Raw genomic sequence first — 288358 nt, 5'->3', positions numbered from 1 at the left:
CCAAGGAATCTTCCCCAACCAGGGATCCTAAACGAGTATCTTCCATCTCTTGCATTGCATGAGGATTTTTTTTACTGCTGAGTCACTAGGGAAGCCCAAGGTATTAATACCCAAAACACATAAGCCACTTATGCAACTCAATATTTTTTTAAAAAATCTGATTTTAAGAAATGGTTGGAAAACCTAAGTAGACATCTTTCCAAAGAAGATACACAGATGTCCAAGAGGCACATGGAAAGGTGTTCAGCATCACAAACCATCAGAGAAATGCAAATCAGGACCACAGTGAGATATCACCTTATACCTGTCAGAATGGCTATCATCAAAAAGTCACCCTGGGTGTGAGCAAACTGCTATTTTTCTTTGGGGACAGAAGGTTTTTTTAAGGCTAAAAGTCATGAGTAGATGCTGTATCCCTGTGAGGTGGTTGTAGAAGGAGAACAAAGCAGCAAAATCACATACATATTGCCACAAAGTAGAACGTCCAGGGAACTTTATATTATCCAGATTGCCCTCCAGGATTTGTGAGAAATTGGAAGATTCTCAGCAAAACTCTGAGGCATTACTGCCCAAAAGAAATGTTTTTCTTTCCAAGTGAAGGCAAAAAGGTAATAGGTAGTTTGTCAACTGGATACCTAGGAATGCACTGCCTCAATCAGTGACGATAGAGAATTTACTTCTGGTGGGAACTGTGGTTGTTTAGTCGCTTAGTCACGTCCGACTCCTTGCAACCCATGGACTACAACACATCAGGCTTTCTTGTCCTTCACCATCTCCCAGAGTTTGCTCAAACTTATATACATTATGTCAATGATGCTATCCAACCATCTCATCCTCTGTCTCCCCCTTCTCCCCCTGCCCTCAATCTTTCCCAGCATCAGGGTCTTTTCCAATGAGTCGGCTCTTTGCATCAGGTGGCCAAAGTATTGGAACTTCAGCATCAGTCCTTCCAATTGAATATTCAAGGTTGACCTTCTTTTAGAGGTCCAATCTGGTTTTAAGAAAATTAGCTTTGGGGATTTCCAAGGTCCCCATCATGGCCACTGATGTGCTAACCTCCTTTGGTCAGGTGGGTCTGCTTAGTTAGAAAAGGGCACAAGGCAGGACAATGGTTTGTAAAAATAAAATCAGCTGGAATCCCTGCAGAGGGTACACTCTTAAATTCTTTAGATAACTAGTATCCAATTTCTCATCCCCCCCCCCCCTCTAGAGTAAAAGAATACTTTTGAAACAATCTAAACAGCTCAGTTTACAGCTCAGACAATTCAAACAGTTTAAACATCCCAAACTTCAGGGCTAATAACAGCCAGTTCTAAAGGAAGAGCTAGGTCCCAGAGGAGCCGAGTTGGGCTTTTCAGGCAGTTCCTATAGGTCAGCTCCTCTTCCAAAGGAACAGCTGAACAGCTGAATGGGAATGGTTTTAGTGAAACATATAGAAGGCAATGGCACCCCACTCCAGCACTCTTGCCTGGAAAAATCCCAAGGACGGAGGAGTGTGGTGGGCTGCAGTCCATGGGGTGGCGAAGAGTTGGACACGACTGACTGACTTCACTTTCACTTTTCACTCTCATGCACTGGAGAAGGAAACGGCAACCCACTCCAGTGTTCTTGCCTGGAGAATCCCAGGGACAGAGAAGCCTGGTAAGCTGCCCTCTCTGGGGTCACACAGAGTCGGACATGACTGAAATGACTTAGCAGCAGCAGTATACTGCAAAAATCAGACCAGGGGCTTCCCTGGTGGTTAAATGGTTAAGAATCCGCCTGCCAATGCAGGGGACATAGGTTAGATCCCTGGTCCAGGATGATCCCACATGACTCGGAGCAACTAAGCTCTTGCCCCAAGACTACTGAAGCTGGAGTAGCCTAGAGCAAACGCTCCAGAACAAGAGGAGCCGCGGCAATGAGAAGCCTGCTGACCACAACTACAGAAAGCCCACGTGCAGCAGTGAAGACCCAGCACAGCCAAAAATAAATAATAAAAGAAAAAAAATCAGACCAAAGTACCAAACAAGTACACTCATACAGAAGAAGGATTTCACCCGGAAAAAAAAAAAAAAAAAGGCGGGGTGGTGGGGGTGGGGGCGGAGCAGGGAAGAAAAACCAGAACCTTAGCTATCTCAAATTAAGCCCAGAGAGCTTCAAACGCAAAGAGGGTGGAGGCTGCGATGAAGGAGACTTAACCTTCAAGCTCCAGGGTCCTTGAGAGAAGCCGAGAGCTTGATGGGCTCCACGTGGCTCCCGGACCTTCTTGCTCACCAGCCCGGCACCCTCGGGGGTCTTCTCTGGACCCCTCGTAGGCCACCAGGATGAAGACTTGAAGTGGACAGACTGCTCGATGCTTCTCAAGCAAAGAGGGTGTTATTCGGGACCCGCAGAGCCTTGCAACTTGGGGTCGGCAACCATAGCAAGTCCCTGCAGGCAAGGGGATATTTTTTAGAGGGGCAAAGAAGTGGGGAGGGATTCAGTAAGCACATGGCTTGTCTTTGGCTGAGCCCTTCCTGTCTGGCTCCGCTCCTGTCACGGGGCGTGAGTGCTCCGCCTGCTGGTCTCCTGGCGCTATTTCACTAAGGTTTCTACTAATCTTTTACATCTTCATCTGCAGTATGTAGATAACTGATAATATTTAGTGTTAGTCGCTAAGTGGTGTCTGACTCTGTGATCCCATGAACTGCAACCCGCCAGGCTTCCCTGTCCTTCACCATCTCCCTGAGTTTGCTCAAACTCATGTCCATTGAGTCGGTGATGCCGTCCAACCATCTCATCCTCTTCTTCTCCAGCCCTCAGTCTTTCCCAGCATCAGAATCTTTTCCAATGAGTCCGCTCTTCACATCAGGTGCCCAAAGTATTGGCGCTTCAGCTTCAACATCAGTCCTTCTAATGAATATTCAGGGTTCATTTCCTTTAGGATTGACTGGTTTGAACTTGCTGTCGTAGGGACTCTCAAGAGTCTTCTCCAGTACTACAGCTCAAAAACACCAATTCTTCAAAACTCTGCCTTCTTCATGGTCCAGCTCTCACATCTATACATAACTACTGGAAAAACCATAGCTTTGACTAAGTGGACCTTTGTCGGCAAAATAATGTTTCTGCTTTTTAATATGCTGTTGAGGTTGTCATTGCTCTTCTTCTAAGGGCAAGCATCTTTTAATTTCATGGCTGCAGTCACCATCTACAGTGATTTTGGAGCCCAAGAAAATAAAACCTGCCACTGTTTCCATTTTTTCCCCATCTATTTGACATAAAGTGATGGGACCAGATCCCATGATCTTAGTTTTTGGAATGTTGAGTTTTAAGTCACCTTTTCCACTCTTCTCTCATCTTCATCAAGAGTCTCTTTAGTTCTTCTTCACTTTCTGCCATTAGGGTGGTATCATCTGCATATCTGAGGTTGTTGCTATTTCTCTGGGGAATCTTGATTCCATATTGTTGCTACTCATCACCAAGTCCTGGCAGTTTGGTGCCCCAGGTATCTCTATATCTACCCCTTCCTCCATCCAGACCTTTATCCTTAACTGCCACCACCCTTGGGCAGGCTCTTATCCTCCCAGCTGAAGTTCTATAAGAGCTTTTTGCACTATCTCCCTGTCTCCTTAAATACCATCCTTCCCTCAAGACCACCATGCTGGCTCCTTGAAAAAGCAGTTTCAAAACCATCTCAGTCCCTTGCAAAAACAAACTCAAAAAACAAACAGAACAAAATATACCTCTCAAATGGTACCACAGTGACAACAGGGAAAGTTCACATGCCTTAATCAGACACTCAAGGTTTTCCTGATATATTTTGGCATTTCTCAGATACGACCTCTGACCACTTTTAGCACATTCATCTGAAACCTGTTAAGTTTCCTGGGCAGGGATTTGGGATCTCCACATTTAACGAGCTTCCCAGATGTAAAGTGGGAACCCTCTTGAGTCATTTTCCATCACACTCTGCAGCAAAAACGGTGTTTCCCAGCCCTGGATGCTTGTTAAAATCACCTAGGGGAGTTATTTTGTTAAATACCAGCACCTAGGCATCCCCAGATGAATTAAAGAATTAATTCCCAGGGGCTTCCCTGGTGGCTCAGTGGTAAAGAATCCACCTGCCAATGCAGGAGACACAGGTTCAATCCCTGGGTTGGGAAGATCCCCTGGAGAAGGAAATGGCAACCCACCCCAGTATTCTTGCCTGGAAAATCCTATGGACAGAAGAGCCTGGCGGGCTACGTCCATAGGGTCGCAAGGAGTCAAACACGACTTTAGTTTCTACTAAAGACCAACCTAGATAGCATATTCAAAAGCAGAGACATTACTTTGCCAACAAAGGTTTGTCTAGTCAAGGCTATGGTCTTTCCTGTGGTCATGTATGGATGTGAGAGTTGGACTGTGAAGAAGGCTGAGCGCTGAAGAATTGATGCTTTTGAACTGTGATGTTGGAGAAGACTCTTGAAGAGTCCCTTGGACTGCAAGGAGATCCAACCAGTCCATTCTGAAGGAGATCAGCCCTGGAATTTCTTTGGAAGGAATGAGGCTAAAGCTGAGACTCCAGTACTTGTGGCCACCTCATGCGAAGAGCTGACTCATTGGAAAAGACTCTGATGCTGGGAGGGATTGGGGGCAGGAGGAGAAGGGGACGACAGAGGATGAGATGGCTGGATGGCATCACTGACTCGATGGATGTGGGTCTCAGTGAACTCCGGGAGTTGGTGATGGACAGGGAGGCCTGGCATGCTGCGATTCATGGGGTCACAAAGAGTCGGACACGACTGAGCGACTGAACTGAACTGAACTGAAAGACAGTATCTGGGAATGAAGTCCAGGGATTGTTATTTTTCAGAAAGTCCCCAAGTAATCTGATATGGACCCAGGACCCAGAACCACTGGTAGCATTTAGGGTTGAGCTGTTAGGAAAAGTACCCTCACATCTATGATGGGTCTCATCTCCATTCCTCTACCCACAACCCTCCTCCCCTAGATGGACCTGCACCCAGATGTCTGCTGAACCAATTCCTCTTTATCCCTCAGGACTAGCTGTAGGTACTGCTGACAATCCCAGGCAGCGTCCCCACACTCCCTCCCACAGGATGGATTTGGTCCATTCTCTCTGGGCTCCAATCTCTGCTGCTGCTGCTAAGTCGCTTTAGTCATGTCTGACTCTGTGCAACCCCAGAGATGACAGCCCACCAGGCTCCCCAGTCCCTGGGATTCTCCAGGCAAGAACACTGGAGTGGGTTGCCATTTCCTTCTCCAATGCATGAAAGTGAAAAGTGAAAGTGAAGTCGCTCAGTCATGTCCGACTCTTAGTGACCCCATGGACTGCAGCCTACCCGGCTCCTCCGTCCATGGGATTTTCCAGGCAAGAGTACTGGAATGGGGTGCCATTGCCTTCTCCAGTACATATCTCTACTATTGTAGTAAGTTATGTAGTACATAATATTGTAATAATTCTCTCTGTATCCTCCAAATAAGTCTTGGTGCTGTCACTCAATCGTGTCCGACTCTGCGAGCCCATGGACTGCAGCCTCCTAGGTTCCTCTATCCATGGGATTCTCCAGGCAAGAATACTGGAGTGGGTTTTCATTTCTTCCTCCAGAGAATCTTCCCAACCCAGGGATCAAACCTGCGTCTCTTATGTCTCCTGAATTGGCAGGTGGGTTCTTTATCACTAGTGTTACCTAGGAAGTCCAAACAAGTTTTGAGCTAAAGACAAAGCCCATAAGCCATACATCTTGCATCCTTCTGAGCTTAGCAGTATCTGGCATATCTTTGTTGTTTTGTTTAATCACTAAGTCATATCCGACTCTTTTTCGATACCATAGACTGTAGCCCACTGGGCTCCTCTAGCGATGGAATTTCCTAGCAAGAATACTGGAGTGGGTTGCCATTTCCTTCTCCAGGGGATCTTCCCAACCCAGGGATCACACCTGTGTCATCTTCTGTATTGACAGGCAGATTCTTTACAGCTGAGCCACCAGGAAAGCCCCTTCTATCATATAGTAGGTACTGAATGAATGCTTGTGGATTGAATAAATAAATGAATGGAAAAAATGAAGGGATTGATCTTTTTGATAAAGTAGTAGGTGAGTCATCTGTCTAGACTGAGAGGCCTGGGGTGAAGTTGCTCTGTCATGTCTGACTCTTTGCGACCCTAAAGAGTATATAGCCCACCAGGCTCAGGGTGAATTTAAAGTATTGGAAAGAGGAGGATATTTGGGACTATGCTGGTGAATCACCAAGAGATGAATGGGAAAAGTGAATTTGCATATATATTCAAGTAAAATACAGGATAGAATTCTTTATTGTTCTTAAAATATTGGTTTAGCCATGCAATTCATTCTATGTGCAAGTATTGTTAAGTGTTATAAGATTGTATGTATGTATTTAGCTGAGACCCAAAGAGGACTTAGTTACTGTTGTAATGGACTTGTCAGTCCTTTACACCTTAGTGTAAATAAAAGCTTTGAAGATAGGAGAAGGGTGCCATCTACCGATAAAATGAAGAATAACAGCGACTTGACAGCTTCAGTGATTTCTTATTTTTACATTGCTCCTAGGAATTGTCTCACCTAATTTCATACTCTGTCCACTGAATATTTAATCAAGTCTTTTTCTAGATTATTTTCAGCACATCACTATTTAGGAAAACATTACCTCCATACATACCCCATGACTATTTTTAAATATTGTTCACATCTTCCTTAAAATTTTAGTGTGTGTATTTTTTTCCTAATGTCCTTAATCAAAATTTTTAAAATAGAAATTAGTGGATAGCACAGCTGCAAAGTCTGGACAGTTATTTATCTTTAACAAACAAACAAAAGACACCACTGATTTTGTTCCAAAATTCCAGGGGAAAAAGAATTTTTGACACAAGGCAAGGGCCAGATGTGTTCACCTTATTTAATACAAATGCAAACAATGTGCAGTTAAATGCATCACTGGCACCTCTGCAAGAAGGCATCCCTGGCCTGGCACTGCAGTCCTCACCGTGCACCACGCATCATGAAGCTGATGAGTTCACACAGACAGTGGAGAGACGGTCGCCTGATACCCACTCTTTAGGTCCTGTACCCATTGTATGGATAATATTCTGTACATCACATAAGGTATTTTCTCAAGAGCCTTCCTCGTACACAGGAGACATACTTATTATTCAGAGTGGAGGCAGAACCAAATAGTGAGCCTGTTTCACGATCTTCCTGCTCAGATCCCCTGAAAGTTCAAATGTAAGTGGTTATTGCTGCTGTTTAGTTGCTCAGTCATGTCTGACTCTTTTGCAACCCCATGGTAGTCCACCAGGCTCGTCTGTCCATCGAATGTCCAAGGCAAGGATACTGGAGTGGGTTGCCATTCTCTTCTCCAGGGGATCTTCCCAACCCAGGGATCAAACCCACATCTCCTGCACTGGCAGGGGACTTCTTTATCACTAATCCACCAGTGAAGCCCTTCAAACATAGGTAGAAATAGCATTTATTGAGCTGTTTCTATATGCCAGTCACTGAGCTTTTTACCTTATAGATGGTGTATTGTTTAATCAGTTGGTCCCCTGGTGGCTCAGACAGTAAAGAATCCACCTGCCAATACAGGAGATGTGGGTTTGATCCCTGGGTCAATATGTGGTTTTGATACCTGGAGTAGGAAATGGCAACCCACTCCAGTATTCTTGTCTGGAAAATTTCATGGGCAAAGGAACCTGGTGGGTTACAGTCCATGGTGTCGAAAAGAGTCGGACAGGACTGAGTGACTGAGCACATGCGCCAATACAGGAAATGTGGATTTGATCCCTGGGTTGGAAAGATCCCCTGGAGAAGGGAAAGGCTACCTACCCCAGTATTCTTGGCCTGGAGAATCCCATGGCCAGACAAACCTGGTGGGCTACTGTCCGTGGGGTCACAAAGAGTCGGACACAACTAAATGACTAACACTTTGGTTGTTTAATCAAAACATTCCTGTGAGGTAGATTTTATACAGAATTTAATGATGGAGGAAAGAGACTAAAGAAACAGAAGCTTACACCAGCTGGTAGGTCTAGTAAGTGGTTGAAATTGCAAGGCCAATCTCTTTGACCCTCAAATCTATTTCGTTTTCTCTCACCAGGGCTGTGAGGAAGACAATGTAGCCAAGAAAAATGGTTAGGGGCAACATCAAAAAGGACACTAATTCGTACACGGGGGAGGCAGAGTGGAGTGAATCCCCACTGGTCTGAATTCTCACAGTTGCTATAGGAAGTGTTTCTCAAAAGACTTACTTTGTAATCCTAATCGCTGTTGTGCTTCCCTGGAGAAAGTGTGGGGCCCATCCGGCTAGATTTAGGAAAGGCTCTATCTCGCATCTTCTCTGACAAGGGTCACGAATGTCAGTAGTCTGCAACACGTTACTGACTGGAGATACCTCTTTTGTTACCAGAATGTTGTTGCCCAGAGACATATCAATGTTTTAGAGAGTGATACAATGAACATTATGTATTAATATGACTATGGCATGCCACAGTCCATGGGCTTGCAAAGAGTCCAACAAGACTCAGCAACTGAACGACAACAGCAATTAACATCAACAGGTAAACTCGATAGGGCCTAAAATTGACCAAGGGTTCATTAGCCAACTTCCGATTGTCATTATCATTCACATTCTCCTGGTTAGGCTTTTGTTCCAACCTTTGTTGTTTTCAGTCCCTGAGTCATGTCCGACTCCTTGCGACCCCATGGACTGCAGCACCCCAGGCTTCCCTGTCCTTCACCATCTCCTGGAGCTTGCTCAAACTCATGGCCATTGAGTCAGTGATGCCATCCAACCATCTCATCCTCTATTGTCCCCTTCCCTTCCTGCCCTGTGTATATTATATACATAAAAATTTTTTTAATGACACATCATGAAATTTTGAGTGAAGAACTTTACAGTGAAATTTATGCAGATACTTTCTCTGATGGTCCAAGTGACATGTATACCAGTGTCTCAGAGGATGATAGTTCTTCAGAGTATAGTGTTGATTCAAAGGATGTGAATATTAGACCAACAAAATGGCAAAAAACCTTAGAGACTGATTATGACTTGAAAAGTTAAAATGAAACCCACAGTGCTGGAGAATGCTCCTTTGCATCTACAGAAGAGTGTATGGAAGACAACATTACACGAAAATGTGAAGACTTTACAGGTATGTCAGGTGTAACCATAGACTATAATAACCATCAAAGTATTAGTGAAATAACAGAACTAAATTTCGGCCAACCAAAATAAACATCACCACCCACAGGCATTGGTTTCAGCAAAAATCCCCCCAGTCAAAATTTAAGAGCTCTAGGAGGTAAAGAACTCTGTTTAAACTGGCTTATCCAAGGCTTCCTGATGAATTTTTCTTGCACCTCTTCAAACATCCCAGTGAAAACCAGTTAGAAAGCACCAGTGAGGAATGGCCTGGTTGTAAGCAGGGCATGATGTGTGACATTTATGTTTTTAAATAGGATCTGGCAGTGGGGTTGGAAGAGGCTGATTAGGAAATGCAGCCAAAACCTGAAATAGGATATTTGGTAGGGGAATTAGGATGGAGAGAGAAAGACAAAAATGGAGAAATATTTAGGAAGTAAAATGAATAGGACTTGAAGATGTATTAGACACCAAAGGGAAATAAATGATAATAATACATTATTTATTCTAATATTAAATAATTATTACATGATGTTTTCAAACTGTGGTGCTGGAGAAGATTCTTAAGAGTCCCTTGGACAGCAAGGAGATCAAACCAGTCAATCCTAAAGGAAATCAACCCTAAATATTCATTGGAAGGACTGATGCTGAAGCTGAAGCTCCAGGCCTTTGGCCACCTGATGCAAAGAGCTGACTCTCTGGAAAAGACCCTGATGCTGGGAAAGATTAAAGCAGAAGGAGAAGAGGGTGACAGAGGATGAGGTAATTGGATAGCATCACCAATTCAATGGACATGAAGTTGGGCAAACTTCGGGAGATGGTGAAGGACAGGGAGGGCTGGTGTGCTGCAGTCCATCGGGTCTCAAGGAGTCAGACACGACAACTGCAGATTATCAATCTGCAGATTTCTAGTTGTTTGGGTAACTGGATAAAGAGACAGAGAAACTGGCTTAACTTTTTAAATTCAGTGCGTTCTAAATGTATTTACCCCTAACGCTGCTTTTCTTTTTTCCCCCTTGGAGATTTCCAAAAGAACTGGTGGCCTGCAGGACTTGCTTTCAGAAATGTTGCCATGTGGAGTGCCATGTGTTAGAAAAGAACTGGCCCGGAGAATCTGCTCAACATCAGCCAACTTCTGCGTGGAAAATCCTGAGAAAATTGTTATGGAGACAAATGCATTTTACTGTTGAAATGAATAGCAGGGCCACCATTCCTGTGAAATAACCTGGAAAGAGTAGGTGAGCCACAGCCTGTGTAGAGGAAGGGAAAGAATCTGGGAATGGCATTAAGTAAGTGAAGTCATTTTTGTCGTGTCCGACTATTTGCAACCCCATGGACTGTAGCCCACCAGGCTCCTCTGTCCATGGGATTCTCCAGGCAAGAATACTGGAGTGGGTAGCCATTTCCTTCTCCAGGGAATCTTCCTGACCCAGGGACTGAACCCACATCTTTTAAGTCTCCTGCACCGGCAGGCAGGTTCTTCACCACTAAGGCCACCTGGGAGTGGTATTGGGAGCAGCCGAACTGCAGTATCCGACCCAGAGGCTGTGCCCCACTCACTCCCCAAAGCGCTCTCTCCATGATCTGTCTGGGTGAAAACAATGCCACCATCTTGCTGGTGCCCCACCTGGAAGTGTCTCCACAGGCCCCTTTGGCCTTGCTAGGTGTGTGTGTCACAACTTCCTTGCTCAAAATGTAACGGAGCAGGACCCCATGGATTCTTCCCGGGACAAGCCTTCCCCCATATCCTCTGTTGCAGCTCTTCCCTGAAGAATGAAGAGAACAGTACTGGACACACATTTCCCGAGTTGCTTTGCAGATGTGGAAACCCTCCATCAAATGGAAGATGTTAACTATTTGAAGACCATGAACACACAACCCCAGGCCTCCTGGAGCCTAAGGACCAATAGAGTGAACTCACCATCAGCCAAGCAGAGAATTGTGCTCAAGCTGATCACAAACTCTGCAACCACACCCTCGCCCCACCTGGCTTTTAAAAATGCTTTGCTGAAACCCTCCAGGGACCTCGGAGCTTTTTAGGGCACGAATCACCTGTGTCCTTGAAGGGCCCTGCAACAAACCTGTCTCTGCTCCACACTCCAGTGTTTCAGCGTGTTTGGATTCACGGTGCATCAGGCACATGAACCTGCACTCACAGTAACCCTGGAGACGATACACTGTGGAACAGCCAGCGACACCACCTCTCTCCACTGAGCTTCCCATGGTCCCTTTCATTCTTACTCTGAAGCTTGAAAAGAAGCAGGCTTCTTCCAGAAACTCTATCCAATGTCCTCTCCAGCATCTCAGGAGAGCTGCTCTCTGGGGGTCCTTCCAGAAACCTCCAGACATGCCTGAACCTCCACGTGGGTACAGCTCAGGATCCAATCTGGGATCCTCGTAAATCAAAAGGGCAGAGCCAGACGGTGGATGGAAACAGGGTTTCAGGAACATAGTGCTACAGACAGAGGATTTATTGAATACCTAACACTTGCCACAGGGTTCCCCTTGTAGCTCAGTCAGTAAAGAATCTGCCTGCAATGCAGGAGATCTGGGTTCAATTCCTGGATCAGGAAGGTCGCCTGGAGAAGGAATGGCAACCCATTCCAGTACTCTTGCCTAGAGAATCCCATGGACAGAGGAGCCTGGCAGGCTACAGTCCAAGGCGTTGCAACAGTCAGACATGACTTAGTGACTAAACCACCACCACTTGCCACAAACAAAGTCCATATTTTAATTATATGATATTAAATACATTCAATAAAATATTAAAGTCTATATTTTAATTTTAAACATTTGTCTATTTAAAAACCAGACCAGAAAGAAATTCTTGAAAATATGGTAACTAGTACAGCATCAGGGTCATTAAGTTTAATAAGAATCTTTATTTGGATGGTTGGATGAACAGTTGGTTGGTTGGTTATTATTTTTGGTTAAAGTTTATGATAAAAAAAATCAAATATAATATTTATTAAATACTGCATTAAAATCAGTCAGAGTTTTTATTCTCCAAGTTAAAAAATTGTAGTTGATGCAAATGAATCACAAAATGAGTATTCACCCCTTCGGTCATGTGTGAACATGACCATTATTACAGTGTTGTTGTTTATCCACTAAGTCGTGACCAACTCTCTTGAGACCCCATGACTGCAGCCCACCAGGCTTCCCTGTCCTTCACTATCTCCTAGAGTTTGCTCAAATGCATGTTCATGGAGTTGGTGATGCCATTTAACCATCTCATCCTCGGCCACCCTCCCCTTTTGCCTTCAATCTTAACCAGCCTCAGGGTCTTTTCCAGTACACTGATGGAAAAGAGGAGACAGTAAGAAGGGCACCAAGTTATCTGAGGAGAGGCGAGATGTTGTCCACAGAGAATAAAAGAAAACTAAAAGAACTAAGGAATTCCTATGGTGCAGAGTTATCTGGTTATCTAGTGAGCCCGCTGAGGGTGGGTGAGTCACTCACTGGGGAGGCAGTGCAGCGGTTCACCACCAGATGGCAGCATAGAGCCACTGCCATTTTCACCCTTGGCCCGCATTGCCGCTTCATGATATTGAACTTTATTTTTTGTTTTTTAGTTGTTCAGTCGAGTCCAACTCTTTGAGACCCCATGGACTGTAGCCCGCAAGGCTCCTCTGTCCATGGGATTTCCCAATCAAGAATACTGGAGTGCCGTCCCCCCACACACCCTCTCCCCTCTCTCCTGCACTGCAGGTGGATTCTTTACCACTGAGCCACCAGGGAAGACCCACTGAACTATATACAACGTTTCAAAGAAGGACTGGACTCACAGCTATGGAAATATGAATTATTCTAGCCAGACTCCTTTTATTTCACTACCCAAGACCTGAGCACTGATGCTCCTGAATCCCACTTCTGTTCACTTTCCCTCATTCCCCCCCTTTCTTCTTGCTGTCACTGGCAATGTAGAATAACTAGTAAATCTGATCTATCCCCAAAAAAGAATCATTCTACTTCCAAATTAAAGAATTGCTGAGTCCATTCTGCATAAAGCATTTTTGCTATTCTTTCTAAACCCCCAGTGGTTCAGCTATAGCTAAAACTTTTATTAACACAAAACACCATTTGCCATGTTTAACAGTATCAACAGTAAGAGGCAAACCACATTTTAACAAGAGTAGTTCAAAAATAAAGACGCCACAGAAATCCAATTGCTTTTCTGCAGAAAAGTAAAGCTTTCTGCCATCAACATCCTCTAAGATTAATTTCCCCACACTTAATAGCTTCTAAATGTGTTCAGTCATGTCCAACTCTTTGTCACCCCATGGACTGCAGCCCACCAGGCTCCTCTGTCCATGAAATTTTCCAGGTAAGAATATTGAATGGGTTGCCGTTTCCTACTCCAGGGCATCTTTCCCACCCAGGGATTGAACACGAGTCTCTTACTTCTGCTTCTAAATGGATTCATACAAATAAAGTATATTGCATCCTCAAACCCAAGGTATTTATGAATTTTCATTGTTGAACTATGCAAACAAATCATTTTCCTTTATAGCCACCAATAGGAATAGCATTGCAGTGATCTATCCAAGATTAAAATACTGTTAGGACCATCAGTCAACCCATTCATTTTAAATTCGGGCCAAGTCATTCAAGGAGAATTTCACACATAAACATGATGTCCCCCAAATGCTATAATTTACATTTGGTGCTTAGATTTTTGTCAGCAGATGTGACATAAATAGGTATCCAAATGGTTCTCTAGGAACTACACATTATACAGAAGTTGAAGACACATTATTCTTGCTTATGTCAATGTTTACTTTTACTCGAAAGTTTCCTCTCATTTGCCTTTCTGTTGTGATAGAACCTGGCCTGGTATCGTAGTCATGCTCTCATCCCTTGTTTCTGTGCTGTTGTTCTTGTCCAGTAAGTCGTGTCCCACTCTTTGCGACCCCATGGACTGTAGCCCACCAGACTCCTCTGTCGATGGAATATCCCAGACCAGAACATGAGATTAGGTTGCTGTTTCCTTCTCCACTGGATCTGCCCATCCCAGGGATCGAACCTGTGTCTGCTGCATTGGCAGGCAGATTCTTTACCACTGAGCCACCGGGGAAGCTTTGAGCCTAAACTTAATGTGGATTAATTGTAAGTCTACATTAATTTTTAGCATATTTCCAAAACTATCTATTAATAATGACAGTACATTGAGCTGAAGGTAACTAAAACATCGACTCTTTGAAATATGTAGGCTTAACCTAGAGTTAATATTACCAGTAATTAACCTTATCGGTGACAGTAACAAATCATATCATGTGTCTCCTAGTATCAGGCACTGGAAAAGCCACAATAGCTCTTAGATAGGACTCCGTCCCAAAAAACCTACAACTTGAACCTAATCATGAGGAGATCGAACATCAGCCAAACTGGGGAACATTCTACAAACAAATGGCTTGTACTCTTTGAAAATGTCAGTCATGAAAGACAAAAGGAGAAACTGATCCCAATTAAAGAAAATGGAAGAGATGTGAAAACCCAATGCAATGTGTAATCCAGGAATCCAGCTTGAACTGGGAGGGCGGGGGGGGGTGGAATTGCTAATTAAGACATTACTGGGAAAATTGGTGAAATTTGCATAAGGTCTATAGATTAGATGGAGAAGGCAATGGCACCCCACTCCAGTACTCTTGCCTGGAAAATCCCATGGACGGAGGAGCCTGGTGGGCTGCAATCCATGGGGTCGCTAAGAGTCGGACATGACTGAGTGACTTCACTTTCACTTTTCACTTTCATGCATTGGAGAAGGAAATGGCAACCCACTCCAGTGTTCTTGCCTGGAGAATCCCAGGGACGGCGGAGCCTGGTGGGCTGCTGTCTATGGGGTCGCACAGAGTCAGACACGACTGAAGTGACTAAGCAGCAGCATAGATTAGATGGGCTTCTCAGGTGACTCAGTAGTAAAGAATCTGCTACCAATGCAAGGGATGAGGGTTCAATCCCTGGGTCGGGAAGATCCTCTGAAGAAGGAAGTGGCTACCCACTCCGGTATTCTTGCCTGGAAAATCCCATGGACAGAGGAACCTGGCGGGCAACAGCCCATGAGATGGCAAAAGAGTCAGACAGGACTGAGCGACTGAGCACAGCACAGCACATAGATTAGATAATGATACAACGATGTGAAGTTTCCTGATTTTAATCATTGTGCACATTTGAGTCAGTGGATGTCCTTGTTCTTAGGAATATGCACTTAACGTGTTAGGGATAAAGGGCAATGTACTCTCAAGAGACTCAGAGAGAACACATAATTCTCATGTGTAGGGGAAAGAGTGTGCAAACACAGAAAATGTTAACAACCGGTGGGTCTGAGTGAAGAATAGGTCAGAATCGTTTGGACCATTCTTGAAATTTTTCTATTAGTTTGAAATTTTTCAAAATTAAAAGTAACTCGTTTAGAAAAACATGACAGCTGGAAAGTCGTTCCAGACTAAGATCCAGCAAGGCAATTTTTGTTGCTGCTATTTAGTTGCTAAGTTGTGTCTGACTCTTTGCAGACCCCATGGACTGTAGCCCGCCAGCTTCCTCTGTCCATGGGATTTCCCAGGCAAGAATACTGAAGTGGGTAGCTATTTCCTTCTCCAGGGGATCTTCCCAACCCAGGGATGGAACCCACATCTCCTGTGTCTCTTGCATTGCAGGTGGATACTTTACCACTAAGTCACCAGGGAAGCCCAAGACAATTTTTACTTTATTATTTTTTAATGAATAACATATACCAAGGTGAGAAAATAGAATATTTACAAAGAAAGTAAAATCACCCTAAATCCACCTCCCTAACCTGAAGGTGTCCCCATGACTACAGATTTCCTCCTGTCCTTACCACCTACACCTCTTGTCCCCTCTCTGTTCCCATCACCTGTTTACAACTTCCCCTTGGAGGTTGGACCCCCGCCTCTACCTGGCCCCTCCCCACCTAATCTTACCGGAGCAGCTAAGGTGTGTCCTTTTGTGTTTGGTACTTTCCACAAAGTTGTGCACATTCACCAAAAGCCAAAATACATTATGTATTAGGGCACATAATGAGGCGAGTGGCTAAATATGTTTGCATTTGAAGACATTTGAGCGTTGTTTAATCCTAGTAAAATCCCTTCTCCTCTCACTCATCCCCAGAGTTCATCTTCTACCCAGTTGAAAAGGAGACCAAACACCCCCAGCTCCACTTTTGTTCTTCCTCCCCGCTGTCTTTATCTCACACTATATGCATGCAAGCATGAGCTTTCCAGGTGCTTGATGGTAAAGAACCTGCCTGCCAGTGCAGGAGGTGTGGGTTTGATCCCTGGGTCAGGAAGATCCCCTGGAGAAGCAATGGCAACCCACTCCAGTATTCTTGCCTGGGAAATCCCATGGAAAGAGGAGCCTGGGGTGAAGGGGGCGGAGGGGGGGAGCAGGGCAGGGTATGGCAAGGAGTGAGATACGTATGGCTTAGTGACTGAGCACACACACTTACATGCATGACTCTCCACCAAGGCATTGCTGAGGCCAGGCGGTGATGTTCACACCTCTCAGTTGAGATCAGACTGAGCTCTGCCCTCCAAGTGAGCCAGAGCCTCCCCAGTCTCACCAAAATCAGCAGGTCAAATGTTAGGCATCTGCCACTAGCCAGCTGTAAGGCCTTTGGCAAACTATAATCTTTCCTGTTTTCAATTTTCAACTAAGTCAACCGAAGGCAGGATTAAATAATTTCTAAAAATCACTTCTAGTTCTGAAAGACTATGATCCATGATTCGATAGCCTGGAAATGTAGAAATAATCAGAAAATCAGAAGTGGAAAAATTTTGAAACAGCATAATAAAAGATGATTATGAACAATGTGGGTTTGTTCTAGGACTTAGATGCAGAGGATAGAAGAATCAGACTCTCCTCACACATACTGGTGGAACAGAATTAGCTAATTAGAGACTGGGGGTTTCACAGTGAGACAGTTAATGACTTAACAAAACAGTTGACCATGACTTACCACTATGGATGAATGACACATCTCCAATGCCGTAATTAAATAGATTGGAAACTGAATTCTAGCTATGAGTAAGCTTTTCTTCCTTTATACTTTCAGCAGCTTGGGAAGAAAAGTAGAGTCAGTTTTTTAGGTTATTAAATCCATGGTTCTACAAGTTTAGACCAGAGATAAGAGCATTTCAGATGAGAAGGGAAGGATCGATGACAACAAGCCCAACGTTCAGTCAGTGCACAGGGCAAGTAAAGACCAGGCTGGTTGAGGGACTTTGTCGAAGGTCACACAGCATAGAGGTTCACCCCCAAAATGTCTGCTGGGCAGGTACCCCACCGCTAGGCATCCTCGTCCATCAGACACTTCTCACCAGCTAGTATTGTGCTGGTCTCTGGGCTCTTACTGAAACCGTCACCTTTGACACTGATTTACACGCTTCACCCCCTGTACACACTTCACCCCTAAGGCTGTCAGCTTAGGTAGGCTGTGTACAAGGAGACCTTTTGTAGTGTTGGGAGTCATTCCAGCCCTCTGGGATGGAGTCCAAGATGCACACCTTCTACCTCCCTGCTGTGGGTCCCTCTGGCAACCATCCAGGTGTTTCCAACTCTTGCAACAGCAGTAGGTAAAGGGCTCCACTTGGCTCCAAGGGTGTATATATCCATCAGCGTGCCGTCTAGAAATCTGCAAAACTTGAAAGCCCAGTACATGAGCTTCCCTGGTGGCTCAGACGGTAAAGAATTCGTCTGCAAGGGACTTCCCTGGTGGTCCAGTGGTTAAGACTTTGCCTTCCATTGCAGGGGTTGCAGGTTCAACCCTGGGTCAGGGAGCTAAGGTCTCACATGCCTTCTGGCCAAAATATATATATATATATATAAAACAGAAGCAATATTCTAACAAAGCCAATAAAGACTTTTAAAAAAGGTCCCATCAAAAAAAAAAAGAAAAATCTGCCTGCAATGCGGGAGACCCAGGTTCAATCCCTGGGTCAGGAAGATCTCCTGGAGAATGGAATGGAAACCCAATCCAGTATTCTTGCCTGGAGAATCTCATAGACCAAGGAGCCTGGTGGGCAATGGTCCACAGGATTGCAAAGAGTCAGACACGACTAAAATGACTAGCATGCTTGCACATTATTTAACCACTCAAGTCAAAGGTTTTCTTCTCTGTGGATGAAGGCTGCTATGAAGAATGAATGAGTAAAGAACATGGGGAGGACCATGCTGCTTCCTGCTCACCAGGCAGTTATACGATGACTATATTGAAGAGTTTGACTGTCCCGTTTTAGATGAAGAGAGAACAGTTGATAAGTTAGAAAACCAAATGAGTGAAGGTGGAGGTCTTGTTGACTACTACGGTTGTGATTTCTTCTCTGAACTCTGGTTACATATAGTATTTGTCCTGAAAACAGACAAGTGTTTTGTACAAGAGACTTGAAACTAGGGGTTATAATGAGAAGAAGCTAAGAGACAATATTCAGTGAGAAAGTTTTCTAGTCCTTGATAAAGAAGCCTTAGCATCCTACAAGGAAGAAATAATGCATTAGCTGCCAAGAAATAAACCAGAAGATCTAGAGGGTAATACCAATCATATACTGAAATGGATTGAGCAGTGAGTCAAAGTTTCTAGTTCTTGACTTAACAAGAATGCTATTTTACAATCACTCTTGATATCTCTCTGCCATCATCATACATATTGTTCAATTATCAGCAAGACTTTCTTACTGAAATTGTGCTGTTGGACTAGGAGGTAGATAGTATAAAGGTTTATGCTTGAGTTTTTTTTTTCTCCATGAGAAAGCCAAACTCAAATGTAATGAATAATACTATTATTAAAAGTTGAGAGTTAAAACTGTAATTGCTTAATGGTTCAGTTGCTAAAGAAAAAATGTGTTAGTCGCTCAGTCATGTCCAACTCTTTGCGACCCTATGGACTGTAGCCCACCAGGCTCCTCTGTCCATGGGATTCTCCAGGCTAGAATACTGGAGTGGGTTGCCATTCTCTTCTCCAGGGGATCTTCCCGACCCAGGGATTGAACCTGCCTCCTGCATTGCAGGCAGATTCTTTACCATATGAGCCACCAGGGAAGCAAGTAAATAAATAAATCTGACCAACGGTGTAGAAAAGAAAAGAATAAATGAGGAGAAAATGCAAGATATTCACAAAAGTACCCGGCACAGCACTTGGTGCATAGTAAGCATTTTTAAAATATTAGTTATTGCTATTAGTGGAAATGCAGTGGCAGCAACATGGCAGGAGTAGCAGCAATATCGCTTTATTTGGGAGACCACTTGTAATTAATAACAGCGGAATATCTCTGAAAAATGTTCTTGGCAGAATTCATGTTTCCATCTTTGACTGGAGCTCATTACAAATTACCATCTTCTCTGAACAGAGCAAGAACCTTTGAAAGAATGTCCTGGATGAATTAGGAAGGCACACCATCCAGTAATGTGTAGACAGAGAAATATTTTTTTCCCTCCTGAACTGTTCCACTGGACTTATTAAAAAACCTTTCTTCAGCTGCTTTAATCGTTGGGATACTAATAAAAACAATAAAAATTCCTGCCAATATTTATAATATAAAAATATTCACTGGCCTCATATTTGGGGCATCTTAAGCATTTACCTGAAGTCAATTTATTCTCTTGAGGTACCATTATATAAGAGATGTACACTGGATTTTATGTGCTTGTGCTTGGTTGCTCAGTGGTATCCGACTCTTTGCAACCCCATCGACTGTAACCTGCCAGGCCCCTCTGTCCATGGAATTCTCCAGGCAAGAATACTGGCGTGGGTTGCTGTTTTGTTCTCCAGGGGATCTTCCAGACCCAGGAATCGAACCTGGGTCCCCTGCATTGGCAGGCAGATTCTTAATTGTCTGAGCCACCACAGAAGCCCAAGTTGAAACAAAACCAAACATGTTATATGCAAAATACTCCTCCATCTACTGGCTTGGATAGAATATCATGACCCTGGGCCATCCCTTATTATTTCTTCATTTCTTCATCCGTCTCCTCATCCATGAAAATAGGAGCCTTAGTGGCTGCCCTGCTGGTCTTCCAAGGTTGTTATTGGAGATGAGATGAGGAAAAACTTGGATCCAATAATTGCAATTGAAGTGGTACAAATTTAAAAGTTGTTCGTATTTCAAAATGTGAGCTCACTGCCCTACACAAACACTGGTTCTCAGATTCTATTTGTGCTAACTGAAAAACAAATTCCGTGGTTGGTACATCTGCCCCACCATTGGGGCCTGAAGTTGACTCTCGGGAAGGGAGACGGGCCGACTCAGAACTTGCTGGAAAGTGTTTGGATGCTCACCTATCTGTGCTGCAGACAGGGAGGCCACGACAGCAGGAGCCTTTCCCAGACTGCTTGAAGGAATGTAACCAGGCTGTCTCCGAGCTGTGTGCAAGCCAGAATATATATTGACATGATAGACCACAATGGATTTAAGTGTTTAAAGTCAAAAATACACTTTTAAAAATAAGTGCTTGAGTTGGCTGCTTGAGCAATACCTGGGTGCCGGAGCAAATTTGTTTAGAATAAACCACGGAGTATACAGTGGCTCAGATGAAGAATCTTCCTGCAATGCAGGAGACCCAGGTTCGATCCCTGGGTCGAGAAGATTCCCTGGAGAAGGAAATGGCAACCCACTCCCGTATTTTTGCCTGGAGAATCCCATGGACAGAGGAGCCTGACAGGCTACAGTCCATGGGGTCACAGAGTCGAACATGATTGAGTGACTAACACACACACATTCTTTTTGTTAACTTTTTTTGCACGGGGCCAAGGACAATCAAAGGGGAGAAGCACAGTTCCATGGACCACTTTCACATTTCTGCATTATGGGATAACTGCCGCTGGTGGCAGATTGTATCACAAGGCCAGCAAATCCTGCTGCCCTCTGTAAAACAACGTTTAGCTTCAGATAAGTGTGCTTCTATTACCCTGCTCCGTGTCCTTCTTTCTAACACTTCACACACGTCCCTTACGCTTCCTGTAGCCCTCTTTTTGATGGGCAGAAACTTTGCTGCAAAAGAATCTCCCGATTTGGGAAAAAACTGCAAAAATGTCGGCCGCCTCTTTTGCCCTGATGTGCCTGGGGGCTGTGTCCCAGGTGGCTCAGCAGTAAAGACCTCACCTGCCCATGCAGGAAACGCAGGAGAAGAGGGTTCCATCCGAGTCAGGAAGATCCCCTGGAGGAGGGAATGGCAACCCACTCCAGTATTCTTGCCTGGGGAATCCCAGGGACAGAGGAGCCTGGAGGGCTACAGTCATGGGGTCGCAAAATCAGACACGACTGAGCACGCACTCGAATTCTGAGGGCACACAAACTGCTCTCTCTTCCTCTGGTAATGCACAGCTCCTGTGACCCTTCCAGGTTGTCTCCACTGCTTCAATTCAGGTGTTACACTGTGAAATATTTTGTCTTGAGTGACATCTTGTGTGGGTGGGATAGCCAAGGGTTCTGAAGCACGGAGATGAGTTTGTCTCATTCACTTGGCTCATTTAGGGAGACACCACTGCCTCTAGCATATTCTAAGAAGTGATAGGTTATTTCATTATTTGGTGAGATTCCAAGCGCCAGCTTGAAGCATAAGGGGAAAAACCCTGTTGAACCAGGCAGGTGGTCAGAGCACTCTTGGTCCTGTCATGTCCTCAGATATGCAGACACTCGGCCATCACGTAGTGACAGGAGAGGTAAGGGGGTGGCCCTGGAAAGGTCTCGGAATTTGCCACAGGGGCCTCGCTCCTCCACTTCTGACCTGGTTCTGCATCCCAGGGGTGGGAATTGGGGAGCAGGACCCCACTCTCCAACACAAATGTAGAGCAGTAGGTCAGAGGCGGTTGATTCTCCCTTTGGCCTAGAGGGGCCCTCCGTAATTAAGAGAGACTTATCAGGTTTGCCTGCCTGTGTCAGAGGTGAAGTTCCAATAAATAGTTAGCTCACTCCCAGCAGCAGGTAAACAATCTACCTGCGATGCAGGAGACATAGGAGACACAGGTTCTATCCCCGGGCCTGGAAGATCCTCTGGAGGAGGAAATGGCAACCCTCTCCAGTATTCTTGTCTGAAGAATCCCATGGACAGAGGAGCCTGGCAGGCTACAATTCATGAAGTCACAGAGTCAGACATGACTGAGCGACTGAGTATGCACATCAGTGGCCAAGACAGCCTGTTTCCTCCAAAGGAAGGAAGCCTTTCTTCCCTCTACCTTCCATCTATGGGTGACATTCCTCCGACCTCAAGTGAGTGTCCTGCTCATCCTTCACCAGCTCTTGGCCACACCTCCGAGCTTGACCACAGGTGTACAGGGCCACGTCCTGGAGGAAAGAGAGAAACTAAGGCAGTCATGCAGGTGCTGGGGGCGGGGGGGGGGGGGTCTCACGTCAGCGGGCAGTTAACTGCATTCCTCACTTCGGTCTTAGAATCCCCGCTGTGGGGAGAGATCTCTTCAAAGGCGTTAGCCCAATCAGAAGTGTTTCTGAATCCTAAACCTTCCTGCAGAGCCTCTGTGTATTCCACAAGGGCACTCACTCCTCACTGCCCATGGTTTACAAGTTCATGGTGCCCTGTGGGCTTTGGCTGCCTGGGCCCTGGGGAGCTTCGACACTGCTTTTCCCTGTGTGTTTCCATCACCTCCATTACCTATGATTTCCAGGTTCTTAAATGCTTATTCCTGCTCTCCCTGGGACATTCATATGACCTATTTTACTCCCACATCCTAAACCAGGAGATGATCACTAGAAAAACGAGGTCAGAACAGCAAGAAGGAAAGTCATCCATTTGGGTGGTGGCCCCAACTGCTGTCAGAGAAATGAGCTGTTTCCCCTGAATCAGTACATCCATACCCCTTTCCCATCCCACATCCACTACTCCTCGCCCCTCTTCTCTTGCCTTTATGGTCCTTTTATTCACAACACTTACAACTTTCTAACAAGCTATCTAATAATAGTTTATTTATTGTGTTTATTGCTTACTCATTCTCTTTCCAATCATATAAGTCCCATGAGGGCGCAGGTGTTTGCCTATCTTGTTCAGTAATCAATCTTAAGTTCCAAGGACAGTATAAGGCATAGTAAATACTAAATAGTTACTGGAAAATAAAAAAGAAATATTTGCTGTACAAATGAATGAATGCCAAAAGATAGATACCTCTCTGATGCTCAGATCATAAAGCATACCCTTCAGAGTGCTAAATCTTTTCCTTGCTTAATTTCCTCATCTCTACATACAAAGCTTCAGCAAAATTTTAAAACTTGGCCATTCTTTCTTCTACTCTCTTTACCTCCTCTCACAACTGTAAACTAGAAATTTTATTTAATCTAAACACAACCAATTCCTTGGTCAAGTCTGACTCTATTCTCCAAAGAACCCCATGCTTCAGTAAGAAATGCATTCTCTCTCAGTTGCTCATCCTCTTCTAATTAAATCCATCCCATTATTTGTTTTATTGTTCAGAGAAGTACTCAAAATTTCAGAATCATAAACATTTCTGGAAAAAAGAACTCTTCAAGTTAATATAATTGTCTATCTTTGCAAATATGCTACTGTCTTCTGGAGGATTGCTAGTGCCAAATCATACAATCTTGCGCAGCTGGCCCTCTCCCTTAGAGATACCCAGATAGTAGAATTACTATAATTAGTTTTGCAATCACTCAGCACCAAGCAACTCTTACTCAAGATCGGGATACTGTTTTTGTGATGATAAGTTCAACAACATGGAAGGAAGTGGTACTGATCTAAAGCCTAGTCTAGTGAAGAAAAAACAAAGTCTAAGATCTCTGATTTTCAAAATGTCATCTCCTGGAATGGAGAGTTCATGGGTATGTTTTGCTTTTCCTTCTCCTCAAAAGGGAGGGACACAGAATAAAAACAAGTGAGATTTATCAGTGCTTCTTATGGTCCAGTTACCGCGCTAAGCTTTTGGTAGCCATCATCTGATTCCTGGCCCACGTTAACTGTAAAATGTTGGCATTTCAAAGTTGCAGAACTGAGACTTCTACATTGAAGCAATTATCCAGAGCCCACTGCTGGGACAGCTAGGAAGTAGGGCTGCCCCTACCCTCCATCACCAGCCACACCTCTCCCGTCCTGTCCCTCATTTCCTCCGTTTTCCACATCTTCTCCCCATACCCATCCCGAAAGGATAAAGGGGCTTCTGAAGAGATACAGGTAAGTGACCCAGACACTGCTCTGAGCCCTCGTGTCATGAGGGGCTGGAGTCATGCCCCCACCAGGAACAAAACTCAGGAGCGGTGACCATGTAGGGTGTGCTGCTGTTTGCATTGTTGTTGGGTCTTGTTTTCCCAAGAAATGTAGTCCACAGAGCTTGTGAAAGACATTCTTCAAAAGTGGGAATTACATACAGAAGCTATCAAGGGTCTGGAATGCGGTTCTACAGGATATCATCCATGTTTCAAGGGTGACAAGATGACAGCTCCAGCTGCCAAGCCCATGAACCGCAAAGTGGAAACACCCCCATCCTGGCCATGAGTTCCCAAGTCTCCAAGAAGCCTGGGTGTGTGTCAGGAAGCACTTCAGCACACCAGATTGACAAAGTCCACCTTTTTATCCAGGAGAGCCTCCTCTCCCTGCAGATGACCCAGACCTCGGCCTTCCTCTTCCTTGCTCTTCACGGCAAAGAGCATGGTCATCACATCAACGTCATGTTCCTCTGGCATCTCTGGAGCAGAAGACACAGGCATGGTGACGGGGCACCCAGGACCGAGCATTTGGGGGAGATTTCTTAGAGGTTTAGTGAAGAGTCAGTCACACGGTCACACACACTAATTAACTTGTAAATTTACTCATATAAATCCATATTCATGTTTACATCCCATATGGAAGCCTTTTATTTGTGTAGACTCAGTAAGTATTAAATGATGAAATAACTAGTAACTGGGAACACTAGGCAGAGTCAGGAGCTGCGAAGAAAATGGAAAATGCTGTGAGGCCATGTCTATGCGGGGTGAGGAATGTGAGGGTCAGAGGCCCACAGCATCTGTGTGGATCACAGCTTATAGGGCCCAAGTTTTGCTTCTGTATCTGTGACCCAGGAAGACGCCTGGCTTCCCACGGGGTGGGCTGTGAGATTAATAGGACGTTTCTGGCACTGCCTTAAAAACTGCAAGGTGCCACACAAACAGAAGTGTCAGAACAGCCTCTGCTTCTGCAGTTTTGCACAAGATGTAATGGGGACAACCTAGGTCTACAGCTGGGCACAACATGACAGAACACGCATCTAGTTAGAGTGGGCCAGTGCTGCATGGGGAGCTCAGGCACTGGGAGGGTACAGATGGCACACGGTTACTTCTGGAACAGGGCAAGGACTGGTGTGACATAGAGCTGAGCCACCACGAGTCTGCTCCTCAACGGAGCAGAGGATGGCTTTGTAAAAGGAGCAGGAGAATGCTCCCAGCCGTGGGCAGGACCAGTCAGCTCGGTTTATGCAGCTCAGGCCCTAAGCACCGAGGCACAGTAAACTTCTGACTGATGTGGTAAATAGCTTGTTCTTATAATCTGCCCCCACCCCAAAATGAAGTTTACTTGTTCTTGCTTATCAGAGGTTTCGGGTATACATGAAGCAACTAGGATGGGGGCGTAGAGTGCAGAGTTGAAGCTCCAGTACTCCGACCACTCTGACTCACTGGAGAAGACCCTCATGCTGGGAAAGATGGAGGGCAGGAGGAGAAGGGGACAGCAGAGGCTGAGATGGTTGGATGGCATCACTAACTCGAAGGACGTGAATCTGAGCAAACACCAGGAAATGCTGAAGGACAGGGAAGACTGGCGTGCTGCAGTCCATGGTGTCAGAGTTGGACACGACTGAGTGACTGAACAGAGTGTGAGAAGAAATCTATAAGGACAACATTCTGGGCCAAATTATATAATAAAACTATAAAAGTAAAGGAGTAAATGAAACAAACAGTTTGACTTTTTGTAATCTTCTCCAGCAGAGATGTTTTTAGGGGGTCAAGTAAGAAGATTGTCGTAGTTTGTATCATAGTTTTCAGAGTAGACCAAGAATTAGCCAGGCTTTCACGGATTACCTATAAATCCACTATCTTTTTATCAATGCATTTGAAATATTAATAATACATATTTGCATGCCACACACGAAACCTGCTGTGGGACAACCTACAGGAAGTTATGGCATTTTTTAAAGACGTATTCCCAGGGGCGAAAGGCTTTGAGTCAGTGGTTTGCTCAGGTTGTAATGGCAGCAAGTGGCAGAGCCTGAACTCAATCCTGGGAACCGACTCCAAATGCAGTGCCGTTTCACACCAAGTTTGGGTCTGGCTTCTGGGTATTACGTGGATTTCTGCTGTTGGAAGCTTTATTTTCACTGTGAACGACCTTTTTCCTCAGTGTTCACCACACTGGGCAGGTCACCCTCTCCTCCCCCACAATCCCCACCCCCCCACTCCCGTCTCAACACCCTGTACTTGCCCCTCCTTCACCCCACCCACCCTGAAGACAGGTAGAGCCCACCAATTCTCTTCTTTCTCCAGGACGACGATCAGGACTGGTAGAGAAGTCTGAGTTGGTATCAAGCTAATCTGTGGTCTCTAAACACAGTAATAAGGGGACTTCCCTGGTGGTCCAGTGGTTAAGAATCTACCTCCTAAAGTAGGGGGACCCAGGTTCAATCTCTGGTTGGGGAACTAGATCTCACATGCCACAACTTAAGATCCCACATGCTGCATGGTGTGGCCAAAATAAAATTTTGAGAAGAGAAAAAATAAACAGTGAGGAAACACAGTGAATCTGAGCACACAGCCCAAGGGAATGTTTGTGAGTGGGGCTGGTCCTATAGGCCAGCAGGTTTGCAGAATGTAAGCCAGGAGGCCTCCTAGAAGCAAGCAGGTGTTCCGACGTGGATTTACATTTGGTTGTGCAACAGCTCCATCCAGGGCAGAGGCAGAGCCTGGTGGCCCTGAGAGAGTCACCTGCCTGGGGCCAGGGGGCAGCACCGGCCACCCTGCCATCTCAGGCATCAGGCACACTCGCTTCTGATGCAGGTGCCTGTCCATGAAAGCTGTTTCTGGGGTTATAACTGCAGACCAGAACCAGTTCACCTCATTCAATCTCCTTTTCAGAATAGAGCATTTCACACTTCTACAAAATACAAAACCAAAAAGGTGAAGTTAAAAAGTTGGTTCAGGTGGCACTGGTGGTAAAGAATCTCCCTGCCAAAGCAGGAGATGCAAGGGACTTGGGTTTGATCCCTAGATCAGGAAGATCCCCTGGAGAAGGAAATGGCAACCCACTCCAGTATTCTTGTCTGAAAATTTCCATGGGCAGAGGAGCCTGGTAGGCTTCAGTCCATGGGGCTGCAAAGGGTCAGACACAACTGAGCATGCACAGGTGACTTTATTTTCCAGGTTCTACCACATCTGACTATGTGAACTCACAAAGCGAGAGCCACCATGGAGTTGGGGGGTGGGGAGGGAGATGGGCTCTGATGAGGTGGTACGGAGACTGCACAGCCAGCCAGGGGCTGAAGGTCAGGGGAGATCTGATTGCAGCCCAGGAGGCCGGGGCGCTCAGCTTGAAGGACTAGGTTGCTCAGGGAGCTGCGTGGGTGCAGGAGACCCCGTGTCTGGAAGGAGGCAGCCGTGTACCTGTCTGTCTCCCTCCCTGAAGACTAGGGCCCTTGAGGACAGAGCCTGGGTCTTGTGTGTCCAAAAACACACCCTCCCCACTCTGCTCTAGCCTGCACCCTTTACATGGCGCTGGATGGCCAGGACCGTGTAAACAAGAGGAGGGATGTGGATGTTTATCCTAAGGTGACGGCAGGTCTCGGGAAATTCAAGGAGGTGGGTCGCTGGGTTTCTGTTTGGGGAAGGTTCTCTGGGCTACAGTACCAAGGAGGGCCTGAAGCGGACCAGGATTCCAGCGGGAGACAGTGTAGATGGTAGAAGGGATCCCGGACCATCTCCATAACCTCTGACTCAGCATCTCCACAATTACCCTTCTCAACACACAAGTCAAGTGTGTTGACTTGACCTTCTTTATCTCAGAACCCTGCAGAGCTTCCCTTTCTGTACAGAGTCAAGTTTAAGTCCTTGTAACAGCCTTCAAGGCCACACACAATGTGATCCTAAGCCACGTGTCCACAGCCCCTGCCACTGCCTTCATCTACTCTTTCAGCCAATAAGAGGATGTGTCTGTCAAGGCCACTTACCCTCTGGGAAGCTTGCTTCTGCCCCTCCCAGGAGCCCATCCTCCAGGGAGCATCTCAAAGTCTCCTGAGGCCAGTGGTGCCTTGCTCCTCCTGATGGTTACCCCAGCACTCTGCACACTGTCGGCACTTTGCTAAGGCTTGTGGAGTAGAATCAAACTGCAGTGCTTGCAGCCGGATTCATTTAATACTTACTGAGCAGCAGAAACCATAAGCAAAAAGACTGATTCATTTAATTACCTTAAAATATAAAATACTGCTCCGAAATGAAAATACAAAGTTAAAAGACAAACTGGGAAAAATACATAGAATACATATGATGAAGAGGTATTAAACTTACCAAACCAAGCATTCCCCAACTGGTTCACAGCAACAATCTTAAGAAGAAAAAAAAAAGGGGGCGGGGGGCAAGGGAAATAAATACACCCATTCCATTTTTCACTCATCAATGATAAGGATGGAAGTTTTAAAGTGCCCAGCGGGAATGAGGGCCTGAGGAACAAGGAAGGACTCGCAGGCTTTTCATCCAGGACTGTGAAGGTGTGCTTCCTGGGGGAAGGAGTAACAACAAAATTCACACTACTGAAAACTTCAGCCTAGAAATTACATTCTTAGAAATGCAGCATATAGATAAAGATAGAACAAGCAAAGCACCACAGCTGACATTATTTCTAAGAGGGAAGGAATCCATCTGTGGGAAATGGGTCCATGACCTAGTATCTCACAGGGAAAGACCTACAGTGGACCTGTAACCGGCCATGCACAACTATTCCAAACTACACTTCTCAGCGGAAAAGGCCAAGCGCCTCCACTCACGCACTACCACGCTCCTTTTTTGCAAACCAAATATACAGCTACATCTGCTGTTTAGTCGCTAAGTTGTGTTCAACTCTTTTGCGACCCCACAGACTGTAGGCCTGCCAGGTTCCTCTGTCCATGGGACTTCCCAGGCAAGAATACTGGAGTGGGTTGCCATTTCCTTCTCCAGGGGATCTTCCTGACGCAGGGATCGAACCTGTTCCACTGAGTCACCTGGGAAGCACCGGATGTGCCTGTACTTGCATGCAAGACCTTGAAAACCCCTAACATTGGCTGCTTCTGGGCAGATTAATCTACACTGTATACCTGTTCGCATCGTTTGAATCAGCCGTGTTTTCCAATGTGTTCAATTTTAAAAGCCTGCTCTCCTGCTCTCTCCAATCACATACACAGCTGTTGATCATTTATTATATACTAGAAGCTTCCTAAGGAAGTGTTATGGACAGAGCTGCTTCTTGGAGTAGTTGACATTGCTATGTCCATTATAGTGGATGACACTGCTTCCATCCTTCAAGAGCTTCTGGATAACTACAAATATGCAGCTCTTAGAAGAAACGCACAAAGGCAATGGCACCCCACTCCAGTACTCTTGCCTGGAAAATCCCATGGATGGAGGAGCCTGGTGGGCTGCAGTCCATGGAGTTGCTAAGAGTCGGACACGACTGAGCAACTTCACTTTCACTTTCATGCATGGAGAAGGAAATGGCAACCCACTCCAGTGTTCTTGCCTGGAGAATCCCAGGGATGGCGAAGCCTGGTGGGCTGCCATCTATGGGGTCGCAGAGTCGGACACGACTGAAGCAACTTAGCAGCAGCAGAAGAAACACAGATGTTAACCTTTGGACTTTTTTGTAGACATGACACCAAAAGCTACAACCACCACCACAAAATGGACTACATCAAAATGAAAAGCTTCTGTGTTTCACAAGACACCATGAAGTGCAAACACAACATATTCAGAATGGAAGATAAAATTCAGAAACCATGTATTTTATCAGGGACATGTATCTAGTGTATGTAAAGGACTCTGGCAGTGATAAATATACAACCCAATTTAAAAATGGGCAAAGGATCTGAGCAAACATTTCTCCAAAGAAGATCTCTAAGTGGCCAATATGCATGTGAAAAGATGCTCAGCATCATCAGCCATCAGGGAAATTCAAATCAAAATCACAATGAGATACCAACTAGGATACCTCTAGGATGGCTGTCATCAAAGGCAGGTATTACAATAAATGTTAATGAGCATGTGAACAAATTGGAACTCATACACTGTAAAGTGGTGCTGCCACTCTGGAAAACATGTTGGCTCCTCAAAAGACTAAATGTACTCACCATATGACCCAGTATGGTCACACCAGTTCAACTGCTGGGCATATATCCAAAAAGATGCTGTCTATGCAAAAGCTTGTACACACAAGTTTCAAGAAGCAACACACCTCATAAAATAGCCAACACCACAAACAACCAAATACCTGTCAACTGATGAATGTATAAATAAAATGTGGTGTATTCACACAATGGAAGCTTTGTCAGCAACAAAAGCAACGAAGCACTGATCCAAGCAATGGGACTGAACCTTGAGAACATGATGGTGAGTGAAGGAAACCAGTCACCAAAGATCTCAAGGTACATGATTCCATTTATGGAAATGTCCAGAGCAGGCAATTCTAGAGACAGAAAGTAGGTGAGTAGCTGCTGAGTGTTGGGGGTGTCAAGTGGAGACGAAGGGTGGTGTGTGTTAGGAGCAGGCCAAGAGTGCTACCTGCACAGGCTTGCTTTCTGGGGTGACGGCTCCTAAAGTCAGTTGTGGGGATGGATGACAACTTTGTCAGTATACTATTAATAACAACCACTGCATTGTACACTTTGAACAAATGGTTTACATGGTATACAGACTGCATGTTGATAAACCTGCTATTTAAACATAAAAAGAGCTAGGCCAGGACAAATAAATGTGGATATTGGTATGTACATTTAAAAAGGTGACATTAAAATTCCACTTTTAAATAAGCCTAGAAGTACTGAAATGTTTCTTACACAATATTCATTGCTTGTCAGCTCCTATCTAAATCCATCATTTTTACAGCAATCAATACAAATCAAAGAATTTCTGAAACAGTTCTACCTTTTATTCAAATAGAATCACATTTGAAAATAAAGGTTGCATAGTTTAAAAACCTCTGACCTGGGTTTTGGACTAGGACCAACGAGCTGGACAGTTTGTGTCAGCAGCCGTTGTAATACTCCTGCACCAGGACCAGATGAAGAGAAGGGACACAAACTATCTGTTTTCACTTTCTATACACATGAAATTTGATCAAATAATGTGTCTTTTACAAAGCAATCCTGTAAATGAAAGACCCTGGATTTTAAAAGGCGTGGGTTTGAGAGCTGCTTTACAACCCCACCCCAGTCATGATACTGAATATTCTTTTATATCATAAAATGAAGCTCAGCTCCAGCCTCATCCTGTGTTGCCATCACCTGATGAACCCCAGCCCCTCCTGTCCATCTCCTCCTGCAGGTGAAACCCCACCTCTGAAAGCACCACCTTTTCTTTAGAAGGCTGTCCAGTAACCACAGACTTCAGTCTCAGAATCCTTTGACTAAGCCCATCATTAAGGAAACATAAAGAAAACCAGTTCTCTGTATGTCATTTAAAGACACCCGTGCCTCCCCAAGGCTTTTTAAACCAAGGTAAAGGAGTGAGATCAGGGCAGAGACCTTAGTAACATGCCTGAGACTGAGGCCCATCGGGTATCCACCCTGGACTTGCTGTCCAGTCTTCTCCCCACCACTCAGTCCCCACCTCCCCTCCAGGACAGTCCACACACTGCTCTCCACATGTGGCTCCAGCCCGCCCTCGTCATGCTGTCACGCACATCACTTCTTCCTTGGAGACACTGCCTCCCTTTCACCCCCTTAATCCCTCCCTTGTTCGCATCTTTCTTCTTTCTCTCGAGACCCGGCAGAAAAGCTCAACTCTCCACTGAGCTGTTCCTAAGGCCCCCTTGCATTCAGCAAGTCTTCTGAAGTCGGGGACGTGGCAGAGCCGGGGTGGCCCGCTCTCATTGCGGCACTGACAGCAGAAGTGGAGGACACGGGGCTTTCCCTGAGGAATCCGAGATCTGTCTGGGTAAGGCCTGAAAAGTCTTATGAAGACGCAGTAACCACTTATTAAAAATATTTATCTGTTCCTAAGTTAAATAAATAATTTTAATGCAAACACTCAATAGGGCATCTTCCCCAATCCTCCCAAGATCTCGTCTCTCTCTGCTGCCGTGGGCATGGGCGGCTTCACTCCGTTTTGTCTTCTCTGGATCATGACAGAGTTCTGTGTGTATGTACAAAAAAGAAGAAACCAGAATCAGTCATATACTAAATGCCAATCAACTGCCAGTAATCGGGTATTGCGTCTTCTAAAAGGAAACATAAAAGAGCAGGTTAAAAAAAAAACAGAAAATAAATTCTAGGACTCCAGATAATGTTTTGAGATTATCATCCATTAAAAAGAAGTGATTATTCCCATGGTGGTGGTGGTAGTTTAGATGCCAAGTCCTGTCTGACTGCTTTGCAACCCCATGGATTGTAGCCCTCCAAGCTCCTCTGTCCATGGGATTTCCTAGGCAAGAATACTGGAGTGGGTTGTCATTTCCTTCTCTAGGGTATGTTCCTGACCCAGGGAAGCCCCATTATTCCCACAGGAATAATATGACCCCTGTTACTAGGATGGGGATACAGTGTTGAACTACCAGCCCAGGAGCACAGCCCACCAATTCAGAACAACTGCCCAAAGGAGCCAACAGGTGACCACAACAAGTGAGTGAGCAGAGGGAAAGGAAGCCATTGGAGCCGGTGCTCAGAGAAGCAGAAATTACAATATATATGAGAAAATGGGGACCATGGGCAGCAGTGGGGGAGGAGGTAGAAAAAGAAGTTGGATACGCGTGGTGACAGGGCAAGCCCGCCATTCCATCCACCTCTAGAAAACTAACATGATGGTGAGATACTGATCCACGTAGGAAGACCCACCTCAGTTGGAGCTGAATCCTCACACGTGGGAAGGGTTGAGGCACCCAACGAGAGTGCCCAAGGGTCCTGAGGGCACACGGGGGATGTGGTCAGAAAGATGGGCTTCCCACAGCCATCACTAAGGAAGGGTGGTGGGTTCTGACAAACCTCAGGCTTCAGACTCATGCATAACAGATGAGTTCTGACAGAGGTGACCAAGCCAAGCTTACCCAGAACTTCCGGCAGTTCTTGTACTTCAAGAAGTGAGAAGAACAGCTCTCCTTGTCATAGTTGTTTTCAGCCATGCATCTGGTAGACGCATCCGATTCCTTAAACATGTAAGACAGGCAGCATTTAGGAGGCAGAGTGGCATCTAAAAAACAAGGTACACACACTTCTGAAGCTGCGTCCCCCGAGCAGATAACTGGAGATAGTTTCAAAACGGACTTAGCTTTCCAACTATCCCAGCATCCGTTATGCTCAAGGCCAACACCTGCCTCTTCATAGTTGGGGTCAGTTTTTTCTGTATCTGATTCACAGGAATTTGAGTCAAAGCACTGAATGAGATCAGTCAGTAACCATTTATCGAGGCGGCTAAGGCAACTTCGATGTGCTCAGTCATGACTGCAGGGAGCTTTCTGTGGGTCCAGGGTTAGGGCTCAGCACTTTCACTCCCAGGGGCCTGGATTTAATCCCTGGTTGGGGAACTAAGACTGCACAGCAGGGCCAAAAGAAAAAAGAAATTCACTGCTGCACAGCAGAAGCCAAATGCCATCTCCTGACTCAGAGGGCAGCTCTCCACTCCTCCAAGTTCTCACCTGGACTTGAACATTTGATGTTAAGGTGGTTTCCAGACCCTAAGTAAATAGCTAATGACTGGTCTACAACAAGTAAATTAATGACATTCGTCTCAACGTATGTTTGGCTATCATTCACTCCATTACGCAAGTAAATACACTATTATGTCAGTAATTTTAATAGGTATTATTAATATCACTTCAAAACTGAAGTAAGCTACACAGGGCTACAAGTTCAAAGGAGGGTAGCTGCCATTTGGGAATTAAAGTTTAGCTGTCTGAACTGGAAGCAGACTGGATAACAAACTTCAGAGTAAAAGGCATGATTCTGAGAAGTCATCTGAAGGAAAACTTTAAATTAAGGGCAAGTAATTTGCTTCACAGATCTGAGAAACTTGGTTCATCTAAAGCAACTTAGGAAAGCTGCTGAAAACAGATTTCAAGTAGAGAACAAAGCCAATACTCCACGCCAAATATTTAACAAGTGTGTATATTTGGAAAATGCATATGAGTCAGGAAATACAATTTTCATAGCACCAGTCCGATGGCTGCCTTATTGAAGGATGACAATGCCACAAGAACTGCTAATTGTACCAAATAAATGCCAACAAAAGCTTATTATAACAACAAAACATTTTGTTTACATGATACCCTTGTGAAAACCTTCAGGCTTTAAATACTCTAATTCAGTTATCAGCCCTTCACTCTCAGCGAGGTGGTCTCAGGGACATGATGAAATCATTGTTATCAAAACAAATTTCAGTAACCATTTAAAAATACCTACTTTTTCCAACTTTGCAAGTTCGGACTCAAGAATTTCCTCAGTGTTGCACATGCTTGTCTAGGGTTAAGAGTGACAACTAAAATCTTGTATGCTCTACCAATTAGGGAAACTTAAAAGAGATGAGTCTTTGTCAGCTAAATGATGAATATCTAAAAATGCTCTGGTGAAATAAGGATACACAGGCCATGAATGTTTCTTGTACAGGAATAACTTTATTCAAGAATTGAAGAAAACTGATGCCCACAAAATCAGAAGATGCTTCTTTTTCCAACGTAATACTTGTGACAATTCAAAGCCAACCAGCTTACCGACAAGCAAGGGTTTACGTCAGGATCCCTCAGCCTCCGTGTCACCATGGGCATCCTAAGTGTCTTCTCCCTGCAGGCAGAGGTTGGGAAGGGGAACACGGGGGACGGGGGATGATGCAGGAGTCAGTTAAGCCTCATCAACTCCACAAGTACAGTACCTGAAAAGTTAACTCTGGCCTAAAGATTTTCTAGTGAGGAACTCACGTGCTCTCTGTATTTTCAGAATGAAGACTTGGATGTGATTCTCCTCTACACTGACTCATGCCTCAGCACAAACACCTTGTTTAAACTGTTTAAGTGCCTCTACTGAAATCTAACTACAATGTTCAGAGAAAAATACAGTTCTGCTAAAATTCAGTTTTAGTTTACTCCTATTTCTAAAGTGGTGAAGAATCCGCCTGCCAATGCAGTAGACGAGAGTTCTATCCCTGGGCTGGGAAGATCCCCTGGAGGTGGTACTGACAACCCACTCCAGTATTCTTGCCTGGAGAATTCCATGGACAGAGGAGCCTGGCAGATTATAGTCTATGAGGTCGCAGAGTCAGACTGACTTTCAGGGACTAAAAGACAACAATATCTATAGACTAAGCAATTAAATGTATTAACAAGACAAAAATACAGCATGCACTCTAATGATTACTTCCTTATTATACACTGATTAGCACACAAAATAAGGGTGGAATAATTTAGTACAACCCAACTTTAGCAAGTCAACTATAAAGTACCTGAATGTCTACTCTGTGGCCTGTCCTGTGTTGACCAATGTACCAAAAAAAAAAAAACAAAAAAAACCACACACCAAAGTTATTGCTCAGTGGACATTTTGAAAAGTTTAAAAAAAAAGAAATCTGAAATTTAACTTCCCAAAAGCATCTTCTATTTAACTGATACTTCCAGGGATAAAGGAAGTGAGGGAACACCACTGCGGCACATTCATCTTCTGGCTAAAGCCCTATAGGCATACAGCTTGGAGGAGCCTTTATCAATTAAAGATGATCACAGTTCTTAAGAGCCAATTAGGGATTCCAAGTCAAATCATATACTCTTATAACAAGTACGTCACCCATACTCCCAGGACAAATGCCCTCTCTAATGAATCTAACTGAAATTGGTATGCCTGTTATCTTCAAAGACACCATCATAGAAATGAACTAAAAGAGAACTTTTTTTAAAAAACTCAATTACTTGTTAATTAAACGCAATTCTTTATTTCAACACGTTGGCATATTATCAACGAGCCACCCACAAATATTTTTAAATGCTCTGCGCTAACTTTATGGAACTTACTCCTGAATCCTGCTCTAGCTTAACTGTCTTTTACCTAAAGATCAAAGAAGACAGCAAATAATGTAGGATTACCTACCTGAAACACCAATGAATAAAAAACTGAGTCAGTTATAACTAGACAGAGCTCTGAACTTTTGCACAAAGTGGTTTCTACTTTCCCTCCCCAAGATGGGACCATCAAAAAATATGAGCCATGTTAAAAGAAATAAAAGTACATTCAGGAAAAACAATCAGACTCCCATAAGCTCCTGAAAAGTGGAGGTATTCTAGGATCATGAGTCAACTAGTTCCCTTTCTCTTTTACAAGCTCAGTATGTCCAAGCTAAAGGGGATAAACTTTGCAAAGAAGGATAGAAAAAAGTCTAATCATTCCGGGTCCTTTCAGTAAGCAATCCTTCTATTTTATGATCTTCATTGTATTGTACAATACATGAGTACACCTAGCTAACAGAAATCTCTTGACAGGAAGAAAATTTCAAGATGCTGTTCAACTGTACCTAGAAGCTTCTTCCTCTCCCGCACAGAGGCCACAAAATGAACTCACGGTTTTCTTGTCTGCATGTGTCCTGTGTTCTGAGCACAGAGCTCTGCTCCACTGTTCACACTCCTTGGATGTAATCTCAACAATGATCTGACGCAGACTGAACTAAGGTTGCCCCCCTTCCGTGAAAGTGTTCTACTTTTTATCACCATCGTCGGTTAGAAATTCTTTAAAAACCACACCACCTAGGTAACATCACATATACTGAATCAAGTTTGCTGTAGGAGTATATTCACCTTTCCTTTCCTTTCCTTTCCCTTCCGGGTTCTAAATACCAGTCAATCTAAGTTTGGATTTCCGACTGTCACCTGCTCTGCACGAATCCACATGTAATAACTGGAAATGAAGAGGAAATGTCAGTTTACAGTGAGGACCCGAGCTGAAAGCGGGTGTTCCGCTAGGGAGGCCTTATCTACTTGCTCTCCAAAGGTAACAAACAAACGTGCCTAAGCTCTGTCCGCAGAGGATAGTGGGAGAGAAACCAACGATTTGAGGGAGGGGGCGCAAAAAAGCACAGCACGTTTGAGGAAGAGCGCTCAACTCTTTTTGCAAAGGGCAAAATGCTTTAAAAAGTATTTCTCGACTTTCCATCCAGTGGTTCCACGTCCCCACTCGGAGCAGCTTTGCAAGCTCCTGACCCGTCCAAGGCCCCCTGCCGCCGCCACCGCCCGCGCTCCAGGCTATCCGAGCCCAGGCAGGGCTGCGGGCCTCCCCACCGCAGGAGCAGCCGTCGGGAATCCGCAACGCGTCCCGCGAGGCATTCGAGCCTTCAACATATGTCTAGGAGCAAGCGGCGGATCAGGAAGTCGGGGTGGCCTTGCGGAGGGGGCGGGGAAGGCGAGAGGAGATCCCGGAGCGAGGCGAGCCCTAGGCCCGCGGCCTCCCGACAGCTGCCCGTCCAACCTCGTGAGCGGTGGGCGCAGGTGAACACACCTTGCTCTCACTTTCGACGGCACCCAAGAAGGCAGGGGGCGAAGAAAACGCAGGGAACTGGGGGCGCGGGCAGGGGGTTGGGAGGGCGATTACGCTCCAAAGGCTGAGAAGTAAGGGTGAAGGAAGGGCTGGGGGTGCCCAGGCAGGGGGCACCTCCCTCACCCCCGGCCCGAGGAGACCCGCGTTGCCACGAGGAAGCGCAACGGCAAGAGGCCCGCGCTTAGGCGAGGCCTGGTGGAGGCGGCTTCACGCCGGAGACGCGACTGCGGGTCCCGCGGCGGCCGGGACGCGCCAGTCTCTTCCCGCAGCTCTGCAGCCGCGGCGGAGGGCAAGGCGGAGGGGCGGGGGGGGGAGTGGGGGGGGGGGGGGGCGGGGAAACCACTCACCTCGGGCGGCCGCTCCGCCAGCGTCCAGGCCGTCTCCAGCTCCAAACACGTCAATGGCTCACGCAGCTGGGCCTTAAGTAGCGCGCATCCCAACGTGCTGCCCCCGCTCCGCGGCGGCCGCCGACCCAATGAGCGCGCCCCGCCGCCTGACTGACAGCCGAACGGGGCCCGGCTCGGTGGGGGCGGGCGGGCCTCGCCCCGCCCCCAGACGGCGGGAGGAGGGCCGAGACGAGAGGAGTGGGCGGGGCGGTGCTCGCGACCCCGCCTCCGCCCCCGCCCCGCCGCGCCCCCCGCGCCGCGGCCCGCCTCTTAACACTTCGGCTTGACGGGCGGCGCGGCGGGCCAATCGGAGCGCGAGGCTGCGGCGGCGGTGGCACCCAGTGGCCGGCCCCGGGGAGGAGCGCGCGGGGAAGGGCGGGGAGGGCGGGCGCAGCGGCGGGCGGGGGCAGGGGGCGGGCCGGCGGGAGGCGGGGGCGGTGGCCGAGCGGGCCGGGGGAGGCGGCGGCGGGCGCGACGTCGGCGGCGGCGGCGGCGGCGGCGGCGGCGGCGGCAGCTGCAAGTTGGGCTGCAGGGGCAGCGCATACACTACAATGGCTGCTGGAAAGAGGCGTAAGGAAACAATTTCCAGGCCCGCCGCGTCCAGCCCGAAATATGAGAAAAAAATTATTAGAAATTCCGCGGGCGGTGTAAAGGCGGCGGACGGGCCGGAGGGAGGATGTTAAAGCCCCGCGGTGAGTTCTCCCGGGGTCCGGGGCGGCGGAGAGGCGTTTAGCGGGAGAAATATCAGGGTTATTTAAATTATGGGACTCGCTGAGGGGGCAGAGGAGCCGCGGCGGCGAAAGGAGGAGGAAAAAGTTTGTGCTGCTCTCAGCCCCTGCTCAGGACCCCAGAGAGAAAAATAATAATAAAAAATAAAATAAAAATAATCGGGCGGGGGTGCGGGGACTCCCGAAGTCGCTTCTGACAGGGCAGGGGGCGATGCGGCTGGAGACCCGAAGGTGAGGTCGGTGGGAAAAAAAAAAACCCCTTTATTCAGGGTCTGGAAAGTTTGAAAAGTTTTCCTCCTCCTCCGCCTCCTCTCTGGTGCTGCGAATATTGTGACAGCGGCAGCGGCAGCAGCGAGAGCGGAAGACATTAGAGACCCGAAAAATAAGGGAAAAATTAATATAAATTCGGTTTTGAGAGTAAACTCTCCGCATTTTCTACCAAAACATCCCGGGGGAAGGTGGGTCCCCAAAGGGCCTGGCGGAAACCCGCAGTCGGCAATATTTGGGGGGCACTTGGAGTGACTTGGGGGGAACTTTGCCCCTTTTTTCAAAAGAGGTTTTTCTTTTTTGGAGAAATGCATTTGTTTTCGCCCTTTCCTCAGGTGGGCGAGTCGGGGTCGGGGTGCGGGGTCTGCGAGGAGGTGTGAGCCCCGGGTGTGTGGCTGCGGGGGGGGAGGGGGGTGCTAAATGAAAGCAGGAGATCTGCACAGACCAGGGACAGCTTGTTGTCAGTATCATAAACAACCAAAATGGAGGGAGAACTCAGGCATATAACCAAATAAAAATTTTTTAAAAATCGCAAAAAAATCCCAAAAAATCCGGGATGCTCCCCCTTTTCTCGCTCAAGGTAAAAGGATGAACCGCCTTTCCCCTGAAGTCCATTTTGACTTTGCAGGGACCAAGGAGTTAATATTTATTTATTTTTTCAAAACTTTCGAAGGGCAAAAGCCTTTTATAACTCAACCGACAATGAGAAAACGTGAAAATCCGATGCTCGAGAAGGAGGGGGAGGGGGGGGGAGGTGGTAGTGCAGAAACTGCTAAACTTATTGGTAATGTGGGCTGATCTGACATAAGATAAACACTATATTTGCTATTTTATAACTCTGTTTTAATGATCGTTGCGGGTTTTTTTTTCTCCCCCCCCGGTGGAAAAAAAAAAGTGATGCCATTTTCTTAATAGAGTTAATATGTGTGATTGGAAGAATAAACCCTTTCGGCTTTGAATTGCATTTTCGTCGCATTTATGCTTCAGGTTTTGTTGGTGGCTCCCTCCTTTCTTTAAACTAGGCTCTACAGAGGAGGGGTAGAGAGGTGGTGGTGCACACAGAGGCTGGTGTGCAAGACTGGAGCACCTTTTGGGGTGGGGTGCGGAGTTACTGAGCTACTCGCCTCCTGACACGTTTGCTTCACCTGCTCATCCTCAGGATAGAATGTCCAGCCGAGGTTTTCTGGTTTTATGTATAGAAAAGGATGGTGCCTCTTGCATCACAGTGAAGTTAATGGGAAAGTGCTGCTGATGTTGGTTTCCACGTGGGATGTGGGACAGAGCAGGGCATTTTAAAGGGACAGCTTCTCTTTTCTTATGATTTTTCATCACCTACACAGAAGCCCTGCGTGAGGACCAGCAGCAGAGGTGCTGGGAGGGTGTGGTGATGGAAGAGCCTCCTCTTTCCATGACTCAAACGCACCCACCTTTAGCAGTGATGGAGGGAAAGGAGGGCTAAAGCAGGCTCAACAGAAGATGGATATTGTGTAGATCAGTTTGTTTCCAAGCTGTTCTTTTGTGTAACAAGCCCTCCCAGGAACTTTGCATGTTACATTGCTGTGCTCTGGAAGCTGATTTTGGAAGGAATTGTGGAAAAATGAAAATAGTTTAAGGTGTGTGGTGTAATGGTATAGCATTATTGAACAGTTATGAATTCTGTGCAGTGAGATCAAAGAGCTGTGTATGCCCATAACATGATTTTACAGCCATTTTGTAAAAGCTGTAAAATACCTAATATTCAATTTGGCTTAAGGTACACTGAGGACTTCTGGTTGAAAACTGCAGACAGAGTGGTGGAGATTCTTTTACTCTGTAAGCAGTAGGCATTTCTTTAAGGGAAAAAAAAAAAGCACATACACCAACACCATGGAAAAGTTTACACATACCCATTTTAAAGCCCCATCCTATACATGTGCAGTAACTCTGTGCCTCTGAAATGAAAAGGTTTTAAAGTCCTGTGACCTACCGGTTTGCATCTTTTAAGTTGAATTTATTTGTGTTATTTAACAGGAAATGTTTACTGATCATAAACTACTGTTGACTCTGATGGCTTAGATTTTCACAATATTTTCAAAATTGAAAATATGTAAGTTGTGTGCTGTACTCTGTTGGACATTAAGGTTCACCTTGAATAGAATTTACTTATGTTCCGTTTTCCACAGGTATATGAAGTTTCTGGAATAGATGCCTATTTTCCTTTGTTTTTATGATTTATAGAAATGGATTAATATAAGGACTGGATTTTTAGACTTCTTATATAGAATATTTTTTCTGGCCATACTGTACAAATTATTATTTTGAAGTCTGGTGTACGTTAACCTGTGTTCACATCTGAACTCTTACCTGCACCTTTCTGTAAAGACCTCCATAGTAGCAGTTACATCAGTGTAGTGTGGTTTCTGATTTTGGAAGCAATTGCAACTTTCTAAGAACTCATTAAAAAAATTAATCCCATGAACCACTGTTAAATCAAAATTGATTAGAAAGTGATTAAACTGTCAGTGGAGAAGGGAAACTCCCCCCCCCCAAATAATCTTCGCAGAGATTTCATGGTGCCATTAATACTTATAAAACCTTTGAAATTTATCTTACATGTTCATTGTAGTTTGGCTGGAGGAAGTTACATTGACTATAAGTAGTCAAATTCAGTATGGATTTAAAATAAGTGAGACTTTTAGATCTTGAATAGTTGCCACTTTGACAAACCCGTTACTAACATCAATAAATTCAGTTTCTGTAAATGTGAAGGAGAAGTATTTCTTCCAGTTACATGTGACCATGGAGTTATTCAGTTTGCTTGGACACTTCACATTATGATTAATTTATTGTCATCCTAAATAAAAGTGCTGGTATTGTGATTTTTTTTTTTCTATATCACAAAAGGTGGTATGAAACCTTCTTCATGTTTGGGTTTTACACACCTGGCTACTTGTCTGAATCAGAAAATACACTCAGAGCACACAAGTATAAAACCTGTAATTCCTTGGAGAGTCTTACTTAGCTGGGACATAGCATAATTACTCATTTGAATTGATTGTACTGAGCTTTTGTAATGCCTAAGAAATACTACCTATTGAACATCCTTTTCCTGAAGCTTCTGTTAAATTGTACCAATTAACAGAAATAAGTTAAGGCTGTTGTATACTCATAATCTTTATTTCAGGTAGAATTAGAGAAGCCTCATAGCTGGAGATGCTTATTTGAAATTTATATGTCTAATTTTGCTATTGGACATTCTATAAGGAATTTAGCTGCTGTGGAAGATGATTTATAAATATGGGCTAATTCTGATAAAATTCAACATCTGCATATTTATTACAATCTAAATATTTTAATAAACAGACATCTTATAGCTAAATAAATTAGTGAATATGTTTTTATCAGTATATTTTCAAAGTTGTAAGTGTACTCTTGGTGTTTTAAAATCATCCAAAGGTGTTCTTTTTTTTCCTTTGTTTTTAATATAATACTGGTTGTCACTATATACATTTTGGTTTGGTATTCTGGAAATTTTCCTTTCTAAGGATTAAATTGTTATTTGCTGAATGAAATATAATGCTGCTGTCTTTGAGATTTGAAAAGCTTGAGAACTAAAACGTGTATCTATAGCTGTCTTTGAAGATTTGTTTTGATAATCATTTGCCCCTTGAGCTGTGTAATCAAAATATTGGTTCCTTCCAGGAATGTTTTAATGTTTTTTATTTAGAATCTTGTTCTTTGGAAAATTAATGTCTGAAAAGTTACCTGTTACACATATATACACACAGACACACACCCAAGAAAAAAGTTTTACTGAGTAACTTTACTTACACAATCTGGAATACTTGTTCTTTTTGATGTGTTTCCAAATGTATAGGAAATAAATAGAAATTTTCCTCTTTATATTGATAACATCTTAGATTCTTTAGATAAGTTATTTGAGTAAAGGAAGAGTTTCAGAAGAAGGCAAGAACAACTGAATGTGTTCAACAAAGTCCAGGATAGTGAATGTGTTCAAGGTAAAAAGGCTAACAGTTGTCCCTTGAGCCATTTTTTAACTGTTTTAAAAACCTGATGAACACCTTATCTGAAACATCAAATACTTTGAAAATATATCAGACACTGCAGAGGAGCAAAAATTGACCCTTAATTTCTTTAATTGTAACAGGAATTAATGTAGGCAGCATATTTAACCAATTAGTAAGTGTTTAGGTAGCCTTGGAAAAGTATTTACAAATAAGTTAAATGTGAGGGCAGGGTACAGTGAATTGATGAACTGAAAGTTAACTATGATTTTAGAATTCATGCAGGGGAAGTCTTTTCCATTTTATAATAAGACCACTTGGAGGTAACTAATTTTTACTTTTGTGTGTATTTCAGTACCTAATTTTTTTCTTTTTTTGAAAAAGCCTGAACCTGACATCTACTGTGTTACGTTTCTTTTATAACAGGGCAACTTTTATATCTCATTAGCAAATTTAATTTGAGAAATTAAATGCACAATTTTACATTGTAACATTTTCTGGAAGTGTTGATGTGTAGTTATTAACATTTGGAGTTGTGAGAAATACTCATGTATGAAAGCCTAGTAGCCGTTATTGCAGGGGCATAATTTGATTTTTAGTTTTGAGTCGCTTGGCCTAGTGCCCAGTAGCTTACATTCTACCCTGGGTGTCCACCTGTCTCTGCCTCCTCCCTCCAGGGTGGTATTGACAAGGATATGGTGATGAGGAACTACCAAGGGTGCTTTGGTATTTTTGCTTTATGATTTTGTGTGTGCACTGGTGTGTGTTGTTCAAGTGTTAAGGTTTTTGTTCTTTTTTTTTTAAATGCTTATCAGAGAACAAAATCCCAGTTTTAGAAAACAATATCTCATTTTTAAAAAGTGAAGTGGCGTGATACTGCATTAAAATTGTTGGTATTGAAAAGTCCCTGGATGTCTTGTAAACAGAGTTACTGCAGGGACATGGCATTAAAACTAACCACAGTGTGTGGGGGGAATTTGAGATGGCAACCCAAGAAATGGGTATGCCTATGTAGAAGGAATGAATTTAGGCAGTTGTATCCTAGGTTAATAGGAGGAGCAATTTGCTTGAAGTGTTTCCCTGTGTTTTTTTTAAGTGAAAACTTTTTCCTAATCTAAATACATAGAAAACCTAGAAATATGAATGTGTTAGAAAGTAAAAATGTTCTTTTAGATTTTTTTTTTTCTTAAAAAAAAATTGTAAGGAAAAGTGTATTATAAGAACCTAAGTGTCCAAATTTAATGGGGAAATGTCCAAAATTAATGGGGAAAGAACTAGGTATATGAGAATATCAGATGTAATCGTGGTAAATTTAAAATTTTGACTTCTGTGAATACAGAATAACTAACTATAAAGCAAATAATAGTAAATTTACTCCCCCAAAATGAGAGTGATAACTGGGGAAATCTGTAAGAGAGTATTTTTAATACAAACTGCTGGTTTATGGTAACCTTTTAAAAATAGATTCCTCCCCAATTTTTCCTCCATATCTTTAGACTTGTAGTAAACTAAATTAAACTCTAAGAATAATGTGTAGAGATTATTTGGAATACTCTATTTTTAAATAAGGAAAAATGATTTTTTGTTATTTTTTTAAAAGAGTAAAGATTATTTCAAATGTGTACCTAAGTGAAGTGTTCTGAAAAATTTTAGAAACTGTTGAAAATTATTTTCTTAATTCTTCATCAGAAACTTTAAAACTTCCCATTAAGTTAATGAAATAAAATTTAAAACCTTGGTTTAAGAACAGTGTACTTTGTGGACTTTTTTTTAGGACAATTTAAGTCATTTCTTCCAGACTCAGTAACATTTTAAAAGCTTTTCACAAGGTAAAGATAAGAACACTCACAAACTTTTTGACTTCTGAAGTGTTTTTAGGGGTAAGCTGACAGTTAAAGAAATTTTCTTCCCCATTTATTAATTAGCAATTGATTTTCTGAAGGAGAATCTAGATCTATTACAGTATTGTGTTCAAGAGTGGAATTTTCTTTTAATATTAGAAAATATTTTGAGGGTAAAGGAGGCATCGTTTCTTCAAGGGTCTCAGCAGACTGTGGTTATCTGTTATTGCAGAGCCTTGAGCCCTACCTTTTTTTGAGAATCAGAGACTCATTTTAGGCTTTCAGATATTAAATATTTGAGTTATTGTGTCAAACCAATGTTGGAATTGCACATTGTTTATTGATTATTTATGGTATCCTATCTTTTATTTCTGAATATGGAAATGTTAATTGTCAGATGAAATGCTACAACTACAAGGCTGCCATCTGATTTTTTGAAAAATTTTATCTTTTAAATCAATAGTTTGACATTAGAGCCTTGAGTTTTGAGATATATTTTTGGAGACTGTTCAGCTAGAAGTCGGAGAATGAGGAATTTAGTCCCTTTGACTAATAGGCAGAATTAGAAAAATGTTTTAATCAGTTTTTTTCTACTTGAAGATATTTTAGTAAAAAGTTGACTGAATTGTTCTTAATCAGAAGAATTTTAAGAAATTGAACCTGAAAGTTTGAGGTAGTTCAAATGTGCAGGTTCAAAATGGCATCAGTTGAATTTTAGACTAGTAGATTTTCTCAATAACTTGATTTTATTTCCTTGTATTGCCTTAATGCTGGAATTACATAGAGCCCACATCAGTTTTCATCATATTCTAAAACAGTTACACTAATAGGTCTTATTTTTATCAACTTTAGACAATGAAATGAAAATACTATTTTATATAAGGGTACATTACCTTTTTAAAACTATTATGTGCATTTCCTAAATTTAATTTCTTTAACTGTTCCATTCCAAGGAAGAGAAACTAGCTCCTTTACTTTAAAACTAAATTTGCTCTAAATTTGCAGTTTATGGGAGAGTTGTCACTTTATATGTTTAGATAAGATCTATTATAACCTTAAATGTAAATGTTAATATGATTATCATATCTGATTATAAACTATATCTCAAACATGAATTTGCTCCCCTTCTTCTAAAATTGTTTTCTGAATAAAACTGAGAAAATATTTTTCATGTGTTTTTCTCATTTGTTATTGTCTAAAGTAATTTAATTGGGTAAGTTTTCAATGTCAATTATATTCCTCTTCTAATATTAATAGAATTTTGCCTAAAATTACTATTCAAATACACAGTGTCTCAGCAGTAAAATAGAACTAGATATATAATAAAAAGTTAATTATACTATGAGTGGTAGAAGCAGTCTTAGTAGTTCTTATTTGGAATAGTTTAAAATGGCTCAAACAAACTGCCCATGGGTATAAGGCATACCTCTAACAGCAGTTAGTGATATTTTATAGTTTTCTTTTTCTGCTTCATAAAGTTTGAGCATTCTCAGAGCTACTGTCATGCAATAAATAACTGATTTAACTATGCCCTGTGTAGAGTACACATATCAGGTTTAGCTTTTAATATAAGTTGCTTTAGCTTTCTTATAAGAAAACTGAATAAGACAGGTATCCCTTAGTTATAATTTGGTGGACATCACATCTTAAAAGATATTACAGGTAAAATATATTATCATAATCACTTACCCAAATCAAAATGAAAATAAACTATCAAGTAATTGTTTTAATTAGACATAGAATGATGGTTTTAAATATTTAACTAGATAATTTGATGTACTGCTGAAATATAGGGAATTTTAATTGAAAGTTGTTATTGTACCCGAATCTGTTTCTGTATGCCTCAAAAGTTTGTGAGTAAAAGTGAACACATGTGAAAGTCTGGTAGTTTACAGACGTTCCTAAACATCTATCCTTTGATAGTAATGAAAATGTATTTTTTAAATATGTGGGCAAAATTATTTCAATAATTATAACATTCAATTATTATACTTATTTTTCAAAGAAAAGTGGAGATGAATGGTTTAGTGTTGCTTATATCTCTTATCAGTTGCATATTCATTGCATTTGAAATTTTACTCATTAAAGCATTTGATACTTTAGGGATATTTTAGGCTTTTTTATTTTTTTTTATTAGTATAACAGTGTTTTCCTTAAAACCCCTTTTTTTTTGGACATTATAATCTATTTAAGATAGTTATTTTAAAACTTTAGCTGCTTCTATTTAATAAGAATTTCTGTTCCCTAGATCATGTTATTCTTAAAAGAAGTTCCTATCATGAAATACTCTTAATCATAGCTAAAAGGTTATCTTTTTAAATATATGCTAGAAACTTTTCTTCTTTCTGGAGTTAGGCTTTATCGCTATGAACTTACCTCTCAGAACTGCTTTTGCTGCATCCCATCAATTTTGGTATGTTCCATTTTCATTTTCATTTATCTCAAGGGTTTTTGTTTTTTAATTTCTCTTTGGATGTCTTCTTTGACCCTGTGGTTGTTCAGTAGCATTTTGTTTTATCTCCACATGTTTGGAAGTTTTCTGGTTTTCTTCATGTAATTGTCTGCTAGTTTCATACCTTTGTGGTTCAGGAAAGATACTTGATGTGATTTCAGTTCTCTTAAATTTATTGGGACTTGTTTTGTGACCTAACATATGGTCTGTCTTGGAAAAATGCTTCATGTGCACTTGAGAAGAATGTGTATTCTGTTGCTTTTGGGTAGAATGTTCTGCAAATATGCATTAAGTGTACCTGATCTAATGTGTCATTTAAGGCTGATATTTCCTTATTTTCTTTCTGGATTATCTAACCATTGGTGTAAGTTGGGTTTTAAAGTTCTGTTCTATTATTGTATTGCTGTGTATTTCTCCCTGTGTTTGCCTTATATATTTAGGGGCTCCTATGTTGGGTACATGAATATTCATAGATGTTATATCTTCATGTTCAAAGAAACAACCTAACTTTTAGAGATATTTTAGGAACTAGAAAAAGAGCTCAAGGAACTAGAAAAAGAAAGGAAGGGAACATGAAAGATTAGAGAAAAAAATGAAATAGAGACTAAAAAGATCATAGAAAAAATCAGTGAAGCTGGTTCTTTGAAAAGGTAAATAAATTGACAACCTTAAGCTAGACTCATCCCTCCAAAAAAGAGGACTAAAATAAAATAAGAAATGAAAGAGATAGTACAGCTAATACCACAAAAATACAAAGCATCCTAAGAGACAGCTATGAGCAGCTACACACTGACAAATTGGCAACCTAAAAATGGACAAATTTCTAGAAACATAGCAACCTACCAAGACCGAATCATGACAAAATAGAAGATCGGAACAAATGAGTTACTGGTAAGGAGATTGAATCAGTAATCAAGACTTCCCAACAATCAAAAGTCTGGGATCAACCAGATGCCTTCACTGGTGAATGCTACCAAACATTAAAGACTTACAGGCATGCCTCATCTTGTTGCGCTCTATAGGTATTGTGTTTCTCACAAATTAAAGGTTTGTGACAATCCTGAATCAGGCAAGTCTGTTGTTGCCATTTTTTCCAACAGCATTGTGTTCACTTCCGTGTCACATTTTGGTAGTTCTCAGAATATTTCAAACTTTTTCATCATTACTGTATTTGTTACGGTGATCTGTCATCAATGATCTTTGATGTTACTATTGCAAAAAAAATTACAACTCATTGAAGGCTTAGATAATGACCAGTATTGTTTAGCAATAAAGTATTTTTTAATTACATTGTTTTTTAAGACATTCTGTTGCACACTTAATAGACTACAGGATAGTGTGAACGTAAATTTTATATGTACTGGGAAAACAAAAAAAAATCATATGACTTGCTTTTTGCAATATTTGCTATATTGCAGTGGTCTGGAACCAATCCTGCAATATCTTTGAGGTATGCTTGCAATTTCAATCCTTCTCAAACTCTTCCAAAAAATAGAAGAGGAGGGAACTCTTCCAAACTTATTTTACAAGGCCAGCATTACCCTGATACCAGAACCAGACAGGATGCCGCAAGTAAAGAACCTCATAGGCCAGTATCTTTGATGAATGGGCTTCCCAGGTGGCTCAGCGGTAAAGAATCCACCTACCGATGTGGGAGACTCAGGAGACATGTGTTTGATCCCTGGGTTGGGAAGATCCCCTGGAGTAGGAAACAGCAACCCACTCCAGTATTCTTGCCTGGAAAATTCCATGGAGAGAGGAGCCTGGTGGGCTACAGTACATGGGGTCACAAAAGAGTCAGACACAACTGAGCAACTGAATAAGCAGGCATGCCTCTTTCATGAACATAGATGCAAAAATGCTCAAAAAAGCATTAGCCAACCGAATTCAATAATACATTAAAAGGACTGTACACCATGATTAAATGGTATTTATTCCAGGGATGCAAGGATGGTTCAACATCCACAAATCAGTGTGATATGTCACGTTAACAGATTGAAGGATAAAAATTATATGATCATTTCAATAGATATAGAATAGGCATTTAACAAGATTTAATATTTATGATAAAAAGAAAACTTTCAACAAATCAAGTAAAGAGGGAATGTACCTGAACATAGTTATGACCGTATGGGGAAGCTCAGAGCTAACATCATACTCAGTGGTGAGAACCTTTTCTCACTCAAAGGTGAGAACCTTTTCCTTGATAGTCAGGAGGAAAGAGGGATACCTACTTTGACCACTTTTATTCAACACAGAATTGGAAGTCCTGGCCAGCCCAGTTAGGCAACAAAAAGAAATAGAAGACATCCAAACAGGAAAGGAAGAAATGAAATTGTCACTATTTGCAGATGGCATGATACTTTATATAGAAAACCCTAAAGACTCCCCTGACCCCCCCCCCAAAAAAAACACCTGTTAGAACTAGTAAATGAATTCAGTAAAGTTGCAAGATACAAAATCAATATAAAAAAATCTATACGTTACATTTCTATATGTTAATAATAAACTATCCAAAAGAGAAATTAAGGAAACCATCCCACTTAAAATTGTTGAAGACCGTATTCTGAAAATTGTTAAGACATTCATGAAAGAAATTAAAGAAGTCACAAATAAATTGAAAGATATCCTGTGCTCATGGATTAGAAGAGTTAACGTTGTTTAAATGTCCATATTTCCCAAAGCAATCTACAGATTCATTGCAATCACTATCAAAATTCCAAAGGCATTTCTCAGAGAAAGAGAACAAACAATCTTAAAATTTATATGAAACCATAAAAGACTTGGAGTACCCAAAGGAATCTTGTGAAAGAAAACCAAGCTGGAGGCTTCACACTTCCTTAGTTTCAAACTATACAAAGCTATAGTAAGAGAATAGTATGGTATCAGAATAAAAACAAACACACAGATCAATGGGCCAGAATAGAGAACTCAGAAATAAACCTATGCATTTTCGGTCAATTAATGCATGACAAGGGAGCCAAGAGTATACAGTGGGGAAAGGACAGTCTCTTCAATAATTCATGTTGAGAAAACTGGAAGCCATATGCAAGAGAATGGAACTAGACCACAATCTTAAACTATACACAAAAGTTAACTCAAAATGGATTAAAGACTTGAACATAAGACCTGAAAACATAAAACTCCTAGAAGCAAACATAGGCAATAAGCTCCTTGACACATGTCTTGGCAATAATTATTTTTAATCTGACACCAAAAGCAAAAGCAATAAAGGCAAAAATCGAAAAGTGACATTACATCAAACTAAAACTTTCTCCGTGGCAAAGGAAATCATCAACAAAATTAACAGACAACCTACTGAATGGGAGAAAATATTTGCACATCATATATCTGATTAGGGACTAATATTCAAAGTATATAAGGAAGTCATATAACTCAAGAGCAAAGAAAAAAAAATCCAATTAAAAATGGACAGATCTGAGTAAACATTTTTCCCAAGAAAACATGCAGATGGCAAACAGGTTCATGAAAAGACACTCAACATAATTAATCGTTAGGGAAATGCAAATCAAAACCACAGTGAGATAATACCTCACAGCTGTTAGGATGGCTGTTTAAAAAAAAAAAAGCTAGAAATAACAAGTGTTGGTGAGGATATGGAGAAAAGGGAACCCTTGTGAACTGTTGGTGGTGTAAACTGGTGCAGCCGCTATAGAAAAAACAGTATAGAGTTTCCTCAAAATATTAAAAATAGAAATATTGTATGATCCAACAATTCTACTTCTGGGTATTTATCCAAAGAAAACAAAAACAGTGACTTGAAAAGGTATATGGATCCCCATGTTCATTGCAGCATTATTTGTGATTGGCAGGATATGGAAACAATTTAAATGTCCATCAGTGAATGAAGGGATAAGGAAGATGTGGCATACATGTGCATGCGTGAGATGTATATTAATTCATCCATAAAAGAGAATGAAATCTTGCCATTGATGACAAAATGGATGGACCTCAGAGGTCTGTGTGAAATAAGTCAGAGATAGGTGCACACCATATGATCTCTCCTATGTGGGATCTAATAAATAAACTAATTTTTAAAAAACCCACGCTCACAGATACATAGAGCAGATTGGTGGTTACCAGACGCAAGGAGTGGGAGATAGGAGAAATGGATGAACTGCTTTTGGTTTTGATATTTAGTTTAAATAAATGGGAAGCAAAAACAGCAAAAAATATATACTAGAGATCGAATCGGTGTGCTTAAGCGTTGGTCCTGACGTGGTGCTTCAGTTTCATCATACTCATCTCACCTACCATCAGCCAGTGCAGGAAGAGGAAGAGAAAGCAATTTCTTTTCAGAGAAGGGCAGTTGATCATATTCAGGGGCTGACTCATAAGAGCTTTTCTAAAAGGCATGATACCTCTGCCAGAATTAAAAGGAATTTCTTAATTAAAACCATAATGCCCGTGTGTCTAAGAAGTGTTTTCATAATCAGGTTTCAGGCACACTTGTGTGCCTGCACTGGCCCTTCCAAGTGTTCTGCTGTTTGCACGTATTTGCTCTCAGTGCTGCCACCCTGTGTATGGCAGTGCCTCTGTCCTGTCTGCACTAATTTTCTGTGTGTGTGTGTGTGTGTGTGTGTTTTATGAAGCAATAGTGTCCAAAACTACTTCGGGAGAATGAACATGCATATTACAATAAATTTAAAAGATATTTTCGTATACTCTGCCCTGTGTTCAGTGGCTGTACTAAATCTAGACTTTTAAAGGTTACACAATTTAGAAATATGGTATTCAGTTGCCAAAAATGAAATTTGGGGGATTTTTAAAAAGACAAATACCTTTATCTGTTTCATCCGTCACTTCACTAAACAAGCTATTCAAAATAGCTTGAAATAGTGAAATATGAAAGCAGAGGGTTTGATCCTTTATAAAGTTGAGAAATATTATAAGATGTTTTTTGTTTTAGCCAAGTTTTAGTTAAAAGTTCTTCCTAGTAAAAGCAAAACCAAAAATGAGCACAAAAGAGACTGTTTCTGTTTAAAAGAAAAAGAAACTAAATTTGATTGGTTAAATTATTCCCTGAATCATTAGCCAACATGACTTTTAAATTATATCACCCCAAATATTTTGAGTATTAATGCTTTGCATCAGTGATAAAGTAGTTCTCCTGGATAGCAATCTCTGTTTTCACCTATATTATCTCATTTAATTTTTACTGCAGTCTTGTGAGATAGGAAGTGCAAGCGTAATATGTATGCAAGGAACAGTAATGACTTCAGAAACAAATTATGTTACTTTTTATGAACAAGTCTCTAGACTGTACAGGTCATAGAAGCTCAATACATTAATTTGCTAGAGAGTAAACCTGAATTATCTCCATATTGAGGATTTATTTTAAAAATCAATTTGTCTTAAAGCTAAAATTTTCAGTCATGAAGTTGATAGTAACTCCAGTTAGAAAGTACTGCTTGTCTAGGTATTTTTAAAAGTTATAGATAAGGGGGAAATTTTTTTATGAATTTACTAAGTTAAAGGAGATTTTTAAAGATGTACGCCTAAACTTTGCTTTTTAATGACCTTAAATTGGTACAGTTTTACTAATCTTTGCTTCAAATCACATTTATAACAAAGCCTTCTGATATCAGAATAATGAACATCTCTTTTTAAATGTTTGTCTAGTTTTAGTTCAGTAAATAATGTAATCATATATCATAATTGAACATACTGTTTAGTTTGGTTAATTTCAGATGTTAAGCTTCCTTCATAGAAACGTCACTGACGATTTTACCACTCAGGAGAATTGAAAAAACGTTATGCAACATGTGGTGTCATTCCAACTACTGCAAAATTCCAAGTCAAGTTCAAAATCTTTTTTTAATTTTTGCTGGGAAAGATTGAGGGCAAAGAGAGAAGGGGGTGACAGAGGACGAGTTGGGGATGGCATCACTGACTTAGTGGACATGAATTGAGCAAATTCCGGGAGATAGTGAAGGACAGGGAAGCCTTGCGTCCTGCAGTCCATGGGGGCACAAAACCGGTTGAAATTTAGTTGATTAACAGTGTGATTCAGTGATTCAGGTGTGCAGCAAAGTGATTCAGTTATATACGTTCTCTTTCCAGTTCTCGTTCATTATAGGTTATTACAGGATACTGAGTATAGTTCCCTGTGCTGTACACTCAGTCCTTGCTGTTTACCCATCTTACATATGGTAGTCTATGTCTGTTAATTCCAAATTCCAGATCCTGTTAGCATGTGCTTATCTCCGCAAGTTTAGGGAATTAAAGACACACGCCAACTTTGATGGTGGCCATTTCTTGACTTTGTCCAGTCTCCATGCAACAATGTTTTTCTCATATACCTGTCTACCTCTTAGCTGTCCTGATGTTAAGTCCCATCTCAGACCATCTGTTTTGGTTTTTTTTTTTTTTTTGAAGTTTCTTTATTCTTTCTCCAAATGAGAGCAAGAAGTGGGGACAGTAGCTCCTGCCCCTCTTAGGGTACTGATGTTGGCCTTTCCTTTTTCCTTGTCTTTTTTTTTTTAAGTACCTTTCAGATAATAGGTTGATATATGAAAGAGATGCTACCAAGCAGAATATTTTAAAATACCAAGTGAATGATGGACAGTAAAAGCTAGATCTTCAAGGGAAGGCAGAGGTGGCTCTGGAGGTGGGCTTTGCACAAGGTGTGATCTGGGACTAGACAGAAGGAGGGAGAGCATTACGGTGCAGCGGATGGTTTCAGCAGGCTTTAGGAGGAGGCAGAAGTGTGCTTGTTGTCAGCAGTCTCCAAGAGGACCAGTCCGCCTGGAGGAGGTGCCGTGGTTGGGAGCAGGGCCAGGTGGAACTGCAGCGGGGTGCTGGGGCCTGCGGTGAACCACCTCACCCGCAGCCTGAGGAACCTGCAGTCTGCGCTGTAGATGGCACTGCAGGTTCTTGAGCAATGGAGGGTATTCGGAAAACGAAGTTCATTCAGAATCCAGAATGAACTGAGCCTACAGGTATGAGACTAGAGTCACAAAAATGTTAATATGACCCAGATTTGGAGTGGTGATCCACTGCTGCTCAGATCTCCATCACCAAGCCTATTCTCACTAGCAAGTTCCAGACCTTCATTCTCAGGGCCGCTTGGATGTAGCCACCAGGCATCTCAGACTCAGCATCTGTATAACTAGCAACTCAGACCTCAGTCATCTTATTTACGGCCCCACTGTTCTTTCAGGCCCCTGGTCAGGAAACTGTCTTTTCTGCGTTGAGTTGGAATTTCGGTTGTAAGTTTTAGGACTTCTGTTGTAGAGATACCAAACCAAGTGGAAACATAAGGGGAGTAGGAGGATTCAAGTGGTCCTGGAGCAGGGAGTTTTTTTTTGGGGGGTGGGGCGGGGAGTGCATCCAGCCAAGAACAAGGGAATGATAAGGGCCTCGTCCTGCAGTGCCCACTGGGTGCTGTCCTGGAACTGGGGCCTAGGGCGTGGTGAGTGAGCGGAACACTGGTCGGTGAGGCTGGGAGGGAAGACTCAGGATGGGACCGGTCCTCACCATTATGGAGCAACCCCATGGTTCAGAGCTGGGACTTGCAGTGGCGTGATGCCCCCCTTCCCTGGGTCTCCTTCTCACCCCTCTGCTCCATCCTCTCATCGTGAACCCCCAGCATCTGGCCTGCTCCGAGCCCCCTTCCTCCATCCTCTCCCCAGGTCACAGAGAAGCTCCCTGCCCAGGGCCTGCCCTGCAGCCTGGTGGGGACAGCCTCAAGTCTCCTGCCCACCCGGGACTCCAGGCCTCAGCCATCTCCACGTCCACATCCTTGTACAGGACAATTGTCTCCTGTTCAGTTCGCAGATTGATAGAGGGCCCGCCATAGGCCAGGGATCCTGCCAGACTCAGCTGGGTGGGAGGCAGGAGATGGTAAGCAGCCATCTCCCCTTTGGGCACCCCGCCCCCCCGCCTCATGCCTGGGCCCTCCTATCGTGTGCAGACAGACGGCTGCCCGCCGCCAGCAGGCCAGCCTTGTAGCCAGGCTGCAGAGACAAGCGCACGCACCCCAGAGAAGGACTGGCACAGATGACAGGCTTGGGGAGGATGTACATACACACCCGGAACCGGGGGAACCCAGAGTCCAGGGAGACAGACCCCCACAGCGGGCCAGGGGAGACACGTACCCTGGGTGTGTGTCTACACATACCCTACTATCGTCTGTAGTTCTACAGACAGCAGGGGAGAGGCAGAGGGATGAGAGCGCACCCGGCTCAGGCCAGAGAGAGATACACGCTCCCACGGGGTGGGGGTGGGTGACATAGTGACACGTCCAGAAGACAGGTGTGGGGGACAGAGACAGACACCCAGAAATGGTGGGGTACAGACCAGGATGGCATGGGTCACTCACTTGTGGGGACAGAAGGAGACCCACACAGGAGGTGGGGGAGTCACACCCGCGGCAGGGTGTGAAGGAGACACCCACACTGGGGCATGGGGACAGAGAGGCCCCTCCGCACCCAGGAGAAGCTGGACGCCCGCCCAGGCATCCAGAGCCCGGGAGAGACGTGCACTGCAGGCGACGGACACCCAGAGCGGGGAGAGGAACACACACACACCAGGAGTGGGAGACAGGTGGCTGCACCCCCGACTGGGAGAGGAAGACAAGCAACGGAGAAGGGAGTTGGCACAGGACACACATGTCCACACACTGCGTGCACGTGCAGAGGTGTGGTGGGGAGACGTGTGCGCACACCAGAAGGGGAGAGGCAGACATGAGCAGGGGCACACACAGCCTCCCGAACCATGCACACAGAGCTCACCTGCACCTTCTCTGTCTGTGCCCCCCTCCAGGGTTGGGGTGATGTGTCCTGATGCCCCATGGGTTTGTCCAGAGAGAATCGGAAGTTATCTCGACTGCTCAGGGGACCTGACCCTCCAGGCCACCCTCAGGTCACAGCTCCACGCAGAAGGCCAGACCTCAGTCCTGTTATTCTCATTAAAGGATCAAACCGCCGTATAGCCCCATCCAAATTGTTTTTCTCTGAGCATAATGTCCATGTCATCATACCCATCTCCCGGGTCTTGAGAGTAGAATACAGAGTCTTGGGTGTGCCTAGACTCTAACCCATGAGTCTCGGCCTCTCCTCCTGGCCCCAGCACACAGTGGGCTTGGACTTGAATGGGGGCATCCATGTCGCCCATTCGTGGACCTGGGTCTTATTTGTCATGAAATCTACCCTCACCCTTGCCCAGTGTAGCTCTCGGAAGATGAGCACACCTGAGCTGAAACCATCAAAGCTGGGTCTTGGTCCAGCTTCCCACCCATCCAGTACTCCTCCGGGGTCTCCCCTCCCAGCTGGATGCCTGCCCCCACCACAAGCCAGACCCCCTCACTTCCTGGTGTCAGGTCGAGGGACCTCCTACACCCGGAGCACCTGCCTGCACTGCTCCCTCCTCACCACGTGGTCCGGGGGTGGGAAGGTTCGTGGGGAGCACATCACCTGCTGTTACTTTTACCAGGCGCTCACTGCGCTCTCCCTGCTGGCACGCTCCCACCTGGCAACTCCTTTAAGCCTCATCACAGCCCTGTAGATGGTTTCTGAGCTCATCTGAGTTCCAGGTGGGAGAGGAGGAGGAGGCTAGAAGTTAAGTAACCAAGGATTAAATGAGACAGTGCCTGAAAAAGTCTCCACGTGGCACCTAGTTCACACACATGCTCCAGTGGCTCTCATTGTCTGACAGCCCTGTGGACTCTGGTCTGTGGAATTCTCCCTGGCACTGGTGATGGTGTTAATGGTTCTATCATAGAACCAGGACCTCAGAGAGTCTGCTGCTGCTAAGTCGCTTCAGTTTTGTCCAACTCTTTGCGACCCCGTAGACTCTAGCCCACCAGGCTCTTCTGTCCTTGGGATTTTCCAGGCAAGACTACTGGAGTGGCTTGCCATTTGCTCCTTCAGAGGGTCTTCCTGACCCAGGGATTGAAGCTGTGTCTCTTGTGTCTCCTAAATTGGCAGGCAGGTTCTCACCACTAGTGCCACCTACTTCTAAGAGTCTAGTAGTCTATTAATAGACTGATGCTAATTTATTAAGTGATTAATATTTTCTTTTTATTTATACTCAATATTTGATAGAGTAGGAATATCTATTTTATGTTCTAATTAATACTAATCTATTAGTAGCTCATACTCTAATAGAGATTCCTATTAGAACTTATAGTAGACATTAGGTAACTTTACCCGAAGATCACTGGGAAGACTGGTCTGTCAGGCTTGCCCTGTTCCCCTACCACCAACCTTATAGTATGGGGCTTTCCAGGTGACGCTAGTGGTAAAGAACCTGCCTCCCAAAGCAGGGGACGTAAGAGCCTTGGGTTTGATCCCTGGGTTGGGAAGATTCCCTGGAGGGAGGGCACAGCAACCCTCTGCAGTATTCTTGCCTGGAGAATCCCATGGACAGAGGAGCCTGGCGGGCTACAGTCCATAGGTGGGCCATAGTCTGTAGTCGCAAGGAGTCAGACACAACTGAAGAAACTTAGCCAGCATGCAACCTTATGGTATGGGCTTCCCAGGTGGCGCTAGTGATAAAGAATCCCCCAACATTATCTGCCCCCAAATCCCTTCTTCTCTTGGCTGCTGGGCAGCTCTGCTCTCCTGCCCAAGGCTCACCATCTCTTTCCCTGCCCCACTGAAGATGGATATATGTTTACCCGACTGGTTCTGTTTCTCTGACAGTGGAGATGTTCAGGACTCTCCAAGCCAGGCTGTTGGAAGCTGGACTCTGCCACCTCCTTCCATCCAACTGTCCTTTTTCCCTTGAGACCTTCCTGGCCTCACCTCCTTTCTCAAACCTCACCACTTCAGGCTCCCATGTGTGTGAGCAAGTGCGTGCATACGCCCCGCACACAGGCCCACCCCACTGCCAAGCCTGGCAGGTGCTCATCACCCCCCTCCCCTGTGTGATGCTCCCCTGGGTGCTGGTCCATCAACTCGCTCCGCAACTCGGGGCCCATCTCCTGTGGGGTGCCCACCACCTCCATCCCTCTGTGTTCAGCCCCTTCCCAGCCAGACACGGTTCTCTGATCTTGCTAGACTGATTTAGCCTTCAGTCTTATTACAGTTAAAAATGACCCAGCCATTGTATGCTAAATGATTGTTTGAAAGCCTGAATCATGAAAACCCTCTCTCAGAATATTTATTTGTGGAAAATAATGTACACAGTTCAAAGGCCGTGACTAATAAAGGTATTTGTTTCTATTACTTTTACATCCTCTCAAGCTTCAAGTGGTAATTGCCTGGCTTCAGCAGAGCATGTAGAGTGACTGGTTGGCCTGTGACTCTGTGTCAGGGTTTCAGATACGATCCTGTGAATTCCTTCCTTCACAGAAGTTGTGAGTCAGAAACTGCACATGTATATTATCTTTTCTGACTTCATCATCGTCACCTAGGTTTTATTGAGCATCCATGGGAGTTTGTACACAAGAGATGCTGGTTTGATCCCCGGGTCATGAAGATCCCCTGGAGAAGGACATGGCAACCCGCTCCAGTGTTCTTGCCTGGAGAATCCCAGGGACAGAGGAGCCTGGTAGGCTGAAGTCCATGGGGTCACAAAGAGTCAGGCATGACTGAAACGACTGAGCACACACACAGCACGTGGAATTTATAGTACATCCCATACAGATTTATTGTGGAGGTTAAGTTTAGCGCTGCATCTAGAGACGTTTTGTAAAACTTATTATTGAGTATGTCAAAAATGCTGAAAAATCAAAAGTGGAGAGAACAGTAGAATGCATCCTTATCTACCCATGACCAGTTTCAGCAGTAACCACCTCTGTGGGGGACAGCGTGGTCCTCCTACCCACGACCACCCTTTCTCCTGCCCACTAATTTAATACAGAATTATTTCCCATCACTCATATAGTTTTGGTAAGTATTTCCAAAACGTACACTCTTTTTAAAGATATAGTCACAATACAACTGTCACACCCCAAAAGAACAGTAATGCCTTAATGTCATCAAATATAGTGTTTCATTCTTCCCAGTTCTCGTTTTTTTTTTTTTTTTTAAAAAAAAACAATTTGCATGATTCAAATCCAATAAGACCTAATTGATGCTTTTGAACTGTGGTGTTGGAGAAGACTCTTGAGAGTCCCTTGGACTGCAAGGAGATCCAACCAGTCCATTCTAAAGGAGATCAGCCCTGGGTGTTCTTTGGAAGGAATGATGCTAAAGCTGAAACTCCAGTACTTTGGCCACCTCATGCGAAGAGTTAACTCATTGGAAAAGACTCTGAGGCTGGGAGGGATTGGGGGCAGGAGGAGAAGGGGATGACAGAGGATGAGATGGCTGGATGGTATCACTGACTTGATGGACGTGAGTCGGGGTGAACTCTGGGAGTTGGTGATGGACAGGGAGGCCCGGCGTGCTGCGATTCATGGGGTTGCAAAGAGTTGGACATGACTGAGCCACTGAACTGACTGACTGACTGATATAGTCAGTTGACATATCTCTCGTCTATTTTGATCTGTAGGTTACCTCTTCTTTTTTTTCCCCTTAAAATTTTCTTGAAGAATTGATTTTTTGGGGTTTTTTGGGGTTTGATTTTGTCCTGTAGAGTTTCCCACAAGTCTGTAATTTGTTAACTGCATCTCTGTTGGATATTACTTTACTTGCCTCATTATATGTGAGAATCAGGTTCTGCTTTCTGCCTCCAAACACGTTAAAGTCTCCTAGAAAGAAAAGTGGAAAAGGTGGAATGTGGAAGAAGTAAATTTTGAGTGAAGTGCTATAAGCAATAAGAATGACATTGATATACATATAATAAATCTAGATAAGTGATATCTTATTTCTGGTGGAATGTTGATATTCACATCATCAAAAATGATGTTCAGCACTAACAGGTATTTCCTTCTAGTATAATTTTTCTTTGAACCTGTGCAATACTTTTGTAAATTGGGACCTTCTTCATCGTGTATGCTAACCCCGTTTAAAGGTTATTTCCTGCATACTTTTGTGTTACTTCTACATACATCTCAGAAGCTAGGCTCCTTTGAAGGAGCATCTTTGAATTCAGAGCATCCTTTGAATGGGCACCACGTGTACTTAGCCTTCCCTGTGGTCGGCCAGGTAACTTATGTCTAGTCTTCACTTGATGCTAGTGAGGGGTGGTCTTGTGCTTAAATCGTTATGTGTGTCTCATGTTGTTTTCTTCAGGTAAACTCTCAGGTGTGAAATGAGTGGAGAAAATGGTAAATGCCTTCTTTTACTTGGCCATTGTGTGGCCAGTTTGACTTCTGCAAGTTGCCTGTAGTACCTGTGAGTGGTCATTTCCTTAGCTCTCCCCAGTGTGGCCATGACCATAGTCTATGCTTTTTATTTCCGTCGTGTATATTTAAGTTTCATATCTTGCCCCTGCTTAGCAGTCCCCCCACTGCAGCCGTCATTAATTTGTCTTTGACACCCGAGGCTTCTAGTCTTCTCTGCACCAAAAATCGCAGCAACCCAACCTGTTGGGGTTTTGCCTGAGAGGTTGGCCCTGAGTATGGGAAGGCACAGCACCCGCCTCCACAGTGTGGTGTGTGATGTGCGTGGGTGTGGGACACTTTGTTGGGCTGTTCAGGACTTGTGTTCCTCCTTTCTGTCCTCTCCCTTTGTTTTAGATCATTGATGTTTTGGTTTAAATAAAAGATCACTGTGTATTAATACTTCAAGCTCATGGTAGGATGAGGTGGGAGAAACTCACCTGCCAAATTCTGAATTAGAATTTGCAAAGCACATAAATTAAGGGAGTAATTACTCACATTACCCCAAATTCCTTTTTTAAAAAAATAAGGATTCAGATGGGCACCTCTTTTGGTGTCTTGTATTATAACTATGGAAGGGATGTCAGTTAGAAATCTCAAGTATTAGAAATATTCAAACATCATAATCAGGATACTCTGAAATCACAATACATCCTGAAAATACCTCCTATTTGCATAATGCTTTGCCACGTGTCATCATTCCTTGAAAATACCTCCTATTTGCATAATGCTTTGCCACGTGTCATCATTCCTTGAACTGCTCGCCTCTGCGACCAGGTGACTCCGTGGCCACATATGTAGTGTTAAAGTAACAGCTGAGCCCCAGGCCTGCCCCCACCATGACTTGGTGACATGGTGTGGCCGCTCCTGGCCCTGCCTTGGCCATGTTCCTCCCTCCTGGGTCCCCTCACAGCCCTAAACTGCTGAAATTCCCCAGGCACAGCCGTCTGGTCTCCTGTGCCCATTCTCAGGTTGGCAGGTTTTTCTCACTGCCCTAAAGGAATCGGTCAGGTTGAGGCTGATGCGAGTTATGTGGAGATCTTCTGGAAATGAATCTGAGCAAATTCTGGGAGATCATGAAGGACAGGGGAGCCTGGCGTGTTGCAGTCCATGGGCTCACTAAGAGTCAGACACGACTTAGTGACTGAACAACAACAGCAGCTTCCCTGGCAGAAGACTTGATCGGTGGAGAGAGGTCCTTCCACCCTGAGGCAGAACTACACGGGGAAGACTGAGGGCCAGGCATAACCACAACATTTAACAAAACCTGCGCTGCAATGATGTGAGATGCCACGTCCTCCTCGGGGATATTCTCCCCTCTGCCCGTGTGACCAGTGTCCGCCCCTCCTCACAACCTGTGCTGGCCTCACTGCTCCAGGGTACCCATAGGGAAAAGGAAGCAGGAGGGGCCATACAGGGGTAGGGGATTAAGGGGTACAAACTGTCATGTATAAAATAAGCTACATGTGTGCATGCGGACTCAGTTACCTCTGACTCTTTGCGACCCAGTGGACTGTAGCCCTCCAGGCTTCTCTGTCTATGAAATTATCCAGGCAAGAATACTGGAGTGGGTTGCCATTTCATCCTCCAAGAGATCTTCCCGACCCAGGGATCAAGCCCACATCTCTTATGTCTCCTGCATTGGCAGACGGGTTCTTTACCACCAGCACCTAGGAAGCCCCATGTTGTTTCTGCTATACAGCAAAGGGACTCAGTTACACATATACATGTATCCACTCTTTTTTAGATTCTTTCCCCATAAAGGTCACTGCAGAGTACTGAGTGGAGTTCCCTGTGCCATCCAGGGGGTCCTTACTAGTGATCTGTTGCAGATGTAGTCGGGTGTGTTTATCCGGAAGTGTGTTTGGACAGCACCTTCCAGGTCCTGTGCAGGTGGGGGCGGCTCTCCTCAGTTGAGGAGGACGAACGTTCTCGGCATGGCCACCAGGTGGCACAGTGACTGCAGCGTCCCAGTGTCTGGTGAGGGTGGGCCCAGCCAGGAACCACGGCAAGGTGCTCCTGACTGCTGGGCCCCAAGGGAACCCAAGGGAGTTTCATTTAAATGCTCAGCCAGTTTCTCATTGCTCACAAAGGGAAATAAGTAGGGTGGGCAGCTGTACCCCTCCACAGGTCCACGTGGCCAACAGGAGGACAGCTTCCCCCCGCCCCCTTCTCTTCCTCCTCCTGTGCCATCAGCACATGTGTGAGCACCTCGATGCACCCCCCCATTCTAGGTAGCGGGGATGCGGAAACAAATGAGAAAAGGCAAGATCTTGGCTCTGAGGGAACTTTCTCTGCGGCCTCGCCAGGGACCCCACTGGAGGCAGACCCAAGAGTCTCTCTGCTGTCTTTTGTCACCCCCGAAGGCTCCTTTCCCCCTCGCCCCCAGCATGGATTGACTTTTTGTTATCAAAGTGGGCTTCAGTTTAGAAAGCAGAAGGGTCACCCATCAATGCACTGCTGTGACACGTTTTGTCTTCACCATGATTTTCTGTGGCCACTTTCACCTTACGTCATGGTTAGCCCACTTAATCTGGAACTGACTGTGCTCTCTTTACAGTTAAGGATATTTAGGTCTAGAAAGGCCATGAGGCATGTTAATATGGCGTAATACACGGAGAAATCCATGCTCAGGTCTCTGGGTCATCAGTCCATTAATGATATAATCAGTGCCAGTAAAGTTTTTTCATAACTTATTTTTAAAATTTATTTTATTGAAGTATAGTTGATTTACAGTGTTGTGTTAGTTTCTGCTGTACAGCAAAGTGATTCCATTATTTATGTGTATATATATTCTTTTTCACATTCTTTTCCATTATGTCTTATCCTAGAATGTTGACGAGTTCCCTGTGCTCTGCGGTGGGGCCTGGTTGTTTGTCCATCCTGTATATAATAGTTTGCATCTGCTAATCCCAAACTCCCAATTCATCAATACCAGTAAAGTTTTTTAAAAAAAAAACAAGCAAGTCCAGGATTGTGGCAGGTGCCTGTAGATAAATTTGGCAAACACTGCGTTTGCTGGAGAGAGCTGTTTGACAAGGTCAGCCCAATGTAAATACATTTAGTTAAAATTACATCTAAACACCAGGGCTTCCCTGGTGACTCAGACAGTAAAGAATCTGCCTGCAGTGCAGGAGACCTGGGTTCAATCCCCAGGTGGGGAAGATCCCCTGGAGAAGAGAATGGCAACCCACTCCAATATTCTCGCCCAGAGAATCCCATGAACAGAAGAGCCCGGTGGGCTATTGTCCATGGAGTCACAAAGATGTTTAGAAACATTTCCTCTGCAAAGGGTGAGCAGGAGTGTGAGAATAATGCAAATATCATGTAGAAACCTCAGAAAACACACGTTGTTTGTTTGAGACCATGGGAAGTTACTGTCCAAGACTGCAGCCATCTTCATTGTGTCAGACTTAGCCGAGGACATATAGGAATGCTATCTCCTTCCCTCTGTCCCTAATCCCTCCACCAGCCTGGCTGTGCAAGATGCCATTCAGTTCACAAACCCTTGCCAAGCCCGCTTCAGTTTCAGGAGACTGTGGGGAGGGGACAAATTCAAGATGCTGTGTGAACAAGGCGTTGCCATGTCACAGCATTCACAGTGAGGAATTTGGGTTTAGTGTGTACCTGGATAAAGTAGGTGTTTTCTCTGGTTTGTAGTAATCTTACTGTTTTCACAGGTGTGTTATAATCTTTTACCACAGTTAGAAGAGACGATCAAAAGTAAGCTGTTTCAACAGGTATCAGTTTTCATATGCATCTCACACCACATGTGACCAAACACTTCTTCACACATAGTTCTGCCCTACCTGTCCTTCAGAGATTCTGTTAGCTCTGATTCTATATAGGAGCCTGTGCCAGTAAAGAGGGAGAAAAAAAATGAACCCTTTTCTTTAAGCGCACATCCAGCCATTTGGGGTCAGCACTTAATCCTGAGTCACCCACCGAATAGGGGACTTTGGGACCTTGAGCCCTGAGAAATCCCACTAGAGATCTAGGTATGTCCCCAGATAATGCTCACAGGCCTGCATGGTCCCTTCCTGCCCTTAGAAAAGGGTCCAGCAGGATCAGGCCCGGTTCTGACTCTCAGAAATTGGGGCCTGTGCCTCTGGTCCCCACTCTCTTGGCCCTGAACCCGGGTAAGAGTCTGTGTTTTGAGGCCCTCTCCAAGTCAGAGTTCCGAAGGAGCATCGTGAAGACGATGGATCGTCAGACTGCACTGGTCACGGTGACGGAAACACACAGCCCTGGTCACTCAGTCCTTATCAGAGTGTGGGGGGCCGGGTGTGCGGAAGGAGCCCCCCAAGTCCTGACTGGGGCTTCAGGGGAGAGGACCCTCAGGCTTCATACTGATGGGTGTAAACCCCTTTTTGTTAATTATTGATACCTATCAGCAAACACTGCAATGGCCTGAGTTTCTAAGTAAGGAAGATCACATTTCTTTAAAAGAAAACATGCTAACCTAAAACAACTGATAGGAAAATTCTGTTTCAGACAAGCACACAGAGGTCGGCTGTTTGTTGAATGATTTAAAACTGTGTGTGGGGATGGAAGTGGGATGGGAGGGAACATGTTATACAGACACCCACATTTAGGATAATTTTAAATTAGGAGAATAATTTAAAATGTCCAACCCTCGTACAGGACTCCTCCACCATCTCCAGCTTCCTCCTGTCTTTCTCTCTTGGCTACGAAAAACAAATTGCCTGAAGTCACCCAGACCTACCATGCAGTTCCTGACCCCCTACCTGCCCGTGCTTGACTGATAACCTACTCGTTCTTTGATTGTCTTGGCTCAACTGTTACTTTATTATTTTTTTAGTTAATCAAAGGCAGGCCTCCCAGTCAGCATGACACTTCTTTCTTTTTAAGGTTACTGCTAATTAATATATTTAGAAGGTCTGTCCCCAGGCTGAATCGTGGCTCTCCACTGAGTGCTTCTTTGGTATTTGATAAATAGAACCTGCCCCAGACTATTTATTGTGTGTCGGTCTCAGTTCCAGGCAGAGTGTATTCCCGGAGCCTCTAAATCACCGAGTATGATGTGCCAGCCAGTATGCAAGAAACAGGTGAACCTCGCTGGCTTCCTCCAAGGGCGACAGCTGAGAATGTTGCTCTGAAAACGGCCCGGACATCTTATCCTTTCTAGTAAGGACTGAATGTGACTCTAACAGTTAGCCCAGGATCCCGCTCATCTTTTTTTTTTCTTTTACCCTCTCTGAATGGGAAGGAAGGATTTTAGTCATTTTGAGTCATAACCCTTATGAAGAATTTAGTTGATGAGTTTATCATTTCACAGAAAAGTAGAGGGGTTTTTTTGTGCAGACTCCAGCAAATTCATATGATGATTTGTTTCTGAGACTCATCAATTTTAAGTTTCTCTCAGTATGAAAACTTACCTTCTTTTATTAGCTTTAGATGGCAGTAGTGGTAAAGAATCTACCTGCTGATGCAGGAGATGCAAGAGACATAGGTTCCATCCCTGGGTCGGGAAGATCCCCTGGAGGAGGAATTGGCAACCCAATTCCCAAGTATTCTTGCTTGGAGAATCCCATGGACAGAGGAGCCTGGTGGGCTGCAGTCCACGGGGTCACAAAGTCGGACATGACTGAGTGACTGAGCAGCAGCAGCAGCGCTGAAGCATAATCGGTGTCTAGTAACAGCAAGCACTGAAGGTGCACGGTTTGCCAGGCAGGGACATCGGGGATGCGGCCATGAAACCAGCAGCGCAGACACCGCAGTGAGAACGCCTGTCATTCCCAAAGCTTTGCTCATGTCCTTTTCTGAATGCTGCTGCCCCATCCTGTCCCAGTAACCGCCGAGCTGTTTCCTGTCACTGTAGATGGCCTTGCATTTCCTAGAATGGTGTGTAAATGGAATCATGTAACATGCCCCCGTTTTTCTGCCTGACTTCTTTGACTCAGCCTGATTATGTTGTGGTTCATCCTGTTATTGTGTATATCAGTACTCTATTCCTTCTCATTGCTGGTGATTAGTTCATTGTTTGAACCTACTACAGCTTGTTTACCCATTCACACACTGATGGGCATTTGGGTTTTATCTAGTTTTTCACTTTGACAAACAGGACTGCTCTGAATATCCACTTTCAAATTTTCATACAGACATATGTTTTCTTGTCTCTTGGGTATACGCATAGGTGTGAAATGGCTGTGTCACATGATGGGCACATATTTAACTTTTTAAGAAACTGCCAAACTTGTTAAAAGTGATTGTACATTTCTACTTCCGGCCAGTGGTGTGAGTCCTACCAGCACTTGATGCAGTCAGATGGTCAGTTGTTTTTTTTTTTAATTGTAGTCATTCTAGTGTGTAGACAGCAGTGTGTCCTTGTGGTGTGATTTGCATTTCCCTTATGATCCAGTCGGAGAAGGCGATGGCACCCCACTCCAGTACTCTTGCCTGGAAAATCCCATGGACGGAGGAGCCTGGTAGGCTGCAGTCCATGGGGTTGCTAGGAGTTGGACTGAGCGACTTCACTTTCACTTTTCACTTTCATGCATTGGAGAAGGAAATGGCAACCCACTCCAGTGTTCTTGCCTGGAGGATCCCAGGGACGGGGGAGCCTGGTGGGCTGCCGTCTGGGGGTCTGGGGGTCGCACAGAGTCGGACACGACTGAAAGTGACTTAGCAGCATGATCCAGTGATGGTGTGCATGTTTTAATGTGCCTATTTGTCATCCATATGTCTTCATTGCTAAAACGTCTGTTCAAACATTGCCCGTTTTTTTATTGGCTTTTGTTATTGTTGAGTTTCAGAAGTTCTCTGTATATCCTGAATACAGGTTCTTTATCACAGACATTCTTTGCAGAGTTCTTGCAGTCTTCTTGTGGCCTGTCTTTTCATTCTCTTTACATTGTCTTTTGGAAGAGCAGCTTTAAAGTTTGAGTCTAATTGATAAATTTGTTGCTTTATGGGTTGTGCTTCTTGTGTTGTAGCCAAAAAATTTTTGACTTACTGAATGTCACAAAATCTTTATCCTGTTTGCTCACAGAATTTTTATAGGTTTAGGTTTTACGTTTGTGTCCATGGTCTACTTGTATATGGAATGAGGTATGGATACAAGTTCTTTTTTTTCCCAGCATCATTATCTGAAAAAGCTTTTTATGGTGGGGAGGTAAAATTATTTTTTCCTAATTGTAAAAGTAAGACATTTGTAAAATACAGAAGAATATAAAGTCTATATCTTGCTAATTTTTTAAAATAACTTAGCAAGGGACATTTAAGGGTATTGTGAGGTGAGTGGGGAGGAGTAGTTCCAAGTGTGTACTTTAGAAAATTGGAATCACAGTGTATTCTGTGTCCTGCTTTTAAAAATTATTAGCATTATATTGGTGCTTAATCATGTGATTCATTGTTTTTAATGGCTGACTATTTTATCGCATAGACATATCCTACTTCACCCCTTTTATTAGACATTATCAATTTATTCTTTTTTTTAAACTTTTATCCTTAAAATATGCTTCGAACATGCTTATATTTAAATCTTTATTTCTTGGTTTTTCTCCTTACATTTTTAGAAATTATTTATCAGATCAGCATAAATGGAGACTTAAAAGGCTCTGAGTACCTATTTCTACAACATATTCCAGAAAAGCTTCAACAATTTACACTCCCAACAGCAATAGCTAAGAAACTTAATTTTTTAAATTGATCTTTAAATTCTTTTTTGAAGTATAGTTGATTTACAATGTTATGTTAAGGAATACAATTTGTGATTCAATACTTTTATAGATTATAATCCATTTCAGATTATTATAAAATATTGGTTATACTGCCTACGCTGTCCATCACGTCCTTATATCTTATTTAAGAAATTTTTAATTTTTATGGCAGGTTTTGTTTGTTTATATAAAAGCCTCAGGGATGCCTCTAGACACCCCCTTCTTGTCCGCCACAGCATCACTCTAACCTTGGCCACTGTCCCCAGGCTGGGCACCCTGCTCCTCCCCCATCCTAAACATCCACACCACCCTCTTGCTTGGCTCTGCTGACACTGACCAAGTTAAGCCAGCTCCTCACACCCCTTACCCCTTTTACCAACAACTTGCAGGACTAGTGTGTGTCTCTCCCACATCTGTAATCACCGTAGATGAAAACCTCTCTGTTTTCTTGGGCACAGTTTTGCCTTGTCTTCTGCCCCTGCCCTCCCGCCTCTCTATCCTCAGTACCCCAGCTCGCTCCTTCTCTCCTGCCAGGCACCTGACTGCCACCAGCCACCGCCCTACCATTTTTCTCCTCTTCCAGTACAAAGCTCTGAAAAGAAGTCTGTCTTCTCTGGAGGTCACTTCCTGTCCCTCTGCTGGCACCCAGATTGAGGGGATCCCACTCCTGGCCCCAGTCTCCTCACTCCCTGGTCCACCCTCTTTCTTGCTGAAGCTTGATGCCATCATTCCTAAGTGGTGAACTCTGCACACGAGTGCAGGGTGGTTCTGGAACTCCTCGCAGTCCTGTCTTTTTGTGGGTTTTGCCACCTTTTCCTTCTCGAAGCTCTGCGTGATCGCCCCCACCCACCACAGAAGGCCGGTTTCATCCTATCATTGTGTCAGGAGGCTGTCTGTCCACCTTCCCTTCACCTCCTGTGTGGATACTGTCGGGCACACCGGTGGCCTCTCTCTGGAAAGGCTTCTTCTTGCTGGTTTTCAGCTCTGTGCTCGTCCAGCACAGTCCTCCGCAGCCCATGGGACAAGCACTCCATGCCCCTTGTCCTCCCCCCACTGCTTTTGCTCCCCACATCCACCCCATCTCCCCAGTACTTGTTCTCAGAGCCATGGATCCCTTACCTGTCTCACACTTTGTTCTCGTCACAGTACATGGGTGTAAGAGCCCCCAGCCTCGGACATCACTGCACTTTTCTCATCTGGACCCTTATGATGTCCATGACTACACCCCACTGCAGCCAGGGGTCACCTTGGCCTGCATGTAACCTGCACTGGTGCCCTGAGTCCTGGCTTATCAGTGTGCTCCCCACACCCCTTTTCTTCTTCTTTATTGTACATTCTTCAAGCACAAGCCTGTAGTAGTCTTCTCCTTTTCTGACCCTCTGTGTTCCTAGTTTACACCATATAATGTCTCTGCTGTCGATCTGTCATGCTAATATGGCCTTATGTATGGTTGCGCGCTGACCCCTGGTCCAGGGGAGTGAAGCAGATGGTTTCTGCATGGAGCTCGTGGTGCCTCTTTCCCGGTAGTCAGCACCACAGACATAGGTCTCCATCACCTGCACGGTATAACGAAGCTGAGGACAGGATTCACAGTAGAGGCTTCAGAGTTCACTTGGGGTTTTCTTTTTGCTGACGATGAACTCTCCACCTGCGAATTCACCTTAGAACCAGTGACGGCCTTATCTGAAGACCAGCTCAGCGGCTGGGTACCAGTTGTCCTTGTTCCGCCTCCACTTCAGGGGTGCTCTAGGTTTGCACGCCGTCCTCAACCCACACACCTCCCCTCCCCGAGAACACACAGCCCACAAGGGAACACACAGCCCACAAGGAAACACTCATCTGTCGGGATTTCTCCCTCACCTGTTGTTCGGAACAAAATACACAACCCTAAAGGTTTTTCTCAAAAACGTGTTACAGCAAAAATAGTGCATGTGTTTAAAATGTAAATGAAGAAAACAAGCAGCAATTCTGAGAAACAGCAGTAAACGCGGACTCTTTTACTGAATTAAAAACATGAACAACCTAGATAATTTCATGGTGGTTCAAGGGGAAAGTGCATGAGTCAAGGCATATTGATTGGTTTACTTTTCAGTTTTCCATGTACTGTAAATATTTTTCTTTGATTCACATTTGTTCCTAACAGATTCTGAGCTAGATTTCCCACTAAAGTATCAAGATATGAATAAGTGGTAATGAATAAGAACAGCACTGTGGTTCATGTGCCATTAGCCAAGCTGGTGTGACTTTTGGAACTTGAGACTAACTCTTCTTTTCTTTTTAGGTCGCCTCTTGGTGGTGTGTTGGCCGTATCTGGCACCCAGAATGCCTCACTCTGTGACGGTCTATTAATAAGGTTGCCTTGCTAGACTTGGGAGCAGAGCCCCCGGTAGGTGGCTTTTATCATTATATGGCACGGCTTTCCAAGTGATTACTTATTCCAGTTTCTTCATAATAGAAGATACGACATTAAAAGCTTTGGAAAGCCTGCCACATAATAAGCATGCCACTTACTATTCTTAGGTCCATCAAAATGTATCGTGCTCATCAGGACCTCATTAATAGTTACGGTCTCACAGAAGGATCGGAATCCTGGCAACGAGCAATTTTTCCCCTGTCTCGTGCACGAAACGCAGAGCTGCTGTAAAAGCTTATTTGTCCACATTCCCCAAACAGCCCGCAGATGAACTCTTCCTCCTCCAAGTCTTACCCAGAGTTTCCACTGTATCTCTTTCTATCCACTGGGAAGGGTCCGGGTACCTCCGAGCAGGTGGGGAGAGGGCTGGCCCTGGCAGGTGGGATGTGGCAGATGCTAGAATAAGGATCCTGGTGGAACAGCAACAGTTCGCTGACCTTGGAAAGAGGACACAGTCAGGCTGCTAGAGTCTGCAGCCTGTAGGGGCAGCTCAGTGGCTCAGATCACAGTATAGCCATACTTGGAAATCCAGGCACATGTGGATTTGGTACCAGGTAAGTCTTGTCAGCAAGACCTTGAATACAGGATGGAGGTTTAGGAGCCTGGACCCTCAGTCCTGGGATGGGAAGGACATGGATGGCCATGCCGAGTGCCAGAGGATGGGCTCGAGTCACCCGAACTGCACCAACAGCAGGCGGGCCATGCCTGGGAAAGGGGGACACGGCCAGAGGCCGAGGGCCAGGCAGGGTCTCACAGTTCACAGGGAAGGAGCTCTGATCAGATGAAAGGCCCACAAACTGATCTGGCTGAAATGCCCCAATCTCAGCACAAAAATCAAGTCAGAATAAACTTATAGCTGTTCCTATGTTGTAAATATTTTTAGTTATATATAAAGATGTTAATGGTTTTCTAGTGTTACGGGTTATGGATTTTTTTTTTTCCTCTATTTCATTGTAACTTTTACACTTGCTTTGAATGAAGCTGTTTTGGAGCAATTAGAAAAAGAAAATTTTTTTCATTTACTTAGCCAACTCTGTTCACACAGATTCTCTCCCTTCTCATTTCTTTTAATCTGTAACTGGTCAAAAATTACCTCTGACATTTTCAACATCATCCCCCCCATTGAAGATCACATGAAGAACATCCTCTGTTAAGGTTTTTAAATTTTACCTGGTTCCTTTTTCTTTCCCATAAAACCATTCATTTCCCAACAGTAAATCACAGTGGAGACAGGTTGCATGTGCTCACAGAGCTATGGAGCTGAACATTCAACAGCAGAAATGTTCTAAAAGTCCAGGCCAACCAAGTGCCGCCCAGGGGTGCCTCCCTGCCCGTTGGGTCACCCACAGGGTGACCTCGAGGGGATGTGCCCACATCTCCACAGCTTTCCACATCCATGGCTTCCCAATGGCTGCAAATGCTCACTAGGTCTCCACCCCAGCGCAGAACTAACATCTTCCTCCTGTGGGGCTTGTCTTCTCAGCTTGCTTTGAAACTCACTTGAAATTTCAGGAGCCCCACAACAAGTTCACCTGCTTGCTTTGATTCCTGAAGTTCCTCAAAGGGACTCAAGTGTGGTCCATGCATGTTCATCCAGCATCTGGCATTGTGCCAGGGACGTGGAGGGGGTGACCTGTGGTCTCTCCCTGCAGATGAATTTACAGTCTCAGGGGAGAAACAGGTCACTTCAACAAGGACTTGACCCTCCATGTTAGACATAAGAATCTCAGAGACATAGTGTTCTGAAAAGCTTCATTCTGAAAAAAGTTCACCCTGTCTCAAGTAAAACTGGTCGAGGAATCGAATTATCAGGTCTCTTCTAATTGTGACAGCTGGGGGAGGGCAGGGGTCCTCTGGTGGCGGGGGCAGTGGCCGCCCCTGGCTTAACAGGCTTGCCTGGAACAAATCCCATTCACCTTCAACTTGGTAGGAATCAATCGAAGTGTTTTTGCCCCCAGACAGTCACACAGACACAGGGAGGACAGGGTGAGGGCACAGGTGGAAACTTCCTGGGTGTGGGTTCCTTTGTGTTTTTGCTGTTTGGTCACACTTCACAACATCTGTGCCTTACTGTGTACCACAACATAAGCTGACATCCACAGCGCACCCGACTTTGAGATGGCTTAAAACTAATGCTCTGCATGAGCTTTTGTAACTTGGTGAAACTGTGTTTCCTCACCCCTTTTGTTCTAATGTGTACTCTTTCTGAACATATAGACAGATTCAGTGTGCGTGCTTGGGGAGGTCAGACTCGAAGCTTGGGTGATGCTCTATTTGTCATTTTAATAGCATTGGCTGTTAACCATCTATGCACGGAGGCAGCCCTCCAAATGTTCAGGGTCCTTCAGTGTGAACATTTTTATAGTTGGTGTCCAGCATTTTTCTTGTTGCCCTAGGAATTTAAGGGGTCAGTGGTAAGAAAAACAGAGAAACAAGTCATCCCAATTTGAGACACGTGCAGTTTTCAGATTGAGCTGACCTGTGACACCTTCTTTATAATCCTAGCCTGAGCACCACTATTTTGGGAATGCTTTATGCAAAAAAAAAAAAGAAAACCTCTAGAAATAAAATTGTGATTAAGCAATCTTAACTCTGTATTCAGGTGTACTTGAGATTTTTTGCTCTCTCTCGCTCTTTCTCTGGCATCTTTGCTTCTCTTTTGCATCATACTGTGCTCATTTCCTGTTTGCAAATACTAATTGTCTAGATGAAGAAAGTGAAAATGCTCTAACATAGCACCCATCTGTAGTTTTTAGTTGTTTTTTTTTTTTTTTTTATGTGAATATACAACCGTTAAAAAAAAGGGCTTCCCTGGTGGCCAAATGGTGAAGAATCTGCCTGCAGTGCAGGAGACCCAAGTTCAATCCCTGAGTGGGGAAGATCTCCTGGAGGAGGGAACGGCCACCCACTCCAGTATTCTTGCCTGGGAAAGCCCATGGATAGAGGAGCCTGGTGGGCTACAGTCCATAGGGGTCGCAAAGAGTCGGACACGACTGAGCAACTAAGCACACATACACACAACAACCAAATAAATTAACCGAGGAAGACATTTCTGAATTGAAAGATAAAATTTATTTGGATAAGTTTGCTTTATTCATCCAGCCATCTATTCTTTCTTCTGGGGACTCTAGAAAATGAAATATCCCACACCCAAGTTCAAGGTGGCCCCAAAAGGAACATCCTCATTGTGCAGAGGAGAGAACTGACATCGGAGTTTGTTGATGCCACTTTGGAATCCATTGACTTTTTCCTCTTGGTTCTTAAGCACAAATAGGTCTGCAATTCCTTTCACTTCTCTGTCGGCTTTCAGTATTTGTATATTAAATGTTAAAGTCTTTCAAAATACTGTAGGGCTACATCGTGTGGTAAATTTCAGAAGGGCTGTCCTAGAACCGTTTTTTAATGAATTGCTCAAAAGATGAAAATACCACATAAAGCAATTCCAAAAAGGCGTCCTCATAGTTGAAGGATTTTCATTAACGACATCAAAGATAGGAAGATTAGTTCTGTGATTATCAGTATTCCGGGTGTAAAATGAGACATTTGGGTACCTGGTTACAACTTGGCAGGCCAGGTCAGGCGCAGCCCTGCTCACTGCTGTGTCTCCTGCTTCTGGGCATGTGCCCTGCTCCATCCTGTCCTGTGGCATCGCAGATTCTCTAACTGCCTAACCATGTAGCCATCCTTCCTGCTCCATGCTAGGCATGGACACAGGCTCCAGGCATGTCTTCACTTTAAAAATTTGCTTTAGGAATGAATGGGGACCAAACTGATATTATACACTCATACTAATAGACTCCTTAACAGTAAAGTCAGTCAGAGAATGCTTGTTCTATGAAACAAAATTTGTATTTCAGACAGGTTTTAACTGCAGTTACTGGGTTCAATCCCTGGGTTGGGAAGATCCCCTGGAAAAGGGAAAGGCTACCCACTCCAGTATTCTGGCCTGGAGAATTCCGCAAAGAGTCGGACACAACTGAGCAACTTTCACTTCACTTCACTGTTGTTTTAATCTAAGACCTTACAAATAGCTGTTTAAGAAGTCCCTTTCTAGTGGCTTACGTTTAGTTTATTGGACCAAATTATATCCACACTGTATTATTTTTTACTTGAATTTAGATACATGCATTCTGTCCTGTGTCTACTATGGGGGTTGAGCCTGTAAGTTCACTTCCTTGCTGGAAAGCACTTGTCTTGCTTTAATTATTTTCATTCACTCAGCAAAAATTTTACTTCCTTTTATGGGAAACAACACTGAATACAACTAATACAGCTCCTGCCCCAATGCTGCCTACAGTCTATTTTTACTTCTGTTTTAGGTTTTTATACATACAAGATAAGTTGTTATTCTTAATAAGGGATTTTACAGACCTCCAAAAACCAAATGCTGTAAAAATTTGCACATTATCATACCGTATCAAAGAAGTGTTCTAAGTATGCTGTTGCCCCTCAGAATTGACTTCAATTATGTTATCATGTTAGTAATTTCTTTCACATTATTCAAAGCTTTATCGTGTTTTATACATATAAATTATTAGTAGTAAATTTCCTTTTCCAACCCACCTGTTTACTATACATAAAAAACATGTTTTAAGCAAATGTTGACATTTTCTTAATTGTTTACTAATGAGTTTTATGATTAGCATACAGGAGACTGAAACTTTGATTATGATAGCTTTTGCCCTTAATTAGCAAAGTATATGCTTGACTTCTAGCTTAAATATGAAAGAGTTATCGATGCAGGTAAGTATTGTCAAAATTCACAGCTCTCAGAGAAACAACTGTCAGAACTGTGAAACTTAAAGTACAAAGTACAGAAATAGTTTTAATTCAAGCTTTTTCTTTTGTCAGCATCCTCATAGGAATTCATTTTAGTAGACCCTCTGATGTATGATTCATTTCGCTTGTTATTTTTCTGCATGAGTCACCATTTCAGAATGTAAAACACAGGGAGATAATAAACCTGTGTGTGTGCACGCACACACTATATTCTCTTTAATTATTGTTTTTGTGTATGCAAAGTCGCCCTAGGAAAAATAACATCTGTTCTGGTACCAGCAAAAACTGGGCAGGGATTCTGAAGAGTGTTACTTCATCTTAGGGTAATTTAAAATAGGTATATGTATGTTTTCTACCTTGCTCTATGATTCTTTAGATCAAGACAAAGAACTTTGTAATTATTTGGAAAAGCATGGTAACCTATCTTTGATATGTAAAAAAGAAAAACTGGAGTGCGAATTTCATTGCAGACTTTTCAGTCATAATGCTTTTTTAAAGACTTTCTTAACAGTATAAAAGAGAATACACAGGTAATTTTAGTTGACATTTTAGTTAGGAATCCATGAATGGAAACTATATATTTATGTTTATTATGCCAAGCCAAATAGTTATAAACTCTAAACAGCTTCTGGTTTCCTTTGTTTGAGGAAATAATTAGCCTGTCATAAGAACTCAAAATAATTAGGCTGAATTCAGGGAAATTAACCATGACTTTGGAATTATGTTTTGTGATAAAATGAATGAAAATGATGTCTGTTATTTTATTTCAGGGTGTAAAATATGTAAGTGGAGTAATTTGTAGACTATTGTAACATTTCAAATCAAAATAGATGTAATTTTAAACTGTACTGAATTATTTTGACTCTAAAGGATTTTTTCTTTATTACAAATGCCATTGAACAGTAAGCATAAATAAAAATTTTATGGATGTATTTGAGATGCAGTAAAATTTATATTGGTTGGGGAAAAAAGGAAGAAAAATTGTTTTTCACTAGGCTACTTTGGTTTTAGATTTTTGTTTCTACCTATAAATCATTATCCACTGAGAGATATGCTACTTGTTACTTTAACTGCTATTTAAATTACCTTAAATTTACAAACTGTCATTATTTAAAACAAGCTTTTTAAATCTTAAAGGTGTGTCTGTTTGGGGGTCATATTGGCAGCTCTGATAGAGAAAAGAGGACCATCTCCTATTTCTTCATGCCTTTTAAGTGTAATGAGAGGATTTATCCACTTGCACATTGGTTTGCCAGCCTGCCCGTCTACAAAGCAGTAGAATAAGACCGACATAGGACACTGGCCCCTTCTTGACCACATACATGCTGTCAAGATGTTCAGCTTCTCTGGGCCTCTCACTTTAAAATGGACATAGTGATAAAAGCATCTGCTTCTCAGACCCATTGAGTTCCAGGGAGGTAATAGAGATGAAAACACCCTCCACTGTGTAAGGTATTTATATTATGAACTAGCATAACGTGCAACACAGGCTTTCATATTCTTAATTGCCCTACCAAAAACCCAGTATGTGCCCTGGGCAAGTAAGTATTCACCAAGTTTATTTATCATTTTGCAGTTTTGAAGTGCAGAATTCAGTTCTTCCATTTATGCATGTTCTGTGCTTTACCAAAAAATGGAGCCTTTGCTTTAACTTTGTTGAGCATCCTTTATTAGTCTAAATTTTTGTTTTCTCTTGTCTTTTAAACTATGAGAATAATGCTTTCACATAGACCTGTAGTATTTTTGTATTGATGCTTGAATGCCCTCTGTTAAATATTGTATCTACAGATCATCAAATTCTTAAAGTATGTGAAAATTTGATTTCAGGGGAAATTAATTAAATTTGTGTTTAGAATCTTAGGGCTTCCCTCATAACTCAGTCGGTAAAGAATCTGCCTGCAATGCAGGAGACTCAGGTTCAATTCCTGGGTCGGGAAGATCCCCTGGAGAAGGAAATGGCAACCCACTCCAGTATTCTTGCCTGGAGAATCCCATGGACAGAGGAACCTGTCAGGCTACAGTCAGTGGGGTCGCAGAGTTGGACACAACTGAGTGACTTTCACTTCACTTCACTTCAAATGTTAAGTAAAGTTATTGTCATTTAACCTGTCATCGGAGAAGCTTATTTTGTTTCAAGTATTGGATTTATATTCTCCTCAGATTCTCATAATCATGATTCCTGAATTGTTATCTTTAAACCATTTAGGATTTACTTATTTCTCTGTGCCCTGTACTCTCTACTTTTTTCCCCTTCTCTTTGACTGTTTCTGCTATTTGTTCTTTTCACATTTACTTGTACAATCAGGAATTATTAGCAGATTTTTTTTAATGTGTCTTCTTAGTCTACTAAGGATCTTGCTACTAATAGGCATTTTTAAGATATTTTAAGGTTTTTCAACATCGATCTCTTAAAATACCCCTTCTCCTGTAGGAAACCTATATTTAACTTCCCTTGCATGCTTTTAAAATCTAAGGAGTGCAAGGTTATTGCCACATGTCAGCAGCGCTTGCAGCATCCTGGGAAATAAAGTGGGGGCTATTGCAGGTAACACACATATAGCGTAGAAGCCTGTGTTGCACAAGCATGGGCAGTGTGAGCTTGGGAGGTGCTCTCCTCAGGGAGCCCGCTGTTCTGAGCTCAGGCTGCTGGTGCGCTGTCCCCAAGAGAGAACCGAGCTTGTCTGTTCTTGAGTAGTGTTTAGCTTCGTGAAAATTTGATCCATTTGGTTTACAGTCACCCTAACAGGCATTTCTCTGAATAGGCGAGTTAGGATTGAAAAATTGAATTTGGGGAAAAGTGTGGGGTCATTCAGCATCACGAGATGCCATTTATCTAGGTAATACTGTCTTACTTTTCATTTCTGCCTTAATTTGGTCATGTAAATGTGCTCAGAACTAATAAAGATTTGCAACTGGTAAAAATTAATGCATGACTCTTCAGCCGAGTACTGAATGAAAAAGCATGTGTCATGAAATCGCCATTCTCTGATCCCGTGTTTTCCATCACTTACGGACTGGTTCCGTTTAGAGTGTAGTCCATGCTTATTTTTTGTTTCATAGGTTGGCCAAAATGGGAAGGACTGGATTCCGCTCTCTTCCACGAAGAGTCAATGGGACTGGCTAAGATCAAGGTCTGAGGCTTCGTCCATCCATCATCAGGTATGCATTGAACAAAAATCACTACAGTTCTATGCATGTATCTTTGAAGTATTTGGTTGATATGCATATTATAAATTTGGGTTTTTGTACAATGTTGAGTCACAACTTTATCCTATAGTTTTTAAATGCACTGTAAGTAATTTAAATTTTGCAGTATATTGAGTTAAATGATATTGTTAGCCATGAAAAAATTTCAGCTGGTCTTAGAAAAGTGTAATATTTGAAATATGCAATTCTTCATTGCTCAGTCTGTACATCCAAAGATAACAGAATTCTTGTGTTACTCCATATTGAGTGTCGCCAATTTTCATAGGATCAATTGTTTGCTGCATCATGACGCAGTTTTAGTACATTCTTTTCAATAACTTAAAAACTGTTTTTCTCAACTGGAATTCTCGGCCCAATTATAGTTGGGTTCTTCTAACATGATAATGGCAAAATATGACCAGTCTATGAAATATTTTCAGATATTACTTATACATGGGGGTTTAGATACTTTGTATTCCATGTTGACTTAACAGTTGCAAAATTTAACAGCTTGTTTCCCACACCATTCTAAATAGATGCACAAAAGCATCATGTTAGAAAGTCAACATTACTCTTTTTTCCTGCTTTGGCAGAATGCTTTATACCAACTTACATTGTCTTTACTGGTTACAGCAGAATAGCTGTTTAGATATTTCTGAGAGAGGCAGAGAAGCTGTGTCTTGAATGAAAATATAACAGGGAAAGAACAAGCCGTTGAGATTCAGAAAAATCTAAAACCAGAGGGAACACATTGTGTTAGCAATAGTGATGTCAGTTGCATTAATTGTGTTAATGTCACTTAAAAAAAATTTTTTTTATTTTTTAAATTATGAAAAGTATGATAACACATATACAGGAGACTTGGAAAATACAGAACAGAGTTACATGTAGTTCTAATACATATTACAATTTTTAAGTAGATAAATTAAGATAATTTTTAGTTGAAGTTTCTCAAAATAGCAAACTCTTAAAAATTAATAGAATTAATACATAGAAAAGTAGAAGGATATAGTCTACCCCAAAAGTACTGTGCACTAATTCAATGTAATTAAGATTTATCCAGTTTTCACATAATAGCTGGGTACAAATGCTCTCTTCTCTGCAGTAACCCTCTGTGTTTTTTCAGTCTTTTTACCTTCTTGAGGCTTTTGATGACCAAGTCTAAGGTCTTTCTTGGTAACGGTCACATTGTACTTGAAAATATGTGGGTTATTTTCCAATATCTTTTGATATTTATTTCTCACATAATTCCACAGTATGTGAGGACTTGAATTTGTACCCTGCTGTTGTGTGAAAAAAAAGTGTTAATGTCACTTTTAAACTGCAGAGGAAACTTAGGCGTGAAAGAAAGCCTTGATGTGCCTACCTACTGAAGAAGAAAGGCTGTGTGACTCAGACACCGATTAACTCAACGTCCATGCTTTACTCTTTAGTCACACGAGCAGATGATTGCTGTATTTTGCCTGTTTAGGGACAGTCTTTACATTAAAAATACAACAGGGTCAATTGCAATGTACACTTAATTTTACAAAAATATAGGTTAAATCCATCCACTTTTCGTGAGGGCAAGTGTCAGTCTGATGCCAAAACACAAGTGATAGAAACTGGTTTTCATTGCTTTTTGAATATATAATAGGATGAGAAATCCAATTGATCAGTAGTTGATAACATTTAGCCACCTGCCAATTTTCAATTTAAAGTCAGATCTTTTTGAAAGAGGTTGCCGGTATTATCAGTTCTGTGTCTCTTAGAAATATAGTACCCTGCTAAAAACTAGCATTCATGAACTTGAGGAATCGTTTACCTTTTTAATATCAAATGGATCTTTGAGGAGCTGGTTTCTTCCTCTGAGAAATACAGTTGATAATATTTACTATCTCTTGTCCACAAGTTTTCAAAGTTTTCAATCAATGTAAGTTTTTAAGTAGACATGCTCTTTGCCATACACAATATACATTTCATTCTTTCTTTCTCAAAGCACTGATAATGAGTTGAAACTCTGACCCACCTTTTTCAAACTGACTCCTCCACACTGATGTACCCCTGCACAAGTATTGTGCTTACCACTCTCACAGGTCACAGGTGTGTCAGAGACTAGCCCCCTATATCTGGTCATCCGCTCTCCCTGGGTGCCCCATGAACAGCATCTTCTATGACGTGAAAGACAGTGGGGAAAATTACTTCAGCCAAATCATTGCTTCCACCCAAGAGACAGGGAGCCGTGACCCTCACCTAACATAACACCAAAACGTTTCACCACCTCAAGAATGCATATTTGTCCTGAAGACAAGTCATTTCTACTCTTGAGTCAGAAACCCCTCTTCGTGTGATGACACTGATGTAAAGAATTGATTTTCACCTTAGGCAATGAGTTCAACTCTTTCAGGCCTCTGGTGTCTCTTGTCTTAAGAACTCCTTCCCTGGACTGAATGGTTCACAAGGTGCCTAAAAGAGTTTTTGGCTGATTATCTATATTCTTCTACAACACAAATTGTGGCTAGAGCTGCCTCGCACAAATTAAGAGGATTTTTAGACATTAAAACATACGTGGAAACATTTTTATGTTCTCAGCGAGATTTATGTTCTCTGGGTCCTTGTAAAAAGTGAAGCTTTAATGATGCTACTTTCAGTGTCAAGTCTTGGTGATTCCCAAGGGTTCCCTGCTGCTCTCCCTGAGTACGACGTTTGTCAGGTGGGATCTCAGGGGATCTGTGAACTGTTCATTCTGAGCAATGCCTTAATATGTATTTTGACAAATATAAAAGAAGCCTAAAGATATTACATTAGACCAGCTGAATCCATTTTATGGTTTCTTCTTTCTTTTTTAATTCAAAAGCGTCACATAGCAAGTAAAACTTTTAAAAATTAAATCTAGTTACAAACTAGTTGTTTCTTATTTTTTTTTCCAGTCCCTTTTTGCTTTCTTTTACGACCACATGAAACTTGAGAAGCCACCTAAAGCTAAATCATTTAGTGGAGTTGGGCAGTTCCCAAGTGTCCAACAAGAAGGCCTGCTTTAGGCTGCGATGGCCACTGTCATTCCTGGTGATTTGTCAGAAGTAAGAGATACCCAGAAAGTCCCTTCAGGGAAACGTAAGCGTGGTGAAACCAAACCAAGAAAAAACTTTCCTTGCCAACTGTGTGACAAGGCCTTTAACAGTGTTGAGAAATTAAAGGTGCACTCCTACTCTCACACAGGAGAGAGGCCCTACAAGTGCATACAACAAGACTGCACGAAAGCCTTTGTTTCTAAGTACAAATTACAAAGGTATTAAACTCTATTTGTCTTTCAGATTCTATTTTCTATTATGTTGGCTATTTGAAGCCATTGTTAACGTATATATTTGTATCCACCTCTTTCCGCTGACTTGCAGAGAGAAATGTTTAAGTAGATTAGACGTTTTAGCATTCTAAGTCACAGACTTTTATGTGTTAGTGCTTTTGGATCTTTTTTAATGCAATGCTTAAACGAGCGTAGAATGTCCGTTTGTACAAAGAAATTGCAAGAGAAGGGTATGGACGTTAACGTGAGTATATTCTGTCTTGCTCAGTTGCATTTGCAGTCACTAAAAACCAGAGAGAACTAAAGTGGCGACTTAGATGGTTCCAGGTCTGCGGTGTTTAGGTGTGTACCCTTTGTAGCAGATGCGTAGTGAGTTAGAGAGTGTCGGTGAGTAGGGCAGGTCTGTGTTAGGCTAGCAGCTTAGCTTCCGTTTGAACAGGGAGGCCAGGCCGTTCTTACCATGATGCTGACAGAATATGTCTGTGTTCAAGGCACATGGCTACGCACTCTCCCGAGAAAACCCACAAGTGTAACTATTGCGAGAAAATGTTTCACCGGAAGGACCACCTGAAGAACCACCTGCACACACACGACCCCAACAAAGAGACGTTCAAGTGCGAAGAGTGCGGCAAGAGCTACAACACCAAGCTGGGCTTCAAGCGGCACCTGGCCCTGCACGCGGCCACGAGCGGCGACCTCACCTGCAAAGTGTGCCTGCAGACGTTCGAGAGCACCGGCGTGCTGCTAGAGCACCTGAAGTCGCACGCGGGCAAGTCGGCAGGCGGCGTGAAGGAGAAGAAGCACCCATGTGAGCACTGCGACCGCCGCTTCTACACGCGCAAGGACGTCCGCCGACACATGGTGGTGCACACGGGAAGGAAGGACTTCCTCTGCCAGTACTGCGCTCAGAGGTTTGGGCGCAAGGACCACCTGACGCGGCACATGAAGAAGAGCCACAACCAGGAGCTCCTGAAGGTCAAGACGGAGCCCGTGGACTTCCTGGATCCCTTCACCTGCAACGTGTCGGTGCCCATCAAGGACGAACTCCTCCCGGTGATGTCGCTGCCCTCCAGCGAGCTGCTGTCCAAGCCGTTCCCCAGCACGCTGCAGCTGAACCTCTACAACACTCCGTTCCAGTCTGTGCAGAGCTCGGGCTCTGCCCACCAGATGATCACCACCCTGCCTTTGGGCATGACGTGCCCCATAGACATGGATGCTGTCCACCCCTCCCACCACCTTTCCTTCAAGTACCCGTTCAGTTCTACCTCATACGCCATCTCTATTCCCGAAAAAGAACAGCCCTTAAAGGGGGAGATTGAGAGCTACCTGATGGAGCTGCAGGGCGGCGTGCCCTCCTCCTCCCAGGACTCTCCAGCATCCTCGTCCAAACTGGGGTTGGAGCCGCAGCTCGGGTCCCTGGAGGACAGCACGGGGGACCTCTCCCTGTCCAAAAGCTCCATCTCCATCAGTGACCCCCTGAACACACCAGCATTGGATTTCTCTCAGCTGTTCAATTTCATACCATTAAACGGCCCTCCCTATAACCCGATCTCGGTGGGGAGCCTGGGGATGAGCTACTCCCAGGAGGAGGCACACTCTTCAGTGTCTCAGCTCCCCCCGCAGAGCCAGGACCTGCCGGATCCTGCCAGCACCATAGGGCTGGGCTCTCTGCACTCGCTGTCCGCAGCCTTCACCAGTAGTCTGAGCACGAGCACAACCCTGCCCCGTTTCCACCAGGCTTTCCAGTAGAGTCCCACGGTGCGCATCGATGGCCGAAACGTACGTGCAGCCCTGCCTTAGCTGACCGTTCTGGTTGTAGTGCCTACTTTAAGACAGTATCACAGTTTCTGCTTCTGTATAGTACCAATTTTCATTAAGCCAGTATAAAATAGAAACTAGCTTTTTAAATGAGCTACAGAACCATTTGTGTTCAGCTATGTTTACCTGGGTATTTTGTCCTGATTCACTGCCAACTGTCATATTTTAAGACGATTTCTCACATAGGAAAGCCATTATTAGCAGTCAAGTCTTACAAATCCCATGTTCTGACTTACTGTTAGATCTTAAACTTTGCATTTTTGTCCGAGATCAATGGCTCTACCTTTTGACATTTGGCTCCTTAAAAATTTTTGCTACAGAATGTAAGTTTTCTAAAACGTACATGAACGACCTGAGAGTTTAAAAAAATTTTACTAGCCTCTAAATGGATTAATAAGGAAATGCTTCAAATGAATTTAGAATCCAGTCTGGGGACATAGCATATGTTTCTTAGATATAACCATAATTTCAGGTCAGTATATTTTGAAGACTTGCTATTGTCTGGCTCAAATGTTTGCTGTCTTTTTTATGCACATATAAGAAAAACAAGTCTAGACACAAAGCGCACCAGTATTTGTAGCAAACACACCCCCTAGGAAGGTGACACGGCAGTCCATGTTACTTAAGAGTTGGCCTTAAATTAGTACACAGGATGTTTGCCACGTTTTATCCTTGTTGCTGTCTTTCTTGCATTCATGCTAATAGTTTATGGCGTCAAGAGTATTCAGCGTCAGTCTTTAGGTGCATCTCTTTCATCTTCTCCATCTTTCATGGCCAGAGGGTAGGTCGAGGACAGCCAGCCACTTCCCTTGGCTTCTCACTGCACAATTGGTCCAGAGTCCACAGCTGTTGGGGAACACAGGTGTGCTTATCCCAGGGGTGGGGCTGTCCCATCTTGTAGGGTGAGAGACCCCAAGTAGAGAGACCAGTGCGAGACCTGCCACTCTGCTAGGGACTTGTCTGGGGACCACGTCCCCTGTTGCCAGGGTGGAAATGAGGGGTCAAGTCACAGCATATCACTTACATCACTCTTGCTCCCTTTGATTCAGTTTTCTCTCCCTGAGCACCAAAAGCAGAAAACAGAACAACCCGGCTCACCAACCACCACCACCCCCCGCACTGTGGTATCTTTCTCATTCAGTGTTTTTTTTTTTTTTTCCATTCAGTGTTAATTCATTTTTCCCTGCTGTTTTTGGACAGAGACTTTAAAGTTAAATGCATTCAAAAACTATTTGAGGAAAGATCACAAAATTTAAGTGACTAAAAGTATATACAGTAAACCCCACTTTTACAAGTCCCTGGGAAAGTGGGAGGGACATCACAAAGAAGCTGAATTTGCAGACGGAGGGAGAAGAGCATAGTAAAACAAGCACTGTCTTAGGTGATGTGAAAAATAACAAGAGCGTGGTGTTCAGTGAATACAGTAGTTATTACAGGCTTTCCTCACTTTAGACAACCAGCACATTTTCTCAAAGGTCAAACTATTATTCTATTTTTCTAATAATCGGTTGGGGCGTCAACCTAAGAAACATATCTTATTAAGCACTTGTTAACACCTTATTTGGGGACCCTGTCTGTCGGGGTGGGTTTGAGGAGGGAGGGTTTATAGAAGAGTATATATCTCTTTAAAAAAAAAAAAAATATTTCTGAGCACTCATGAGCCCTGTGTGGAAGGTTCTCTTCCCTTTGACAGGGCCAGCTATCACTGCGGATTTCCATGTTTACCAAGAAGTTCTAAAGATGAGTGCAGATTACTGAATATAATACATTATTTAAACTATTGGGGAGTAGTATAATTTGTGGAGAGATGTAAATTGTAATAATGTAAATGGGGTTTCACTATATATTATATATATGTACACACACGTGTATCGCACTTCATAGAATCAGAGTTGCTCTCGTACGGAGCTTTGGCTCCAGTATTTTTATCATGCTCCTATTTGTTTTTGTTTTTTTAAATCCCAGGAGCAGTAGTTTTTATACGTATGTATTTAAATTTTATTATTAAAAGTTACATTTTATTAAAAAAGTGTGTTCCAAAGGCATTAAAATTATATATGTTAATAAGGAAATACATTTAAAAATTTTTCAAACTGCTCCTGAGCGTTTGCCTAGGAGACTGTTTGCTCTCAAAGTAGGCTTTTAGCTCTGCTGTGTTGCTGCCCGCTTTAGTTTCTATGAAACAGATTGCTTACTTAAATCATTAGTTGAATGATTAGTGTTCAATATTGCTTTAATCACCGTCGAGAGGAAAAGAAAAAAGAAAAAAAATTTTGGTGACAGAGCACAAATAAATAGAAAACCTGTTTTTAAATAGAAATCACAAATCACAAGTGTGGAAGCACTACTTTATTTTTGTCTAAAATTTGCTTAAAGAGAAGTCAGATGAACGAACTGAGATGTTGGCCTTTTCGTGGGCTGTATTTCACTGCTAATAAAAAAGTAAAAAGGGAGTACCAGGATTTATTAAATAAAGCATTTTGGAAATGGGGAATGGCGCCATGTAGGTGTATATATATATTTTTAGCCTAATTCTCGCCCAGCATACCTTCCAGGGCACCAGGGCTGAAATTGTGGACTCTATTTTCACGTGTACACACCCCTTTGCCTGTTGCTTTCCCACAGACTTGAAATCACACTTCCAAGTAAGAGGGAATTCTGCTCATTCATTTTTTAAACTGACTATAGTGGTCACTAAACCCCCTTTGAGAGAATCTCTATTAAACGTGAGGTAGACTCATTTTATTTTAATTGCACAATGGTCTGACAAGGCTGTAACACCGAACTGGCTCTTTTTTTTTTTTTTTCCTTAAAAAGAAAATTGACACTTTTGATGTCAACTGGATGTGATTAAAAATAATGATTGCCAATTCTGTTTTCATTCTCCAGTGGCCAGAATCATCATCCTCGAAATTTCTAGTAGTGCCTTTGCTTGGGGTTTTTTTTTTTTTTTTTTCATAAAGGGATTGTTACTAAGTTAAAAATATTTCAGTTTAGAATTTGGACCTCAGACAAGATACTGAACCTCATTCGGTTTGACCTTCCATGTGTTTGTACAAATTAAGGTCACCAGATACCGAAGCACGAGCACGGAAGGATACTGACACTATAAGCAATATTCTCCGCGGATGGACCCAAACATCACCTTGATAGCTACTGGTCACTGCTACAACGTGCATCTTAAACCCCTGTTACCGAGTTCCGTTGTTCATGTCCTGACTGATACGCGCTACTCCTTGTGCAGCTTGTTAATTTCATGTAGGTGTTTCTTCCAAACTATGTATTTTTGCCGATGTGTTGCTTGTGTTTCATTCTTCTTAGTCACTTGTGCAACATAGTGATATATTGTGTTGATTTGGACAGTAGCGGTTTTTAAAAACCATATACTGACTGAAAACATGAGCCAGAGCTGACTGCTTTATTAAGCTAATAATGAATGTTAAAGAGTACATATTTTCAGGATTATTCATCTAGTAAGCAATACACATATATAGGCCAATATTTTTTTAAAAAATAGAGCTTGGTCAACCTCTATACTACACATATTACAAGATATAGCACTTTCAAAACGAATCTAAACCTTTACAGAAAAACTTTCTTATAGGTTATGCCTTTTATTTTAAGACTTATTATAATTTGTTTCAAGTGCCATTAGAGGATAGATATATAGGCCTTTGATGTATAATGCTTTGTGTTCAAGAATGGTAGACGGTATTTTAAACAGGTACAGTTTTACAGTGTTTTCTTATCAATTTGCTATATTGCACAGAATCAGTGTGTCTTTTCATAAGGTTTTACAATGGTTTATTTTTTTTACAAGGTTTACGTGTCTCAAAACACACTGTCTTCCCAGTATGTAAGTTAAAATACAAAAAAAAATATTGACCCAAGTTGCTTCCAGCCTACTGAGATCCAGGCGACATTGGAGGAGATCTTTTAGACGTCATGTATTCTTCATTAGCAATGGCAGACTGTTACCTCTGAGAAGTGAGTGCCTACGTTGAGCCCTTGTCTTATTTTTCTCACGCTGTGTCAGCAGCCACATCAATCACACAGATGGTCTGTGGTGATCCCATAGATCCACGTTAGGCTGTGTTGTGTAGCTCTGTGCTGAGAACCCATGCAGAGCTCCCTTCTGATCCATCCAAATGGATCCTTTCTTACACATCCAAATGATACGACCCACAACGGGCAAGGCACGTTCCTATCACCCCCCGGCCCTTCTGCAATATTGTCAACCTCTGAGGTTGGAAGGCAGTGTCTTTTGATAAGTTACCTAGCTTAGAAAGGACAGAACTATTGCTAATGTGTAAAACACTTCATTGTATAAGCTTCAGTGGTACAGATGACCCAGAATGAATGTGTATCTTCTCAGAAACACTCCTTCAATATTCTGTCGGATCATGCTGCTAATGTAACTTGGGATACAACTCTTCATGGTGCTACAGACTTCTCTGTCTCGTTCAGTCGTATTTTTTTTTTATCCATAGGAAAAAAAAGGACTACATTAGGTGTAAAGGTGTACAATATATTTTTATACTGTGACTTCATTTGTCTTTAACAAGACTTTTACACCACCCACCACAATGTATTCATGTGCACTTGCAAAAGGAAACCTTGGACGTGCAAATGTTATACCAGAACAAACCCAGCTTTGTCCACAAAGGTGACCGTGACTCGGAAAGAAACATGGGCTTTATAATATGGTGTGGAGTGAAGAACATGCTGTACGTTACTAACAGCCCTTTGAATTTAACAAAAACTGGGCATCCATTCGGAAATGGATTGCATCATGCCTGAACATAAGCTGGACTGCTGAAATTGTATTTTTAGCTGACGAAAAAGTGTTTGGACTAGTACTCTAAAAATGTTCTGATGATAAAGTTTTGAGTCAAAATAGAAAAGAGAAACTGCATTCCAGGCTGCATTTTGTATATTTTTATTGCATTTAAAATTCGCTCTTCTGTGATACCGGGAAATCAAGTGGCTTATCCTGTATATCATGTACTTAAAATGTATTCACAAACTACTGTTGTGTTTGTATAAAATATAGACAAAGATCATATTTTCTGTGTGTGTATAAGCTCTGTAAAATAGCAATCACATTATGAAGCTGCAGCAAGACTACATTTTAAACATCCACATCCAAAGAAGCAGGCTATTTATTGTCCAGTTACCCAGTTATAAAATACTCATTTGCTGCTAATTAAACAATAGTACTGCAGCTTCTCATGGCCTACAGTGTTATGTTTGCTGTAAGAAAAAGATATGTGAACTCCACAAAAATATATGAATAAAAATTATAGAATGGCTTTAGATAATGTAGATCTTCCTGAAATTATAACAGATGATAAATTTCTATTTGGTATAACATTTTTTTCCCTTTGAATTTGAAATATTTTCTCATTTGATAAATATAAGATTCTAATAGCTGCCTCTAGGACAATACTTGGTTGTTGAAATGTAAAGTTCTAGGGTTTCTTTTGTTTTGTCTTAACTTTTGTACCTTGAAAGGAAGGATAGAAATTGTAAATAAAAAAGTCAAAATGTTGTGCATCAAAACTTTAATCCAGGTGAAAATTCAAACAAAGAATCTCCCAAAGGCTGTTAGAATGTATAGAGCAATCATGTTTTTATTCATATGAGATAAAATGGGCATTAAGTATTTCTTTGGCACTTACTGTCCATCAGTCCTGTAAATTATCTTTTTAGACGTTCTCTTTGGGCTATTTGTCTAAAACTTGGCTGAAAATCCTCCCTTGACCATTTACCTGGACCAGAGTAATGAGCTCACAGATGTCATTTTGTCTCAAATTCATCAGTTAAACAGTGATGCATCTTTGAAAGAAAGAGATTAATTCTGAAAATCCAGTTAATAATCTGGCCAGGAACCAGTGGCAGGAAAAAAATTTTTTTTGGATTTCTCATAGCACCTCTTTCATTATGATAGGAAAAATTGCTTCTTAACCTTTGACTTTCCTGTCCTAAGGTTCTCTACCTTCAGAAAGGTAAAGAAGATGCACAGTGACTCCCCATTTGGCAGTTCCTCTTTTCACATACCTAATTCCAGCAAATCTAAAAGCATTTCTTTGTTGATTCTTAGCATTAACACTACATACATTTTTATTTAAATTCACGCATATGAAATATTTTAAGGACTATTTATAGAAAGGAAAATGCTATTGCTTTTTATAGTCAGAATACTCTGAAAAAGGATGTTTGGGGTTAATTCACTTAAGGTGTATTCTCCCTTATGGAAAAGCAACTAGAAGTGCAGTTTAAGCAAAGCATTAAGCATAAGCATTGCACCATAGATCCAGTGGGGCTAAAAGACTTCTTCATGCAGGTTTTTGTTAGATGAAAAGTTAGTACTGATGATTTATCATTAAGGGGAGGAAAACTTCAGTCTGACTAAAGACAGCCTGAGTTTTTGCTGCCACTTTTCCTTAAATGAGCATTTCTTAAGCAGAAGGCACCTTTTCATGCGAAGTCCTGGGCTGTTCCCAAGGAGTCAGCTTTACAGAAAGAGGCTGGTTTCCTGATGAACCGTTGCAATGAAGATGACACCATCATTACAACAGTGGGAAGGTGTAAATGCTGTATTGAGTTGTACCCAGTTACCCTTTTTTGTAGATCAAAAATGATCAAATATTGGCGGTTTCAGACTAAAACTAAAAACAACCAAGCCCAGAATGTCTCAACTTCACCTGCTTTCTATTCAACACAGAGGTCAATAATAAATCTGTCTACTGAAGATGTTTGACTCCTGACTAGCGTGATGGTTAATTTTCTGTGTCCACTCGGCTTGGCTGTGGTGCCCAGACTGGATGCCTGGTCTAGTCAAGCACTGGTCTAGCTGTTGCTGTGGAGGTTCTTTGTTAGACGTGATTAACATTTATAGTCAGCTGACTTTAAATAAAACAGACTGCCCTCCATAATGTGGGTGGGCCTCATCTCATCAGTTGGAGGCCATAAGAGAAAAAACCCATTCTCCCAGGAAAAGGGAGGTCTGCCTTCAGATGGCTTCAGATTCAACCTGCAGCATCAGCTCTCCATGGGTCCCCAGCCTCCCTGAGTCTCCAACCTGCTGGCTTGCCCTGCAGATTTCAGACTTGTCAGCCTCCACAGTCGTGTGAGTCAATTTCTTATAGTAAATCTATTATATGCAGTATCCTGTGGCTTCAGTTTCTCTGGAAAACACTAGTTCAGCTGCTGTTCTTCAGAGGTTCTGGTTATAAGAAGTGGCAACATCTTTCTGTCTGATACACTGTAATAGCAAAGAATGCAAATTCCCAGGTTCTCAGAGAAAAGTATTGTATATTAATGCATATAGGTGGAATCTAGAAAAATGGTACAGATGAACCTATTTGCAAGGTGGGAACAGAGACGCAGACATAAAGAACAGACATGGACACAGCGGGAAGGGGAGGGTGGGATGAACTGAGAGATTGGATTGACGTATATACACGTGTAAAACAGTGAGTGGGAAGCCGCTATATACCACATGGAGCTAGAAGGGGTGGGGGGGGGGCTGGGTGGGATGGAAGGAGGTCCAAGAGGGAGGGGACAGATATATACTTACAGCCGATGCCCTTTGCTGTACAGCAGAAACTAACACAACATTGTAAGGCAATTACACTAAGAAAGAAAAAAAAAAATGGTTAAAAAAAGTTCCCAAGTTCTGACTGCTTTAGAAAAGAGATAAACAGCACAGTGCCTAATGGAGATTGTACCTATAAAGGAGTCCTTGGGCTCTCCTTTTGCATACTAGTATTTTGACTGCCGTGATTTTTTAAAACTTTATTTATTGAAGTACAGTTGATTTGACAATGTGCTCATTTCTGCTGTGTAGCAAAATGACTCAGATACACACACATACATATACATTCTTCATATTCTTTTCCATTATGGCTTATCACAGGGTACTGAGTATAGCTCCCTGTGCTCTACAGTAGGACTGCATTATTAATAACTGCAGTTATTGCAGATGAAAATGGTTTTCTCCTAATGAACCAGTTTTCTTTTAAAAAGCATGTCAGCAGGCTAATCTTGCTTTACCCTGTAGAGACATACTTGACATGTAAACCAATGTTTATCCTAATGCACACATGGAAATGTTCATAAATTGAATCCTTTTGAAAACATGGTCCATTTCTAGTAATACCTCAGTCAAGGTCTTGAGATTCTGGGAGAGATGAGAGTTGGAAATGTAATGGTGCCTCACATAAGTTGCAGAAGTTTCCTGTTTGAAGGCAGCAGCATTTTTGCAAAGGTTTAACTTTTGGTTTAGTCTGTAATTAGTGAACTCTCATCTTTTTCTTGGAGCCCCTTTCAATGTGTTGTTCATGCTGTTTCTAAAAACACATAATTGATCTGCTATTTGTATCTACACACACCTGGTGACATTTCTAAGATCGCTCCTGTAACCAGATTTTCATGTCCTAGGAATGTGCGTTATGTAAGTAGGTTAACAGCCTAAACCATGCCCTATTTCAGATTTTAAGCTACGTCAGCTTCTCCCACCCCAGAATTACATAGTGGTGATCAGTGGCTGTAATAAATACACACCCTTAGAAACATCTTCAAGACCATTTTGTTTACAAAATGCAGACAGACCGGTTCAACTATTCCCAGTTTCCTAAGTTACATTAACTTTCACAGGAGTGAAGTGCACCTGCTTTTGTATTTTCTGTCCTGAATCCTTTCATACGCTATTTCTGTAGTTATTCCTAACCTCAACATTTACTAAAAGAGCTTCAGGTTATTACCAGTCAGTGCTTTAAGGGACCCTGAAATTCTTCCCCACTCTTGACAGCGGTCCTCCTGTTTCCTCCTCTTACTTTTTCTGTCATTTTCATGTGAAGTCACTCACCGTTCTTGTGCTTATCCCTCCCCTGCATGCCTGCTTTCCCTGCTCCTGCCTCTGAATTCCAGGGCTTCCCAGGTGGCGCAGTTGGTAAAGAATCTGCCTGCAATGCGGGAGATCCAGGTTCCTTCCCCGGGTCAGGAAGATCCCCTGGAGGAGGAAATGGCAACTCACTCCAGTATTCTTGCCCAGGGAATGTCAGAGACAGAGGAGCCTGGCAGGCTACAGTCCATGGGGTCACAAAGAGTGGGACACGACTGAGCATGAGCATGCCTGTGAATTCCACATGTCAAAATCTCACCATCCTCTGCAGATGGGGACTGCAGCCATGCAATTAAAAGATGCCTGCTCCTTGGAAGAAAAGGACTTGGCTGTGACAAGAAAACTATGACAAACCTAGACAGTATATTGAAAAGCAGAGACATTACTTTGCCAACAAAGTCAAAGCTATGGTTTTTCCAGTAGTCATGTATGGATGTGAGAGTTGGACCATAAAGAAAACTGAGCACCAAAGAACTGATGCTTTTGAACCGTGGTGTTGAAGAAGACTCTTGAGAGTCCTTTGGACTGCAAGGAGATCCAACCAGTCCATCCTAAAGGAAATCAGTCCGAAATATTCATTGGAAGGACTGATGCTAAGGCTGAAGCTCCAATACTTTGGCCACCTGCTGCGAAGAACTGACTCCTTAGAAAAGACTCTAATGCTCGGAAAGATTGAAGGAAGGAGGAGAACGAGATGACAGAGGATGATATGGTTGGATGGCATCACCGACTCAATGGACATGAGTTTGAGCAAGCTCTGAGAGTTGGTGATGGACAGGGAAGCCTGGTGTGTTGCAGTCCATGGAGTCGCAAAAAGTGGGACATGACTGAGCATCTCAACTGAACTGAGCCCTTTCTTCTTCTTTTTTTTTTTTTTTGACAGCACCATGAAGCATATGGGATCTTAGTTCCTCGACCAGAGATCGAACCCACGTCCCCTGCACTGAAAGCACAGAGTCTTAACCACTGGGCCACTAGGGAAGCCCTCCCTCTAGCTGTTTCTTGATGATCACTCTTCCATTCACAATACCTTTTCAGCTTTGACCCACTGAAAAGTATCTTATTTTCCCTATGAAATTTTATTAGATCTTCTGAGGGCTGTGTCTGTTTTTTTTTTTATTCCTTTAAGTCCCTAGCTTAACAGAAGTACTCTTTTAAAAGTTGACCCTAGAAAAAATTTTATATGACAGTTGTAATGCTCGGGTTATCTTTGTTCTATAGAAAGGCTTATTTGATACACTGAAGACTGTGTGATCATACTTAAACCTCACATTTTGTTCTGCCCTCCTACATTGAAATAAGCAAATTCTGTAATAGTGTACCCTTTCTTCAGAAATAAACCACTCTAAACACGTTCACTGCAATGGACCAAAATTAGGGAAGAACCTTTGATGATTCCAATTCTTATAACTGTACTTCAAAAGCTCTGTGGAATTGTTAGCTCTGTTTAAACTTTCTGGAAGTTGAGTGACTATCTAGAGATAAGTAGGTAGGGTTCTTAAGATGTTATTTCACCAAGTACTATGATAAGTTCTCATAACAGAAATTATCATTTGGAAATCTCCTTAGATCTTATTCAAATTTTAGTTTGCATTTACCCTCAGCAGTTAGGCCAGTGAGTAAAAAACCACTGAAGGAGAGCCTTTTTGTTTGCTTATTCTACACACAGAGTCAATTTGTGTTCAGTTGTGTCTGACTTTTTGCGACCCCATGGACTGTAGCCCACCAGGCTCCTATGTCCATGGGATTCTCCAGGCAAGAATACTAGAGTGAATTGCCATTTCCTACTCCAGGCGATCTTCCTGACCCAGAAATTGAACCTGTGTCTCCTGTGTCTCCTGCATTGGCGGGCAGATTCTTTGCCACTGGGCTACCTGGAAATGAGAGAGATTGGTAATCCTTTCAGATCGAGATGGAAAAAAATAAGAAAGGACATAAAATTAAATAATACAATCAAACTTGATGCATGTAGTAAATAAAACTTTGTCATTTGAAGGAATATATCAACACTCATATTTATGTCCAGGTATTACAAAATCTTTTATGTGTGTGATCATAAATAAGGTAAACACATTTTCAAAAGGGTAAGTGTTAAGGCCATGTCCTATTAATAAAATTAGAAATCAATTAGTCATATTCTTATATGACTTCAGGAACTTCCCTGGTGGTCCAGTGGCTAAGACTCTGCTCTCCCAGTGCAGGGGACCTGGGTTCAATCCTTGGTCAGGGAAGTAGATCCCACATGCTGCAACTAAGAGCTTACATGCCACAACTAAAGACTTTGAATGCCGAAACTAAAACCTAGTGCAGCCAAATAAGTAAGCAAATAAAATACATACATATATATATTACAGAAGCACCAACTCCAAGGACTTCCCTGGTGGTCCAGTGGTTAAGACTGTGCTTCTACTGCAAGAGGCGTGGGTTCGATCCCTGGTCAGGGAACTAGATCCTATGGGCCACAACTAAGATCCTGAAACTAAGACCTACCTGGCACAGCCAAAAATATAATATATATGTATATTATTATATATATATAATATATAAATTATAATAATATATAATAAATATAATAAAGTATATATTATATAAATTTATATTATTTATATAAATATTTATATATATTATTTTTTTAAGGCTATGACTTTAAAAAATAGGTAACTACTGGGAAACTAAGAAACATCATCCTAAATATTCCTTGGATGAACAAAAAAATTCCAAACTGAAATTACATGGAAAAAAAGGCCATGAAAAGAAAAATGTGTCATAATAAACCTCCGAAGTCAATGTTTAAGTTATACGGGAAAATATTAGGACTTGAAAATTCTTCATTATTGAAAGAGAAAGACAGAAGATAAAAGAATGCTCTCTTTAGCTATGGGGAGACTGGTAGCTAGCCTCCAAATCCACTCCTTTACCACTGTGAAAGAACAGTAGCTGGGCTCATGGCATGTCTGCTGCTGCTGTTGCTGCATCGCTTCAGTCGTGTCCGACTCTGGGCGACCCCATAGACGGCAGCCCACCAGGCTTCTCCGTCCCTGGGATTCTCCAGGCAAGAACACTGGAGTGGGTTGCTACTTCCTTCTCCAGTGCATGAAAGTGGAAAGGGAAAGTGAAGTGGGGCCAATTACATTGCACCCCAAAGACCCCCTTGCAGCTCAATTGGCCGTGGAACTACATTGTCACCAATAAAACATAAGTGACAGTGTTACATGCTGCAGGGGACCGACATCACATTTCCTATCCCCTCCCACCAGCTGGAATGAAGGCAGGGAAGTGACCCAGTTTTAAAGAAGCACATAGAACATTGCTTTAGAGCTCTGTCAACACACTTTCTGAAAAAGGTCAGAGAGGAAATAATTTAGGTTTTGTGGGTCAACTGATTGCTGTCATAACTACTCATTGCGGCTACTGCCACTCAAACGCAGTCATAGACAAAGTGTAAACCAATCAGCATTGTTGTGCTGCAGTTAAACTGTATTACAGAAGCAGGCAGCAGGCAGAGTTATCCCTCATGTAAGGACTTCTATGGCTTCCCAGGATGCTCAGTGGTAAAGAACCCGCCTGCCAGTGCAGGAGACGCAGGTTCAATCCCTGGGTGGGGAAGATCCCCTGAGGAGGAAATGGCAACCCACTCCAGTATTCTTGCCTGGGAATTCCCTTGGACAGAGGAGCCTGGTGGGTTACAGTCCATGGGGTCGTGAAGAGTTGGACAGGACTTAGGGACTAAAACAACAACAAAGAATTTAAATGTCCTTAAATATGCTGATGTGACTTCCTATTCAGACCAGTATGGTGGATTACATTGTTAGATTTTCAAATACTGAACTATATCTGCATGCCTTGAATCAACATCACTTTGGTCTTAATGTACAGTTTTTTGATATGTAGCTGAATTCTATTTATTACTATTTTGTGAAGGATTTTTTTCCATTAACTCTTGTGAGGAATATTGGTCTTATAGTTTGCTTTTCTTGTGGTGTCTTTGGTTTTCATATCAAAGTAATACTAACTTCATAAAATGAGCTGGAAGGTGTTCTCTCCTCTTCTATTTTCTGGAATAGATTTTGTAGAATCTGTGTTTTGTGTGTGTGTGCTAATTTTTCTTTAAGCCTTTGGGAGAATTCTCCAGTGAAACTATCTGGGCCTCAAGATTTCTTTTGGGAGAGTTTTTAAATTTAAATTCAATTTTCTTAATACTTAAAGAGCAATTCAAATTATGTACTTTTTATTGAGTGAATTATGGTCATTTATATTTTTTGAGGAATTGATCTATTTCATCTAGTTTTCCAAATTTATACATATATTAATAGAGTTGTTTGTAATATTTTTTTATGTTTGCAGAGTCTGTAGTAACACTCCTCATTTCAGTCTCAATATTGTGAACTTGTCTTTTCTCTTGATAAATGACAATGTTGCTAGAGGTTTGTCAATGTTGTTGATCTTTTCAAAGACCTAGATTTTGTTCCATTGATACTCTCCCTTGCTTACAATCACATTGTTTTTTATCTCTATTATTTCCTTCCTTAAGCTTCTTTTGAATTTATTTGCCCTTCTTTTTCTAAGTTCTTGAGGTGAGGGTATAGACTATTGATCTGAGACTTTTCTTTTTTCCTAACATGACAGTTTGGGGTTAAAATTTGCCTTCTTAGCACTGCGCTAGCTGTGTCTCACAAATTTTCATATGCTATTTGCATATCAGTTCTATGTTGTTGTTTTTAATTTCCTTTGAGATTTCCTATTTGACACATGGAATATTTTGAAAAGTGTAATTTAGCTTCCAAGTATTTGGAGATTTTTCCTGTTATCTTTCTGTTATTCATTTCTAGTTTAATCCCATTGTGATCAGAGAACACACTCTGTTTGGTTTCAATTCTTTTACATTTGCTGGTTTTTTGTTTTTTGTTTTTTTAATGGAGGGGCTTCCCTGGTGGCTTAGATGGTAAAGAATCTGCCTACAACATAGGAAACCCAGTTTCGATCCATGAGTTGGGAAGATCCCCTGGAAAGGGGAATCGCTACTCACTCCAGTATTCTTGCCTGGAGAATTTCATGAACAGAGGAGCCTGGTGGGCTACACTTCATGGGGTCGAAATTTATGCAGGTTGTCTTGATAACGTTTCATGGACAATTGAAGAGAATGTGTTAGGTGGAATATTCTGTCAATGTCAATTTGATATGGTAAATAATGGAGAACAAGGAAACATGCTGAAATACACCTGTAAGTATTTGTTGTTGTTCAGTTGCTCAGTCGTGTCCGACTCTTTGCAAGCCCATGGACTGATGCACACCAGCCTTCCCTGTCCTTCACTGTCTCCTGGAATTTGCTTAAACTCATGTCCATTGAGTCAGTGATGCCATCCAACCATCTCATCCTCTGTTGCCCTCTTCTCCTCCTGCTCTCAATCTTTCCCAGCATCAGGGTCTTTTCCAATGAGTCAGCTCTTTGCATCAGGTGGTCAAAGTATTGGAGCTTCAGCTTTAGCATCAGTCCTTCCAATGAATATTCAGGATTGATTTCCTTTAGGATTCCTGTAAGTATACAATCAGTAAAAATCCAGATGGGGGAACGTCTACAGACAAAATGGTCCACATGTGTCAACAGATAAATTGTAAAGACAAAGAAGGGATGGAAAGTCAGCCTGTAGAATAAAGGCTTAAAATATACAACAGCATAAATAATGTATGATATTAACCATAGTGTCCCGGGATGGACACATGGGTGATAAAAAACACTAAAACACACACAAGGAAGTGATTACTGTCAAGTCAGGGTAGCAGTGACTTCTGGAGAGAGAGGACTGGGGTAGAAAATATGGAGGGGTTACCGAGGTGGCTGGAAAGGTTTTATTTATTAGCTTGTGGTTTTCTTTCTTCCCTTGGGTGGCAGTTACAAGAAGCAGTAGGCTGGTGTGTAACAGCTGACTCTCCAAGGGGGAAAGAAAGCCCTGACTTGTAGAGGTTCCTGATCTCCATCATGTAAATACTACTACAGTGGCCAATTTCAGGCTACCAACATGATGTCATTGTGGAGCTGGGAAGAGATTACACAAACAGCTCTTAGGGGCTGTGTGAGCCAGCACCAGCGCAACACTGGAAGGGTGTGTTCCTTATAATAATTTACTCCACTGTACATTTATTTTTTGAATATTTTAAAGTTAAAAAGATTAAAAAAATTTTGCACTGGCTAAATGGCCGATTCTAGGACTGGAACGGGAAATATATAAAAGGAGCCTAGAACATCTTTTTGTGTCAGAAAGTACAGAAGTGTTTAAAATGGAAATAAAAGCCCCATAACATTGAGGTATGTCAAAGGGAAACAGCAGCCAATTGAATGAATTTCCATGGCCAAAGCTGGATATAATTTTAGCAAGAAGATAAAGTACAACCCGAAGTATAATATGCATGACTACATATTGATATAAATAAATGGAGGAGAAATAGACATATCTCCTGGGCAGAAAAATCCAAATAATCTGTGTATCCATACAACCACATAATTCCCTACCCCTTAAGTTAGGACTGCACATAAGGACCCTTTTCTAATGAGGACAGTATGGAAAGGGGGTAAAAATAGAGATTTTATAGTAGAGAAACCTGACAAACACAGCCTTAACCAGGTGAGCAAGTGCAGCATGAATGAGGGTAAGCTGTGTTGATGTTACACACCCGCCACATGATGTGATGAGAACAGCAGTCAACTCTTGCTGTCTTCCTTCCAGAAAACCATCGTCCCCGGGTAAGTAGGAGAAAAACATCAGACAAACCCCGAATGGAAGACACTTTATAAAATACTTAACCCAGACTCCTCAGAACCGTCCAGGTCATCAAAAGTAAGGACAGTCTGAGGATCTGCCCTAGGCAAGAGGAGCCTGAGAGCGTGACAACGTGCACTGTGTCTGTCCTATGAGGGATCCTGCGTGTTGGGCAGACATTGGTCTCAAAAGCTGAATGAATCAAGCCTGTCACGTCCAGAAAGAAACCACTGACAGCGTTTGTTGCTTCTGATAAAAATCTTGCTTTCCAGAGAAAAGTGAAATCTTGGAAACTTTTATCCACACCTTGATGTGGTGACTTCTCATTACTTTCTGATGAGATGAGTGATAATATCAACGAATGTAATTTTTTGGTATTGTGTAATGAAATGTGTCAACATCTGGAAGGTTTGCTTAACTCAGGGAATTATTTTTTCTTCAAATGACCAATGTTACAAATTCATACCTCTGTAAAAGACCCATTCAGTGTTCAAGAGAGACCATTGGATTTTAATGTTATGGAGTACAAAAAGTACATTGTTACAGTTTCAAATTCTACATGGCAACTAACATTTAAGAAACTACCACTTGCCAAGTTTGGTTATAGTTTCAAAGTAGAATAGCCACAATTATTTGAAAACACTAATAAAAAAAATGCAGCTGTGCCTATCTCTGCGACACTAGTTTCCTTCAGATATTTCATCTACAACAACATATCACAGCAGACTCAAACAGGTGTGAGGAGCTGGTTGTTTTCCATTAAGCCCCAACCTATAGTTAAAAGTACTTGCAAAAATGTTAAACAGTCTCACTCTTCTCACTAAACTGTTTTTCTTTGCAAAAGAGTTGGTTTTTTATGAAACAAATAAAGGCTCTATTCCTGGAGTAGAGGCAAAAAAAACAACAACTATGGATCCATGGTGGCAGGAGGGAGGGGGTTGTTTACTTATTTATTTTTTTTGAGGGGCGGATGTCTCCTTGCATGTAACGGTAGTCAGGCACTACTGTTGGGGCATATTGAGAGGAGTGCAAGGATAATGGCTGAGCTCCTTCTAGGAAAACTCCTCTGTCCCTAGTGAAGTGCACAGACATGGCTGGCTCTTCCAGCATCTTGCCTGGGATGTAGCTGTGATGCTGAAGCTGGCACACCAACTCAACCTTAAGTCCTGTGACAGCTCCGACCATTTCCTTCTATATTTCATGTTACATGGAATAACCCTTCATCACTTAAACCGATCTTAATTAGCTATTCTGTGACCTGTGATAGAAACCATTCCACACTGATACGTGACCTCACACATCTGGGAACAGGGAGGTCACAATCCTCCAAAGGACAGGAATTCTTTTGTTTTTTGGTAGATCTAAATTTATTTCTCTTAGCTTTTATTTTGAAAAATTACAGACCTACAGAAAGTTTCCAAGTACAGTGAAGATACATATAACCTTTACGGAGATTCCCAGTTATTTTGTCACGCGTTATTCCTCTCTCTGGAAAGGACAGGAGTTCTTTCGAACTCCATTTCTCTTCCTTCTCCTTCCTCATCTTAAGACCCCTCAAAGCGATGGCCGTGGGGGTGATAAGGACTTACAGTGTCAGGAAAGCTAAATTCAGGATTTGCAACAGAACAGGGCCCTGAATGTCCTGTACATTCTGCCCCCACTGTCCCCCCGGCCGCAGGTCCAAGAGCAGAGGTGAGGTGTGCACCGCTGTGTGTGCAATGTCACCTCCTTCCTGCATTGGCTCAGTGAAGTTCTGAGTGGTTTAAAAGTTGGGGAATAATCCTTTTTAAACCACTTATAATTGCTATTAAGTCCTATTAATTTCCTGTAATCAATAGGACTAAGGACCAGTTGATGGTGGTGGCGTTTTTTCAGGGTTAGTCAGTAGAGTAGCACTCACACCTCATGCATCACTTGGTGTGTGACAGAATCGGCATTTGTCCAGGGACAGCCTCATACCTGCTGCACCCACCCTCAGGAACCTAGCTCCTCAATCTTTGTGCTTCTTGTGCTAAAACAGCAGCTCTAGATAATGGATAGCCCCAATTACTTTTCCATTAACTTCTAAATGTTGGCAGATACCCCAGAAATACCTTGGGACTTCATTCAAAATTTAAAACTATATATATATATATATATACACACACACACACACACCAAGTATGAGTAATATTAGATACATATATATATAGTTTATACTACATACATACATATTTATATTAGCATTACTAGTAATGTATACTAATATAAACATGTACATATTGAGTATTACTATTAATATAAACTATATATATGTATGTATCTAGTATTAGCCATATAATATATATATATATTATATATTACTTAGCATTAAAAAAGGAACAGTGAAATTCTGCATTGGTAACAACATGGATGGACCTAGAGAATATTATGCTTAGGGATATGGCAGACAGAGAAAGACAAATACTCTATGATATCACTTATTTATGGAAGCTAAAAAAGAAAACAAACATATATGCAAAATAGAAACAGACTCACAGATACAGAACACAAACCAGTGGTTACCAAAGGGGGGAGGGAAGCAGAGAGCGGCACATTAAGGACATAGGATTAAGACATATAAACTATTACATATAAGATAGATAAGAAACAAGGATACACGGTACAGCACAGGGAATTATAGTCATTGTCCCTTAATAACTTTTAATGGAGTATGTGCAATAAAAATACTGTATCACACTGCTGTATGCTTGAAATGATTATAATATTAAACATTAACTATACTTCAATTTTTTTAATGCCATAATATTGAAACATCCTGGAAGGAGGAAAGCTACCTTTGAGAGCCTCCTGGACTTTCCCTAAATGAGAAATAAACTTTTTTTCTTAAAAAAAATGTTTCCAAACCACAGAGGACACCGAAGGCATCCTGGTGTTGCCCTCCTCAGCCTTACGTGTTAGTTACTACCTAGTCATCAAGTCTAATACTGAGGACTAACAACGAGGTACAATGGATTCACCTATTGTACTCCTTGGAAGGAAAGTTATGACCAACCTAGACAGCATATTAAAAAGCAGAGACATTACTTTGCCAACAAAGGTCTGTCTAGTCAAGGCTATGGTTTTTCCTGTGGTCATGTATGGATGTGAGAGTTGGACTGTGAAGAAGGCTGAGTGCCGAAGAATAGATGCTTTTGAACTGTGGTGTTGGAGAAGACTCTTGAGAGTCCCGTGGACTGCAAGGAGATCCAACCACTCCATCCTAAGGGAAATCAGTCCTGAATATTCATTGGAAGGACTGATGCTGAAGCTGAAGCTCCAATACTTTGGTCACCTGATGCGAAGAGCTGACTCATCCTAAGGGAAATCAGTCCTGAATATTCATTGGAAGGACTGATGCTGAAGCTGAAGCTCCAATACTTTGGCCACCTGATTCGAAGAGCTGACTCATTTGAAAAGACCCTGATTCTGGGAAAGATTGAGGGCAGGAGGAGAAGGGGACGACAGAGGATAAGATGGTTGGATGTCATCACCAATTCAATGGACATGGGTTTGGGTGGACTCTCGGAGTTGGTGATGGACATGGAGGCCTGGCATGCTGCGGTTCATAGGGTCGCAAAGAGTTGGACACGACTGAGCGACTGAACTAACTAACTAACTAGGCTCCTATTCACTTGTCACTTTCTGATCCTTCCTCATCACCACTATGCAGGCCAAGGGGGATGGATAAAGTCTCTAAGTTTAACACTTCCTAGCATCAACTGATCACTCTCTAATGAGATCTCATGAGTCCTAGACTTAATCATCTTCCCTAAGTCAGTTCAGTTGCTCAGTTCTGTCTGACTGTTTGTGACTCCATGACTGCAGCACACCAGGCTTCCCTGTCCATCAACAACTATTGGAGCTTGCTCATACTCATGTCCATCAAGTCAGTGATGCCATTCAACAATTGCATGCTCTGTCATCCCCTTCGCCTCCTGCCTTCAATCTTTCCCAGCATCAGAGTCTTTTCCAATGAGTCAGCTCTTTGCATCAGGTGGCCAAAGTACTGGAGCTTCAGCTTCAGCATCAGTCTTTCCAGTGAATATTCAGGACTGATTTCCTTTAGTATTGACTGGTTGGATCTCCTTGCAGTCCAAGGGACTCTCAAGAGTCTTCTCCAACACCACAGTTCAAAAGCATCAATTCTTTGGCACTCAATTTTCTTTATGGTCCAACTCTCACATCCATACATGACTACTGGAAAAGCCGTAGTTTTGACTAGAAGGCAAATTAATGTCTTTGTTGGCAAAGTAATGTCTCTGCTTTTTAATATGCTGTCTAGATTGGTCATAGCTTTTCTTCCAAGAAACAAGCATCTTTTAATTTAATGGCTGCAGTCACCATCTGCAGTGATTTGGGAGCCCAAGAAAATAAAGTCTGTCACTGTTTCCATTGTTTCCCCATCTATTTGCCATGAAGTGATGGGACCAGATGCCATGATCTTAGTTTTCTGAATGTTGATTTTTAAGCCAGGTTTTTCACTATCCTCTTTCACTTTCATCAAGAGGCTCCTTAGTTCTTCTTCACTTTCTGCCATAAGGGTGGAGTCATCTGTGTATCTGAGGTTACTGATATTTCTCCCAGCAATCTTGATTCCAGTTTGTGCTTCATCCAGCCCAGCATTTCTCATGATGTCCTCTGCATATAAGTTAAATAAGCAGGGTGACAATATACAGCCTTGACATACTCCTTTCCCAATTTGGAACCAGTCTGTTGTTCTATGTCCAGTTCTAACTCTTGCTTCTTGATCTGCATACAGATTTCTCAGGAGGCAGGTAAGGTGGTCTAGTATTCATATCTCTTTCAGAATTTTCCACAGTTTGTTGTGATCCACACAGTCAAAGACTTTGGCGTAGTCAGTAAAGCAGAAGTAGATGTTTTTCTGGAATTCTCTTGCTTTTTCCATGATCCAACGGATGTTGGCAATTTGATCTCTGGTTCCTCTGCCTTTTCTAAATCCAGCTTGAACATCTGGAAGTTCATGTACTGTTGAAGCCTGGCTTGGAGAATCTTGAGCATTACTTTGCTAGAGTGTGAAATGAGTGCAATTATGCAGTAGTTTGAACATTCTTTGGCATTGCCCTTCTTTGGGATTGGAATGAAAACTGACCTTTTCCAGTACTATGGCCACTACTGAGTTTTCCAAATTTGCTGGCATATTGAGTGCAGCACTATCACAGCATCATCTATTAGTATTTTAAATAGGTCAGCTGGAATTCCATCACCTCAACTAGCTTTGTTTGTAGTGATGCTTCCTAAGGCCCATTTGACTTCACATTCCAGGATGTCTAGCTCTAGGTGAGTGATCACACCATCGCAGCTATCTGGGTCATGAAGATCTTTTCTGTATAGATTTTCTGTGTATTCTTGCCACCTCTTCTTAATATCTTATGCTTCTGTTAGTCCATACCATTTGTCCTTTATTGTACCATCTTTGCATGAATTTTCCCCTTGGTATCTCTAATTTTCTTGAAGAGATCTCCAGTCTTTCCCATTCTATTGTTTTCCTGTATTTCTTTGCATTGATCATAGAGGAACTTTTGACCACCGAGTACCTCTCTGTGTGTGCTGGAGACTTGATAAATGGATTTATATATTGATATTTAAAGGTTCATTTGCATTCACTTAATGTTTTTAAAAATGTGTTGTTTTTTAAAATTATAACTTAAAAGACCAAATTTTGAAGTTGACTGCATTGTTTTCGGATCCAGGGATAAAGGGCTATTGAAAAGAGTATTTATATTGAACTAGTCAGATGAGAACAAGACCCAGTTTCCCCCACAGTCAGTCTCTCCCATCAGGAAGCTTCCATAAGCCTCTTATCCTTATCTGTCAGATGGCAGACAGAATGAAAACCACAATCACAGAAAACTAATCAAACTGATCACATAGACCACAGCCTTGTTTAACTCAAAGAAACTATGAGTCATGCCATATAGGGCCACCCAAGATGGACGGGTCATGGTGGAGAGTTCAACAAAACATGGTCCACTGGAGAAGGGAATGGCAAACCACTTCAGTATTCTTGCCTTGAGAACCCCATGAACAGTATGAAAAGGCAAAAAGATAGGACACTGAAAGATGACCAGCTCCCCAGGTTGGTCAGTCAGTCAGTCAGTTCAGTTGCTCAGTCGTGTTCGACTCTTTGCGACCCCATGAATCACAGCACACCAGGCCTCCTTGTCCATCACCAACTCCCGGAGTTCACTCAGACTCATGTCCATCGAGTCGGTGATGCCATCCAGCCATCTCATCCTCTGTTGTCCCCTTCTCCTCCTGCCCCTAATCCCTCCCAGCATCAGGGTCTTTTCCAATGAGTCAAGTCTTCACATGAGGTGGCCAAAGTACTGGAGTTTCAGCTTTAGCATCATTCCTTGGTAGGTGCCCCATATGCTACTGGAGAAGAGTGGAGAAATAACTCCAGAAAGAATGTGGATATGACTGGTGATGAAAGTAAAGTTCAATGCTGTAAAGAACAATATTGCATAGGAACCTGGAATGTTAGGTCCATGAATCAAGGTAAATTGTAAGTGGTCAAACAGGAGATGGCAAGAGTGAACATCAACATTTTAGGAATCAGTGAAATAAAATGGACTTGAATGGGTGATTTTAATTCAGATGACTATCATATCTACTACTGTGGGCAAGAATCCCTTAGAAGAAATGGAGTAACACTCATAGTCAACAAAAGAGTCTGAAATGCAGTACTTGGGTGCAGTCTCAAAAACAGAATGATCTCTGTTTGTTTCCAAGGCAAATCATTCAATATTACAGTATTCTAAGTCTATGCCCCAACTATAGTACTGAAGAAGCTGAAGTTGAACGGTTCTATGAAGACCTACAAGACCTTCTAGAACTAAAACCAAAAAAAGATGTCCTTTTCATCATAGAGGATTGGAATGCAAAAGTAGGAAATCAAGAGATACCTGGAATAACAGGCAAATTTGGCCTTGGAGTACAGAATGAAGCAGGGCAAAGGCTAACAGACTTTTGCCAAGAGAACACACTGGTCATAGAAAACACACTCTTTCAACAACACAAGAGATGACTCTACACATGGACATCACCAGATGGTCAACACCAAAATCAGATTGATTATATTCTTTGCAGCCAAAGATGGAGAAGCTCTATACAGTCAGTGAAAACAAGACTGGGAGCTGACTGTGGCTCAGATCATGAATTCCTTATTGCCAAATTCAGGCTCTGGGAAGATCCCACATGCTGTGAAGAAACTAAGCTCATGCTACAACCACTGAGCCTGTGCTCTAGAGGCCGGGAGCCACAGCTACTGAGCCCACATGCTGCAGCTCCTGAAGACTGCAAGCCCTAGAGCCTGTGCTCAGCAACAAGAGAAGCCACCACAGTGAGAAGCTCACACACTGCAACTAGAGTGTAGCACCTGCTCACCACAGCTAGAGAAAGCCCGCGTGCAGCAAGGAAGACCCAGTGCAGTCAATAAATAAATAAAAGCGTTTCCTTTACAGTCTCCTTCCATTCCTCAGAACCAGAGGTTTTCTGAAGTCAGAGTCCTGACTCTGGACTCCTGCTCAGCCTCTAAGGCCCCATGGGTATTTGCTTCCAGAACAGGAAGAGGCTGGACAGCCAGACCTCTAGCACTGTCCACTGGCCCCATTACCGGGTCACCAATCTTCAAGAGTTGAGAATTGTTCCACTGGGTGCCAGCACTGTTGGGATGTCTCTTCCGCTGGGTGAGCAATTATGGCATCAGCTCCTCAGTGGTGTGCATGATCCCTTCAGGAAATTCCAATCTAAATATATAATCCAGCACTTAAGCCACTGAGACCCAACACTTCCAATCTCCATCATGAGAGATGCTGGGATGCTTCTTACAAAATGAATGCTGGGCTCTTAAGAACACCCTCTGTAACCGCCGAGTTTCAAATTTCCTCTGTTTTCCCCACTACCTCCATTGAGTCATCAGCAGCCACTGTGAATGCAGGCATGCATGCTCAGTCATGTCCGAATCCTTTGCAACCCTGTGGACTGTAGCCCACCAGGCTCCTCTGTCCATGGGATTTCCCAGGCAAGAATACTGGAGTGGGTTGCCATTTCCTTCTCCAGGGGATATTTCTGACCCAGGGATTGAACCTGGGTCTCCTTCTTTGTGGGCAGATTCTTTGTTGTCTGAGCCAGCAGGGAAGTCAAAGTTCATGAGAAGTTCTTACTTCATGCAGAATTAGTCCTAAGAGTCCAAACACTGGGGTCTTTAAAAAAAAAAAAAAAAGTTTATTTTATTTATTTGGCTACACTTGGATGGGATCTTTAGTTGGAGCATGTGGGATCTAGTTCCCTGACCAGGGATTGAACCAGGCCCCCTACAGTGAAAACTCGGAGTCTTAGCCACTGGACCAGCAGGGAAGTCCCCACACATTGTTAACAGCTCCCCATCTCTCTTTTACCAGATCTTTGCTCTGCTTTATTCTGCACTAACTTCTCTCTCAGGTAAGCAGTCTCCTAAAGGTGCTGCTTCTTCACTGAACTAGAAAATTCCCTAAACTGAGGCTTATTGAACCAATCATTATGGCCAAGAGAAGGAAAATATGATGATTAGATAGACCTGGAGAATGTAATCAGTAAAAATATCCCCTTAACCACTGGAACTTATGGAGAAGTTAGTGTCCAAAATAATTAAACTGTGCTAACACCCCAAGTGGCTCAGACATGCCAGTGATTACCCTGTGATGGTTTTCCCCTTCCCAAGAGGGCCACAAGAATTGAGTCATCACAGTCCTGAAGAAGAAGGAAAGTACCGTGGAAACATCTGAATGAGTGCAGAGCACAATTGGGAAGGGCTGTTTTCGGGACATCCAGAGCAGTGTCTTCAGAATCCTCTTCCACAACCCAAAGTCTTCCTTGGTGGCTCAGTAGTAAAGAATCCACCTGACAATACAGGAGACGTGGGTTTGATCTCTGGGTCAGGAAGATCCCCTGGAGGAGGCAATGGCAACCCACTCCAGTATTCTTGCCTGGGAAATCCCATAGACAGAAGACCCTGGCGGGCGACAGTTCATGGAGCCACAAAGAGTTGGACATGACTGAACACACATGACAAGCACAAGCCCAAACGATAGTGAAACATCATGAGGGTGCAGGGGACAGGACATCATCACAGCTGGACTCAGGATGTAGACACATTAGGGAAGTTTATATTCCAAGTCCCCCTTACTGCCCTGGCTTTGTCAGAGGCTGGTCCCCTGGTGAGTGTAGAGGACAACAGTCTCTCTCTGGCTGCATAATATCTAGCGCTTCCTAACAACGCCTTGGTTTTCTTTTCAGAAATTATTTCTCCCTACAATGTTTCGTGGTCTGGTTGAGATAGTATATCCAGGTGCCCACTTTCCACAAGGGGAACCAAAGCTTCACATACTGCCTTTCCCCATGCTGTGCCACCAGGAAAGGAGAACAGTGGACGAAATAGACCTGTGGGTCACTCCATCCTGAGACAAAAATAATGACCGTGGGACACTCAGTCCTGGCCATACTTTTCTGTCTGGATTGGTTCAGTGGTTCCTGTTTTCTGGTTTTGTAGAAACGTCTCAGTTCTCAGGTAGCACTAGTGGTAAAGAATCCACCTGCCAATGCAAGAGACATAAGTGACATGGGTTTGATCACTGGCTCAGGGAGATCCCCTGGAGGAAGAAATGGCATTCCACTCCAGTATTCTTGCCTGGAAAATTCCCTGGACAGAAGAGCCTGGTGGGCTGCAGTCCATGGGGTCGCAAAGAGTTGGACATAACTGAAGTAACTTAACATGCATGCCTGCTCAGGTCTTGCCCACTTCTGAGTGTATTTCTTCAGGTTCCCAAGTCTGTGATCCTGCAAAATCTCTCCAATAAACTTCTCCTTGCTTAAGTTGGTTTCCACTACTTTGGGGGAACCTAAGAAGCCTAACTAATACAGTGGTTAACCATGGATTATAGTAAATTGAATGAGGCTGTCCCTGCTGTGTCAATGCTATGCCTCATTTTGTTTCTGTATTGAAAGATTACCCTAAATCCCCCTAATTTTTATAAGCTTTTATGAATCCAGCTAATGCAACTTCTCTCCCTGAGCACCACTGAAAGCAATGATAATCTGATGTATTCACTCCCTAGTTTATGTCATAACATGGTGCCATGGAATTTAAGCTTATGTCCTACAGTAGATCCAAGTATTATAATGAGCCATCACATTGATAATATATTGACGTGCTCATCTGTGCTCAGGTGTGTCCAACTCTTTTGCAACCCCATGGACTGGAGCCCACCAGGCTCCTCTGTCCATGGGATTTCCCAGGCAAGAATACTGGAGTGGGTTGCCATTTCCTTCTCCAGGGGATAGTCCCCAACTCAGGGACTGAATCCCCATCTCCTGCATTGGCAGGAGGATTCTTTACCACTAGCACCACCATGGGGTTGAACATACATGGAAAACAGAGTGTAGGTTAATTATGCAAGAAACAAACCAAATAATAAGAAAGTATAAGTTAAAAGTACTGGAAACATAGAACTGAACAGAGGACTACCTCAAACCTGAAGCCATTCAAAATGAAGGTTTATAGTAATTTCATATCTTCTACCATGCTTCCTGGACCCTGCTTCTTCTGACTTTAGCTGTGTTGTTCAAAGTTGGAGCCACGATTCCACTTCATCTGGACGAACAAGCTTGCTAATGTGCCAGCTCAACACCATTGTGGAAAATGACACAAGGTACAGGATGCCTGCTATCTCCTATGGGGTCATCTGGGGCAGATTACTGTGTGGCCACCTCCTTCCTTGGGTTGGGCTGAATGTGGGGACCAATACCAAGGCCAGTTATTAATAACATCTGGTCATATAATTGGACATTATCGCCTGCAGGCGAGAGCGAGGTCATATGGGATTACACTCAATAGTGGAAGAGACCGTGCTATTCTTTTCTGGTAATCTGTAAATTAATGGTCTTTGGAACGTGGTGATATTAATTGGGACATATAAATCCCAAATCAGCCTCCAGTCGATTGGTCCCCTGACACAGTTTATATAATATAATACTGTACTCCCCTGGTGGTACAGTAGTTAGAACCCACCTGCCAATGCAGGGGACATGGGTTCAATCCCTGGTTTGGGAAGGTTCCACTGTGGAGCAACTATTCCACTAGCCTGGTGCTGCAACTACTGAAGCCTGTCTGCCCTGGAGCCTGTGCACTGAAACAAGAGAAGCCACCACAATGAGCCCATGCACAGCAACTAGAGAAAGCCCACTCATAGCAACTAAGACCCACTGCAGCCAAAAATAAAAAAGACACATAAATAATTTTTAAAAATTATACAATAGTGATCTGAGACATACAAAAGCCCGAAATCAAATGTTTCTGTGAATAAGGCAACATAGACATTTAACCCTTGGACCACATGGGGTCAGGGACACTGACCCCCAAGCAGTTCAAAATCCACATATAACTTTACAGTTGTCCCTCCATAACTGAGGTTTCACATCCTCAGATTCAACCGTGACTTGTATAGTATTGTAGAACGTACATACTGAAAACAATCCACATATCCATTGATATTTTCGAATTGTGGTGCTGGAGAAGACTCTTGAGAGTCCTTTGGACTGCAAGGAGATCAAACCAGTCAGTCCCAAGGGAAATCAACCCTGAATATTCATTGGAAGGACTAATACTGAAGCTGAAGATACAATACTTTGGCCACCTGATGTGAAGAGCCGACTCATTGGAAAAGATCCTGATGCTAGGAAAAGGGAGAGAAAGCTCTGATATAAGCTACTGAGAAAGTGGCCCAAACCTCAGTAAACACAGGGAGGGAAATATTGAGAGGAAGCCCTCCAGAAGGTTCTTTCTCCATTTCCTGCCTAAACATGGCCCATTGAGACTGTATCCCAGCTTCCCCATCTCAACAAGCCCTAAAGACCTTCTAATAATTGGGGTCCTCCTCCAGACTGGAGGATTGGTGGGGGCATGGGTTTGATCCCTAGTTTGGGAACTAAGATCCCACATGCTGTGGGGCAACTAAGCCCACGTGGGGCAAGTAGAGAGTCTGTGTGCCACAACAAAAGATCATGAGCACCCGAGTAAATAAATACTAAAAAAAAAAAAAAAAAACAATCAAATAAAATCCACACTGTGGTATCATTTTTTAAAAAACAAACACAAAACCCCCCAGACCAATACTGTGTAATAGATCTTATTGGTATAATCCCATAATACATTTTATGAGTTTCATAAATAATAATTAGCAGGCCCTGATCTAAGTAATTGGAACTCTCTTAATCTTCACATAAGAGATAGTTATATGATCCTGAGATAGGCATATGTTCTTCACTTTGCAGATGAGGGAACTTAGGGGCAAGAAATCCAGGCCATCTGGCCTGAGGGACTGAATATCCAGTTAAATACTCTTGGGCAGATTGGCAGATGATGGATCTAATGAACTCAGGGTTTGTGAATGGGTAGAGTACCATATTTTTATTATTACCTTATATTTTATGTAAATAATACAGTCAAATTGTGAAGAATAAGTAGCTTATGCTATTTATTATCTTTAAAATAATAAAGATTACATTATAGAAAGTCACATCATTTTGCATTATGTGTAATGCTCAAGTTAAGGCACTCTACTGCTCTCATTTGGCCAATCTCCACAGCATTTCTGATATCATATAACAGTTTCAGAGCCCTAGAGTGTAATTCCTACTATGTGACAGCAATGAAATAGATTCTGCAATATATACTTATTATAGAATATAATTGTACTTTCTTACTCTATTCACTGTTATCCTCTTTATATTTCAGGTTTGACATATCTGCATTTTTACTATAATATTTAATAGTTTACAGTTTTTAGATTTTTGTTGTTATTACTCCAGATAGTGTTAGTTGCTCAGTCTTTTCTGACTCTTTGTGACCCCATAGACTGTAGCCCACCAGGCTCCTCTGTCCATAAATTCTCCAGGCAAGAATACTGGAGTGGGTTGCCATTCCCTTCTGCAGGGGATCTTCCCTACCCAGGGATCAAATCCAGGTCTCTGGCATTGTAGGTAGATTCTTTATTGTCTCAGCCACCAGGGAAGCTCCATTACTCCAGATAGGGCTCCCCAAATTTTGTTCCAAAATTTAGAAGTTTATTTTAATGATTATCCTGATTTCTTAAATAAAAAGACTGAGGCTCAAACAGGTCAAATATTACACATGATATCACATGGTAAGTCACAGGGGTAATATAGAATAGAAATCTTATTCTAGGGTTCAGAAGACTTCCAATAGCTTATGTAAATGGACTGTTTATTAACATATCTTCTTGGAACAAATATACTTCAGAAGCATAGACCCATCATCAGAAAAATGTGTTTACACATCACCTATGTGCTCTAAGTGCAGAAATAAAGTCAAGATAGAACTTTACCATTTGACTTTTCAAAAGGTAGATCCTAACATCTTCCTGTGTTTTTTCATGAACAGGGTGTTAATGTTGGTTTTTTCCCCAAAGGTATGAAATGAAAACTGTCTTTTTTTAAAAATAAAAATTAGAACAGAAGAACTCACGGCTGAACAGCAAGACCCTGGATTTAATTTCAACATCTGATTTTCCACAATATATGGAGGAACAGTATATGACTGTGACTCTCTTTATTTCTTCAGATTTTTCCTCTCCTAGGATTCTCTCCTATTTGTTATTATTTGACACTCTGGTTGTGGCTCTGAATCATTTTCATTCTTTTTCCTCCTCTAACTCTGCTTCAGAACTTCTGTAACTTATTTGCTGTGAAGTCTAGAATCTCTTCTGCAAGTGAGCTTACTGGGTGCGCCAGACAGCCATGGACCCCAAGGACTGCTAAGGACTCCGTATGTTGCTAAGCAGTCTTGCTAATCTGCTCTATCAGCTGAATGGGGTGTCAGAGAATTTTCTTTTCCCTTGTGAACTCAGAGTATTTGTGCTGTGACCTGTATCAGCGATTCTGTTTGGATCGATCACTTTCAGCTTACCATTTTTCATCCCTCTGTGAACGTTGCACCTAATTTTCCCTGTAATCGGTTCAACAAGTGTCAGCTGTTCATGTTTCAACTCTTTCTGCCAATAACTGCTGGAAGTGATTTAATGCAGCTGGAGAATAAACTGACAATCATTATAGCCTGCAAAGTGTGAAAAAAATTTCATTGCACTATTGTGATCTGAGGACCCATGACGCCCAGTGGATGAGACTTGGAGGGGGAGGGGTGGGGGGAAGCCTACTTTATAATAATTAAAGAACTTGTAGAAGAGGGGTGATTCCTGGGGCAAGTCCAACTGTTTATCCGGTGAACCCTCTTCCAGGGCTTGTTTTATAAGAATTCACTGTAAGTGCCCAAGGGAAATGCCTTCATCTGAATGGGGTTGTGGTGCTGCCTGCGTTCAGATGGTTTCCCCAGCTGATAAAAGTCCTCGCTAAGGAATCGCACAGATGTGGCTCCTTTGGGGAAGATGAAGGCAGAGGAGACAAACAACCGGGTGGAGCGCAGGGGCAGCCTCCAGTGATGCCTGCAGGCCGGCGGGGTCCCTTGTTCCAGGCCGGCTCACCTGCGCCCCCGCGGGGTCCGCGCTGCAGGAGAGATGCCCTCGCCCCTCCCGCGGCGCCCTCACCTGCCCGGCGACCTCTCGCCGTCGTCGGGGGACTCGCGGCCCTGCAGCAGCCCCTGCGAACTCTTGGGTCGCATCCCGCCGCGGGCCCGGCGCCTCCGGCGCCGGCTGGCCTGGTGTTCCATCGACTGGGAGCAGGTGTGTCTGCTACGGAGGCTGGGCGCGGGTGGCTTTGGCTCGGTGTACGAGGCCACCTACCACGGCGTGCGCGTGGCCGTCAAGCAGGTGAGCCGGTGCTCCAAGAACCCGCGGGCGTCAAGGCGCAGCTTCTGGGCCGAGCTCAACGCGGCCCGGCTGTGCCATGCTAACATCGTGCGCGTGCTGGCGGCCAGCACGCACCCGCCCCCGGGTTTTGACAGCCTGGGGACTGTCATCATGGAGTTCGGGGGCAATATCACCTTGCACCAGGTCATCTACGGCCCCACCGGCTGCCCCGGGGACTCAGGCATGCAGCTGGGCTTGGAGAGGTGTCTAAAGTACTCCCTAGACGTGGTCAGCGGCCTGCTGTTCCTCCACGCGCAAAGCATTGTGCACTTGGACCTCAAGCCGGCCAACATCCTCATCAGTGAGCAGGACGTCTGCAAGATCGGGGACTTCGGCTGCTCCGCGAGGCTGGATGACCTGCGGAGCCCGCGAACGCCTCACCACCTGGGTGGCACCTACACTCACCGAGCCCCGGAGCTCCTCAAAGGAGAGCCTGTTACACCCAAGGCCGACATCTACTCCTTCGCCATCACCCTCTGGCAGATGAGCACGCGGGAGGCGCCCTTCTCGGGGGAGCGGCAGCACGTGCTCTACGCCGTGGTGGCCTACCACCTCCGGCCCGCCCTCCGGGCACCCATCTTCACCGACTCGGTCCCCAGGAAGACGCTGGCGGGCATTGTCCAGCGCTGCTGGGCGGCCCTTGCTCCCGAGAGGCCGAGCGCAGAACTTCTCTTGGGGGACCTCCACGCTTTGAAAGAGGAGCTGGGAGGACTCGAGACTGGATCCAGATAAGCGTCTGTCTTTGTTTCTGATCGTTTTTAACGAAGTGAAGATTTAGCGGGGGAAAAAATCATATAGGTAGGATGGATTTTTAGAAAATAAAGTCCCTAAAAAACTCCCTTTATCTCGAATGCTTTTTCTAAGACAAACCGTAGAGTGGTCGTGGTGCTCTTTGTCGTTATTTAGTCGCGAAGTCGTGTCCGACTCTTTTGCTACCTCATGGACTACAGCCGGCCAGGCTCCTCTGTCCATGGGCTTCTCCAGGCAAGAATACTGGAGTGGGTTGCCATGCCCTCCTCCAGGCAGTAACAGGTATTCCTGAATAAATTGTAAAAAAAAAAAAGAAAGAAAAATAGTTGTCTGCAACCCCAACACAGAGGACAGCAGCTCATAACTCTTGTTTTCATTTAAATGGCTATTCTTTGTATTTGTTGTTGTTGTTGAGTCCCTAAGTAGTGTCTGACTCTTTGCTGACCCCATGGACTGTAGGCCACCAGGCTCCCCTATCCATGGGATTTCCTAGGTAAGAATACTGGAGTGGGTAGTCATTTCCTCCTCTAGGGGATCTTCCTAATCTTCCAGACCCAGGGATGGAATCAGGGTCTCCTGCATTGGCAGCCAGATTCTTTATGGCTGAGCCACCAGAGAAGCCCCCTGGTGGTTCTAGGACCTACCTTATCTCTTTACAGGGTTATGTTTTGCTTTCACAGCTACTGTGCTTACTGTAACAGTTCCATGGTACTGCACTTTTTCAGATTTGTTATTTGTAAAACCAGGTTTTCCAAAACAGAACTGAATTAGAAAATGCCAAAATTTTTGATACTCAAATAACATGCTCCATACCCACCACCTAAATTTAAACTACTAATAGTTAATTTTGTTCCCATACTACATAAGTGAACACATTTTTTTTTAAAAAGATTAATTTTCCTTCCTCCTCCAAAAACTTACTTGTTTCTAATGACCTTCACACATACAACTCTCAAACTGAGATAAATTTAGTTTTGTAGGAATAATATGTTAAATGATTTCTTGTGATATTTTGAACTTGTATAATTTTGCTAAAATACTTCTGAACTGGGTCCCTTTTCCAGTTATCTGCATGAGACAACAAGGAAAGATTACATGATGTGAGAAGAAATAATAACCTTGAGAAATAGTAAAATTTAACATTGGGATGGAGGAAAGCAGACAAGGAGAACCAGATTCCCATCCTAGAAATCAAGGCCATGGTTGCTGGTAGATGGATTTAGAACAATGAGGTGACTGAACCCGGTTTTTAGGGCAAAGTTGACTTCTGTTCAGCAACAACACTTTCAGCAAGGGCTTTAGGTAGGAGCTACTGCTGTTCAGTAGCTAAGTTGGGTTCAACACTTTGCGATCCCATGGACTGCAGCACGCCAGGCTTCCCTGTCCTTCACTGTCTCCCAGAGTTCACTCAAACTCATATCCATTGGGTCAGTGATGCTATCCAACCATCTCATCCTTTGCCACCCACTTCTCCTCTTGCCCTCAGTCTTTCCCAGCATCAGGGTCTTTTCCAATGAGTTGGCTCTTTGCATCAGATGGCCAACGTATTGGAGCTTCAGCATAAGTCCTTCTAATGAATATTCAGAGTTGATTTCCTTTAGGATTGCCTGGTTTGAGCTCCTTGCAATCCAAAGGACTCTCAAGAGTCTTCTCCAACACCACAGTTCAAAAGCATCAATTCTTTGGTGCTTAGTGTTCTTTATGGTCCAACTCTTACACCCATACATGACTAATGGGAAAACCATAGCTGTAACTATATGGACCTTTGTCGGCAAAGTGATGTCTCTATGATGTAGGAGCTGTGCTTGGTCTTTAAAGAATGAAGTGACTGGATGAGGTCATTAGGACAAAGTTGACTTGCCTTTAACAACACCACTTTAAGCAACAGCTTGATATAGAAGCTATGCTTGGATTGTTGAGGCAGAAGGGAGAAGCAGAAACCTTAAGAGGGGGTAAGATGCACAGAAGTGTTTTGCGATTGCTGGTTTGGTTGACTTTACTTTTAGGATAAAAGAAGTGAGTTTATCTGTGAAAGAAGCAAGAGGAGACAGTGATGACCGGTGAGGTTTTAAGAACTTGTGTAAGAAATGAAAAGGAATGCCAGAGGAAAGAGACTGTGGCCTTGGAGAGGAAGAATGTCTCTTTTTGGATGTGGGCAGAGGGCAGGACAACTGCCACCACAGATGAGACTTTAAGCAGGAGGAAGAGGGACTGGGGAGGTTCGCATCTTTCGATTTCCACTTTCTTCTGTTAAGAGAGATTGAGAGTAGGGGGTCCACAGTGTGAGGTGATGGGTTAGAACCATTCTCCAGGGAAGCAAAAGGGAGCTGTCTATGACTGCATGGTATTGGTCCAGTGCTCTGGGCTCTGTCTACAAAGCTGGGGACAAACCAGCCACAGACCCATAACAACAAAAGCTTCCCTCTGTGCATGGTAGCAACAGGAGTTCATGGTTGGCATGTTTAAAATAAAATGGATTGAAGAAATTACAGAGGATCAGTTTGTTACACCAGATGCGTTAAAACAAGATTTGAACTATGCTGAGATACCTTATTTCAGACAGACAAGCCATGTAAAGATACCCGTTAAAAGCATTCTTAAATAAATTCTGGAATTCAGTTCCCCAAATGAACATGGCCACAGCTCAGATCCAAACATCTTCCCTGCTCCTGGGAACCGCATAGAGTGACACAGAGAAAAGGGGCTAGGGACCTTGTAAACCCCACGGTCAGGAACACTAAGAGACAGAAAATGTACAGACTCCAAATATCAGCAGTGATGCCTAATGACTGGAAGAGCTTGCCGGGAAAGAAAGCAGGGAGCCGTGGCAGGTGGCTCAGGGGAGGACCTTGTCATGGCAGATACCAGAAAGACTTTGCAAAAATACACGCTCTGAAGAGCAGGTGGCCGAGTAGAGGGCACAAGTTGAGGATGAAACTCCTGAGAACAGGGCTGAGATCATACAGAGCTAAGCTTACAAGAGTTATGAGGGAGCAAAAGAGAACAGAGTGTTGAGGAGGGTCTACCCACTGCTGAGCTCGGAAAGCAGTTAACTGAGAGGGTCACTGGGTATGTGGTCCGGAAACACAAGACAGCCACAGAAGCCCCCTGATAAACACAGAGAAATGAAAAACTTTCCCAGGGTCACACAGCTAAGTGATTGGGCCAGAACCCATGTCCTTAACCATTCTACTTCACCACCCAGAATGGTGGTGATGTCAGGGAATACCCTACTCTTAGCTTCATGATTTCAAACGTTTAAATGTATTTTATCTAATTCACAAAAGTCAACCAAGAAAATTGCTGTTGGAGGCATTACTTGCTACAACATTAGGATAGTGTCATTGGGGATGGTTTTTAAAGGGAAACAGAAAGGTATCTGACAAAAATAGTATGGTGCCCAATGCTGATAGAAGGCGATAGATATAGAGTATACTTGGGGCTTCCCTGGTGGCTCAGTGGTGAAGAATCCACCTGCCAGTGCAGGAGATGCAGGTTCACTCCTTGAGTTGGGAAGATACCCTGGAGAAGGAAATGGCAACCCACTCCAGTATTCTTGCCTGGAAAATTCTACAGTTAGAGGAGCCTGGTGGGCTACAGTTCATGGGGTTGCAAAGAGTTGAACACAACTTAGCAACTGAGCATGCATGCATTAAATGGGAGCAGACAGCTCAGTTTATTTCTTTTATAAAAAATCCTTTAATATGAAAAAGGAAAATAAAAAAAATTTATCCTTAGAGACCTATATAAAAGGCACTATTGGTTACTTGAAAAAAACAAGGTTTATTTTTTTTTAATCTAGAAAACAGTATAGAGAGCTTTGAAGTTAAAGCTATGGTAATAATATAAATTAAAATTCATTAGGAAAATTGATACATAAAGATAAATGAATTTCTCAGAAACCAGGAGAAAAGCAAAATACATTGAAAATAGCAAGACAAGGCAATGGGAGGCTCAGTCTGGGAAGACTAATATCCAAATTTTAGAAGTTCTAGGAAGAGAAAAACATGGAAAATAGGACAAAAGTATCAACAATTTAGAAACCAAAATCTTCTAGATTGAAAAGATGATTTCCCAGACAATGAATGAAAACACACTACCAGAAGGCATATCGCCATAAGATTTTGGAACAGTAGGGACAATGAGAAAGTCCTGAAAACCTCTGGAATTTTATTAAAAATCCAGATCACTTACCAAAGATAAGAATCCTGAAAGATAATGGAGGCTACTACTTACAAAATTCTGAGGGAAAATCATTTCCAACATAGAATTCTATACCCAGCCAAACTATCAGCTGAATGAGCAAGCTGACTAAAGACCTCTCCACACATGCAAGGTCTCACAATTTTACTTCTGTGCACCTTTTCTCAGGGAACTACTTGAGGGTTTACTCCACCAAAAGCGAGTATATAAACCAAAGAAGAAGAAAAAGAAAACACAGGATCCAGGAAATCAGTACAATACAGAGACAAAGGGCAAAGCTGATGGGGAGTAAAGATCACAAGCAGACTGGAGCAGCTCTGAAGATCCAAAGACAATAAAGTAAATGAATATCTGTGTTTGAATGGACTGAAAGAATACTTCCATAATTTGAAGAGAGTCTGGATTTAACTTAATGATGAGTACAGAGAAAACAAAGAAAATAAAACAGAAAGTTTATTAGCCTTTAGGGGTCATGAAATACTGGGCAGCACAAGAAAAGCCAATTTTCATAAGAAATGATTCAGTTCAAAATAGCCTTGTAGAGTTCTAATGATGTAATATAGTATGTTGATCTAATCAGAGCTATAACATAAAAATGATGAAAGGAGTAGAGAAAGAATTATGACTATATATATATAGACATATATATATATATATTATGACTATAGAGAACAGGAACAGGAGTGATCTTAATTTTCCAAAGACAGAAGTCACTAAACAATAACTGAAACTAAACAAATCAAGAAGAGTCTACATAAGCACACTATTTAGAGGTGCAGACTTAGACAACAAAATTGATAGCAAAAAGTTAAAAGTGGCTGGGAGACTCTAAGACTTTGTGTGACATCCTAGAGGGATTCGGCGGAGGGTGGGGGGGGTGGTAATAATTCTAGTGCAACTATTTGACTCTTTGATGTGCATGTATAACTGATGAAAATCAAGACTAAATTGAAAAATAAAAAAATTGAGTGTGTGGCTAGGTCTTAGGAGAAGATGGACAATAGGGATATATATATATATATTTTTAGGGGATAGCACCAACACAGTCCCCTACTACCACAAATTATGTGGTCGAGATTCCCACATTTGGGAAAGTCACAGAGGTCAGCACATCAGGAGTGCAATGGATGAGCCTCGCCCTGGGAAAACCACCTTCCTGATCATGGTATCTCTCCTGCCAGGTAAGCATGATAGGGACATATTTTAATGTGGTTTTTCTATAAAAAGAATTTTAAGAAACAAACAATATCAAAGTGATTGAACTAAATATTTTTTGATTATGCTGATACATGTGTATCAACTCACTATGAGTAATCCATACTTTCTTTATAATAGAGTAATAAAACTGTACAGTCTCCCCCAAAAGACTAAAAGAAAAACATAAGCCACCCATTCAGCTAAGGAAAGCAGAAGCAGCTGAGAAGGACTGAACTAAAGCAAGACAGCTTCCTGAACACTGCTGGATAGGGCATCAGATTACAAAAAGGGAAAACCTAAAGGTCTATGGAATAATAGAGTGCAGCCAGAAGAAATTTAAAGGGAAAGGAGAAAGAAAAAAGCCTTGACAGAATAATGGCAGCCAATGCCAGAAGCCAGTCGTCTTACAGAGGAGTCGAGTTACAGAATCTCCCTGGCTTCAGAACTGGAAGTAGACCTTGCCCCTTTTCGGAACGGTAAATCATATTAGAACACACTGTACTGTCCGTCTGACCAAATATTTGTCAAACAGTGAGTAATTGTGAAGTCCTTAAGAAATTCCAATTCTGACGCAAGATGGAGAATAAGAATCTTTTTTAAAGACAGAAAAAATAACCTGTTTTCTCCCCTATTTCTCAAGTGAATGTCATGACAAGGGTCACACTGGTCTACTCTGGGTAGATCACGTGACCATCACTCACTGTCTCCCGGAATGTTTCTTTCCACAATTATTTCTGAATTTCCTGCTATCGTGGATTTCCCTGGTGGCTCAGTGGTAAAGAATCTGCTTGTCAATGCAGGAGATGCGGCTTCCATCCCTGGGTCAGGAAGATCCCCTGGAGAAGGCAATGGCAACCCACTGCTGCATTTGCACCTGGGTAATCCCATGGACAGAAGAGCCTGGCAGGCTATAGTCCATGGGGTCACAAAGAGTCGGACATGACTTAGCATCCAAACAACAACAACAGGTCCACTGTCCAGTATTGGTTTTAATTAGATTTGAGGACAACTTTTAGATTACATTTATCAGCATTCTTCCCACTCTCCATATTTTACAGATTTCTCCTTAGGCAACAAAAATCTAATTTTAAAGTTTTTTTTTTTTTCCTCCTAATTCTCTGAAGAGGGTCCCAGAGTCAGATCTCTATTTGGAACTCACAACAGGGCAGATACCTGATGAGTAGAGGGACCCCCATGATTGGTGTTTATTTGTGAAACTGAAAGTGAAAGTCACTCAGTCGTGTGACTGAGTGGAGTATACTCTTTGTGACCCCATGGAGTATACAGTCCATGGAATTCTCCAAGCCAGAATGCTGGAGTGGGTAGCTGTTCCCAACCCAGGGATCAAATCCAAGTCTCCCACATTGCAGGCAGAGTCTTTACCAGCTGAGCCACCAGGGAAGCCCATACAGAGGCTCAAAGACCTCATGGAAAAGACCACTAAGAAGTTGGGGCTGTTATTAATAGTTGGCCCCCATCCACAATCCCTCTGCCTCTCCCCATCAAAAGGACACAACCGCAACCAGGAAAAAATGACTTCTCTTTAATTGGGGAGGAACTGTTCAAATGGAAAATAAATTTACCCTGAAGAGGATATCAGGATTGCTCTAGAGAAGGAAGGAGAAAGCTGTTTTGAGGCTCCTTCCAGGAATTTGCCCCTGGAGCCAATGGAGGCTTTAGGTGGAGTTGAAATGAGAATACTGGAAGGAAGGAGGCGCCAGGGGGCGCTGCTGGCTCACTGCTGGGGTGCGCTTCTCCCTGCCTGCAAAGTGGAAAGTCCTCAAAGGACAGAGGGCAGCAGCCTGGGGAGGTGTCAGGACACTCACAGGACAGGCAGGCAGTGTCCCCAGCAGAGGGAAGAGGGTACCCATCTCTCCTGACTGTAGCCGTGTTTAGTGACTGTACCATCTGGGAAAGCCGAGGAAACCAAAGAGTGAATCAATCATGCTTCTTGTTTTCAAGGACTTTTAGCCTACCACCAACTTTACTAAAACTATATATATATTTTTTTAAATAAATACTTTACATACCACATACCAAAATCATTTCCAGATGGATTAGAGAGCATCTGTAAAACTGGAGGAAAATAGAATCGAATAGTTAATACGAATTTGCAGGAGGAGGAGATTTCCAAGTTTTTATAAAAGCAGTGAAAAAAATGTATAAAGGAGATTGTCAGGTTTAATTATATAAAAATTATAACTTCTGGATATTAAAATGTGAATAAATAAAATATGAACAAGGGACTGAGAAAAATATTTAGCCAAAGTGTGACTGGGGAAAAAGGTTACTGTTTTTTTTTTTTTTTTTCTATAAAGAACACATAAAAATAAAACTAAAAAATTATCATGCCCTAATAGGGAAACATAAAAAAATCTTGAAAAGTCAATTCATAATAAAATACATTTAGGACACAAATATAAAAAAAGGAAAATATCTCACAATTACTGAAGAATTGCAAATTAAAAATACAGTGTCTTAAAAATACATACATGCACAAAATCCTTACTGCTAATGAAATTGTGGCAAACAGGATCTTCCATGCATTGCTGGTGCCAGCATAGGATACAATAATTTGGAAAGTACTTGCAGTTTGGCAACGTATATTAAGATTCTCTAAAACATTTATATTCACTGATTCAATAATTATGTCTCTGGAAATCCATCTTACCAAATATTAATTAAAACATAAAATAAGCATCTTAATGAACAGAATTGTTCACTCAGGGCCATTTATTCTGGAGAAAAATTCAAAACAAGGTAAATATCCAAAATGATTAAATAAATTACAGTACACAGTTGATTCAAAATGTTATGATGGTGGTGATGAAAATACTTGTACTACATGTATACTATGAAAATACTTGTACTACATCATTAAGTGAATGAAGAAGAGTCTAAAACTTTGTATTAGTTTGATTATTACCTTTTAAAAGTCAATACATTTTTCATAAAATATACAGACAAAAAGACTGAAAGAAGTTTTGTTTGTTTGGGGCTGGTTGTCTGGGGAACTATGAATGTTTCTTTTCTTCCTTTTTTAAAACTTCTCTCTTTTTTCAAATTTCTAAAAATTCTTTATAACATAAACATTCATTTAAAAATGAAAAGTCACAAAAATCACTTGCATTTCTATGCATTAACAATGAACAATCTGAAAAGAAAATCAAGAAAACTCCACTTGTAATACATCAAAAAGAATAAAATACTTAGGAATAAATCTAACCAACAACATAGAAGACTTATACCCTGATAACTACAAAACATTGCTGAAAGAAATTAAAAAAGATATAGATAAATAGAAAGACATCTCATGTTCATGGATTGGAAGACTTTAATATTGTTAAAAATGCCTAGACTACTCAAAGTGATCTACCTATTCAACATAATCCCTATCAAAACCTTGATGGAAATTTTTCAGAAATAGAAAAATTCATCCTTAAATGCATAGGGCATTTCAAGGGACCTCTGATAACCAAATCAATTTTGAAGAAGAACAAATTTGAAAGCCTCACACTTCCTGTTTCAAAACATTACAAAGACCCAGTAAGCAAAAGAGCACGGTGCTAGCATAAAGACAGAGAAATAGACCAATGGAATACAATAAAAGCCCTTCTGAAATAAGCCCTCGCTTACATCATCAAATGACTTTCGATAAGGGTGCTGAGACCACTTAGTTGGGAAAGGACTGTCTCTTGACCAAATGGTTCTGGGAACTGGATATCCTCATGCAAAAGAATGACATGGGACCCTTATACTACATGCAAAAATTAACTCAAAATGGATTAAAATCTAAACATAAACCCTAAAACGATAAAATTCCCAGAAGAAAACATAGGAGGAAACCTTCACGATATTGGACTTGGCAGTAATTTCTTGGCTACGACACTAAAGGTATAGGCAACAAAAGCAAAAATGAACAAATGGGGCTACACCGAACCTCAGAACGTGAAAGGAGACAGAGAAAAGGCAACCGAACCTCAGAACGTGAAAGGAGACAGAGAAAAGGCAACCGAACCTCAGAACGTGAAAGGAGGCAGAGAAAAGGCAACCTAGGGAACGCAAGGAGTTATTTGCAAGTCATGTATCTGATGACGGGTTATATTCAGGATATATGACAAACTCCTACAATTCAACAACTAAAATCAAATAACTTGAATTTCAAAAGGACAAAGGAATTCAGACACCCCCAGAGGAGATATACAAAGCATATGAAAAGATGCTCATTATCACTAATCGTCACAGAAATGCAAATCAAAACCAAAACAAAGTATCACCTAACATCCATTTGGGTGACTACTAGCAAAATATCCCAGAATTATCAAGTGTTGAGGATGTGGAGAAATTGAAATGCTTGGGCACTGTGGCTGGGACTGTAAAATTGTGCAGCGGTCTCTATTGAGCATTCTTTTTAATATTTATTTATTTGACTGCCTCGGGTCTTAGTTGCAGCACTCAGGACACTCAGGATCTTCACTGAGGTGCAGATTCTTTAGCTGTTATGCATGGGCTTAACAGTCCCATAGCATGTGGGATCTTAGTTCCCCAACAAGGGATCGAACTTGCGTCCCGTGAATTGCAAGGCAGATTCCTAACTACTAGACCACCAGAGGAGTCCCGTCTATTGAGTATTGAAACAGTATTGAGGTTCCTAAAAAAAGTGTAAAAAGGAACTACCATGTGATCCAGCAGTCCCACTTCTAATATATATAAAAAGAATTGAAAGACAAACTGTGGTTATTCAGATTGGAGTATTTGGCAGACATTTCCTGGGGAATGAATGAAGTGAGCCCATCAACAAGGAAAACAATCAGTAGTCAATTATCAATAATAAAAATCCAGGCTTCAAGCAAAAATTCGCACTTTGGAAAACTTGTAGCTGCCACCATGAACTTCACAGCATCCCAATACATAACAACCTTACTGTAGTGATGTTAACAGATGTGACATTTTAATATTATATAATCAAACATTTAGAAGAGCTGCATAAGCCAGTGAATCAATATTTTCCAAAGGACTAATGCACAATATTGCAAAAATATACATGAGTAACGATAAAAGATCCATTCAAGGTACCAGTGTGTGTGTGTGTTAGTTGCTCAGTCGTGTCTGACTCTTGGCCACTCCATGGACTGTAGTCTGCCAGGCTCCTCAGTCCATGGAATTCTCCAGGCAAGAATCCTGGAGTGGGTTGCCATTTCCTTCTCCAGCAAGGTACTAGAGACTGATTTTTTTTTAATGTAAGAGAGTACAAAAAGGTCAGGGATATGGTTTCAGATTCTGACTGTAACTAATCTTTAAGAAAATATCACTGGGACTTCCCTGGCAGTCCAGTGGTTAGGACTGTGCTCTTCCAATGCAGGGGGTGCGGGATCAATCCCTGGTCAGGGAACAAAGGTCCCACATGAGCGAGGTGTGACCAAAAAGATAAAAATTAAAAAACTGAGGGACTGCAATAAAAATTGAGATAAAAGCAGAAATCAATGAATCAGAAGACAAAAATAAAATAAAACTTAAAAAAATGGAAGAAACTACCACTCATCCAGCTTTGGTATATCAAAGACTATCCATGAATATCTGAAAAGATAATTAAAGTTATCCTCCTTTTACCAGCTACATATCTGTGCCTCTACAAAAACAGAGTATTATGACAGACTGGATGCAGAAAGCAGATATGATATTTCTTCCTCTATTACACCAGACATTAAAGAGATTTGCAAAAATGTAAAAACAGTGCCACTCTTCTCACTAAACTTTTTTGTTATGGAAAATACCCTTATTTTTCCATAAAAATATGTGGTGCCAAAGAAGCAACTCTGGAAGTTTTTCCTGCATGCCCTAGAAAAGTTGATGGAGTAGTGTGGTAATGGGTGCCTTACAGATTTGGTAGAATGCATGCTTTTTTGAGAGTTAACTATAAACTTTAACTTTTTAACTATATACTTTCTTTCTATGGTAGTTGATTTGTCTCAGTCTCTCTTTTCTGGGGTCAGTTTTGGCAATTTAAATGTTCTAGAACAGTGATTCTCAAACTTTTTGGTCTTAGGAACTCTTTATATACTTAAAAATTATTGCGGATCCCCACGAGCTTTTGTTTACGTGATTTATTTATATCTACAGATATTGGCTATGAAAAGTGAAAGTGAAAGTCGCTCAGTCGTGTCCAACTCCTTGTGACCCCATGAACTATACAGAATTCTCCCAGCCAGAATACTGGAGTGGGTAGCCTTTCCCTTCTCCAGGGAATCTTCCCAACCCAGGGATCAAACCCAGGTCTCCTGTATTGCAGGCGGATTCTTTACCAACTGAGCTATCAGGGAAGCCAGTATTTGTTATAATAGAGACTAAAAATTGGGAAATTTAAAAACATTTACTTATTTTAAAATGGTAACAGATTTAAAAATATAGCAATGAATAAATCTGTATATTCACAATGTTGCAGTTATCTGTCGCTGAACAGAAAAGCTGCCACACAGTGGGCAGATGAAAACAGCACGTGGTTAGATCTCACTTCCCGTGGATCGGGAATCCAGGCAGGCTCAGGCTCAGGGTCCCTTGTGAAGGCTGCACTCAAGCTGTAGGCTCCTGCAGGGGGAAGATGGCTCCCAACACCCAGGGTTACTGGCAGCATCTCAGTGCTTTGGGGCTATTGCAGCAGGAGCCTCAGTTCCTTGCTGGCCACAGGATGCCTTCATTTCCTGCACACGCGCCTCTCCATCCAGTGTCTCCTGTGGGGATAGCTGCTCACCAAAGCTAGCGACTGGGGGCCAGCAGGCCAGGGATCAGCACCGTAGTTAATCTATTCGTGGAGGGTGACAGCCCAGCACTTTTCCCTGAAGAGGAGGGCATGATCACAGGGACAGGAATTGCAGGTGGGAGGGCGAGCATGGGGGTCTCATCAGAGGGCGTCCCCATACAGGAGCGATGGGGCAGAATTCACCCGTGGTGAGAGCCAGGGGCTCCAATCTTCTCACAAAGGAAGGCAAACTGTAGAAATCTTTTCTAAAAATTGTGGGGACTTCCCTGGTGGTCCAGTGGCAGAGACTCTGCGGGCCCAATGGAGGGGGGCCAGATTAGATCCCTTGTCAGGGAACTAGATCCCACATGCTGCAACCAAGACCTGGCAAAGCCAAAGAAAAAAGTGTACGAATTCCACATAACATGAGAAGCACAAGCCCAGGAAAAAGTAACTGATAAGAGAAACACATCCCTGGCTCCCCTGCAGGACATCGGAATCACAAGGTCTGGCTGTGGATATCCTCTGCAGGTTACCTGTGAAAGCTAGAAAACGGCACTGAGTAATTCTTCAGGTTGAAACAAGGGACAGTAGCATCTCTAGGCCTGCAAGCCTAGGAACAGGAGGATTAAAGGGAGGAGGGGCGTACTGAGGCCCAGGGGGCCTGGCATTCAGCCTCACCCCTACAGAGAATTCCCTGAGCTCAGCAGTTCAATATGATTGAAAATTACCAACCCTGAAGCAGGCTGCATATGAATCGTTGTCAGTGAAAAGACCTTCCTGTGTCCTTGGTTCTTTTCCACTGCTCACTTTGCGGACCAATGTTAATGAGCAAACAGAGTTAACTGACTGTGGCTGTCTATGGAATTTCAAACTAAAAATTGAAAGAGTTTTTTTAAAAAATGAGGATTCTTGGATAAAGAAGATGTGGTACATCATACAATGGAGTATCACTTGGCCATGAAAAGGAATGAAATGATGCCATTTGCAGCAACATGATGGACCTAGAGATTGTCATACTGAGTTAAGTAAGTCAGACAAGACACTTACCATGTTATTTCTTATATGTGTAATCTTAAAAAAGGTACAAATGAATCTATTTACGAAACAGAAATAGACTCACAGATGTAGAAAACAAAGTAGGTGGGAGGGATGAATTATGAGATTCTGCCATAGACACACTACATGTAAACTGCAGAACTAAAAAGGACCTAGTGTACAGGACAGAGAACTCCACCCGATAATCTGTAATGACCAACACGGGAAAAGGACCTAAGAGAGTAGGTATATGTGAATGTATAATTCATTCACTTTGCTATACAGTGGAAACTAACATTGTAAATCAACTCTACTGCAACACAAAAATTTTTTTAATGTAGATTCTACCTTAAAATGGATCTCTACAAGGAGATCAAACCAGTAAATTTTCCTAAAGGAAATCAGTCCTGAATATTCATTTGAAGGATTGATGCTGAAACTCAAGCTGCAATACCAGGCCACCTGATTTGAAGAACTGACTCACTGGAAAAGACCCTGATGCTGGGAAAGATTGAAGGCAGGAGGAGAAGGAGACGACAAAGGATGTGATGGTTGGATGGCATCACCAAGGATCACCAACTCAATGGACATGAGTTTGAGGAAGCTCCGGGAGTTGGTGATGGACAGGGCAGCCTGGCGTGCTGCAGTCCATGGGGTCACAAAGAGTCGGTCACAACTGAGTGACTGAACTGAACTGAACTGATCTTAAAATGAACATATATTAGTAGCTCAGTGAAATTTCTGACCTCAACTAGAGTGAAATCTATGAAGCCCTTCTATGTCATTTTTTTTAACATAAGAGGATTTTAACCTCTCAGACATTCTAATGCTACTAGTGATGAAGATTAGACTAATGTACACTGAGAAACAGGGCTTCCCAGGTGCCTGCCAATGCAGGTTACACATAACAACACAGGTTTGATCCCTGGGTTGGGAAGGTCCGCTGGAGGAGAGCAAGGCAACCCACCCCAGTATTCTTGCCTGGGAAATCCCATGGACAGAGGAGCCTGGTGGGCTATAGTCCACGCAGTCGCACAGAGTTGAACACGACTGAAGCTACTTGGCGCACATGCACGAAGAGAAGTAGCACAGGATAGTGGCCACGATGCAGCCTCTGAGTTCCAGCTAGACAGTGTGGGTTCAGACAATGGCTTTTCCTGTGACCTTGGGCAGGCCACCTAAGCTCAGCTTTCTCATGTATATAGAATATGAATCCAAGGTTGACGTGAGGATCAAACAAATGGATGAGCACACAGGTAGTCCCTTTCCAGCAGTGTCGGCTACTATCACGTAGGTGACAGTACACGTTAGGCGCTCGGATCCCCACCTGCAATCCCAGTAAAGCGGGAGCCTCCTTTCCACACAACAGAGGTGGACATGGGACCAAGTTTTTATTCTTTCTCTTTCTGGTTTCTATTCTGAAGTTTCAGAGTGAGAAGTCGTCACAGAAATTTTATTTAGATCAAAAATTAAATAAAATAGTGTCTAAGCAGAGTCATCCACATTCAACAATCTATTTTTATTATTTTCTTTCCACACGTACACATGGGTACCATGAAGTGAGTCGTTTTGAACTGTTGCTAATTTCCTTTTGGAAGTCGTTTGATGACACTGTCATTGCAGCGAAAGACCAGCAGATGGCTGTCCACAAAAACACACAAATACCTGCAGGAAAAGGCTTTACAAGATAGTTTCCAAAGAACTGCAAAAATTAGTGCAAGAAAGCTATGGATGTCAATATTGAAAACACAGACTTTGTAATGATCTTAAGAGTACTTTTTAACAGACTTGGTTACCAAGGGAGAAGGAGGGTGGGGAGGGATGGACTGGGAGTTTGGGATTAGCAAACTATGATATGTAGATGAATAAACAACGAGGTCCCATTATATAGCACAGCGAATTACAATCAATATCCTGTAATAAACCATAATGGAAAAGAATATGAAAAAGAATATACATGTATACAACTGAATCACTTAGCTCTACAGCAGAAATTAACACCACATTCTAAATCAACTATACTCCAATAAAAATTTTTTAAAGAATATCTTTACATTTGAGACAAAAATTTAATTCTATTCTTCACACAAAAATCTTTGTCACACTGCCAGAAGAAGTATCTATGGGAGTATAACCTTCCCAGAGGGCAATTTACTTAATGCCAAAGTATTTAAAATATGTTTTTCTTTGATGAAGCCATCAAAAAATAAATATACCTAGTCATTGATCTAAGATATTAAGCCTGAGCTAAAAAATCTATCTACAGCAGTGGTTCTCATTTTGGGGTGGTTTTGTCCCGTGGGGGGACATTTGATGATATCTAGGGATGTGTTTGTCACAACTGGAGGGGAGGGGCTGGGACAGGCATCCAGTGGGCAGAGGCCAGGATACCCTAAACATCCTACAACACACAAGACAGCACCCCTCAACAGAGACTCATGTGGCCCCAAATGTCAACTGTGCTGAGACTGAGACACCCTGGACTAGAAGCATGTGCCTCGTGTACTGTTTTTGTAAGAGTGAAGCAGTGAAAACAACTTGTGTCCAAAACAGAAGACTAGCTGAATAAATGATGAATGACTCATCCATACAAGACAGTTATTAAAAGGAATGTTGCAGAAGTATAATTATTGTGACAAAACATTCTGTGGATAAAGCTTACTGAACTGTATGTGCAGTACGAGCCCACATTTTAAAGGGCTACATACACAGCTGAGGGTGTAAATAGGTGGTTTATCTCTGAATGTAGCATTCTGTATTTTATTCTTCTTTGTGCTTATCATTAAACGTTACTTTTTCTCCAATGAACATCTTACTGATATTAGAATATTACAATTTTAATACAAATTTGGGTACCACAGCAGTTGATAACTTTTGAGAGAAAAATATAACAAAAGTTTGAAACTAAACCTTATAAACTTCAAAACACTGATTTTTTTCATTGCATTCATCTAATATTTCAACTAGCCATTTCCTTAGTACCAGTCACGTCAAATGATTTTCCCCATAAATGCTGGGCAATATTTTGCCTTTTCCTATACTGAAATTCTTTTTCTATAGTCAGGAAGTCTAAGAATGGATGTACCACAATCACAAATGTACTTCCCAAGTATTTCACCACTGAATTTCTGGCCGTCTTTTGAGCACTTGTTGTTCGTTCAATCTTCCTGTTGTGTCCAACCCTTCATGACCCCATGGACTGCAGCACACCAGGCTTCCCTGTCCTTCACCATCTCCTGGTGTTTGCTCAGACTCATGTCCCTTTTGAGCACTAGTAAAACCTGAATGCAGCTGTAAGCTTTCTCTGAAGATGTATACTCGGTACTAATGCAGTTGTGGTTGATCACTACCAGGGGAATTTAGGCAATTGTATTTTTGTCTATTTATGGCTGTTAGCCATGCCCAGGTGGTGCTAGTGGTAAAGAACCACCTGCCAATGCAGGAGACACAGGTGACTTTGGTTCAATCCCTGGATTGCGAAGATCCCCTGGGGAAGAAAATGGTAAGCCTGGAGAATTCCAGTATTCTTGCCTGGAGAATCTCATGGACAGAGGAATTTGGTGGGCTACAGTTCACAGGGTCACAAAGAGTCAGACATGACTGAGTGACTGAGCATGAGCCCTGCCAAGACATAAAAGCCCAAAGTTATGAAGTCTCATTTAGATTACAACTAGTAAAACAAGAAAGCAGGTTTTTGGATTTTCTGCTGCAAATTCTATTAATAAAGTCTTTACAGCCAATGGATGACATTTTAAAATAACTGAACTGAAAAATGTCCAAATTTTAACACTTAAATTACTTGTTAAATAGAAGCAAAATCTAGAACATATTCTTTGTGAGCCAAAGATAGCCAGGTATTAGCTGTGTCCCATTATCCAGGAAAAAGTCAATGAGATTATTTAATCTGTTTCAAGTATAATTTCCCTCCAAGGAACAGAAGAGAAAGGCTCAAGAAAGGCCCCGAACTGGAAGGATTAGATTTGAGTCCGAGCGAATCACTCTTATGCACTCAGGTTCACCTGCAAAATAATAGGAGGTTATTGACCCTCACTTCTGCCCTGTATCAAAACCCAGCTCACCCATTTCGGCCTGCGTAACCACTCCGTCATCTGTAAGCATGTGTGTCCTCCTGGCCACCAGGTCAGCCGACCACTCTCCGGGTGTCCACTGTACTCTGTCCATATCTGACTATGAACAGACAGATGCTCAGTATTGGGGAGGTCCTCAGGGATCTCGGCCAACCTCACTTTATCCCGACAGAGGAGATTACACGGTTTTGAGTTGAATCAGTTGGAGGGCCTGGGTGTCCAGGCGGGAGCCTTGGATGCACGACACGCCCCCAGATAAGTGGGCAGCGCGGGGAGCATTTGACCTTAGGTCCAGAGGGAAGAACTTCACTCACGTACTTTCTAGAAACAGACTGCAGATGTTTCTGCCGGCCTGAGAAGCCAGAGGATGAAATACCACAAAAGGATGTTCCAGGCTATGAAAAATAACTGCTAATTTAAAAAAATAACATGACCAGTCATTTTTCCTGATATCCACGTGAGTTGTGCTCAGAAAAGCTACCGCTTCACAGAGTACCAGTGATTGGGTTTCTACGGGCAGTGGACTTTGCAGCGTAGAAGCCGCAAGCACGGAGGCCGGCGGTCTGCGCACCAAGCGGGGGAGTTTGTGGGGTTTTAGGTCAGGTCCTGGAAGATGATGCTCTGAAAGTGCTGCACTCAATATGCCAGCAAATTTGGAAAACTCAGCAGTGGCCACAGGACTGGTAAAGGTCAGTTTTCATTCCAATCTCAAAGAAAGGCAATGCCAAAGAATGCTCAAACTACCGCACAATTGCACTCATCTCACACGCTAGTAAAGTAATGCTCAAAATTCTCCAAGCCAGGCTTCAGCAATACATGAACCGTGAACTTCCAGATGTTCAAGCTGGTTTTAGAAAAGGCAGAGGAACCAGAGATCAAATTGCCAACATCTTCTGGATCATGGAAAAAGCAAGAGAGTTCCAGAAAAACATCTATTTCTGCTTTATTGACTATGCCAAAGCCTTTGACTGTATGGATCACAATAAACTGTGGAAAATTTTGAAAGAGATGGGCATACCAGACCACCTGACCTGCCTCTTGAGAAACCTGTATGCAGGTCAGGAAGCAATAGTTAGAACTGGACATGGAACAACAGACTGGTTCCAAATAGGAAAAGGAGTATGTCAAGCAAGGCTGTATATTGTCACCCTGCTTATTTAACTTCTATGCAGAGTACATTATGAGAGACGCTGGGCTGGAAGAAGCACAAGCTGGAATCAAGATTGCTGGGAGAAATATCAATAACCTCAGGTATGCAGATGACACCACCCTTACGGCAGCAAGTGAAGAAGAACTAAAAAGCCTCTTGATGAAAGTGAAAGTGGAGAGTGAAAAAGTTGGCTTAAAGCTCAACATTCAGAAAATGAAGATCATGGCATCTGGTCCCATCACTTCATGGCAAATAGATGGGGAAACAGTGGAAACAGTGTCAGACTTTATTTTTTTGGGCTCCAAAATCACTGCAGATGGTGACTGCAGCCGTGAAATTAAAGCACGCTTACTCCTTGGAAGGAAAGTTATGACCAATCTAGACAGCATATTCAAAAGCAGAGACATTACTTGGCCAACATAGGTCCATCTAGTCAAGGCTATGGTTTTTCCTGTGGTCATGTATGGATGTGAGAGTTGGACTGTGAAGAAAGCTGAGCGCCGAAGAATTGATGCTTTTGAACTGTGTTGTTGGAGAAGACTGAGAGTCCCTTGGACTGCAAGGAGATCCAACCAGTCCATTCTGAAGGAGATCAGTCCTGGGTGTTCTTTGGAAGGACTGATGCTAAAGCTGAAACTCCAGTACTTTGGCCACCTCATGCGAAGAGCTGACTCATTGGAAAAGACTCTGATGCTGGGAGGGATTGGGGGCAGGAGGAGAAGGGGACGACAGAGAATGAGATGGCTGGATGGCATCACCGCCTCGATGGACATGAGTTTGGGTGAACTCCGGGAGTTGGTGATGGACAGGGAGGCCTGGCGTGCTGCAATTCGTGGGGTCACAAAGAGTCTGACACGACTGAACTGTAGTGTCCCCATCACCTCCGCCAGGTGCCCCCGAGGACGGCTCCGCCAGCACTCCACCTCCCGGCGCTCAGACTCCGCCTGGGCGACAGGGGGCGCGCGCAGCCACGCCTAGCCTGCCCCTTCGCGGGAGCCCCATCCCTGGTTCGCGCAGCCGCCTTAGAGCCCGCCGGACGATTCCTCTTCCGGGGCAGCGCGGAGAAGCGTGCGGGACCCGGATGCAAACGCGAGTGCGGCTATATAAGCGCCCCACAGGCCTTACGCCTTCCTCTTTGAGGAAGACGCGGTCGGGGCTGCAGCGGACTTGTGTGCCGCCCTCTCCTGCTCCTGACTCACCGCTGTTCGCTCTCGCCGAGGAACAAGTCGGTCAGGAAGCCACGCCGCAGCCATGGTGAGTCGGGGGCGTCCGGGTCGCGTCCTGGAGGAAGATTGGGCTGGAGGGAGGGAACGGGACTCGTTTGTCCAGGGAATGGGCTTATGAGATGCCTCCAGGAACTGTGAAGGGTCCGAGCGCGCTGGTCCCCGGACTTGATAAGCTACTTAAGGGTTTTTTATTCTCACTTGTGTGGTAACAGGCCTTTAAAGACACCGGCAAGACTCCCGTGGAGCCAGAGGTGGCCATTCACCGGATTAGGATCACCCTCACCAGCCGCAACGTGAAGTCTCTGGAGAAGGGTCAGTGCGGCGAATTCGGGGGTTTCGGGGCTTGTTCCTGAGCGAGGTCGGCTCTCGGGGGGGCCAGCGTCCTCTTTCAAAAGACAGAGTTAAGAGTGGTCCACACTTGGTGTGTGCCGTGTTGGCGGTGAGGAGAGAATTGCTGTGTTGACTTACGGTGATCGTCTTATACGCTATTCTGAGCCCGCGGCGGTTCGACTTTGAGCCGGCTCTTGTGCGTTAAGGGAACCAACTGAAGGATGCTTTTACTTCCCTGCAGTGTGTGCTGACCTGATCAGAGGCGCGAAGGAAAAGAATCTCAAAGTGAAAGGACCAGTTCGGATGCCTACCAAGGTGAGAGAGTGTGTCCTGGGCAGGAGGTGGAAGATGATAATTGGAGAGAAGATGGAGAAATTAGAAAACATAAACTAAGTGAAATAGCACTGAATATGAAATAGAAAAAGTGAAGCAAACTAGGTAAAAGGTTCTGTTACAGTCCGGTTGCTTTTAAACATGGCTGCTCGTTAGAAACATCTGGAGCTTTGGCGAAAAAAAGCAATACCTGGGCATTTATATGTTTAAAAAAATTCCAAGATAATTCTGATGTGCGTTTGGATATCAGAAGTGTCCTAGGGAAGCACAACAGACCATAAACGCTTGGTTTCCATTTTTTCTTGTTGCAGACTCTGAGAATAACTACGAGGAAAACTCCTTGTGGTGAAGGTTCTAAGACTTGGGATCGATTCCAAATGAGGATCCACAAGCGACTCATTGACCTGCACAGTCCTTCTGAAATTGTCAAGCAGATCACTTCCATCAGTATTGAGCCGGGAGTCGAGGTGGAAGTCACCATTGCTGATGCCTAAATCAACCTTTTTAATAAATCGATAATCAGTTGTTAAATTTTGTTGACTTTTATTTATAATACTGACAAGTCTTAGGAATAGAGTTGTGTTATGGAATTGATTCCACCTTTTAAGTAGAATAATCAGAATTAAATGGATAGCCTGTGGTGGTTGACCCTGTTTCCATTGTAAGCTAGTTTACACGTGACAGCATTTGAAAATGGAATTGTGTTAACTGCCACATGAGATCTTGCTATTGATGAATATTGGGGTTTTTGAACATGTGTGTGGGTTTAACTTTGGAACTGTCAGCAGTTTCTGGGATGATTCTAATGTTACCAGCTGTGGTTAGAAACCTAGTGTGGTAAAAGGCAAGGAACTCAAAATCTAGGTCTTAATATCTGACCCTGCCATTTGTCATAACTCCTTTTAAACTTGGCAAATTTCAGTAAGTTGTGGAAACTTTTATAGATACTGGTGCCTTAATTTTAGATAAGAAAATACAATAAAATATAAAACAATCCTAGTACTTAGGTTATATCTATAGAATGTGTTTTATATATACTCCTTGGAATCACTTTTCACTTTATGTATATAAGTCATTCCGTACGAAGCTAAGTTAAGCATTTATATGTTTAGGGCTGAAAAGCACATCTTAGGTCAAATTCAAACCTCTATTACTGGGTAACACTGCCTAACTCCAAGACCCTGCTTATACATTGTATTCCCATTGTGTAGACATAGAAATTGGTTTTTGCATTTTAATTTGCTCAGTGTTCTGAGCTTTAATAGCACAGCTGAAATTTTAGTGTGCCCATGGGTTGAGGATCCATCTTGATGTCCCATTGAAGGGTTGAAGTCTTTGCTGTTTTTAATTGGGTGGCTATCCTAAGCATGTATGTCTATTCTACAGAAGTATATGACAGGTATATAAGCATTTTACAACTGATAAAATTGGCCACTCTTAGGATTGCAGTAATGAAATTCCTGCCTTTCTTCCCAGGAACCCAGCCCACTTTGGGTTACCTTGTCCAGTGGCTTCAGTTAGCATACGTAAGCTGTTCAGGTTTCTCTATCCAATTATGTGCCAGATGCCAGAGCCTCACTGTAAGTTGACAAGCCCCTACACCTGGTTTTCAACCCATGTCCAACACATGCCACACAATCGTTCTGATACTGGAATTTTTATCCCGAAACACTTCTGCAACATCCAAGTCCTTTTGATTCTGTTTTTTTCCTCCTAGCAGGTCTCCAAAACACCAGATGTTGAAAAGGGATTTTTGTAGAGCGGAACCTGGAAAGTTGTTAATGCTAAGGTTTAGCAAAGATGCTATGTTAACCTATGCTAAGGTAACCTGGTAAGTCACTTCACTCGTGTCCGACTCTGCAACGTCAGACGGCAGCCCACCAGGCTCCCCCGTCCCTGGGATTCTCCAGGCAAGAACACTGGAGTGGGTTGCCATTTCCTTCTCCAATGCATGAAAGTGAAGTCCTCAGTCGTGTCCGACCTTCAGCAACCCCATGGACTGCAGCCCTCCAGGCTCCTCCATCCATGGGATTTTGTAGGCAAGAGTACTGGAGTGGGGTGCCATTGCCTTCTCCAAAGTAACCTATATTAACCCATTTACAATAACATTGTGCCAGATCAACTTCTAATTAGCTTGGGGAAACAAGAAAATTTCGTTGCGTAAGAGTCTTACAGTTCTATTCCTGAGGCCAGCAGTGATTTAACCTTTCCTAGAGGAGCTGGTGTTCTCAGTTCAACTGAAGAAGTTGGTAGGAAATCAGCCAGGCAGTGAGCTACTGACTTGCCCTCTAGCCCAATTTTCAGCATTCTCTGCACTAGGAAGTTCTACAACTACAGCGGCAGTTAAGATCATTAATGGCTAAAGAGTAGGCTGTTAAGCAAAATGTGCCTTCCTAAATCAAAAGATGCACTTGAATACAGTTCTGAAATTTAACCAACACATGCCAGGGTGACTGATGGTTTAGCACTTGTCATCACACAAGGATAATTGCATTTAAGCCATAAGCAATTCATAGGGCCTGAAATACAGCTAAAACCTGGCACTTAAAGTTCAGGAACTGCTATTATCTTCAATTCCTTTGTTAAGTCACTAAGTTTTGTGGGGCTCTCTGGCCCCATGGACTGCAGCACACCAGGCTTCCCTATCCTGACTAACTGTAGATAATGTAGTACAGGGGAGATAGCAGTGAACTAACTGGGTTTTTAGTCATAAGTTCCACAGCTGGTAAGTTAGGTGACCTTAAACTTGCTTACTTAAGCTCTTTGGTCATTAATTCTCATCTGTAAGAGGAGAAAGGCTACTCACTCCTGTGTTCTGGTCTGGAGAATTTCATGGACAGTATATAGTTCATGGGGTCACAGAGTTGGACGTGACTGAATGACTTTAAACTATTTCAGGTAAGATTTTTTTTCCCTCTTCTCCAAAGGAAACATTAACGTTTTCCCCCTAAAAATAAAGAGAAATTTTGAGACCTTCAGTAACTCACTTAACATGAATGAACTAAAGTGTAATAAACATCTGCCCACTACCTCAGAGGACTTTAAAAGGACAAATGAGAAAATATACATAAATGCATTTGTTGTGTTAAGTTAATCTGTCATGTCCATTTCTGTGACCCCATGGACTATACAGCACATCAGGCTTCCCTGTCTATCACCAACTCCAGAGCTTGCTCAGACTCATGTCCATTAAGTTGGTGATGCCATACAACCATCTCATCCTCTGTCTTTCCCTTCTCCTGCCTTCAATCTTTCCCAGCATCGGAGTCTTTTCCAATGAGTCATTTCTTCACATCAGGTGGCCAAATTATTGGAGTTTCGGCTTCAGCATCAGTCCTTCCAGTGAATGTTCAGGACTGATTTCCTTTAGGATGGACTGGTTTGATCTCCTTGTTGTCCAAGGGACTCTCAAGAGTCTTCAGCACCACAGTTCAAAAGCATCAGTTCTTCGACGCTCAGCCTTCTTTATGGTCCAACTCGCACATCTGTACAGGACTACTGGAAAAACCATAGCTTTGACTATACGGATCTTTGTTGGCAAAGTGATGTCTCTACATGTTAATACACTCAAGCATTCAAAAATAGCTACTTAAAATCCATACTGGGCCTTCAAATATTCATAACAAAATAATGGTAGTTTACATAGTGGTATCGATATCAATGAGTCTGGGTTGTAGGCCAGCTTGTATGGATTAGGGAGGCAGAGTGTTAGTCCCTCAGTCGTGTCCAGCTCTTTGGGATATCATGGACTGCAGCCTGCCAGGCTCCCCTGTTCATGGAATTCTCCAGGCAAGAATACTAGGGTAGCCATTCCCTTTCTCCAGGGGATCTTTCCTGTCCAGGGATCAAACTTGGGTCTCCCACATTGTAAGCAGATTATTTACCATTTGAGCCACAAATTAGCCCAAGGCAGAGGAAGGTTGAAAATGGGAGGCTCTCCAGTCCTTACCACATTCCCATTAGATTCACAGCTACTTTGTTTTAAACATGCAGCTAAACCGGAGACAACAGCTATGCATTGCTAGGTCAGATTTTTCCACCTGAGGCTCCTAAAGTATGTATTAAATAGGTTCAGGACCTGGGATGTAAGGTAAACGGGCAAGAGAGGAGAAATTCTCGGCTGGGCTGTCAAATCTGTTTCAAGCTTAATTACATGGATATGCAGGCTTAATAAAATACTTCTTGGAGCCTCAATTTTCATGTGCAAAATGAAGGTACTTGTGTCTCAAGGTCATACTGGGGGTTCCTTTGTTTCTCTGGGAGACATTTTCTAACAAAATCAAGACTGGTTTGCTAAGTGCATAGATTTCTCCCACGGCGACCTCGATTCCCACAGGGTGTGGTGCACTGCTGACCAATGGTGTTAGGTGAGATTATTTACAGGGGCATTTGAGCCCAGGACATGGCTTTCCTACCTGCTTCCTCCTTCACCAAACTAGTGAGTACACAGGTCCAACTCCAAAGCAGAATGTGGCAAAGCCAAAGTTGAACCTCTAGAAACTAAGAAGAACTAATTCTCATTCTAGGTATACTACTTTTCACTTTCATAGCAAATTAGACTTCTAGAACAAGAGAACTTGATCTTTCTGTACGTTTTGTCCTATAAAGTGCTTTTTTTTTTTCTTTACATAAAACCCACCCACCCCAAAAGTTAATACTGAAATCTTCAGAACTTTTCTTATAAATACAAGTATATGTGATTTTAAGCTATTCAATATCTTTTCTTTAGCCATATAAAATTTCTCTCTTTAAAAATACATGTGAGACAATACTAAACATATTGCTCTCTGTATATTCTGATATTAAGTGATTATCTGATATGTGATTTGCAAATTCTCCCATTCTGTAGGTTGCCTCTTCATGTCAATTCCTTTTGAGTACATTTTTGTATATGGTATAAGGTGATGTTTGTAGATGGCTTCCTCCTTTTGCAGTGTATCTCTGTATTTCTCCCAACACCATTGGCTGGAAGAGACTTCTTTTCCCGGTTGCTTGGTCTCGGCACCTTTGTTGTTCAAAGTCGTGTCCAAATCTTTTCGACCCTATGGACTACAGCACTTCCTGTCCATAGGGTTTCCCTGTCCTTCACTATCTCCCAGAGTTTGCTCAAACTCTTTTCTATTGAGTTGGTGATGCCACCCAACTGTCTCATCCCCTTCTCCTGCCCTCAGTATTTCCCAGCTTCAGGTTTTTTTCCAATGATTTGGCTCTTTGCATCAGGTGGCCAAACTATTGGAGCTTCAGTTTCAGCATCAGCCTTTCCAATGAATATTCAGGATTGATTTCCTTTAGGATTGACTGGCTTGATCTCCTTGCAGTTCAAGGGACTCTTGGGAGTCTTCTTCGGCACCACAATTCAAAAGCATCAGTTGGCACCCTTACTGAAGATCACTTGACCTTCAGTCAAGGCTGAAGCATCCTTGTGTGCAGGAATAAATCCCACTTGGTCATAGTATATAATCCTTTGATCATGCTGTTGAATTTGACTTGCTAGTATTTTGTTGAGGAATGCTTCAGTGTATTCATCAGAGATAATGGTGTGAGTTTTTTTAATTGAGGGCTTCCTTGGTGGCTCAGGAGTAAAGAATCCGCCTGCAATGCAGGAGACTGCCTGAAATGTAGGAGACGTGGGTTCCGGCTGGGAAAGATTCCCTGGAGGAGAGCATGGGAATCCACTCCAGTATTCTTGTCTGGGAAATCCCATGGACACAAGAGCCTGGCGGGCTACAGTCCACGGGGTCCCCAGAGTTGGACATGACTTAGTGACTAAACCAAACCACCATAATTGACATATAGCATTATATTAGTTTCAGGTGTACCATGGACTGATTTTATATTTGTATATAATCAGTAGTTTTCTTGTAGTGTTTGGTTTTAGTATTGGAATAATGCTGCCCTCACAGAATGAATTATGAATTGTTCCCACCTCTTCAGTTTTTTGTAAGAGTTTGAAGAAGACTGGTGTTAGTTTTTCTTCCAATGTTTGGTAGAATTCCCCAGTGAAGCTGTCTGATCGTGGACTTTTCTTTGTTGTTCTTTGTTAAAGCTACTTCAATGTCCTTACTAGTTCAAATTTTTTATTTGTTCATGATTCAGTCTTAAGAGGTTCTGTATTTCTAGGAATGTATCCATTTCTTCTAGGTTATCCCATTTGTTGACATATAAGCATTTATAGTATTCTCTTATAATCCGTCTTATTTCTATGGCATTAGTTGTAATGTCTTATATTTCAATTCTGATTTTAGTTAAGTAGTTTTTTCCTAGTTAATCTAGCTAAGAATTTGTCTTTTTTTTTTTATCTTTTCAAAAATTGAGCTCTTAGTTTTATGAATTTCTCTGTTATTTCCCTATTCTCTATTTTATCTCTGCTCTAATCTTTATTATTTTCTTCATTCTGCTAACTTTGAGTTTAGTTTGTTCTTTTTTTAGTGCTTTGAGATGTAAAAATTTGAGTTTAGTTTGTTCTTTTCTTAGTTCTTTGAGATGTAAAATTAGATTATTTTTCAAGAGTGTATTGTTTAATTTCCACATATTTGTGAATATTCCCATTTTTCCTTTGCTATTGAGCCCTAGTTTCATTCCATTGCAGTCGTTTGGTATGTCCATTTCTTTCCTCAAATTTAGAAAAATTCTTTTTTTTGCTATTATTTCTTCAAGTAAGCTCTCTGCATACCCTACTCCTTCTCCTTCTGGAGCCCCTATAATTATTACACTGATCTGCCTGATTGTGTCCCAGAACCCCCAAACTGTTTCACTTTTCCGTTCTTTATCCTTTCTGCTCCTCTGACTTAATAATTTCAAATTATCGTCTTCAGGTCATTTGCTGATTCTTCCTTCTGCTTGATTAAGTCTGCCGCTAAATCCTCCTATTGAATTTGTTAATTGAGTTATTGTGTTCTTCAGCTCCAGAATTTTTTTTTAATAATTTCTGTCTCTTTGTTGATCTTCTCATTTTGTTTAACCACTGTTTTCCTGATTTTCTTTAGTTGTCTATCTGTGCTCTCTTTTAGCACATTGAGCACCTTTAAAGTGGTTATTTGAATTTTGTGTCTGGTAATTCATAGACCTCTTGTTTCTTTAGGGTTGGTTTCTGGAAATTTATTTTGATCAGTTGATTGAGCTGTTTGTTTCCCCCCTTTTAATTTCTTGTAAGCCATGTGATCCTTTGTTGAAATTTGGGCATGTGAAAAATGGCCATCCCTCCCAGTCTGTTGTTCATTCACCAATTTGTGCCTGACTCTTGCGACCCCATGGGCTGGACTGTAGCTTCAGGCTCCTCTGTCCATGGAATTCTTCAGGCAAGAATACCAGAGTGGATAGCCATTTCCTTCTCCAGAGGATCTTCCTGACTCAGGGATTGAACTCGCGTCTCCTAAATCGGTAGGCAGATTCTTTACCAGTGAGCCACAGGGAAGCCCCAGTCTGTAGGGGAAGTCTAGTCTGTAGGGGAAGTCATCTTGGCTGGAGATTTGAGAACCTCTCACACTTTCTGGGGGTATGTCTCTCTGGGCTTGTGTGTATGATTTACTAGAGACAGAGACTTGCCTGTTTGCTTCTCAGGAGCCTGTAATCTCTTACTCCCTCTGGTGTCTGTCTGTGGTACTGCATTCTCCATGGTATCGATTCAGTTCAGTTCAGTCGCACTCAGTCATGTCAGACTTTGCGACCCCATGAACTGCAGAGCACCAGGCTTCCCTGTCCATCACCAACTCCCGAAGCTTACTCAAACTCATGTCCATCGAGTCGGTGATGCCATCCAGCCATCCATCCTCTGTCGTCCCCTTCTCCCACCTTCAATCTTTCCCAGCATCAGGGTCTTTTCAAATGAGTCAGTCCTTCGCATCAGGTGGCCAAAGTATAACTCCAACTGAACATGACTTTGTTCTCAACTGGCCTCGAGTCCGGCAACCACACACAGTATACTGCTTTCCCATCAGTTCCCTGAGTTCCAGAGACTGAAATTAGTCCCTTAGGCAGTCCCGCAAAAAGCCAGGACATGGGACTCATGTTCCACTCTATTTTCTCTTCCAAGAGAGAAGCTGGGGGCTTTCTTCTGGTCTCATCCTGGACAGGGGTGTGGGTGGTCACCTGCTGTGACCCTTCTTGGCTTTGTGCTCACCTCATGCTGCAGCCTGTTGCCTGGTTCCTGGAGTTGTCACAAAGATACTGTGGTCTGTGTATCACTGTTAGGTTGGTATGTGTGTTAGAAGAAGGTCTGGGGCTTCCTATTTATCCCTCTGTCTTGCTGACATCACTCTAATGAATCTTTTTGAAATATAATCAAATATCATAAATAACAATAACCTCTTAATATTCTTAAATATCCAGTAGTATTCAAGTTTCTTTGAGTATTTTTACTGTTTATTTATTTGAATAAGGATCTGATTGATGTTTCTCAAATTTCTTTTAATCTAGTGGTTCCCCTTCCATCTAAGAAATTGTTTAGGTACAGACAAACCTCATCTTGAGCAGTAGCATGGGACCAGAGAAAGTAAACACGCAAGCTGAAAACTTGCAAAATGGTCCTAATAATCAACAGGAAAAATTATGATTGTTCTGTTACCTATAAAGTTTTACAAAAAATTAAGTCTTTGCTTTCAGTTATAAATGTAAAGGAAAATATAAAATGGTAGAACTGATATTCAGTATTTGTGTGCTGTGCTAAGTCACTTCAGTTGTGTCTGACTGTTTGCAACCCTGTGGACTGACGCCCGCCAGGCTCCCCTGTCCATGGGATTTTCCAGGCAAGAATACCGGAGTGGGTTGCCATGCCCTCCTCCAGGGGATCGTCCTGACCCAATGATCGAACCCATGTCTCATATCTCCTGCGTTGGCAGTCCAGTTCTTTACTACTAGTGCCACCTGGGAAGTTTGATATTTAGTGTACTATCATCTAAAACATTAGTAATATTAAGAAAATATTCTATGCCTTTGTTAAAAAAAAAAAACAAAAACCAAAAACCCAAGCTCATCAATAGTAGTATGAACAGTGCTTGTTTTCTCATTACATAACTTAAGGCATTTTTTTTTCCTATGCCTTGGTGAGCTGTCATATTTCTGACTTTGGTCATGAAATATTTCTAGTTTCTTTTTAACGTATAGCTTTTTAATGGTATCCCCCCTCTAGGACATCATCACCCTTTTCATCACAACCGCGCTCCTCCTTCATCTCAGTAAGTCTGTCTTCACTGAGCCTCTTTGGCTGTGTTTCTGAGTCTCTCAACATTGCACTGTCAACAGGCTCAGGGTCCACTGTTCGCTCCACCACCCTGTTCACGTTTGATTCAGACTTCACATCCAGCATTCTCATATTGCTTCTTCGCTGTTCTTTTGTCTTTGTGTGCCAAATTCCTGTTCTTAAGTCTCCATTTTTGTAAAACATCACATGGGTTTATGGCTCCATGCTTTGTTGTCTCTGCTGCCTCTCTGAGGACTGAATAACATGAGCCATCACCAGACTTTGAGAGAAGTGACGTTGTTATGTGTGTGTTAATGACTTGTAGACTGAAGTGCTTGCCACAGAGTTTATCTTCTCTGCAGCTTCTCACAATTGATGTACTGTGGTAACTGATAAAGGAACTACATCAGGGGGGGCCTGGTGGTGTAGGCCTCTACTGTGATAACTGTGATAAAGCTCGTGCTTATCAGAACCTGGCAAAGCAAAGACCACCCACATTTGTCTTGGAATTATCTCTGATTTCTCAGGGGCAATTGTCTATTTTGATCTTTCCCCTTGAAGCTATGGGGAATCTTTGGTTTCTTTTATTTGTACTTAAGAATCGTAATTAAGCTTTTCTTTCTGGTACTGGTCTGGATCTTCCCTCTTAGGTAGACAGACCTGCATCTCTAATAGGCTCTTCTTTACCATTTGAAGGATTTTCAAGGCCTGGAATTCCCTGTAAGGTACACGTATAGGCAGCCGGCTGCTAGACTGGGGACCCTCACAACAGACACCACTTAAATGAAGAGCAACACTCGGTCACATTTGATGCTTTTATCTCTTCCCAGGGTTATTCAGGTCATAGACAGCTACAATCTCCCTCCTGTCCTTAGTGAGGCAGAAGGTTGTGGGGCAGGCTGACAGGTATAGGTGCTTCAACAACACACTTTCAGTTAAAAATTAAGCCCCCTGTTGGTAGCCTTCTTCTAATCCTGCACCCAGGGTTGCACCAACTCCTCCCTACCCAGAGCCCCAGGAAGGGCAGTTCCCACCACCAGCCCTACCAGGAACATATTCTAGGGCGGCCTCCTCCATTCTGTCTCTTCTCACACGTTCTGGATCCTAGAAAGCTGTTGAACTCAAAAGTCTGTTCCATTCTCTTTCTTGTTATTGTTTAATCCTTTGTTTTCCTCTACGATAGTTTCAGTGAGGTCTCTAAACAGAGGTGAGGCAACTTCCTTGCTCAGTCTGCAATCCTGAGCTGATTTCTAGCTGATTCTTACCCATCTGGGACACGTCTCCTTAGGAAGAACAGTGGACTAGTGTAGTAAGGAGAGTAGGGGCTCCTAGCCAGGCTGTCTGTGCTCACAGTTCGACTCTGCTCTTTTCTAGCTGAGACTTTGAGTTATTTATCCTCTTGTATCTTGCTTTTCTCATCCAGGGCTTCCCTGGTGGCTCAGATGGTAAAAATAAATCTGCCTGCCATGCAGGAGACCTAGGTTCCATCTCTGATCTCTGGATCAGGAATATCCCCTGGAGAAGGGGATGGCAACCCACTCCAGTATTCTTGCCTGGAGAATCCCTGTGGACAGAGAAGCCTGGCGGGCTGCATTCCATAGGGTCACAAAGAGACAGACGTGACTGAACAACTAACACGTTCACTTTCTCATCAGTGGAATAAGATTTACTTATAAGTAAATAAGTATAAATAAGTACTTATAAGTACTTATTTATACTTATTTACTTATAAGTAAACTTACTTATTATATACTTATAATAAGATTTACTTATTTTCATCAGTAAAATAAGAAAGTGCCTCATGGAATTGTTTGAAAATGAAGTGAGTTAACATTTTTAATGTACTTAGGACAGTGGTTAGCACAGAATAAGAACTATTTATTTGAAAATGAACAGCTTTGAATTTCAAGAAATGAAAAATGAATCTGAAAACGTGGCCCCTTTAATTTCTTGTCTCCACATCTAGAACAGAGTTCCCTGAATACAAAGAGGCTTAAGAAAAATTTTTTTTCCTGCTTAAAAATCACTTAGGTTCAGTGGTGACTGCTTTTGCAGTTAAGTAGGCAGTTCATAAGAAGTAAATGTGTAAGTCTGAAGAACTAAGTGTATCCCAGACAGGACACACAGGCATCAGAGTAGCAACTGAAATGAATTCACCATACAAACAACTAACAAGGAAGAGACACAGCCTGACAAAGGAGGCTCAAAGACAGGATTCCAAACATCTGTTTGCTTCTATTTTTGGTAATCATCGCATCCTCACAATACTTCAGCCAAAGCTCGAGGAAAGCAAAAACGCTACCTATTGAAAGCCCAGCAAAAAGACCACAGTGAAATACTCAGCAAAAGATCAAGTTCTGACAAAACTGCAATTAAAAAAAAAAGAACTGTGGACATTGTTTTCCTATGAACATTCAACAGGTGTTTTCAATCATTTATCATTTGTTCACTTATGACTGAGCATATTTGTACATTATCAAGTCTCAGATGTTTTCATTTCTAAAAGCTTCAACACTGAGCTGGAATCTTTTCCAAATACGAATCCCATTAAACTTTGGTTTAAGGAAAATGATGGAAAACCCACAAGAACAAGAAGTAAATTGTCTCAAAAAAAAAAAAATAAATTGTCTCTTTAAAACAGGAAGGAGAAATAAACCAGTTACACTATGAACAGGAAGCCTCATTGATCCCAATTCTTGTTGGGATCCCAAAACTTGTTGATCTCAAAACTTGTTGCTGCCATGTCAGAAAATAATGTTGACAAACATATGTTCCTTAAAGATTCTTTCTTTTATTTTTCCTTTGTAACCGCAAACTTACATAAAAGCTGTAAGAACAGTACAAAGAATATTTTGTCACCCATTTGGATAAAAATGATCAACATTACACCATCCTTCAAATACTTCCCTATGTGTATTTCAGCCCTGCCCCCCCACAACCGTAGTGCAGCCACCAAAATTAGACCAAGGATGCTCGCCTTTGTCTAATCCTCGTGTCTCATTCAAGTTCTGTCACCAGTCCTAACTCAGCACCAGACTCAGTCAGGCATTGCACTGCATTAAAGTTCTGTTTTGCCTGATTTAGCCCACCCATTCCTCAGTCTTCCTTTAACCTTCATGACCTTGGCACTTTGGAGGGTTACAGGCATTGTAATTTGGATACTTGCCTTACCTGTGCAGGCTGCAGCCCCACTCAGGGCTCGCTCCTGCAATCTTGCCCTTCTTCTCCACTGAGCCCTTCCCTCTCGGGCGATGTCCTGGGCTGGGCTGAGCTGCTGGTCCCACCACCTCCCCCTACTGGGTGCTGACACCCTGCAACGCGGCCACTGCCCTCCCACTCCCTGTGGGGGTGATCACACCCATGCTGAGATGCTCAGGGAGAGAGGGATAAAGGATAAAGGGGAAAGAAAAGAAAAGGAAGAGGCCTCTAACAGTCTAGAGAAATATGTTTTCGTGTGGGTCTAACCATGAACTGTAGCAGGTAAAACTTTGATCCAGTCGATGATCTGAAGTCGTCCTAAGCAGAATCACAGATTTTAAACAAAATGTCTTTCCATTTATGTCATGAATCTCAGAGGAATATTTTGAGGGGTTAAGAAGTGGTCATACTTAACTATGATTATTTTAAAAATTCATACAGAGAATTCACGTGGTCTTAAACATTTATGTGTGTACCCCAGAATGATATTTAATCTATTTTGCCCACACTGAAAAATGAAATCAGTAAATTATTGTATAAAACATTTAAAGTAGTTAGAGGTTATTATGAAATGTGGGTTTATGTTCTGCAGTGATGTGTTAGGATTCTCCAGAGAAACAGAATCAATAATATATATGTATATATGTTGTATGAAATTTATTGAAATGTATGAAATATATTATGAGTCATCTCACGTGATTATGAAGGTGAAGTGTTAGTCGCACAATCATGTCTGACTTTTTGCAACCCCAAACGACTGTTTGATGTCTGTGATGATTAATTTTATGAAATTTGTAAATTAATTTATAAATTTTATGAAATTTAATTAATTTCAGCCTGACTAGGGCATGAGATGCCCAGGTATTTGACCAAACATTTTTCTGGGGGTTTTTGTGAAGTGTTTTGGGATGAGATTAATATTTAAATCTGCAGACAGTAAATCAAGTTGCCCTCCCTAACATGAGCAGGCTTCAGCCAATCAGCTGAAGGCCTGAATAGAACACAGAGTCTAACTCTCCTGGGAGTAAGAGGGAACTCTTCCTACCTGGCTGCCTTTGGGCCTGGACACGGCTTTATCCTGCCTTCAGCCTTGAGCTGAAACACTGGCTCTTCCTGGTCTCTGGCCTGTTGACCTTCAGACTAAAATTATTCCATAGATTTCCCTGGTTCCCAGGCCTTTGCGCTCAGTCTGGACCTAAACCATCAGCACTCCTGATCTCCTGCTTGTTGCCTTGTCCTGTAGGCCTTGGGGTCTGCCAACATCCATAGGGGCTTTCCTGGTGGCTCAGATGGTAAAGAATGTGGCTGCAATGCAGGAGACCTGTTCAGTCTCTGGGTTAGGAAGATCCCCTGGAGAAGGGTATGGCTACCCACTCCAGTGTTCTTACCTGGAGAATCCCATGGACAGAGGAACCTGGTGGGCTACAGTCATGGGGTTGCAAAGAGTCAGACATGACTTAGTGAATAAACAACAGAAATTTAATCCTCTAATTTCCAAAGCTTTTCTATTATTCCCTCTCAGGGGAACTCTTCTAATATACGCTATGCTGTTCCCTGCTGTATTAAATAGAGTGTACCGGTTATCTAGGCCTTATCTGCTAGAGGGCCATCTGAACCTCAGGTGTTAGAAAACTGTCTGTCCTCAAGGCCATGGCACCATGAGGGGCTCTTGAGTTCACTTAAGGAGATGCTGCTCTAGTTGTTCTCCTTCTCTTCCAGGAAAGTTTCTCAAGGCTCTCTTTCCCGGTGGCATCATGCTTACTAGAAAAGCTGTCTTATGGAAAGAGTGAGAAGGTGCCAGAAGGCTGAGTGGAAATGGACTGGAACACAGCTAGGCCCCTGCTTGGTCCCACAGCCACGTGATTGCATCACTTGCCCTTCTGAGGCTCCAAGAGCCTGTGTGAGGTGCTTGTTGTTCAGGCACTAAGTCGTGTCTGACTCTTTGTGACCCCATGGACTATGGCTTGCCAGGCTCCTCTGTCCATGGTATTCGCCAGGCAAGAGTACTGGAGTGGGTTGCCATTTCCTACTCCAGGGGATCTTCCTGACCCAGGGGTCGAACTTGAGTCTCCTGCATTGGCAGGCTGATTCTTTACCGCTGAGCCACCTAGGAAGCCCAGTATGAGGTGACACACACCCACTGATACACACTCCAGAGAGCGTGCCCCTGCCCCCCATCCAGGTCTGGCTATAATGCCTTTCTCAAATTCTGTGGTATCCTACGGTGAGCTCTTCTTTAACAAAGAGCTCTTTTCTTTTCTTAGGAGCTTTGGATTGCTGGACATTTGTGGATGGACTTCAGTGAATTCACTTTGAAATTACAGACGAAGTTTTGCTTGGGCTTATGCCTGACCCTTCTGGAAAGAAGATCCAACAGTGTCATCAGATTCTCAAAAGGAATGAGATGGGCTGAGATATTACTCCTAAGATGGGCTGAGATCTTACTCCTAAGAAGAGGAAGTGATGAAGCAGGTCATTAGTCTTCTGAACAGGTTTGGTCTGAGCTGAGCAGGTATAAGCAAACTGATAGAATAAATTGCCAGAGTAACCTTTGTGGAATGAGACTCCAAGGCACCCAGGTGTGTACATGGAACTCAAATTACAGTGCTGTCTATACAAGGTCCTGGTTTCCTTCACTTACATATCACAAACATCATTTTATTTTTGTTTATAGAACTGTTCTAATATTTTAAAAATAATCACATAGGATTCCATTGCATGGCTATATTGCAATTTATTTATCCGGCACCTCATGGATAGATATTTATAATTTTTATTCTAGTCATTTTTGGTCGTAAACAGTGCTACCCTGCAGATCTTTGTACATATGATTTTACACAACATATAACAGTATCTTTCTGCTCATTCCCTTCCAGCACAGGACATTGTGATTATCTTTTGGGAATTTTCCTGAATGAAAGGTGAAAACTATGTCTTGTACTTGTTATTTATTCTCTGGAAGATGTTTGTATATTTATGGATTATCTGTATTTCTTCTTACATGAAATGTATGTTCATATTTGCCCCATAAATACAATCTTTCTAGAGTATGAAGTGCTTTAAGTGAGAAGCCAGGGTGCTAGAGGAACAGCTTCCATTTCACCAATGGATATGTGATTTAACCCTGCTGCAGAACAAATTATTCATGTCTCTGTTTTCTCTTTTCAATGATTTTTTGCTAGATCTGTTAAGGTCAGCTGGAAATCTGATAGAAAAGTTAACTGCCAAAAGACTAACAATGCACTGATGCACTAAATAAAGATTTATTAATACCCAGTGATATTCCAGGAAATAATAGGAACAGAGCCGATTAAGAGGTCAAAAGTTCTATAACATGACCCCAATTTAAGTTGACTATGAACCTACTTAAGGAAATGCTCATAGCAATCATCATAGTTTTTTTTTTTAAGAATGCTTTGTTGTAACCATAGATCTCATTATTATCTATAGAAAAATAATTTAATGTCCTGTAGTGAAAACTATTATAAAACTTCAAATGGGTTGTGATTTTCAAATGCAAACTTTGAAGTTTTATTCCTTGAATAATCTCCCTGCAGGTTTTTAGAAGTTGGTCTATTTCTTTTAACATGTGCTTGATCCTTTAAGAGCTTATTAGGAATTTGGCTCCATAAGAGGTAAAGGGCTGAGCTCTGTGTTGAAGGCAAGCCTTGGTAAATCATATGTTTGTCTGTAAATTTCAACATGGTTATGATAAAAATCACAGTTTCAATTCAATACATATTTGTTTTATTATCTGCAAAGCTAGATGTTTCACCTAACTCAGATTTTGGAAATAAAGGTCAGAATAAACTAGATTGTGGATGGGCGCCAGAGCTGGAGGGGTCAGGGAAGTACTAAAGAGGATGAGAACAGGTGAAGGGACATTCCAGGAACAAGGACCAGCTCGCAGCTGAGAAAGAGCGTGGCATGGTAAAGGACCTGAGAAAAGTCAGGTGTGGATGAAATGCCTAGTCTGGGTTCATGTGAGGAGAGACACAGGACTGGTGCCGTAAGAAGGGTTGGGTCATACTTTACCCTGTGCTAAGGAACGTAGCGTTTATTTTCCAGCAAAGGGGAGAACATCGGAGTGTTCAGTCAGAGGCGTAAGATGAGGGGATCTGCTGTTAAGAGTGGACTGCAGGGAGAGGGAAGCCTGGAGGCTGACCAGTGATTGAAAGGGTCCAGTTGAGGCAGGAACGCAGCTTGAACTAAAATAGAGGGACTGGGGATAGAGGAAGTTCTATCACTATGAGAGGTTTCAGAGGAAGATGCTACTGCAGTTGTGAGTAGGTCGAATAGGAGGAAGGGTAAATAAAGAGTGAGGCAGGATCTTGAGTGGTGAATGCTGACTGAGCATTCACAGAGAACTCTGAAGAAGGGTTGTAGGGCTGGATCTGACATGTTTGAAGTGGCCGTGTTCCTTCCATGTGTAGAAACTGATAAATCGCTGGACAATGTGGATCTAAAGATTAGGAGAGGAATCTTGGGTGGGGAGGTGGACCTGGGAACCTCAGCATAAAGATGATAATCGCAACCATAGTCATAGGTGAGATGGCCCAGGGAGTGTGAGACTGGTGAGCTGAGCTGGATGGAGCCCTGAGCAGACAGATCCTGAGAGGAAGGGAACCCGTAAGTGGGATCAAGAAAACCAGCAGACAAGAATGAGGGGGACGCCAAAACAATATTTCTAGAATGAGGGTGGTGTTAATTGGTGCTGATTAGACACAAGTCGAATGAGTCCATTCAGTCAGTTCAGTTCAGTCGCTCAGTTGTGTCTGACTTTTTGCGACCCCATGAATTGCAGCACGCCAGGCCTCCCTGTCGATCACCAACTCCTGGAGTTCACTCAAACTCACGTCCATCGAGTCAGTTATGCCATCCAGCCATCTCATCCTCTGTCGTCACCTCCTTCTCCTGCCTCCAATCCCTCCCAGCATCAGAGTCTTTTCCAATGAGTCAACTCTTCGCATGAGGTGGCAAAGTACTGGAGTTTCAGCTTTAGCATTATTCCTTCCGAAGAAATCCCAGGGCTGATCTCCTTCAGAATGGACTGGTTGGATCTCCTTGCAGTCCAAGGGACTCTCAAGAGTCTTCTCCAACACCACAGTTCAAAAGCATCAATTCTTCGGTGCTCAGCTTTCTTCATAGTTCAACTCTCACATCCATACATGACCACTGGAAAAACCATAGCCTCGACTAGATGGACCTTTGTTGGCAAAGTAATGTCTCTGTTTTTCTATATGCTATCTAAGTTGGTCATAACTTTTCTTCCAAGGAGTAAGCGTCTTTTAATTTCATGGCTGCAGTCACCATCTGCACTGATTTTGGAGCCCCCCAAAATAAAGTTTGACACTGTTTCCACAGTTTCCCCATCTATTTGCCATGAAGTGATGGGACCAGATGCCATGATCTTAGTTTTCTGAATGTTGATTTTTAAGCCAGGTTTTTCACTATCCTCTTTCACTTTCATCAAGAGGCTTTTTAGTTCCTCTTCACTTTCTGCCTTAAGGGTGGTGTCATCTGCATATCTGAGGTTATTGATATTTCTCCCAGCAATCTTGATTCCAGCTTGTGCTTCTTCCAGCCTAGCGTTTCTCATGATGTACTCTGCATGTAAGTTAAATAAGCAGGGTGACAATATACAACTTTGACATACTCCTTTTCCTATTTGGAACCAGTCTGTTGTTCATGTCCAGTTCTAACTGTTGCTTCCTGACCTGCATATAGGTTTCTCAAGAGGCAGGTCAGGTGGTCTGGTATGCCCATCTCTTGAAGAATTTTCCACAGTTTATTGTGATCCACACAGTCAAAGGCTTTGGCATAGTCAATAAAGCAGAAATAGATGTTTTTCTGGAGCTCTCTTGCTTACCCATGATCCAGCAGATGTTGGCAATTTGATCTCTGGTTCCTCTGCCTTTTCTAAAACCAGCTTGACCATCAGGAAGTTCATGGTTCATGTATTGCTGAAGCCTGGCTTGGAGAATTTTGAGCATTACTTTACTAGCGTGTGAGATGAGTGCAATTGTGTGGTAGTGTGAGCATTCTTTGGCATTGCCTTTCTTTGGGATTGGAATGAAAACTGATCTTTTCCAGTCCTGTGGCCACTGCTGAGTTTTCCAAAGTTGCTGGCATATTGAGGGCAGCACTTTCACAGCATCATCTTTCAGGATTTGAAATAGCTCAACTGGAATTCCATCACCTCTGCTAGCTTTGTTTGTAAAGATGCTTTCTAAGGCCCACTTGACTTCACATTCCAGGATGTCTGGCTCTAGGTCAGTGATCACACCATCGTGATTATCGTGGTCATGAAGATCTTTTTTGTACAGTTCTTCTGTGTATTCCTGCCACCTCTTCTTAATATCTTCTGCTTCTGTTAGGTCCATACCATTTCTGTCCTTTATCGAGCCCACTTTGCATGAAATGTTCCCTTGGTATCTCTAATTTTCTTGAAGAGATCTCTAGCCTTTCCCATTCTGTTGTTTTCCTCTATTTCTTTGTATTGATCGCTGAGGAAGGCTTTCTTATCTCTTCTTGCTATTCTTTGGAACTCTACATTCAGATGCTTATATCTTTCCTTTACTCCTTTGCTTTTCGCTTCTCTTCTTTTCACAGCTATTTGTAAGGCCTCCTCAGACAGCCATTTTGCTTTTTTTGCATTTCTTTTCCATGAGGATGGTCTTGATCCTGGTCTCCTGTACAGTGTCACGAACCTCCATCCATAGTTTATCAGGCACTCTATCAGATCTAGTCCCTTAAATCTATTTCTCACTTCCACTGTATAATCATAAGGGATTTGATTTAGGTCATACCTGAATGGTCTAGTGGTTTTCCCTACTTTCTTCAATTTAAGTCTGAATTTGGCAATAAGGAGTTCATGATCTGAGCCACAGTCAGCTCCTGGTCTTGTTTTCGCTGACTGTATAGAGCTTCTCCATCTTTGGCTGCAAAGAATATAATCAGTCTGATTTTGGTGTTGACCATCTGGTGATGTCCATGTGTAGAGTCGTCTCTTGTGTTGTTGGAAGAGGGTGTTTGCTATGACCAGTGCGTTCTCTTGGCAAAAGTCTGTTAGCTTTTGCCCTGCTTCATTCTGTACTCCAAGGCCAAATTTGCCTGTTATTCCAGGTACCTCTTGATTTCCTACTTTTGCATTCCAATCCCCTATGATGAAAAGGACATCTTTTTTTGGTTTTAGTTCTAGAAGGTCTTGTAGGTCTTCATAGAACCATTCAACTTCAGCTTCTTCAGCATTACTGGTTGGATTACTGTGATATTGAATGGTTTGCCTTGGAAACGAACAGAGATCATTCTGTGGTTTTTGAGATTGCATCCAAGTACTGCATTTCGGACTCTTTTGTTGACCATGATGGCTACTCCATTTCTTCTAAGGGATACCTGCCCGTAGTAGTAGATATAATGGTCATCTGAGTTAAATTCACCCATTCCAGTCCATTTTAGTTCGCTGATTCCTAGAATGTCGACGTTCACTCTTGCCACCTCCTGTTTGACGACTTCCAATTTGCCTGAGTCCATTAGATTTAGCAAAAATTGATAAAGGACAGTTTCACAAAGGTGATGGGAATGTGAGGTAGATTACAGAGGAGAATGAGAGAATGGAGACCCTTGAGCACAGAAAAATCTGAAAAGTTAGGCTCTAAAGGAGATAAAATAGACAAAGAGCAAGAGTGCAGCAGCGTGTGGTTGAGAGTGGACCCTTGTGTTTCTCAGATGAACTTAAAGGACTTTTAAAGGTTGCTGGGAAGGAAGCAGCAGAGAGGCGAGAGCTGAACACACAGGACGAGGTGATGATGATGACATCATCACGGGGGAGGAGATGGTGGAAACTAATACAAAGTTCTATGTTAATTATATCTCAATAAAAATACTTTTGGAATAAGATCAGCAATTTCAATTAAGCTTTGCATTTCATCAACAGAAAGACTTTAAAATCCTGCCTTCAGGGCTTCCCTGGTGGTCCAATGATTAAGAATCTAGACCAACCTAGATAGCATATTCAAAAGCAAAGATACTACTTTGCCAACAAAGGTCTGCCTAGTCAAGGCTATGGTTTTTCCAGTGGTCATGTATGGATGTGAGAGTTGAACTATGAAGAAAGCTGAGCACCGAAGAATTGATGCTTTTGAACTGTGGTGTTGGAGAAGACTCTTGAGAGTCCCTTGGACTGCAAGGAGATCCAACCAGTCCATTCTGAAGGAGATCAGTCCTGGGTGTTCTTTGGAAGGAATGATGCTAAAGCTGAAACTCCAGTACTTTGGCCACCTCATGCGAAGAGTTGACTCATTGGAAAAGACTCTGATGCTGGGAGGGATTGGGGGCAGGAGGAGAAGGGGACGACAGAGGATGAGATGGCTGGATGGCATCACTGACTCAATGGATGTGAGTTTGGGTGAACTCTAGGAGTTGGAGATGGACAGGGAGGCCTGGTGTGCTGCGATTCATGGGGTCGCAAAGAGTCGGACACGACTGAGCGACTGAACTGAACTGAACCAAACCAATCCTGGTTCAATCCCTAATCCAGGAAGATTCCACGTGCCTCGAGGCAACTAAGTCCCACAACTGCTGAGCCTGTGCTCTAGAGTCGGGGAGCCACAACAGAGAAGAGAAGCCACCACAGTGAGAAACTTGTGCCCTGCAACTAGAGAGTAGCCCCTGCTTGCCTTGCCAACTAGAGATCACTTGCTCAGCGATGGAGAACAAAAATAAATAAATAAATCTTAAAAAAAAAAATAGAATCCTGCCTTCATACACCATATGCCTTGTCTTTATACAGAAAAAGATATACATCCAGCCACAAACATCCGTGTGAGGAAGAAATAGTTATTGACAAATTCTGTTAGAAGAATAAATGGGCTTTTATATTTATAGAGGTGGCAAAAGAAATAACACCTGAAGATACCACAGTTTAAAATGGAAAGCTAACCTCTCTGCTGAGCAAGGAAAACAGCTCTCTGGCTGTTTCTTTTTTTAATTGAAGTATAGTTGATTTACATCTATAATTTCTGCTCTACAGCAAAGTGATTCATTTATATACATTCTTTTTCACCAATAGATAATAATACTGCGGTGGACACTTTAAAACCTGTTAAGAGGGTAGATCTCATGTAGGGTCTATTTTACTATGATTAATATTACCATGTAATAGACCAAGAAATCCACAAACGAAAGGGAGGATGTGCAACAGAAAAAGATTCTGATTGTTACGTCCAGTCAGCGTGAAAGGAAGCCAGAGCCGATGATGAGCCTCTCACAGCAGCAGAGGAGTCGTGACTGTGCCTACGTGCGAGCCTGCACAAACGGTGGAGCTGAAAGAGCACAGGACTCAGTACTGGGAGAGATGGGCTTCACTTCTGTTCTTCCTTCTCGTTTGTCCTTGAGCAAGTGGTTCGACCTCTCTGGGACTCAGATGCCTAGTATATAAAAGTTGAGGCTAAGTGAGATCTCAGCTTTGAACTCTACAATTCTATGATTATATTAAAGAGAAATAGTTTTTTCCTAATCGTAAACAAATGTGATGCAAACTTCCTCCCATGGCTATATAACATAATTAGTAGGAAAGGTGTTATACTCCATGATTACAAGAGGACTTTCCATTGCTATTTCTATTCTATTTCTAATTTCTAACTAAATTTCTAACTAAATTTATATTTCTAATTCTAACTAAAGATCTGAGAATACTGGCATTGATGTGCTTGGAAAAGTGCCAAGATTTTTGCTTTAAAGTGCCTACAGCAAAGAATCTAGTAACATTCAGTAAAGCAAGTTTGTTGTTGTTGTTGTTAGAATGGAGTTTTAGTAAATAAGAGATGCTAACTTATTTTTCATCTTTAAATAAACGTACGTAATTGGGTGCTAAGTTGCTTCAATTGTGTCCAACTCTGTGAGATCCCATGGACTGTAGCCCACCAGGTTCCTCTGTCCATGGAATTCTCCAGGCAAGAATACTGGAGTGGGTTTCATCTCTTACTCCAGGGGATCTTCCAACCCAGGGATCGAACCCATGTCTCCTGTCTCCTGCATTGGCGGGCAGATTCTTTACCATGTTGCCATGTGGGAAGTCCTAAATAAATGTATGCAGTACTGAAAATCCTAGAAGATGCACAAACTTTCCCCATGTAATTAATGAAACCTCTCCCTTTTACTGCCCCCACCCCCAAATATCCCAGTTTGGATGCTAAGATGGAAGGGCACTCTACTTGTTGGTAGATTCTTTTCTACTTTGCTTAATTCCAAACCCACTTCAAAGATATTCTTCATCTGGTTCTCAAGTGGCTTCAGATGGGCTTTATGAAAATCAATTGCAGCCAGAAGAGTGGGTTTTTCTCTTTCTTTTTCATTTCCTAGCTGTGGGGTTATTAAGAGCATATTTCCAGTGACCCAACACACTGATGCAGTTTCTGCTCTCACAGGTAAAGAGCTCAGAAGTCGTCATTCCCTCCTGTGATAAGAAAAGCTGACCAACAGAAAATCAAAGAATTTCCCTGTACTCATCTGAGAACTGCAGCCACAGGGCACCCTCCCCCACAACCCCACACCAAATCTGGAGGGTCTATCACAACCAGAAAGGTTCCTGGAGCAGAAACTGGGGATCCCAAGCTGGCAGAAAGATTTAAATCATCCCTCAGGACCCTCTCTGCCCTCCCTCCCAACCCTGCTTCCTGGAGAACGTCCCTTCCATTCTCCACAAGGTTCCAGAACTCACAGCCCAATATATCTTTATGTGTTTTTATTAATTCCAGGGACTCAAGATTGGCATGAAATTTATTACAGCAAATTTAAAGCATTGCACAATTTCACTGCAACTTTGAAGAGATTCCCTAGGGATTTTTTTTACTTGAAAATTTAATCAAATAACCCCTTGGTCATCAATCTGCCCAGCCAGTTGATGGGGAGTTGTGTTCACACCTGCAGTGACGTGTACTCCAGACTCGATTCAATTATAAATCTTGGTGACCTCAACTCACCTACAGATGGCACCGAACGGCATGGAAACGGTTCAGATCCGCATGCTCTCTATAATTACAGTGACGTATCCAGTTCTGCAAAATCAGTGAACAGCTCCTGAAGTTGTTATATATAGCAAAATGGTGCAGTTACATGAAAACTGAAATCCTACTTCGTTCAGTCAACAGGGAAAGGCTTGTATCATCTCTGATTTTCATTTGTTTTTTAATCAACTTATAATGGCTATAAATGGATGTTTCTCAGAGAAAATTTGACTTAGCTCATTGTCAACTACAAATGGGTACTCGCCATAGGCCCTTGCCTCTACAAGGCTGAAATCATGAACTACTGCAGCTGCTGACCTTCAACACCTTCTGAAAGGAGTTCAGGGTGGAGCGCAGAAATGAGGAACGCTGTGCTCAGGTAGAGGGGAGGAGGGAGAAACTGGCAGGACAGGTCTTCAGGTAGTTTGGTATTTTCAGGAGCTGATTTTATGAGCCCAATTCTCATATTTCCTCGGGTCTAGAAAAGCACTAAAACCCTTCATGGAGACCACTGCTCCTTGTGACTAGCAGAAAGTTTCTGGGAAAATTTGTGCTCAATTGCATGTACTCTCCCTTCACCAAAATCACACACATACTGACCTCCCCCCACTGTCTCTTTGGAGTGGTCTCTCAGAGCTATCTGAGGTGCTGTTTCCCGGCTGCAGTCCACATTTTGCCCCCAGTAAAACTTAATTCACAGTTCTCACATTGTGCATTTTTTAAAGTTGACGTCATCGCCCCTTTTGCTATTGGGAGTTGTGGGGTGAGGGGGCGGGCGGTGTTTCTGTTGAAACCTCACTCTCTCCGGAGAACACAGAGCACTACAATCTCTCTTCTTCCCTGAGGACCCAGCATCCTTCAAGAGACCATCTTATCACAGCCAAAGACTACTCCTTCCAAGCACCCTGGAGACGCCAACCTGCTCCTCTTTGAGCTCCGGCCAGTCCTTCTGTATCTGTTGGAGATGATGTTGGTGGCAGCTTTGCCTCTTGGTGTTTTGTCCTAGAAAAGCTGCCTCTCCTTGCCTCCCTGGGGCTTTCTCATCCTCTCGAAGTCCCAAGACTCTGATGCTAAGAGATCCTTGTATGTGTTTAGTTGCTCAGTTGTGTCTGACTCTTTGCAACCCCATGGACTGTAGCCCACCAGGCTCCTCTGTCCATGGGATTCTCCAGGCAGGAATACTGGAATGGGTTGCCATGTCCTTGGATCTTCCAGACCCTGGGATCAAACCCCAGTCTCCTGCATTGCAGGCAGTTTCTTTACCTTCTGAGCCATCAGGGAAGCCTTTATATGTCTGTACATGTTGCTGCTGCTGCCAAGTCGCTTCAGTCGTGTCCGACTCTGTGCGACCCCATAGACGGCAGCCTACCAGGCTCCGCCGTCCCTGGGATTCTCCAGGCAAGAACACTGGAGTGGGTTGCCATTTCCTTCTCCAATGCATGAAAGTGAAAAGTGAATGTGAAGTCGCTCAGTCGTGTCCGACGCTTAGCGACCCCATGGACTACAGCCTACCAGGCTCCTCCATACATGGGATTTTCCAGGCAAGAGTACTGGAGTGGGGTGCCATTGCCTTCTCCGATGTCTGTACATATATATATGTATGTATATATATATTCTTTCCCAGATTCTTTTCCGTTATGGAAGATGACTTCCTAACCAAAGGACACACACCTTACAGACATAATCTCTTCAGGGGTCTATCTTAACATGCCTTGGTGGTTAGAAGACTACAAAGAGTGTCAATCAAATTAACAACTGAAATGATTTTTTCCATCTATTCATATGCCAAGTATATAGGAAAATACAGGGGGAGGGGAATAAATTTTTGCCATTTATATTCTAGGCAATCTGCTACTTTGGTTATTTGCAGTTTAAATGTGCCAGTTATTTCAGCTGTGTTTCTTTTTTTAATGACATATTTTGAAAAAACATTCAGGTTTATAACCAATATATGTTAATTAATCATTTCAGTTTTTTCCCTTGAGATGTTTTAGACCATAATTGACCTCATTTTTCCTCTTTCAGTCTTTATTCTTAATAAAAGTATAACTTTATGAATAACAATCTGATATTAATATAAGCATGGACTTATTAAACAAGGGAATTTTATGTAAGTGTTAGGGTAAAGTTAAATAACACAATATTAATATATTGCTTTATGGTTTCTAGAACAGATGCTTAGAATTGAGAGATCTCAATTCTGCTGTCTTAGAAGGCTTAAGTTATTTTGTAACTTTTTAAAGTGGCTCTTACTGACTTTTTCATCACTTCGTATTTCTGATAAGATCTCTTTCATACACATTATTATTGGACTGAATATTTTAAAATATTTAAAATATTTTATAAACAAAGATTCTAGGCTGAGCTTGTAAGTGAAACCAAGTTATTGAAATTTGATGGCTCAAGCCATTTGGTATTGAAAGGACTTCTGGTGAAGGTGGGGGGAAAGTGCTTTCATTTCATTTTTCTTTCAGTTTTGTATTCGGATGTAAGGTAAGGTATAGCTGATGAAGTAACCAGACCACCTCTGGTTCATTTATGTGACAGGACACTAGATGGCACTGTCTTCCTTGGGAATTGATCAGAATTCTTTTTAAGTGCATTTTCAGGGATATGTTTCTTTTGTGTTTTCCAGAAATCAGATAAAAATATTCCCTCCACTTGCTGTTCTTAATGAAGTGTTAACTTTGTGAGTAAGCATCTACACTTGAAACACAGCGGACTGTCTGAATAATGTAACTGAGTAAACGACGGGTTGCTGGCTCTTTATGGCTTCTGGGCACCACGACTCCTGGAACTAGTTTCCTTTTTCATTGCTGTTGATGCTAATAAACTTTGGAACAGTTCCAGGTTTACATAAGCATCTCAGGGCCAGCGCAAGGGGCTCTCATGCACTGTGCCTCCAGGTCCCCGTTATTGCTCCCTTGCTTTAGTGAGGCACACTTGTCACATGGATGAAGTGATGTTAGCTCACTGTTAGCTGAGGTCTGGACCTCACCCAGTTTCCTTAGTTGTTGCCTCATGTGCTTTTCCTGCCCCAGGATCCACTCCAGATGACTGCTGGACATGTCGCCACCCTGTCTCCTCGAGCTCCTCATGATGGCCTCGATGGTTGCCAGGTCACTGACTGGGTGAGTGTCTGGTGCTCCTTTGCGGGTCAGGCTGGGTTATGGATTTAGGGGAGGAAGACCACACAGGTGCCAGGCTGCCTCCTCGCCTGCTGTCGGGGTGCACCCTGTGCTCAGTCATGTCCGACTCTGAGACCCCATGGACTGTAGCCCACCAGGCCCACGGGATTTCCCAGGCAAGAATAGTGGAGTGGGTTGCCATTTCCTTTTCCAGTGTGCACACTATTTAAAAAATTAATTTATTTTTAATTGGAGGATAATTGCTTTACAATATTGTGTTGATTTCTGCCATACATCAGCATAAGTCAGCCACAGGTATACGTATGTCCCCTCCCTCTTGAACCTCTTTCCCACCTCCCAACCCATCCCACCCCTCTAGGTTGTCACAGAGCGCTGCTCCCCGCGTCATACAGCCAATTCCCACTTGCTATCTATTTTATATATGGTAATGTATATTCTTCCGTGCTACTCTCTCGATTCGTAAGTGTCCACAACTCACACTGTCGATGTGACCAGTCGCTGTGTACATTGACCTTCATCTCCCAGCTGAGGGGTGCTTGTCAGGCTTCCTGTTTCCCCACCATCAAGGTACCTGTCCCCTCCTTTTCTCTACTTTTCTCCTTGGAAGGAAGTCACTTTGCACAGTGAGAACTTGAGGAGGTGGGTGTGATGATTCACCTCTTGGAAAGTGAAGTATCTATTACATTAATCATCTGGAATTTTTCTGCATTGGAAAAATTTCTCTTCTCCTCCACTTATTCACTAGTTTATTTATTTATAACAGTGTAGACCCATGAATATTTATTTTACCCTCTGGGTTATAACTCAGTACTACTTTATTTATTTTGTTAGTCACATTTTTCCAGCTTTGGCCCTTGGGGGATCTTTCAGTTGGCTTCTGTGTGCCTTTGACATACTTCCATCAATGTATTTTTTTCTTTTTAAGCAGTTCAGTCTACAAATGGGATTTCACACCATTATTCTGTGAACATGACTCTTTTCCATTACTGGAGTAATATGTTAATAATGAAAACTAAAAGATAGAGGAAAGTAGAAAGAAAAAGAAACAGTCTACTTTATTAAAAAAAAAAAGTCTTCGTTACTTTGTCAATTTTTGTTACTATTCGTGTGTTCTCTGAAAGTGTTTCTTTTTTCATTATTATTTTGCATACTTTTTTTTACATTTCCTCTTTAAAAAACAGGTTTATGCATTCTTTGTAAATAATTTTATATCCTAATCATTTCTATTTAACAATACATCATGGATATTTTCCCCATGTTATTACATATATATTACTTGAAATGTCCTCCATCAAATTAACCTTTCCTTTAGAGTTGAATTGGCTCAAAAGTATCTTCAGTGTGTAATTCTGGATGCAGAACGACCTTTAACACATAGGAATTGAATAAATTATCTCTCAAAATTATCTGTTTCAACATTTTAGAATTACAGTGATGAAATGAGTACATTTGAGCTTACAAGTTCTTTAGGCACCTTCTCCTTATTCAAGTATTTAACATTGCTAGGAGTTGAGCTAGGTCCCAGGAGAGCAGCCATATTTTTTGAAGCCCTTGATTCATGTTTGGATTTTACAAAATTGGGCAAGCTGTATGAGGGCAGCCTAGGAAAAGGAAGGGGAAGATGTTGTTCAGACTATGCAAATAAGCCAGGGATCAACAGCCAAGAAGCTAAGCAAAATGAGCTGCTTAGTAAGAAACAGGCTTTTCATAGAAATGATGTCTAATTCAGAGGCTGGGTGCTGCCCTTCTCAGCACAAATTCTTAACTCCTTTACTGAGAAATTATGCAACTGACTTAATTCCACGTAGTTCAAGAAAATACAGGAGGAGATGACTCCACATCCTGGGTGGTATTAGTCACCTTATCCCTCAGGAGCTCTCCTAAGTGGGCAGAACAATGAGAACTTGTATTTTTCCCTAAGATCTCTGCTTAATCACACCACCATGCTATCCAAAATATTCATTAAAGTTAACAAAGGTGACTGAAAACAGAAAACATCAGAGGCTAGACTCTTACACATTTAACCAGAGATTGTGCATTAAAAGAATGAAATGGAATTTCTGTCATTTTTTGTTTTAAAATTATTTTTCTCTCCAAGGAGAGAGTTCAGCCCTCGTTTTGTATTATGTGGCATAATAACACGGAATTTCTTTCTGGGGTTTCACATTCAGAGGTTAAACCTCACGCACATCATCTATGTGTTTGGCAGGGAATCCTCACTGCCCCACTCATCCCCAATTCTCCCGTGAGGAGCTCGCAAGGTTTTCACTTCATCTTGTCTCAGCTTTGTCCTTGGGGAGCAGGGGGCCTATTTTCTCATCCACAGCTCTTGTTCCAGAAATTTGTGTATAAGTGAATTCTCTTCTCAGAGGACTTCCTTGTTATACTATTGATTGATAAGAACAAAAATCTTTATTTTTTATTTGATCCTCTGGAGTTGAGGGTTTTCATCTGATTTTTACGTTTTTCACACTCTCCTTTTCTTTAATTCCTATTACAGACTGAGCAGCTCTCTGGAATATGATTGGGATATTTTTAAAGCTATTGACAGATGGGGAGCTATTGTTCAGAGAGCTAAGTGACAAATGGCTGTGGATGTGTGTGTGTGGCGGGGGGCATTCGTGTCGGGGTGTCCTTAGAACGAAGTGCATTCCAACCAGCCAGCAGCCGGCACGGTCCCTGGCACATGGCAAGTGATCCACAACTACCTGTTGACTGAATAAATGAATGAATAGCTGGTATTTTATTGTGACATGATTCCCCAGCTTGAGATTTTGTGGTTGTTGTTCCGTCACGGTCATATCCAGCTCTTTGCGACCCCATGGACTGCAGCACGCCAGGCTTCCCTGTCCTTCACTACCTCCTGGAGTTTGCTCATGTCCATGGAGTCGATGATGCCATCCAACCATCTTGTCCTCTGTCACCTCCTTCTCCTCTCTTGGAGCCAAGGGCGGTCCCAGAGAGGGATTCCAAGAAGGAAAGATGATGCTCTGTCCCAGAACCAGAAACTCAGGGGTGGGCCAGGAATCTGTGATGGAGAGGCAATTCTGAGGCCTTTACGATTGACAGTCATGCCCCAACTCTACAGTCTGGGGGGCTCTGTCCTTTGATGTCCACTTCCTTTGGTGCCCTCCTCCCCCCTCGCTTCAGCCTCTCTCTGAAACCCCCTGCAGCCTTCTCATCCGCTGCCAGCACCCTGTCCCTCTTCTAAGCCAATCCTGAAGGTCACTTCTTTACAAAGCCTTTTTGCTGTTTGTCCAGGCCTGTCTTTGTAACCAGTCCCACCACCTCTCCACAGAAAGATCCTCTTCACCTTTTTCCCCCACCTTATAATCGTTTCCCTGCACTTGCATGATCATCACTGCCCTTGTCCCCTTAAAGCCAGCCACCTGAGACTGAGTTCAGTGAAGCACTGTAATGAATGACCACTATTAACTACGGGATAACGTTCTTTCAAACTAAATACATTGACAAGAAATTAGGAGTGATGATCCACTTTGGGGAAAAAATGCCTTACAAAGAAGAATTCAAATCCTTTGAAAGGGCAATTTACATCTGTCACCTGTATCCCCTTGCTCACATCAGAGTGACTTCCAGGGCAGTTAGATTTGGGAGTTCACCATCAGTGTACAGAGTTGAACGGAACGCCCCCTTGTGGTCTTTTGTGAAAGAGCATCTCCTTTTGTTTGTGGTCTTTGCCCGCTACTGCGCCCATTATCTATTTCAGCAACCACATCACTGGCATCTTTGTGGTCACTAAAACCACTAGACATTTCTTCCCACTTGAACTTCGAAGTCCCAGGCCTCCCTGAAGTGCATTTGATCAGAGAGTATTTTAATGACTATATTGCTTCAGGGCTTCCCTGGTGGCTCAGACAGTAAAGAATCCACCTGCCAATATAGGAGACTGGGGTTTGATCCCTGGGTTGGGAAGACCTCTTGGAAGAGGAAACGGCAACCAACTCCAGTATTCTTGCCTGAGAATTCCATGGACACAGGAGCCTGGTGGGCTACAGTTCATGGGGCCACAAAGGGTTGGACATGACTGAGCAATTAATACACACACGTGTTGTTTCAAAGAGATGCATAAATATTTTGCATCTTGCAACATAGCCGCATTAAATAAGTTTTGAGTAACCACAACCCCCATGTTGGTCAATTTGAACTGGATACTTCACTAACACTAAAAGATCTCACATACTCTTCAAGTTCTGTGGTCCATCGCCTTAGCCCCGGAAGTCCAAAATACCCCAAACCAGGCATATTTAAAGAACTCATTTGGTGGTAAAACCTGATCTGAAGCTATGTATAGGCTATATTCACTCCACTTCCTATGAACTCAGGTATTTTTCCTACAGAAATGTTTTATTTGTTTAGTGGTTTCTTCTCCAGTGTTCACCGAGAGACATCCACCAAATATTCAGTATATTTATTGTATTAAGTGAAGTGACTAAATCGTGTCCAATTCTTTACGACCCCATGGACAATAGCCAACCAGGCTCCTCTATCCATGGGATTTTCCAGGCAAGAAAACCGGAGTGGGTTGCCATTTCCTTCTCCAATTTATTGTATTAGCCTTTCAAATAAAAACAAAAACAAAAAAAGCAAACCTTAAATCAGAAACACATCTGACCCTGAGGTTAGCAGATGAGGGCTTAAGAACTTATCTGAGCCCCAGCATAAAGTGTAATTTTAAAAATTCATGGATTGTTTTGTTTTGTGACATGGTATTGACTTTTAGTGCTATAAATAAAGCCACCTTTGATTCTAGAAGTTCTGTATTAACAGGGCACAATGACCAATCCAGATTATATATGAAAATCTTATCAGTGGCCTAGAGATGGAGGCCCAAGCCTGCCCCTATCATTTCCAGATTTAAGGGAAATATTCGAGATCACTTGGTGACCATCTTGGGGACCTGTGACATTTTTGGCGCTTGCTCCTACTCCAAGTATTTAGATTCATAAGAATACAGGAAATTAAACTGGAAGGCTTCCCTCTTACACATCTCTCAGATTAGGACTTTCTGGGATAAATTTTCATCAGTTTAATACAACATCAATGTCATGAAATGGAACACAAATGTTATCAAAGCAATTCATTCAAAAGTGTAGTTTCCATAAGTTGTCTTTTTAAAAAGAGTGAATGGTGAGTTAAATACTTGCATGACTTTTCTCCCCAAATTAAAATTTTTAGAAGAATTTTTTTCTCACATCTGTCTGGACTTTAAGTGGTGCATATTGTAAGTAGTTCCTTTGCCTGCTTAGAACATCTAGCCGAGTCACGAAGATGCCACTGTAAAGGAATTCCACTTCTTTTATTTTGCAAGAAAATATGAACAGAAACCACTCTATTCCTTTTGTGGCCCTGAATGCAGTTGATTTCTCAGCTGTGAATCAGCGATCCTAGCGTCCAGGTATTCCAGAGTGACTGTGTGAGTTCAAGGTGATCTTTTTTTTAAAGTGCCAAAGCACTGAATGGAGAGAATGGTGGGTGTATGGGTATCTTTGTGTATCTATAGTCATTATTGCCATCAGGAAGAAGAGCAAGGCACTCCCAGTTCATCAGAAAACTTCACATAGTCAAAGCGTAGAGATAGAGAACTGATATCTCATTCAACCAGCAGAAGTAGAAATGCAGATACAGAATGGGGGAAAACGTGGGTGGTGTGAGAGATGTTCTGATGGGAATTAAGCATGGCCATGGAAAGTGGCTTTAAAATCATAAAGGTCAGGGGCTGACCCATAGGATGAGCAATTGTTTTAATTCAGTTGAATTTATTAGATGCTGGTGCTTTGCTTCCTTTTAGCTGCAACTTCCTCGGCTATAGTTTGAGCAAAAGGAAAGCCTTCAGCACAGGCAAGATGAGAAATGAGCTCACATTTAACTTCAGTGTCCTTGATCTGTCGTGTTGTGTAAGCAAACAAATATGGCCCCTCCTCTAATCGACCCTCTTCTACGCTCCTGGGTGTAGTGTGTACCCTTCTGTGGTGTACTGTGTCCCCTAAAGGCAGACCCAGACATGCTTTACTGGTGGGATTCCGACAGCACCCCGAGAAGCCTTCTGGAGGGTCTATGGAGGCGCCAAGTGTCCCCTCCTCCCAGGGACACATGTCAGGGCTACGAGCTCTACTTTAGGTTCAGCGAGCTTCCTGTTCGTAAGAAAGGAAAAATCCACACTTCCTCCTCCTTCTTCCTCCTCTACGCCTATAGCCAGCTTTGGGAAGGCAAGCCGTCTGGGGAAAGAGGTCTTCTTTTGAGCAGATCACTTTGCAGTACAGGTCAAAGCTGGGGCTTCTCTTGAACCTGGGCATGCATTTACTCACCTTAGATTCCTGGGAAGCTTTTAGGTTCACTGACACCCCTGTATCTCCCTCACCCAGTGCAGAACAAGAGTCAGGATCTTGGGGGTGGAAGTGGAATGGGCATTCTGTTTTTCAAATTCTCAATAATGACCTGGAACATGAAGATGTAACTGGCCTGCACGTCTCTGTGGACCCCGAGATTAAACAAGCACCTGCCCAGCCCCTGGATCTGCCAGTCAGGAACCCTAACTGTGTGTTGTCTGCTGAGCACCACCGAGTTGGACACAGGTTGAGAACAAGGGAGGAAGCCCAGGTGACAGCAGAGATGCTGAAGGCAAAGGAATTCAGACTTGAGCTGGGGGTGGGGTGAACGGTGGGGGGACAGTTGAATGTAAAACTGCCAGAGGAAGCAGAATGGAGAAAAACAAGGTGACGGTGAATTTAGTCATTTCCTAGAGATGTTGTTTTGCTTTGGGGCTTCCTTATACTCTCTCTTGATGCTGGGTCATGTGTGAGCTTCTGAAATGGAGTGTGAACAGGTGTGTGTATGTCAAAAAATGCAGCGTGGTGCGTCACGTCACCAGCTGTGCAGACATTAGATGGTGATAATAGTTCACCTTTGTGAAGGTGGCTCTTGGGAGTTGAGAATTTTAGAATACTTTACAATGGACCTTTAAAAAACATTATATGGGAAAGGAAGTTAAAATTTAGGGGAAAGCAGAATATTTCATCCTTTTCTCCAGGCACCCAACACCTAGGCAACACATACAAAGTGAAATTGTAATGGTGCTTGATAGATAAGCCCGGTTTCCCTGCTGGCTCAGTGGTAAAGAATCCACCTGCCAGTGCAGGAGATACAGGAGACGCGGGTTTGATCCCTGGGTTGGGAAGATACCCTGCAGGAGGAAACAGCAACCCAGTCCAGTATTCTTGCCTGGAGAATCCCATGGACAGAGGAGCCTGGTGAGCTGTAGTCCATGTGGTCGCAAAGAGTCAGATAGGACTGAGCTACTGAGCACGCACGCATATACTTTACTAAGCCTGTTTGAAAACAAATCCTGTTGGGCCCCCCGACAGGGATGATGGGTGTCTAGGCCACCAACTCCTCGGTTCTCCAATCTGAAAACACTCAAAGGATGGAGGCAGAACTTGTACACATTTTTCAATCGATGTAACCAATGGAATCACCTCCCAACCCCCACTCCCCCACCAACTGGTACCCATTCTTGTATTGACGACACTTGGAAATGTTAAACACCAGTGGAAAACTTGAGATGTTACGGGCCCAGGTGTATTAAAATAAGATCAAAAATAGAAATATTAGGTATATACACAAACAGCATAGGTGAAATGTGATATGACATAGCGTTTTCCATTCAAGCTACAGTAGAAAAATTTAACAAACAAAACCTCTATCTAATTGCTCCAGTGACTCAGAAAAGCCTCCTCACTCATTTAGTTTCCCGCATAGCCTCATATAAATAGACTCACACAGACCACACACAATTTAGAAAAGATTGCTGAATCACAAAAATAGCCCCCGAATACGGCATTTTTACTTTCTAGAGTACAACTAAAATGAATACTTGATCAATAAAATAATGTTCAGAATCATTTGAAGCAATAAAGAAAGCTCTGATGTTTTGTAAGGCCCTAGAAGGTTCCGCAGAGATTAGAAGCATCTTGTTCGTCCAAACTACAAGGTCCAAAGAAGTCTGGAGAGAGGAAATTGGGGAACTGAAAAGCTGGACTTTAAAACAACATTCCTTCTATTGGCAGAGCAGTTCCTGAAGCTCCCTTCCAGGGGAGCTGGGCAAACCTGGGTGGTTGGGGAATCCGCATGGCTTAACACGGTGGCCCTGCCTGCTTGCTGATGACACTTTCAAGGAAAGAGATTCCTCTGCCCAGGTGGGGTTCTGAGTGATCTCCGTGGAAGGAAGTGATCTCCAGTCCAGATTTCATGGGGTGGGAGGTCACAGAAATCTGGGAAGGACATGGAAGCATCTGACTTCACCTGCAAATCTAACAGGTTGGATTAGTAGATTTTTTTTTTTTTTAACAAATAAGCTCAAGCATAGAGAACATACAAGGAAGTGCAATGGAGACATCTGGTTATTTCTGTTGTGCTCCTGTCTGCGACTCACTGAAATGGCCTCCGAACCTCTGAGTCACATGCCCCCTTGTAAACAAGAGGCCGATGTGGGTGCACTTTGGTGGGATAGGTGTTTTCTTCTCAGAAATCCATGTCCAGGTGTTGGACTCGCAGAGCCAGTGTGCCCACTGGGTGCAGGCTGGTGGGCATATTGCCCTTGAGAGGAGAATCCTTTCCCATGGAAGAAGTCCTTCCTGAGTTTTAGCCTTGTGTGAAGGAAGCAAGGATAGCCAGGGAAGCCAGCCCAGGAAATAACTAGTGACCGGGGATTGTTGTTTTTCCCTTTGGAGGGAGGCGGCGGTCCCGTGCGTGGCTTGAGTCCCCAGCACTAAGGCTGCTGCTGGTACTGGCCCTCGGTGGCCGTGTAGAAGTCGTCCAGCACGCTTTGTAGGTAGTCAAATGTTGGCCTCTCCTCTGCCTTTTCCTTCCAGCACATCTTCATGATGTCGTAGAGCTCATCTGGGCAGTTCTCCATGCGGGGCATCCTGTAGCCCTGCGACAGGGCAGTCATCACGTCCGCGTTAGTTCTCCCTGGAGGCGAAAAACCCACAGGTACTGTTTAGAAGCCTGACTGAGGGTCATGCGATGCAGTGGTACCCACCTCCTTCATCCCTGGTTGGAGTAAGTGTCCGAGGATGGGGTGGGCTAAACTGTGTTCCCACAGTCCCCGCTATCCTGGAAATTCCTATACTGAAGACCTAGCCCCAAGGACCTCAGAATGGGACTGCGTTTAGACATAAGCCCTCTAAAGAGGTGACCAAGCCTTTAGGGTGGGCCTAAGCCCCATCTGACTGGTGTCTTTATAAGAAGAGGAGATTAGAACATGGAGATGCAGGAGAAAGCCAGAGAGAAGACAAATGGAGATGTTGTCTCAAGAGCCAAGGATGAGCCTTGGAGAAAGCAATCCTGTCAACACCTTGATCTTGGACTCCCGGCCTGAGGAACTGTGAGAAAATACATTTCTGTTGTATGAGTGATTCAGTTTGTGGTATTTTGTTACAGAAGTTCTCAAAACTGGCAGAGGGGCTACGGACATTTCTGTAAGCAATGTAATCATATAAAGGAGGTTAGTACAAAGAGGATCTAGGCAGCATTCAGCTGCCAAAGTAAAAATCGGTGAACATGATAAGCGGAAGGCAGAGCGAGTTCTCTTCAACGACAAAAGGACATTGGACCTGACAGACCTTGTGAATAAACACCCGATTCTAACATTTCATCTCACTCTCTTTTGCACTATTTTTTTTCCCCCAGCTTCTACCAGTAATTAAAAAAAAAAAAAATCATTTTCTCACCCATTATCTCCCAATACTTTTTCAAAATCAGCTTTTCATTGCAAGTTTACTTAAAGAAGTCAGGGTCCTTAAGTGAGCTAGACCAACTGTTTCATTCCCACTCCTCAAATCATCCTCAGGACAAGAGGCAGAGCTCGGTGGGCTCCAGCGAGGGAACCCCCTGCCTGCTGTGTCACTTCAGTGTCCGACTCTTTGCGACTCCATGGACTGCAGCCCGCCAGGCTCCTCTGTCCGTGGGATTTCTCCAGAATACTGGAGTGGGTTGCCATTTCCTTCTCCATGGGGTCTTCCTGACTTAGGGATCCATCCCGTGTCTCTTAAACATCTCCTGCATTGGCAGATGGGTTCTTTACCACTAGCTCCACCTGGGAAGCCCAGGGCACCCACTATTCCTGCCGGGCTCTGCAGGATTGCTGACTGTGGAGGGTGGCTTTTACTATAATCACTTGTCTCAGGTTAGCTCAGACACTGAACTGTCCGTCTTTGACACTGAGAAGAACTTTAAGGGGAAAAAAAAGGTCATTTTAATAATATTTTTCTCCATCATTAAAACGGGATAATAAAACATGCTCATTCAGCCATTTTAGTAGGCTCCCCTGGTGGCTCAGTGGTGAAGAATCCACCTGCAATATAGGAGACCTGGGTTTGATGTCTTGGTCGGGAAGATCCCCTGGAGAAGGGAATGGGAACCCACTCCAGTATTTTTGCCTGGAGTACCCATGGACAGAGGAGCCTGGCGGGCTACAGTCCATGGGGTTGCAAAGAGTTGGACACGAATGAGTGAATAAACAACAACATCAACAACAAGGGGCTGGAGGGGGGCAGGCGGGTCGGCGAGTTAGCGTCTAATGGGTACAGTATCAATTTGGGAAGATGAAGACGTTCCGGAGATGAATGATGGTGGGAAGTCCAGCAGGTGAGGGCGAGGTGGCCAGGGTTCCGTAGGAGCCAGTGATGCGGCTCTGGGCCAGAGTCTCCTTCTCCGAGCCCCAGAGCCTCGTCCACACATCGCTGTGGAGCGTGCAGTACCTACCACACAATACTTGTGAGGTTGTATGTTTATTGATCAGGTGTCATATATAGGCAAAGTATATAATCTTTCTCTATAGGTTGTAGATTATAGATAGATATCTGGGCTGATTCAGAAATACCGTCCCCATTTTGCGGTGTCTAGAGCAGAGCAGCCGTCAGAACAGGAAATCTGGCACCGGAGGGTTTCACGGGACCGTCAGCCCACTGTGCAGGCCCCACCCAAAGGCCTCCCCCTCCTACCAGCCCTCCAGGCCCAAGAGCAGCAAAGGTGACTAGGAGCCTGGAGGCCACATCACCGCTCTGCCCCAAAGTCTCCCGTCTCTTGCAAAGTCAGAGGTGAAGCCCCTGGGCAGCCTCTGAGGCTCACAGCCGCTCCACGTCATCCCAACACCTCCTGCCCCTGCTCGGGACCCTGTGCTCTGGCTGTTTCCCCCACGGGACACCCAGCCCCGGACAGCCCCTGGGGCTCTCTGTCAAGTCACTGAGTCCCTGCTGCTTTTAGAACCTGCGACCCATCCCCCCAACCCAATCCCTAAACCATCACACCCTCCCCCAACAGCATACTTCCCATCCTACATACGGTCCTTATTATCAGTGATTATTATAAATGATTGTAATCAATACTCAACTATTAGCTCTCAAGGGAGGAGCTGGGACTGCTCCATCCGGCACCTTGGGAATGCTTAGCACCCTCAGATTTTTGAATGAGGGAACGATTTAAAGATTTACTTTTAAACTGGCCATATCCATTGATTTTGTGAAAAGCCCATTAACAAGAAAGAGAAGGCTTTGGGGAAAAGTCCCTCTGCTTCCATGTTCCTGGAAAAAGGAGGGCTGGCAGAATCTGGCTGGGAAGATGTTAGGAATCTGGAAATACTGAATGACGTCCCCACAGCCAGTAAGTTGAGGATCTGAAGAATCATTTGTTTGCAGACAGAGGTGGTTGTCTCTTGAAGTGGCAAAGACTCCAAAGTACATTATACAAATCTTTGTTTCAGAACTGACCAAGAAAGAATCATACAGCATCATTTCTATGTCCGTTTCCTCCACCATCCAGTGTGAGGCTTGGGAGGAGCCCTGTGTCTTGTCCTCCAACCCTGTTGCTTCAGCAATATCTGTGACCACGCCAGGCACATTCTAGGCTGTTAGTGGTGGAATTCATTAGTGGAGCGAAAGATACGCACGCAGACAAGAAGGCGGAGAAGTGTCTAAGCATATTTTACAACACCTTCCACTAAAGACAAAGTTCTCACACCCTTGTCTTTCCTCTGGATATTTGTTCATCATTTATGTCTCATACCACCTGGCTTTTTTCTCATATATATCCCGCAAATGGAAATAGGTAAGTAAGCAGTACCTGGGTAGGGAATTTTCCCATAGGTGACAATTTCGTACAGGAGAATTCCAAAGGACCACACGTCAGACTTGATGGTGAAACATCCGAAGTTGATTGCTTCTGGAGCTGTCCACTTAATGGGGAACTTAGCACCTAGGGGAGAAGACACAAGGGCTTTACTTGGGTCTCTGAGCTGAAACAAAAAAGTCACAGGCGTGTGACTCTCACACTTTCCTTCTTTGCGGGGGAAAGTTTTGATGATTAATTTTGAGTGGGTAACACATGCATATCCCAGGTGGCTCAGTGATAAAGAACCCGCCTGTCAATGCAGGAGACCCAGGTTCAATCCCTGGGTCAAAAAGATCCCCTGGAGAAGGAAATGGCAACCCACTCCAATATTCTTGCCTGGGAAATCCCATGGATGAGGAGCCTAGCTACAGTCCATGTAGTCCATGGGTCACTCTTTGTGACCCCATGGGCTACAGTCCATGGGGTCACAAAGAGTCAGACATGACTGAAGCTACTGAGCACACACACACACACAGAGGCTTGTCAAATTCTACAAAACCAATGTAATAAATTGATCTCCTGGGTCTGAATCCTGGCTCTCCCACTTACTATGTGGCTTCAGAAGCTTCTGAGCCTCTCCTTTTTCCTCATATACAAGATGGAAGCAATATACTACTTATCATATAGGGTTATTGTAGAGATAAATGAGATAGCATGAAAAGCACTTAGAACAGCAGCTGCCTCACTGAAAAGCTCACTACCTTTTAGATCGCTGCTGTTGTTCAGTTGCTCAGTTGTGTCTGGCTATCTGCGACCCATGGACGGCAGCACACCAGGCTTCCCTGTCCTTCACTACCTCCCAGAGTTTGCTCAAACTCATGTCCATTGAGTAGGTGATGCTATCTCACCATCTCCTCCTCTGTCACTCCCTTCTCCTCCTGCACTCAGTCTTTCTCAGCATTAGGGTCTTTTCCTTTTACCCACTTCTCCTCAAACTGTTTTCCTTGACCTGGATTTTGCTGAAGGTGATTAAGGCCAAAGATAAATTATAATCCACCAAAGAGTACCGAAACTTGAGGCGGGAGAACCACCTGAAGCGTGACAAATGCAAGAGATGTTTCACAAATCAAAGCAATGTTTTCAGTCTGTTTGTCACATCTATGAATTCTGTGGGCACCTTCCAGAAATAACACACATGTTGTTAAATTGATCTTTAACAAGTCTTAGGAATGTCAAGGAAGTGCTTGACTCTTTCAGAAGAGAAAGCACTGCAAAAAAATCCCCAAAACTACTCACTGAACTTTCAGGAATGAGACTGTAGGAGTCCTCAGATCACAAGCAACACAGAACAGTCTCCAACAGGAGAGGCCAGTGCAGCGCCAGGAGGGCCAGCCTCGGAGCACCAGGCCAGGGACTTGGGGATTTACGCTGCTCTGGGTGTTCTTTGGTTTCCATGTATAATATGGAATGTGGGGAAATAAAGGAGTGTGTTTTTGTAATGTTACATTTACTTCTGTGTGTGTGTGATAATTTCCATGTTTTAATTTGTATTGGGTTGGCCAGAAGGTTCGTTCGGGTTTTTCCACAAGATGCAATGGAGAAATCTGAATGAAATTTTTGGGCAACCCGACAGTTAAAAGGCCAGAATACAGCCTTAAATAGTATAGTATAGAATTATTGTTACAAATATTCTTTCTACAGTGAAGCAAAGTGTACCTCATTGGGTGAAAAGCTCTGACATGTAATATGAACAAAGAATTACGATTCTGCCAAGCCTCTTCTTGTTTTGCCTCACTTAATTGAAATACAAATGACAGCATTTTTAAATTTTATAAAAGTATCATACAGAGATAATCGAAAGAGTAAGAAAACAATTAGGATATACCACAAACTGCAACTATGGTACATATTGAATATTGTACCAAATGAATTCTTTTTTTTTTTTTTTTGATGCCTGTTGTAATCGCTTTGTTAAAAATGGGCAAAAACAAAACAAAACTAAACAATAACCAAACACCTAAAGATGGCTCTGGGAACATACCTTCTCTGGCTGTGTACTCGTTATCTTCAATCACTCGAGCAAGACCAAAGTCTGCGATTTTGCACATGAGAGACTCAGAGACTAACACATTAGCGGCTCGTAGGTCTCTGTGGATGTAGTTTTTCCTCTCGATGTACGCCATTCCCTCGGCGATCTGGAAACAGAACAAGGCTTTCCTTTAGACGTTCTACTTAGGCCCAGAGAGGAAAATCAGAAAGCTTTTGAGTTCTTGTAGATATTTTGATGGTTCAAGTTTTTCAAACAAAGGGTAAATTACAATCGCCCCCTTGAGTCCTCTCTAAAATAACTGCTCCTCCAAATTTCCAATGATGAAAATCAGTCTCAACATGATTATTTAAGTTGTCTCAACCTTTCTGAATGTGTGGAGGCCCTTTTGAAGACTCTGTAGATACAAGGACGTCATTGTCCCAGCTTTTCAGAAGTGAAAACAGAGCCGGGGGGATGATGTGCTAACAGACCCAAGAGCAGGCTGTACCTGTCACCACATATTCATGCAAGAAAAGTTGATTCTAGATTCCATTAGCCAGAGTAGTCTCTGATTTCTTCCTGCTGTTGTGAAATAGAGAAACAGAGCTGGATTTACTGGTGTCCCTGTCACCACATCCCTGCTGTACAGTTAGTTGACTGCCCACAGGACCCAGGCTCCAAGCTCTCTCTGCACAGTCCCTCCAGGATGAGCAGAAAGAGTCACCCAGACACAAAGCTGACGGATGGCAGGAGAGAAGCAATGAGCCGAAGATAAAACAGGGGAGGTGAAACCACTACACAGCAATTACTGGAAAATTGGGTTAAGGAATCAAAATAGGGTTATTTAGGAAAACATTACCAAATTATTAAGAATCAAGAAGTAAGAAAGGAAGGGAGTAAGGGAGGGATGGAGGGTGGGAGAGGAAGGAAAGAGAGAGGGATGAATGAAGGAAGGGAGGAAGGGAAGGACCAAGGAGCTGTGTCTGGTGAGCAGTTAGAGGGAAAACTAATTAGGATTACTTCACACAGGAATGAGTGTATTCTGCAAATTCTACCTTGAATTCCAGGCAGCTCAGGGTGGCGGACCTGACTCCTTCCTAACTCCATCCTCAACAGCATCCTCCTTATCATTCATCAAAGGCCAGTTCAGCCAGGCGCTGCGGCTCAGCAAAGGCTTAGCTCCTTACTACATGCAATGCTTCTCCTGACTCCAATGACTACAGACTGGGACTATAGACTCCAAAGACTGGACAGGGAACCAGGAAGCACCGAGGTTTGCTGTGATTCCAAAGCAAGCTGGACACTCCATCAGGGACACTCGCCAGACACGTCTCCAGGATGTGACCCACCACTCCGAGGAGCCCAGGGGACACAGGCTGAATCTCTAACCTGGTGCACCAAGGACTCATGTTTCTCTCATTCTCAGTGACGGATCTGAATGCTCAGTTCATGAAAAGCAACCTGGGAACTTGTTGGTAAGGCTCTTCTTACACACTCACCGAGTTCTGCATTTACACAAACCTGAATGCATTTTTAAAAAACATGATTCTCTGAAATAACAACAGACTTGCAGCAAGTCCCACTTATTCTGGCTTTCTTTTTCATCTCAGGGTTTGTTAAGGAGCTCATATTGCAAATAATAATAACAGCACTCACTGAGATGAAGATTCGAAACAATAGCATTCGCCAAGTGGAATAAACAATGGATATGAGAGCATAACAAAAGCTTTTGGATAGGACTTGTTCTGAGGTCACAAAAGACTACAATTCTCTTTTTATATAAAATGTACTATTTTCCTGGTCTGTATGCGTTGGTCTTTCTGGGTTTCTTTCTTTCTTTTAAACCTTAATCTTTGTTTTTTGTTTGGTTGTTGTATTTACTTTGACTAAAGTAAAACCAGCTCTATTTCTCTATTTCGCAACACCAGGAAGAAATCAGAGACCACTCTGGCTAATGGGATCCAGGATCAACTTTCCTTGCGTGAATATGTTCTACCTCCTCTGGGCCACTTAGTCTAGCAGCTGTCAGCATGGAAGAAAGAGCTATTGCATAAATACATCACCCCCAGGCTCAGCCATCCTCCGGGCCCCAAGGAGCGGGGGATGGTGCTCACCCTCCACTTTCTTTTTAATTAAATTATAGTTCATTTACAAAGTTCCAGTTGTAACTTACCGCAAAGTGACTCAGTTATACCTGTATATTGGATTGGCCAAAAAGTTCATTCCGGTTTGTCATAAGATCTTATGGAAAAATTGAATGAACTTTTTGGCCAACTCAATACATGTGTATTCTTTTTCAGATTCTTACCATTGTAGGTAATTACAAGATATTGAATATAGTTTCCTGCACTCTACAGCAGGTCCTTGGTGTTTATCTATTTTATATATAGTAGCATGGATGTGGGGCTTCCCAGGTGCTCAGTGGGTACAAAATCTGCCTGCAATGCAGGAAATGGGGAGACTCAGGTTTGATCCCTGGTTTGGGAAGATTCCCTGGAGGAGAGCATGGCAACCCACTCCAGTATTCTTGCCTGGAGAATCCTATGGACAGAGGAGCCTGGTGGGCTATCGTCCATAAGGTCGTGAAGAGTCAGACACGACTGAAGTGACTTAATATGCATGGATGCATGCACACAGCATGTATCTGTTAATCCCACCAGCTTGGGAAAGGTGAATTGTGAAGGAGTTAGGTGGAGTTGCTCAGGTCTGATGAGGACAGAATCTGATTCAGGAAGATGCCTTTGCACCCAGAGGTATTTTACATAAATGATGATGATGATAATAAGGTGGCTGACTGACAGGTAAATAGATAGATATATATAGAGATGGTAATAACCATCACTTCTCCCAGCACTAAAGGGGCGCTTTTTATGCACCAGACACTGTTTTACCTTCATTAAACCTACTTCACATTTCATCTGAAAACAATCTATCAGGAAAGTTTTATTTTCATTATACACATGCGAATGAGACTTAAAGAGGCACAGGAACCTCCTGAAAGTCACAGAGGGAGGGAGAGAGCCAGGACTGACACCCAGGAGGGCTGACCTCCAGGTCACATCCCAGAATGTCCCATCAGCAAGAGAGCTCACAATTGGATGCTTCTGGAACTCAAATTTTTCATCAAGAGGAAACTATTCTGCTGAGAAGAGAAAAGAATGCTTTTGACGTTTCATCTTAGAATTCATTGTTGATAAGCCCAAATTTCACAGCTCAGAAATGCTATCACAAACCCTCCCCAGGCAGAGTTCAGGAAGGACATACAAGCTTGGACATGCATGGTTTGTCTTTGTCTGGAACAGTGCTTCTCAGCCTTTTTTCATTATCACCCTCTAAGGAGAAAAATTGGAGGGCAAGAGGAGAATGGAGTGGCAGAGGATAAGATGGTTGGATGGTATCACTGACTCAATGGACATAAGTTTGAGCAAACTCTGGGAGATAGTGGAGGACAGAGGAGCCTGGCATGCTGCAGTTCATGGGGTCGCAAAGAGTTGGACATGATTTATTAACTGAACAACAACAACAAAATACCAAGAAATAGGATTTTGTCCAGTAGGTCTGAGCTGTGGAGGGCCACAGAAATATCTAAGCTTTCCTCCTCCCCCATGAACAAATTCTGAGTCCCATGGGGGCAATCTTGCCCCATTTTGAATTCTCGGTCTAGAAGCTAAATTAAGCAAAGAAGGTATAAAGTCCATTTTTCCCTATGACTCAAAAGTGGCAAATAAGATGGATGATGATATATTCTTGGCTTGGATGAGGTTAACACTCTGTCAGAATGAAAATAACCAGGCTAAAATTAAGCAGGAAAATATTCTTTCATTCAAGTAGTCCTATATATTGTGAAAAAAAGCAATAACTATCTTTCCTTTTGGAAAATTCGACAAGGCTGAAAGGAAATTATTTTCCTAGAGTCATGCCACAGGTTAGCACAATGGTTTGGAAGTGACTTCAATTTCCCTTCTGCTCATTTAGCAGTTAAATTCAGTTTTAACCCTTATGACCATATTTCTTAACTCTCTCGCTGGCTGTGTCCCTGGGCCTCTTATGTTAACCCAGTTCTCACCCTAAACCACCTAAACCTGCATCCCTAAGAGTGAGGCCTCCCTGGCTGGTTGTGATGGGCAGCCCAGGTGCAGAACTGCCTTGGCCCTTGTCGCTTCCCAGGAGCTTGACTCTGATCCTGATTTATTCAGTAAGAACCCGGATTTTAATAAGCTCTTTGTCTGCACAGTGAACTTGAAGAAGCATTGCATTAGATCCAGTGCTTTTAACTTCAGCTGTCTTAGGATTTGAAGTGCTAGACAGACTGGCATGAAATCTCAGTCTCAGCCTCATGAATGGATGGACGATAGTCCTCCTAAGGCTGGGGAAAGGAGGTCCCCACACAACTCAACTGAGGAGAAATAAGGAGCAAGATGACCACAGCCGGCAGGAAGGAGCCCAGGCAGAGAGGCGAGGGTGCCAAACGGGGGCTGATGGCCCAGATGGTGGGCAGCACAGAACATGTGTCCTGAGCTTCTGTTTCTTTTGTAACTTAGGGAGAACACTAGGCTCACAGCTCAGAGGCAGGGAAACTGGAACCTCTTCCTGCACATCAAGGTTCTGGGGTCAGGCCGTTATTGACAGGGCTTAGAAAACTGATTTAACCTCTCAGCTTTAAATAGTCGGAGGGGATTCTCTACCTCTTGAGCCACGTCGGCATCACGCCAGCATCAGGCTCAGTGATGCGCAAACATGAGAAAACCTTGACTTTCTGAACCACCTGCCAACACTAAAGAAGAACTAAAAATGTCTCTTTCTCCATGGGCTAATTTCCAACTCTGTACTAGAGAGTCTGTGTGTGAAGCAAGTGGAAATTTGAAGTAAAAACCTCCCCTATGACTTAAAATGAGAATAATCATACAAGGAGACAAGGTTGGTGATGTGTCTGGACTCTTGGTTTAAAGCTACCTTGATTGACGGTCACATGGGCTGGCCATTTCCTGAGGTCAAATAGCGTGGCAGGCATACATGTCTAGTTCCTCTTTTTCTACCATCAATGGAAATATATGGTGACATTTTCTCTCTTTAATGTTTCTGTGTGCAGGTGTGTGTGTGTGTGTGTGTGTGTGCCTGTAAACTATCCCAAGAAGACAGGGAGGAACCACTTGGGAGTGAACCACTGGGACCCCCACCTGAGCAGTAACCCAGCAGCTTCTGGCAACATTTCCCAGGCATCTGGTACCCAGTAAAAGTTCTAGGCACTGAGAAGACATTAAAAATGATGCTTCCTGAGTTAGAGGTCAATCTCATCTTGCATGCGTGCATGCTCAGTTGCTTCAGTCATGTCCAACTCTTTGAGACCAAATGGACTGTAGCCTGTCAGGTTCCTCTGTCCATGGGATTCTCCAGGCAAGACTACTGCAGCGGGTAGCCATTCCCTGCTCCAGGGGATCTTCCTGACCTGGGGCTCGAACCTGGGGCTCCTGCATTGCAGGCAGATTCTGCACCACTGAGCCATGAGGGAAGCCCCAATCTCATCATGGGGCTAAATAAGCAGACCCCCAGCCTCTGGCTGTTCTCCAGGGAGGCCTTTCAACATGCTGTGAGAAGACAAAGTGTGACCATTGGGCGACTGCCAAGCAGCTTCCCAGACAGGACCAGAGAGGAGGCTCTGACCCCACATACCGGAAAGCCGCTGTTCTGAGAAACGGGCGAGTAACAGGCTATCTTGCTCAATGAGTAATTTGTAAAATTTTAATGAGCAGAGCCCACATGAGACAGAGCGGATGGAATAAAGGAACCTAATTGACGGACTTGCTGTGATTTCTCGAGCAAAGCTAAAATCTGCCCCAGGAAATTCCAGCCCGAAAGAAAACTGGAACTGAAAACCCAGCCTGTCTTCGAATTGGCCAGTTGGAAAACATTTGTCACTTAGATGAGCAGTGAGAGAGAAAGAGCAAAAACCTGCCAGAAAGCAGGAAAGACTGAACTTTGGTTTTCTTGCGGCATGTCGTGGCACCTGTCCCATGAGGCATTGTTTGCCTTACTCTCTAGATACGTACTTTCTTCCTACACTTGGGAAAAATAGAATTCAAATAATTAATCACTTGCAAAAACCCTAGGGAGATTACAAAATAATAAATTATATTTATTTATATAAATATAAATATATAATATATATAATATAAATATAAATATATATTATATATAAAAATATAAATATATATAAATATAAATAAAATATATTTAATAAGCTGGAACCGAGCCAAAGGGTAAAAGCCTCTCAAACCTATCTGAAGGGTTCTCTCCATCACCATGGGGTTAATCCTAAATGGATCTGAAAAGACCATTTCATGACAAAAGGAAAATAAAATGCAGAGAAAACAGTCTTTAAAAAGAAAGTTTAAGTAAGAACACATTTCCTTGGCACTCCAAATGGTACAGCATTTACTTTGTGGCAGGTGATACTTCCTATAGATGTACTTTTCTATCAATATTCACTGAGCCTCCATACTGGATCCCTGCACTCTTTAGTCCATAATTTGGATGAAGGAAGGGATGGCTTAGACAGCTCATTCCTTGCTATGTTGGAGCATCACATTTCTTAGAAATTATGTTTTAGCTTTATTGGGTTATTAAAAACATTCTTCTTTATTCCTCTTTTTCCAGCAAAACTTCTAAGAAATAATGGAAACTATGGCTTTGATGCTGATGGTGATGACAACGGAGATGATGACGAGGACGGTGGGGACAGTGACGGTGATGATGACAAGAGCGGCGGTGATGATGACAGCCACCGTGTATTGGCTGCTCACTCTGCCCAGGCACCTCACCAGGCATTTATAATCCCTAAAATAAGCCTGGGAAGTAGCCAACATTCCTAGTAAAGCTGAGTCTTGGAGAAGTGAGATTTTTTCCCCTAGACAGACTTGGATTTGAATCCAAAGCTGGCTGGTCCTACCCCCTGTGCCTTTAATTATGTATCTGTACTAGCTTTTTCCTTTTAAAAGGGCTACAAACTGTAGAATGCTTGCAAGTTGACATCAGGGGAAAGGAGAGAAAGGAGAAATAGTAACTAGATCATGTAACAAATGGCCACACTAAAGTGAGCAGTCTGTAATATCTTCATAGCTGAAAGATGAGGGCAGAGTTTGACACATACAAACTTAGGGCTGGTGAGGTTCTCTGATAGATCAAAATTTAATCGGTTCAGGGACTTCCCTGGTGATCCAGTGGTTAAGAATTTGTTTTCCAATGCAGGAGATAGGGGTTTGATCCCTGGTTGGGGAACTAATATCACACATGCTACGGGGCAACTAGACAGCCCGTACATTGTAGCTAGAGAATTCTTTATGCCACAGTGAAGACCCAGTTTAGCCAAATTAAAAAAAAAAATCAATCCAAAAGCATGCAAGGACCCACAAAGCCTCAGGAAGACACAATTTCCACACAGACAGCATCACAAAATAATCATACTTAAAGCAGTAAGTTTCCATCAAAGAGATTTATCGTCATTAGCAGAAAAGAAAGAGCCATTTGTCAACTAATTCTCATAGACTTTTTCCTGCAAAAATTTACTGGACCAGCTCATATCCATTAGGACAGTTGTTATAAAAACAGTCAAACAACAACAAAAAGAAAATAAACAGTGTTGAGAAAGTAGAGAAATTAGCTATTGCTGATGGGAATGTAGAATGGTACAGCCACTGTAGAAACCAGAATGAGTGTTCCTCAAAAAATTCAACATAGGATTACTGCACAATCCATCAATTCCACTACTGGGTATAAAGCCCAAAGAACCAAAAGTAGATAGTTAACATTTGCACAATCTTGGACAGATGCACCCCTGATCATAGTAGCACTATTCACGATAGCCAAAAGGTAGAAACAACTCAAGTGTCCGTCAGTGGGCGAAATTAAAAAAAAACAAAACAAATTGCAGTCTATACAAACAATGGAGTATGATTCAGCCATAAGAATGAATAGAATTCTAACACAGACTACGACACGGATAAACCCTGAGGACAGTAAGCTAAGAGAAGTAAATAAGCCATAAATCATTAAGAAGGGCAAATACTGAACGATTCCACTCATGCAAGGCACTTAGAGGATCACATTCACAGAAAGGCGAGTAATGGCTGCTGAGGGCCAGAGCGAGGGAGGAGCAGAGTAACGTTTCATGGGTGCACAGTGTCAGTTCGGCAGGATGAAAAGGGTTCTGGAGATAGATGGCGGTGATGTCCACACAGCAGTGGGAATGCCACTGCAAACCGGATGCCACTGAACTGTGCATTTAATAATGGATGAAATGGTAAACTTTACGTTATGTGTATTTTATCACAGTTGAAACGTAAAACGGGGAGCTTCCAGCCGTGGGAAAGCAGGAACAGGAGGCGGAGAGTCTGCTGGATGCTGCAGACTGGGCCACACCCACCGCACCGCGCTGCGCAGTGCATTCTGCGGCTTGTGGTGGCACCCTGGCCAGGGACGCCCATGCACACCTGGGGGGGTCCACGTCAAACTGGGCAGTGGTCAGGGCTCCTCCCATACCACTTCCTCCCCAGGCCACTCCTCAATCTAACCTCAAATAGACCTGGCCGTGATGTGAATACACAACCAGGGATCAGCAGGAAGTAGACCAACAACGCCTCAGAAGATAGTCAGATGGTTGTGACTGTGCGTCAGAGACTTACAGTAAGTCATCTTGGGTTTTATACAAAACAGGGCAAGTTTCTTCTCAAAATCTCAACTTTTCCACTCTATGAAATGCGATAAGAATAGCATCACCTGAGAGAGTCCAGATGAGACTGAAAAGGAGAATGCAAGACCACTCAATGCAAGATGGAGATGAATGATTCCTAACATTAATACATCCTACTGTACAGCACATGAATCTCTGCTCAGTGCTATGTGGCAGCCTGGATGGGAGGGGAGTTTGGGGGAGAATGGATACACATATATGTACGGCTGAGTCCCTCTGCTGTCCACCTGAAACTACCACAGTATTGTTAATTGGCTATACTCCAGTATAAAATAAAAAGTTTAAATGGTAAAAAAAAAAAAAAAAAGACGAAATGGGATCATAGCAAATAGTAGTGATTTCCCTTTTTTTTTAAGCAATTTTTTTTTTACTGTGGGAAAATGTACATAACATAAAATTTACTATTTAAACCACAAAAAATTATTACTACTACTATTAATAATCCCTGGAGAAGGGCAAGGCAATCCACTCCAGTATTCTTGCCTGGAGAATTTCATGGACAGAGGAGCCTGGCAGGCTACCGTCTGCCAGGTAGGACGGGTCATAAAGAGTCGCATACGACTGAAGCGACTGAGCACGCACTGTTAATAATAAGACCCACATCCAGATGTGGTCGTATTGGTGAATGGAAAGTAGGGCTGATCTCCAAGGGGCAGTGGGCAGAACGCTGCCCACAGGTGCCCGAGTGCAGCCTTGCTCACACTGCCTCCCCTGCTGAGCGGCTGCCATCACCCTTGGGAGGATCTGGAGCTGGACTCCATGTCCACTGATGGGTTCCCTGGTATCAGCTGCCTGAGGCTGAAAAGGGATGACCTGGCAATGATCACCTCCTCCCAGTCAGGTCAGGGACTCCCCACTCTGTACCCCCAGGAGAGGGCAGTGAATAACCGACACTAAGATCAGAAATCTCCTTCGCTTACTGTCCCCTCTTCTGCATCAATTTCACTGCTGCTACTGTTACCAAGACGACCTACTCTGACCTGCGGCTAATGAACTGTGCTTATCACCTTAGAAGGAGAAGAAGGAAGCAAAATGTTCTCAACTTATCCCAAGGATGGAGGAATGAGACAAAAGCCACTGGTTCTTCTGCCCAAGCTTTTACAGGGCCAGATCAATGTTGCCTCTAAGGAGGAATGTGGTCTGACGGGGTTTGCCCCACACACCTCCAGCAGAGGGACAAGTCGCGGGATGCAAATGTGCAAATCTGCTCAATGAAAACTAAAACTGTCAAGTGACTCGAAAACATTCCTACTCTGATCTTATTATGTGGCAACTGGGGCATAAGGAAACAGGTGCAGTAAGTAAAGAAAGATTTTGTTACTTGTATTAATGGAAAAGTGGAGATTCCCCAAACATAAACCAAGGAATGGTAAGGAAATCACGGTACAGTTACAGGAATAGAATATTATACTTTAATAGGTACATACATGTTGATGGAGAATTAAAACTAAAAAAAGGTTTAGTTTATATTTATTTATTTGGCTGTGTTGAGTCTTAGCTGCAGCATGTGGGATCTAGTTTCCTGATCAAAGATCAAACCCAGACCCCCTGCATTGGGAGCATGGGGCCCTAGCCACTGAACCACGAGGGAAGTCCCTGGAGAGTTCTTAAGTAAATGAAAAACTGTAATATTCAGTTCAATACATATAACATAGCACATATGGTACAAAGCTAATATGCAATGAAAAGAATAATTAGAAAGGATGGATAATGATGAACTAATAACAAAAAAAAAAAATGGTTAAAAGCTTAAAGAAAGAATTCCCAGAAAAATAAACTGCAAACAAAGAATAAATATAGGAAAAGATGCATGATTTCATCTATACTACATACACACAACTGACAATAAAGAAACAGTGCATGCCTGCCAAGTTGCTTCAGTCATGTCTGACTCTCTTGCAAACCCCTGGACTGTTGCCTGACAGGGTCCCCTGTCCATAGAATTCTCCAGGCGAGAATAATGGAGTGGGTAGCCATACCCTCCTCCAGGGGATCTTCTCAACCCAGGGATCAAACCCAGGTGTCCTATATTGTAGGCAGATTCTTTACCGTCTGAGCCACCACGGAAGCATCCTGAATTTAGGGTGGGCCCTAAACCAAAACTGAGGCCAGGAGAAGAGGGCGACAGATGACGAGATGGTTGGATGGCATCACTGACTCAAGGGACATGAATCTGGGCAAACTCCAGGAGATAGTGAATAATAGGGAGGCCTGGAATGCTGCAGTCCATGGGGTTGCAAAGAGTCGGACATGCCTTAGCAACTGAACAACAACTAAACCAATGAGCAGTGTTGTTTTAAGAGAAGACACATGGAGAGACACACGGAGAGGAGAAGGCCTGTGAAGAAAAAGTGATGCTCTGGCAAGTCAGGGAATTCTAGGAACCACCAGGAGGCAGAAGAGGCAGGAGGATCCTCCACTAGAACCTCTGGAGGGAGTGCAGCCGGCTGACACACTGACGTAGGACGTCTGGCCTCCAGAACTGTGAGAGGATAAAAATTCCCGATGGTTTGGCTACCCAGTTGGTGGTAGCTGGTTATGTCAGCCCTAGGGAAGTACACTGTGCTCTCAGTGAGATCACTCAGGAGGTGAATCTGGAGAAAGAGGAGGTCCGAGAACTGACTTCGGGGACCTTCCAGTGTTTAAATGCTGGGAGCTGAGGAGGAAACTGCCAGTGAAGTGGGAGGACACCCAGAGAGCAGTGTCCCACAAGTCAAGTGAAGAGGAATGTCTGGGAGGAGAGAGAGATCAAGCATGCCGCTGTGAGTCTGAGGAATGCCCTTGGACTTGTGTCACGGGGTCACCGAGATGACTTGTCCAGAGCTGTTTGCTCGAGAGCTGTTGGGCTTGAAAGAGAGCCGGAGGGGAAGAATTGTGAAGAGAGAATGTGGTCCTTCAAGGACCTTTGTCGTGACGGGGTGGAGTGAACTGGAGGTAGAGGCAGCTGGAGAGGGGTGTGGAGGAGAAGGGGCGCTGTATCATGGTTCCTATGGGAACGGCACAGAAATGAAGGGAAAACAGCAGGGCAGAATTTCTAGGGCAATGTCTTGAAAGGAGGGCTTCCCAGGTGGCTTGGTGGTAAAGAATCAGCCTGCAATGCCAGAGATGTGGGTTCGATTCTTGGGTTAGGAAAACCCTTTGGAGAAGGAAATGGCAACCCACTCCAGTATTCTTGCCTGGAGAATTCCAGGGACAGAGGAACCTGGTGGGCTACGGTCCATGGGGTTGCAGAGTCAGACATGACTGAAGTGACTAAACGCGCACACACGTCTTGAAGGAAGAGGGGACAGGTCTTGGTGCCCAGTGCAGGTGGCCTCAGTCAGGAAGCAGTGAGCGTGCTGGCTTCTCCTTCCCAGGGAGCGACAGCAAGTGACCCAGGAGAGCGGGAGGGGGAGGGGTTTCGGTCTGGGGACACGTGTGTGTGAGTGGGGTCCCTAGGCAGCTCGACCCCTGGTCTAGAAGCAGAAGAGCCAGCGCCTTCCGTCAGCAGTGGTCACGGCTGGTGCACACACATGGGGGCTCAACAGGTGAAGGGCTGGGCTTGACCCAAGCGTAAGTGATAAAGGAGGGGACAGGCGGTGCACAGAAGCCAGGTCAGGGGAGAAAAGAAACATGGGGGGCGTGCAGAGGAGGAAACATGGAGGCCTGGAGCAGGAGCCAGGCAGATGCGGGGTGGGGGACGAAGGGCAGGAATGGGGGCCCGGGGGCAGAGTCTCTGGCCATAACCATGGTGGGGCTCCAGCACGTGAGAACAGAGTCCTGGGGGAGAGGAAGTCAAGAAACAGAAGGACTGAGTGTGAGGGTCTACATGCCTGGATGGCCACCAACAGTGGCTGGGGCTCTGGGGGATGGAGGGGGTGCATGGGCGAGTGTCGCGCTGAGAGGCAGTGCCTGGGGATCCTGGGGATGGATGGTGGGCTGGTGGATCTCAAAGCCGGGGGTCCAGAAAAGGGGAGATGGAAGGTGTGGAAACGATGAAGAAGAGCAGCTAAAACATACGGCTGCCAACCTGAGTATAATATGATGGTTACCAACCAATGTGCAGGTGGTTCTCCAGCTCAGAGCAGCTCAGATAGTGATGTCATAGACACGACTGTGTGTGTGTGTGTAACAGGTAACAAGGGCTAGAAACCCCAGTTGCTAAGAAAAGCCTGCCAGCCCCTTCGCTCCTTGAATTCCAGCCTTAAAGGAATCTGAATGGCACTAGAGAGGAAAAACTCGTCCATTTAAAAGTGTTTTCCCGATTAAAAGCATCCGCCACTGGCTGCCATGTGCAACATTTCATTTATAGTTTCTCATCCCCCTGGAGTTCTTTACTCCACAGAGAGTGGAAACAAGTCAGCTCTTTGTCTTTTCAGAAAGGCCTGGCTACTTCTGTTCTACTTCCTTCTTTTTCTCTCACTGTGATTTTGACCAATCATGTGAGCTTGGTAAAGGGAAGTCAGCACGGTCAGAGGGAGGGGAGAAAGTAATGTACCAGGAACATGTTTCATGGGTAAATCCGCCTGAAGAGTGGCCCAGAAAACACCAGAAACACAGGCTCTTCTAATTACTCATTCAGAGTCACGCGAAGCAGGCTCTGTTGTTTTAAACTGAACATGGGCAGCCCCTGCGTGGGTCAGTGCAGTCATTCGACAAATATTTATTGAGTACCTATTGCATGCAAGGCACTGTGCTGAGTGTCTGGGACACAGAGATAAACCAAAACTGCCCAAATATTCACACTGCAGTAGGTGCACTGAAAGAAATAGAAAAGAGAGAGTGGGTGGTCTCCAAGAGTGGGCTTGGGAGAGACACTGAGATAGGACCCTGGTGGGCTGCAAACCTGAAGAAGCCTAGGGCCGTTTTCATCAGGAATTTTTTGGCTTCCCTGGTGGCTCAGATGGTAAAGAATCTGCCTGCAGTGCGGGAGACCTGGGTTTGATCCTTGGGTCGGGAAGATGCCCAGGAGAAGGAAATGGCAACCTACTCCAGTATTCTTGCCAGGAGGGTTTGCTCAAGGATAAGCCCACTGCCACTAGGGTAGGGGGCCGGGCAGGACCTATGAGCCCACCATCTGGGGCTACATCCTCAGGCAGGGCTCTGGGGGAGCTGGAGGCTGAGGAACGGGTCTCGGTGCACGGAGGGGGCAAGGCTGCAGGGTGGCACCTGTGGCAGGGCACCATGTGGCCCTGGGCATCACCTCTCTGCTCTGGTGGCCCTGTGGTCACAGAGTTGCCCTTCTGGCCTTTGAGCAGGACCCCAGGCTGAAAGTGAAGCTGGGGAAAGTGCCTCCAGCTCCACCTTGACCTCAAAATGAACGCCAAAGACAACAAACTCCTCTTAAATTGGGGATGGAGTGACTTTTGGCGACTCAGTTTTAAGCCTTCTGAAGCCAGGGAGTGAGGTAACACAAGTGTCTTAAAGCAGGTATTCCATGGGTGGGGAAGGAAGGACTCATCTGTGAAAGGCTACAAAAGCATCTAAAGATTTTGGGTAAAGGTCACTTGAAGTCATTTTCTTCCATTTTTTTTCCTGCATAGAAAAAGTCAATATGAACCTGCTTTTAAAAACAACGACCAAACGATTCAATTCAAGAAATACCAGGTATCAATTGTTTGGAGAGCATGACTGAGAGAGGCCAGGAGGGGCGTGGGGTGGGCACAGGGAGGAGGAGCAGTCAGGTCTAGGGAGGAGGCTCCGGAGGCAAAGGAAGGGATTCCAGGAATCAGGGACAGAGGAGAAGACCCTGAAACAGGGAAGGGGATGAGGCCCCAGCTCAGCTTCCACTGAAATCATCACTGGAAACCATCCAGCTGTTACCAGGGGGCTTCCTTGTTGCTGGTGGCACCCGTCCAGACGATTTTGTGGAATTGACCATTTCTGCAGACTGGTGGTTCCAACTCAGAGTTATTACAAGGGATGCCCTATCTATACCCTGTTTTCTTGATCAGTAGATACTTCAGTGAGGGCAGACTCAGACACTCTAATGTCAAAGCCTTTTGTACTAAACAGGCTGAGAATTACATGATCGTAGACTGAGGTATCTGACCTGCCTTGTTCCTCAATTTCCAATTTAAATGTGTCCTACCCTTTAACACGAGAAGGCAAAATGTATCTTGAGTATAATCACGATGTGACACAAAGACCTGCATCTTGGCAAAAGAGATTCTTTGGGGGAAAAAAAAAACTAGAGATATTATTAATTCTGAAAATCAAAATCTATAAAAGGAGAAAATACATATCAGCAAAATGTCAGGTGCAGATGACCACAGGGCAATTCTGATCATGAAATTACAGTGGGGTGCAGAGGAAAGGACCAGTTATCTAGAGTCAGAGGAGCCACAGTGGAGCCCAGCAATTCTACCACTAGCTGTAACCTTGGACAAGTCCAAGGTCACCCCTCCATCTGTAAAATGTATCGAAGTGAAAGTGAAGTCGCTCAGTCGTGTCCGACTCTTTGCGACCCCATGGATGGTAACCTACCAGGCTCCGCAGTCCATGGGATTTTCCAAGCAAGAATACTGGAGTGGGCTGCCATTTCCTTCTCCGGGGGATCTTCCCAACCCAGGGATTGAACCTGGGTCTCCTGCATTGCAGACAGACGCTTTACCGTCTGAGCCACTAAACAACAATATAAATGCTTTCAAGGTTCTTGGGCTTGAGTTAAATGATGGAGGTAGAACTGTTTTATCATCCAGAAAGAGTTAAAGAGATGTTACTTGCTGCCATGATTATAACAACAACTTTGATTTTCCCACTTTTACTGCAGTTTTGTTGTTGCTCAGTCGCTAAGCACTGTCTTTTTGTGACCCATGGACTGCAGCATGCCCCAACTTCGTTACGGTGAAGGGGCTTGTGTAAGCCAATGAAGCTGTGAGCCATGCTGTTCGGGGCCACCCAAGATGGATGGCTGGTTCATAGTGAAGAGTTCTGACAAAACACGGTCCACTGGAGGAGGAAATGGCAACCCACTCCAATATTCCTGCCCGGAAAATGCCATGGACAGTATTGCAGCTTTACTCACACATAACTGCGTGTTCTTTGACTTTTGGTACTTTTTATACCCCCAAAGCTCAAGAAATGTCTTGATTCCCCTGAATTACAAGATGATTTATCTGACCTCCATATTGCAACTGTGAAGTCCCAACTTCCTTTCCTTCTCTGTTTGATGAGTCTACAAGCCCATTTCCATCTCTGCTGAAGGAAATTCCCACAGATTTCACCCACTCCTCTTTCCAAGTTCATTTTTTTCTCTTACATGAGGCAAGGGCTGGAAAGCAGTTGGACAAAGTTTCTCTGCTTTGAAAGTATCAAACTTCCTTTGCAAAGGGGTCATTTTTCTACTTCAGCACAAGATGGTTTTAATACCAGAAAAGCACTGGATACGGCTGACTCAGTTGGGATTTCTTAATCTCCACTAAGTGGAGAGGAAGACGGGTGGCTGGAGAGGTGGGTTGGTTGATGACACTGGAGCTCCGAGGAACCTTTCAGAACTCATCCTGAGACAGGAAGTGATGAAATCAGCTCTCACAACTCACTTCCTATCTTGACGGGCCCTGAGGGAGCTTGTGGAGGGGAGTGGAGCATGGGGAAGTGGCTGGTGGGGAGAGGGAAGAATTGCTGAGAGGAGAGTCTGGGAAAAGTCCCAACACTGCCCCTCACATGCCCCACCCTCACCCCTGCTTCCTTATTCTTCTGGGGCTGGGAATCAGTCAACTGGTTTATTTCTTCTCTCAGTCTACTGTTGCAAAAACTACTGAATTTAACCATAGCCTCTTGTGAACACTCAGTTTCCCAGATCTCTGATGCTACTGACAGTGCAAATGGAAGAAAGAAAGCATAGAAGTGTTTTATAGGTTACTGATCGTTGAGTTCAAATACCACTCAGACTCACCAGTGCTTCTGTTTTACCCCATTTCCGCTTTCAATAGCCTAGTGGAGGTAAGGGGTAAGAAGGTTGGATTATTAGCAACCTGGGTGTCCTGTGTCACCTTATTGATTGTTGTTGTTTAGTCGCTGAGTCGTGTCCGACTTTTTGCCACCCCGTCAGGCTCCTCTGTCCACGGGATTTCCCAGGCAAGAATACTGGAATGGGTTGCCATTTCCTTCTCCATTTGTCACCTTGGGGCAGCTTTATGAATATTTACTATTCTCAAGTTATTCACTATGGGAAAGCGACAATGTTCATTACCGGCACATGATGGAGGGGAAAAGGAGAAACAATTCAGAGATGACTTTCTTTGTACAGAGATGGTTTCAGAAAGGCCCATGAAGACGGAGGAGGGTGGGGAGCGCCAGTCACAAAGGGAACTGACTATCACAGAGGGATGGGGTGGCCAGCATGGTTGACAGCAATCGGATGCGTGCGGTGTAGGATTTCAAACGGAAACTGAGGCATACATGCCCCACCCTCACTGCCAAGGTGCAGGTCCCTCCAATATTAGAATAAGAAAAGCCACGAGCAGATGAAATGGGTGACAGTTAATAACAGACAACAGGAGATCTCAGTAGCTCCCCCTAGAGGGGAGGGCTGGGGGGGAGTTGAGGCGAGGTTTGCCCTGTGAACAAAGATGGTCTCAAGGAGATGCAATTCGGTTGTAAGGACCTTGAGCTTTGCGCTGACCTCGCCTGCTAGGGGCTCCCTGGTGCTGCCGACCCTCCACAGACACTCCTGCTCTTAAACTAGACGTGGTTCCCGGCAGTCACTGCTGGGAGAGCCAGCCTGAGACGGATGAAGAAGAGCATCATCCTGTGCGATGGATGCAGTACGCTGGCTTGGACCATGACCAGGGGTGGGTGCCTCAATTGCTCCCTGGCCCCTCCTGGAACCCACAGTCTGAAAGTTAAAGATTAGAGATGGAGGCCTTGACTTGAACCTTAAGAACTATGTCAAGATAAGGTTTTATAAGATAAGCTATACAAAACCAGATACAAAGATAAGATAAGTGTGACAAGATAAGTCCTACCCAGACATAGCACACAACCCGATGTGCTAATTTCCACCCTACAGAACGGCAGGCAAGAATGACCCTGAGAACCCGGACAGGGATGACCATCCAGGCCTCCAGGCCACATGCCCTCCTCCTCCACAGCCCCCTTCCCCTTCTGAGAGGCAGGTGCATAAGCCCTTATGACACCCCTCAATGTCCGCATCCAGTGGGGACTCCCATGTCACCAGCCTTGGCAGGGCTCCCCCGCCTCGTATAATGGTGCCGAGAGTGACACGGGCTCATGAGCCTCTGCCTTTGAGACAGGACAGGACCCCTGACTCCTGTCCGTGCGGGGTCCAGAGCTGAGCCCAAGTCATCTCTCCTCTCACTCCCCAGCAGTGGTTTTCAAAGCGTGGGCCTGGGGACTCCCCTGGAGGTCCAGTGGTTAAGACTGTGCCTTCTGATGCAGGGGGTGCAGGTTCAATTCCTGGTAGGGGAGCTAAGACCCCACATGCCTCTCAGCCAAAAGACCAAAACATAAAACAAGCAATGTTGTAACGAAGTCAATCAAGACTTTAAAAATGATCCACATCAAAAAATCTTAAAAAAAAAAAACAAAACACAAAAAAACTGTTGGCCCAGAGCTTGGGGGTCCCACAGAGCCTCACAGGGGCGGCTTAGAGAGTTTGAGAAGACGGTTCAAAAGTCAGGGTGGCCTCCCCAGCCTCCATAACAATTTTTCTTCTTGCCACACTAGATATTGGAGTTGCAGATGCCGTTTGAATTGCCTACTGGGATAAGGAACCTGTAGAGAGCCCCAGCTGTGCAGACGAGGTGAGGGCTAAGCAGGATGACTTGCTCACTCGCCTTTACTGCAGGGAGGGGGACAGTCTCCCCCAGGGTCTCTTCAGTGTCCCCCACTGGCTCTGAAGCACCCAGTTCATGCCAGCTCATTTGACTCTACCCTCAACACCTCTCCTTGAAGCAGGAATGACCACGCCCCTTAAACAGGTGAAGACACCAACCCAAAGAGGCAAAGGCGTCTTGACAGTGGCCACCAAGTGGCTGAGTATTGGCATCAGCTCAGTCCACGATGCTGGGCTCCGACTCTGCCCGCTGACACTCTGCTGCACAGCGTGTGCTCGGGGCCTTTCCTACTCAAACTGCTTTACCTGCGGACTAATTTGTTCCTCTGGTCTCATCTTCCCAGAAAGTTAAAAAAGGAAGGTGTTAGTCGCTCAGTCATGTCTGACTCTATGTGATCCCATGGGCTGTAGACCTCCAGGCTCCTCTGTCCATGGGATTCTCCAGGCAAGAATACTGGAGTGGGTTGCCATGCCCTCCTCCAGGGGCTCTGCCCAACCCAGGGATTACACCCACATCTCTTGCATGACAGGCAGATTCTCTACCACTGAGCCACCTAGGCAGCCGGAGGCTAGTACTAGAAGTCTTACAAATGAACATTTCTCAGAATTCTAAAGACACATCCAACAAGAAGGAGTGAAAGTGGGGTAGACAGGGAAGGAAAACAGTTCTGTTTCCCAGAACACTGAGGCATCAGAACTTAGTAACTTAAACACTACATATAGGTCACTGAGAAGGTGCCATGCTTATACTGCATGGAGTTCATCTCCAGAATGCACGAAAGTGATCAGCTCAGTGGTGCTGTTTCTATCTTTCATGCAGAAATGAATACAAGTATAAAGAGGTGGACTGGGTCAGACACAAGAGCATCCATGTCATCATTCAACACGTGCACACACATTCCAAGAGAAACACCCATCGCCACCTCCAAGGACCTGTCCTTCGAAGGTCTACTAGGAAACACAACCCTAATGCCTTCCCCCTGAAAGTGCAGTTCCATCCCGAGTATGAAGCAGGGGGACATTTACAGTGCTTTACAGCTGCTTTTTCATATGTCACCTGAGCAGAGAAGTCAATCAGCTTCGGAAGCAGCACCTTGCCCCCCTCATCGCTCTTCAGGAAATCCAGCAAACTGCCTGTTGATGAAGAAGAGCAAATCAGTGCAGTTCAAACATGCACACACACAAAGAAATCCAAACAAAATTCAAATGATCATTCCGACTGGCAGGGCAGGGAGGACGGACCAGGTGAAATGACTGCTTTACCATTCTGTGTGGTCACAGTGCCTTTTCCTGATGTTGGTCAAACCCAGTCCCCTCTGACCTGTCCCCTTTGACCTGTTGTGAGATGTACAAGAGCTCCAGGTAAGAAAGGGTGATGGTGGATGCTCCTTTTCTTGCTACAGAGCATTTGTACCTGCCACCATAGCACGCGTCCTGCAGGGCTTCCCTGGGACAGAAACCAGCCTGTCTTCCCAGCTGGCACTCATCCGTGCCCAGCACGGCTCTCAGGCACCACATAGGTGCCCAGTGAGGATGTGATGAACCAACTGTGCTTTGGAGGAAAGTGAGATATCACTTAAAAGGGAGCAAGTGTGCCCACCGGCATCGTCTGCAGCCTCCCCGGACTTCATCTCTAAAACACGCCCTGCTCCTTCTTCTAGAACTTGTAGCACCAACTTGAGGGTGACCTTGGGCAAGTTCTGTACCTCGTCTGAGCCCCTGTCAAGTGGGCAGTTCCCAGGAACTCTGCCACAGTCCATGGGAGGAGGGTTTTAAAGCACGTGCCAGTGTGATGGCAGGTAGTGAGCACTCAGTGGATCCATAACACAGAACGGCGGTGCTCAGCCTCGACTGCGGGGAAGATGAGAGTGCTCCTCAGGGACGACATCAAGCGCCATCTGGCATATAGTAACTGCTCAGTACAAGGTGAGCACTGCTACCATTTACATTTATGGTTAAGAACACTACTAGTTAATCAATCCCACAGGTATCTATGAACTCCTGCTTAAGCATCTGATCCTGAGCCTGGTTCCTGAACGGCAGCAGCTAATAGGTAATAGGGCTTTTCCAAAATGTATTTATCTTTTTATATTCATTCTCTTGGCCCTGCTGTACGGGCTGCTCTCTAGCTGCGGTACACGAGCTTCTCATTGCACTGGCTTCTCTTGTTGTGAAGCATGGGCTCTAGGTGCATGGGCTTCAGTAGTTGTGGCTCCTGGGCTCCAGAGCACAGGCTCAGTATCTGTGGCACTTGGGCTGAGTTGCTCTGTGGAATATGGGATCTTTCAGGATCAGGGATAGAACCCGTGTCTCCTGCACTGGCGGGAGAATTCTTTACCACTGAACCACTAGGGAAGCCCTGATAGGGCTTAAAAAAATATTCTTTTTTAGAAGGACTCTGGGAGATATTAATATTCTGAAATATATTAAATAAGAAAATGCAATATTCATCTTTCTAACCTATTCAGTTATGGCATCACACTGTAATCTATTCTCAGGAGGTCACTGTTAGTTCTGGATGATGGCTTAGGTATCATCTTCATTCCTTCTGAAGATTCTTTAGAAATCACGGGCAGTTAAATTAGCATTTCTCCTGAGCTGGAGGAAGAAGGATGGTAACTTAAGATCCTTGATCTGAAGGGGACAGCAGTGGGAGAAAAGATGGCTTCTTGAAACCTCTTCTTCAGGGATTCTGTGATGATGCAGAAACTTGACCTTGACAAGTTTTTCAAATATTTACGTTTTAAAGTGTCATTCTGAACATCTAGATAATGCTAAAGAGGACAAGGAACTGGTTTTCAATTTTGAGAACTCACAATTGGAACCCAAAATAATACTCATATGTGATATCTGTATTTACTTATTTGACAAGTATGTCTGGGGGGCCGTCTAGGTTTAGGGTATCATTCTTGAGGCCAGCAGGTACATGGAGACAACTGCACAGAAACTGGGAACACAACATATTCATTTTATAACCGATGACTTCCAGTGAGGTGGCTTATGAAAGGGCTTTATTGTCCTGTGTTTTCTGATGTTTTTGTAATGAGCCTGCGTGCTAAGTCACTTCAGTTGTGCCAACTCTTTGTGACCGCATGGATTCTAACCCACCAGGCTCCTCTGTCCATGGGATTCTCCAGGCAAGAATACCGGAGTGGGTTGCCATTTCCTCCTCCAGGGGATCTTCCCAACCTGGGGATCTTCCCAACCCAGGGATCAAACTGACATTTCTTATGTCTCCTGTATTGGCAGGCGGGTTCTTTACCACTAGTGCCACCTGGGAAGCCCTTGTAACGAGCCTGCTGTTGATAGTCTGAATTATCTGAGGAGTCTCTGAATGTCTAAGTATTCTCCTTTCCGAGGGCTGGGCCATCACACACTCGGGTGTCCTTTCCGAGGGCTGGGCCATCACACGCCCGGGTGTCCTTTCCGAGGGCTGGGCCGTCACACGCCCGGGTGTCCTTTCTGAGGGCTGGGCCGTCACACGCCCGGGTGTCCTTTCTGAGGGCTGGGCCGTCACACGCCCGGGTGGGGGCGGGCACTCACCCTTGGCCATGTACTCAGTGATGATGTAGATGGGCTCCTCTCTGGTGACCACGGCATACAGCCGCACCAGCTTGTCGTGCTGCAGCGTCTTCATGAGGTTGGCCTCCTCCAGGAACGCCTGCACAGACATCGTGCCTGGCTTCAGTGTTTTTACGGCCACCTTGGTGCTGTTGTTGTAGTAACCTAGGGACGGGAAAAGAAGGGAGGTCGTGATTCATCGAAAACTGCATGCAGACTTAGAAGAGTATTTAGCTATAGACAGAAAAAACTTCTATAAACTCTATAGTGTTAACATTATCTAAAACCTTTAGGGACTTCCCTGGTGGTCCAGTGGTTAAGATGCTGAGCTCCCAGTGCAGGGGACCCAGCTTTGATCCCTCGTCAGGGAACTAGATCCCACATGACACAACTAAGAGTTTGAGCCTTTGACTGTGTGGATCACAATAAACTGTGGAGAATTCTTCAAGAGATGGGAATACCAGACCACCTGATCTGCCTCTTGAGAAACCTGTATGCAGGTCAGGAAGCAACAGTTAGAACTGGACGTGGAACAACAGACTGGTTCCAAATAGGAAAAGGAGTCCGTCAAGGCTGTATATTGTCACCCTGCTTATTTAACTTATATGCAGAGTACATCATGAGAAATGCTGGGCTGGAGGAAGTACAAGCTGGAATCAAGATTGCCAGGAGAAATATCCATAACCTCAGATATGCAGATGACACCACCCTTATGGCAGAAAGTGAAGAAGAACTAAAGAGCCTCTTGATGAAAGTGAAAGAGGAGAGTGAAAAAGTTGGCTTAAAGCTCAACATTCAGAAAATGAAGATCATGGCATCTGGTCCCATCACTTCATGGGAAATAGATGGGGAAACAGTGGAAACAGTGTCAGAATTTATTTTTCTGGGCTCCAAAATCACTGCAGATGGTGACTGCAGCCATGAAATTAAAAAACGCTTATTCCTTGGAAGGAAAGTTATGACCAACCTAGACAGCATATTCAAAAGCAGAGACATTACTTTTCCAACAAAGGTCCGTCTAGTCAAGGCTGTGGTTTTTCCAGTGGTCGTGTATGGATGTGAGAGTTGGACTATAAAGAAAGCTGAGCACCGAAGAATTGATGCTTTTGAACTGCGGTGTTGGAGAAAACTCTTGAGAGTCCCTTGGACTGCAAAGAGATCCAACCAGTCCATCCTAAAGGAGATCAGTCCTGGGTGTTCATTAGAAGGACTGATGTGGAAGCTGAAACCCCAATACTTTGGCCAACTGATGCGAAGAGCTGACTCATTGGAAAAGATCCTGATGCTGGGAAAGATTAAGGGCAGGAGGAGAAGGGGACGACAGAGGATGAGATGGTTGGATGGCATCATCGACTCCATGGACATGGGTTTGGGTGGACCCTGGGAGTTGGTGATGGACAATGAGGCCTGGCGTGCTGCGATTCATGGGGTCGCAAAGAGTCAGACAGGACTGAGCGACTGGACTGAACTGAACTGAACTGAACTAAAGATCCCACATGCTACAACTAAAAACATCATGCATGCTGCAACAAAGACCTGGTGCGGACAAATAAATAAGTGCTTAAAAAATGATAATAAAAAGAAAAACAAAACCTATATATGTAACATTAGGGGGCTTCCTTGGTAGCAGCTCAGCTGGAAAAGACTCCGCCTGCAATGCAGAAGACCCCAGTTAGACTCCTGGGTCAGGAAGTTCCCCTGGAGAAGGGATAGGCTATCCACTTGAGTATTCTTGGGCTTCCCTGGTGGCTCAGACAGCAAAGAATCAGTCTGCGATGCCAGAGATCTGGGTTCAATCCCTGGGTTGGGAAGATCCCCTGGAGAAGGAAATGGCAACCCACTCCAATATTCTTGCCTGAAGAAGCGCATGGACAGAGGAGCCTAGTGGGCTACATACAGTCCATGGGGTTGCAAAGAGTTGGACATGAAATTGGCTGCAAAATGACTGAGTGACTAAGCACAGCACAGCACGTAACATTAGGGGCAACTAAGTAAAGGGTATATGAGAATTCTTTGTATCATCTTTACCAAAAAACTTAAAATTATTCTAAAATCAAAAGGTTTTTATAAAACAATGGTAAAACAAAACTCCATATGCACTGTACCATTTTCTCTAATTAATTTGATTTTCTGTTTCATTAGATTTTTTTCTAATTAATAAAATGTTTTTTATCCCAAGACAAAAAACCCCACACACCATAAGTCTATTAGATACTCTTACACACACACACACACACACACACTCTGACAACTGTCTGGAAGAAAATACACCAGAATACACTGAGTACTGGCTTAATTATGAGTGATTTAAATTTTGCTCACCATATCTTTAACTCTTTACCAACTTTACTACAATGAATATGCATTATTTTTATAATCAGAAAGAAAAGCTTTGCCCTTGAAAAAACTTTACTAACTCTAAAGTACAAAGAATACACAGGAATCAAATAAGTATTTCTCAAAGTTTTCAAAGAGAACTGGACACAGTGATTCTATGCAAAGAAAGGGCTCTGGGTTGAGCCACCTGGGAACCCCTGCCTGCCCCACGCCATCTCACCCAGGAGACACAGCAGGAGTGCAGACAGCCCAGCAAGAAAGATGCCCGTCTGGCTTGGTTAACCACAGCATTTCCCACACTGTCTCAACCTCAGAACACATCTTCATGTACCTTTTATCTTCCAGAACACACTTCGGGAAATACCGCCTCCTTAATATAGTTCCCCCAAGGCACTGATTTTCTGGGACCTGCCTCCATGATGTGGTTACTTTTTCTTGCTTTAAGATTACTTTTGATGTGGACCATTTTTTAAAGTCTTTATTGAATTTGTTACAATATTGTTTCCGTCTTCTGTTTTGGCTTTTCGGCCGTGAGGCAGGTGGCATCTTAGCTCTCCAACCAGGGATCGAACCTGTCCCCGCTCCATTGGAAGGTGAAGTCTTGACCATTGGACTGCCAGGGAAGTTCCCCATGATGTGCTTACTTTGGAGCTTGATTTTCTCCTGGAAAAGCCTTTTCTTGGTGGTTTGGAAAGCATAGAGGTAATCACACGCAGCTTTTCTTTCTGTTTCCATAGTTCTCTTGGAAAGACAGGAAAAGGTGAGGATGGAGTGGCAGATGGTCACCACAAATCACCCTCAAGGTCACCTCTACCTGGTGTGTGACAGCCTAACAGCCCCAGGCCCAAGAGAGACAAACACCTAAGGAACAGTGATGTGGAAACGTCCAGTCCCTTTTCAGGTCACACGATTATCAGTACACACACAGCTTACGCTCAGGGAAAACCAACGATGGTGGTCTCCAGAGGACTTCCCTGGTGTGGTTAAGCATCTACCTGCCAATGCAGGGGACGTGGGTTCAATCTCTGGTCTTGGAAGACTCCACATGTCGTGGAGCCACTAAGCTGTGTGCCACAACTACTGAGCCTGTGCTCTAGAGCCCTTGTGCTTCAACAAGAGTAGCCCCCTCACTGCAACAAGAGAAAGCAACGAAGACCTAGAGAAGCCAAAAAAAAAAAAAAAAAATCTCCAGGAGAAAGAAACCACCACCCAGCACGACAAAAATGACAAAGTCTGACCATCTTGAGTGCTGGCAGTGCTAGCCCCTTAGCAGGACAGCTGGGGCAATTCCTGCAGGTCCTTTCTGGGTTCTCTTCTGAGCATCGCTGAAACAACAGTATCCTCAATGACCCTGGAAGGATGCTGACAGAGCAGGCTCTTTTCTAGAGCAGTTATATTGAGTGACCACCCACCTGACCATGAACCTGTGTACACTGGTGGGGAGGGTGTAACCCAGAACAGAGCTTTAGAAACTAAGACTGCAGCATTTATTGGAGCTGAGGGCTTCCCAGGTGGCTCAAGTGGTCAAGAATTCTATCCCTGGGTCGGGAAGATCCACTGAAGAGGAAATGGCAACCTACTCCAGTAATTTTGCCTGGGAAATCCCATGGACAGAGGAGCCTGGAGGGCTATGGTCTGTGGGGTCTCAAAGAGTCAGACATGACGGAGGGGCTGAGCACTGGAACTGAAGATCTGTATACCTGTGATGCAGTAAATCCTCCCTGGTCATCTAGAGAAACCCATGTACCCTGGCACCAACCAGTGCAAAAACGTTCATAGTAGCCTGTTTCTAATAGCCAGAACATGGGAGTAACTCCAATGCCATTGATAAATAGTAGGGTTTCTTTTATATAAAGTTTAAAACCGGGCAAAAGTAAAGTACTCTGGGTGCACACAGCCCCATACACAAAAGCAGCAGAACTACAAAGAAAAGTCAGGAAATGATCACAAAAGCCAGAATAGCAGCTGCCTTCGGGGGACAGATGGGGTTGTGGTCAGGAAGGGGAGTACAGGGGCTTCGGGTGTGATTCAGTGGTCACCACACAGGTTTTCATGTTGTCAGTAGCCGTGAAAGCGAATGTTCGTGTGGTAGGCACTTTTCTGTCTGCTTCTTATACTGCATGTTAAAGCAACAGAAGAGAAAGAAGCAGGGGTAGCTAGTCTCCTTTTGTCATCACAAAAGCCATGGGACTCACCGAGACTTTTCACAGAACATGAAGTTATGGGTCAAGGATGAAGGAAAAAAAAATGCTCTCCAAGCACAGGGGGAAAAAATCACCAGGAAATACTGCAGCTGCTAAAGATATTAAAAATGTTGATAAGGAGTTTGAAAAGAGCAGCAATTAAAGCAGCTGTGTCAAACCCAACTCTAGGAGGACAGCAGCTTCCACTCATGGCTGCTTAGGGCTGTGACGTTTGCACGACAGGGCAGCTTTCCATCTGCATCAAAGGCATGAGTTTTACTCAGCACTAAGCATCAAATCGTACTTTACCAATACACTGCCCAGTACTGGCAGGTTCACAGGGGTCACAGAGATGTGGCATGACAGATGGAAATACACACATGCTGCTGCTAAGTTGCTTCAGTCGTGTCTGACTCTGTGCCCTTGTTTTTGCACTGGTTGGTGCCATGGACGGTAGCCCACCAGGCTTCCCCATCCCTGGGATTCTCCAGGCAAGAACATCAGAGTGGGTTGCCATTTCCTTCTCCAATGCATGAAAGTGAAAAGTGAAAGTGAAAGTGAAGTCGTGTCTGACTCTCAGTGACCCCATGGACTGTAGCCTACCAGGCTCCTCCGCCCATGGGATTTTCCAGGCAAGAGTACTGGAGTGGGGTGCCATCGCCTTCTCCATACACATGCTACTATGTATAAAACAGATGAACAACAAGGACCCACAGGGAACTCTACTCAATATTTTATCATGACCTGTAAGTGAAAAGGGCTCAGAGGTTAAAGTGTCTGCCTGCAGTGCGGGAGACCTGGGTTTAATCCCTGGGTCGGGAAGATCCCCTGGAGAAGGAAATGGCAACCCACTCCAGTATTCTTGCCTGGAGAATCCCATGGATGGAAGAGCCTGGTGGGCTACAGTCCACGGGGTCGAAAAGAGTCGGACACGACTGAGCGACTTCACTAAGGGAAAAGAATCTGAAGAAAGATTCTTATATATAACTGAATCGCTTTGCTGTACACCTGAAACTACCACAGCACTGTAGGTCAACTGTACTTGAATAAAAAATAAATTTGTAATAATAAATAAATAAAAGGAAGCTGCAAAAAAAATTTTTTTTTAATCTTTTGAAGGAAGTAAATAATTTCTTGTGGGTGCCGCTGTGCCATAGGTAAAGCAGAGAGCGCTCCAATGCAGGTGTGGCTGTCTTGCTATACCACAGGACGAAGGTGGTTTTGTTCATACGAAAAGATGAATGCAGTTGCTTTTAGAAGTCATTCAATACAGTTGGCTCCCATGAAGATGGATCAAGCAAACTTCAACGCAAAATCAGTTTCCTTTCTTTCCCAAAGTCTCTCCAGAGACCGAGCGGGAACAGGAAATGTCTCCTTTTGTGTTACTCATGGGTCAGTTCCCTCAGTGTCCAGCAGCCCGAAGAGGAAAACGGGTCCCTGAACCAGACGGCCGAGGATCACACGGACCAGAGGAAACAGCTTGAGGGACAAACTCCTCTCTCTTTTCTCCCCACCCCTGCTCCCCCAGACCAGGGCGTTCCCTAGTATTTGTCCACTGTGCTTCGGACCAAAGAATCCAGACCATAAACTGTGCCTGGGAGCCTCTGAGCCATTTCTCACGCTTCACGATAATGTTCACTTACTTGATTAAAAGGGATGCAATTCTTAATCTGCTGTCCTTTTTCCAGCCATGAGCAAAGCCAGCCAGCTTATTTATCCCTCGAGAAGTTAAAGCTAATTGCCAGCAGCTCTAAACTGCACAGACAGACCTTGCTTTTACACGGAGCCTTGGTCGGAATGAGACGTGCAGACACGCGTGGGAGGGGCGCGTCCTTTGACCTGCTTCGTAGCACGTCACTCCCCACTGTTCCTTTGGCTTTATTTCCAGCATTCCCCTGCTAAGTGCGTTCAACAAACTGACGTAATTTCAGCAGCGAAGGAAGAGCTCCCTGGCTGGCAGCCAGGTTCACAGAACCACACTTGCACAAGACCCCAGATCAAAACTGTTTTTCTCCTCTTCTTTCTTTTCCTTCCTTCTCTCCCTCCCTCTCTTTCTTTTCTTTCTTTAATACAAAACTAGGGGGAAAGCACCATTTAAAAACAAACAACTTTCAGCATCAACATTCCAGCGGTAATGTTATACCATAGTCTTGCAATATGTTACTTTTGGGAGAAACTGAGTAAAGGCTATATGGGACCTCTCTGTATTATTTCTTTTACACCTACAATAGCTTTATTGAAATATAATTTATATGCCACATTACTTTCCCATTTAAAACATACCATTCATTGGTTTTGGTATATTCCGATTTGTGGTACCATCACCACAATCAATTATAAGGACATTTTCATGTCCCCACCCCTCAAAAATGGTACCTATTAACAATTACCTATTAACCTATTAACAATTAACACTGCCATCGCCCCCCCCCCACCTGAACCAACCACTCATTTCCTTTGTCTCTACAGAACTGTCTTTTACAGACATTTCACATAAATAGGAGTCATATAACACATGATCCTTTGTCTCTGGTTTCTTTTCTTTATTATCATGTTTTCAAGAGTCATCCATGTAATGTGTGTCAGGACTTTCTTTTAATTACCAAATAATATTCCATTGCAAGGAAACACCACATTTTGTTTATCCGTTCATCAACTGATGGACATTTTGGTTGTTTATACTCCTTGGTTATTATGAATAACGCTCTTACTTATGAACAGTTGTGTAAAAATGTTTATGTGAACAGATGTTTTCATTTCTGTATTATTGCAGACAACTGCGTGTGAATCCATAGTTATCTCAAAATAAAAAGTTTAATTGAAAATACCCAAGAAACAGCTCATGTTGAGGGGGGAAATTCTGGGTAATTTCTCCCCTCTATTTCATAGTCTTGGCTCTAATTTATCATACTATCTTCATAATATAATTATTTAAAATAATAACAACTGTTCTTAAATGCTGTCAACTATATTAAATGATTACTTGCATCACCTCATCCTGTTTTTACACCATCCCTATTTTATTGTTGCTGAGCCACTTGAGAGTAAGCTGCTATTGTTCTGTTTGATTTTAAGGAGGTCTACCAGATTTCTCTATTTTTAATGTAACATTTTAATTCCCTATTATAACTGATGTATTCATTACCTTAGGGGAGATTCTTTAAAATTGTTTAAATATCCAAAAGCACTTTCCCCACATGGTTTCAGAATCACGTGCTCATCTGATTCTCATCCCTCTTAGAGGCCATCACCTCTCTAAAAGCTGCAGCTGTCTGTCCTCTGACCTGCCTCCACCCTTCCCGGTGCCCCCACCCCACCCCAAACATGGTTACTCCAACCTCCAGCTCAGTCTGGGAACTAGGGACTTTGCCCTCCCTCCTTGGCCTGTAGGCAATAATGGAACCAACCATCATTCTGTACCCCTGAGGGATGCAGGAAGGCACAGCATCGCTTAGTACTTAGATGCTATTTGTGACCCAGGGCATAATCTGGACCAAGCCACGGGAAACATTGGGAAAGCCAAATGAGAGACATTCTACAAAAGGACAAACCTGTCATGAAAGATGGAGACAGGCCAAGGGACTCTTCCAGATTCAAGGAGACTACAGACAGGTCAGTTAAAAGCAAACTCTAGATCCCAACAGCCCTGGGGACAACACTGGGACAATGGGGAGAATTAGGATGTCGACTCTACACTAGACTCTGCGGATCAATGCAGAACTTCCTGAATGTGACCACCGTGTGGCATGAGCCCATAGCCCTTCCCTGAGGAGATGCCTGCATGAGTATTCAGGGGTGAAGGTCGTCGCGTCTACACCTTACTCTCAAGTGGCTCCGTAAAAATAAAACATGTCTGTGTGCGTATATATAGAAATGATACAGGAAATACAGCAAAATATTAACTGGTGAATCTAGGTGAAGAATATACAACGTATATTATACCTGCTCCTGTTCTGTGGACTTGGAAAAAAATATATTAAGGAATAAATGCAAATATCTCAGGGGAGAAAGAGGTGACAATTTTTTTTAAATGAGTAGATCCCAGTTAAGACAATTCCTTAAAAAGTTAAGCACAGAATGGTGTGACTCAGCAATTTCACTGCTAGGAGAATGTATATCCGTAAGAAAATGAAAACACCTGTCCACACAATAATTTCCATATGAATGTTCAAAGAAGCATTATTCATAATAGCCCAAAGATGGAAACAAGCCAAAGGTCCACCAACAGATAAGTAGATAAGCTGTGGCATACCCATACAATGGAATAGTGTTCGCTCATAGAAGAAAGAAATTCTGACAAATGTGGGTGAACCTTGAGGACATCATGCTGAGGGAGATAAGCCAGACACAAAAGGACAAATGTGTGTAGGATCCCACTGATGTGAGAGTCCTAGAGTATTACAGTCATAGAGACAGGAATTAGAGTGGTGTCCAAGGGCTGGGGAAGTGGGGGTGGGGGTAAATGTGTGCATTATGGGTACAGGGCTTCCTTCTGGACTGATGGAAATATTCTGGAACTAAATAGAAGTGGTGACTGTACAACAACGTGAGTGTGAATTGTTCACTTTAAAATGACTGACCTTCAGATCAGATCAGATCAGTCGCTCAGTCGTGTCCGACTCCTTGCGACCCCATGAATCGCAGCACGCCAGGCCTCCCTGTCCATCACCAACTCTCGGAGTTCACTCAGACTCACGTCCATCGAGTCAGTGATGCCATCCAGCCATCTCATCCTCTGTTGTCCCCTTCTCCTCCTGACCCCAATCCCTCCCAGCATCAGAGTCTGTTACATGAATTTTACTTCAATAAGAAAGGAAAGGTGGACAGAGCAAGGAGGAGGAGGTGATGATTTAGGCAGCAGAGTGGGAGCAGAGACACACCTAGAGCAAGATCACGCCCCCGGTCTGTGGACCCGACCAGAAACAGGGTGCCACGTACTCACACAGACCCCAGTGAGCAAGGTGAGGCTGTGTAATCATGATTTAGCCTGATTCCATTATCATGCTCCCAGAGAATTACAGCACAGTAAGAATTAATTATGGACTTCCCAGGTGGTGCTAGTGGTAAAGAACCTGTCTGCCATTAGAGGAGATGCAAGAGGTGCAGGTTCGATCCCTGGGTTGGGAAGATCCTCTGGAAGAGGGCATGACAACCCACTCCAGTGTTCTTGCCTGGAGAATCCCATGGACAGAGGAACCTGGTGGCCTACGGTCCGTAGGGTCGCAAAGAGTCAGACTCAACTGAGCAACTGAGCACAGGCACACAACCCAACTGTACCTTTCCCTGAGATGCCTGCACTTAACCGTATGTCCAAAGAATCTGCTGATGAGAGTCAGAGAAGAGTAGACAGATAAACCAGGATAAGCACCCACTGCCCCTTCCTTGTAAACATTCATCCAACAAAAGAATGCCTAAGTCTCGAGGAAGATGAAGAGTCTAATCATGAGGACTGTGTGGGCTTGTTCTTGGCACCAGGGGGACAGAAATGAAAGCATCGATGCTTCTGAGAAAACTGACAGAAATCAGCTGGAGCCCTTATTTCTCCAGAAGGGACTCAGGCTTCAGAGCCACACACTCACCCATCCAGACTTCCCCGAACTGCCCGGCGCCCAGCCTTTTCACCAGCTTGATGGACTCTCGGGGGATCTCCCAGGCATCCTTGTCCCATGGCTTCTGTGGTTTGGGGCTAATGCACGCCTTCTCCAATCTCCGGCACAAGCCATCTGACTGCTCTAATTTCAAAGAGAAAGTAAATGTGGAAAAAGTCATCCTTTGTATTTTACCAGTATCTACAGAGAAATCTGGACTATGAGTTTTATCATTTCCAACTCGCCAAGGTCTACAAACTTAAAATGTTTATGGGGGTCTCTTCTGTGTAATCATGACTTGAAATTCTTAAATGAAAGACAGTTTAAGACACACTTGATTTGATTCATCAGTAATATTAATCTATGAAAATAAAAACAATAAAATAAATAGACAAACACAGGCTGGCAGGTTGTCACACTTAATAGACTATAATTTTAATTACTGAGCCCGTGTAAACTCTTTAGGGCACAATGGTGGGAACTTGGTCAGGTCACCAGGGGACACCCCCACCTCCCCGCCCAGTCTCAGAACAGGGCCAGGACTCCACAAGTACTCAACACATATGCCAGATGAATAACTTGATGGGGCTAACAGAGGGGGAAGAAGGACTTACTACTCTAGAGTACTTGCTCTCTCCATACTTGGGGACATAAGCAAATTTTATGTGTTTTACCTTAGAGCAGCTTGAAGAAATAAGCAGTAACAGCTTCCCACTACAACTGACCTCAAACACAAAGGGAATGTACCTAAAGGCTATTCACGGGGTCAGCCTAGCAAGGCTGAAGAGCAGACTGGGGACGAAGGACCACTGACTGGCCACTTCTAATTGTTTTGGTGTTATTGTTATAATTTCTGTTTTCTTTTACCAAGGGTACGTATTACTTTTACACACACACATACACATGTCTGCATTCCTAGTCTGGATATTAAAAGATGTGTTGTAAAGTCATGCACTATATGAAAATAATACTCATTTCTATGTTTGTAATTTTTGAACATTAACTGTTAAACAGCACAAGCTAGGTGGGAAGGACTAAGATAATTATTCACAAAGATCAAATCTGACTTTGAATGTTTGTGTGTGCTCAGCTGCTCAGTCGTGTCCGACTCTCTGTGGCCCCATGGACTGTAGCCCACCAAGCTCCTCAGGCCATGAACTTTTCGAGGCAAGAATACTGGAGTGGGTTGCCATGTCCTCCTCCAGGGTATCTTCCCAACCCAGGGACTGAATGGGTGTCTCTTGTGTCTCCTGCATTGGCAGGTGGATTCTTTACCACTAGTGCACTGTTGAATGTATAGTTATAGGTTACTTTAGGACCAGTTATAGAACATGATCCTGCAACTTTATCCAAAAGAAATATGATTCTCCTTTCTAAAGAGGCTACCAGGAAAACTACTAGAGTTCATCAATGAATTCTATAAAGTTGTAGGATACAAAAATTTTTTATGTAAGTTTGACATCATATATTTATCATAACAGATGTATCTTTCTTTTCTTGTCTGACCTTATGTTTTCACTTACTTTGATAATGCTTAATCATGTCGCTGATACAAGGAAAAGTGATTCGTGGGGAGATGTAATAACCCCCATTGTCCAGACTTCTGATTTTGTAGTGCTTAATCACATCACCGTGCACGGGGTCATAGTCTCTGACAGACAGAGAGTAACTTCCTGCAGAGGAAGAAGTACAAGCAAAGATTACACTTACATTTTGTAAACAAGATTGGCATTATGGGGAGGCAAGTGTTGGGAGTTTGGGATTAGCAGATGCAAACTATGACACATAGGATGGATAAACAACATGGCCCTACTGTAGAGAACAAGGAAGTATATTCAATAACCTGTGATAAACCAGAACAGAAACGAGTACAAGAAAGATGACATACATGGATAACAGAATCACTTGGCTGTAAAGCTGAAATTAACACAACACTGTAAATCAACTATACTTCAATAAAACGAGGTCTGCCTATAATTCTTTTTTAACAGAATTCTAGAATCATTTCTAAGAATGATTTCCTAAACAGCATTTGAGGCCTTATGTCACTTCCTACCTTTTAATGTCTCGCTTTCTCTGATAAGGAAAGCTCCAGCGCTGTTCCCTGGGGCCAGAAGCTGCCTTTCTGCATCCTTCCTGGTTATATCCTTGAAAAACCACCTGTGAAGACATATTAACATCCCATGGCTGTTGTAATCCCGGGGAGAAAAAAGATGAAGAAAAAGCAAGAAATCCAGCATGTCACACAGAACCATTCCAGACCACTCCAGGTGAGGACTCACTCTTCAGTTTCCAACGTGTTGACTTTGGCCACATAGTTGCTGGGAATGAAGCCTTCTTTCTTTGTCGAAATGGACTTGGCTTTCCACCACTCTCCGTGCCTGGAATAGAAACCCGCATCAGAATGGGTTTGTTGGGCTTCCCTGATGGTACAGTGGTTAAGAACCACCCTGTAATGCAAGGGATGTGAATTCAATCCCCCGTCAGGGAACTAAGATCCTGCATACCATGGGGCAGCCAAGCAACTGCTTGAGCCGCCAAGAAAGAGGCCACACGCCACAGCTAAGACTCGACATGGCCAAATAAATACATATTAAAAAAAGAAAAAAGGGTTTGTATTCAATGACTCAAGAACTACAAGAGCAATTGTCTTAAGGTGTTTGTCTTGTGGGGTGTGGGACAGTGGGGAAGGCCCTGGGACCCCAGAATGCAGGGGGAAAGTTGATGTGTCCTGATGAAATACAAATATGTTTAGTGATGGACCCAAAGCAAAACAGCCTCATGACTGAAGTGTGGGTCTCTGTGTTCAGAGCTGCTGCATAAGAGTTGGTGAAAATGGTTTCCATCTTGCAGAAGCAGAATTCTTAACTTCCCCAGGGATATCTTTAAAATGGGCTTCCCTGGTGGCTCAAAGGGTAAAGAACCTGCCTATAATGCAGGAGACCTGGGTTTGATATCTGGGCTGGGAAGATCCCCTGAAAGAGGGCATGGCAAACCATTCCAGTATTCTTGCCTGGAGAATTCCAAGGAGAGAGGAGTCCATGGGGTCACAAAGAATTGGATACAACTGAACGACTAGCACTTTCACTTTTCACACTTACAGAAATGGGAGTCAAGGGAATAAAAGCTCATAGTTCTTAAGTTATAAATGGCTTTGTTGAAATAGCTAGTGTCCATAGGCTGATGCCATGGGGAAAAAAAGAAAACCATAAAACAGTCCCAAGCAGATGAGCCTTATCACCACCTCGCATCTCCTACAAGAGGCATGGAGCCAGGGAAGGGGCTGGGGAAGGAGGAACGGATGGGTCCCCAATGGATGAGCCTCAGCTGTGTTCCCGTCAGGTTCTCACACCCAGATGGGACCCTCATCTGGCAAGACATGAAGGACAATTACAACTGGCACTCGGCTGTGGTACACTACACGCCTGTGCCATATTTATAAAATGCACACACACACATAAGCCATTTCTGGTTCCCAAGCAAGACACTAAGATACAGAGTGACTTGTCACAGTCACACAGCGATCAAGTGGCAAGCCCAGAATGAGGCTCAAGTTCACATTCAGCCAGTAATGGACAAGCCCTCTCAGGTACTCAACACCTTATGCTTAATAAGGGTCTCTTTCCTCCAGCCAACCAAAGGTCTCCTGTTGGCGGGCCAAGGTAATGCTATATGAAGAGCAGTAGAATTACTGAAGTTCCTTATTCTCAGCACAGTCCTAAGCCCTGTGAGTCAACCTGGAGGGGTCAAGAAAATGATGTCCAAGCATCTTCACAGAAGCGCTAAGTGCTGAGCAGGGGCTTTCCCCGAGATGACCACTGCCTTGACACCCCGCCCTGATGACTCACACCCAGTTGGACCCATACACTTGGTGTGAATTTGAGGAAAATAACAAAGTAAAAATGGCATTAAAAGAACATGCAGGGACTTCCCTGGTGGTTCAGCGGTTAGGAATCCACCCACCAATGCAGTGGACACAGTACATATGCCTGGTACAGAAACTTAGATGCACGTGCTTCGAGGCAATGAAGCCCACACGCCACAACTAGAGAGCCCGTGTCCTGCAATTACTGAAGCCTGTTACACTCTAGAGCCCATGCTCTGCAACAAGAGAAGCCATTGCAGTGAGAAGCCTGTACACTGCAACTAGAGAGTCGCCCCTGCTCACGGCAACTAGAGAAAGCCAGAGGGCAGCAACAAAGACCCAGCACAGCCAAGAATAAATTTTACAAACATTTTAAAAAAAGAAATGCAAATTCCACATAGATCTAAACCTCTTAAGGCAGCACAGATGGATAAGGAAAGACAATGGTGTTTGGTTTCAAAGGAAAAACTCTTGGAAACTGCTCACAGTAAAGCCTAAGAGGAAAATCCCTCTGGCCCTGCTCCTTCTGGCAGCAATAAGGCTGGAGTTCCATGCCCACCCCCAGAGGGGTGTCTGCCTTGCTGTGCCGCTGGCGGCCAAGCCCGGGGAGGGGGATAGGCTTCGGGATTTGGTGCCATAGAAGAGGGACACTTGGCTGCACTTACTGCTCCAGGACTTTCATCTTCTCCCCTTTCTTGAAGGACAAGTCGTCTGGGTGGATGCCATCGTACGGATACAATGCGATCACGATGTCCCCTTGCTCCTCTGGATCTGAAAATGAACAAGGCGAGTGAAGACCTTTAAGAATCCACAGCAGAATGTTTAAAATGGATAACCAACAAGGACTGACTGTATGGCAAGGGAACTCTGCTCAATGTCATGTGGCCAGCCTGGAGGGGAGGAGAGTTTTGGGGAGGATGGATACATGTATACATGGCTGAGTCCCTTCGTTCACCTTCCCTGTTCACAACATTGTTAATCAGCTATTCAGTTCAGTTCAGTTCAGATCAGTCGCTCAGTCATGTCCGACTCTTTGCGACTCCATGAATCGCAGCACGCCAGGCCTCCCTGTCCATCACCAACTCCCGGAGTTCACTCAGACTCACGTCCATCGAGTCAGTGATGCCATCCAGCCATCTCATCCTCTGTTGTCCCCTTCTCCTCCTGCCCCCAATCCCTCCCAGCATCAGAGTCTTTTCCAATGAGTCAACTCTTCACATGAGGTGGCCAAAGTACTGGAGTTTCAACTTCAGCATCATTCCCTCCAAAGAAATCCCAGGGCTGATCTCCTTTAGGATGGACTGGTTGGATCTCCTTGCAGTCCAAGGGACTCTCAAGAGTCTTCTCCAACACCACAGTTCAAAAGCATCAATTCTTTGGCGCTCAGCTTTCTTCACAGTCCAACTCTCACATCCATACATGACAACTGGAAAAACCATAGCCTTGACTAGACGGACCTTTGTTGGCAAAGTAATGTCTCTGCTTTTCAATATGCTATCTAGGTTGGTCATAATACCCCAATACAAAATTAAAAGTTTTTTAAAAAAAGAATCCACAGCAGAAATGTTGTAACAGCTTGTCATGGGGCACAGAGTGCAGGGATGTACTGAGGAAACAGGCAGCTGGAAAGAAGACGTGTTTTCCTCCCAGATGGCTCGGGGTCCACGTGGTCCATGGTTGGCCACACACTGTACACACTGGTACATGTCTGTCATCTCAAATCATAGAGACCTATGACCTCAATGACTTCCAGCTCTAGGTTTAAAATGCGATACACCTGTGCTCATAGCAGCATTGTTTACAAAAGTTAAAAGGAGAAAACCATCCGAAGACACTGTGTATACATACCACAGAATAAAGGAAGCAAAATTCGGACACCTACTACAACATGGATGAACCTTAAAGACATTATGCTAAATGACATAAGTCAGCCGCAAAGGACAAATACCATTTGATTCCACTTAGGCGAGATCCCCAGAGCCCGTCACACTCATAGAGACAGAAAGTAGAATGGTGGGTACCAGGGGCCGGGAGGATGGGGGATGGGAGTTTGTGTTTGATGGGCACAGAGTTTCTGTTTGAGATGATGGAAAGTTCATCATCCCAGATGGAGAGATGGACGGATGGAGGTGATGGTTGCACAAAAATGAGAAGGTAGTTAATGTTACTGACCTGAACACTTCCATGGCTAAAATGATAAATTCTATGTTATGTCTATTTTTCCACAATAAAAAAAAAAATTCGGAGACACATAGTTTTTCAAGGCAGAAGCCTAGTGTGTCTCCCTTTGCCTGATAAAACAATAAAAGTATCCTTTTCTACCTCACCCCACCGCCTGCCCCCCCAAAATCAACAAAAACACCCAGGACAACTATTTTACAGAAACTCGAACAGTAAAGCAAAGAAACTACCATGGCGTTATGAAAACATACCTTTAGTTTGAAACCTCTGTCCTGGTAAAAGCTGAGAGTCTGCAACCTAAAAGAGAATATTCATTAGAAAAATATTTTCTATGTTTAGCGTTTTATGCTTATATTCACACTGTATATTATGTCATTTTCGAACAGAAGCAAATAGGATTTAGATTTGTTAATTTATTAAGCCAGAAAGAAAAGGAGTGCAGAGGAACAGTCCTGCAGAGCTGTGTTCCGATCCCTGCCCCCTGCCCCAACCATGGAAGGGCTTTTCCTTCTTCAGCAGCCACTGGCCTGGGGGTGACAGGACATGTCTGAGCCGCTGCTGATTCAATCAGCTCCCTCCCCCTGATTCGGTACCAGAGCCCAAATATCCTTAGAAGTGGTGGTTTGCCCAGCTCCATGGTAATGCTTCCCCATTATCCAGCCTTGCTAGTTGGCAAGGAGTTGACCTGCAGGCAGGTGATGGGGCTTTGAGATCGGCTTTCTTATTCCCTGGGCTTCTTCTTTCTGCCCAGCAGCAGGTGATGAGCTGGGCTTTCAGCAGCCATGGATACCAGTGACCAGAGACAGCAGAGCCAAAGACGGAGAGGGGTCACCTGGGTCCTTGGTGACCTTGTGGAAGTGCCACCCAGGCCAGGACTGCTGATCTTCACTTTTCCCAGACTTGTTTTAAAAGCTGCTGTAAGGGCTTGGTCACTGGCAGCTGAGAACAAGTCCTAACAGATCCAGGCTTCCTGTGGCTGACCCCGATTCCGCTATGGGGACAGATGGCATCCCTGTTTTTTTAGCTTGGAGCTGAATGATCAGGAAGGGCCTGGCGGTACAAAAGGCCACCCCAATCACCTTGGAAATCAAATTCCTTTTTCCTTCATTGACATGGGGAGGATGTGTGAGACTTCCTGGGCTTCATTGTGTTTCTCTTTGATTAACGTGATTGAATGGAATATGAATCAAAACAGCTTGTACTGAAATTTAAATTTCTGATGGAAGTCAGCCCATCCAATCTCCAGGGGCGGGGAGCAGGGGATTACGTTTTTTCTGGTTGAGAAACTCTTGGCTCCGGATGATCTTTCAATACTTATTTCAAGGAGTTCTATACCGATTTTTAAACTCATTCAGATTTGCATAATTAGAATGTATGATCAATTTTAAAGCAGTTAGAGGAAACAATTAGAAGATGAGAGACTGATTAAATCATTTTGAAAGCAGCAAGCTGATTTTCAAATATCAAAGAGTCCTTAATTGACAAATGATTGAACACATTCTTCAGAAGGCCAAAACACATGTATAGAAAGCATCTGTCACCACTGTTCTTCTCTAAAATGTCTTTTCCTTAGAGAGTTATTGAATTCGATTCAGTTCAGCCTTGCTGTCACACATACAGCCTGTACTCAATCCAGGGGTGTGTTTTGGGCACATCTGTCTGGAACTGAATGTTATCCATGGAATAAGGTCCAACTGCCCAGTTCACAAACTAGGGCACCTGTGACCACAGAAGGTGGAGTGTACTGCGCTCCGGGGGTGCATGAGGGAACTGAGAGATTTCAAACCTGCTTCCTACTTCTGCTTTCTAACTTATCTTTTAACCTCCTTTACTCTTACCAAGAGGAAAAATGGTGTGTAAGTTTGTACTGGTCTCCTTTGCTTTTCTGAATGAAGGACATCTTCTTTAATTACGTTAAAAAAAAAAATGGGGGATTTTAAACCATGTAAAATCTACAGCACATGACACTGGAAAAAGTCAGGTCCTTTTTATGACGCCTTTGAAGTCTATAACGAGAAAATTATCTGTGACTCCAAGTCCTTGTATCATTTCATTTTCTGTTAGTCATATTTCCGTAGCATAGCTCCACATCTATACCTATTTATGTGATGTGTTTTTGAATATTATATTTATAGGTATTTATAACTAAATTATAAAAGTTATTAATAATCTTGTACATTTTGAGTTTCTGTTGTAAAATTACAATATTTAAAAAATTTTTTCTTTAGTTTTGGCTGTGCTGGGTCTTCACTGCTGTGCATGGGCTTTCTCTAGTTACGGGGTTACTCTCTAGTTGCAGTGTACAGGCTTCTCAGTGCAGTGGCTTCTCTTGAGCACGGGTTCTAGGGCCCACAGGCTTAATTGCCCTGTGGTATGGGGGTCCTTCTGCACAGGGGATCAAATCCATGTCCCCTGCATTGGCAGGACTCTTAATCAGTGACCACCAGGGAAGTCCACAATGTTTTTCTTGAATTTCTTTTTTGGTTGTGCACCACAGCCTATAGGATCTTACCTATAGGATCAAACCCTTGCCCCCTGCATTGGAAGCATAAAGTCTTAAAAACTGGATTGCCGGGGACGTTCCTAAAATTAACGTTAATTTATCTGTCTAGAAATATCATATAGGGAATTAACAGCATAATGTATTCACTCTTCATCTCTACTTTTTTGCAAGAATATCAGTTTTCTGGTGCAAGCACCGATTTACCAATCTCAACAATGACATGTGGCCTTGACATACACCATACCTGCAGGATAAGGGGGAACGTAGGGGAGGGGGCTGGTACAGGGCATGACAACAATAATATACTTCTAGAATGCCAAGGCATTTAAAAACATGTCAGATTAGAGAAACAATGAAAACTCTTAATGAAGGCATTTGGACTAATGTGGAATAAGCTGCTTTCAGCTTAAACGCTGAAACACTGGTTTCCATAAAAACCAGGCAATGGGGGATGTACATATATACAGTGAGCAAACAGAAAGGACCTAAGATCTGAAGTAAAGTGCATTTAAGGTTGTAATAATCCAAAGCTCTGTTCCTTTCTTTCATGAAATGTGATATTAGTTCTTTGCCAAGCATTTCTCAAACACATCAGAGAGCACATCCATCATGTAAAAATGCTGGTACAGGTATTTGTCCTAGGTTAGAAGGCAGAATTAGTTGCTTTTTTTTTTTAATCTTTTAATTCTCTATAGTAAGTCATGGCAACTTCAGTGTTCATACTAGTTTGAATTAATTGAAGAATAACATGATGGGATAAAGTATGATGGCTACCCTGGTGGCTTAGCAGTAAAAAATATGCCTGCCAACATGGGAGACGCAGGTTTGATCTCTGGGTCAGGAAGATCCCCTAGGATCTTCCTTCCCCAGGGAAGAAGGAAATGGCAACCCACTCCGGTATTTTTGCCTGGGAAATCTCATGGACAGAGGAGCCTGGTGGGCTACGGTCCACGGGGTCTCAAAGAGCTGGATGTGACTGGGCGACTAAACAACAACATCTACCAAAGGGCATATTAGCACCTATTTTGGCTTCCGACTTGAATTCAGCATTTCCTTCTGCTTCCAGAGCACTATTCTTATTGCCCATCCTAAGTCACACAAGCTCATATACATGTCCTTACATATAAAGAGAGGGTATTTGTACCAGTGACAGGAAAGGTGATAATAGCCACACATAAGGTGACCAAAGTCCCCTTTACTGTACATTAAGTGGCCTGGTTGTCTCGAATATATTTATAAACTCTTTAAAGGATTAAGTAACAAAGTATATCAAAAATTATTTGAGGCCCAAGTAATTAACATGATTTTTTTTTTTTTTTTTGGCATGCACATGGTAAGATTTGGAGTTTAAATTACGCAGCCATGTTTTGATCCTGCCGTGGGAATGCTCCCCTGAGACTATCTACTTACTGGCCTTTGGTGTTTATTGGACGTTGGATCTCTCACATAAATAGTTCGGTCAGTATTACGTACTGGTTGCGTCTTCAAATCTACTCCATCGTCATTCAGATTGTCTTTCCTTTTTGACTTTATACATCCCATAGTTCCTGTTGGAATACAAAAGCAATGGCATCGTTTTACCATTCCAGAACTGGCTTCCAGCCACCGAAGTCTCTCCATTTAAGAGAAGGTGATAGCGACTCAACAACAACAACAAACACACTTCTATTCTTCATGGCTGATGATTTAACCAAGTCAAAAAGGTGAAGACTGTTCACAAGCCAGGTGCTTGTTCATAATCTGTTCACTCATTCATTCAACAACAATTTATTGAGCATCAATTTCAGGTCAGCATAAATTCCTGCCCTAAGGACGCTCCTATTCTTGTGGTGAAGATACGTGAATTAAAATAACAATGCAATGTGGCAGGTCAACGACAGAGGATGCACAGGACATAGGAAAGGACACTGACCTCAAGCGAGAGGAAAAGGATGTGGGCAGGGGAAGCGTCCTGATGGAAACGCTTTGAGTCAGAATGGGAGTGATGTCAGCTAGGTGGCAGAGTCAGTAAAGGGATTCCAGGAAGAGACAACTTCACATGCAAAGTACTGGCCCCGGGAACACGGCCCCTTCCGGGAACTAGTTCAAGTCAAACCCTTCAGGGAACAAGTAGGGAAGTCCAGGAGTTGGGCTGGAGGGGGAAGCATGGCTGAAGACGAATGTCACTGTGCAAAGTGAAGTGAGGGGACCTGGGGCTTCAAAGGCAAACATGATGAAGAGGCAGGAAGCATAAAGGGTGGCTCCAACCTTATATGGCTTGGGGCCTGGGGCAATGGTGGTGGCCTTCATGGAGACGGGAAATCAAAGAGGAGACACAGGTATGGAGAATAGATGCTTGTAGGAACATCCACATGATCACATCTGTAGACTTCCCAGTGAGACGTGTGAGTGTGGAAAACATGAGAGAGGTCAGAGCCAGAGGCACAGAGGGTGCCGCCAGCCAGCCTAAGGCCTCAGGAAACACGCCCCGACAGAAGAGGGCTTGAGCACAACCAGTGAGACAGATGGAACCACCCTTCTAAAGGCTAAACTCTTATCTGTCTATTCAGTTATACTAGGATGTGCAGAGTGCCACCCAAAGCAAACTGGGAACTTTAGATCTAAAGGCGACTTTAAAACTTTAATTGGATATGACTATTCCTCACAGCACAGCCTCACGGTCAAATTTATACATTAAAGACAAAACAAAATCTGTTATGCACTCCATTACAAGATACTGGAGGGCGGTGTTCCCAAACCTAAAGGCACGCAAGAATCGCCTAGGTTCACAGAGCAGATTCCCTGGACACAGTCCAGGAAGTTCTCCAGGGGCACAGGGGGGTGGGCGCTCCACTGTGACTGTCATTCTCAGGCACTGCCAAAGGGGACCCCTGCCCAGAACATCACACAACAAGGACGGTTTCACGTGGGGAAGGCGGGTGATGGGAGTTCGGAACACCTCCTAGAGGAGGAATGGGTCAAAAAAGCCTCAGGAGCTCGTCCCTATTGCCCCGGCTTGGCCTGCCTTTGGTCCCACAGGCCTCGGCGACCACCGCCTTGTTTATCATCTCATTGGCTGACATAGGAAGCCTCTGAAGACAGCCACACCTCTTTCTGAGACTAGTGAGCTGTAGTTCCCAAAATAAAGGGGAAGCAAGTACTTCTTTGACTCAAAACAGCACAGTATTTTTTTTTTTTCTTTCATGTGCTAAAGTTTCTGAAATGGGATGGGTTTCCTAGTTGATCTGTAAATAAACAGGGGAGCTCTTTTTTGACCCATCCCACCTCCACCCCTACTCCTACCCTCCAAAAAAAATGTTTTTAACTTATTCGCATGAAAACGGGGCTGCATGAAAGAAGGAAGTCGGTATTGGAAAAGGCCAACCCTAGTGGACCCTAGTGGACCCCAATGGCTCCCTGAGCTGTGAAAGGAGCAGCCCAGCGGGCCCCTAGGACACACGCGTTCCTGGTCATGCGCACCTCTCCCCAGGATGTTTCCCGGGAGCCCACTTGTCTCCCCACACCCTCCCTGGCTCTAACACACTCCAGTTCTGTCTTTTTTTCCAGATCTGGACCCAAATGTTACCTCCTCAGATCTTCTGAAGTAGACAGGCTGGGGTCCCAGCCTGTTTCTTCTCTGAAATACCACTCCGAGCAGGTGCTCCAGGAGGGTTTGTGGAAAGAAGGGATGGACCAAGTGCTCAGGCTGCTGCACTCTGGGCTTCCAGTGTGCTCATCCCAGCCCCTCCCACTCCAGACAGACAAGGAAAGGGAAAGAGGACATCCCTGCCCCAGCCGTTGTTGTATTGGAGATAGAGGCACAGAAACCTATAGAACTAACTACTAGTTCACAGGAAACAGAGGTTAAAGGATCAAAATAATCAGACAGGTCCATGATGTGTCAAAAGGTGGGAACTTCAGAAGTATTCCCTAAATGAGCCTTGAATGAATAGGTGAGTGGGGGAGGACACGTGGGTAGGATCATTGGAGATATCTGAATACATGTGGACTTGATTCCGGGGGATTATGCGTTTCATTGATGTGATGATGGTACTGTGGTCATGCAGGGGAAGGTCCTCATCTGAGAGGATGCTCATGAGGCGGGTACGGATGTGGGCTCAGGGTATCTGCCAGCTGTCAACATTTCCACCAAAATGAAAAAGAAAAAAGGGGGACAAGAAAGCAAGAGAAGGGGACAAATGTGGCAAAATAGCTTTAAAAAAATTAGTGACTCTAGGTGAGGATTTTTTTTCTGTAGATTTGAAATTTTCAAAATAAAAAGTCAGATAAGGGAGAACATAGAAGGACAGTATAAACGACTTTATGCCAAAAAATTCCCAGGAAAATATTAGCTACCCCTGTAGTGTGTGTGTGTGCACACACATTTGTGTGTGAAGGCAGATGAGATTAGAAAGTCACTTCGTGGGTGTTAGTGATATGGCACAGATCGGGGAATTGGTGGTTCGGTCCTCTGAAGTGGTGATGGCAATCATCTGAAGGCCGTGGCCATGGGAAGGAAAACAGAGAATGAAAATTAAAAGTGGGAGGATGTGTGAGGGGGTCGTCTAATCTGCAGTATTATTTATTTATGCATAGTTCATGATTTCCCTCTCCCCCATCACATGGGCTTCCCTGGTGGCTCAGATGATAAAGAATTCACCTGCAGTGCAGGAGACCTGGGTTCAAATCCCTGGGTCAGGAAGCTCCCCTAAAGAAGGGAATGGCAACCCACTCAAGTATTCTTGCCTGGAAAATTCCAAGGACAGAGGAGTTTGGCAAGCTACAGTCCATGGGGTCACAAAGAGTCAGATACCACTGAGTAACTTTCACTTTTCATCACACAGATAATTGAGAGCCCCGTGTGCACGCTGGAGACGAAGACCCTAACCCACTAGCACTGAGCTTTGAGTTTGGGTCCCTGCAGTTCAAACATTCCAGGAAAAGAGCTCAGATAGCATCCTGTTGCATCAGAGGATAAACAGCACCAGGTCTTCAATTCTTTTCACTGAGCCAAGGTACCAGAAACACACAAAACCCAGTGCACCCCCAACAAAAACTAAGAGCCCAGTTACATGTTTGCAAGTGACAGGAGCTACGCTTTATAAGGATTTACACCTTAGTATTTATTTTTCAATTAAACATCTGTAATTTTCTGAGCATCTCATCTAATCCTCGAAGAAACCCCATGACCCAGGTATTATTAATCCCATTTTACAGAGGAGTAAATGGAGGCATGGAGAGATTACATGACTGGCCTCAAACCATTGCACAAGTGAATGGTGGACTCACATAGCTTTCGCCTGAAGTATGTGCTTTTTTTTTCTTACCCTTTTGCCAAACAATGGCTATTTTGAAACGTGTTTATCTCATTATTAATGATGGTAAAGACACTGTTTTTTATAGCCCGCTTCTTTCTCAAAAAGGATTTGAAATACTTTTACCAAAAAGTGAGTTTAACAAACTGGAAACAGAAAACTCTAGGTGAGGAAAAGAAGACAATGCAAATGTGGATCCAGATTTGCAGTAGGAGCTTTCCGGCAGGAAGAGCCAGAGCCGGCATCACAGGGCACTCTCCTGGGAAAAAGGAAGCTGACCTGGGTCCACAGTGGACGGGCACGCCCCGGCATAAAATTTCTAAAGTTTCATAGGATGGGCTTCACATAAAGTGCTGTCGGCAATGTCTTCAATATTTCTTTTTTAACAGTAAATGAAAGCACATTTTACATGTGGACTCTGTTGTTGTTCAGTTGTTCAGTCATGTCTGATTCTTTGTGACCCCATGGACTGCAGCACACCAGGCTTCCCTGTCCTTCACCATCTCCTGAGTTTGCTCAAACTCATATCCATTGAGTCAGTGATGCCATCCAACCATCTCATCCTCTGTTGACCCCTTTTCCTTCTGCTCTCAATCTTTCCCAGCAGATATGAATTAATCATGATAATACCTGAGGGTCTCACATGCAAATACACCCCTAGGATGCTGTTCATCATAGAAGCTCAAGTAGATGATCTAACCAGACACAGACAGCAGGTGACCCTCTGTCACAAAGGGACTGCCATCAACATATCCAGAAATCAGGATTGGGCGACTTTTCTGTCCAGACGTTCACTGGGGCAAATATCCATTAGTGGTGCCTCATCCTCACTGAAGGGCCTTTGAATACTAAAATCTCTGTTTAAAAAAGAAAAACCAGAAGAAACTCTGGGATAAAAGGCTAATTATGACTCCTCGTTTATCATCAGGCTGGTCATGGCCAGACCAAATAATGTCCCACAGTTATCGACATGCTCAGCAAGGAAGCAGCTGTCCACCTGGAATTCCACTTCTGAGAGGCTGTTCTTTTTTCTCTCTCTCCAGCTTTTTTTTTTTTTTACAATCTTATTGATGTATTGGCTTTGCTTGGTCTTCGTTGAGGCATGTGGGCCTCGCTAGTTGCAGTGCTTGGGCTTAGTGGCCCTGGGGCATGTGGGATCCTAGCTTCCTGACCAGGGCTCAAACCCCTGTCCTCTGCATTGGAGGGTAGGTTCTTTATCAGTGGCTCACCAGGGAAGTCTCTCTCTCCAGTTTTATTGAGATATAATTGACATATACCATTGTATAAGTTTAAGGTGTACAATGTGATGATTCGATACACTTACATATTGCGAAATTATTACCTCAAAACAGTTAACATATTCATCACTTCACATTTTTAGGGGTTTTTGTTGTTGTTGGTGATTTTTATGGTGAAAACTTGTAGAGGATTTGTTCTTTAGATATGCTTACACAGAGTACAAGGATGTTCATACTGGTCTTATTTATATAACAGACACAGACAATCTAGATGTCCATCAATAGGGGTTGTGTTGTTGTCTGTTAGTTGTTCAGTCATGTCGGACTCTTTGTGACCCCATGGACTGTAGCCTGCCAGGCTCCTCTGTCTATTTCATTCTCCAGGCGAGAATACTGGAGTGGGTTGCCATTCCCTGCTCCAGGGGATCTTCCCAACCCAGGAATTGAACCGAGGTTTCCTACACTGCAGGCAGATTCTTTACCGTCTGAGCCACCAGGGAAGCCTGATAGGGGAGAGTTCATTAAATTTAGCCAAACTGACATTATATCACATGGATCACAGCCTTGCTAACTCAGTGAAACTAAGCCATGCCGTGTAGGGCCACCCAAGATGGATGGGTTATGATGGAGAGTTCTGACAAAATGTGGTCCACTGGAGAAGGGAATGGCAAACCACTTCAGTATTCTTGCCTCGAGAACCCCATGAACAGTATGAAAGCAGGAGGAGAAGGGGATGACAGAGGATGAGATGGTTGGATGGCATCACCAACTCCATGGACATGAGTTTGGATAAACTCTGGGAGTTGGTGATGGACAGGGAGGCCTGGTGTGCTGCGGTCCATGGGGTCGCAGAGTCAGACACAACTGAGTGACTAAACTGAACTGAACTGAGCATATTATAAGAGTGAGGTGGGTTAAAAAGAGAAATTTGCATAACTTTGATGCTCTTGACCACCAATCATTTATTGAAAAAAATTCATATATATCTAAGAAGTGAAGTCGCTCAATTGTGTCTGACTCTGCGACCCCATGGACTGTAGCCTACCAGGCTTCTCAGTCCATGGGATTTTCCAGGCAAGAGTACTGGAGTGGGTTGGCATTGCCTTCTCCAGGGCATCTTCCCAACCCAGGGATTGAACCTGGGTCTCCCGCATTGTAGGCAGACGCTTTACCCTCTGAGCCACCAGGGAAGCCCTAATATACATCTATCAATTTATGTAATCAATCAGCACACACACACACATACATACATACACATACACACCCATGCACACATCCATGTATAATTAACATGCACAGAAAATAGTCTGAAAGGATCCCACCATCATGTTGCTTAGGTTCTGAAGTTCATTTGTAAGATGCAACAGCCCATAAAGAAATTTTATCTTAAAAAAATGTCTAAGGAAAGGAGTTTCCTGGAGGCCTAGTGGTTAGGATTTGGTGCGGTCACTGTGGTCACCCGGGTTCCATCCCTGGCCCAGGAACTGGATCCCACAAGCCCCACGGTGCAGCCAAAATATATATATATATATTTTTTTTAATTCCTAAGGAAGACACCACAATTTGCAAAATATTTTGGAGAAAAGAACTGTGAAGTCAGATTGCTACTCAAATCCTGCATCCCTCAATTATTAACTGTGATCTTGGCAAGCAACCTAACCTCTGTGCTCCAGTTTCCTTCTGAAAAAAATGGAGATCACTTCATCTAGCTCATCGGTTTGTTATGAGGGTGACGTGCCTTAAATCAGTAATATGTGTAAAGTGCTTGAAGTGTACTTAAGCAGCACATAGTAAGAGCTATATACATCTCTGCTAAATAATATATAAATAAATGTAACCCAAAGCCTAGGTTTCCCTCCATTACTGGGAGGGAGAGAATTCGTGATGAGATGTATAAGGAAACCCCATTTCACCCCAAAGAGGGACCCGCAGCAGCACACTTCCCAAATCAGCTTCTGGCTGGCACATGCCCCACTTACACCTTCTAAATGGAGCTTTTCTCCCCTCTCCCTCCTCCCCTCTGTTAGGCAAGGTAACCTAGACGTCAGGTCACTCTTTTGTCTACTTTTTAAAAAAAAATTATATTTATTTATTTTTGGCTGTGCTGACTCTTTGTGGCCGCGTGGGCTTTTCTCTAGTTGCTGGGAGCTGGGGCCAGTCTCCAGTTGCCCTGCTCAGGCTTCTCACTGAGGTGGCTTCTCTTGTTGTGGGCGCTCAGACTTCAGTAGTTGCAGCTTGAGAGCTCAGTAGTTGTGGCTCCTGGGCTCTAGAGCACAGGCTCAATAGTTGTGGTGCACGGGCTTAGTAGCTATGCAGCATGTGGGATCTTCCTTGATCAGGGATCAAATCCATGTCTCCTGCATTGGGAGGTGAATCCTTTACCACTAAGCCATAAGGGAAGCCCTGCTGTCCACTTTAATAACATGATGATGTGAACATAAATGTGTGTATTCAGTTCAGTTCATGTCCGAGTCTTTGCAACCCCATGGACTGCAGCACACCAGGTTTCCCTGTCTATTACCAACTCACAGAGCTCACTCAAACTCATGTCCATTGAGTCGGTGATGCCCTCCAACCATCTCATCCTCTGTCGTCCCCTTCTCCTCCTGCCTTCAATCTTTCCCAGCATCAGGGTCTTAGAAAAGAGTCAGTTCTTCGTATCAGGTAGCCAAAGTATTGGAGTTTCAGCTTCAGCATTAGTCCTTCCAATGAATATTCAAGACTGATCTCCTTTAGGATGGACTGGTTGGATCTCCTTGCAGACCAAGGGACTCTCAAGAGTCTTCTCCAACACCACAGTTCAAAAGCATCAATTCTTCAGTGCTCAGCTTTCTTTATAGTTCAACTCTCACATCTGTATAAGATTACTGGAAAAACCATAGCTTTGACTAGACGGACCTTTGAGGGGAAGGAATTCTGCAATGAGGTTCCTGAGCTTGGATTTATATAATATACGTTTCAGGTAATATTTTGTTTTTCACCATAAGTTTCACAAATTTAAAAGATATTCCATCATGTCCATTTCAGCCTGAAGTTCATATAAATTCACCTCTCGGCTATAGAAAGATTTTTAAATCACCAATTTCTCCTATTCTGAGAGCTAAAAGAAATAAAAACAGGAAATTGGACTGCTACTTCCCCTATAAAATCTGAACCCAGATTTTAACAGCTATTTCACACATTTATGTTCAGAATCCTAGATCTTAAAATCGAAAAACAGAAGTACTAGAATTTAACCCCTGAGAACATAAATTTCTTGCCTTTACAAAGTGCTACCAAAGAAATTGGTTTCTTTGCTTTGTTTTTATTATGACAGCATTTTCTTTTTATGATGACCGATGTATTTGCTTTCTTTAAAGGCATCTGTCTTTAAAGACAGCATCCCAGCAGCCACACAGAAACTCAACAAAAACATTTTTTTTTTTTCACTTAACTGCAACTTCCCAGACTGAACGTGTACATTTGCACGGCACTTTCCCAGGAACTAGTAAATAACGCATCCAGAGGTTCTGAAGTCCCCCTCCTGACCCCCTTTGGCCTGACCTTGCAAAATGTAAGTGGTCATTCTGGAGTGACCAGAAGCATCTCTAGGGCAGGAGACAGCATGTGGGAAATGAGAGGAAGATGAGCACTTGCTTGCTCTGTGACTGGCACAGTGCAGACCACGAAGACACTACCAGAGATGGACCCATGCCTGGTGATCAAGGGTCCCTGCCAAAGTGGACCTGAGCCCAGTGGCCTTGGAGATGCACTTCCAACCACCCAAGGCCTCTTGCCTGACCGTGCAAGGAGCTCACCTCCAGAAGAGCTGAGTGAGGGAGCCTCAGAAGAGAAAGGAAGCCCCAGGAACATAGGGATAGGTGCCTACGATCCCAGACAAAAGTGGTCTTGAGCTTCCAAAGCAAGTTGAGCTTGGTTCCAGGATCATTCACAGGGACTCATCCCCAAGACAATTCTTATCTGGGCAACCTGGTACCGGTTATGTAGCCTGAGAGATGTACCTTGCCTGCCCAAATAGAAACCTTTCAGATGCCCTTTGACCGTTTTCCTTTTTCCTTTACTTTTAAGAATGAGACTTTGGAGGCTTTTTTAGAGATGCAAAGCCCAGGGAGGAATTGGGATCTTTTCTCCAAACTGCTTATATGAGAGAAAGGGGTCAGAAAAGCCTCCTGGGTGTCCGGGGGAAGGAAGGGGACAGAAGAGGAGGGAGCAGCAGAACTCAACGCCATGACCAGCACCATCTATTCCAACTTAAGTAGTTGTCTTTCTCTACTATAATGCCCCTGCTAAGGTCTAAATCACTTTAGACTGACATTACTTTTTGAACAAAGGTCCATTTAGTCACAGCTATGGTTTTTCCAGTAGTCATGTACAGATGTGAAAGCTGGACCATAAAGAAGGCTGAGTGCCCAAGAATTGATGCTTTTGAACTGTGGTGCTGGAGAAGGTTCTTGAGAGTCCCTTGGACAGCAAGGAGATTAAACCAGTCAATCTTAAAGGAAATCAACCTTGAATACTCATTGGAAGGACTGACGCTGAAGCTCCAATACTTTGGCCACCTGATGTGAAGAGCCGACTCATAGGAAAAGACCCTGATGCTGGGAAAGATTTAGGGCAAGAGGAGAAGGGGATAACAGAGGATGAGATAGTTGGATGGCATCACTGACTCAATGGACATGAGTCTGTGCAAATTCTGGGAGATAGAGAAGGACAGAGGAGCATGGTGTGCTGTAGTCCATGGGTTGGACATGACTTAGTGACTGAACAACAATAGGCATTTCCACGTGTGCTAATATCAACCATTTGTTTGAGGTGGGGGATGGCTTCTTTCTCCCCAAATAACATAAGAGAAACCTGCATCTATCTACATCTTGGAAGAGAGCAGAAGAAACAAGAAGGACAACTCTTATCTGGAAGGTGTAGAGTCATGATGGAAAACAGACTGTTTAAAATGGAAATGATTTGACCCCTGTTGGTCAACTTAAGGTTGTTTTCCCACCTGCTGCTACTCAGAGAGCTGGAGAGAGAAGAGTTAGACAATGTGAAGATTTCTTTTCCCTCCTTTTTCCTTTCTTTCCTTTTTTTTTTTTTTCACAGTTGAACTGCAGTGTGCAAAATCTGCAAGCCTGTTTCACAGAAGATGCATCAGTTTCTGGAATTAGAGAGTGGTGATGGTTTTACAACTTATGAGTATACTAAAAGTGTATCAATAAAAAATTAATTTTAAAAAGCCCCCCCATGCTGAAATGAGAGACCCAGTACATTACGGCTGATTCCCTCTTAATTAACTCTTCTTCAAGCCTTTGAAATAAAAATCTGATCCATTTTAATTTACTCATGTTTGCCGATGTCTTTATCCAGTTTGAAACCATTTCTTTATTTTGTGCTCTAAGAGCCAGGTGCAGCTTCAGGAAGACCCGGGGATCGGGCAATGAACTAAACATGAATGTGTGGCATAAGAATGTGAACCTAACCTGACACAGAGATCTTTCGAAATAACAGTCAAATACGAAAGACAGCAAATTGACTGCATTTTTGGAACTTTAATAACCTGGTACAATTTTTATCACTACATTAGTTAGAGTGAGTCCAGAAAAGAAATGCAAGACAGTTTCAGAGGTAGATGAAATTCAAACACCTGGAGGTTGGTATCCAGCACAGAGAAAGTGGAAGAGAAATCTAGCTCTTGCCTAGAAGAGAGTGGAGAAGTGACAAAGGTGTGGGGAAGTTAGGAATCTGGGTGTCCAGCTGCAGGTCTGGCCTGGACAGTCCTGTATATGGACAAGACTAAGCCGGTCTCAGGACTCTAATCTCCTCACCATGAAATGAAATCGGTGGGCATGGCGGGAGAGAGTATGTGATACTCTTCACCTTGACAGCACGTAACAAGGGCCTTTACAACGTATCCACTTCTCAACACAACACCCACACCTCTCCCAATAAGAGATTTCTAAGAAAATAACTGGGTAGTTACACAAAGCTCTAAGAAAGGGATTTTTATTGTGAGACTGTATTATAATACCATCCAATCAGAAATAGACTTGTTTGACGTGGAAGAAACCTAAGTGTCCATCAACAGATGAATGGATAAAGAAGATGTGGTACACATGTGCATATATATATATATACCATATATATGCAAGTGGAATATTATATATATATAATAGAATATTACTCAACCATAAGAAGTATGAAACAATGTCATTTACAGCAACATAAATGTACCTAGAGATGATCATACTAAGTAAGCTAGGCAGAAACAGACAAATATCATACATCACTTATATGTGTAACCTAAAAAAATGACACAAATGAACTTATTTACAAAACTGAAAAAGAGACAGAAAACAAACTTTATGGTTAACAAAGAAGAAAGGTGATGGAGAGACAAATTAGGAGTTTGGGAGTAACATACACACTGCTGCTGCTGCTAAGTCACTTCAGTCGTGTCCGACTCTGTGCGACCCCATAGACGGCAGCCCACCAGGCTCCCCCGTCCCTGGGATTCTCCAGGCAAGAACACTGGAGTGGGTTGCCATTTCCTTCTCCAATGCATGAAAGTGAAAAGGGAAAGTGAAGTCGCTCAGTCGTGTCCGACTCTTAGCGACCCCATGGACTACAGCCCACCAGGCTCTTCCATCCGTGGGATTTTCCAGGCAAGAGTACTGGAGTAGGGTGCCATCGCCTTCTCCGAACATATACACACTGCTGTATACAAAACAGATAATCAACTGGATCTACTGTATAGCATAGGGAACTATCCTCAGTATTTTGAAATAACTTTTTTTCTTTTTTTTTTACGTTTATTCTCTTTTTTATTTTTAGTTGAAGGATAACTGCTTTATAATATTGTGTTGAGTTCTGCCATACATCAACACGAATCAGCCATAGGTATACATATGTTCCCTCTCTCTTGAACCTCCCTCCCACCTCCCACCCTATCACAACCCTCTAAGTTGTCACAACACCAGCTGTGGGTTCCCTGAACCATACAGCAAATACCCACTGGTGATCTGTTTTACATACAGTAATGTATATGTTTCCGTTGCTTGTTATTCACTTATTTTTCCTTACTGCTACATTTTGCCTTCAGTAGATCTATTTTTAAAATATTAATCAAGTGCTGCCATCTTTTTTTGTTGTTGTTGCTAACTCTATGGACTGTTTCCTTTTTTTATTTAAATTTATGTATTTTAATTGGAGGCTAATTACTTTACAATATTGTATTGGTTTTGCCATACATCAACATGAATCTGCCACAGGTGTACACGTGTTCCCCATCCTGAACCCCCCTCCCACCTCCCTCCCTGTACCATCCCTCTGGGTCATCCCAGTGCACCAGCCCCAAGCATCCTGTATCCTGCATCGAACCTGGACTGGCAATTCGTTTCTTATATGAAATTATACATGTTTCAATGCCATTCTCCCAAATCATCCCTTTTAATGAAAGAGAATGTAAATGTAGACTATATAGTTATATGTCACTGTCATTTCATTGCTAAGTTGTGTCTGACTCTTTGTGACCTCATGGACTACAGCCCACCAGGCTCCTCTGTCTATGGGATTTCCCAGGCAAGAATACTGGAGTGGGTTGCAGTTTCCATCTCCAGGGGATCTTCCTGACCCAGGGATAGAACCCGTGTCTTCTGCACTGGCAGGGAGATTCTTTGCCACTAAGCCACCAGGGAAGCCTGTGTGTGTATGTGTATGTAAAACTATATATAACTGAATCCCTTTGCTGTACACCTGAAACTAACACAACATAGTAAATTAACTATACTCCAAATAAAAAAAAAGAAAAAAAGGTTTGGCAGGTAATAGGTCATTGGTTAAATAAATGGAGACTAGCTCTTGAAATTCATTTCACCCAAAACCAATTCTCTGAGGATTTTCACCTTACAAGATGACAAATTTACCAAATTTTGTATCTTTTAACTCTTTGTATAGTGTATATAATTTCATATTTGATGTGATGTTTTAACAGTTTAAGTTTACTGCTGGTTTGTGTTAGTATTCAATAGCTTAAGGGTATAATAATTCTTATCCAATGTAATTGTTTTAAAAGCTTTTGAAGATTTCTATGATGCTTTTTTAAAGGAATGTTCTATTTTTAGAAACTAAGACTTGTTGAGTCTTCTTAGAACTGTATTAGCCTTATGCATGTGTGCATGCTCAGTCATTCAATCATCTCTGACTCTGCAACCCCATGGACTGTAGCCTAACAGGCTCCTCTGTTCATGGGATTTTCCAGCCAAGAATACTGGAGTGGGCTACCATATTAGCCTTGATTACTAGTAATTGGTAGCCAAATTATTAAGAATAATTATGAGATAACTGGAAAAATTTGATCATTTATTGAATATTTGATGATAAGGAATAATCACTTTTATGTTTAATAATGGTATTAAATTTATGTTGAAAATGTGATTCTTTATCTTTTAGAGATGAAAATTGAAATATTTATGGATGTAATTTTGGAAACAGTAATTAGCTTAAGTGTAATAGGAGATATCCTGGAGAAGGGAATGGCAACCCACTCCAGTATTCTTGCCTGGAGAATCCCATGGACAGAGGAGTCTGGCAAGCTATAGTCCATGGGGTCGCAAAGAGTAGGACACAACTGAGCAACTAACACACAATAGGAGATATGATTTTTCTGTAGTTTCCTACTTCATTTCTTAACTTTTAGGACAAGTTAACTTTTAAAAATTCTTTGGACATGACTGAGCAACTAACACACAATAGGGGATATGATTTTTCTGTAGTTTCCTACTTCATTTCTTAACTTTTAAGTGTAAGTGTTAGTCACTCAGTTGTTGCCTGACTCTTTGCGACCCCCTGGACTGCAGCCCACCACGCTCCTCTGTCCATGAGATTTTCCAGGCAAGAATACTGAAGTGGGTTGCCATTTCCTTCTCCAGGGGATCTTCCCAACCCAGGGATCGAACCCGGGTCTCCTGCACTGCAGGCAGATTCTTTACCAGCTGAGCTACAAGGGAAGCCCTTCAGTTCAGTTCAGTTGCTCAGTCGTGTCTGACTCTTTGCGACCCCATGAATTGCAGCACTCCAGGCCTCCCTGTCCATCACCAACTCTCGGAGTTCACTCAAACTCTCGTCCATCGAGTCAGTGATGCCATCCAGCCATCTCATCCTCTGTCGTCCCCTTCTCCTCCTGCCCCCAATCCCTCCCAGCATCAGAGTCTTTCCCAATGAGTCAACTCTTCTCATGAGGTGGCCAAAGTACTGGAGTTTCAGCTTTAGCATCATTCCTTCCAAAGAACACCCAGGGCTGATCTCCTTTAGAATGGACTGGTTGGATCTCCTTGCAGTCCAAGGGACTCTCAACAGTCTTCTCCAACACCACAGTTCAAAAGCATCAATTCTTCGGCACTCAGCCTTCTTCACAGTCCAACTCTCACATCCATACATGACCACTGGAAAAACCATAGCATTGACTAGACAGACCTTTGTTGGCAAAGTAATGTCTCTGCTTTTCAATATGCTATCTAGGTTGGTCATAACTTTCCTTCCAAGGAGTAAGCGTCTTTTAATTTCATGGCTGCAATCACCATCTGCAGTGATTTTGGAGCCCAGAAAAATAAAGTCTGACACTGTTTCCACTGTTTTTCCATCTATTTCCCATGAAGTGATGGGACCAGATGCCATGATCTTCGTTTTCTGGATGTTGAGCTTTAAGCCAACTTGTTCACTCTCCTCTTTCACTTTCATCAAGAGGCTTTTTAGTTCCTCTTCACTTTTTGCCATAAGGGTGGTGTCATCTGCATATCTGAGGTTATGGATATTTCTCCCGGCAATCTTGATTCCAGCTTGTGCTTCTTCCAGCCCAGCGTTTCTCATGATGTACTCTGCATATAAGTTAAATAAGCAGGGTGACAGTATACAGCCTTGACGTACTCCTCTTCCTATTTGGAACCAGCCCTTAGGACAAGTTAATTTTAAAAAATTCTTTTGAACATAGTGGCATGTTTTTTGCTATGTCTGAGGCTCAAGTCTTCTGCTTCTTTCTACAAATTCCTCTATACACCCTCACTTCCTTTCCATATCTCAAGATTCTTCTATCCTTTCATGTCAACTGATTTTACAAACAGCCGACAGATCAGCACAGCCTAACTTATCCTTAGAATCCAGAGATTTAGCATGCCATATGTGTTGGGAATGTTTTTTTAAAAGTATTCGTTTATTTATTTGGCTGCACCAGGTCTTAGTTCTGGTATGCGGGATCTTTAGTTGTGGCATGTGGGATCTAGTTCCCAGCCAGGGATCAAACCTGGGCCCCTGCATTGGGAGTGAGGAGTCTTAGTCACTGGACCACCAGGGCAGTCCCTGTGTTGAGAATGTTTGATCACTTCCAATTACTTTCTGATCCTTCTAAATTTAAATTTAAACTTAAAAGTTTTTAATTTCACAACTCTCAGAGTTGATATGCCATTTGAAGAACTATCAGGAGAACATTAAAATGCCTAAAGTTTCTTTAAAAATAGAAATAATATTCAAGTAGTTCAAAGAAGCATGTCTTCTGGTAAATTGGAACATTTGATAACTTGATCAAACTGGCCTTCAGGCAACTGACTTTTGTAAAATTGGTCTAGAACATGATACCTCAACAAAAAAGGATACTAGTAGTCATTAAAATATTGCACATTACATCTGTTGACTTAAAAAGATATTCACAATATATTTAAGTTAAAAAGCAACATATATAGACAGATGCTATTTTTTTGTGAGGAGAAATGATATAAACAGGTAGGAAAAGTGTCTAGGAAGAAATATCCTAAAATATCACAATGTTCATCTACAGGTGATGAGTTTGCAGGTATTTTGGGGTTTGCCTTTTTCTTAAAATATATGTGTATATATTTACATGTATGTGTACGTGTGTGCTAAGTTGCTTCAGTCTGACTCTTTGTGACCCCATGGACTGTAGCCCACCAGGTTCCTCTGTCCATGGGGATTCTGTAAGAAATAATACTGGAGTGGATTGCCATGCCCTCCTCCAGGGGATTTTCAAGACCCAGGGATGGAACCTGTGTCTCTTATGTCTCCTGCATTGGCAGGTGGGTTCTTTACCACTGGCACCATCTGGGAAGCCCTACGTGTGTGTGTGTGTGTGTGTGTGTATAGCATATATATAATTTCCTATTCAGATATATATATGTATACACACACGTATCAGAGTTTGAAGAACCTTAGGTCATGTGTTTAATTACCTTTAATCTAAAATTTTAAAAGATGTTTTTATTTTGTGTAAATTATACATACATATGCAATGTCTCTAATTATATATAAGTATATATATAACATATAATATGCACACACATACATAAACTTGTACAAAAATTGATTGAAATTTTAAAACAAGAGGACCCATAACCTAAGGTCCTTCAAACCCAGAGAATCTGTAGGAGGAAAGAACTTGGAGAGACTCCAGCTGGAGCCATCGTCCATCTACATTTGCTAAGATCACTTGGAAATGAAATGTCAATCATGCAGACAGTTACGGACATCAGGAAAATGGCTTCGTGTCCAGGAGGCGCATATCAGCATGCCCTGGACGGACAGAAGGCACCTGCTGGCTATCTCAGGAGGTGACAAGCACTCAGTTCCTCATGTGGACACAAAAGGTAGGTTCCGTGGATACCTACAAGCCTTCTTCTCTTTGGTTCCAAGACAGTTGGAAGGTCATGCCAAGCAAGATCCATGCCGGGAATGAGGTAAGAGGTGGGGAAGGAGTGGGTGAGGCTGGAAGAAGGCTGGGGCTGAGCTATACGAGAGGAGGCCAGGGTCCTGACTCTCTCGTGACAACAAACCCACCAAACATGCCGGTGACAGTCTCTGGGATTGAGTACACAAAGCTGATCCTATTTGCATAACTCTTAGTTGAGCAAGTTCACACAGAGGAAGACACGGGGGATTGCTGAAACAAGTGGGGGTTTTTGGTTTCGTTTCTCTTCACAGTAAAAGGGAAGACTATGAAAACAAGATGAGCTAATGGAAAGTTAGGTATCACAGGGAAAACGTGTCACTTCAAGGACCAGAAGAGGAAATTCAAAGCAGAGTCTGAATTCTGTATGCACAACCCACCAAGAAGCAGATGGAACATCAACCTTATTTCTAGCCTCGGAATTTTAGAATCAGTGGTCCAGCTGCTTCTCTTTAGAAATATATAAAATGATATGTTTAAATTCTACTTTAAGAGTTAGTCAGGCTTTGCTGTACAGCACAGGGAACTCTACTCAATGTTATGTGGCAGCCTGGATGGAGGGGAGTTTGGGGGAGAATGGACACATGTATATGTATAGCTGAGTCCCTTCCCTGTTCACCTGAAACTACCACAACATTGTTTGTTAATTGGCTGTACTCCAATAAAAAAAAGTTTAAGTCAGGATTACATACATAGATGTAACAAAATAGAAATTATTATGAAATTGAGAAAAAGTGAAACTAAGCGCAAGATAGCTCAAAGCTAAAGGTCATATCTTAAGTGGTCTGCACAATTGTTATAGCAGACCAAAAATCTCCAGAAGTTTAGGTTTTCTGGAGGCTAAAGCAAGAGGAAAACATGCCCACAGATATAAATAAGTCTGCATCTCTGCAACAGGCTTTCTCAGCCTCAGTACTATTGACATTCTAAACCAAAAAATATATGTTGTAGGCACTGTCCAGTGCATTGTAAGGTCATTAGCAGCATCTTTGGCTTCTACCCACCAGATACCAGTAACACCTCCGCCCACTCCACATGGCCAGATAGAACAACAAAAATGTCTCCAGACATTTCCAAATGTCCCTCCATGGCAGGAAATCTGGTGTTTAAATTACTGGTAATGAGCTTATGTATTGATATGTTCTGTTACAGACTGGGACAGAAAAATATGCTTTGTCACTCATCAGAGAAAGGCAGGTCTACTATTCCTTTATAAAATGTAAAGGACATTCATAGCCAAAAATTCTGTCCAATAGATGTCTGCCACTCTGCTTACACACACAGATACAGACTCACAAACACACACACACAGACCTGGTGTTTGTTGGACTAGACCCAGAAACTTTCTACGAGAAAATCACCACCCTGGCTTCATACTTAAATACAATACAAACTAGTCTCATGAGATAAAACTAGAACAGTTGTTGTTCAGTCACGTCTGACTCTTTGGAACCCCGTGGACTGCAGCAGGCCAGGCTTCCCTGTCCTTCACCATCTCCCAGAGTTCGCTCAAACTCATGTCCATCAAGTTGGTGATGCCATCCAACCATCTCGTCCTCTGTCAAGAACGATCTATTCTACCCACTCCCTCTTATGAAGAAACTAAGGTTCAAAGAAGTCAAGACAAGAGTAGCTACTAATAGATTCTATTTCCACTGAAGGTAACAACAACAGCAAAAAACCCAAACACCTATACTGTAAAAGTATAGTCAACACTACAACAAACAGCCTAAAACCTGTAGTACTGTATGCATAAAACTGTATAGATTATAGTGGAAATACCATTTTGAATAGCATAAAAAAGTAAAAAAATAAAAGTATAGTCAACAGAATAGACAGCCCAGAAATAGTCAATTTGTCTTTTACAAAGGAGCAAAGGCAATTCCATGGAGAAATGACAGTCTTTTCAATAAGTAGTGCTGGAAAAACTGGACACCCAAATGCAAAAGGAAAAATTATTCTAGATCCATATTTTATACAAAAATTAACTCAAAATGCATAACAGAACTAAGTGTAAAATGTAAAACTATAAACCCCTTGGAAGATGACATAGGAGAAAATCCAGGTGACCTTGAGTTTGGTAATGACTTTCTAAATAAAAAACCAAAAGCATGAGCCATAGAAGAAAAAAACTGATAAAGTTGGACTTTATTAAAATTAAAAACTTCTGCTCTGCAAAAGAAAATTAAAAGACAAGCACGAGCTGGGAGATCTTTTCAAAACACAAAGTAAGGACTGGTGTCTAAAAAAATACACAAGAATTCTTAAAAATCAATAATACAAAAACAAACAACCCAATCGAAAAATGAGTATGAGATCTGAACAGACACCTCACCAAAGAAGGGAGAAAGATGGCCACTAAGACTGTGAAAGATGGTTCACATCATATGTCAATGGGGAGATGTGGATTAAAACAGTAAGATACCACCACGCACCTACGAGAGCGACAAACATCCCAAACACTGACACCACCCAAGTCTGCACAAAAGGCAGAAGGAGAGGAACTTTCATTCAATACCGGAGAATAAAAAATGGTGTAGCCGCTTCAGAAAACAGCTGGGCGATTTCTTACAAAACTAAATATACTCTTAGTACCTGATTCAGTAATTCTACTACTTTGCTATTTACCCAAATGAACTGAAAACTTAAGTTCACACCAAAAACATGCATATGGATGTTTATAACAGCTTTATTTGAAACTGCCAAAACTTGGGCACTGCTAATATATCCTTCAGTGGGTGACTGGAGGAACACACTGTGGTCCAACCAGACAACAAAATATTATTTATCAACAAAAGGAAATGAGCTATCAAGTCATAAAAAGGCATGGAGGATACTTAGATGCATATTGCTAAATGAAAAAAAGCCAGTATGAAAAACTACATAATGTATAATTCCAATGACATTCTGGAAGAGGCAAAACTGTGGAAGAGGAAACAGTTAAAAGGTCAGTGGTCGCCAGTGGTTCAGAGAAAGGAAGGAATGAATGGGTGGAACACAGGGGATTTTGTGGGTACTGAGCTATTCTGTATGACACCATAATATTAGACACATGTCATTATACATTTGTCAGACCCACAAAAAGTACAGCCCCAAGAGTGAGCCCAATGAAAACAGTGGATCTGCATGCATCACAATGTATTAATATTAATACTGGTACATGCATTGTAATAAATGCACCACACTATGTAAGATGTTAATAATTAGGGGAAACCGAGAAGGTGGTGAGCACTACATGGAAAACCCTCTGTACTTTCCACTCAATGTTTCTGGAAACCTGAAGCTACTCCGAAAAATAAGGCATTAATTTTTTAAAAATTAAGTAGATTAAAATTTGTGACAGAATGGGCATGGAGCCACATACTTCTGAGTTGATATTTCAGAAAAATGTATCCTCAATTTTGAAACGACTGTATTACCTTAAAATATTTCTGCTGAGAAAAGCTGTCCACAGCTACTAGCGTGTCCCTTCCTAGCAGCCAATAGTCTTTGCAAAGATCGCAATGATCAAGGGCAGGCTGCTCTGCCTTAATCATCATTATGTAAAATACAATAGAATTGTGTTAAATCCTCTTAACTGAATCCTCAAACTTCTACAATGTTAGCTTGGAAAAATAACTGATAAGAGGTAGAAGTTTACTAATGTTTATTAAAGTCATATTCCTAATGAAACACCTGTAGCCATCTATAATCAATGAAAGATACAACTAAATTAGACATAAAAACAAAAAGACAGAGACTATCAGATGAGGCAGCCCTGAGTACACACACATATTTGCATAATGAACAGGATTTTATCAGAAATTAGCAATCCTGAAGAACCACTGCTGTCAACCAACAGTTCAGTAAGTTGATTAAGTAAAAATAGAACGGTTCAGTTCAGTTCAGTTGCTCAATCATGTCCTACTCTTTGCGACCCCATGAACTGCAGCACACCAGGCCACCCTGTCCATCACCAACTCCCGGAGTCCACCCAAACCCATGTCCATTGAGTCGGTAATGCCATCCAACCATCTTACCCTCTCGTCCCCTTCTCCTCCTGCCCTCAATCTTTCCCAGCATCAGGGTCTCTTCCAATGAGTCAGCCCTTCGCGTCAGCTGGCCAAAGTATTGGAGTTTCAGCTTCAACAACAGTCCTTCCAATGAACATCCAGGACTGATCTCCTTTAGGATGGACTGGTTAGATCTTCTTGCAGTCCAAGGGCTCTCAAGAGTCTTCTCCAACACCACAGTTCAAAAAGATCAATTCTTCGGCACTCAGCTTTCTTTATAGTGCAACTCTCACATCCATGCATGACCACTGGAAAAACCATAGCCTTGACTACACAGACCTTTGTTGACAAAGTAATGTCTCTGCTTTTTAATACGCTGTCTAGGTTGGTAGCAGATACCTAAACTATATGGTAGCATTCAAGAGACTCCACCATGGTGTAAAGCTATTGGAATTGAGGAAAAGAAAGTGGTTGGATCTGGTGAGTAAAACTGGATGATGGATGCTAGGAAGGAGGAGTGAGCATCTGATGTTTCAAAGTGTTTCAGTTGTTTTGGTTTTTAAATTATGTGCAAGTATCTCCTTGAATGATGTGAGTTGGACCATAAAGAAGCCTAAGTGCCAAAGAATTAATGCTTTTAAACTGAAGTGCTGGAGAAGACCCTTGAGAGTCCCTTGGACCAAGGAGATCCAACCAGTCCATCCTAAAGGAAATCAGTCCTGAAGAGTCATTGGAAGGGCTGATGCTAAAGCTGAAACTCCAATACTTTGGCCACCTGATTCAAAGAACAGACTCATTTGAGAAGACTCTGACACTGGGGAAGATTGAAGGCAGGAGGAGAAGGGGATGACCGAGGATGAGATGGTTGGATGGCATCGCTGACTCAATGGACATGAGTCTAAGCAAACTCTGGGAGATGGTGAAGGACAGGGAAGGCTGGTGTGCTACAGTCCATGGGGTGTCCCATGCAAAGAGTGGGACACAACTGAGCAACTGAACAACAACAACATCTCCTTGAAAGTGACAAGCATCCATTTTTAAGAATGGCTAAAAGAACTCTGTGACTGAATAAAACAATGTTTATAATGTAACATTCTAACAAGGCAAGATTAAAACTGAATCCACATTATGATGACATACGTAGGAACAAGTCCGGAAAGGACTATTCAAATCAAATGAAATCAGAACAGGATGGGGAGCGAATCAGTACAGCATTATTATATGTGATGGGTTTTAAAATTACAAGGGGAAAACACTTGGTTATTATTAATACAATAAACTTTAGAAAAATTTTTGTTTAAATCAAAATTAAAATAAAAAATTTTCACACTTCTATGGTCATTTTTTTATTTTTCTCCCTCTCCACTGCCAAAATGTCTATAACAAGGGACACTGCTTTACTTTCATAGAAGTATGATCTTTTTATTTAAAATGGATAACCAACCAGGACCGGTACAGTACAGGAACTCTGCTCAATATCATGCAGCAACCTGGATGGGGAGGTGAGCTAGGGAGACTGGATACACATATATGGCTGAGTCCCTTTGCTGCCCACCTGAAACCATCAGGACATTGTTAACTGGCTAAGTGTTAGTGACTCAGTAGTGACTCTTTGTGACCCCATGGAAGCCCGCCAGGTTTCTCTGCCCATGGGATTCTCTAGGCAAGAATACCGGAGTGGGTTGCCACACCTTCCTCCAGGGGATCTTCCTGACCCAGGGATCAAACCTGCATCTCTTATGTCTCCTGCATTGGAAGGCAGGTTCTTTACCGCTAGCACCATTATTACTTTTTAAAATGGTACTGAATTGTGATAACGAATGCATATGAAGTGGTTTGCATCTGACTCCCTAGGGAATGGGACTCTGGTGCTTCTGCTCTAGGATCGCTGTGAAAAACTTACTGAGACCCTCAGGGGGTCTCAGAGGTTCTCAAGGGGCTGTGAACCAAGGGGGTTGGGGACCTGTGAATCTGTAAGTTTACACAGAGAGCAGCAGCAGGAGGGGGAAGATGCAGCAGGTGGGTGCTGTCAGCTGAAGCAGCCAGGCTGAAAGAGCGTGGAGGGTGGGGCCCCGGCAGGTGCACGTGGGGGGAGGGGGGCTGGTGCGTTGGCGCTGGAAACCCACCCCGTCACCTTCCAGGCTGCCCACTGTGCTCTAAGCAGAAACCACTGATTCTCAGGGAGTACTGATGCTGGGCCGGGTGCCCCCTGGTCACTTACAGAAAATTCTAAATAAGTTAAACAGCATGATGGCTATTCTGTTGAATTTCCATTATTCGTAGGGCAAATTTCTCATTTTCCCCCACCATCCTCGTCACCCAGGATCAAAACCTCTGTCATCTTGCAGTCCCATTTTATTCTCCACTGGGCCCTCGTCACTTTCTGTGTAACCTCGCTGGAGGCTTAGGGAAAGGCACGAACAAGGCCAAGAGCGTCATTCTGACGGTTTTCCCCTACGTTAGTCTTCTTTCTCTACTAAACCCTGTGCGCATGCTCAGTTGCTCAGTTGTGGCTCACTCTTTGCAAACCCACTCGGCGGCTGCCGGACGCCTCTGTCCATGGGATTCTCCAGGCAAGAATACTGGAGTGGGTTGCCATTTCTTTCTCCGGGGAATCTTCCCGAGCCAGAGATTGAACCTGCGTCTCCTCTGAGTCTTATTGCAAGCGGATTCTTTATCCACTGAGTCACTAGCCCCTACTAGTTAGTAGGTTAGCCCCTACTAACCCTTACATGATATTAATGACTAAAAGGTCCACTTTAGATGTGACTATTCTGGGTAGTGTGGTTGCCTCCTGGCCAGTATCTGTGGCATCAGGCTTTTCCCGACTCTGGGCTCAAATCTGTGAATTAATCATCTCATCTTTTCATTTACATTCAGGATCCATCAGACCCACCTTCTACTCTTCACCTGATTAAATGAATGAATTCTACCTTTATTCAGAGGCAAACTTCAAAACTGAGATGTGCTCTCATTCACCCACTCCCTGCCCACCACTCTGTATTCACATTTCTCCATGGCATGATCACACGAATTTAGCTTACAGGATTTATTTTAGCATTTGCTTTGTCCCTCCTCGATGAACGGCAAGCCCCGTGAGAGCAGGGATTTTTGTCAGGTCTGTACCCCGTTGGACTGCCCGTCTGGAGAACAGAGCTTGGCACTTGAAAATGCTCATACATATTCATCATGGCACAGAGGACACAGTAGAATAAACACTCAGGAAGTGTTAAGACACCATTATTACTACTATACCATCATCTCAAATTCTGCTACCAACATCTCTAGTACTATCAACAGGAGAAAACTGCCAGTGTTCAGCTTGGCCCACACAGCTCCTCACAGCCTGGCTCCAGTCTCTCTTGCTGCTCAGTGTGACAAGGACAGAAACTTGCATTTATTGACATGGTAACACCATTCTGCCTCCCCATGTAGGCCAATCCCACTGATTCTCCAAAGCCTAATTCAGACTGCGTCTTGCCTACATCCTTCTCTCCCTGACCACTTCTATCCATCATCGATTTGGGATGTAGCCACAAGCCCCAGGACACCACCAACGGTCCTGTTTTATGTGTGTCTGTAACTCCTGCATCAGCTGCTGTTAATGTGTATGCATCTCTCTCCTCCATGGAGACTGTAAACTCCTTGACATACTATCTGATCAGCCTCCTTGTACACCACCCTGCTTCCACCATTGAGACATACACAGTCCCCTGACCCCGTCACCATGACACAGCAAAACACCTCCTTTGAATTGAAGTTGAACTTAGAAATCCCATGGACTATGCTGCGAAAGATTGAAGGTGGGAGGAGAAGGGGACGACAGAGGATGAGATGGTTGGATGGCATCACCGACTCAATAGACGTGAGTTTGAGTCGAGGCCTGGTGTGCTGCAGTCCATTGGGTCGCAAAGAGTTAGACACAACTGATCAACTGAACTGAACTGATACAGTAGTTTGCAGTCAGAAGCAATTCTGTAGGTAGATCCCATTCTTTTTATTAGCTACAATCTATCTGGTTTATAATAGATGATCAACAAATGTTAGTTCCCCAAATCATTTTTGTTTCAGACAAATCTAGACCATGGCAGCCACCTAGTCAGTCTGTGACCATTCAAACAATCTGGGCTGAAATCTCAACTCAGTCATTTCTCCCAAATGAAGGTGCCAAGAGCTTTAGGATGAGGAAATTTGGGTCCAACCTGACTCCTGTATTTCCTGAGAGCCAAACAAACGCCAGCCAGTTACTTAATTGAACTTCATCCTACTCATCTGTACCAAGCAGATAACACTACTCCTTCAAGGGTTATTGTGAGGATTAAACACAAGAGCATATGTTAATCCCTCTACTTCAAAACAGTGAACAATGCATGACTTCCCATTTTCTCTCCCCATCCCCCCAAACAGGGAGAGCCAGATTATAGAGAAGAAAGGCTCATGGGACCTTTGGCACAAACAAAACTGCTAAATAAAAATCACTAGGGAGTCTTTACAAGTGTGGGTTTCACCAACTAAAGTGTTACAGTTTGCACAGCACCACAGACAGGCCTCTAAGGCACCCCACACTCAGCCCCATCCCAGACTTTAGTTCCCTTCCCTGAGATGGAAGCGGGCCAGATTACAGAGCCCTCCCCACTCACACGGGGTTCCCCTCACTGAACTGCTCAAGCCTCTCACTGTCTTACAGCCCCTACTCACCCATCTGGCAGACAAAAGCGCTCTGTACTTACAGGTCTTTCTGTTTCAACTGGCTTTGGGTCTCTCCTCTGATTTGTCACCAAAAGAGTAAAAACCTGAAGAATTCTATTTTTGGCCTCCAGGTTGGCTGAAGGACCCAGAGAACTAAGGGGCAAACAGCGGGGACACAATTCAGTCCCCGGGTCCTTCACTCCCCAGGTTTACGTCGAACGAAAAGGCAGCTTCGGTGCTTCAGACCCCAAGGCCCAAGCCTGCAGCCTCAGCTACCATGTCCAGAGTTCCTTTTCAACGCGGCCGTTCTCTGCCCATCACCCCTCCACCTCCGGGAAGCCCTCCAGCCAGCCTCACGCTGAGCTGGAGACTCAGACGGGCACAGCAGGCCTTTCAAGCAGCCCCAGGAGGAGGAAGTTTCTTGTTCCCACGGGCCTGGGTTTTTCTCTTTTGGGTGTTTTCTCTTTCTGAAACCAGGAAGCTCAATTTGCCTAATGGTTAAACCCAAAAGGATTACAGATTTTTTTTCTGTAAGAACCCGCAGTCCCATGGTCCATCCCTCCTGGTAAAAAGCAATCCGTTTCCAAACCATCCTGACACAGAGGGGCTTTCTGTTCTCCCAGGGGAAGACTCTTTCATGCCACTATTTGGATGAAAAGTACAACATTTACAGATCATTCATATTTCTGTTTGCCCCTCTCACCAAAACGCTAAAAGTGCAACCACTGAATTACATCTCAATTCCCTAAAGAGACAAAACCTATTCTTTCTTTTCTCCCTGCCTCTGTTTCTTTCCCTGCTTTTAACCAAACTGCTTTTAGGTTCAGACTCTCACACTTAGATCCCTCACATTTCCGTTCATTAGCCCTGACCGCCCAGCAACTTCTGCTTTTCTTGCTGAAATTGAGGTTCTCCTTCTCGCCTATGGTTTTTGCTAAAAATGTGCCCTCCCTTAGTAACACAGCCAAACCTTCAACAATCCTTCCTTGTGCCATCAGCTCCCCTGGTTTTAACCTCTAGGCAAGGGAGTAGGGGGCTTCACCCCCAGCCCCCATGTGGCCCCAAGAGGGAACCACGGAGAAGAGGGTGTCACTCAGGATCAGAGAAGTGTAGACGAAGGCGGAATGTATGACTGTTGAGCTACGGGTCGACCTTGGGCAAGTCATTTACTTCCCCCATCCTCCGTGGACTTACTGGGAAACTGGGGCCACCGCCCCCTTCCCCCAGGGCACCTGCTTTGGGAGGGCTCTCGTCAACATCACTTATGTGTGCTTACTCACAACGGCCTGATTCTTCCCAAAGAATCCTTTCTACATGAGTCACTCAATTCTTTTGTTTAAAAGAAACTTTTTTTTTTTACAATTTTTATTTTTTTTAAATTTTATTTTATTTTTAAACTTTACAATATTGTATTGGTTTTGCCAAATATCGAAATGAATCCGCCACAGGTATACATGTGTTCCCCATCCTGAACCCTCGGAGTATAGCTGATTAACAATACTGTCGTAGACTCGGAGTGGACAGTGAAGGGACTCAGCCATACATATAATGTATCCACTCTCCCCCAAACTCCCCTGCCATCCACTCTGCCACATAACACTGAGCAGAGTTCCTTGTGCTGTATGGTAGGTCCTTGTTGGTTATCCATTTTAAATATACTCAGCTGTACATGTCCATCCCAAACTACCCCTCTCCCTCACAGTGTCACTCAATTCTTTTAAACATATTTTCAGCCATGCTGGTAACAGCAGTACATCCTGTGTTTGCTCTACCAATGTGTTTATTAGGCCACAATTCTTTTATTATTTTTGGAGTTTAGTTGCTTTACAATGTTAGTTTCTGTTGTACAGCAAAGTGACTCAGCCATACGTATGCACATATCCTCACTCTGTCAGCACAGAGCACTCAGTTTGGTTCCCTGTGCTGAACAGCAGGTTCTTGTTATTTATTTTACACACAGTAGTGTTATGTGTAAGGGCCACTTAGGCCTTGATTCTTAACCTGAGCTAAGCATTGAAGATCATGGGGCTTTTAGGGAAAACACATGCTCCGGTTCTACGCCAGACCAGGCTCTCTGAGGGTCAGGCCTGGGTGTCAGTATTTTTCAACCTCCACAGGTGAACAAGTAACTCTAAAACTTTTTAATCATTCCTTTTTTAAAAAGATTTTCTAGATGCATACCATTTTTGAAGTCTTTATTGAATTTGTTACAATATTGCTTCTGTTTCATGTTTTGGTTTTCTGGCCCCAAGGCATGCGGGATCTTACTTATCCCACCTGGGGTAGAACCCGAACCCCTTGCATTGGATGGCGGAATCTTAACTACTGGACCGCCAGGGGAGTCTCCAACTCTAAGACTTTTAGGTGGTGGTGAGTGTGATGCAGAAAGAGCAGGGTAACAGGAGGTGAGGGATGGGACGGTTGGTGAGCAACGTCTGGGTGAGAACATGTTCATGGCGAGGACCCCATGGAAGGGAACAGAACCACTGAGTCAGAGGGCTGGGCTCCCCAGCATCCAAAGTGGGAGGTCTCGAGATGCCTTGTCCCTAGCACCGCAGACTCGCTTACTCAGCCCTTCCTTCGCCTCAGGGCAGTTTTGTGTAAGACCTCAGCTTCCTTCCAAAATTTCCTCCTTTCTGCTTACGCTGTGGCCAGAGCAGGTTTCCATGGGAACCCAAAGACCTACTAATGCCACAGGTTATCTAGTTTAGACTCATCTTATTTGTGGAGCCGTAGCTGACAAATTCCAATCGGAATCTGGGGGCAACTGAGTACAGCGACTACCACTGAGGATCCCGGATGCACTATTCCTTTAGTGCATCCTGGTTTAGACAGCCACTGTCTCCTCATTCACAGTACTCGTGGGTCAAACAAAATGTCCATCTTTTCCAGCTCAAATTCTATGCACCTGGGGTCACTGTGACTTGTTGAATCTACCGTAAGAGACGCAGGAGCTGCAGACGCCTTCCAGACATGGGCCTCCCCTTCTTTCTTCAGTTCATGTCAACAGCTCCCCCTCCTCCACTTTCTCAACAAGTTTGACACAATATCATTAGCGTATCCAGTGTATAAAAATGTTTAAAGAGCAATTGCAAAAGAATGACTCTTGCTGATCTCAGCATGGTCAGTCACTTCAGTCATGGCTGCCCCTTTGCGACCCCCCGGACTGTAGCCTACCAGGCTCCTCTCTCTATGGAATTATCCCGTCAAGAATACTGGAGTGGGATGTCATTTCCTCCTCCAGGGGATCTTTCCCACCCAGGGATCACACCTGTTTTCCTGCATTGACAGGCGGGTTCTTTACCACTGAGTCATCTGGGAAGCCCGTCATCATTCCAAATGAACAGAAACCTGGTCTTTTATTTTTCTGTCTGTACACACACACACACACACACACACACACACACACACACACACGGGCTTCCCTTGGGGGCTCAGACAGTAAAGAATCCGTCTGCAATGCAGGAAACCTAAGCTGGAACCCTGGGTTGGAAAGATCCCCTGGAGGAGGGCATAGCAACCCACTCCAGTATTCTTGCCTGGAGAATCCCCTTGGACAGAGGATCCTGGGGGGCTGTAGTCCATGGGGTCGCAAAGAGTCAGACACAACTGAGTGACTGACAAGCACAGCACGCGCACACACATACACACACACACAGTGTTACCATCCCCACATCTCTAGGTCAGTGTGTGCTTGTCCCTCAGGGGTGGGGCATCGTGACATGCAGGACATGATGAGGGGTTTACACTTTCCTTCACATCTGGTGCTCAGGGATCAGCATCAAAGGCAGGACACCCACCTAGAACCCGTGTTCCAGTGGAACCATCTCCACTGCTCTGAGATCTGTACCCTGCACACACACCCTCCCAGAGTGGCATCAGGTCTGGAAATAAGGCATAAACCTTTCAAAATCACCCCTAGTAATCTGACAAAGTCCAGGGGAGGGGGTTGGTGTTTCTAACCAGCCCATGTCCAGAACTGCAGAGCAAAATCATAGAAGATGGGGCAAAGGACAGTAAGGGCTGCAGTGGAAAGCAGGCAGCAGCCAGTTCTAGAATTCAGTGATCTTGGACCACTGCAATGCAGTGCAATGGAAACTGAAATGAGAAGACAACTTTCAAAAAGAAGAGCAGATAACAGATGAGGAGGCTTCAAGGCGAAGCACAGCCTCAGTCATCAACCCCACGTTAATGTGTGTTATTATAAAATGGATCTTTTACATTTAATTAACAAACCCATCTGGCTTCCCAGGTGGCACAGTGGTAAAGAATCCATCTGCCAGTGCAGGAGACACAGGTTCAATCCCTGGGTTGGGAAAATCCTCTGGAGAAGGGAATGGAAACCCACTCCAGTATTCTTGCCTGGGAAATCCCAAGGACAGAGGAGCCTGGCAGGCGGGCTATCGTCCATGGAGTTGCAAAGAGTAGGACACAACTTATCGACTGAGCGCACACACACACCCATCTGAACTCCCCGTCTACATGGATGTCATTCACTTCTCCTAATTCTAAGCAGGGGAAACCTCAGGCAACAGAGGGTTGAAGCCCCTTCCTAGTCTGGCAGCCCAGGATTCCCCCGACACCAGCCCACTGTCATTGTTCACCTTCTCCACATTTGTTTCAAACTGGGTTCCCACGTTACAAACACAATGAACAAGGTTGGGGAGTGGAAAAAACAGCATTTTCCTTGGTCTTTCTCCCTTTACCAAGTAGGTGAATCTACCGGCTTTTGTTCTGAGATGGTGTTTTCTCACGTCTAGAAAGGAGAGTGAGACGGGTGGAGAGGAGGGACGAGGAACACAGCTCACACGGAGACGCAGATGTGTCGGTTCCCTGCAGAATCTGGAAGACACCCCAGGGCTTGGGCTGGTGCCTGGACGCCTCAGCTGGTCCAAGCAGCGCCCAAGTCAAGGCTGCTGGTTGTGCCAACCCACCTGCAGGGGCCCTACCACCCTGAGACCCAAGGGACCAAAGCCTCTCATACATGGAGACGGGAACATTTTGGCTTTTTCTTCTCTACTCTGACTTGAAGGGAATATTTGCTCTCTGAGGTATGGGGTCATCCCAGCAGGTTTCATGTTAATACTTCAGATGCTTCTAGGGCTGGCCTCCCGGGGCCTCACTGTGCTCTCTGTGCCTCACACTCCCACCAGAGCTGAGTTTGAAACTCTCCACCCTGGCTTTCAGCCCTCTTGTTTCCCCTCTACCCCCACCCCCAGCCCATCCGCCATGCCACACAGTGCTCTTCCAGTTCTCTTTCCAAAAACAACTGCAGCTCTCTGCCATTTCCTTGTTCCTCACACAACAGAGCTTGGCAAGACTCTCCCTTCACAGCAGCCTACATTCCTGGTTCCACAAGCCGCTCACCTCACCCCACCCACCCTAAGGACCAGCTCCATGGGAACCCCACACCTGAGGGCCCCATTCTCCTCTAACCATCACACCTGCTCCTTCCTAGAATAATGTCCCTCCCCTTCTCCACCCCACCAGCCCATAAGCAACCTCCTCCTTCTGGTTTCAAATGAACCATTTCAAATGCCTCGTCCTGTGTGCAAAGCTGTCCGGAGCTACCGGGCAGAACTGACCGTCCCTCCTGGCTCATGTCTTGAACACACAGCACCGTCAGTGCCCAGGATGCTTTCAAGCCCATCAGCAGACCAAACTCTGATGAACTGTGTAACACATGAAACCACTTACGTGCCATTATTTCTCCTTCAATCTCTCAAAAGGCTCTTTCACTCACACCTTCAAGACAGTTGGAATGCAACGACTGTATTTTATTTTTTTAATTATTTATTTATTTATTAACTGTGCTGGGTCTCTGCTGCTGCGTGAGGGCTTTCTCTAGTTGCGGCGAGCAGGGGCGACTCTGTAACGGTGCCTGGGCTTCTCATCGTGATGGCTTTTCTTCTTGAGGAGCACAGGCTCGGCTCAGTGGTTAGTTGCGCTCGGGTTAGGTTCTTCATGTGGGATCTTCCCAGACCAAGGATGGAACTCTTGTCTCCTGCACTGACAGGTGGATTTTTTTACCACTGAGCCACCAGGGAAGTCCTCAATGACTATATTTTAATTATTTCACTCAAGCCAGTGTTTTCCAGATTTGCCAGCCTGCGAAAATGGCTGGCGTATTTGTTAAAAATACAGATTCTTGGACCCTGCCCTAGGCAGACCCCTGAATTCAAATCCACGTGAAGCAAGTGAGCATTCATAACACACATTACAATTCTCCAGGTTTGACTTAGGGGACATTCTGTCTGCCACTGGAAGCTGAGCAACTTTGGAAATAGAGCAACAGTAACAAGCCTTATTGACTGTTCATATGGAATTTCTGGTAAAATTGTTTTACTAAAAGATTTAAGTAGAAGGGGTGGAGAAAAAGTCAGAGTCATGGCATATGTCCAGTTTTCACTTTTCAAAAACATTCTCGGGATAAGGGGCCATTTTACATCCAAACCCTCTGTAATCAAAATATTTACTCAATCAAGTGGCTTCACCCTACATAAAAATAAAGTCAAGGAGAATGAACTTTACAAGGACCACTTTGAAAGAAATCTTAATATTTGTAGTCCAATTTTTTTTTAAAGATGTATCTTTTTAATCAGGAAATGCAATATCACAACTGTGCTTGTATACACTTGTTTTTTCTTCATAAAAATAGAAATGAGAGGGCTAAAATTCTTATTTGGGCTAAAATTTCAGAAAATACTTCAGTGTAGCCATGCACTTAGTTGTAGTGTTTGTTTAGTTGCCAAGTCGAGTCTGACTCTTTTGTGACCCCATGGACTGTAGCCCACCAGGCTCCACTGTCCCGGCAAGAATGCTGGAGTAGATTGACATTTCTTCCTCCAAGGGACCCTCCCAACCCAGGAATCAAACCCACGTCTCCTGCACTGACAGGTGGATTCTTTACCATGGAGCCACCTGTGAAGCCCAATTGTAATGTTAGATATTACAGTTGTAATGTCTGGTATAATTGTAATGTTGGATTTTATAAAAGCTGGACTAAGACACTTCTGCACCCAGCTTATTTTGCCTGTCCCTGGTTGTCCACATAACCACTTCATTGCAAAACTGCCCTGTTTGTCCCGTTTCATTATGCCTATCGATGGATCCTTAAAGACACATTGCAAAAGAGGCGCACAGAAATGTTACACAAGGAACTATTAATAGAAATATTCTGTAGCCCAGTCCCTAGGAAGCACATTTCTGTTTTCCCACCATTTCCCTTAGTAGCAGCTTGAAAGCGTGCAAATATTAGTTGCTCAGTCATGTCTGACTCTTTGTGACCCCAAGGACTATAGCCCACCAGGCTCCTCGGTCCATGGGATTCTCCAGGCAAGAATACTGGAGTGGGTTGCCATTCCCTTCTCCAGGGGATCTAAATGTTTATTTAGAAAATAGCTCGTCCCAGTCACCTGTGTCCTGAACTGCTTTTCTCTATTCCTTTGGAGCAGAGAACACAAGATGGGGGGAAGGGGAGACAGTTGGAGGGGTGGGCCTGTACGGAGAAGCAGGGGACAATTCATGAAATGTCTATGTCTTCCTGTTTACACTCCCTTAAACAAGGCTTGTCAGCATCACAACACACACACTTCCCGCCCCAGCTTCTCCAGCTCAGTTAAGGGCCTCCTAGGTGCTGAGGTTGGAGACCCGGAAGTCATCTTGTACTCCTCTGTCTCACTCCCCAGATCCAGCTCATCAGCAAGGCCTTCCCATGGACATCCACTGCCCATTCTCAGTCTGACCTCCCGGCTCCAGCCCCACAGCCTCCCACTGCCAGAGAAAATGCAGGACACCCAGCAACATCGGCATTTCACAAAACAGCCAATCATTGTTTAGTATAAGTGCGTCCCAAACATTGCATGAGATATACTAAAAATTCATTCATTGCACGCCTGAAATTCAAGTGTAACCTGGGCATTCTCTATTTGTATTCGTCAAATCTGGCAACCCTCTCTAGGGCTTCCCAGATGGTACTAGTGGTAAAGAACCTGCCTGCCAATGCAAGAGACGAGAGAATTTGGTTCAATCCCTGGGTTCAGAAGATCCCCTGCAGTAGGAAATGGCAACCCACTCTAGTATTCTTGCCTGGGAAATACCACGGACAAAGGAGACTGGTGGGCTACAGTCCATGGGGTCACAAAGAGTCAGACACAACTCAGCAACTAAACTAAACCACTAAGACATATTGCTGATGAATGAATGAATGAGTTTCCTGTCTGTAAAACGAGATTTCCTTACATTGTAAGCAGTCTTCACTGCAGCATGTCCAACTTTCATAATAATATGTTGACATCCCCAAACTAATTTTCTGCCCCAAACTCAGACTTTTCCCTCTCAAACAATGAATGCACATTCCTGCCTGTTGCATGGTGCTACCGCCCGCCCTCCAAGTTCAGAGTCACCAGGAGCTCCGTCCTAGTCCCAACAGGTGATAGATGGGATAGTGTCTTATTTGAGCTTTTCATTGTATTTTAAAGTGGTAATTTAAAAAATGTAGTGGGATGCTAAAAGTCCAAGGTGTTGATATGAATGCTAGGAAAAGACACGATGAAAATTACAAGGTAGGTTGAAAGTAGGAACCCTTCAGCCTTAAGCAAAACACTCTTTTCAGTGTATGCTGGTTGCATTTTCTAGTGAAGAAAATGCATGCAACTGAGACCATGGACGGCAATGCTGAACATATATTGAAAACTGTCTGAACAGGATTATGCAGTTTTGAAATGGTACAAACTGTTCAGCTGTCCAGGAATGGAAGCCCTTATCACACACTCTATTTCTGGCTTTGGGGCTCCGGAGAGGAAGAAGGGCCTGCAGCGGACCATCTGTGACTCAGCTGAGAAGCAAGGCGGCCAGGTCCTCCTACTGCAGCATGCAAAGACCCCTCCCCTTATTTTATAATCCTTCTGATTCCTGGCAATTGTTGGAGTTTCTGAAGAAGAAAAACATGAGGTCTTAGTTTGGACTTTTCTGAGCTGCTGGAGGAATGGCTTATTTGCAGTGGTCCAGGCCCTTTGGGCTGGGTAGATAGGCAACCTGAAGGCGGGCCAGGAAACCACAGGACAAGGAGGAAGGGAAGTGCTGAAGGCCCCATGTCGGGTGGGAGAGCCTGAGAGTTCACTTCAGCAAGAAGGAACAGAGACATGAACGCACATGCTAACCAGAAGCAGTGGTTCCAGGAAATTGTGCAAAAGGCTCCCCAGTTCAAGACTCTAAATCGCACATGGTTTCTTGAGCCATTTAACAGATGCAGCACTGTTTTCTTTGAGAAAGCCTTGGAAAGGTACCAGGCTGCGTGCTGACACGAGGACCACTAGGCGTTCAGCGCACGTTCATGGGAGCCTTCCTCACACGGATGACTCGGGAGGACGATGAGCAGGACTGTCTCGACCCTTGGGAGCTCTCGGTCAGTGGAGAAGCAGGCAAGTCCGTGCTGATGTGGAGGGCACAGGTGTCCAGCAGAACAGTGTCCACCACTCTTGGTAGCCGCAGCAGGAAGCAGATGGTCCTGTGTGTCCGGACGTATGAGGCTAACACCTCAGTTACAGCTGAACTGACCTCACCACATGACAGCGTTTTTAGTGTGCTTTTCTTACTGAGGCAAAATATAGAATCTCCTGGAGATGAATGGTGATGAGGGTCGCAGGACAGTGTGAATGTTTTTAATGTCACAGGATACTTAACAATGGTTAAGAGGGACTTCCCTGGTGGTTCAGCAGTTAGGACTCCATGCTTTTACTGCCGAGGGAGTAGGTTCCATCCCTGGTCAGGGAACTAAGACCCTGCAAGCCAAGCTGTTGTGCCCAGAAATTTTTTAACTGAAAAAAATTAAAATGGTTAAGACAGTAAATGTTGTGTTAGGTATACCACAATAAAAAAAAGAAGAAAAATAAATTTTAATTATTCATCTCCCCAAAATCTATAGAGTAAAATGCACAGATCTTAAATGCTCTGTGAGATCAGTTTTTTGATAATGTCTCCACCCACAATCCCAGCTTCCAAAGCAAGACGCAGAAAGGCCATGTTTGTGGACACAACCTCAGTACCCTTGGGTCCATTTCTAAGTCACCTCCTCCCCATGACCACTGTTCATGACCTTCTGAGAAACAAGATCAGACAGTATGCATTTCTTTCTGTCTGACTTATCAGTCCTTCACTTAATATGATGTTTTGGAGATTCAACCAGTCATTGTTGGAGCAGTGTCTTTTTTTTGGTTTGAGTAGTCCTATTTTATGAAAACATCATCCAGCTTTATTGAATCACTCTTCTGATAATGAATATTTGTTTTATGTACAGGGTTTTTTGTTTTATGTACATATTATGAAAAGAATTGCTATATACATCACTGTACACATCTTTTTGTGGACATGCGTCTTCATCCCTTTTGCATAAATACCCAGAAGTAGAAAGGCTTGCCTGGGAGGCATTTGTATGTGGAATTTTATAATAAACCACTGAATGGCTTCCTGCAGTGGCTGGACCATTTCCACTCCAGTCTCCCCACACCCTCACCTTCACCAGCATGCTGTGATTGTCAGGGTTTTATTTTTTTAATGGGCCCTAATGGCTCATGGAACCAACATGAATGATGCCGGAAAGGGGTAACAGCTTTCAGGCAGTCTGCTCCTTCCCCCTAGATGAAAGGGCCAGCACCCCAAGCTGGAGTTTGAATGGGGTTCCTTTCTTTTCTTTCCTTTTCTTAACAAACCATTTTCACATACTCTTTAACAACCAATCCTAATAAGAAATTCTAACAGATGGTGAGAGAGCAGCTCAGAGATGCGGTAATTTGCCCAGAGCTCACAGGGTAAATCTCACCACCCTGGCCCTCTGCCTGAACAAGCACCCCATCTCTGAGACTTAGGGCAATCTGAATGTTAAAAAACAAAAACAAAAACTTCTGAACGAGCTACAACGGCATTATACTACTTCCTGGCTCCTATATGGACTTCCTTTCTCACTCATGGGTCGCTTTGACAGAGCCTTGCTCTGTAGAGGTCACGAGCGACCCTCAAACCTTGGAGTCCTGGGGAGAGGGGAGTGGTCCCCTAGTGCAAGGGAGATGCTCGGAAGCGGGAGGAGCTCTGTGTACCCACACACCTCACAACACAACCAGGACTTGCTGTGTTGGAGGCTGAGGCTCTCCCAGCAGGTAGGGTATCCCACCCCACCCTCAAGCTTCTGAAGTATGTGGGGGGAGACTGGAGGCGCAGGCTCTCTAAACCCAGGAGACACACCACCCTCCTAACTGGTGCTCAGTGTGGTGGCCCCTTCTCTAGGGATAGGGAGCCCGCACATCTCAGCTCTCAAGACATTTGACATTCAGGTGGGAACTGACCAGATATTAACAAGACATCTAAATTCACTGATCTGAACTTCAATCCATAACAGCCCCGACATCCTCAACGGCTGGATCTGATGAAGTGGTTCAACCTTGGTACACAAGCAGGGTATCAAGGAGAGTGCTAAAAAGCACCAATGGGGACTTTCCTGGTGGCCCAGTAGTTAAGACTTTACCTTCTAGTGCAGTCTTCACGGGTTCAATCCCTGGTCAGAGAGCTAAGAGCCCATATGCCTCTCAGCCAAAACACCAAAACATAAAACAGAAGCCATATTGTAACAAATTCAATGAACTATCTTAAAAATGGCTCACATCCAAAAAATCTTTAAAAAATAATAAAAAGCACTGATGCCTGGGTCCTCCACTATCCCCCTTTTATTAGCTGGGGTGCAGCTTGGGCCCAGGGAGAATTAAATGCTCTCCCATTGACTCCAGTGAGCAGCCAGGGCTGAGAACCATTAGACAAACCCTATACTTTTGACTTCATCTGCTCTGAAAAAGACTTTACAGTCCAATGGTGTTGGGATCCTTTTATCAGACACTGAACTCCACTTCAGAACTGAAATCATAGTAATAGACATGCCATATGCATTGTTGTGTTGTATTCAGTTGCTCAGTCACATCTGACTCTGCAACCCTAGCAACGATAGGCTTCTCTGTCCATAGGATTCTCCATGCAAGTATACTGGAGTGGGTTGCCATGCCCTCCTCCAGGGATCTTCTCAACCCAGGGATCAAACCCACATCTCCTGCATTACAGGCGGATTCTTTATTGCTGAGCCACTGGGGAAGCCCAGATGGGCTATGTGAAAGTGAAAGTCACTCAGTTGTGTCCAACTCTTTGAGACCCCATGGACTATACAGTCCATGGAAATCTCCAGGGCAGAATACTGGATTGGGTAGCCATACCCTTCTCCAGGGGATCTTCCCAACCCAAGGATAAAACCCAGATCTCCCGCATTACAGGGGGATTCTTTACCAGTTGAACCACAAGGAAAGCCCAAGAATACTGGAGTGGGTAGCCTATCCCTTCTTCAGCAGATCTTCCTGACTCAGGAATCGAATCAGGGTCTCCTGCATTGCAGGCAGATTCTTTACCAACTGAGCTATCAGGGAAGCCCAAAGTGAAACTTGCTCAGTCGTGTCCAACTCTTTGCAACCCCTTGGACTATACAGTCCATGGAATTCTCCAGGCTAGAATACTGGAGTGGGTAGCCTTTCCCTTCTCCAGCGAATCTTCCTGACCCAGGAATTGAACCCAGGTCTCCTGCACTGCAGGTAGATTCTTTACCAACTGAGCTATCAGGAAAGCCAAGGCAGACCATAGATGGTTTAATTTCAGATGTCCTGCTGGCTAGCTGCTACAAAAACCATCTCATATTGCATTACAGTGTCATACTGTTATGCAAGAGTGGACATTGGAATTTACCCACAACCAACCTAACCCCATACCTGAACTCAAATCAGAAAAAAAAAAAAGCTCAGCAAGAGGAAAAAAAAAAAAGCACTGATTAATAAATGGAGCCAACTATTAAAAATTTGCTGGTGCAGCAAAATTGACTTTACTATCACAATTTGTCTTCTGCGGACTTTATTTTTCATTCTAGAAACCTGTGAACTTTTTATTTTATTCTATGAACTTTATTTTGTTCCACTTGGCCCCAAATGGAAAGTTATTTAGTCCTGGATTTGGTTATACTCTAACCATAAGAAAATAGTAGTATTTTCAAAGTATTAGCTTTGGGACTAATATTTTATGAAAAATATTAATTCACTTATACTTATCTCAGGTTTATCTACTATAAAACTATCACTATCATTTTCCTTTAGTTCAAGAGTCCTTCTACCTTATAGTTTATAATCAATGCTCAGAGAATGAATGTTTATGAAAAGCAGAGCTACTTCAAGTTTCAAACCTCAAGATCTACGTAAACAACAAAATAGCTTAAGTTCTATATAAACAAACAATAAACTAATCATCACTTATAAATGATGAAGTCTCAATAAACCCAGTTAATTCAGATTATACTATCAACACAGAAATAGAACTTACAGTAAAGAGCAGCTTCCTAGGAAATGAGTTTTCTCCTGACCTTAAACGTAAAACTTAGAACAGCAGAAAATTACCAACCAGTTCATTTCACGAAACATTGGCAGTCAAAAACAACAGAAGCATAGTTGACCCTTGAACAGGGTGGGGCTAAGGGTGCTGTCCCCTTGGAGAGGAAAATCCATGGACGCCTCTACAGTCAGCTCTGGTTTACCACATCCACAGATTCCACCAAGGCAGATCATAGTACTGTAGTATTTACTAATGAAAGAGATCCAGGTATAAGTGGACACATGCAATTCAAACCCATGTTGTTCAAGGGTCAACTGTAATTCAATTCATTATTCTTCTCTTATTGGGGTTTATTGCATGTTTTTTGATTTTACCTCACGGGTCTGGCATACAGGAACCTTAGTCAATTTCATTGGGAAGCTTTCCTAGTGGCTCAGTGGTAAAGAATCCACCTGACGATGCAGGGGACAAGGGTTTGATCCCTGGGCCGGGAAGATCCCACGTGCTGCAGTGCAGCTAGGCTCGTGTACTGCAACTGAGCCTGCGCTCTAGAGCCTGGGAGCTGCAACAAGGGAAGCCACCAAAATGAGAAGCTCACGCACTGCAACTAGAGAGGAGTTGAAACTAGAGAGAAAAGCCCGTGCCGCAAGTAAAACCCAGCAGAGCCAAAAACAAATAATTTTCACTGTTCCCCATAAGCTCACAATTGTTCTCTTGAAAACTTCAAAGAAACAGTCAAAGAGGGGCTCCATCTAACATCTGGTCTACCGTTTGCATAAACACAGTGAGACATTTTTTAAATGACGACGCATCATCACTCACTCATTCAGCTTTTCTCACCCTAGACTCAATCCCATGTCTATCCAGGAATGAGTCCATTATGACCCTGGGGTAGTTTATTACCCAAGTCACAGTCCTAATGCCCTTTCTGGCTTAGGTTCTTCTCATCTGTTTACATTTGGTTGAACCAGGAAGTGCAATTAGACAAAGAACTAGCACGAACTACTCAGCAAGGAGTTCTCTCCTCTGCATGCAGCCCAGACTCCAAAAGATCTCAAGCAAGTGGTTGGTCTGGACGGAGCAGCGGTTCTACAGCCTAGAGGTTCTTACACGACCAGCAGCGGGTCCAAACTGTCAGTCAATTGTGTTTATTTCAGGGTATGACTCATGTCGCTTCTGGATAGGTGTAAAAAATATGGACACAAGACTCCTCCAGCTCTACCTTCCTGCCCACAGAAAGCAAGGATGACACACAACCTCTGCTAATGCCCAGCCCTTCAGGTACCATGTTTGGAGACTATTGGTCCTGGAAAATCCCCAGAAGTGGTTCCAGCCAGGCCACAAGATAGACCAGAATAGGATCCTGTAGGGGCCCAAGAATGAACACAAGGACTGATGTGGAGATTAAACAGCAATGTTTATGTTAACGTCAAGGTCAAAACACTTCATCAAGACCAGAAAAAATTGAGATTTTACTTCAAGAATCACCTGGCACCCCAGGAATGAAAGGAAATCTAGGGATCCTAATACATTTTCCCTTCTAAAGAAAGTTTAAGTCTCAGCCACTTTCCTTTTAATTTCTTTTTGGAGAGCAATCATTCAGAAATGGAAACAGCCCATCGAGGAACCATAGAGAGACAGCAAGCAAGGGGTACCCAAGTGCTGAATGGAGACACTGTCCAGAGGGTTGACACACTTCCCAGGGAATAAGTCCGTTTAGCTGAGGCTTAACCATAGATGACCTTGAATTCATCCCTGCAAATGCCACAAGAAACAGAGGAAGGTAGTGAGCCAAGGATGGATGTATGACTCACCAGATCCGTATTCTTTGCCTTTTATCCAGCCCTTTGCCATTAGTGATCTATTAACTACAATCTTAATAACTTTTCAAAGTCCTAGGCTTTGTAGCTGCATTTTAAAGAGTTGTGATAATGTAAGATATTGCTTCATTAGGAAGAAAAACACAAGCTAGATGAGTACTTAGCAAAAGAAAAACGTGAGGGAACTATGAAGAAAAGGCTAATCCAATCATGATTCAATCTTTGCTACAAAACAGCTGATTTGCTTTGCTTGGCCAGCAGAGGAAAATCGTTTCTTTCCCAACAAATGGTGACCAGGACACTAGAGAGAAATGGAGTCACCATCTGAAGTTAATGCATATAAAATCAACTGGCTTTATCCTAATCACACTTAAGCTCTTGATTTAATGTTCAGATTTTCAGCTCAATTTCAATATTTCAATTTTATTTGTCTTTGCAAGTTGTGATCATAGTAAGAATGACACCAAACTGTCAGAACTGAGGGCTCTCTCTCGCTTTGGCTGGTTGTGAGTGTCTGAGTTTTTTTCTCCCTCAAGTCAGAGAGGTTGCACCTTGGAATCGTACAGCCGTAGAGTTGGCCTTAAAAGTCAGATTTCCAGGATTCAAGTTTGAGCTCTACCCCACAGAGATGTGACCCTGGGCAAGTTAATTAACCTTCAATTGTCCACAAAAAAAAGGGGATGATAACTGTACCGATTTCATAAGGTTGTTGTGAGGATTAAGTGAATAAAAACTTAGCAATGTTTAGAATAATGGATGACATACAGTCTGTGCCCAGTAAATGTCCCTGAGCTGTATTTATTATTGATCTCTCAGGAGGAGTTGCATTCCTGTGTTTGCATTCAAGTTAATGTATAAAGTCAACTTGATAAACTATCCAGGATATTACCTTCCACACATTATAACCTGACTTTTTTTTTTTTATAACCTGATTTTTTAAAAAAAAATAACCTTTCAAAGTTAAATAAAACACATCAGCCTGGGAGTCGAGCAGTCTCATATTCCATTTACTTAGTAACCAAAGAAGAAAGTGGACTTCCCAGGTGGCTCAGTTGGTAAGGAACACACCTACCAATGTAGGAAACACAGAAGACTGAGTTGGATCCCTGGGTCGGGCAGAGCCCCTGGAGGAGGGCATGGCAATCCACTCCAGTACTCTTGCCTGGAGAATCCCATGGACAGAGGAGCCTGGCGGGCTATAGTCCATGTGTCACAAAGAGTTGGACATGACTGAGTGACTGAGCATGCACACATGTCAAGGAGAAGGTATTTATTATCTCTAAGCCTTGGTTTCCTTAACAATACCAAGAATATCAATAACAAGTCTTGTAAGGAATGGTCATCTAACAGAGGACACACACTCAATACATGATTGTTCTTTTTATTATATTTTCTGTAAAAGGTAATTATGGCCTGATACAAAAGTCAGGCAAGTAATAACAGTGCTGGCATCATTGTAAGATTTTTCTGGGAAATCCCTGGTGGTCCAGTGGTTAGGACTTGGCACTTTCACTGCTCCGGCCCAGGTTCCAGCCCTGGTCAGGAAACCAAGATCCTGCAAAAGTGTGTGTTAGTTGCTCAGTCGTGCCCACCTCTTTGAGACCCCATGGACTGTTACCCAACAGGCTACTCTGTCCATGGGATTCTCCAGGCAAGAATACTGAAGTGGGTTGCCATTCCCTTCTCCAGGAGATCTCTCCCACCCAGGGACTGAACCCACGTCACCTGCACTGCAGGCTGATTCTTTACCATCTAAGCCACCAGGGAAGCCCAAAAGCCTGTGGCCAAAAAGAAAGAAAGAAAAAAGAAGATTCTTCCAATTAAGAAGGAAACTGGCTTTCATTTTGCCAATTTAACTACTGTGCTCGAACTAATCACTCCCAGCTCCTTTTCTCCTTGGGCCTTGGACATCAGTCTCCTCCACCGAAAGAAAGTTCAGAGTGGCTCACCTTGACCTAGACTTTAGTAAGACAGTCTGAATTTTGGGACCTGCGAGCTAGACAGGCCCTTTAGGTCCCTACAAAGCCCAGGCAGCATGGAAAACCTAAGTCATCTGGTGCGGTCCCTCCTTTGTCCATCGCTCATCCAAACATTTTCTCCCTTTCAGCCACATATGATGTTTCTGAGCTTGAACAAACATTTCCAAATGCACTTCGGGCTTAAGTCCAAGTGCGCACCTAAGTTCAGATGACCACAACCCTCTCAAAATCTCTGCAGTCACTTCCATATTGTTGCACAGAATCAGCTCCCTAAAGACTATCATGGCTAAAAAAAATGATCACTTGAATGAAAAGAAAAGCAAATATGAAATATTTGTTAGGTCTCTATTATGTTTCAAGTACATCCATGCAAATAAACACAGCTGAACTTCAAAAGACCTTCTGTTATGAACTGTCACCTAACAGAGGGCCACAGGGAGACGTGGAGAAGTCAGATGACTTGCTCGAGATGACACCTCTGACAGGGAGGGCTCACACCTGCGAAGGTGGAGCCAGGTCACGTGACCTGTCCTCTGTCTGTCCCGCCCACAGGACATTCCTCCCCTCACAAAGAAGAGGAAGCACTGACTCAAATGACCCCATTTCCCTTGATGTTAGTGACAGCCTGAGAGAGGCAATGGCCATAACTGCTCTCCAGGTGAGGAGCCGGGGCTCATGGACACTGCTGCCCAAAGGAAACCCAGGAGTTAAGAGCAGGGCCATCTTCCCTGAGGCAGCAGGGTTGAGGGAGTGGGCAGCAGAATTTTGTAGTTGTTCAGTTGCTAAGGCATGTCTGATTCTTTGTGACCGAATGGACTGCAGCACGCCAGGCATCCCTGTCCTTCACCATCTCCTGGAGTTTGCTCAAACTCATGTCCATTGAGTCAGTGATACTATCCAACCATCTCATCCTCTGTGGCTCCCTTCTCCTCTTCAGGCTTCTCCCTTCTCCTCTCCCTTCTCCTCTTCAATCTTTCACAGCATCAGGGTCTTTTCCAAATAATCAGCTCTCCACATCAGGTGGCCAAAGTAGTGGAACTTCAGCTTCAGTCCTTCCAATGAATATTCAGGGTTGATCTCCTTTAGGATTGACTGGTTTGATCTCTTGCTATCCTAGAGTCTTCTCCAGCAACACAATTTGAAAGCATCAAGTCTTTGGCACTCAGCCTTCTTTATGGTCCAGCTCTCACATCTGTACAGCAGCAGTGCAAATGCCCAGAGTTCACCCCTAGAATCTATAGCTCAGCTTCTCAAGGTCTGCTCCTTAATAACTTTCATCCAGGTTGAATAACACCGCCCTGTACCATCTCTGAGGATTCTTGTGGAGAGGACCTTTATTTCTTTTAGGTAGGAGATCTAAAAGAAAATAAGTACTACAAGTATCCTCAAGGTCATCCTGGAGCAACACAGTTCTCAGAAGCTGCTAGATTATTGCCAATGCACACCATAGGTAAAGAAGCTGGCTAAACTGCTTTTCCATCTTTTCTTTTTTTTTATTCTCAACTGAGGAATGCACTTCTTCCCTGGAAAGCTGTCCTGCTCTGGTCAGTCCCCTTGCTAATCCTCCTCTCCCTCCATACCTACCTTCCCTCCCGGTTCCAATTCCTGTGGATCATCCAGAGGTGAAAACGCAGACGCCAAACATCAGCAAATGCAGCTGGAGGAAGATGAACCTGGGGCTGGAGCTGTGGGCAGTTCAACCCTGGGCTCAGCAACTGCCCCGGGGTGGGGTCATTCCCTGCCTTGACCTCTGGACCACAACTGTGACTTCTTCGCAGGAAGATGGGTACCTCTGTACTCTGCTACCTGACTGTATTCTTCATATTTCATACAAAATAGAAAGTTACATTATTCAGCCCACTTTAAAAAACATTTTAACTTCCTGAGCCTTTATGGAACAATTCTGCTATTGAAAGGTGATGGATAGGAGGGCAAGTCATAAGCCTGCACATTCATGACCAGGGAGCATCTGAGAAATGTTTCCGAATCATGAACAGATGAAGCATTACTTCATGAGTTAATGCATCCTGCAGGTCAAACGACAGTGCCCTCTCACCTCCAACCAGAATCAATGTCAAAACTACAAGAAGCGGAACAATCAGTCAGTCACAGGGTGCCATGTTCCTTCACATCAGAAAAACGAGTCCCCTTTTATGAGGACTCTCATAACTGAATTCACAAAGCCAGTTGGCACTTTCAAATGTCTGTGTGCACAGCAGGATGTTTGATTACTTGTGGGTCACTGGAAACCACCCTTATCACACCCACAATTTCACATTTGCATTTATACATGTACTGAGCGATGCAGAGATGGATAGAAAAACAAGCTATATATGGTGAGTGCTATCTAATTTTACTAACTAATGGTTGGATAAACAGGCATTTAAATAAGGCTCTGATCAAACCCACAGTGTGAGAATTTTGGCAGCTGAATATCCAGGGTATAAAACCTGACCAGGACCTGCCCTCTATCCTGCTGAACTGCAGTCATGCCCGTGCCAGCCAAACCCACAGCTTGAAAACCTGTTCATCTGCCAAGCCAAATGGCTTTGTGCTGCTCTTCAGCTTCTTACACTTTATTATGAAAAAGCCAACATGGGAAACTAAACTAAAACTTGAAGCAGGAAGGCAGATGCCTTTGAGGAGAGAAAGCATTATGTACCGGGGGAGGCACCCGGAGATGCTGGTTGTGTGCATCGTTCTGCTTCTTGATCTGGGGTGGGGGTTACAGGAGGATCTGCTTTGACCTAGGTTTGTCATTTCCTTCTCCAGGGGAACGTCTAGACCCAGGGATCGAACCCGGGTCTCCTGCATCGCAGGCAGATTCTTTACTATCCACTGAAAATATTCTTTCCTATTATGTAATTTGGAATTGAGGGTCTGTGGCTAGAAATAACATATAACTATCAAATTAGAAATTGCATTTTAGAGCCATCCATTTCATCTTTTCTAAAAGGCCCTAAAGAAAGTCACTTGGCCTGTCCTTGTGTGTGTTAGTCACTGAGTTATGTCCAACTCTTTGGGAAACAATGGACTGTAGCCTGCTAGGCTCCTTTGTCCATGGAATTCTCCAGGCTAGAATATTGGAATGGGTAGCCATTCCCTTTTCCAGGGATCAAACCCAGGTGTCTCGCATTGCAGACAGATTCTTTACTGAGTCACCAGGGAAGCCCATGCTTACAAGCTTCTAACTTGTTTCCAGACCACCCTCATCTATTAATATTTGTACACAGTTCTGCTTACCAGGGGCTTCCCTGGTGGTTCAGACAGTAAAGAATCTGCCTCCAATGCAGGAGACATGGGTTCAGCCCCTGGAAAGATCCCCTGGAGAAGGAAACAGCTACTCACTCCAGTATTCTTGCCTGGAGAACTCCATGGACAGAGGAGCCTGGTGGGCTACAGTCATGGGGCTGCAAAAAGTTGGGCACAACTGAGCAACTTTTACTTTTCTGATTACCAAGTTAACATAAAAAAATTTTTTTTTATTTTTAAAAGTCTTTTTATTGAATACTGAGTCTTGTTTAGTCTTTTTATTGCTTTTTTTTTTTCTTTTAATGTTTTGGTTTTAGGGCCTTGAGTCATGTGGGATCTCAGCTGCCTGAGCAGGGTCAAACCCACACTCTCTGCATTGGAAAGCAGAGTCTTAACCACTGGATCCCCATAGAAGTTTGACAAATTTTAAAAAATCATTTCTAAATTGTATTAAAATACACATAACAAAATTAACATCTTAACCATCTTTAATTGTACAAATAAGTGCCTCCATAGTCTTGTGTGACCATCATCATGCATCTCCAGAACTCTCTTCATCTTACAATGCTGAAATTCCAGGTCCATCAAACAACTACTTTTCTCCTTCCCCCAGCCCCTGGCAAACACCATTCTATTTCCTGTCTCTATGAATTAGCTTTCTGACTAAACCAGTCAATCCTAAAGGAAATCAGTTCAGTTCAGTTCAGTCGCTCAGTCGTGTCCGACTCTTTGATCACTCCAGGCCACCCTGTCCATCACCAACCCCAGGAGTCCACCCAAAACCATGTCCATACAGTCAGTGATGTCATCCAACCACCTCATGCTCTGTCATCCCCTTCTCCTCCTGCCCTCAATCTTTCCCAGCATCAGGGTCTTTTCAAATGAGTCAGCTCTTCGTATCAGGTGGCCAAAGTACCAGAGTTTCAGCTTCAACATCAATCCTTCCAATGAACACCAGAACTGATCTCCTTTAGAATGGACTGGTTGGATCTCCTTGCAGTCCAAGGGACTCTAAAGAGTCTTCTCCAACACAACAGTTCAAAAGCATCAATTCTTTAGCGCTCAGCTTTCTTTATAGTCCAACTCTCACATCCATACATGACCACAGGAAAAACCACAGCCTTGACTAGACAGACTTTTGTTGGCAAAGTAATGTCTCTGCTTTTTAATATGCTGTCTAGGTTGGTCATAACTTTCCTTCCAAGGAGTAAGCGTCTTTTATTTTCATGGCTGCAATCACCATCTGCAGTGATTTTGGAACCCAGAAAAATAAAGTCAGCCACTGTTTCCATTGTTTCCCCATCTATATGCCATGAAGTGATGGGACCAGATGACATGATCTTCATTTTCTGAATGTTGAGCTTTAAGCCAACTTTTTCACTCTCCTCTTTCATCAAGAGGCTCTTTAGTTCCTCTTCACTTTCTGTCATAAGGGTGGTGTCATCTGCATATCTGAGGTTATTGATATTTCTCCCAGCAATCTTGATTCCAGCTTGTGCTTCCTCCAGCCCAGCATTTCTCATGATGTATTCTGCATGTAAGTTAAATAAGCAGGGTGACAATATACAGCCTTGAGGTACTCCTTTTCCTATTTGGAACCAGTCTGTTGTTCCATGTCCAGTTCTAACTGTTGCTTCCTGACCTGCATACAGGTTTCTCAAGAGGCAGGTCAGGTGGTCTGGTATGCCCATCTCTTGAAGAATTTTCCACAGTTTATTGTGATCCACACAGTCAAAGGCTTTGGCATAGTCAATAAAGCAGAAATAGATGTTTTTCTGGAACTCTCTTGCTTTTTCAATGATCCAGCAGATGCTGGCAATTTGATCTCTGGTTCCTCTGCTTTTTCTAAAACCAGCTTGAACATCTGGAAGTTCACGGTTCACGTATTGCTGAAGCCTGGCTTGGAGAATTTTGAGCATTACTTTACTAGCATGTGAGATGAATGCAATTGTGCAGTAGTTTGAGCATTTTTTGGCATTGCCTTTCTTTGGGATTGGAATGAAAACTGACCTTTTCCAGTCCTGTGGCCACTGCTGAGTTTTCCATATTTGCTGGCATATTGAATGCAGCACTTTCATAGCATCATCCCTGAATATTCATTGAAAGGACTGATGCTGAAGCTTTAATTCTTTGGGCACAAAGAGCCGAGTCATTGGAAAAGACACCGATGCTGGGAAAGATTGAGGGCAGGAGGAGAAGCGGGTGGCAGAGGATGAGATGGTTGGATGGGATCACCAACTCAACAGACATGCGTTTGAGCAAACTCCAGGAGATAGTGAAGGACACAGAAGCCCAGCAAGCTGCAATTCATGGGGTCATAAAAAGTTGGACAGGACTTTAGCAAACGAACAACAGCAAAAGGACCTCATAGATGGAATTATACAATATTTGTCCTTTTATTTCTCTAACATACTGTTCTCAAGATACATCCATGTTATAGCCTGCATCAGAGTCTCCATCCTTTTCAGGCTGTATGATATTCCTTTGTATGTATACACCACATTTTGTTTATCCATTCACCTGTTGATGGACACTTGAGTTGCTTTCACCCCCTGGCTATTGTGAATAATGCTGCTAGAGTGTGGGTGTACAAATATCTCTTGGAGACCCCACTTTCAATTCTGGGGGGGTCTATACCGACAAGTGGAACTGCTGAATTGAAAGGTAATTCTGTGTTTAATTTTGGGAGTAACTGCCATACTGTTTTCCAAAGGGTCTGCACTATTTTACAGTCCCAACAGCAGTGCAGAAAGATTCCAATTTCTCTATATCCTCACCAGCATTTATTATTTTCTGGGTTTTCTTTCTGTCAGTTTGATTTTTTTGGTAGTAACAATCCTAAGCAACTTTCTTTTGTTCATAACAATGACTACCATTGGCTATGTGCTTCAAATATAGTTTAGTTCTGAACCTATTACATCCTGGAATCCCCACAACCAGCCTCTGAGGTTTAAATCTGAGGTTAGCAAAACCAGCACCTTATGCCTAGGAAGAGACAGACCTGGAATTTGAACCCAAGTGTGATTAATTTCATATACTGTGCTCTAAACACTTCACACACTGCCTTCCTTCTTTACCAGAACTCTTGGTTTCTGTGCACTGATTCAGATGCCTAGGGATTTCCTGAGCAAGGTAACTGTCCCACCCATGACCACAGCAAATTAATTTGTCAGCTTCTGGTGTGTGAACAGCCCAGACAGAATAGAACACAATAAACTCTTTAGGACAGGAAGTTCACACTTATTAAGGTTTATGTTTCCCCCAAGAACCCACCACAATGCTTGACACACAATACTCAATAAATATGCTGCTGTTCAGTCACACAGTAGTGTCCGACTCTCTGCGACCCCATGGGCTGCAGCACGCCAGGCTTCTCTGTCCTTCACCATCTCCCGGAGTTTGCTCGAACTCATGTCCATTGAGTCGGTGATGCCATCCAACCATCTCATCTCTGTCACCCCCTTCTCCTCCTTCCCTCAATCTTTCTCAGCATCAGGGTCTTTTCCAATGAGTCAGTCCTTTGAATCAGGTGGCCAAAGTATTAGAGCTTCAGCATCAGTCCTTCCAATGAATCTCTCTCTGGGTTGATTTCCTTTAGGATTGACTGGTTTGATCTCCTTGTTGTCCAAGGGACTCTCAAGAGTCTTCTCCAGCATTACAATTCAAAAGCGTCATTTCTTGGGTGATCAATCTTCTTTACGGTGCAACTCTCACATTCATATGTGACTACTGGTAAGACCATGGCTTTGACTATACAGACCTTTGTTGGCCAAGTGATGTATCTGCTTTTTAATCACTGTCTAGGTTTGTCATAACTTTTCTCCCAATAAATATACATTTTAAAAAATCCACTGTGATTACAGAAGCCCAGTTATCAGCATTAATTCCACACCAGTCTGTGCGACTAGGACAAACACAGAGCAGACAACCACACACAGTACACATCACAAATTACTGATGAGAAATTACTTATACTATCTCCCTTCCAATTTCCAATTTCCGGACTTTCACATATTGTGTTGTATTTCTTTATCTTTTGACCAGATCTGACTTTCCTTCTCTCCTCTCTCTCCTACACCTTTTCTGTTTGTATCTTAGGACCATCTATGGAGCATCACTTTTTTCACTGATTACCATTCAACCCAAAGTACACCACTCATGAACCAATCACTGGTAAGAATAGTAGCATTTGACCAATCAGAGCCAGTTTATATAGACAGGGATGTGGAAAACTTCTGCAGAAACTTCCATGGAGAAGCTGGATCGTGACATAATCTGGGCTCTGTTAGAAGAGAGGTGAAGTAATAGTGCTGGGTGGACAGTATGAATGTCCCTACACATTCCATACTTACAGCCACAACGGTTGGATAGTCAGTCCAACACCGCTGGCTTCAACTGTGCAGAAGCAGTGTAGAACTAGAACCAACAAGCAGAAACTATAGAAATAAGACATTGCAGTACAAGACAAAAAAGCTTTTTAATATCCACAGCTGGACAAAAGTGAAATGGGCCACTTTGGCCAACAGGAATATACCTGTCACAGTGCTTCTCACAACGTGACCTCCTTTACCACTGTTAGAATCACTGGGACAGACGCTAACTTTTGAGACCCAGTGCTCAAGAGAAAGTGACTGCTTGATAAGGCCTATGTTCGAGAAACACAGCTAAGATATCTTTCTCCTCTGAGAGTCTGATTTTCATGTTGGACACCAAGGTAGACAGGTGATGTCCAGAGTCCAGTGGCTGACAGCAGAGGGGATGAGTCATTTGTTAAATGGGGCTGTGCAGCACGGCCTTAGCTGAAGACAGAACTATAGCAATAAGGTAACATTCAAGTCATTTACCAAACTCCTCAGATATTTTTTCTATTACAAATTTGAAAGGTTATCCACAGATACAGGAATTTATGGAAAATGACCATTAATTTCTCATTTAGTGGTTATCTTCACTTATTTAAAACTTTTAAAGTAATTGAAAACCATAAAATAAAAGGTATGTAGACAGTTATATAACTGAACTTGTTGAATTTTGTTTTTTATGTACACTTGCCATGCATTAAAGTTGAAACAGTTGGAAAAGTCAACATGGCCCAGAGAGACAAAAGCCAACTCTTGGGGTGCGTGTTTAATTACCCTGATGACCATAAACTGTGTATTAGCCACTTATTTGAAGCAGGGAGCACACGCACTATTGTGTTGTTCCATCACTCCTCAGATGATAAAGTCTCTCATTATTTAAGGATGCCTCTCTTTAAGGTCTCCAAGTGGTAAACTCCTTCTCCCCCAGCCCTCCCTGACCAAGCATCATCCCCCGTCACCAGGAGCCCTGTCCTGTTTGCAAGGTGCTGTGTTCACCTGTCCAGGGCAAAAACAATCTCGCTCTGAGAACCACGCTATGGCCCCATGTCCCACTCCTGAGGGCATCTTTGAATGCCAAGAACACTGAGCTTACCCCATAGCCTCTGGTGATTCCTGGTGCCCCAGGCAGATCAGAAGTTCACCTGACTTCTGATTTGTGTCACCTGGTAGACCATCTTCTTTCCACCACAGTACACTATCTCCTCTCAAGTTTAAAACTAATAATCCCTTGGGGCTGCAGTCCATAAGGTCGCAAACAGTTGGACATGACTGATGCAACTTAGCATGCAGCAGGCACTGAATACAGCATGTATTCAACAGGTCATCTCTGATTATGCAAAGGCATTCCTTGCAGAATTGCCCAATTATCCCGTTTTGTCCAACTGTTGCCATTCCTGGTTATGGTGATGTTTTTAAACACACTAATTTGTATATGGTAAGAACAAGGCCAACACCAAGCCGCTGCTGTACAGCAGTCTCCATTTATTTATTTACTTATTTATCAGCACCCTTTGGGAATCTTAGTTCCTCACCAAGGAATTGAGCCCATGTCTCCTGCACTGAGAGCCCAGAGTCCTGACCACTGGACTGCAGGGAAATCCCAACAGTCTGCATTTAAGTCAAATGGAAAATACTAATAACCCTACAGAAACTTAGAACTCAACTCCTTTTTCCCCTCAGCAGTGTTGCCTCATCAGGAAGAGTCAGATAAATGTCTGGGCAAGGTCATCACCTCCCAGGGGAGTGACCAAGTATCTGCTCGCTAGTGTCTACAAACGAGTCTTAGGTCATGTACAAAGGCAATAAATACTACTTTCTGGCCCCAGTTAATCTCCGTGGAAGTCCACGTCCCTCCCCCTGTTAATCATCCACCTATTCAGAGGATGACACTCACCTATTCAGAGGACACTTAGCCATTACTGATTGTCTCCCTGTCTCTATATTTTTTGGCAACATCATCAATACTTTGTTACAGAAGAGTCTAGTCAAGAAAGTGATTGTGATGAGGGAAAAAACAGTTTCCCACAAAGACTTTCCACAAGATTCACCTTGGTCTTCACAGTGAAATCCAACACTGAGGGTCCTGGGGGCATGGCTCCTTTGTGCCTGCGCAAACTGCCTCATCACTGCCTGGCCGCCCAGGGATGCTGTGCGAACGGGTCTGTTCTCCCCACCCCAGACCCCTTCTCCCCTTCGGGGTTTCCTCCCTGAAACTGGGCCTAAAGGATAGTAGGTTCTCAAGAAACTCAGTACTAAATATGAGTAAATATCAGTAGACACTTCTTTAGGGAAATATTATGTCTGCTTACACCATCTGCAGTGCACGAGTTCCTCTAGGGTCGGTCTGCCCACAACGATATCCACACAACCATCAAAAGGACCACCTTTGCCTTAAAGTTTCTGCTGTCTCGCCAGCCTATTACGCATCATCGCCCATCACACCACTGTCCTAAAACCACATAAGTCATAATCTTTGTAACAAAAGAAAGATGTAAAAAAGAAAAATCAGCATTCACCCACCACCCAGAGAAAATCAGTATTGAAAACTTTACTATAAAAAAATCACTGATATTCATAGTTTATCATTGTATCAACATAAATATTGTATTTCAGAAATGGTAATATATGATTACTGTTCAGCTTGTGTTCAGCTTTTTAAAGAACATCTTTCACACTAGTAAGTATAATTCTGATGTATGGCAAAACCAATACAATATTGTAAAGTAATTAGCCTCTAATTAAAATAAATAAATTATAAAATAAACATAAAAATAAAATAAAATTGGAATAAAAAAAATAAAGATATTTACAAGGTACACCATTCATTGTATGCCTGCTAATTTGCTTCAGTCATATTCGATTCTTTGTGACTCCATGGACTGTAGCCTGCCAGGCTCCTCTGTCCATGGGATTCTCCAGGCAAGAATACTGGAGTGGGCTGCCGTGCCCTCCTCCAGGGGATCTTCCCAACCCAGGGATCAAACCCGAATCTCTTATGTCTCCTGCATTGGCAGGAAGGTTCTTTACCACTAGCGCCACATGGAAAGCCAGATGTATCTTAATTTGTGTTTGTGTAATAAACCTTATTGGACAGAAGCTTATAGAATAGCTGGGCTCACCTCTGTGCATTTTACTTTACTTATGTAGTTATTTTGGGGCCAAGCTGCTTGCTGGATCATAGTTCCCAGACCAAGGACTGAACCCAGGCCACAGCAGTGAAAGCAGAAAGTCCTAACCACCAAGTCACCAGGGATTCCTCACTTCTGTATATTCTACATCTCACCAAGCTGGCCTCAGAGGACTGCCTGGGGTCACACTCCCCACCCCCTACAAGCTGTGGGGAGGGGCTTTTCACCAAACTATCTTTCTCTCTTCCTCTTTCTTTGCATACAGATGGATGTACATTCTGGCACAAAATAAAACATGATGCTTCTTGATATGGATCAAAGTCAAAGAAGTTTGAAAGGTCACTGATCTACCCCAAGTATTTAAGGAGAGGCTGGTTGCTCAGATAGTAAAAAATCTATCTGCAAATGCAGGAGACCCAGGTTTGATCCCTGGGTCAGGAAGATCCCCTAGAGAAGGAAATGGCAACCCTCTCCAGTACTCTTGCCTGGAAAATCCCCTGGACAGAGGAGCCTGGCAGGCTATACCCATGGGTGTCACAAAGAGCTGGCCATGACTGAGCAACTAACACTCAGAGCTTAAAGACTTTTTAAAACAGTATTGATCCACTGTAGTTAAGATTAAGAAATAATTATACTGCCTGAACATTAAAAGATTTCAAAACCTCTATTCGGAGTTTTGTAATGATTTCCATGATGGAGAATTTCAAAACGAACATCTTTCTGTGGCTGAATAATCCAGCATGGCCGTGGGAGTCTCCCCACCCCAGGAGGCTCTGCACTGAGGACTGGCTTCATTCGTTCCTCCCTCCCCTCCCCTCCTTTCCGCCTTCTCAAGGACCAACTGCAGAGAAGATGGTAGAAAGAACCCCAACCCAGAGGAAAAAGCAGGGCTGGGTGGTGAGGAAGGTGGGGCTGCAGGCAAATGACGGGCCTGGGCCTTCAAAGCAGAAGGAAGTACCACTTTCTTGCGGCCTCCTGCTGCAGCTCTGCGCTCTGTGACCCAGCTTCCCCGTGGAAAGCAGAAGTGAGCCTCCCTCTCCAGACGGTCTCTCTGAGACAGGCTTCTCAGCTGCCCTCGCCCCTGTGTGGGTTAACATTTCCAGGAAGACTGGAGGCACCCAGAAGGCCCAGCATCTGGGAGACATCTCTACTCTGGCTGGAGGCAGGATGAACCCAGACCTGCCTTACCATCTCACTGGGGACCCAGGCCAGCGCCGAAAAGTCACCATAGCTCCCACCAAACACTGGACCAGTGGAGAGAGAACTGGGGAGAGCTGACAATGAGCTTCCAACCAGCATGACTCGGGATCAATACAGAGAGTGAAGTTAGATGCTTACAGGAAGGGAGGAGTGGGCAGCCATTAAAACGAATGAAATAAGGCTATTTGCAGCGACATGGATGGACTTAGAAAGTCACACTGAGTGAAGTAAGCCAGGCAGAGAAGGAGAGATATCATATGACATCCTTTATATGTGGAATCTAAAAAAGAAATGGTACACATGAACTTATAAAACAGAAAGAGACTCACAGACTTAGAAAACGAACTCATGGTTGCCGGGAAGAAGGGATAGTTAAGGACTTTGGGAAGGTCATGTACACGCTGCTATTTAAAAAGAATAACCAACAAAAACCTATTATATGGCACATGGCACTCTGCTCAATGTTATGTGCCAGTCTAGATGGGAGGGATTTGGGGGGAGAATGGATACATGTATTTGTAGGGCTGAGTCCCTTTGCTGTTCACCTGAAACTATCACCACATTGTTAATTGGCTATACCCCAATACAAAATGTTTTGGTGTTAAATAAAATTTAAAAAAAAAGAAAGGGGGGAGTGTGGGCAGGCCCAACAATATCTGACTGTGTCTCAAGTGTGAATGGTAAAAAGGAAATGAGACACTTAAAGACCCTCTGAACCTCTTGATGAAGACTTCTTCCCCAAGTCCTATAGCTCATTAAGAGCAGAGCCCACACCAAGAAACATCCATCCAATGGTCTCTGTTAACATACGCCCATTCATCCATCATTTTATGGAGCATCACTTACACATCTAAGCACAATGAAGAAAGAACACAGTTACACTGAGGTTAACCAATAATGGTCAATTCCTAGCAATGCATGGCTTGCAGGCTCTGTAAGACAGTGAGAAAGGAGTTGAAGAGGGGAGTTAGAGAAGAGAGAGTGGACATACATTGATGGTGAATAAAGCAGAGATAAGTAATCAACACTTTGGAAGAGTTCTCTAAAAGGAAAATTGTATTCTGATTATAAATACAACTATCATTAAACAGCTTGGCAGCAAATCAGGAGTGTTGATGCTTAGTCAGTACTAAGATGCAGACAGTGACTGCAGCCATGAAATTAAAAGACGCTCCTTGTAAGAAAATCTATGACCAACCTAGACAGCATACTAGAAAGCAGAGACATTATTTTGCCAAAGGTCTGTATAGTCAAAGCTATGGTTTTTCCAGTAGTCTTATACGGATGGGAGAGCTAGAGATGGCTGAGTGCCCAAGAATTGATGTTTTTGAACTGTGGTGTTGGAGAAGACTCTTGAGAGTACCTTGGACTGCAAGGAGCTCAAACCAGTCAATCTTAAAGGAAATCAGCCCTGAATATTCACTGGAAGGACTGATGCTGAAGTTCTAATACTTCGGCCACCTGATGTAAAGATCCGACTCACTGGAAAAGACCCTGATGCTGGGAAAAATTGAAAGCAGGAGGAGAAAAGGGATGACAGAGGATGAGAGGTTGGATGGCATCACCAACTCAATGGACATGAGTTTGAGCAGGTTCCGGAAGATGGTGAAGGACAAGGAAGCCTGCTGGCGTGCTGTAGCCTGTGGGGTCGGGAAAAGTGACGCAACTGAGCAACTGAACAAGAACAACAACAAGGCAAAGTGAAGGTCAGGACAAGACTGAAGACAAAGCCCAAGAATGAAGAACCAGGGTGATAATAGCCCCTGCAACCTGCCAGCGTGGGTGAGCCTTTTCCACACATCATCCCAAGTAACTCCTGAAACCTGTTGTTCTAAATGACAAGACAGCCCCTCCAGCTAATGTAGTCAAGAGAATCTGAAAGAAGGTCCGAGTCTTTAAACTGGTGTGTTCCAAAAATTTGAATCCCTCCATGGGCAGGGCTTCCCTCGCAGCTCAGTCAGTAAATAACCTGCCTGCAATGTATGAGACCCGGGTTCGATTCCTGGGTGGGGAAGGTCCCTTGGAGAAGGGAATGGCATGGCTACCCACTCCGGTATTCTCACCTCGAAAATCCCATTGACAGAGGCGCCTACAGTCAGTGGGGTAGCAAGAGTCGGACAGGCCTTAGCAACTAAACCACCACTATGGGCAGATTTCCATACTATTTTCTACACATGGGCTTCTCCCCCAAATGGGAACTTACTCAAAATAAATGTCAGAAATGATGAGAGACTGAACTCAAGGTTTCACAATTTAAGTATCAGGAAACCAGGCAGCTGTAAGAAATTTTTCAGTACTTCTGACCAACTTCCTCTTCCTTGTCCTTCTCCTCATCAATCTTAAAAGCTGGGAGGGAATGTTTATCCATTATAGGAGTGTGGACTTAGGATGAGCCTGGTCCACAACAGGAGCCCAGGAAGGAGGCTGCATATTTCCACATGCATCCCATGGGCCCTGTCTCCTCACCTTGTATATTCCCCTCGAATGACACCTCTTACTGCTATAACAACCACACAAGGAGGCTTGTAGGGTTTATAAAGAAGCTAGGGGGAGCTTTTTTACAAAGTATCATTGAGTACTTTTATACTGTCCCAGAGGCTTCCCAGGTGGCTCAGTGGTAAAGATTACGCCTGCCAATGCAGGAGACTCCAGCTGGATCCCTGGGTCAGGAAGATCCTCTGGAAAAGGAAATGGCAACCTACTCCAGGATTCTTGCCTGGGAAATCCCAAGGATACAAGAGCCTGGTGGGCTACAGTCCATGGGGTCGCAAAAGGGCTGGGCATGACTTAGCGACTAAACAACATGCTGACCCATAAGCATGGAACAGTCCTGAAGGCAGTCACTAGTGCTGCTCTGACAGTGACCAGGACAGATGTCATCTGGGGAGTTATCAGACCTCCCCCTGCCCTGAGCAGGTAGCAAAGTTGAAAGACACAGAAACTCAGCTCGACCACAGCCTCTGCACCCTACTCACTGGTCCACCTGCTCATTTACTCTAACAGTCCCTTAGTGCAGACCATCTCCATGTGATAGAAGAAGATGACCTTGTGATTCTGTCCTTAAAATGTTTATTAAATGACGAGTTCTTTACTTTTAAGTAATGGAGTACCTACTACAGATCCAAAGGCAGGAAAGTGGGAAAAGCTGTCCGAGCTGGAGTGGAAAACATACCTACTAGGCCCAATGATGTCACTTAATCAGGCCTGTGACACTGATCATGCCAACCCTCCTCGCCCTCATTTTTTGGCCCCTGCCTACTGTGCAGGGTCCTGAAAGGTTTGGAGGAAATCAGTGTTCAGAAGGCTTCAGAGCCCTGGATCGGCAAAAATCATCAGTACCACCATTGGCAGAAGGAGCCAAGGAAAGGTCTGAGACTGTCTCTGACATCAACATGTCACCGATAAGCGGCCCAACTAGTGATGCGATGACCTTTTCTTTTCAACTCTCCCCATGCCTGAGGACACGGAGGTCACAGATCAGTGGTGTGAGTGGGCCACAGCAATGTTCCATGCTGGGGGGCATGTGCTCTGATTTGTGCAGATTTTAAATGAATATGGGTTCGTTTATGGATGATATGATTTCACGTTGTAATTTACAAACCCATATATTCATTTGAACCAGTTGGCATCTCAAAAGTTTTGGTGATTTTTTTTTTTTAATACAAAAATAATGGAACTAAAAGGCTTTGGGAATCATTGAATCACTACCTCACTGGACCACTTTTCTGCTAAGAGAATGCCATGGGCAGCATTCAGGTATCACACAAGTACTCTACAAACCTTTCCAACATTGATGATTCTAGGATGTTGTGTGTCTTTTTGATTGCATAACAGCTTGCCCAGATGTCAGCTTTACAGGCTGCATCTTAGCACTTCAAATCAAGACTTCTCTCTCAGTGTTACAAGCATGGAAACCAGTCCTGAGCGGAGAACTCTAGCGCTGGGATAACTTGACAGTCAACTTCCTCCAATTTCCATTTTAAAAGCCAGGACTAGAGGGCCAGTGGCCTACAGATGCCTTAGAGGCCAGCCCTGTTCCTCAGACTTGCACAGGGTGAGGCTTGGAGACCCTCTTTCCTTCTTCCAAGCAATCTTGACCATGTGACAGGCACCAGGGCTGGCGTTTTGGACAAACCAGACAAAGCTGTTTTCACGGACATTTCATTGTAGTGGTGAAAACAGACTACACACATATGGGCAAATCATAATATAATTGTAATTACCATTGTGAAGGAGATGTTGATGGGATAAATGATCCAAGTAATTTATCCCAAATCACAGTTCTGATAAGTGATGGAAGACACCCAAACTCAGGCTTCCTGGTTCCTGTTTTCTCTCCCTTCACATCGGCTGCCCTCTATTCTTCTCTCAGGAAGAAGGTTACCCCATTCTGCATCCAAAGAGGACCAATCACCAAGAACCTCTTGTGATCAAATTAAATGACTTCAAGCCTCAAAACACCGACTTCCACGAGAGAACTAGGAGCCACTGAATCCTACCCTTTTCCAGCAGAGCTTACCTTATCAGGACAGATTCAGAGGACTCAGTAAGTGCCTATTCCCCTCCACCCTGCTTTAGAAGGTGCTGGAGAGAGAGACCCACCCCCCACCCCCCCCCATCCCCCACCCCTTCTGAACCCTACAGCCAGCTGGGGGTAGCCAAGAAATCAAAAGTAAGTCAAACCTCCTCATTGGCTTGTTCTTAGCCTGAGTCAGACTCCGGGCCCTGCTTTGCGACAGTAAATCACTGGTGTATTTATTATGCAGTGTATCAGTAAGGTCAAGTGGCTAAATTGGATAAGCTGTCTTAGGTTTAAAATCATCAAATTGCAAAGAACCAGGGAGCCTCGTTGTTATGGATAGAATTATTTGCAATAATAACAGCACCGTTTATGGAATGCCTAGTATGTGCTTGGGGCTTTACATGCAATAAATAGCTCAGAAGGTAGACAAGGAAACCCTAACCGAGAATTTCAGTAACGGGCCCCAGTTCACACTTAGCTAGGAAACTGAGAAGCCTGGGTTCAACTCGAGTTTCTGAGATGACGAAGAAGTTGGGTGGATTTGGGGTAATTCAAACAGACAGACACACACATACACACACACCCCACGATCACGCTTGCTATTAGATGGAACATAACAAATGCTCAGCATCTCGAAGACACCACAGTGGCCGAGATAACGCAGGAAAGTGGGAACTGACGCTCACACCCTTCCCCCAAGGCGAAGGAAAGGCAACCCCTGAATTCTTAAAATAACTCTCGCTTCCTCTCGGCCGCAGGGGGCTCGGGGCTGCGGTTCCGCAGGCCGGGAGGCGCCGGGCTCGGCGGGAGGGTGCGCACCGCCTCCGCCGCAGAGCCCGGACGTCAAGCTCCGCCCGGGCCCCGAGGAGGGCAGATGCCCGCGGTTCGCGGAGGGGCCCCGGGCCCGGAGGGGATACCGGACTGTGCAGGCCTGGGGTCCCCCGGGGATCCCCGCCGCGCGCGCGCTCCGCGTGGAGACCGGCTTCCCCACCCGCGCGGGGACAGCATCCGGCCCTAGGGGCAGCGCAGGAGGGCCCCGCGGTGCGCCCGCCCCGCCCCTGCGCCCGGGGCACTGAGACACCTGCGGAGCCGCCCGCCCCCGCGATCGCGCTCCCGGGGGCGAGTCTCCGCGGGCGGAAGGCATCCGAGCGTACTCACCGCCCCGCCGCGCGCTCCCCCCTCCACCCCGCCCGGGTCCTGCCCGGAACTCACCAGCTCCGTGTGTGAGTCGCGGGGCGGCGGCGGCGCTCCACGGTGGCCGGGGGTCCGAGCTGGGGCCGCGACGGGGCGGCCCGGCGGGGCAGGACGGGGCGGGGGCGCGCGGAGTGCGGGGTGCGGGCGGGGACCCGGGTGGCGCGGCCGCCCCGCCTGCCGCGGGCTGGAGGCTGCAGGGCGACCGGCCCGGAGGCGCCACGGCCCGAAGCGAGCGGCGGCGGCGGCCCGGAGCAGCGGAGGAGGAACTGGCCGTCGCCGAGCTCGGCCGGGAGGTCCCAGCTACTTCCTGGTGCTCGGATTTGCATACCGCGCCTGGAGGGCGGGGAAGTGACCGTTTGGCCCCTGCCCAAGGTTTGGGGCGCTGGCGTGGCTGTCGCGCAGCGCTTTGAAGGCACGGAGACCTGCGTCCCGGTGCGCAGAGCCCGGGAGCCTGGAGACGGACTGAAGGGGCTTCCAGGAGCTCGCCCTGCGCCTGGCGTCCCGCACAGCGAAGGAGCCCCTCGAGTCTCCGTTCCTTCCCTTCCAGCCTACTCCCCAGTGTTAGGAAGAGGGGTGCTTCTGGCAGCAGAGGGGGCGCTCGGGTCCCCCAACATTTGGAGTCCTCTGGAAAGAGGATGCTCCGGGTCTCCTTTAGTTCTTAACCCGTAGAGTCTCTCCTTCAGGGTGTACTCGGGGGCGTACTCCACCTGATGAGGGTGGAGGTGGCCGTGGTGTTAGATGGTCTGGCAGTTTACCCGGTTCCTTAAGACTTCAATTTCCTCCTGGAAAAATAGAGACAGGGCTGCTGGGAGGTTACAAAGGGCACTGCGCCTTGCACAAGGTCATGGTCGCTGTAATCTTTCCCTCTTACCATCTCTGCATCCCTGCGTGCTGCACGTACCTGACCAGTACTTGTTGAAACAAGACTTCATCTTCAAGCTCATGGTTCAACTGAATAAATACCACTTACAAACCCAGGGTAGAGAATCATTGTTCGGAGCTGTGGATACCCACGTGCTCTAAGCAAGATTCCTGCTCCCTGGAATCCCAGCATTGCACTGCAGCTCAGAATTTACAAGGAAATAATTAGTACCCTGTAGTAGATTTTGCCTGGAGAATCCCAGGGACGGGGGAGCCTGGTGGGCTGCAGTCTATTGGGTCGCACAGAGTCGGACACGACTGAAGCAACTTAGTAGTAGTAGATTTTGGAGTTTGTGTCAATAGCAGACACCTGCATAGGGCCTATTGGGAGCCAGACACTGGTTTGACAAGCCTAAGCTTGTCAGACTAATAACCTTTTATTAACAATGTTCTTAGGAAGCTGGCCCCACCGGAGTCTGCAACCACAGTCCTGGGGTCAAGTCTACCATCTTGTAACATAACTCATCGAGTAGTCACTTATTACTGGTACCAGAGGACAAAGGTCTGCAAACTACCGCCTTATCCAACAACACTAAGTAGTGTACTTTGTACCGATGATGATCACTGATATGTAGTCAGTTTCTTGCTGAAGAGGAGAGATTGGGTGACCTGCTGGAAAGTGTTGACTATCTTGGATCCTACTGAGTAATTCACTATGTGAGAGCTCGTTTCCTGGACTTTTCTTCAGAATGACCTTTCAAATATCTTGGCTTTAATTTAAAATATCTGCTATTACCAGTGAGTCCTTGAGATCCTGGCTAAAGGCATCTGGCAGATAAGAACAGCACACAGAATGTTTGGTGTTGGTTAATCCATCTAGAGAAACAAAACATCATTAGGGAAGGTCCAGTGGTTAAGACTGTGCTCCAAATGCAGGGGGCACAGGGTTTGATCCTTGTTCTGGGGACTTAAAAAATGAAACCACCAGGCAGAACTAGGCTTGCACCAAGCTCTACCATTTCTTCTTCTGCCTTTTTTTGTTTTTTTGGTGGTAAAAGTAAAGATCTCCAAAAGAGATCCCCAGAAGTGTTATTTATTTATTTTCAATTAAAAGCTGAGTGCTGAAGAATTGATGCTTTTGAACTGTGGTGTTGGAGAAGTCTCTTGAGATTCTCTTGGACTGCAAGGAGATCCAACCAGTCCATCCTAAAGGAAATCAGTCCTGGGTGTTCATTGGAAGGACTGATGCTGAAACTCCAATATTTTGGCCACCTGATGTGAAGAACTAACTGATTTGAGAAGACCCTGATGCTGGGAAAGATTGAAGGCAGGAGGAGAAGGGGACAACAGAGGATGAGTTGGTTGGATGGCATCACTGACTCAATGGACATGAGCCTGAGTAAGCTCCTGGAGTTGGTGATGGACAGGGAGGCATGGCGTGCTGCGGTTCATGGGGTCACAAAGAGTTGGACATGACTCGGTGACTGAACTAAACTGACTGAATTTTATTTTTATTGAATTATTCTTTAAATTCTATAGTGCTTTACAGTTTTCAAAAGTTTCACACACAGTATAATATGATCTCTTAATAATCACTTTTTGTTAGTTCCCTGCCCCTGAAATGTCCCTCCTCAAGCTCACCCACTTCTCACTCCCCACACCCAGGTGTCCTGGCTAAATTCATCTCTATTCATCCAGAAAACGTACAGTGTGCGACATTCACCACTGTCACAGCATGGACTTACCCCGGTGCCCTTGCTCCTCTCTGGAGCTTCCCTCCAGGGGTTCAGGCTCCTCAGCGCAACTCTAGGATTATCTGTGGAGGCCCCCCAGGTTGGCTTTGCCTGGAAGGGCAGAGTGGAGGCTAAAACTCTCCATCTGATTCTTGCAGATATAGCCACGGACCTGAGCAATAATGCAGATCAGTTGTGCTCAACTGAGTGGAACCTGAAAATCACCAGTCCAGGCCTTCCCAGGTCTTCATTTATTTTTTAAATTTTTATTATTTTATTTGTTTGTTTTTGGCTGCCATGCACAGCATGCAGGATTTTAATTCCCTGACCAGAAGTCAAACCCGAGCCCCCTGCAATGGAATTGCAAAGCCCTAACCACTGGACTCAGAGAAGGCGATGGCACCCCATTCCAGTACTCTTGCCTCGAAAATCCCATGGACGGAGGAGCCTGGTAGGCTGCAGTCCATGGGGTCATGAAGAGTCAGACACAGCTGAACAACTTCACTTTGACTTTTCACTTTCATTCATTGGAGAAGGAAATGGCAACCCACTCCAGTGTCCTTGCCTGGAGAATCCCAGGGATGGGGGAGCCTGGTGGGCTGCTGTCTATGGGGTCGCACAGAGTCGGACATGACTGAAGTGACTTAGCAGCAACAGCAGCAGCAACCACTGGACTGCCATGGAATTCCCTTCCCAGGTCTTTAAAGGGAGGTCTGGAGGGGACCCAATCATCAGATTGTTCCAGTGAGTAGCCATGTTGGAGAGCCATTGGGAAAGACCCCCAGCCAATTGTTCTGGGAGAATATGGGGCAAATGTGCAAAACAGATGGGTTTCTGCTTCTCACCAGTGTTTCTAGCAAAACACACTGGGAGGCTTTTCATCTGATACATTTAGCACTGATGAATCAAACAAGTTGTTTGAAGTGAGGAAATCATAAAAGTGATGTAAATGTGCCTTAAGTGTTTTACTTGAACTTCAGCTAAAGTGCATTCATCCAGGGAATTCCCTGGCAGTCCATGCTTCTATTTCAGGGGGCATGGGTTCAGTCTTTGGTCAGGGAATAGGATCCTGTATGCTGTGCAGTGAGGCCAAAAAAAGAAAACAGAATTAATTAAATAGTGCATTAAAATTAAGTAGTACAAATTAAAAGTGCATTCATTTACCTCAATGTCCCACCAGGGTGTTTCCAAATTCACCTTGCTTAGGTTGCACGCGCTGGAATTGAACCCTGGAATTGCATGCGCTAGAATTGAACTCTGACTGATATCAAAGCTCAACTCAGACCCTTATATAACAAGGCTGCCTATAAAGTTCAGGAGACACCTCAGACACAGCACAGCAGGCCTGGAAGCAAAGAGAGAAATCAAGGCTGAGTCCTCCTAAGTTCCTTTACATTTATAAAGGAAGATCTAAGCTACCTGAATAAGAAACTAATAACACTGAGCCAAACAGTAAGAGTAACAACACCAATAACTAGGATTGGAACCTTCTCAAATTTACGACAAAGTTAATTTGTTGCTCAGTGATAGGCAAGATTGTTCTACATGGTAATGAGACCAATAATAGGAACTATGTCTAAGAAATTCTAAAAAAATAAAATAAAAAAAAAAAAAGAAATTCTCTCCTTGGAATATTACTCAGCCATAAAAAAGAACGAAACAATGCCATCTGCAGCAACATGGATAGACCTGGAGATGATCATACTAAGTGAAGTAAGTTGGACAAAGACAAATATCACGTGGTATCACTTATGTGTGGAATCTAAAATATGACACAAGTGAAATTCTCTACGAAACAGAAACAGGCTCACAGATATAGAGAACAGACTTGTGGTTGCCAAGGACGGCACGGGGAGGGATTAATTGGGAATTTAGGATTAGCAGATGCAAATTATTATATATATGTATAACTGAATCACTTTGCTATACACCAGAAACTAGCATAATATTGTTAATCCACTAGGAGCTTGGCAGGCTACAGTCCAGGGGTCACAAAGAGTCAGACATGATCGAGCAACTAACACTTTCACTTTCATACTTTTATGAAATAATTTTTTAAAGAAAGAAATTATCTCCTATAGTCAGGTTGGGGGTTCTTGGAATCTACCAGGGAAAACACAAAAGCTAATTGCTTCTGACTTCATTTCTCTGAGGAGGGGGTCACATTGCCACCTCCCCCTCCTTATCTTCTGGTCGTCAGCAAGGATGCCCAGACCCTCAAATTAAGTTGGTCTCAGGACCCTAGGATCTGCCCTGATCTCGTGTTTAGAGGTGCCAAACCCATTTTCTGAGTGCTCCTCTGGTGTCTAGCAACTCAGGTATTTGGCTTTTCCTGATTTCAGACGTAGAGATAAGTTCCAAAGAGAGCACAAAGGCTCACCAGGTGTCTTCTGCCAGATTCTTTGTCCATGTTTAGCCATCTTTGTGCTCTGTGTCCACTGTAAGCTTCCTATTCTTCATCAGACTTTTCCCCAGACAGCATCCCTTGATGATTCTTCCCTGAGTCGATGGTCACTATGATGGTTGACAAATGCTCTATCCCATGACTTTTGAACTAAAAGAACTTTCTGAAACTCGATGTGTCAGTTAAAGGAGGTGGGAAGAATTTGGAAAAACAGATGGCAAGGATCAGACAGAAGGGCATAGAACCACTTAATTTTCATAGCAGTTTCACAATGTCTAACCAGAGAGCTTTCTTAAGGCTGGTCGACATTAAATACTCTGGCAGTTTAGATGGAGGGACAAGGGGTCACATGGTGCCCAGGTCACCATGAAGGAAGGTGGGCTTTGAGGGGAGTAAGCCAGTGCAGTGCAGGAAGCAGGGCTGGACTCTGAGGGAGGCGCTGGGGGGAAAAGGCTGCAGAAAGAGACCTCCCCCTGGAACAAACGTGGTCTGCTGTTCCGGGTGTCCAGGGGAGCATTGTGCAGACCTAAATCTTGAGACCTGGCTGTGCAACATAATTCCTGCTGGAAAACGCAACTCCACTGGGCACCTGTAATGGTAACAGCAACAAACAAGTTGTTTAACAAAGGGGCACAGTGGATGTGGGGGGCAGCCAGTCAACTCCACGGTCCGAGCTGAGCAGGAGTCCCACTGCAGAAGCTGGGCTGGGGTGGTGCCCGGGATTGGACCAGCCTGAGCTTTATTGACTATGCCAAAGCCTTTGACTGTGTGGATCACAATAAACTGTGGAAAATTCTGAAAGAGATGGGCATACCAGACCACCTGATCTGCCTCTTGAGAAATTTGCATGCAGGTCAGGAAGCAACAGTTAGAACTGGACATGGAACAACAGACTGGTTCCAAATAGGAAAAGGAGTTCGTCAAGGCTGTATATTGTCACCCTGTTTATTTAACTTATATGCAGAGTACATCATGAGAAACGCAGGACTGGAAGAAACACAAGGTGGAATCAAGATTGCTGGGAGAAATATCAATAACCTCAGATATGCAGATGACACCACCCTTATGGCAGAAAGTGAAGAGGAACTAAAAAGCCTCTTGATGAAGGTGAAAGTGGAGAGTGAAAAAGTTGCCTTAAAGCTCAACATTCAGAAAACGAAGATCATGGCATCCGGTCCCATCACTTCATGGGAAATAGATGGGGAAACAGTGCAAACAGTGTCAGACTTTATTTTTGGGGGCTCCAAAATCACTGCAGATGGTGACTGCAGCCATGAAATTAAAAGACGCTTACTCCTTGGAAGGAAGGTTATGACCAACCTAGATAGCATATTCAAAAGCAGAGACATTACTTTGCCAACAAAGGTTCGTCTAGTCAAAGCTATGGTTTTTCCTGTGGTCATGTATGGATGTGAGAGTTGGACTGTGAAGAAGGCTGAGCGCTGAAAAATGGATGCTTTTGAACTGTGGTGTTGGAGAAAACTCTTGACCTCCCTTGGACTGCAAAGAGATCCAACCAGTCCATTCTGAAGGAGATCAGCCCTGGGATTTCTTTGGAAGGAATGATGCTAAAGCTGAAACTCCAGTACTTTGGCCACCTCATGTGAAGAGTTGACTCATTGGAAAAGACTCTGATGCTGGGAGGGATTGGGGACAGGAGGAGAAGGGGACGACAGAGGATGAGATGGCTGGATGGCATCACTGACTCGATGGACGTGAGTCTGGGTGAACTCCGGGAGTTGGTGATGGACAGGGAGGCCTGGCGTGCTGCGATTCATGGGGTCACAAAGAGTCGGACACGACTGAGCGACTGAACTGAACTGAACTGAACTGAGTTCTTTTGCAGTTCTGCCAGACTCTCCTGTTATGTTTTCTTCTCCACCTTCTTGAAGGTCTCCTTCAACTGTTCTATGGGGAAGCATTCCTGGTTACACTGGTTTAGGGATCTCAAGTTGTACGCAGTCTCAAGGCTCCATGTGGGAACTCCAGGAATGGGCTCTGGTGTGTGTCCCACCCCATGGACCCAGGTGACGAGTGTGCAGAGAGATGCTCCTGTCAGGGGAGACCCTCCCCGCTGCTCAGTGATGGTGGGGGTCATGTTTGAGGCCCTGGCATCTCTCATAGACATGACGGAAAATTAGTTAAAGTCGTGAGCATGAAAGGGCCATACAGGGATGTCTGCCCTGCATGAAACAAGCCCACCTCCTTCCTAGAGCTTCCTGTCACTCTGTGTCAACAGAATTGTCCATTGCAACCTTTCATGATGAACTGTCAGGGGCCCTTCAGGGTTGGCTCAGGCCGGAACCCCTCATTCACCCAATGACCCCTTCAGTCAGCCTGTGTTTCTTTCCAGGAGTGAGAGATAAGATAGCGCTTTGAACTCGATCGAGAAAAACAGTGTCAGGTGAAGACATGGCCAGATGAGGATGTCTGTGTGAAGCTGATGACTTCTCTCATCTTTTTAATTTGCATTGGCCAGTGTTACATCACTTTTTTAATTAATTTTTTTTGTTGTTGCAGTATGGTTGATTTACAATGTTGTGTTAGTTTTTGCTATACAACAAAGTGAGTCAGTTATACATGTACATATGGGGGTGGTGGTGGTGGTTTAGTAGCTAAGTCATGTCTGACTATAGCCTGCCAGGCTCCTCTGTCCATGGGATTTTCCAGGCAAGAACACTGGAGTGGGTTTCCATTTCCTTCTCCAGAGGACCTTCTTGACCCAGGGATTGAACCCAGGTTTCCTGCATTGCAGGCAGATTTTTTACTGACTGAGCCACCAGGGAACCATATATATATATATGATTATATAAAAGAGTGGAGATATATATATATCTCCACTCTTTTTTAGACTCTATTTCCTTATTGGTCATTACAAAGTATTGAACAGAATTCCCTGTGCTATGCAGTAAATTCTTAATATTATATCATTTTTATGCACAGATGTGTGTCTTCAGTTGGATGACCATCTTAGATGTTTCTACACTGCCTTTGAATGATCTCAGCCTCAAATGAATTCGGCTTCTGTTGTTTGCCCTGGTAGAAGGCAGCAACTGAATTCCCCCAGATCTCTTTAGAGTCAGCCTGATAACATGATTTGGCTATTACCATTTCTTTTACACACACAGCCACCTTTGCTGTAAGGAGAGAAGTGTTTCATAAGACTGTCTAGATTCTAACTTTATGGGATGTGTGTTAATATGAGTCCCACGGGCTGGTCTCAGCGCCAGTGTTAGGGGAGAGCCCTAGGGCTCCTTCATTATTATATTCCTTTCCTTACCTCCACTTTCAGAACAAGTCCAGGGAATGCAGAGTATTCCTCCAAGTCACTCAGTAAAATCTCAGCTGCCCTCTAAAGAGTGGATTCACAGCAGGGTGGGTTTCTGTTTTTCTTGAATTCTGGGTGTATCTTTTTGTCAATCTAAATAGTTTATGTGTGTCTGTTCCTCGGAAGTCCTGTTTACTTTGATTAGTTATTGTTAAGCTTCAAGAACACCGCCATCCTAAAAATACAGCTGTCCCATGAGCTATCTGGCTCCCCTGGTGGCTCAGATGGTAAAGAATTTGTCTGCAGTGCAGGAGACACTGGTTTGATTCCTAGGTCGGGAAGATGCCCTGGAGAAGGGAATGGCAACCCAGCCAAGTATTCTTGCCTGGAGAATCCCATGAATAGAGGAGCCTGGTGGGCTACAGTCCGTGGGGTCCCAAGAGTCACGACTTAGTTACTGAATCACCACCAGCACTTGAGCTAACTGGTTCTTACTGAGGGATTCTTCAGATCTGATTGTAGGTAGTAGGATTTAAAGTTACAAAAGGAAAAATGTCACATGAGTAAAGTTAGAACTTAATTCCACCCCATGGAAGAGTTTCAACAGAACGAATATGATTTTGAACCTGAGTTGCTCATTTTCATGACCCCAGGATCAGAAGAGGCTCCTCAGAGATTACTGGGTAAACTGGACTTAATGTGACTCTTTGTCCTTCTATAAACTAAGTCACATGTACCTCCCACAAGTCCTGTGAAGGCAGTAAGTGACCAGTTTTCCTAATCTCTGCACAAAGTCGTGATGGCCTGGGGCAATGGGGTGGGGATGGTGGTGGAAGGAGGAAAAGAAACCCAGCGAATGCTTTGAGGACATGGGATTCGGAGGTGTTCCTGTGTGGTGTAGGCTGCACCAACATATACCCTTATGTCTTTGTGTTCACACTTTCCCTTTCCCTCCATCTTCCCATGGCCAGCTCCTACCCATCCTTCAATGGCCAGTTCGAGTGCCACCTCCTCCAGGAAGTCTTCTTTAGATTCACTGCCTCTCTTTCTCCTTTGAAATCCTGCAGAAAGTTACCTCTAGCTCTCGTTGACACTTGTCACTTTCCACCTTTATTCTAATGCTGTTATTTATCTATATCAGAAGGTGGACTGAAGGGGGATCCAGGTTGTGTCTCTCTCTGGGTTTTTTTTTTTTTTTTTTTTGGTTGATGTTATTCTAAGCTCCAAGCTCAGTACACAGGAGCTGCAGGGACTCAGTGAGTGCCAAATGAAGTGTGAGTGTACAAAGAGGCTGCTACCACATTGCGGGAGCCTAGAGAGGTGACATTCAATCTTGGTTCATTGAGCAGACCCACCAGTAGTCCTTATGGGTTGAATTCTTTCC

General features: G+C 43.7%; 5 protein-coding genes and 2 non-coding genes across 15 annotated transcripts; 4 read left to right on the top strand and 3 right to left on the bottom strand.

Annotated features, from left to right (window-relative positions):
• Positions 1-32298: 32298 nt before the first annotated feature.
• CHCHD7 (coiled-coil-helix-coiled-coil-helix domain containing 7) lies at positions 32299-38197 on the bottom strand. 3 transcript variants are annotated; one of them, XM_059874275.1, is made up of 5 exons: positions 37763-38197; positions 37066-37165; positions 35002-35071; positions 33343-33441; positions 32300-32435 (listed from the first exon to the last, which is right to left on the bottom strand). In XM_059874275.1, exons 3-5 carry the CDS (start codon positions 35053-35055, stop codon positions 32331-32333), a joined length of 258 nt encoding a protein of 85 aa, XP_059730258.1. In that variant the 5' UTR covers positions 35056-35071; positions 37066-37165; positions 37763-38197; the 3' UTR covers positions 32300-32330. The 3 variants fall into 3 exon arrangements, with proteins under 3 accessions (NP_001124231.1, XP_059730258.1, XP_059730260.1); NM_001130759.2 differs by lacking the exon at positions 37066-37165 and having other exon boundaries at positions 32299-32435; positions 38149-38197; XM_059874277.1 differs by lacking the exon at positions 37066-37165.
• Positions 38198-38666: 469 nt separating this feature from the next.
• On the top strand, positions 38667-90637 carry PLAG1 (PLAG1 zinc finger). Of its 2 annotated transcripts, XM_005215432.4 has the most exons (4): positions 38667-38879; positions 78648-78746; positions 81683-82041; positions 82548-90637. In XM_005215432.4, the coding sequence occupies exons 3-4, from the start codon at positions 81800-81802 to the stop codon at positions 83803-83805; spliced, it is 1500 nt and encodes a 499-aa protein (XP_005215489.1). In that variant the 5' UTR covers positions 38667-38879; positions 78648-78746; positions 81683-81799; the 3' UTR covers positions 83806-90637. The 2 variants fall into 2 exon arrangements, with proteins under 2 accessions (XP_005215489.1, XP_005215491.1); XM_005215434.4 differs by lacking the exon at positions 81683-82041.
• A 23251-nt stretch (positions 90638-113888) lies between these two features.
• Positions 113889-115267, top strand: MOS (MOS proto-oncogene, serine/threonine kinase). Its single transcript, XM_002692654.5, has one exon. The coding sequence runs from the start codon at positions 114147-114149 to the stop codon at positions 115167-115169; it is 1023 nt and encodes a 340-aa protein (XP_002692700.1). The 5' UTR covers positions 113889-114146; the 3' UTR covers positions 115170-115267.
• Positions 115268-120415: 5148 nt separating this feature from the next.
• Positions 120416-120579, bottom strand: LOC112449630 (U1 spliceosomal RNA). The gene has a single exon (XR_003038231.1). It is a non-coding gene; the product is annotated as a U1 spliceosomal RNA (small nuclear RNA).
• A 14191-nt stretch (positions 120580-134770) lies between these two features.
• RPS20 (ribosomal protein S20) lies at positions 134771-136019 on the top strand. Its single transcript, NM_001034438.1, has 4 exons — positions 134771-134853; positions 135038-135137; positions 135397-135470; positions 135800-136019. Exons 1-4 carry the CDS (start codon positions 134851-134853, stop codon positions 135980-135982), a joined length of 360 nt encoding a protein of 119 aa, NP_001029610.1. The 5' UTR covers positions 134771-134850; the 3' UTR covers positions 135983-136019.
• Positions 135260-135326, top strand: LOC112449628 (small nucleolar RNA U54). The gene has a single exon (XR_003038229.1). It is a non-coding gene; the product is annotated as a small nucleolar RNA U54 (small nucleolar RNA).
• A 33574-nt stretch (positions 136020-169593) lies between the features above and the next one.
• LYN (LYN proto-oncogene, Src family tyrosine kinase) lies at positions 169594-278976 on the bottom strand. Of its 6 annotated transcripts, none has more exons than XM_059893299.1 (14): positions 278727-278976; positions 243893-253669; positions 218327-218463; positions 214665-214710; positions 212898-213003; positions 210650-210748; positions 210424-210527; positions 209891-210040; positions 208359-208511; positions 198242-198424; positions 195756-195832; positions 176187-176340; positions 174158-174289; positions 169594-171007 (listed from the first exon to the last, which is right to left on the bottom strand). In XM_059893299.1, the coding sequence occupies exons 3-14, from the start codon at positions 218456-218458 to the stop codon at positions 170805-170807; spliced, it is 1539 nt and encodes a 512-aa protein (XP_059749282.1). In that variant the 5' UTR covers positions 218459-218463; positions 243893-253669; positions 278727-278976; the 3' UTR covers positions 169594-170804. The 6 variants fall into 6 exon arrangements, with proteins under 6 accessions (XP_059749282.1, XP_059749284.1, XP_059749283.1 ...); XM_059893301.1 differs by having other exon boundaries at positions 218390-218463; XM_059893300.1 differs by having other exon boundaries at positions 243893-249855.
• Between the last annotated feature and the right edge of the window lie 9382 nt (positions 278977-288358).

This window comes from Bos taurus, chromosome 14, assembly GCF_002263795.3.
Source record: "Bos taurus isolate L1 Dominette 01449 registration number 42190680 breed Hereford chromosome 14, ARS-UCD2.0, whole genome shotgun sequence".
In the NCBI taxonomy this organism is placed as follows: domain Eukaryota; kingdom Metazoa; phylum Chordata; class Mammalia; order Artiodactyla; family Bovidae; genus Bos; species Bos taurus.
Note: the sequence above shows the minus strand (reverse complement) of the source record. Positions and strands in the feature narration are given on the sequence as shown.

Excerpts from the sequence above, each read along its gene's own strand:
- CHCHD7 (NM_001130759.2), bottom strand. The coding sequence starts at position 35,055 with ATGCCCATGGTGACACGGAGGCTGAGGGATCCTGACGTAAACCCTTGC. Across the intron at positions 33,442-35,001 it reads ACGTAAACCCTTGCTTGTCG|GAATCGGATGCGTCTACCAG; the intron begins GTAAGCTGGTTG and ends TACATGTTTAAG. Across the intron at positions 32,436-33,342 it reads AGAACTGCCGGAAGTTCTGG|AACTCTGTCATGATCCAGAG; the intron begins GTAAGCTTGGCT and ends ACATACACACAG.
- PLAG1 (XM_005215432.4), top strand. The coding sequence starts at position 81,800 with ATGGCCACTGTCATTCCTGGTGATTTGTCAGAAGTAAGAGATACCCAG. Across the intron at positions 82,042-82,547 it reads TCTAAGTACAAATTACAAAG|GCACATGGCTACGCACTCTC; the intron begins GTATTAAACTCT and ends TCTGTGTTCAAG.
- MOS (XM_002692654.5), top strand. The coding sequence starts at position 114,147 with ATGCCCTCGCCCCTCCCGCGGCGCCCTCACCTGCCCGGCGACCTCTCG.
- RPS20 (NM_001034438.1), top strand. Across the intron at positions 135,138-135,396 it reads CGTGAAGTCTCTGGAGAAGG|TGTGTGCTGACCTGATCAGA; the intron begins GTCAGTGCGGCG and ends ACTTCCCTGCAG. Across the intron at positions 135,471-135,799 it reads CAGTTCGGATGCCTACCAAG|ACTCTGAGAATAACTACGAG; the intron begins GTGAGAGAGTGT and ends TTCTTGTTGCAG.
- LYN (XM_059893299.1), bottom strand. The coding sequence starts at position 218,458 with ATGGGATGTATAAAGTCAAAAAGGAAAGACAATCTGAATGACGATGGA. Across the intron at positions 210,528-210,649 it reads AACACGTTGGAAACTGAAGA|GTGGTTTTTCAAGGATATAA; the intron begins GTGAGTCCTCAC and ends ATGTCTTCACAG. Across the intron at positions 210,041-210,423 it reads AGAAAGCGAGACATTAAAAG|GAAGTTACTCTCTGTCTGTC; the intron begins GTAGGAAGTGAC and ends CTTCCTCTGCAG.